This window comes from Mustela lutreola, chromosome 4 (assembly GCF_030435805.1).
Source record: "Mustela lutreola isolate mMusLut2 chromosome 4, mMusLut2.pri, whole genome shotgun sequence".
NCBI classification, from domain to species: Eukaryota; Metazoa; Chordata; class Mammalia; order Carnivora; family Mustelidae; genus Mustela; species Mustela lutreola.
The window spans coordinates 1659576-1944421 of NC_081293.1; the positions used below are offsets into that span (position 1 = coordinate 1659576).

The following is a 284846-nucleotide window of genomic DNA, read 5'->3' on the forward strand; positions in this document are numbered from 1 at the left end:
TTATAAAGTAGAAGCTTCGTGGGCTGCCGGTGACTCTGAGCCCCGAACTGGTGTCGTGACCTTCTGCCAGCATGGGGGGAGGAGCCGGGCGGGTCTCGCGGGCTGGAGATCGCTTTGACTCCTGTGGCGTCTCGTGGCGGGACGGCAAGCATCCGGTCCGGACTCCGGAGTCCGCGCTGCGGGGCTGGGAGGAAGCAGAAGCGCCTGGCCAACAGCACCACGTGCCTGGCACCGTTCCAGGCGCTCGAAGTACCACACGAGGGGTTTAAACCGCTGCTCTCCGAGGGGAGCATGAACGAGCCCAGCCCACGTTGGCAGGGTGGGCCCAGGTCACAGAGCCGCACGGGGACCTGCAGTCTTGTGTGCAACAGCAACAGCATGGCATCGACAAGGGGGACACCAGGAGCACCGTCCCTGTCTGGAAGACGGTCCAGCGTGCACTCTGAGTAGACCCAGACACGGGACGGAAAGGAATGGAGTCGTGACCCCTCAAGGTGGGCGGCACCGTGGGGTGAGCAGGCAGGTGCGGAGGTGGACGAGCCACGGGCCCTCCTGGTGCAGCGCGGGCAGAGCCCAGGTGTGAGTGGGAGCTGCTGCCTCAGAGAGATGGCGCTTGGGGGAGTGGGGGGGCGAGAGCCGGCCAACCTGCCCGCTGAGACGGGAGCTGCTGGGCGGCAGAGCAGGACATGCCACCGCCACAGGCGTCTGGGGGCGCTTGCAGTGCGTGGATGAGGTGTGCATGGGCACGAGGCCATTGAGGAGGCCACAGAGGAGACCACGGAAGAGGCCACGGAGGAGCCACGGAGGAGCCACGCAGTCACAGAGGCTATGGTCTGAGCCTTGAAGGACCAGGAGAATGAGGCCGTGAGCGTGGGACAGTTACGGTGGCCCTTGGCCCCCTTACAGGCTGGCCCAGGATCCACGGGGAGAAGGTTCTGCCCAGCTTGGCGTCCCTGCGGCATCACCCGGCCCAGCAGGTGCAGCAACACTGGTCATGGGCGGGGCTCAATCAGGCTGAGGTCGGGCCAGAAACAAGGCGAAGGAGGGAAGGTGCCGGCAGGGGAGACGTCCAGGGAGGCCCAGGAGGGACAGGCAGGGGAGACGCCCCAGGGAGGCCCAGGAGGGGCAGGCATGATGGGCAGGGTGAGGGCGGCGGGCGTGAAGGGCCCAGGAGCGTTGGTCCATCTCTAGGACGGGAGGGTTGGGGCCGCGGGGGTCCCAGGAGTGGGTGGCAACGACAGGAGGTGCCTTCAGGGATGGGTGCACGGGGGTTGTGAGTGTGTGTGGGCAGCAGCTCTTGGTGATACCGAGGCCCCGTGACTGGCAGGAAGGGGGTTGTCCAGTGGGACGGGAGAGGCGGCTGCGGGGAGGTGCTCCGGGGATGTGACTGTCGAGTGGCTCACTGGGCAGAGATCGAAATAATCTCGTATTTGGACAGTGACACCAGAAAGGGACATTGAGTCATCCATGAACTTCATGGAGCTGCGGGTGTCGATGGTGGGTCAGCCGGCCACCAGCAGGTCCTGTGGACGAGGGCTGAGGCTGATGTGGTCCCCCTGACAGACTTGCCCAGGGCCAGGGTCAACGGTGGCGGGATGGTCACGTGGACGAGGCTTCAAAGGGCACCACCGAGTCCACCCTCTGCCCCTCCCCATGTTTGGCACCTGTGCACCTGCTGCCCCTCCCCGCAGGGGTGGCTGTGGGGAGTGAGGTTGGTGGACTACTAGGGTGCGGAGGTGGTCCACGGTGAGGGAGATCATCAGACACCACAACCACCCTGTGCACTGGAACCCACAGCCAGTTCCCAGTCCAGCGGTCACTGTGGAGGCATCTGTAGCTGTGGTTAGTGACTACACACAGCTGCTCACCCTCCATTATGTGGGTGGGCCTCATCCACTCAGGTGAAGGCCTTATGAGCAAAAACTAAGGTTTCCCAGAGAGGGAGTGCTGCCTGAAGCCTGTGGCATCTGCTCCTGCCTGAGCCTCCAGCCTGCCCTGGCAGCTCTACGGCCTTTTAATTCCTTAAACCCCTCTATCCAGAGAAGGACGGACAGGTGATGGATATACGTGCAGGTGTGGGTGCAGGTGTGAGTGTAGGGATAAGTGCAGGTGTGGGTGCAGGTGTGGGTACAGGTGTGGGTACAGGTGCAGGTGTGAGTGCAGGTGCAGGTGCAGGTTGGAGGTGCAGGTGCAAGTGTGGGTACAGGTGCAGGTGTGAGTGCAGGTGCAGGTGCAGGTGTGGGTACAGGTGCAGGTGTGAGTGCAGGTGCAGGTGCAGGTGCGGTACAGGTGCAGGTGTGAGTGCAGGTGCAGGTGCAGGTGCAGGTGCAGGTGCAGGTGTGGGTACAGGTGCAGGTGTGAATGCAGGTGCAGGTGGAGTTGCAGGTGTGGGTACAGGTGCAGGTGTGAGTGCAAGTGCAGGTGCAGGTGTGGGTACAGGTGCAGGTGTGAGTGCAGGTGCGGGTGGAGGGGCAGGTGCATGTGCAGGTGCAGGTGTACGTGTAGGCACAGTATGTATACACACACACACACACACACACACACACACACTTCCTCCTGGTGGTGTTTCTCTAGAACACCCTAACTGATACTGATACAAGAGTCACAACAAAGCATGTAAGCCCAAGTTGGCTTTCTCTTCCTTTCTCTTAGCAAACACTCAGGGGCACTTTCAACTCCCATCCGCCTGGAAGTCATCCAGAGTGAGTCTAATCAGGGACTGGGGGCGGAGGGAGCCCAAGACATCTGTCACCTGCTCCAGAAAGGACCACGTAACTGAGCTGCTTCCTCACATGGGAGAATTATTTTAGGTGAAAGTATTAATTCTGAAGGCAAAATTATAAATAAATAGATTCTGAAAGTTGTTCTGTCTAACTCAACGGAGTCCCACTGGCCAGAAGTTGCCTCTGGGGGATTTTATGGAGCTGGAATTAAATTATTTAATTTTTTACCAGGCTATTTTTGCAGTTGAAAATTCAAATTTCACAATACAGTAAACAATAATTTTTATTGCCTGCTCCCACTACTAATTTACTTGCAGAATTTCTTTTTTTAGAGAGAGAGAAAAAAAAAGCAGTTCTCCTGCGAACAGTTGCTGGAAGCACACTGAAGTCAAGTGTCCCACGTCGAGCGCGAGTTTCAGAAGTTCAAGACCAAGTGTGCAGCGCATTGACGCACCCACTTCCGGCGAATTAGCCAGAAAGGAAGAAGAAGGGCAAGAATCACCCGATTCTGGGCTATTCATCACGGGGGGATGGGGTTTCCTTTTATATTCAGGAGTTGAGCAAAGCCAAGGATGGCGGCAGAAGTGATTTATGGGGTTTTGCACCCATTCACTCCAGGCCCCACACCAGGCCCCCCAGCCACCCGCACGCCACTCCCCTGAGCCGGCACCGTGCTCTCCAGCTCCCAGCGCAGGGAGCCTGTGGGGCCAGTGCCAGCTGGATTGCAAGTCCCAAGCAGCAACCTGTGTTCAGGAGGTCGCCCTGAGGGCCCAGGCAAGTGACATTGAAGTGGACCGGCCTTGCCTGTCTCTGGGCTTCCCGTCTGCTCAGTGAGAAGGACTCCACGAGGCTGCATTAAACTTGCCGCTCTGTGTGCAGCTTGTGCAAGAATGACTTTGGATGATCCTGGTGGAGTGCTCTCTCAGAGCCTCACAGAGGTTTGGGTCCCTCTCTGCCGCACGGGTCCTGAGCCATGCTGAGCCCGGATCTGCGGTGTTGACTTCACGTGGCTTTCGTGATGTGTTTGGAGACTGGAGCGTGGAGGTAGACACACAGATGCTGAGCCTGAGTTTAAATCCTTGCTCTCCCCTCTTAGCTGTGTGACCTGCAACGTGCTTAACCTTTCTGTGCTCTGGGCTCCTCGCTGTAAACGAGGGGTTGGAAAGGGAGCCAGGTGTGTGTGGGCACCAGAGCAGCCGCACCTGGCACGACCGGGCACCGTAGGCACTCGCTGTTGCTGTTCGAGATTCATCATGGCTCTGATGAGCTTTGTTCTTCCCAGCACTGTTTTAAGTACCCAGAAATTAGAGTGAGGTGCAGAGTGGCTCAGGTCTCAGGCATGGTTTGAATCCCAGGTAGAGCTGGGAGCTCCGTCCCGGGCTATGATGACAGGGTCGGCTCCCTGCCTGCCCCACATGCCATACAAAAGCCACAGGGCTCCACGGGTCTCAATGACACAGAGAAGCAGGACCGAAGTAGGTCCAAGTCACAACAGAAAGAAATCCTGATGTTGGAGAAGCTTTCCTCCCTAGCAGGTGTGCACAGGCTGGTAGTGGTGGGGGGCGGATAACCAGGATCACACCGTCCTCCCTGTGCTCCGAGCACTGGGTGCCCCCCACCCCAACAAATGCACACCTACAAGCACACTGTGTGCCTGTCAGTGACTCTGTCCCATCCTGGGCTGTGCTCAGCAGGTTTTGGGAGGAGACACAGGTTTTGAATAGGAAGGGCCTCCAATGCAGGGCCAGTCGCGGCCCCTGGTCAGCACGGGAGCGGAGGGCTGCTCTTCGTTGTCCACCGAGCTCCTGCTGGCCTTGCGGAACAGCTACCTCCTTGCCGGAAACATGGGGCTCGTGCTGACCCAGGGCTGTGGCTCTGCCCTCCCCTCTCTGCAGGGACATGGAGAAGGACTGAGCCCCTCCCCACTGCCTGGTGGGCGACCCCCAGGCTTCCCGGACGGCAGGTACCGATGCTCCCGTGGGCTCCTGCGGGATGCATGGTGCTCAGGGGCGTCACCCCAGGAGGAAAGTGGCCCCCACACCCGCAGCCTCAGGAGCTCCCCATCCTGTGCACAGTTCACTTTCCCTCTTCAGGGACTAAGCAGTGCCCTCAGAGCCTATGAGATTTTATCAGGAGATTATTTCCTTCCAGCAAGGACAACTGCAGTTTGGCTCTGCAAGATTTATGGACAATAAAAGATCTCGCGCGCAGAGAGAAACGCTGGCAACAGGCACACGGCGTGTCCGGCCGCGGACTGTGGGGCGGGCGACACGTTTCCCCTACCTCTTAACCTCTGGGTGTATTGTCTGCATCGATGGTGAGGAATGTAAATGCATCGTAATTCAGCCAATGGCCTCGCTGGAGGACATGCAGAGGGCTCCGCAGAGAAACGGGCTCGACGCCCTCGCCCAGAGTCCGTGGATAAATGTTGCACCAAACAGCAGCCTCGGGAGGGCCATCGATCCCTGGGTAATGAAGACTGAGCACAGAGGTTTCCCTCAGAGGTGACCCGCATAACTCACCCGGGAATTTAGACTAATTCCCCGCTGCAAAACGACCGTCCAACAAGGGGCTCGCTGGTGCGGCTGCATTTGCAGATTCCAGCCCCGGACCGCCGGGCGCCGAGGGGACAGGTGTGCTGGGGACGGTGGCCGCAGGCCGGAGGCTCACACTGCTCACCTCCACCATGGGAGCGAGCGACGCTGGACGGGGAAGCAAGGAGCCGAGCGCTCGCCGTCAGGCAGCCTGGGGAGCTCAGGCACAGCCACGTCCGGAAGCCTGGGTGGGGCCCTGTGAGCGGCCGGTGGGCGGAGGCAGGAGGCCGGGTCCAGGACAGACCCCAGACTCCATGTGTGCCCTCCTCAGAGGAACAGAAGGCCCTGAGGTCAGGAACCGGGTGGGGGCGGGGAGAGCTGCCGCGAGCTGGCGAGGACCGCGGAGGCTGGCGTCGGGGCGGCTGTGGGGCCCAGGCTGTGGAGGCCGGGGCGGGGCCAGGACAGACGTTGGTCTTGGGGTGCCCTCCTCCCCACAAGCATCCCCTGAGAAGCCACGTGGACAGATCGCTGTAAGAGTTTTCTGAGCAGGTGCACCGCTCGGGGCGTCGAGGGGAGTCTGGGAGTTTGCTGAGTGTCGCCTGCAGAGCTCTGTGGGGGGGAGGTCCCCGGCCACAGCCGGTGCCCAAGCAAGGCCGAGCATGAGGTCGATGGCAGCAGATCCTCCCAGCTCGGCCCCCGACCCCAGGCCCCTCCCAGAGGTTTGCTTGAGGAAGGGGCAACAGGTGGGGAGGCCACAGCCAGGCAGACCAGCCCTCCGGGGCCCTGCTTCCAACCACCACTCGCTTTTCTTGCAAGCCCAGGGCCCGGGTGAACGGGGCTGCCACCCAAGGGCCCTGGCAGGCGGTTCATGTGCCTGTGCTAAGCGGGTCCCCACGACACTGAGTAAACCCAGCTTCATTTACCTGAGACCTGGAGGGGCTTTGCTGGCGTCCCTCCGGGAAGGACTCTGTGCTGAGGAGGCCGGAGCAGGCTCCCCGTGACCACCGTGTCAGCATCGTGGTGTTCCACCCTGCAGGGGAGCCGGCTGGACAGCAGCACACAGCGGGGGGTGGGGGAACACGTCCTAGCACCACGCCACCCTGGGTGCGGGAGTCACAGGTGAGCGCCCTGTGCCGGTGCGCTGGAGGGCCACCATCTCTCTGCCCCAGAAGACTGGCCACATGGGCACCGTGTGTGCCCGATGTCCGGCCACCCCGCTGAAACCCTGCCCTGTCCCTCTTCCAATCTCGCGAGCCAGGCCGGGCTGCTCAGCACTTTGGTTCGTCCCTTGCCCTGCGAAGCCCGCGGTGGCCGTGCCTGCTCCAAGCCCTGCGGATTTCCTGGCCGTGGGTACATATGAAGCCATAACGTCATTCCTGGCACGTTCTCGGGGCTCGGTGAATGTATACAATTATCTCCAGACCGTTTTACCACCACACCCTGAGCACCGAAGGACAGCTTCCCTGTATTTATAGGACTTTCTCGCAGTGGAATTAGAAAATAATTTTTGGTGAGGCCTCACACCCTGGGGGTCAGAAAGCCCTTGCTGGCCCGAGGAAGGATTCGCCAGCTCGTTTGCTCTCCTGCAGGCGTCCCAAGGCCTGGAACAGCAGCACTGCCCCTGTCCCCTCCTGGAACGGGCAGCGACAGCACAGTTGATCACCATGGCCCAGGTTCCCGGGTCAGCCTCCATCCCTGACAGTGCAGAACCCGGATTCTGAACAGTGACGGGGTAGACGGGTCCCGTAGCCCGGGGAGGAAGGATCTCCCTTAGCAGGTCTCAAGACCACAGGAAACCAGCCCAGCAATAAAATGCCCTCTGTCCTCCGGAAAGCAGACCCAGGATCCAGGGTCCGAGGCGGACTTCATGCTCTAGGTCCCTCGGTGAGGACCAGGAGTCAGGGGACAATGGGTCTCAGACCCTTGGTGCATCAGGTCCCCTCCAGGGACGTAGCCTGAGTGTGGGGTTCAGTGGTCCTGGCGGGACCTGGGAGTCTGCATTTCTAACAAGCTCCCAGGCGACGCGGGAGATGCTCCAGGCTGGGAGTGAGTTTCTGAGAACGACTGTCCTAGATTTCCGTCTGCCTGGAGCTATAGGGTGTTTGCTGGAGGGAGTGCAGCGGGGGGGAAATGGAGGGGTGAGGTCTGCGAGGTCTGCCAGGCCTGCAGCACGGGCTCCCAGCCCTGCAGGCGCTGACCTCCTGAAGGCTGCTGTGCTTCTGCTTCTGGGAAATCCTGCTGGGGGCTCCTGGGCAAGGGCTTCGGGAAGATCACAGGAACTACCAGGCCAGCTGCCAGCTGAGCACCTGCCCCTTGGATCCCCGCTGGTCACGACTCCCCCGTGCTTTCCTGATTTCTCAGCGAGCTCCTCAAAGCTATCTCCCCTTCGCCACACTCTAAGAACCTAACCCACACCCACCGCGGGGCCCCTTTATGTGATCCATTTACCAATAGTTCAATACATAGTTTCGCTAAACAGAAAAGTTGACGTGCTCAGCAAACATGTATTACTTGATTTTGCTTAGTGCTGTGCCTGCTGCTGGCATGGGACTCTGAGCAGTTGACCCCAGCCCTGGGTCCTGATGCCCCTGCCATCCACCCCAGGCTCCCTTGAACACAAGGAACACAAGGGCCTCTGTCTCCTTGTGCAAATCCCTGTGGAGTGTCCTAGCGATGCTCCCTCAGGAGCCCCCAGGGCCCAGGCCAGCTGAGTGTGGAAGGAGCAGGTGTCCACATGGAGGCCAATCTTAGGACACGAGTGCCATTGTCCCGAGCTGGTTGTTTCCCTGGGAACATCTCTAGATCACAACTTGTTGCTAAACAATAACAAAGGAAAACCAAAGACACAACCCAAAACTCTGGCAAATGTTCCTCCGTGTGCCTTGAGGACACTGATTTTGAAAGCCAGAACGTGTCCCTGATAGTTTACATGTTACACACCAAACACACACATGTTCATATGTATAGAGACGTAGACACATGAGTATGTGTGCAAAATTTCTACTTCTTTGATCCTGAAGTCAATGATCCTGAAAAGCGGGACTTAGAGCTGCCCTCTGGGAGGAGGGTAGAGGAGGCCACAGGGCTCACATGAATAACTCAAAACTGCATGACTGGCATCGAAAGAGCCAGAGGAAGAGTGAGCCACAGTTGAGTCTAAAGGGAACGTTTTCTCCCGATGACAGAGGTCGTGTCCCTCGGGAAAGCCAGTGAATGAAGGGGACTAGGGGCCAAGTTCGAGGACAGTCACAAAAGTCCTTCTCAGAGAGAGCTGCTGGCTCCATCTTTGCTTTCCTGGCAGAACAGGGGTTGGCCAGGAAGCCAAGAGGAAGGCCCCCTGCAGAGGTCAGTCTCCAACCACAGTTGTAGGCACCTGGGTTGGCTTCCCCATTCAGACCACTTTCCTCGGTCATGGACCACCCATCCCATGCCATGTCCTGTTTTCTTAGCCTCTCTCTACCCCATCCCAAGGGTCGCTCTGCCCATGGCCTCTTCAGGGGATAACTGACATGCGACAAAACATGCCAAGGATGGGCCCTTTGGTCCATGCGACTGGGCCACCAAGGCTAAGGGGTGGCTACTCCGGGCCACAGAAGCATTTGGTGTCCCGGAGACCATGACGCACAGGTGGACTCCCTCCCCCAAGCCCAACTGCTTCAGACCAAGCTCACCTTGTCGGAGAGAAGGACATCTACAGGGCGAATCCATGTCTGGCTGGAAGAGAATCCTGCTGGGATAGATTTGTAACATGGTGATGACTCACAGTCTCTCCCTTGCGGTGTCCGCCCACACTGACTCCAGACTCCATCAGGGACGTGGTCTGGGAGGGGCTGTGAGCTAACATGTTGTAGCAGAAGCCTGAAGAGTTCTTCCTGGGTTGGGCTTCTCTGTCTGCTCGTTCCCAGTGCACACCGGAGGGTACAACAGGTGGGAGAAAACCATTAAAGTCCCATAGACAGACATCCAGCCTCCAGACGTGTGGGTCTGGCCAAGACTGAAGAACCACCAGAAACCCGCGATTCATGAGCCGGACAGACGTTTGTGTTTCACGCTGCTGAGTGCAGGGGCCGCTTGTTACGCAGTGGACACTGCAGCTGAGGATCACCGATGCACCTGCACTCTGACCTGACGTCTGCAAACACGGGCGCACCAGCTGCTCTCACCAAGGCGCAAGAGCAGGAATGAGAGAGACCGGCCTTCGGGCATGCTGGAGCTTCCAACTCCATCGACCCCTGCCTGGAACCAAGCCCAGAAGGCACTGTTCATTGCAGAAAGGGACAGGGAGCCACCTGCCAAGTCTTCTGTCCCAGAGTCCCTTGTGGTGTTTAGGGAACTCCTCTTTTCCTGTGTTGTGGCTGGAATGTTCACACCAGGAACTTCATGGGGAAAGAAAAGCCAGAGTGGTAGATGGGGTCCTTTCTAAGAAATGAAGGTGTCACCTTCCTGGGAGCAAACGGTACATCCAGGGAAAGAGTGAATCATCGTCATGAATCTCATAAAGGCAAAGCCTGATTGTTCTTTCCAAAACGGAGTGTGTGATCTCACCATAAATGCAGCTGCATGGTTTGACAGGCTTTTACAGCGTGGGGATATAATGATCGATACTAAAAAGACGAGATGATGCATTCGGACAGTGATGAACCAGAGGAGAGGAGGATTGGTGGAATTAAATTAAACAAAAATCTGAAACAGGCACTGACTTCCCATTATTTAAACTGAGGAAATACTCATTTCTGTAAACATTTTTTTTAAGGTTTCACCCAGTCATTTCAGGATCTCAATAACTCTTGAAAATGAGACAAGCTGGCAATTTAAGACAGCATTCTTTTAACTATTCAGTGCCAAAGGAAAACAAAAAAAATGACTTTATTTTAATGAATAAAATTTACATATACTATTGACCTTACGGGAACCCTCCCATTATATGAAATATACTGTACACATATCATCCGAAACGCATTTTCCTTTCAGGCAGTTGACATTTAAGCGTGCTTCTTAGAATCAAGAAAAAATACCACGTTAATCTTGCTTTTCCATAATCTAAAGAAAGGAGGGGAAGAAAGAGCAAATGAACATTTTCATTGACAAGAGGGCATGCAGCTCCGTGCCTGGAGCGGGGGGCTCCTTCCGCAAGCATGGCAGGGAAGGGGGCCCCACTAGGGCCACATGGATTCTCTTGGAGAATGGATACCCCTATTCCCTCCAGTGTTTTTGAGCAAGCCCATGAACAAGGTTGGCCAGCCCTTGGACACCCGGTTCTGTCTCCACAAGGACAGAACTGCTGTGGTGGTGGGCGGGAGGGAACCTAACATCTCTACCTATGTCCCCACACCTAACGTCTAAATTCATCAACTGTGGCTTTGCTCGGTGATGGTGGTGGAATCTTGAACTTGCCAAGCAGCTGGTGTCAGCTTCCCAACCACACTCTTTACTCAAAGAATTTGTTTTCTTCTTATTCCTGACTCTGTCCTTGCCAGAGGCTGGTTTCCTCCTTCTGCTTCAAATTTGCCGCATAAGGATATAGGCCATTTTGCTTAGCTCCTCCTTGAACTAAGAACCGAGTATCCTGTTATTGCCCTTGCCTCAGACCTGTGAGCCCTGAAGTGGGGGCCTCAGCATCCTCAGAGCACACACTCATTCACTCACTCACTCACTCACTCACTCGTCCAGGTGAGGGCTTGCTGTACATGGGCAGAGGAGATCGAGTTCCTGTCCTCCAGAAAATCACATAAAAGGATGTAATCATACAATCAAGACATGCAATGAGCTCTGGGAGCAGAGTGGGGTGTGGGATTAGACATGCCGCAGAGGTGGTAAGATGCTTTTCTTAGGTGAAGATAATTGATTCAGGCCTTGAAGTATGAGGACAGAAAAAAAAAATGGTCGGTAACTTTCTTGGCAGAGTTTGCATAACGAAAGGACATTTGTACCACAGAATAACGAACAGGGACCATCAGCCAATGATTCGCAATCAAAAGCATACACATGGACACTAGTTAATAAACATGTTTTTAAAAATGATTCCGCCTCTATAAGAATCCAATATATAGAAATTAAACCTACAAGACAGGGTTAGTTGTTGCCTGCCAGACTTGAAGGATTTAAAAAATGACAGACACTCTGTGGCAACAAGACATGGACTGACTTAGTCCCACACCACCAGCCTCACAGGAATTTTAGAAGCATCACACTCTTTGGCCTTTTGTAACCTAAAGACAAAGATTCCTACACAAAGACAGTCATACAATATTGTGTGTGTTAGCAAAATTGGGAAATCCTAAATACTCAACATAGGATTGTGGGACACTCATCTATGGACCATTATGTGGCTGTGAGAAGTCATGTTTGTCAGGGGTGCCTGGGGGACTCAGCTGAGTGTCTGACTCTTGACTTCAGCGCAGGTCATGATCTCAGGGTCATGAGATAGAGCCCTGCATTGGGCTCCACACTCAAGGTTTTCTCTCCCTCTGTCCCTCCCCCTCCACTTTCCCTCTCTAAAAAAATTATATTTCTCAGGAACGTTTAGTGATACAGAAAACTAATGATAGTGTAGGTGAAATTTTTATAAAATTGCCTAACGAATGTTCTCAGAGCAGCATATAAAAGACAAGGACATATAAGTAAAATTTGGTAAAAGACAGTGAAAAGACTGGAGGACCATAGCGTTTAAAGATGAAATATATAATGATCGAAAATAATAATAATTTCAGACAAAAAGTATTTAAATCAAATTAGAATGTGGTAAGGAAAAACACAAGATAATATATTATATGATTCTTATTTCATGACCACTTATGACAGATTAGCTTAGAAGAACTTATCTTCAGTCCATTAACTAGAAAACTGGACAAAATATATAAATACGATTTTGGAGTCTTTCAATAACTGGCAACTCCAGACTGCACTCCCTGAGAGAAGGTAAACAACGCAGGTGAGCCCTCTGATTGTCTGCTCCCTTTTCTCCCTGGAGGTATTTTCCAGACTGTGGCCCAAGGAGCCAAGAACTGGAAGCACGACATCCCTACCAACAGTGTACGGCAGTTTTGCTGAGTTGAGGACACAGCTCAGAGTTGTGGCCAGGCTGATGGGTCTGGAATTTGCAGAGCAGTTCACTGGACAGCAAGAATCTATGTGGACAAAGGGCCCCATTAATTTTCCCGAGGACCCCCATTACATACTTGGCTAAATATTGAGCAACTGAAAGGACCTCTGACCTAGGGCTGTAAAATGAGCAATTACTTGGCTCACACAGAGCTGGAAGATGCTTGGGTTCTGACTGGCCAGACAGAGGAAGGTGGTCTTGTTTAACACCAGTTCATTCATCCAAGACATGCAGGAAAACAACAGTAAAAACAAGGATGTATTGTGGAGTTCATAGCCTGTATTGGAGTCAAACGAGTACAGCTAACATAGAGAGGGGAAAGGGAGAATCAAAGTAGATGGTTGTAAGTTTCTTACACTAAATGTGAAGTTGTGTATTAGCTGAAGGCTGGTGATGATGTTCAGACTCTACAGCCTCTACTAATATTATATGATTATATTATAGGATGGTTTATTTTAGATACCTTAAGCAGTACCCTTAATGCTGTCTATTTATGGTTTGCTGATGTTATTCCTCAGGGATGGAAGTTGATTTCTGTCAAATGCATTCTCCACATATTTTGAGATCACTTATTTTTCACTCTTTTAATATGGTAAGTGACATCAGTTGATTTTTTTAATGTAAAATCACTCTTGCATTCTGAGAATAATCACCACCTGATAATAATATACTATTCTTTTATATACGTATTGTGAGGCTCTACTAAAAAGACAAACAAGAATATTTCACTAATAAGCCAGTGGGAAAGAGAAAATAAATACTAAAATTTCCCAATTAATCCAAAAAAATAGTAGAAAAAATGGAAAGTGGAAAAAAGAGTTGAAGAAGAAAGGATGGGACAAATAGAAAAGGGTGAAATTGTGCTCTTAAGCCTAACCATGTCAGTAATTGCACTAAGTGTAAATGGTCTAAATTGCAATGAAAACACAGATTATTACACTGGATAAAAATGCAACACAAATCTATGCTGTCTTCAGAAAATGTGTTTTAAATATAAACAAAGAGAAATACTGAAAAACAGAAGGATGATGAAGTATGTCATGTAATTCTTACCGGTAAAGGAGCTGGAGCACCTCTATGTTCGCTAGATAAAACATGTTTGAGAAAGGAGAAACATCACGACATAAAAATAAAAATCTTTTGTAATGAAAAATGGATCAACTCATCAAGAAGAAATAGAGTCCTAAATGTGTATGCTCCCAATGATAAAACCTCAAATACTTGAAGACTGAAGCTCAGAATTCAAAAGAGAAATAAGAATCAACAATTATAGTTAGAGGTTTCTTGGTTCCTCTTCATTATCTCAGAGCAGGTAGGCCTGGGATCAGTAAGGGAACAGAGGACTCAAGCAATGCCATCAGCCGGGTACCAACGCAGTCCCCACTGGGTGTGTAGTTCCACAACAGTAACACACACTCTCCTCAAGTACACATGAAATGTCACCAAATAGAAAATATACTGCCCTGAAACAAATCCACATAATTTAGAAGGGTTGAAATCACATAGGTTATCTTCTCTGAGCCAACTGGAATTGAATTACAAAGAAAGAAGAATACTATCTCGAAAATCTCTAAATATTTGAAAATTGAGCAAAAATTGAGTAATAAGAATAGAAAAGACAATATAGCCAAGCCTGTGGTGTACAGATATATTAAGAGCTTAAACTACTCAATCAGAAAAGAAGAAAGTTTTAAAATTAATCATCAAAACTTGTACTTCAAGAAGCTAGCAGAAAAAGGAATAACATAAATCCCCAAAAATGTAGGAAAAAGGGAATAATAAATATTAAGAGAAGAAAACGAGGTAAAAAATGAACAAAACACAGAGGAAGTAAATGCAAAGTGATATTTTAAAAATCAATGAAATCAATGAGTCTGTAGCTAGACTTATTTTTTTAAAAAATAGAAAAAATACAAATTGCTGGTCTCAACACTGGAAAGGGTGACACCACTATAGACCCTACAGAAAGCAATAGGATAGCAAGATTAGCCTAAGTGACTCTATTCCAATAAACAAACAAATAAACAAAAAAGGCAAGTTGGAAACTTCCTTGAAAAGGAGTACTGTAATACAAATGATACCAAAATATAGCTCCTTATCTAGTAGTGTAATTGAATTCATACCTAAATCCACTCAACACACACACACACACACACACACACACTAAAACTGCAGACCCAGAAGGTTTTCATGGTGAATTTCTTCAAATGTTTAAGAAAGACATCATGCTAATATCACATAAGCTCCCTTAGAATGTAGAGGAGAGGACCCTGCCCAGCTCATTTATGAAAAGAGAATTACAGGACAGGGAAGCTACAGACTGGTATTCCTCATGAATATAGATGTGAAAATCCTTAGCTAAATATTAGCAATTCAAATCAAGCAATATATAAAAGAATAATATATTATTATCAAGTGGTGATTATTCTCAGAATGCAAGAGTGATTTTACATTAAAAAATCAACCGATGTCACTTACCATATTAAAGGAGTAAAAAATAAGTGACCTCGATATACGTGGAAAATGCATTTGGCAGAACCCAGCACCCCTTCCTGAGGAACAACATCAGCAAACCACGAATGGATGGCATTGCTGCACCTGCTTAAGGTGTCTAAAATAAACTACTGACCTTGTATCCTCTGACCTTGCTAAACCCATTTATTTATTTATTTGTTTTTGCTAACTTCGTTTAGGGGCTCCCTGATTTTATTCTTCTCTGAAATTATTTTTGGCTCTTTGGTTATTTTTAGTTTTCCTAATGATCATACGACATGATTTTAGACTTACGATGACATTACCTTAATCAAGAAAATGTGCAATTTGCTTTCAGGGTAGATTGACAGGTCAAACAAACAGAATATGATGTCGAGGTCATTCAGTGGGAAGAAGTCTTTCTGGAAGCCACTTCTGTAATAACTAGGACCTCTGGAAATGCACTACTCTTAAAAGTGATGAAAACAACATAAAGACTTACCAACACATTTTTTTTTTTTCAGGACTCTATAAATTAACCATGGGCTTGCAACCATCTGAAGAGCACTCCTTCAAGAAAGAGGGTCAGTCCTGGAATCATATCCAAAACCTCACTAACTCATATGGCGCAGTAAGAAGATGAACACTCCTTGGAAAGGATGGAAAATAGGACGGAGGGTTAGACGACGCTTCAACAAAGAAAGTATTATGTTCTCTATATTGGATTATACACTTTAAGTGAATTCATTCTATTCTACCTAAATCAAATCTCAGTGGAATTGATTTAAAATGTTAATATTATAAATGTGGCAAAATATTCAAGGAGATGCTTGACAGAGTAATATGTAAAACTGACAAAAAGGCACAGAAAAAATGCTCAATATCACTAATAATTATCAAAAGGCGAATTAAAGCCCAGTGAAGTAGGACCACAGGTACACTAATAAGGGTAACATTTTAAAATTAACAACTGTAAGTGAATATGAGAAGCATGTGGTGCCCTCACGCATTTCTGGGCAGATTAAATGTGGTAACACCACTCTGGAGAATAGTTTGTCGATTTCTTATAAAGTTGAACACACACTTGTACATCATCCAAAATTCCACTTGTATATTCACTGAAAGGAAACAGACATATGTCCACACAACGACTCACACACATATGTTTATAGCAGTTTTATTCATTGTGCCCTAAGCTAGAAACAACTAAAAAAATCCATCAGCAGATGAACTGCTAACCAGGTCTGGGTATACCTACATAGTGGAATACGACTTATTCATAAAAACATGCATACATCCCAAAGATACCATGCTGCCGGAAGAAATAAGATATAAATTGGTGAAAATTGCAAAAAAAAAATGCTTTTATATGAAGTTCTGGGGCAGACAAAATGAATTAATAAGACACAAAGCAGGTCAATGTTTGCCAGGAGCCTGGGTTGAAGGGGTAGCCTGTGGGGTGATATTTAAAGGGCCCCATTGGGACATGTCCTATATCTTGATTATGGAAGTGGTTACATTTTATTTATAAAGACATTTGAAGTTGATGCATCATATTCCATATAACATACAACTCAGTAAAGTTTATTTAAGACATCAAAAAAAGCCTATAAAAAGCAGAAGTCAAAATGGTTAGCAAATTCACCTATTTACCAGGAGAAAGACCATGTATCTCCTGAAACTTGAGGAGGACCTCGCAGTCTTGAGGGTGATGCACATCCTGCCAGGGCTGCCTGTGCGAAGAGACTGCAGCACACACGGAGCAGACATCTCCAGGTGGAAAGTCACTTTGAAAAAGCTGTGGCTGGAAAAGTGGCAATCTTGAGACAACCGGCCGACCGAAGCACTGGGTGCGTGGGCAACCGCAAGGCTGGCGGCTGGACCACAGGGATGGTCGACTGAACCTCATATCCTGAAAATAACACCCCAGCTTCCAGCTGTGCCGATGTGATGTGGATGCCTGCAACGTGCCAGGCACAGAGAGTTCAAGGATATTGCTCAAGGTCGCAGAGTCACGACCGTCGGAGCCAGGATGCACACTTAGACACTTAGCCACTAAGTGTAGGGTATGGTACTTCCCATAAAGGATTGTCACACCTTGTAGAATCAGCCACGGTTGTGAGAGGGTCCACTGACACAGCCTACTGGAGATCTGCATATTTTTTGAAGTGTCATTTCTCGTGAGATAGTCTCTATGTTTGAGATTGCTAGTTGTCATCTAAAAGCCTTCTTCTTTCCTACGGAGTGACTGGTTTTTAAGCTGAGACACCTGCTCCTTGTAAGTGTAAATATTGCATTCCCAGAATCTCTTGCAGATAGGTCGGCGGCGGGATAACATAGTGGCCAGGAGGCCCTCCGTGGATGTGGCAGTCTTTGGAAACTTCTCAAGAGATCATCCTGCTCATCCTATAGCTGGAGGCCCATCTGGGACTGCCTAGAACACACCAGAGGGCTCTTGCCCTGGATGGCTGTCCTCAGCACTTCTATGTGTGAGAGAGGAAAACCCCAGACATCCGTGCTGAAATCGAAACATAGACAAAGCTGACAGGTGTTTATTGGTGCTAATTTTTAAAAGAACCTCATTTGAGAGATTAGAAAAAAGTACATATAATTTTATTTCTAAGGATAAGCTTAACTATAAAAGATTTACTCCATGTGCACTTACAGAGAAAACCATCTCTCTTAGGTACAGATGTAGCGGGGCCGGACAAGAGAAGAAAGAGGAGCCCACGTCATCAGTACAGAAAGTGAATTGGGGTGCGGGATGGGAGTCTCTCTTTACCCAGTGTTTAGGAAATCCGTACCGTGTCCATGGCACTTCAGTGGCCGCGAAGACCCAGCCCACATGCTCCTGAAAGCAGGGTGTGAAGACCTCTACAGGGAGCGATATTTACCCTGGCTTTGCACGTGCCATGGCAGCACTGTGAGGTAGACGGCGGGTTGTCCGTCCTGTTTCCCAGAGACTGAGCTGCAGGCGTAAAACGTCTTGCTGGGTGTCAGAAAGTGCTTCAGCTAGGATTACCCTGGCAGGCAGAATCCGCTGGCCGAGTTCCCAGAGCATACAGCAGCCGCGGGAACCCAGCCGCTCACCGAGTCCGGGGAAGGCGGCAGAGGGGGGAGCCCAGGAGGCTGTGGGAAGGGCCGGACGCGGCAGCAAACGGGACCACCGCTGATGGGAAGGTTTTGTGCACCAAAGGACAGAGCCAGGTGAACGGGCAGCCCACAGCATAGGAGAAAATAGCGGGAAATCATGTGTCTGATAAGGGGTTAGTATCCAGAATATATAAGGAACTTCCATATTCCTTAACAACACAGTAAACAACCTGATTATAGACCAGACAGAGGACCCGAGTGGATGTTGCTCCAAGGAAGACATAAAAATGTGGTGCGTAAACAATGAATTTTCGAACACTGAGAAAAATAAAATAAAATAAAATTTTTTAAAAATGGCCAAGAAGCCCATGAAAAGACGCTGAACTTCCTTAGTCATTAGGGAAATGCAAGTTAAAACCACATGCACCGTTATTCAAAAAAGTAACAGTTATTGGAGATGGTGTGGAAACAGCCGAACCCTAAACACTCAGTGGGAATGCAAGATGGCTCCGCTTCTATGGACAACAATATACCAGTTCTTCAAAAAATCAGAAATAGAGTCACCGTACGATCCAGCAATGTGGCTGCCGAGTGCACACCCGACGGAGTTGAAAGCAGGGTCTTGAAGACACGCGCACACCCACGTTCCGGGCAGTGCTATTCACAAGTAGCCACAGACTGGGAACACCTCAGGTGTCACCATGGAAGAGCGGACTAACAAAATATGGTCCCTCCATCCTGCGGAACCTTGTTCAGCCAGAAAGAGGGAGGAAGCCCTGACACCTGCTACAACACGGGGGCCCTGGAGGACACTAGCTCTGGGGAAGAAGGCACAAAGCACGAGGGCGGGGCAACCCTGCTCATATGGGGACCCCAGAGCCATCACAGCCCTGGAGACAGAGAGTAGATGCCAGGCACCCAAGCTGGGGGAAAGGAACAGCAGGGAGGTGACGTTTCGTGGCCAAGAGTTTCAGGGCTGCGAGACCGACAGAGCTCTGGAGCGGGGTGGTGTGGAGTGCCCATGAGAGCCTGCTCCGCACCGCTGAGCCGGACGCGCGTCACGACGCTTGGATGACAGATGTGAGGACTTGGGTATTTTGCCTCAGCATTTTGAAAATTTAAATTTCAGTAAAAAAGAAAGCATACACGTGTGTCAAAGGAGCCCTTGGATGAGGCACCTTCCCATGGAAAGATTCACAGCTTGGAGAACACCTGGCGGGCGTCGTGGCGTGCTGAGCGAGTGCTGGAGCCCGGCTGCGTTTGCTAAGGTGGAGTTGGTCACTGAGTGGACAGAAGGAACTAAAAATGGGCCGGGATATAGGTACACGTAACATTTCTCCGCGCCTTTGCCTCCCACCATCCGCCCCCAGAAAATATTCTAAATAACTTTTTGCGAACCGCGTACCAACTGTCCTCCGACGCTGAGGCTTCACACGGCAACCCCTTCTTGGCAATTTGTGAGAAGCGATGAAACAGTGTGTGGGCTGATGGTAATTAATGCCTCAGGAAAAGTCTGTCCTTGGCACGAAACAGGATTCTCTCCCCTCCGTGGAAGGAGTGTTGGTTTTGCTCCATGCAGCGGCGTGGCTGGCCCCGTGGGTCTCCCGTCCTTCGGAGCAGCCTTCCTGACCCCCAGAGCAGCCCGGGGATACTTATTGGTCTTAGAGTTGCCTGTCGGCGACTCTACTGTATCCGTGCCGACTTGGGTGTTGTGTAGAGACTAACAAGTTGGAAGAGGAGCTGCGCCATTTATTTTATTTGTTGAAAATATCTTTTTAGATATTTGCATCTTCTGGTTTGTTTTTCTGTTTGCATGTGATCACATTGGGTGGCAAGCGTGTGCGTCCAGCAAGCTGACCGCGTCACCAGTCACGCCCTGTTCGCGGACCGCGTAAACTTGTGGGGTTCGCTCGCTCACACTCTCATTCTTTCCTTTATTCTCCATCACTCTGCTGCGCATTGATGCCAGCTGTATGCCAAGCGCAGCAGTGGGTCCTGAAGTAGTTGAAGGTTTTCAGGTTTGGGGTGGGGGGCACGACCAAGGCTGACACATCATGGTGCCAGAGCCAGTGCCACGTGAACACAGGAAAGATAGGAGGTGCCAGGTCCTCGCAAAGTGGTGGACATTGGCGAGACAGGAGGGTGGGCACCGATGGAAGAACTCACTCTAGGAGAGGACAGCACCACCCAAAACCAAAGCAAACTTCCTTGTGTGTGCAGAGTGGCCAGTGCCCGGGTCAGCTGGATGGAGGAATCATCCCATAGGATGTCCCTGGTGACCTTGCCCGGCTCCCCCGCGCCCCTCCCTGCAGGCGCCAGTGCTGCCCTTCTGTGCTTCCTCTGACTCCTCACCCACGAGGCTGGGCAGCTCCCTTCAGCAAGGCTCTGGTGGTCTTTATGTCCCTCCGGTCCTTCCTCAGAGCACAATGTCTGCTTGTGGAGCATCTTGTCCCAGGAGAAGGCTTGGAGGGGAGCAGAGGAGACATCCCCAGCCCCACAAAATGAAGTGGCTTAAAACCCGCTTGAAACTCCACGGGTTCCAAACCCATTCTTCTTCTCCGTAACGTCCAAGGCAGGTTTGCCCACACGTGTGACTGCGTAGCAGGCCTCTCCTGAGGGAGAATGTCACCATCCTTCCTAGGGAGTCTGGGCAGCTGCTCGCCCACAGGGTGTGGGCTCAGGCTTCGGAGGAGCCCGGGATAACACTCCCTCAATCAGGGTGACTTGCTCCTGAAGCAACCTTTGCGTGTGGCAAGGGGCTGCTTTGGCAGTCTTTAAGCCCACAGACGCTCCTCTAGGGCTGATCTGGTGGATACCCGTGTCGTTCCTGGTGCTGGGAAGGCGCTCAGGCTTTGTGCTCACGAGCTCACCTCACGCCTCACCCCTCCCAGCCTCTGCCGCACCCGGGGAGGACGAGGCTGCTTCTGAATCTTTTATTCATAGACTCTTCATGAAGCAGGCTCCCAGGGGACATCCTCAACAGCATGAGCAATGTTATTTAAAAGCATCTTGCCACTTGATAGTAAAAGTGGAATTATTCTTGTGGTGCAACCCATCAATCTTGAAATATGGGTTTTTAATGCTTTTTCCTATGGAAGGTCAAGTTTGAATGAAATACCAGGAGGGGCAGCCTTGCCGGCTGGTGGCACCTTTGCTTTATGCTCTCCTTAAGGAGTATGAATACAGAATTCTCCTTCGGAGCACGTCGTTGAGGAGAAGGCCTTTCAGACACAGCAGGAACGTGCCCCCCAAGAGTAGAGCTATTGTGCAGCACCCGCTGAAGCTGCTCTCAACAAAGTGGAAATACGAGGGGACGCGAGCTGGGCCCTCTTCAGAGCATGCTGCCTTTGTCAGCCCTGGGGATGGGGTCTTCTGCTCAGCCAATGGAAGCACTCAGCTCGAGTCGTCTTGGTGAAGATGGATTGGAAAAGGGAGACGACCCATGGAGTAGGGCAGGTGTCTGATTTGTGCAAAGCCATGCCTATATTTCCATGGAATTAGCAATGGGGAGTTTTAGGGACCTGTTTGCTAACCTCTGCTTTGTTCCTTGTCAAGCAGAGGGCAGACAGACAGAGCCCCAGGGACTGAGGAGGCCATCTTTTAAGGAGAAGGCTCTCAAAGCGGTCCATGTGGCTCCCAGTCTCATGCATGCGGGGCTGGTAGGGGTGTGCGGAATAACAGAGCTTTATCATGTTGGCTGTCTCCAGGACGGCCTATGGACTTGGCTTCAAGATTTACTTTTTTTTTTGCTATTTTCTTATCTTACGACACTGGCTCTCAGCATTGACAGATTCCTCTTATGGGGTATTTGCCAGTGTTTGGAGACATTTTTTCAGAATCGTGACTTGCGGTATTGCTACTGGTGCCCATGAGGAAAGGTTAGGGATGCGGCCAAACATCCTGCAGTGGCCCAGACAGCCCCAACCACAGAGAGAGAAGTAGCCCAAAGGACTTCACACCCATTACAGCTTCCCTGACACAGACACTGCCAGTCGGCTGTGGGTAATTCAGTGTTTTCTAGTGCACCTGCCACTTCTTTAAATTTCAGAACACTTTCATCACCCCATAAAGAACCTCCCGATATTTAGCTATTATTCCTCTATCGTACATCCCTTCCAGCCTTGAGAAACCACCAGCCTGTTTCCTGTCTCTACATGTTCACCTATTCTGGACGCGTCATAAGGATCGACTCGTGTGATGTGTGATCTCTCGTGTCTGGCTTCTTTCTCTCGGCATCATAGCTTCACGGTTCACTTGTGTTGTAGCAGGTGTCAGTGTTTCATGCCTGTTTGTGGCCAATGTTCCATGGCATGGTAAGTCACGCTTGTATGTCCGTTACTCGGCTGATGGGTTTTTGGGCTATTTTGGTTGCCTAACTCATTCTCGGCAGAGGGGCAGTGGTGTTAGAACGACTGGGATCAACGGGCAAAACAAACAACAACAAAATGACCTAACTGTCACGTGTTATGAGAAAATCATTTCAAAATGAATTAGGGCTTAGTGCAAAATATGAACCATAAGATACCTGGGAATAAACCTAACCAAAGAGGTAAAGGATCTGTACTCTGGGAACTACAGAACACTCATGAAAGAAATTGAAGAAGACACAAAAAGATGGAAGACCATTCCATGCTCTTGGATTGGAAGAATAAACATTGTTAACATGTCTATACTGCCTAGAGCAATATATACTTTTAATGCCATCCCAATCAAAATTCCACCGGTATTCTTCAAAGAGCTGGAGCAAATAATCCAAAAATTTGTATGGAACCAGAAGAGACCCCGAATCGCTAAGGAAATGTTGAAAAACAAAAATAAAACTGGGGGCATCATGTTACCTGATTTCAAGCTTTACTACAAAGCTGTGATCACCAAGACAACATGGTACTGGCATAAAAACAGACACATAGACCAGTGGAACAGAGTAGAGAGCCCAGATATGGACCCTCAACTCTATGGGCAAATAATCTTCGACAAAACAGGAAAAAATATACAGTGGAAAAAAGACAGTCTCTTCAATAAATGGTGCTGGGAAAACTGGGCAGCTATATTTAGAAGAATGAAACTCGACCATTCTCTTACACCGTACACAAAGATAAACTCAAAAGGGATAAAAGACCTCAACGCGAGACAGGAATCCATCAGAATCCTAGAGGAGAACATAGGCAGTAATCTCTTCGATATCAGCCACAGCAACTTCTTTCAAGATATGTCTCCAAAGGCAAAGGAAACAAAAGAGAAAATAAACTTTTGGGACTTCATCAACATCAAAAGCTTCTGCACAGCAAAGGAAACAGTCAACAAAACAAAGAGGCAACCCACGGAATGGGAGAAGATATTTGCAAATGACAGTACAGACAAAGGGCTGATATCCAGGATCTATAAAGAACTCCTCAAACTCAACACACACGAAACAGACAATCATATCAAAAAATGGGCAGAAGATATGAACAGACACTTCTCCTATGAAGACATACAAATGACTATCAGACACATGAAAAAATGTTCATCATCACTAGCCATCAGGGAGATTCAAATTAAAACCACATTGAGATATCACCTTACACCAGTTAGAATGGCCAAAATTAGTAAGTCAGGAAACAACATATGTTGGAGGGGATGTGGAGAAAGGGGAACCCTCTTACACGGTTGGTGGGAATGCAAGTTGGTGCAGCCACTTTGGAGAACAGTGTGGAGATTCCTCAAGAAATTAATAGAACTTCCCTATGACCCTGCGATTGCACTCCTGGGTATTTACCCCAAAGATACAGATGTAGTGAAAAGAAGGGCCATCTGTACCCCAATGTTTATAGCAGCAATGGCCACGTTCGCCAAAATGTGGAAAGAACCAAGATGCCCTTCAACGGACGAATGGATCAGGAAGATGTGGTCCATATACACTATGGAGTATGATGCCTCCATCAGAAAGGATGAATACCCAACTTTTGTAGCAACATGGACGGGACTGGAAGAGATGATGCTGAGTGAAATAAGTCAAGCAGAAAAAGTCAATTATCATATGGTTTCACTTATTTGTGGAGCATAACAAATAGCATGGAGGACATGGGGAGTTAGAGAGAAGGGAGTTGGGGGAAATTGGAAGGGGAGGTGAACCACGAGAGACTATGGACATTGAAAAACAATCTGAGGGTTTTGTAGGGGTGGGGGTGGAGGTTGGGGTACCAGGTGGTGGGTATTACAGAGGGCACAGATTGCATGGAGCACTGGGTGTGGTGCAAAAATAATGAATACTGTTATGCTGAAAATAAATAAATAAAAATAAATAAATAAATAAAAATATGAACCTTGAAACTTTTAGGAAAGAACAAAAGAACATAGGAGTAAAAATCTGATATCTAGGACCAGGCTAAGAGTTCCTAGACTTGACCCCAAACCTATTACCTACAAAAGGGGGGAAAATTTAAAAAAAAACTTATAAAATTGAAAATATCTTGCTCTATGAAAGACTCTGTTCATTGGGTGACAAGAGAAGGTAAAGACTGAGAAAAGGTGTTTGCAAACCATCAGTCCAGCAAAGGATTGTCTCAAATAGGTGAAGAACCCTCGAAACCCAATGGTGTAAAAACAACCCCACTGATGATGGGCAAAGATACGAGGAGGATTTGACTGAAGAGGGTGTGCAGGTGGCGAGAACACACGAAGAGGAGCTCGACATTCCTACCAACTCAGCCTACCGACTTCACATCTGCCGGAATGACTCTTGTCACACCAAATGCTGGTGACGATGAGGAGAAACCGGATTTTTTGTTCAGGAACGTACAAGAGTAAAGCCCTCCTGACAAACATTTGACAGCTTCTTTGAACGAAACGATCACAGGACCCAGAAATCGCATTTCTGGGCACTCATCTCGGGGAAACACCACATGTTTCTGGAAGGACCCACGCGTTAGTGTTTGTGGAGGCATCATTCAGCTTAGCCAAGACCACGAAGTCATCCGGGCGGGCTTCTGTGGGTAGATCACGACACCAACCGCAGTCTGTTCACACCACGAACGGCTGCTGAGCAGCTAGAAAGAAGGAACCTTAACGTGCGCGACCACCCGGGCCATGTGCCGACCATCACACTGAGCGACCCACACCCACCACAAAGGTTCCCGCCATGTGATTCTGTCTGTGCCACAACCCTGAAAGGACACAGTCGTACAAATGGAGAGGACATTAGTGTGTCCCGGGCGTCCAGGACGTGGTGGGGATGGCGTCGAAGGCACGTGGCAGGAAGGACAGTGCGTGGGGTCCTTGGGATGGTGACGTGCTCTGTCTCTTGACCACAGCCGGACCGACCGCTGGCTGTGTTATGTACCACCGTTCTGCAGGACGTTACCGCCGGGGGACTGGGTAAAGGCACAGAGAATCTCTCTGTGTTATTTCTTACAACTGAGTGTGAATCAACAGTGACCTCAGACAAAAAGTTTAATTTTGAAAAGCATAAAACAAGTGGCTCTATCTTTTACCCATGTTTCTGTGAGACGAATGCGCAGATAGTACAATGCACATATCTTGAGGGCAGAATTTGATGAGTTTTGATAAATGTTTGCACCCATGTAACCCCATCCACCGGCGATACAGAGCACGTTCATTCCCTAAGAGAGTTTCTCTTCAAGTCAGTCCCCATCCCTATGACAACCACTGCCCCAATTTCTTTCACTGAAGATTATTTTTCCTGTCCTTGGATTTTGTAAAAAAAAAAAAAATGGAATTAAGTATGCGTTCTCTGATGCCGGGCTTCTCTCAGTGAGCGTAATGTCTCCAGACGATCAACAGTGCAGACATCAGGAGCGCACGCGCTCTTATTGCTGAGTAGTAATTAACTGTTCGAATACACTGAAATTTGTTGTCCAGTATTGATGGACTTTTGGGATGTCTCCAGTTTGAGGCCACGATGACTAAATGTACTAAGACATTTCATACAAGTGTTCTTATAGACTTTTTAAGAGTTTATTTATTTATTGACAGAGAGAGCAGGAGCAGGGGGAGGGGCAGAGGAGAAGCAGACTCCAGGCTGAGCAGGGAGCTGGGGGCAGGCTCCATCCCGGGACTCTGGGATCAGGACCTGAGCGGAAGGCAGATGCTCAACCAACCCAGGGGCCCCTTACAGCCGTGTTTATATGTATCTCAGCTGGAAATTGAGGGTCCCGCCACCAAGGTTCCTGTTAAAAGAAACCAGCGACAGAGCTGCAGACGAGTGGGACCACCAATGTCCTTCTCTGCAGAGCACGACGTCTGGTTACTCCACGGCCTCACCACACCTGCGATGGTCAGTTTGGTTTGTGTCTCAGTTAATTCTAGCCGTCCTGGGGACGCGTGCCATGCATCTCCCTTGGGTCTTAATTCGCATTTTCCGGGTACTTCATGACATTAGGTGACTGTCCAGAGCTCACTGACGTTTAGTGAGCATCAGGGGTGCGTATATCTTGTTTTGCGAATCGTGTAGCCAGCCTTTCTTACTGGGCGGCCGTCCGCCGCGCTACTCGTGCAGGACGTTCTTCATGCTGGACGTTTGCAAACTCTGCATCGTTTGTCAGATAAATGTGCTATGAATGTTTTTTCTTCCAGTTTCTGGTTTGCTTTTTACATTTTCTTCGTGGTGTCTTCTGAAGAGCAAACGTTCACATTTGTCCTGTTGTGTTTCATGCTTTCATCCAAGAGTTCCAAAGCCATTTGTGGAACGGACTTCCGAACAGCTTCCCGACTGACAGGCTTGTCACGTCCAACCATATTCGCCCTTTCCACAGGGAGATGTATTTGAGGATTCGCTTCCTATGTTCTATTAAAAAATGACTTTTGATTATTCTGATTGCATTAAAATTATACATCAGTGTGGGAAACTGCAGCTTTAACATGTTGAATAGTCACACCCATACATATGGTTTATCCACTTCTCAAGATTTTCCTCCATGTCTCAACAAAATTATATGCTTTTACCTGTAAAAAAAATTACACATTATCTGTCAGAGTACTCTCAGGAACTTCATCATTTGTATTACTATTTTAAATATTACATATTTTAAGTTTTACATTCGACTTGCATGTATTCTGGAAATGCAAACAACTTTTTTAGATATTGATTTTTAAAAAACTGCCAAAGTCTATTTTTATTCCTTTAGTATTTGCTCTGAAAAATCCTAACATGCATATTTAATTTAACAAAGTGAAAATTTAGTAAGTATCTTTATTTCTTTCCAGATTTACATGCCATTTTTTTGTCCATTATGTCATTATGACCTAATTTTTAGCTCCCCCAGGACGCATGTACTGTCTGTTGTCAGGTGGGGGCCCGTGTACATTTTGGCCGCACGTCCAGGCTTCCTCTGCTCACTGTTTCTGCTGCTGTCTCAGACGCGGGCACCACTTGTTTTCCCTCTCCAGACCTCGTCATAACTCCCGACACTGAGGGTCTGTTGTAGGAAATGCTTTCAGATTTTATTTGCTTCCACAGAGCGTCATTCCGCCCTCACTCTGTGTTCCACGGATGCTGGGTCCTGTGTTCCCCATTCATCAATCTCTGTGATCTTGTTCATTTCTTGGGCACCAGAGTCATCCGGCTGCCGTACCCGCCGCTAAGGGAGATGAGATGTGTCAGACTTCCCCGCAATGGCTACTACGTTGTCTATTCAAAAGTCTGCTAGTGTTTACTTTATGTATCCTGAGTGCCTGTTACTAGGTTCCTGCACACTTGGAGCTGTTCTACGATCTGTTCATCGTCTGCCCCTCTGGGGTCCTGTTTCTCACCCCACAGTACTCTTTGACAGCTGTGCACCTGGACTAGCATCTCCTGGTTCCCGCTCACATGCAGGGCTGCCCCTAATACTGGGGACACCGTGGGCAAATATTTTACATGGGGTCTTGTCTATGGAAATAACTTGATTTTTAAAAAGATTTTATTGGGCGCCTGGGTGGCTCAGTGGGTTAGGCCGCTGCCTTCGGCTCAGGTCATGATCTCAGGGTCCTTGGATCGAGTCCCACATCGGACTCTCTGCTCAGTAGGGATCCTGCTTCCCCCTCTCTCTCTCTGTCTGCCTCTCTGCCTACTTGTGATCTCTCTCTGTCAAATAAATAAATAAAATCTTTAAAAATAAATTAAAAAAATAAAAAGATTTTATTTATTTATTTGTAGATCACAAGTAGGCAGAGAAGCAGGCAGAGAGGCAGCAGAGAGAGAGGAGGAAGCAGGCTCCCCACTGAGCAGAGAGCCCGATGTGGGGCTCCATCACAGGACCCTGGGATCATGACCTGAGCTGAAGGCAGAGGCTTTAACCCACTGAGCCATCCAGGCGCCCCAGGAAATAACTTGATTTTTAAAATGCTTTAGGAAGTCCACAGGCCCATTTGAGGTGCTGTGATGTGTCCATGAAGGTTTCGAGCTGTGGGCGGACAAGAGGGTCAGCCACATGGAGACGCCTGGTCATTTCGAGACCCCATCTCTTACTGGTCAGGGTTGGGAATGTCCCCTTCATGTGATTTATTGCCACATGCGTCATTCCTGACCAATTTCGAATCTCCCAATAGGAGGAAAAGACAGCAGGGCTGGTCTGACCCATGGAGCCCCGCCGACTGGAGTATGTGCCTGGTGCCCTACACATCTCCCCTCCTGCGTGTGCATGAGACGCGGCTACATCCCTACTCCGGAAGGCATCTGTCGGTCCTGCGGCCACTCAGAGCACGCCCCGGGGCACCCTCGGCGACGGCCACACACGCAGGACGTGCGCTCGAGGGAGCACCCCTGGCACATCCAGCAGCTGGGATTCGTGGCTCCGTGAGTTCTGGACACTGTCTGTCTGGGACGTGCCGAACGCCGCCTCCCCTCTCCTCTCTTCCTTCTGCCACTTTCTGGAAAGGTCTCTTGCAAGAGACACACTAGGCTTTTCCCCTATACCCTCGGAACTCCACGGGCGGCTCTCGGGACCCCGGGGTGCTCCTCTGCCAGTCCTTCCTGTCCTCAGTGCGGTCTATGCTGCTTTGTAATCCACATCCCCTGGACAGTGAGTCTTTTCTCTGAAAGAGTCAATAAATCCACGTACACATTCACCTCACTGTCTTTATAATCTCTCCTTCTTTAGGCGCGACGTTAGGACAGTATTTTAAACTATTTTAAAATAGTTTCTGCAGAATGAATTAAAATATTAAATAAATCTATTTTTCTCGGGGCCGATCTTTCCATTTCATGTTTCTCCTCCGACCGCAGTCACATGACTTCTGTCCTCGCGTGCTGCCTGCCCCGGGTGCGCCTTTGATCTGCTTCTGAGGCTCGTCTCCTCCGGCTGGACTTCTCGTGTCTTCTTGGGGAGTTGCCAGGGCTTGCTGCCAGGAGCCCGTGCCCACCTCCCTTCACGGGCCACCTCTGATCTTCGTTCTGTCACGTGGGTGCTGTGAATGCCGACTCCAGCCTGCGGGAGGACAGTCCGTGGTTGTCCACTTCCAGAGGACGCGTTTCCTCCCGACAGCTGGGCTCAGGTGCATGGTGGATGCGTTGCCTCCTCTTGCGGGACGCCCTTCCTGGCTCGCACGGAGGCCGTCACCCTCGTGGGGCCACCCCTGCCTGGCCTCGGGCCACAGCACCAGGGACATGGACATCCCCGCGGTCAGTGAACGTCTGGTCAGATGACAGCTGCAGCTTCATCCCATCACCATTTTGGGTTCTCTTGTCATTTTTGCCATCTCGGGATTTCTTCTACTTGTTCTTTTATTACCCGATGCAGCCTTGTATTTTTCTAACATTTCAATCATACTTTTTTCAGTGTTTCACATGAGAAACTTTGTCCGCAGCATAGCGTCCATAAGAGCCTTATTCAGCCAGTGCATCTGAGAGCGCTGGCCGATGGTGTTCTGGTTCTGAGAGGGTGACGTGTGCCGCTTCTAGTCTAGAGATCCTGGCTGCAGAAGGAAGGGGGTGGCGGAGGACTCAGGACCGGCCAGCACCCTGTCCCCCACCCTGGGAGTGCCCCGCAGGGGCTGTTGGGTGAGGACAGTGAGCTGGGAGCCAGGCACGAGGAGGACATTTCCATCCATCACAAGAGAAAGCACGAGGGGTGACAGGTGGCACTCGGACTGAGCCTGTGGGTGAGGGGCAGAGCCGTGCAAGACAGCTGGGTGGCAGCCGGCGAGCTGAGCTGGGACAGGGCTGCGGGAGCGGCCTCTGGAGGCTGTGTGAGTCGGCGAGGGCACAGGAAATCCTATCTCTTGTCCTGAGCATTCAGGAGCAGGGGTCTTGCCCACTTAGGTAGACGCAGGGCCACAGTGGGGTTCAGGCCCTGGGCAGCTCACCTGTGCCGCCGCACCCCAGTGTCCTCACTGGGCAGGTGCTCTGGTTGTCAAGGTGAGCCAAGTAGGACACGGAGCGTGGGCCGGGGAGCCCGGCCCCCACCATCTCATTATTAACGGGAAAATCCGCCCACTTCATCTGCCGCAGGCTACTGGGCAGATTCCAGGCGGGCTGAGGACCTCCAGCCTCGTGTGCCCCCTCCAGAGGCCTGCGGACGTCTGAGTGTCGCGGTGGCCCCAGGAACCTTGGACGTCAGCCCCTCCCAGCCAGCACTGCTAACGCAGAGGGCTCTCACCTCGCGTGATCACTTGTCTTCTGCAAATGCTGGCGGTCACAGCGGCACAGAGAGCAGGTGCGGGGAGAGGCCGAGGGGGGAGGGAAGCCCTCAACAGAGACCTGCGTCGGCACAGCGGACCCCTGAGACTCAGGCTCTGGGCGGCTCAGGCGGGACTGGGATGTTTCCTGGGGGACAGTCCTCTCCTTCCCCAAACCAGTCTGTTCATCTGTAACCGGTCCTTGTCGTGCTGGTGCAAGACAGACTGTGGGCCAAGGGACCAGGACCCTGGTCCCGACTCGGCTGCTGGAAGGGCCTAGGGTGCCCCGGGCCTGCCTTGGGGGAGCAGCGGGAACTTGGTGGGATGGATCTGGGGCTCTGGCAACTGAGGGTGGGCTTGGGAGGCCCACGTGCGCGCAGCCTGCTCGCCCCAAAGCCCAGCTGCGGTAGCGTCCGGAAGGATCCTGGGTCCCAGCCTGGCTGTGGTTCTGGGATGTGCGGTCCGTGTCTACTCACGTGCAAAGAGTTCTTTTGGAATGAAGATCTGGGGAGCCAATACGCCTCCTCTTCCAGGTTTATCTTACTTCACTTTTAATTTAATTTAATCTAATTAATTTAATTTTGCCTTTTTCTCTGACTTCAGAGGAAGGTATTCCTTCTGAGGCCCCAGAAGGGTGTTGGGGCAGGCCCGCCCCGCACCTGGCGCAGGGCCCCCAGACAGCCCAGGGCCTCAGGGCTGGGTGAACGCCCGAGGCAGTTTCGCTGCTGGCCCTCGGAGAGGCTGCTGCCCCATGACTGTGTCGTGCAGGAAGGTCCCTCTGGTGACACTAGCTGCTTGCAGTCCTCGAACATTTCATATGATTTTGGAACGGAGGGCAGAGGTTTTGTACGTGCTGCTCTGCTTTGAATGTCTGTCTCCCGGCCTCCCAGACTCATAGGCTGGACCCCTACCCCCCGGCATGATGGCACTTGAGGATGAGGCCTTGGGGAGGGGTTCGGCTCGCTGAGGTCACCGGCGGTCACGACGGGCTCGATGGCATTGTTAGAGTTCCGCCACAGCTGGCTTGCCTCTGCTCTCTGCCCTGCAGAACTGAGAGAAAGAAGGTTTTATGGGTAAGCACCCCGGCTCGGGCCTTCTGTTGCAGCAGCCGAAGCAGACGAAGACACATGCGTATTTTCTCACTGAGCTGCTATGTTCCAGGCACTGTTCTGGGCAGTGGGGACACAGCCAAGACAAAGAAGCTGAGGACCAGTGTCTGAGCTGCTGGACACAGGAAGCCCGAGGACCATACCAGCCGCTGGAAAATATCTTCCTCAGTTTGCTTCTGTGGGAGCCCTGCTAAGTTGTGTGACCCGCGTCTGTCTTCCATTTGGGAACTGACCCAAGGGAGGCGGCAGGACTTGCCCAAAGTCACATGCCCCTGAGACACACGGAGACTGGGCTCAGGAGGTGCCACACTTGGTGGGAGACGACCGACTCCATCCAAACCTTTCTCATATGCAGACCCCTGAGGTCCAGTGATGTCAGGTTAGGGCTTGGCCGGGGGGACGCCCGGGAGCAGAATCTTTGTGACCTACTTCAGGGAACTGGAGTTGGGACCTTGGGCTGCCTGCTCGCAGCCCCCCATGGACAGATTATGGGGGCGGGGGGCTGGCGGCAAGACAGCTCTGCGAAGTGGCTCTCACCTGCCGGACCTTGGGGCAGCCCAGGAGCTCACAGAGCAGCTTGCTAGCTGCATGATGGCCCGCTGTCCCTCTGCCAGCAGCCCTGGGAACCTCACTCTCAGAGTCAGGGGTTTGTGCTTGTGTCTCTGCTCTACCACTTACCTCTTTAAATAATCCAAATCTGTGCCCTGTCTAATTCTGAACTCGGAAAAAGGTCAGAAGTCTGATGCCCCAGAGACTGGTCCCAAAGCAAGTGTATTTCACCATATTTATTAATGAGCTGGAAGAGTCAGAGAAAAGGTTAAATGCCAGAATTTGCTGAATACACAGAATTATTTAAGTTAACATTTCAGGGGGAAAAAAAACCCTAACTGTGAAACTCGGTTTTTTCCCTTGCCCTAAGACTATTGTATCAAGGTGAAAAATAGTAAGACGATCAATAGTGCAGACAGCACGTTTAGACTTTCCTCAGGTTTTTTCCCCCGTTGTAATATAATTTATTATCGAGAACGGAGAATTTGGATTGGAAGCATTACGGTGGCCGGGTTCAGCGTTGTCCCCACTTGGGGTGGGAGCTGTTTGCCCAAACCGAACCGCGCAGAAAGGCTGCGGGGCCGGACGCTCCCGGGGGAAGCGGAGAGCAGAGCCGGGCGAGGAGGCCGAGGAGGGGCGCGTCCGCCTGGCCCGAGCGCCGGAGCATGGCCGGCTCGCGGGACACCGCCTCCGCCCTGCGCGCTCGGGCGGTCGCCCCGCAGGCGGACCGCTCGGTTCCCGCCGCCCCGCGAGCCTGCGTCCGGGGCGAACTCGGCGCTGCCCCCGGGGAGCCGGCCCGGTCCGCCTGCGGGTCTGGGTGCGCTCGGGCTCCTGTGGGCAGACGCCGAGCTGCCTGCGCGCCCGCGCCCTCCGCTCCCCGGGAGGCTCGTTGTTCCGGAGCCTCGAAAGCCGAAAGCCGTGTGCTCAGACCCTGCGCTGCGGAGCTGGGGGCTGCGCCCCGGGAACCTGGCCGGACGGCGAGGAGCGAGCCGTGGGCCCAGGAGGCTGACGAGCGGCCGGAGGAACCAGGCCGCGGGCGCGCTAAGGCTCCTCTGCCGCTAGGCGGGGGCGCGGCGGGGCTTCCCCTTGACCTGTTACCTTGTGCTCCAGGCCGGGCCCCCAACAGTCAGACTGTGTTAAAGCGCACGGGGCACTGTACTTCTCCCGGGTCGGACCACGCCGCTTCTCCTCCTGAGTTACTTCCAAGTAGCAGAAATGGTGTCACGGGTTTCCCAGCCGCGGCCCGTCTCACCAGGCAGTGGGCCGCAAGGCCACAGCGCAGTGAGGCCGAGTGACCGCCTCACGTGCCTCTCGCAGCGACGCGGATGCTGGGGATCCCACCCCTCCTCCGCCCTCCGCAGCGCCAAGAGCACTTCGTGTCGGGCGGTTGGAGCGGCGTCCACCCCGGGCCTCCAGCTGGCGTGAGGAGACCGGGCTTCGACAGGACAAAATAAAACGATCCTGCGTGCGGCGTTGGTGCCAGCAATGGGGTCCGCTTGGCACGCCTCAGGCTCGCTGTTGGGCTGGGCTCTGCCGTCCCAGTGCAGTTTTGTGTCTCCAAAACCCACAGATTCTGCCATCCGATGCCACCAGATGTGTGCCACGAATGAGGGAGGGACATCGCTCCGCGCTTCAGAATGCGTCCACCTGCGTCTCTGCCCGTCCCTCCTCGTAAGTGCCTGCTTGATCGCACCGGGAGGCTGAAGACTCCCATTGGCTCCACAGCAGCTGGGGGCGGCAGAGGGCACAGGAAGGGGCCGGGAGTTCTGCTGGGGGGCAGAGAGACCCCCAACACTGTGGAGAGCCCGTCCAGGGAGTGCCCCCCAGTCCCACAGTCTCGGACCACCCCCTCCCCGCCTTTTCAGGTCACCCTGGTCCAAAGAGCAGAAAGAGAGGATGAGTGTGGCCTACCCTGAGCATGCACAGCCAGCCCCTGCTCCCACTTTTTGCTCTGCAGACCGGAGCCTGCAGGAGCTCCTTCAGCCCCTGACCAGGACCTACTGCTCTGGAGAGCCACATGCTCGGTGCTGTCACTATATGAGGGACAACTCCCTCTCTCCCTGTCACTCTCCAGGGCTTGATTCCCCGGGCTGCCTCGGTGTGATCTCAGGAAGTCGCCTCTCTGGGCAGACTAATCTGGCATGTGGCTGGGTGGCAGCCCCCTCCCCTCTGGTGCACACGACCTTCGACGCCCTGGCTGTGTTGCTGTCTGTTGTGTGGGACGTGGCCGTACAGCAGATCTCCAAGTCCAGCGGAGGCTCAGGAGTGGGGCATCCGGCCTGGGTCTTCTGTTCACTGGCACTGGCTAGTGTCCCCCGAACTGCTGAGGGAGGGAAGAAAAAAGAGCGTCCGGTCCTGCCGTCCCCAGGATGGGGAGCTGAGCCAGCAGATGTACGTGCCTCGTGCCCCAGCACGGGTGTGGCCCCGGGGACCTGCTCCGGGGAGGGTGGAGGCTGTGTGCACAGGGAGAGCAGCCGGGTTCTCACCCTGCCCTGGGAGACAGGGAACAAGCCTCCAGCAACCACAGGGGCCTCGGGGTTCCCAGCAGTCTCCCTCTGTTCCTCATGCCTCTACCCACTCCGTTATTTGGGATGACATGTGTCAGAGATGGGTGACTGTGGATGGATGCGTAGATTGGTAAGTCGATTTTTGTAACATCCTGTTACAATGTCCCTATTGTCCCACAGTGTGCTACTGAGTTCTCATTAGGGCACAGGTTCCTTCCCCTTAAAGATCCTCAGCGGGGGATTTGCAGTGCTGTCAGGAAGCAGCTCCCCTAAGAATTTCTAATACTGTGGGGAAGTGCTCGTACTACGAAGTTGAGTGAAAAATAACATTTAATATTATATATAGCACAAGCTGAATTAAAACTTTCTTTATAAGGTATGATTTAATATAAAATGCAGTATTATAAGGGCGCCTGAGTGGCTCAGTTGGTGAAGCACCTGCTTTTGGCTCAGTCCTGAGTCCCGGGTCTGGGGCTCCTTGCTCAGCGGGAGTCTGCTTCTGCCCCTCCCTCTGCCCCTCCCTCTGCCTCTGCATCTGCTCTCATGCGCGCACAAGTCAATAAATCAATAAAATATTTTAAAAATGCAATATTATAGGATGCGCTCTGTGAGATACTCATACAAGATACACAATCACGTTTTATATATATATATATATAGAGAGAGAGAGAGGGAGAGAGAGGGAGGGGGGGGGAGATGAGCTGGACAAAATGCTGTGGAAGGCGACGGAAGGGATATCAAAGAGGTTCCCGTTCTTTTTCTCTCAGTGGGTTGTATTCATTAACTTTCCTGTTTTCTAGATATTCTAGAGTGCCACATTTATAGTAAAACGGGTCACAGTACCCTTTATCAAGCATGCACACTCCTGTCCATCCATGATGGATTGAGGTCACTGCCTGCCTGGGTTTACCCCTCTGTTTTTTAGGGAGCTTCACTCCCCAACACGTGACCTGGTGAGCGGCCTCTCCCTCCCCACTCTGTGCTCCCCTGGGGTGACCCCACGCCTGTCCCTGACCCCAGGGACTGTGAGCTGACCCCAGTTCTATACCCCAACCATGACTCTGCTCCCAAACTCCTGGCTGAGTTTCCAGCTGAGACAGCGTATCTGTCTGGGTGTCCCACGGAGGCTTCAACGCCATCAAGCCTGAGTCCACCCTGTCCTCGAGGCCAGCCACCCCTGAAGTCCTTGCCTCGAGACCAGGGCTCAGCTGCAGAATCTCCCAAGTTCGCCAAAGCCCGGGAGCCACTCCCGCAGTCTCTTTTTCTGACCCCGCACTGAGGCAGGCACCACGTTGCCAGTCCCCTCCTGGAGCCACCAGGCTCCCGCGGTGGCGGCGGCTTTCCTGGCCTCCACCCAGGGCCTCATCCTGTCACAGTTGGTGGGTGTTCAGGAGGGAAGGGCTGGGGACGAGGCTCGTTTTAACTCTGCAGGCCTGCAAGAGACTATTTTCATCGTCTCGTGTTTTTGGATTCTATTAGCTTTTACTTAGAAAACAGAGTAAAATAACTTGGAATAAAAAGAAACACCTTTTACATTCTGCAAAATCTTATTTCATTGATCTCTCCCTAACGTCCAACATTATTTTTTCCTGAAAGGTAATAAACTATTTAGAACTCATTAGCATACGTCAATAATTCTTTTTTTTTTTTTTTCTGGTGTGAATCTCCTCTTGCCTGTTAGTCTCATCTTAGCTGCAAATTTCTGCTGGTTTTCCCCTGAATAACATGAACTTAAGGCTGTTTTTATTGGTTAGAAGAACTTGAACCTAATTGTGTATAAAACCCTTTCTAAAGAAAACTTCTCACCCAGAAAACGGGCCTGATTTGTGGGGTGCTAGCCATGTGCCCTGCCCTGGGCTGACCTGCCGGGAGGCACTGCCAGAGAGTAGACGTGCACACCAGCAGTGCGGGTCTGCCGGGCCCAGAAGCCTCCCTTTGCTGGCGGGCGGTTCCCTGATTTCTGGTCCTCAAGGAGAGCTTCCTGCTTTAACAGGGTCCTTTAAATCCCCACTGGGATTAATGTGTCTGCGGGTTGAGTGGAGAGTATGGGGGGAACCTTGAGATGAATCTGATTGAAACAAGAAACAGAAGTTGAAGACGAGCCAGTCTCCTGCATCCCTTCACATCAGTTCATTTATTACTGGAAATCACTCCGCATGTGTGTTGTCCTAGGCCATGTCTGTAGAATTCACACAGTATAAGAAAACATTCAAGGCACCGTAATAAATGAATCCAGTGAAGCCCATGGCAAGAAATAGCCGAGGAGTTTGGGCTACTTTGCAGTTATTCGTGTGAACAGTGATTTTCCAGCTCTCATTCAGAGATGAGTACCGTGCACTTAGGACCCTGGAAGGCCCAGGGACAGAGGAAATCACCAGGTGACAAACCCCCGCTTGAGTAGAACCACTCTAAGGACAGTGCTGTGAAGCAGTGGGGGCGAGATTCCTCCCCAAGTGTCTGCTGAAGCACCCACAGATGATGATGATGGCTAAACCTGCCCTCCCAGGAGCTGGGGGTCAGTGGATGCGGCCATTTGCATACCCCAAAGGAAGCCATACGCTGCCACCAACGGTCCCCAGTCTCTAGCCCCCAAGGGAAGAAGGGGGGCAAAAACTCGGCTTCAAACAGGCCCTTGAAGAGGTCCACATTAGCCTGCTGGAAGATGCCTGCTCCGGAACCCTAGTCAGGCTGTGACCATCAAGATCAAGACACTGGGACCCCCTGTGCATGCACGGACAGATATATGCACATGAATTAAGGGCTTGGGCTGAATAGTAACAGCCTCTAATCTGTAGAGCTTTCTGATTTTAGGTGAGAAAAAACAAAATCTTGCCAGTACTTTTGCATCAAAGAGAAAGCTAAACTTGCTAATTGAAAACTGGTTTGCATGGAGGAAAGTATGGGGATGCCAGCTATGTAAATTAGCATATGCCCGGATCTACAAGAAATCGTGCCAGGCCAGGAGGAAATTAAGCAAATTAGGACGAACACACAAGGCTAGAAGCAAACGGAATGCACCCTGCTGCCCTAGGTGGTCTCAGAGGGGGTGATCGGCAGACCAGTTCAGAGGTGATGAGATAAGGCGTTTGGGGAGTCCCAGCTGTCCTGTGGGTGTAGGCGGGTGGTGGTGTTACGCTGTCCGTCCAGGTCAGGGGGAGCTTTTCATACATGCCCTTGAATGCATACACCCTAATTCGGTCCCCCCTTTCTGCTTTCGGGGGCAAGAAGCCTCTTCATCCAATGCTGCAGAGAAGCACAGGCCCCCCCAACTGGCGCTGGGCTGCTCCGGCTCAGCGACCTAAGCAGCAGATTGTCTCACGAGCCGCCCCGGGCTGGGCTAGGTCTCAGAGCCGCTGCTGCCGGCCGGGATCACACCGAGGTGAAGGGGACCCGGCTCCGAGGAACCTGGGTCTGCGGCTCGAGGTGGGCCCGAGCGGCTGGGACGCGCCGCCTGGCGGTGACTGCGTGTCACTGGCGCTGTACCTGCTCCCTCCGCCGGCGGGGGCTGTGCTTTGGGCTGAGCGAGGGTCCTGGGAGGGAGGGGTCCGTCCTCAGTCCCAGGCAGCTCAGGGTGCCCAGCAGAAGCCGCTTGCCGTGGGTAAAGGAGGAGCACAGTCCTGTGCCCGGGAGAGTCTAGGACCAGCTCCTAGTGCGATCATGGGGCCATCGTGTGCAAAGGCCCAGAGGCGGCCTGCCTGCTGCGTGCTGGTGGGGCGTGGAGTAGGGGCACCCGGGGCAGAGGACCTGCCGGCGGGTCAAGAAGTGTTGGGCAGATTTTCCCGAGACGGAATCTGACCGCGTCCAGTGGCGATGGACGCCCCCCTGGCGTCGGGTCTGCAGCCAGCATCCCCTCGAGGCCCTGAGACCTCGGCCCCGCTGAAGCCAGGCAGAGGGCGGCTGGCCCCGTGCCAGCCCGCGCCCCGGCCCCGCCCGGCGGCAGGACGTGCCCGGCTCCCGCGCCGCCGGCCCGGCCTCCGCTCGCCGCCGCGCTTGCATTCGGCTCCCGGGTCCGGCCGCGCTCGCCGCCCCTCCGTGCGCACCGTCCGCGCGAGCCAGCGGCCTCCCGCGCGGCACCGGAGCCGGGGGCGCGATCCGCGGGATCCCGGCCCGCGCGCCCGCGCCCCGGAGCCGCCCGCCCGCGCCGCCGCTGGGGTCCGGGCGGGGGCTGGGGGCGGCGGGCGCCCGGCGGCCGCGGGAGGAGGGAGGAGCGGACAGCGGCCGCCCGGAGTCGGGGGGCGCGCGGGCCCGGCCCGGCCGGGGAGGCGGCGGCGGCGGCGCGGGCGGGCCGCGCTCGGAGGGGCGGGCGGCGGGCGGGAGGAGGGGCTCCCCGCGCGGGGCAGGGGCGGAGCGAGCGGCCGCGCCGCGGAACCAAGTGAGTTGGCTCCGGAGCCCGCGCCGCCGCCGGCCCGCACCTCGGGCGCCCGCCGCCCCCGCCGCCCCCGCCGCCGCCGCCCGCGCGGGGATGCAGGATGCTGGTGGGCGCCAGGCTCCAGCGGCGGCGGCGGCAGCTGCAGCAGCAGCCCCGGCGGCGGCAGCCTCTCCTCTGGCCGATGAATGCAGACCCGCCGCCGCCGCCGCCGCCCTGGGTTTGGATGGTTCCCGGCTCGGCCGGGCTGCTCCGGCTGGGCGCCGGGGTCGCGCCCCCGCCCGTGCTGCTCGCCTCGGCGCAGCCCCCCGCCGGCCCGCTGCTCCCGGGGCTGCCCGGCTGGCAAGCCCCCGGCGAGCCCCTGCTGCCGCTGCTGCCGCTGCCCTCTGCGCCAGACCACGCCGCCGCCGCCGCCTCCGTGCACCACTACCCCTTGCTCCACGGGCAGGTAACGTGTCCCCGGCCCCGGGATCCGGGGGGGGGGGGTCGCCGGCTGCCCCCCCAGCCCCGCTCCGTCCCTCTGGGCGCGGCCCTCGCGTGGCCCCCCGGGCGGCCCTGGCCCTGCGGCTCGCGCCCTGCCCTCCCCGCGGCGGTGCTCGGCTCCTCGAGCCATCAGGGCGCAGCCTGGCAGCCATGCGTCGGCAACAAAGTTCATGCTTCGACGTCCCGCTCTGCCTCCCGGCAGTTTCGGCCGCACGTCCTCGCGGCCCCGGGCCGGGCGCTGGGGACTCCGCGCCCCGGGCGGGAGCTGGGACCGCCCTGGCCGCAACTTTCTCGGGGGCCGGGGTCGCTGTCCAGAGCGCGGTGCTGAAGTAGCGGCCGCTGGAGCCCCGCGTTGCAGCCGCGTTCTGTGGCTGACGAATCGCCGGGAAGTTAATACTTTTACAGTCTCTGCCAGACTTGAAAAGCAAGCTGGGAATCAGTAGCTATTTCTGATTCTGATCTGGGCCCCCCCCCCTTTTTTTCTTTTTCTTTCTTTCTTTTTTTTTTAAATTTTACAATAGACTCAGAACAATGCTTAAGAGAATTCAAACCAATGGGAGCCGGCAAGGAAATCCTGTCTTTAATACTGAGAAATATTGCCGGCGATTTTCCCTTCCACCTAGGTCAGCCTGAGTCCACTAAATTAGCTAATGCCATATTGCACTCTAGAAGAGTTTGGGGTTTAAAACGTGGTATTAAAAAGAAAAAGTGACTGTACCTTTGATTAATGGTGCCACAGAGCAGGGCAGGCTGGTTTTGGCAAGACCCATTGTTTGCTGTCTAACATGCAGATGCATTTAAATCAGGGAATAACATGTATTTTATTCCCAAGATTGTCCTCATTAGCATATTCAAATGAGTGGTGTGTTAGAATACAGCATTTAATTAATTTAATTCCAATATTATCTCGTGAGCTTTTCTAAAAAATGTTGTTAAAGTCCTCCTAAATTGGTCTTCAGACTTAAGGATACATCACATATAAGGTGCCGGGTATCACGTTCTGATATGTGATGCAGTTCGTATTGGGTTTTATCGAATAAACGTCGGTAGCTTTTCCCATGTTTTGAAAAGGTTGTTATATCAGAGTCCTACCACTAGAGGTATATAATGTCAAGGAACTACAGTTTTTTTTTTCAGTAGGGAACACTGCATTTGTGTGTGTGTGTGTGTGTGTGTGTGTGTGTGTGTGTATTTAAACAGAAAAATCTAAAAAAACTTATCTCTTAAATATTTTGTGCTACATATTTTCTGTTCAATAACAATATTTAGAGCCAGAAGAATATTTTCACATTAACAGGAAGATCAAAGAAGCTTTTACAATTTTAAAACAAATAAATATCAAAGTGTTCCATACCATCAAACAATAATCTTATTAGTTCTCCACTGATGACGACTCAGTTATTTAAATTAGAGAGACTATCTCCTAAATGTCTGCTCCCCCTCCAATGTTGCTGTTCTGTTCTGTGCATCGGGATCTTCAGTTGTCTGATAAGCTCACTTATATTTTCTCTGCCTTGGAGTGTATTTGCATTTGTGAACCTTGGGAAACTTTGAATCCTAACCCCTGAGATAATTTTATTTTGAAACTATTAGTTGTGTTGGTTTTTCAATGATAAGTGTAATTAATACAAGAATTTGTGTTGAAAGCATTATCATAAAATAGAGCTTCCTACTTGCTTGTGAAAAGAATTCCAGAATTATAGAAGGAATACCCAGCATTTCATCTCTCCATTGTGGTTTCTCATTATCTCAGGGTAGAAACCCATTTCTTACCATATTCTCATGGCTTTGTGCTTAGAAATTCTTTCCCAGTATCGAAGAATGCAATGTTGGTGATGCTTTGTGATGATTCCAATATGAAAGCTTTAATACATTTTGAAAATTTGTGATTATTTATGGTTTTTCTTCACTCTTGAAAGGAGGAATTTCTCTCCTAATCGAATACATATATTTTAAAATTATTTTCTTAAAGCTGCTATGCTTTAACATCTTGTGGTACAAAGTAGCTGATAGGTTTAGGCTAACGAGCACTCCCTTGTGTTTTCTTGGGTTTCAGTGGCTGTGCGGTGGCTATTCTCCGTCCATAGGACTCTCTCCCTCTCCCACTGTGGAGTTGGTGCCCGTTTTCCCACACGTCTGCCCGTCTGCCCTTCCACCTCCTGTTGGGAAAAGTTGGATAGAAAAAAGGATACCCAATTGTAAGGTAAAATGCAAGTAGTTTAATTAGATGAATGGGCCATTAATTATTAATTTGTTGGGCATTTCCATAACAGCAGAAAACATTGTGTGTTTTCTAATTGCAATATCTAGGTCTAGAGATAAATCTTTTCAGAATAAGGTCAATCTGTTCAAAAACACCAGCAGAGGTGGGGGGTTCTTTTGTTTTAACTGAAAAATCTGGATTCCCTGGAGCCATGAAAAGTTTCTACTTCTGAATCAGAATCCACTTGAAAATTTTTTTTTCAGTTTTTAGATCTGTAAGCATTGATCAAAATATAGTCTTAAACATTGTATACTTTAAGTACAAATTTTATGAGGTTTTTCTTGCTGTTACTGCTTTAAGTGTTCATCTTTCTGATGATTTATGTTAGCTTTTGGATTCAAATTTAAGTGCCACACTGTGTTTACTTGAAAACTAAAGACAAGTAATATGGTGACTTTCCCACGGCACACTGTTTACCTCACTGAGGGATTCTTCCATTTGTAGACTGGCCGCTAGGCTCAATTAAGCACGTCAATGGTAGAAGACTGGCCCAGGAGACTTCATCTAGAAGGTGACTCTTGTCGGCACCATGGATCTTCAGGGTTTAGGATGATGCCTTTAGAGGGTCCCACTTACAGAATCCCCAGTATTTGATCAATGTCAGAAAGAGAACTATTTTACAGCAGGGTTTAGCTTTTATCATGTGTCTTTTCTTACGTGTTATGCTCGCTTTATTTTTGGACAGATCTTTTTTAATAATTCCTTTGCTCTGGACTCAACGTGGATATATCCTGAGGAGTCAAGGTTGTTCCGTGGGCATGAAAAGCCTCATCTGTTGGCGAACCAAGTCGCCCTGTCTCTATCCAGACCAGCTCCTGCCTCCTGGTCTCTTCCCACGGGGCTGTTAGCACCTCCGCTAATACCAGGTTGGTGCCCCAAATACATATTATTTTTGGTTTCTGCTTTAGTCATAAGTTAGTTTTAGGTATGAAAACTATATTTGTCATTTTAGCAAAATGATTATTTCATGTTGTAACTTTTTTTCATGAACATGATTCTTTTTTATAAAGAAATCGGGTGTTGAGTAGTTTTTTCGTTGTGTTTTTAGACTGTGGAATCTGTTTTTAAGATCAAGGTATGGCTGAGGGGATTTTGATAGAACCCCAGTTCTCAGTGCTCAGTTTTTAGGCTCGGGCTGAGTCTTCTGCTCTTAATAGGAGTACTAATGGATCAGACAGGTCATTGCCCGCACGTTCCTCGTGTGGCATAGGGCTCATGTAGCCAAGCTCCCTGGTCTGCAGGGCGGGGGCACCTGAAAGATGTTTGTGAGTTTTGCCTGCATGCTGGGGGTGATATTGGGAAGGACCTATAAAAATACACTGTTTAGAAGATGGATTTTGTTCTATCTTTGGAGCCTAGTGGCCTGAAAGAACATTTGTCCTGGAACAGACTCTCATGAAATAATCTCTGGATGAAAGATTGTATAATAAACCTATGTAGCAACAGGAGAATAAAATCATCTTATGAATTTTTAAATTGATTTTTAAAATCACCTTAACATAGATCATAGTATAAAAGCGAGCGTTGTCCATGCCAAGATGATCTTGCAACGCCTTCCATTATGGAATATTTTATGACTTCAGAATTACATTATCTTCCTGTAATCTCCTACCTACCAAGCTTTTCTCAATGTGCGTCTGTAAAATTCAGTAACAAGGATGTGTTCCTGTGGATAACACCGTGCCAGTTTAGGACATGTATTTATCTCCTTCTCCCTCTGCCTACCTTGCATGTTCTAGTTTGGAAGAGACCTTGTTTAGTAATAAATCAGGAGGAACAGCTCAACTATTCGTGTTTGTCACAGGCTTTGATAGTTCTTGACTGAAACTTGCCTTCTGTCCTTGCAGTGGTGCATTACTGAGTCATTAAAATCTGCATACATATCACGCATACATTTATAAACATTTTAGGCTAAGATGGTCCTGTTTCCTATTTAATTCAATGACCATACAGGATGATCAGATTACACGTATCACGTAAGGACTCCATGACTTCAGATGGCTCACGTACCATCCTTGAGTATCACAGAGACATTTCTCGGTATACCTGCTCCTCTTTTTAGAAAACCCTTACTATGGGGACACCCGGGGGGCTCAGTCGTTAAGAGTCTGCCCTTGGCTCAGGTCATGATCCCAGGGTCCTCTGATGAGCCCTACATTGGGCTCCCTGCTCCGCAGGAAGCACATTCTCCCTCTCCCACTGCCCCAGCTTGTGCTCCCTCTCTCACTGTGTCTCTTGCTGTCAAATAAATAAATACATAAATAAATCTTAAAAAAAGAAAACCTTTACTATGAACGTGTTAAATACATAGTTAAGGACGCTCGTGGCAACTAACAGATTTTCTCTCGTATGGATATTGTTTGTTGTGTGGCCAACATCTCATACTTTATTTAAAGCAGATTTATGCTCATTTTACCTTTGACTTTTGACTACTTTATTTTATTTTATTTTATTTTTTTTTTTTGTTTTTTTTTTTTAAAGATTTTATTTATTTATTTGACAGAGAGAAATCACAAGTAGATGGAGAGGCAGGCAGAGAGAGAGAGAGGGAAACAGGCTCCCTGCTGAGCAGAGAGCCCGATGCGGGACTCGATCCCAGGACCCTGAGATCATGACCTGAGCCGAAGGCAGCGGCTTAACCCACTGAGCCACCCAGGCGCCCTTGACTACTTTATTTTAAAGGGCATGTTCTAGTTGATAATAGAATGGTTGATAATAGAATAATCACTCTGACCTGGTCCACTATCTGAAAAATCTCTGCTTCTGTTTTTCCTGGTTTTGTTTTTGTTTTTGAACTTATAACCCATAAGAATATAAGACTTACATTTTTACTTGTCTTTTGGAGAGAAATGTGTCTGTCCCTAGAGGTAATTTAATAACAGTTAAATGCATGTGTTTGAGATGGGAGTTTTCAAACTTTGTGAAAATTTTGAATTTTTAAATAAATTTCAGAATCTTTAGGAACTACTGTTGTGGAAAGCAGGTGTTAAATGCCCTGTGTACAAACAAGGTATTGAAGGGGTGGATTGTGTGTTACTAACTGCTTAACAGAGAAGCGGGGAAGAGAGCTCGTAACTGCAGAAGGCAAAGTCAGCTCCAGGTCAGCTAACAAAGACACATCGTTGTAGGTTCACCAGAGTTAAGAAAATAAAAATGCACTGAACCATGTTACAGGTCAAGTTCCGGAATACTGGTAAAAGTAATCATGAAGGGGCGCTTGGGCAGCCCAGCTGCTTGAGCAGTGGGCTCTTGATCTCAGCTCAGTCCACGATCTTGGGGTCATAAGATCAAGCACTGGGTCAGGCCCCCTGCTGGGCACAGAAACTGCTTAGGATTCTCCCTCTCTCTGGCCTCTCCCACCCCCACCACCTGCTCACCCACTCAGGATCTTTCTCTCTCTCTCTTTCAAAAATTGCTATTAAATTTTTTATCCTATTATAGATCAATAAATTTAGATATTACATTTATTTTTGTTATATAGTTATACATTTAAAATATAAAACATTGCATATCTTCTATTAATATATCATGTACAAATATGACATATAGTTGATTTTTAAGTTCATCAACCTTGTTATACACTGTTCTATTTGTAAGTCAATGGTTTTATATGATAGATATGTTTTATTGATCTGATTTCAATTAATCAAAGGAACACCATCAGAACTCCGAAAGAAACAGAAGAATGAGTCAAACCCCCTCATTTTAAATAGGTCTAGTGAGCGAAGCTCATTTTCCTTTCTTGGGTGGGTAGTAATTTTGTGTAATAATCACTTTGGGAGTCATGTTTTGTATGCAGGACAAGGTCAATATGTGCCATGAGCTCCAAAGATAAGACATAGATAGCAGCTTTGTTTGACTAATTGCGCCGTTCATTGAACTGGATTAGACATTGAAACAGGCAGGGATGGCGGTGTTGGGTGGCCTTGGAGACTTGTGTTAATATCTCACAACCTGATGTGTTGTTGGGTAGCTGAGTGCACAGCAACAGGGTCTCATGTAATATTAGCATAGCTGTGAATTTAGATAAGTCATCTGAAGCCTAATAAATATTATAAAGGACCTTACTTCATTTTGATCTGTATTAGACTCACTTATATTGAAGGTACTAGGGCCGCTCTGCCATCATATGCAAATCTGAGAGAAGCACATTGGCTGCTTTCCATCCTGGAACCTAATGGTTTATATCATACTCTTGCTTCATTCCCTGGACCACGCTCCTGCCAGCCATGCAGGGTGCTGGGAGGGAGGTCATGCTCCAGTGGGGAACAGGCAAGTCAGAAGATGAGATCATGCAACATGGATCTTGTATGCTCACTGTGGACCTTTGAGGAGGTCTCGGGATGGGGATCATCAGGAGAGGGCCCACCCCCGGGGGGGAGGTGATGACACCTGACACACATCTCCAAGACTTAGCAGAACTTGGATAGGGCAGGAGAGGGAATGGGGTTCCAAACGAAGGGCATAGAATGTGCCAAGAGACAAACACATGAGAAATGTGTCTGGTCATCACACGTGGCTGAGTGTGGCCACACCACAGAAGAAGACAGAGAGGGGCAGGGAGCAAGGAAGGGGCAGCAGTTGTGAGCCCCATGATCCCACTGGACTGGGTGGTGTGTAAGCCCCGGCTCTTTACAGGGTGCTGTGGAATTTTCCCTCTTTCCTTGGCTCGGGATCCTTTGTTCCTTCAGCAAAGTGAAGCAGACACAGAGAAGACAGAGCATTTTTCTCATTGAAAAGTAAATCCAAGCATTTTAAAAATATGCAAAGTTACAGCTGTACTAGAAACTTAAGTCTCTAATGAATAATTTAGCGGCTTTTTAAGGAATTATCCCTAATTACAGTGTGAATGGGTTGAATTGAGAAATAAGCCAGGACTCATTCATTCCCAGATCTAGGAAATTGATTCAAGGCAAGACTGCTGGGGAGGAGAGTCAGTGGGCCGCCCGCACAGACACACTCTTCTCTTGAGGAGCTCCCCCACACTTAGGTCGGTGTCTTTGCTTTCTCTCTTCCACCGACATCCCCTTTCTCTCATGCAGCAGGCGGGGAGCCCATCTTTCCAGGGAGGAGAAGGGTTGCACCACATCTTAGGACACAAGGATGATAGCAAGCAGAAGAGGAGACAGGGCCGGTGTGGGAACCATGCTTCCTCTGGAATCTCTGTTCCGTACTTGTAAAAAGGAGAACTTCTGGGTCCCTCAGGTGCTCAGAAAGAAAATTACTTAGATTCAGAGTGTCAAGCAAAGGGAGGTTCTGTCCAGTAAAGATGTATGAAATAGTAGTTTGGTGTAACGTGGAGATTTGTCTAAAAGTTGTCTGTACAACCTTGCCCTTTAGCTTAAAATCAAAGAACCTGATTCTACCAACACCTTGGTGGAAAAAAAGTCAAACTGACCTCATTCAAAGATGACCAGTGAGAGAGAGAGAGAGAGAGAAAGCTGATGGAAGATGGGGTGGGGAGCCTAATCATATTCTGCTCCATAAAAGATTCTTTTATTCAAAAGATGTGGAAGAGAAACTAACCTAGGAACAGGTTCTTGCATGGGAACTGATAAATATTTTGGATAAATTAACATTCGGTTTACCTTATTAGAAAAAAAAAAGAGTGTTATAGAAAAGCAGCAAAAAATAAGATCAAAAGAGAGCAGCCAAGATGCAAAGTCATGCAGAAAGATAGTCAGATGCGAGAAGAGAATGCAAGGGAACTTTTGAACGCTGGCAATTAAAATCCTTAAAGAGAAGAGCTGATTCTGGATGTAATGATGGAAGACAGTGCAGGAAGAGTCTCAAGCATGCGTTTCTGGAACAAGAGATGAGGATGATGAGATGAGGTGATACGTAAAATAGAAAGCAAACAGCACATCGATTTGTCTCCGGCCTCCATGCAACACCGAGAGCAGCAGGGGTGTGCAGTGTGGCTGCACCATGTGTCTTACCCACTATGTCCTGATGAACTGTATGCATGAGAGGGAGAGGCACCGCTTGACCCAGAAGCGGACGTAGCTTCATGTCATTCTTCAGCACCAGACACCGTTAGTTGGTGGGGGAGCTTTTGAGAATTATGAGGACAAAAGTCTGTGATTGAAGAAATGTATTCCAACAGGGAAGTCAGACACATGCATCAGTAAGGGAAACATGTTCTCAAATGAGCAACAGATCAGCTTTGTCACACCAAAGTTTTCGCCTCAAATTCTCCAGGGAATGTTATTTTTCTTCTGGCTGCATTATGCTACATCTCCGCATTGTTTCTCCTGTGGGTTTTGCCTCGTCTTTTGTTTTAAGCTCAGGTTCACTATTGAAAGGCACAGTCTCTGCCTTTGCCTCTTAAAGATGTAGTTGAGCATATTTATGTCTGCTTTCCTGTTTTTTTTTAATTTCTTCTGTTATATTATTGTATCTTGTTTCTAATGGTATCTTGTAATTCCTTTATTTTTATTATTTTTAAAGTTTTTATTTTAGTCTTATTTAACATACAGTATAATATTAGTTTCAGGTGTACAATGTAGTGATTCAATGCTTCCATACAGCGCCTGGTGTTCTAAAGACAAGTGCACCCCTTTAACCCCATCACAATTAACCCATTCCCCCCACCCCTCTGGTGACCATCAGTGTGTTCTCTGTAAGTCCTTTCTTTTAATCTGTTTTTATTCTTTTGCTGTTCCATTTATGTTTTGACTTTGTCTACTTTTATATGGTTATGTGGGATGTGCTGGTCCTCTTTTCTCAAGCAGTCACCAGTTAAATTTTAAAAAGCAGACTTGATCTTACATTTCCTCTGATTTCCAAATCAGGACAGCACCAACACTTTAGAAAATCATGACACTTTAGAATCCTTTTATAGAATATGAGAAATTTGGGAAAAGTTTATATCATAAAAATGTATAGTCTCTCTTTAATTTCCTCCACCAACTGAGAAATTAATCTAAAGCAAAAACTAAGAATGGGGCTAGTCAGGTTTCAGAATATCTGTAATTATAAATAATCTGCCTTGTCACATAGAATACTTTTTAATTTCGTTACAGGAGTAGGTGAATAATTCTAAGCAATATTCTTGATGAGAAGGAATTACAATAATAATTATAATCTGAATGGACAACCCCAAAATGTACTGATATAACTGGGGAGAAGAGAAATGAGAAACATGAGCACAAACTCAAAATCCCTCAACTTTTTTAAAAGAAGCAGAAACATTAGGAAATTCTTATACTTAAAGCCCCAATAAGAAGGTTATCTGGGTCTGAGACTGGACCAGGCCTGCTGTCCACTAAGCAGATGAATGAGAGCAACAGCCATTTGCTGGTGTTGCAGGGCAAGACACGGAGAGTGACCCTTACTTGTGATGCAGAAATAGGAGGGTGGCTGCAAACTGAAGGAGGGGAGCACAAATATTAAGAAAGTCTGTCAGATACCCCAGAACCTCCCCAAGCAGAAGTCATCATTAAAGGGGTTTGAAGCCTATAGGGTGTTACAGGCTACTGCAGCAATGAAGTCCAAATCCAGGTCAGCACTCAAATATATGGACATACCTCCTTTACTAGCAGCTTCACAGAAGAAAAGGGGTGCCCATTTATAGGAGTAAATCCTATTCATTGCACCCTCTATTGTTCTACTCATCACGTATGGCATTCAACTAAAAAGTTATAAGACACACAAACAAAGCAAGAGATGATAAATCATAATCAAGAGATAAAATAAGCAACAGAACCAGATCCTCAGATGACACAGATACTGAACTATCAGATAGAGACATTGAATTACTATGATTAATATCTTCATGAATTAATAGGAAAGGAGGGAAAACTACATAAATAGATGGAGAATTTCATCACAGATATGGAAAATATAAGAAAAAATCAATCTGAAAAAAGCATGGTATGAGAAATTAAGAATTACTTCAATGGATTCATGAGTAGATGTGATACATCCAAGGAAGGGATGAGTGAACTTAAGATAGGTCATTAGAAATTGCTGAAATTGTAACACAAAGATAAAACAGGTGAAAAAAATAAATAGAGGATACTTTCTCAGCACTATGACATTTATAACAAATGGTTTAATATACATATAACTGAAGTCTGAGAAGGAGAGAAAATATGGCAGAAAAAATATTTGAAGAAATAATGACCAGAAGAGATAAAAAAAAAAAAAATTACGAAACTGATCAAAACATGACTCCAAATTCAGCAAGCTCCCAGGACTGAAAACTAGACAAATCAAAGATTAAAAATAAATCTTGAAGACAGCTAAAGGAAAAAAACCACACCACATATATAGAAACAAATCTTAAAATTGCAAGAGTTTTACTGTCAGAACCTATAGAAGCCGGAAGGCACCAAAGGACATTTTTAAAAGACTGAAATAAAAATATTGTAGCAACAAAAACAGCACTCAAAAATAAGGTGAAATGAATATTTTTTCCAAACAAACTAAAGCTGAAGAGAATTCATTGTCAGCCTGTATTCAAGAAATTATAAGGAAGCTTATCAAGCAGAAGTTATATAATCGGAGGGAGAAGCTAACTGTGCAAGAAGAAACACAGAGTTCTAGAGATAAGCTACGGTAAGGTAAACGTAAGTTGTCCTTTTTTAATTGCTCCAAAAGATAACTAACTGTATAAGGAATAAGCAGTAGTGAAATAATAGATGTGTATCTCCAAGTAAAAATTAAAATATATGTCAGTAACCACAAATGATGGAAGGAGGAACAGGAAGTATGGAGCTGCAAGGCTATTAAACCGTAGAGTAAGTTTTATAATATTATTTGGAGGTGAATTCTGATAAAGTCAGTACATATTACAAAGCATAGAGTGAACTCTTAAAATTATTTAAAAAGTTGTAACTAATAAAACAATAGTGGAGATAAAATTAGAATCATAACAAATGACACAAAAGCAGGCTGGAAAAGAAAGAAAAGGATCAAAGTACAGATGGAACAAATATTTTAAAAAATAGCAACCACGAGCACCTGGGTGGCTCAGTGGGTTAAAGCCTCTGCCTTTGGCTCAGGTCATGATCTCAGGGTGCTGGGATCGAGCCCCGCATCGGACTTTCTGCTCAGCGGGGATCCTGCTTCCTCCTCTCTCTCTGCCTGCCTCTCTGCCTACTTGTGATCTCTGTCTGTCAAATAAGTAAATACAATCTTTTAAAAAAATAGCAACCACAAGATGGTAGATTTAAGTACAAAGGTTTAAGCTCCCCAATTAAAGGCAGATATTCATCCTCAAATATATGATTTTCTCAAGAAAATCATTGAAAGGGTGCCTGGGTGGCTCAGTGGGTTAAGCCTCTGCTTTCGGCTCAAGTCATGATCTCAGGGTCCTGGGGTTGAACCCCATTTGGGGCTCCCTCCTCGAGAGGAAGCCTGCTTCTCCCTCTCTCTCTGCCAGCCACTCTGCCTACCTGTGCTCATTCTCTCTGTCAAATAAATAACTAAAATCTTAAATAAAAAGAAACTCATTTAAAAAATACAGAAGTAGAATAGATAAAAGTAAGAACATAGAAATACACAGCAAATACAGATCAGAAGTAGGTGGGGTATTCGTATTAGGCAGATTGGAATTCAGAACATGAACTATTGCCATAACCACCAAAACATACTTAAGAGCATACGAGGAGGCATAACAATGCTAACAGATGCGTCTGCATCTGTGAGAGAACTTCCATATGCCCGAAACAAGGATGGGTTGAATTGAACAAAAAGAGACACGAGGGCAGTTGGAGATGCTGGCAGTCATCACTCAGGATTCCACAGAGCAGGAAGGCCAAGAATCAGTGACACGGAGCACACTTACACAACACTGTCCACCAACTCGGGTCAACGAACACTTATAGAACGCTCTCCCTACCGGTGGCATGTGTGTTTTTTGTGTGCATATGGGGGATGCACCTAGGTCAATCATACTCTTAGCCAGAAAACAAGTCAACAGCTTTTAATTAAATAATAAAAGATATAAAATTTGTTCTTCTGCCACAATATCATTAATTTGGGGGTCCCTACCTGAAAACAAGTCCAGAGAATTTTCAAATATCTGGAAATTAAATGAAAACCTGACAAGTAATGTGTAGCTGAAAGAGGAAGTGAGAGGAAATTTAAAAATATTTAGAATCGAATGTAAGTGAAAGTCAATTTTAAAACTGCCTGTGAAACATAGCTTAAGCCATATTTGGACAGAAATGTATAGCATTAAAACTCCTATATTGAAAAACAAGACATTCTCAACAAAATACTAGCAAATTGAATTCAACACATCAAAGGAAGCGGACGCCACAGTCAAGCAGGATCCATCGCTGGGACACAAGGATGGTTCAACGTCCGCCGAGTGGTAAGTACGATGCGTCGAGTGAAGAGACGGAAGAACGGAAACCTGTGACCCTCCTAACAGGGGCAGGAGAAGCACAACATACAACGTCCTCTCACGACCGAAGGGCTGGATGAGCGGAGGACAGAAGGAACACCCCTCAACATAATTAAGGCCTGTGTGACCAACCAGCAGCAAACACCACACTCCGGAGTGAAAGGCTGAAGGCTTTTCCCCTAAGATCAGGAACAAAACAAAGGTGCCGGCTCTCACCGCCGCTATCCAACATAGTTCTGGATGTCGTAGCTGGAACCATCAGGCACGAGGAAAGAAAAAACACCCAGGTCGTAAAGCAAGGAGTAAAATTGTCTTTATTTGCAGATGAGGTGATCTTATACAGAGAGAATCCTAAGGACTAAGCCAAAATCTGTTGGAACTAATCAATAAATTCAGTAACGTCCCAGGATAAGAAATCAACAGAATCAGCAGCTCTTCTATTTCCTATAATATATGAAAAAAGAAATAAGGAAATCACGATTGCTTTTCACTATAGCAAACAAAACAAAACAAAACAAAAAACATAAAATACTTAGAAATAAGTTTAACCAAAGAAATGAAAGATCCGTACTCTGGAAACTACAGGACTTTGATGGAGGAGATTGGAGAAGACACAACAAATGGAAAAACATGCATCTGTGTTCATGGATCAGAAGAATTACCCAAAGCCTTACATAGATTCAGTGCAATGTCCATCAAAATTCCAATGGCATTTTCCACAGAAATAGAAAAGATCCTAAAATATTTATGGAACCAGGAAAGACCCTGACTGGCCAAGCAGTCCCGAGAAAGAAAGAACAAACCTGGAGGCACCACAGGTCCTGATTTCAAACTATAATACAAGCTACAGTAATCACAACGGCACGGTACTGGCATCAAAATAGACTTTGGAAAGCCCCAAAACGAACTCTTGCATACATGGTAAACTAGCATTTGACGAGGGAGCAAGAATATTAGTGAGGAAGAGATAGTCTCTTCAATAAATGGCGCTGGGAAAAGTGAAAATTTCATAATATATAAACAGGCAGAAAAGTGAAATTTCATAATATATAAATGTTGAATTACTCTGTCTTATATCTGAAACTGTTCTAATGTTGTATGTCGACTATAGTTCAATCGAAAAGATAAAATTGGACCTCTGTTTTACAACGCTCAAAAATGAAAAAGACTTAAGCATGAGACCTCAAACTGTAAAACCCCTTGATGAAAACAAAGAAAAAAACTCCTCGATGATGGTCTTGGCAACAAGCTTTTAGATACAACACAAAAGCATGAGCAACAAAAGCAAAAATTAAAAAGTGAGACTACATGAAACTTCAAAGATCCCGCATAGCAAAAGAAGGAGGAGGGAGAGCGATGCAGCAGCCCGTAGAATGAGAGCGAATATTCGCAAGCCAGACCTCGGTTAAGGGGTTAATATCCAAAATATATGAAGAACTCCTAAGTCAGTAACAACAACAACAAGCCATCTATTTTAAAAATGTGCAGAGGAACTAAATTAGACATTTTTTCCAAAGAAGACACGCAGATGACCAACAGACGTGCTCACCATCACTCGGCACCTGGGAAATGCAGATCAAGCCCACGATGAGACGTCACCTCGCACCTGTCAGAATGACCATGATCCGAAAGACAAGCACTCTCGGTGGGGATGTCATTGGTGCAGCCACGGAGCAAAACCTTCTAGAGCTCAACCCTACAATTAAAGGTAGAACTACCCTATGATCCAGCCGTCCACTTGTGGGCATACAGTCACGTGAACTGCAGTCCTGATCTCGAGGCAATACCTGCGCTCCCGTGTTTACTGCGGCGTTATTCACACTAGCCACGACACAGAAACAGTCTCAGTGTCTGTCTTGTCCCTCAGGTGGTAATACGCTCTAATACACTCACGCAGTAGCACTCGGCCGGGAGAAAGAAAGGAATCCTGTCCTTCCTGACAACACGACGGACCCTGAGCGCATTCTGTTCAGTGAGGTAAGTCAGATGCAGAAAGACAAGTACTGTCTGACCTCACTTCCACGCAGGATCTCTCAAAGCTGAACTCAGAGAAAGAGGAAATTGCTGTCCCCAAGGTTGGAGTGGGGGTTGGGCCGACGTTGGTCCAAGTGTACAAACCTGCGGCTGGCAGATGCGGCCTTCGGGGGTCGGAGGCACAACTACAGTCAGCAATGCTGCGTCATGCGCTTTACAGTGGCTCAGGAGCCAGACCTATATTTTCTCATCAAGAGAAGAAAAATGAAGAAAGGTCTGAAATCAATGATCTAAAGCTTCCACCTTAAAAATCTAGAAAGGAGAGAGAGCTAATTACCTGCAACTAGCAGACGGAAAAAATAGTGTTGAAAGAGCAGACGTCAAAGAAACGGGAAACAGGAAAATACAGAGAAAATCAACGAAACCACTTTCTTCCTCCGTTTCCTGCTTCCTCCCCCTCCTTTTCCTTCACTGACGAACCCCTGGCTACAGAGAATAAGAGGAAAAAGAGGGGCGCCTGTGTGGCTCAGTCAGGTGAGCATCTGACTCCGTCTCTGCTCAGGTCTTGATCGCAGGGTTGTGAGTTCACAGCCCACACTGGGCTCTACCCTGGGCGTGGAGCCTACCTAAAAAATGAAAAAAGAGGGACAACACCAATTATTAATATCAGGAATCAGATGAGAAATGTCACTATAGATCTCATTATAAAAATGAAACAGGAAAATATTACTACTTCCTAACAATAAGCTCAACAGCTTAGATGATGGAGACAAATCATTTGTGAGTCACAGCTACCTGTGCTCACTCAACAAGTAGAAAACACAATAGAACCATATATGTCAGAAATATTGAATTCTTAATTTTAATCTTTCCGAGAGAGAACACTCCAGACCCAGACAGCATCAGTGGAGTTCTACCAAATATTTAAGGAAGAAATGATACCAAATTAAAGTAACCTTGTTTGAAAATAAAAGGAGGAATAACAATGCCCGATATTAATTTACTTATTCATTCATTATTCATTCATTCACTCACCATTCCTCTGATTTGATAACCAACGAGTGCAAAGAGACAATTACAGACCAATATACTTCATAAACCGAGATGCAGATGCCTTCAACATGATGGTAACAATATATAAAACTGATAATACATCATGACCAAGCAGGGCTCTTTCTAGGAAATCAATGCTGGGTCCACATTAGCAAATCAATGTTATTTACTTTATCAAAAAGATAAAGAAGAAAAGCAATATGGTCATTTCAATAGATGCAGAAAATGCATTCATCAAACTCAACATCTATTCAGATTTAAAAAATAACAAACGAAGCTCTAAGTCAACTAAGAATTTTTTTTGTAATATTTTAAAATTATTTGAGAGAGAGCAAGACGGAATAGAAGCAGGGGGAGTGGCAGAGGGAGAGGGAGAAGCTCCCACTGAGCTGGGAGCAAAGTATGGGGATTGATCTCAGGACCCCGGGATCATGACCTGAGCCAAAGGCAGACACTTAACCAACTGAGCCCCCAGGTGCCCTCAAGTCAACTAAGAATTAAAGGGAATGTCTTCCAACTAAGAAAGGACAACCTTCAAAGAGTCACAGCCAGTGTTGTATTTAGTAGTGAATGTCTCGTGTTTTTTCCTCAAAGATGGAGAACAAGGCAAGTGTTTGTGCTCTTCCCGTTCCTGTGCGAAATCTTGCTAGAAGTCCTAACTTCTGGGTGGAGACAATGCAATAAGGCAGAAGGAACACATACAAAGTGCCGACAGTATACAGACAAAATGATTGTCCTACGACTATCCCAAAGAGTCTACGAAAAGCTACTAGTTCTCATGAGTGAGCTTAGCAAGTTGCTGGACACAAGGTTCATGTGAAAATTCAATTGTATTCCTGTAGTACTGCTGATGAACAACTGGAAATTAAAATAACATAGCAGTATCATTAAAGCATTCAAACCATGAAATATTTACAGGTTATCCTAACAAAACATCGGTCCTGAAAACCATGAGACATTGATTGGAGAAATCAAGGACATTAATAAATGGAGAGATATTTTATATCAATGGGCGAGAAGACTCCATGACGTTAAGATATCAGTTCTCTCCAAATTGATCTATAGTGTATGTCATCCTAAACAAAATCCCTGTGTGTTGAAATCGACAGGCTGGCTCTATCTGGGAAACTGGAGAAAGCAGAACAGCCACAGTAGTTTTGAACAAAAATGCAGAGGAATCATACATACCTGATTTGAATGCTTACGATAAAGCTACAGGAATGGAGGTGTTATATAATTGGCAAACCCATAGGAAGAAAGATCAATAGACATAGTAACAGACCTTCCAGAAATAGACACACACATAGATGGTTAATCTGTTTTTGACAAAGCTACAAGGCATTTAATAGAGAAAGTTTGCCTTTCCAATAAACGGTTTAGGAACAATTCATCTTTACAATAAACAAAGAGACCCTAAGCAATACCGTACATCATATACAAAAATTAACTGAAAATAGATTATAGACTTGATTGCAAGACAAAAAACCCTGGAACTTCTGAAAGAAAACATAAAAGAAAAAAATTTTAGCCTTGAACTAGGGAAAGACTTCCTCGTTAGGCACAAAAGCCTGAACCATAAAGGAAAATGTACTGATACATTGTACTTCATCAGAATTACCTGTTGTTCATTGAAAGGAATTTTAATAAAATGAAAAGAAAAATCACAAGGTCCTGCAGCCTGGTTACAGCCCATAGATAGATTAGCAAAACATATATCTGATAAAGAATTGATATCTGGAATATACAACGAACTCTTAGAAGTCAGTAATAAGAAGATGGGCAAAATATGTGAGCAGACACATCGCCAGCAAGGATATATGGGTGGTGGCTGAGCCCATGAAGACATGCTCAGCGCTCTCTACCATTAGGAAAATGCAGACTAAATCCATACTGAGACCCTCCCCTTCATATTAGAAGAGCTGTAATTGAAACCCTACACAGGTGGAGGCATGTACGTGGGGAGAGGTGGGGCAGCTTGCTGCTGGGAATGCGAAAGTTAGGATCACTTTGGAAATCAGTTTGGCAGTTTCTTGTAAACACACCCATGTCCTGTACCCCGTGATCTCATTGCTGGGTATTTACCCAAGAAAAACAAAGGCATGTCTACACGAAAACCTATACACAATTGCGCACACTGGCTTTCTTGGTGAGCAACAAACTTGGGGACAATCCACATACTCACTGATTGTTGAATGAATGACAAACCTGGGCACATCCAAATCATGGCCTGTGATCGGGATGGACCTCGGGTGCAAGGCGACCGAATCCCAAAGCCGTGACGCCAAGGGAAGTGCAGGATCAGACGCTTGTGCTGCATACGATGCGCTTTTCCGGACGTTCCAGGGAAAGCGACACTGCGGATCCAAAGCAGATCAGTGGTTTCCAGGGATTAGGGGTGGGAGGGGCGTCCTGACTACAGAGGCACAGAGGGCATGGTGTGGGGTTGTGGTCAGTTGTCCCAGACCGGCATGGCTCCACGTGGAAGACTGAATTCGTAAATCGTATCTGAACGCGCCAACTCCTTTTTAAGAAGAGTCGTTAGAGACCTCTCCAGTAACACATGCAAAATTCCTGTGATCCTGGTTTGAATAAACCAAACCAAAAAACTGTGAGACAACTGGACACTTAATACAAGTAGGTATTAATAATTCTAAGGAGGCCGCGCTAGTCTGGCGCAGCTGTCGGGTGACAGGGGTTCCATGCTCACGCTTTCCAAAAGAGCCCTCGGCTCCCAGGGCGCGCGTGCTGCAGCCGGTGCCCGGAGCTGCAGGGGGTCGGGGGCCGCCCGGAATCGGGGTGGGGGTGAGCAACGAGGGTGCTGGGGAGGTGGGGGCCATCGCACTGGCCTCTATTTCATCACTGCGGGGGCTTCGTAACGAAAATGGAAAAAACAGAGGAAGCGCATTCGAGAAAGCACAGCGACGGCGCGACCCCGCCGGCCCCAGCGCCGCGGATTCCCCAAGTGAGGGAGAGCTGTAAGGAAGCCGGAAGACGACGAGAAATGAATGAATGAGGCAGAAATCAACGCAACAAAAACAAGACTTTTATAAAATAACCAAACGCGACGTGCACCTGTTCCGAGGGGTAGTTCGCGGCCAGTGGTACCTTCCTCCCCGGCCCGGAAACCTATGCCCCCAGTGACGATGGTGCTACCACGGGCACAGCGTAAACTCGCTTTCAAGGCATCAGGAAGTTAGAGAAAAATGAGGAAAATGATAAAAACAAAGACAGACATTCATAGTTTAAAAACAAATATTGATTAAAAAACAACTCACCCCACTCATGGTCAGAAAAAAATAAACATATCAGGTGGAAACATTCCTGGTCAATATCAGTATTTCTTTCTTTTCTTTTCTTTTCTTTTCTTTTCTTTCTTTCTTTCTTTCTTTCTTTTTTTTTTTTTTTTCATGACTAGATGAAGTGTTTTCTGGGACACAGTGAGCCCTTCAGCTGGATCAAGGTGGGGCAGCCTGGTCACAGCCCCCAGTCCCCTGCCTCCTGGGATGGCTGCCAGCTCACAGATCTCGGTCACTGTCGCGGTCCGTCCACCTGCGTCCCTCGCCAGGCGCTCCGCACATGTCACCTGTCAGGTCTCCAAACTCCAAGGAGAGTCTTCTGTGACACAGAGCTTCTTTCTGAACGTAGAGAATAGTAGTTTGCTGATGTAGGTTATAAAGCCGCTACCCATTTAACCAACGTTTCTCAAAAATAGGGGGAAAAAAGAGAAGCAAATAAATTACTTAGACAAGCAAATACATTACTACAAGATCTCACTTGTAAAAGTGGCTATAAAAATCCTAAAAGTATTAATGAGAATGTAACAGTATGGTAACAATAGCATCTGCCAGGAGCGACTGGATACATTTCATGGTGGCAGAAATCATGTAATGACAAGAAAGGGATTGGCAACAACATCCATCAGTAGGTTTAATGTGAAAGAATATTCCTTAATTGGATTTGAGGACGATGTATTGCTTGATAAAATTCAACAACCATTGAAAACATGAGAAAACGCAAAACTGAAGGGTAAACCTTCAACGTGACACATATTTATCTAAAAGCTGTCGCATCACACAGCAAACATCACTGTCATTCCCCTGAAAATCAGTCACTATGTATCTTTGACTGCGCTGTTTTCTGGAAGTTCCAGCCATTACAATAAGAAATGAAACATAAATATGAAGTTCAGCTTGAAGTTTGTACAACTTTATATTTTGAACTCACAACACTCAACCTAAAAATTCTCAGAATTATGAAGGCAGTTAAGCAAAAGGGATTGATAAGATATAAACATACAAAAGACAGCATGTTTCTTACATGTTGACACGTATTTGGAGATCGCAGCAGGGAAAATGCTGTCTTTGCACGTGGAAGACGCACGTGGTGCCGGACGCAGCCATCGACGGGCCACGGCCTCAGAACCTTCACTGTGTATGAATCTAAACAAAGGAAATGAAGAATTTGCCAAAACTGGTACTTTTCAACTGAAGAGACTCACTGTAGGTTTGGATAGGACAACGGAACATCATGAGGATGTCAGTTCTCATCTTTGTTTATGGCTATAATAGAATGTTAATTATATTACTTTTATGAAGTGTGAGAAAATCATTTTAAAGTGTTGATCAGGGAATACACAGGAGATGGGCAAATATATATCTTTAAAATCTGTCAGATGGATTTAACTTCTTATTCCAAAGTGGCATCAGTTTTTAAAAATGGGATGCTGGTATACTAATCTACATATAGATTAATGAAATGAGTGTTAAAAGAATTGTTATATGGGACAATAGTCTAATACTGTCGTAAAAAATAGACAGACATAAGCAGATGACTCACAGAATAATTATAAATGATCATTATGCAGTATGTGTTTTACTCATAAGTTATTCAAGGATGCAAATTTAAATCACCAAATATAATATTCCTATTAAATTAGCACAGACTTCCAAAAACCTTGGCGCTGCTCTGTGTTTGCAAAAATGCAGTAGGGTGTGCGCTCATTCTGAACGCTATTAAATGTAGTGTGTAATGGGTCATGCACTGTGACTTTCAAATCTTTTAAGAAAGTTAATATCATTTCAGTGATTCCACCTCTTGGAGAAAGAACAAATACGTATGTACAGAGTCAGTGCATCACTATTCAGAACACTGTACCCCAATGTTTATAGCAGAATACTGAAAAGAGGAAATAAAATCTCAAATATCCATGACTAGGTAGTTGGTTAGATGAGTTAGGACTCGTTGTTAAAAAATAAATAGTCTTCACCATGAATAAAATCAGATGTGGAAGGTTATTTAGACAAAAGGCAATGCTCTGGTTTTGTTTTGGTAAGTTTGAAAGGCAGCTTGCAAAGTGTATGGACAGGGCGTTCCCAATTTCAAGAGCTCCGTTCACACACACGCACACACGTACACACACACACACACACACACACACACACACTGATGAAGGCCAGGGAGACTCACCAGAATGATCGAACCTATTTCTGGAGGCAGAAATGAGGCCTTTTATGCCTAACTATAGAGTATCTTTTATTTTCCATTTTTTAATGAGAAGGTATTTCTTCTATAATCAGAAAAAAGGCCATAAAATGCAAGAAAATGCTTTCTCCTCCGTGCTATTGAAGAGGAGACTATTCTCCGCCGCTGGGGCCGTGCATCTGCTGTGCACGACGGGCAGGACCCGACCACGGAGCTGTGTCCACCTGGGTCACAGAGAAGCGACTGTGTGCCGGTGGCGCTCCGTACCCCAGCCCTCGCCCTGTCTGGGGAAGCAGTGGTGCCCCAGTTCGGGGCCTCTGCCTCAGACAGGTGTCTCTTTCTCGTTCTCCTTGGAAACATAGCCCGTGGATCCTTGGGTGGCACACCTTCCTGACAGTGGTGTCCCCACAGAGCCCTCCCCCGCAACGGTCAGATCCGCCCCCTCCAGGACTGGGGATGGGTGAGGCGGGGCGAGCAGGACATGTGCGGGGCTCATCACCGCCCTCTGGACTCAGCCCGGCTTCCTCAGAAACAAGACCGTGAGGCCCAGCCGTCCATCCTTTGGCCTCAGCTCTCCAGCTGGCTGCCCAGGGCCCAGGGATTTCTGCAGCGAGAGCCTAAGCAGGGATGTCTAGGATCCCCAGCTTAACTGAGCTGGTTGGGGGCAGCGCGCTGCCTGAGTTTGATGGGAAACCAGGTATTTTAGTGGAAGATGTGAGTGTGTTTGATTCTTTCGGGAAACGGGAAGCCCTCAAGGGACTTGAGACTGGCGTGAGCAATTCAGGGTCTGCTGCGCACCTGCCAGTATGTTGACACTTCCCTCCAGCCCCAGAGAAAACTGCTGGGGGTGTGGGGGAGGTTGTCCAAGAAGCGCTGCGAGTTGCGCCTTCTGCAGGAAGCCAGAGAAATGCCGGCGCAGGAACGACACTCATCCGATGTCATCCTCTAATGAGTGACTTTTAAGTGTGCTTTGGAGAAGTGACATTACAGAGGGCAGGTGGCCTGAGTTTAAAATGACTCTGCAGCTTGCTGATGGTACCACCTTAGGGACACTATTTCTCTGTGTAAAGTGGGACTATTTCCAGAATTCAGCACATTACTGTGACATGTCAGCAATCCATAAAATGCTCACAGCCCCATCGCATCTTGGAGGCTGGAGCTGTCCCGGCAGCTTCTCTCCAGACACGGCGGCGGCAGCGCCTTCTTGGAGATCTAGTGGACCAGCTGTCCCTCCTGGTCACTTTATATTTTCTCTGTGTCTTGACTGTACTCCAAGGCTCCATTTCTAGGAAAATTGGTTGTGCCCCCAGAACCACGGGAATAGTATTCGGCGATCAACAAGAGTTGACAGGTTGCCTAGATGATGAACAAACTAACCAACAAAACTCCTATCTTTTCACACAACCGTGATCTTTTTGTCCTTGAGTGTATGGGGACATGCCACAAAGTCATGAAATACTCTGTGGAAAGAGGAGAGTTGTAGGTCACAGATTTGATTCTGAATCACCGTATTGGTGCTGAGCCATTCAGAATTCCGTGGGAAGCGTGGACGCTAAAATCCAAATTAGATGTGGTCATTCCCCACTTTCTTCTCAGGAGAACTTTCCAGTTGCTAGTACCTATTATAAAACGCTACTCTCTTTTGGAAACATACTGTGGGCCACTTAGAGAATTTTAAATGTTCTGGTACTCATAATTTAATGAAGTATAATGAAAGCGGTGGAATTAATTTTACTTAATTGTATTTAGCCTCACCTATGCAGAACACTGTCATTTCAACATGTAATTGGTATAAAATTTTATAAATGGGATATTTTTCTCCTCCTCTTCCTCCTCCTCCTTCTTCTTGTACATTGTCTTGATATTTTTTGTATTGTATTTCACATGCGTAGCGCACCTCAGTGCAGACCAGCCAGCGCCTGGTGTCCTCGTGTGGCTAACGTCCCCCGTGTGGGACAGGGCAGCACAGGAAGATAAGAACCAAGCACATCGGAAGAGACGTGAAAGAGCCCTTCCTCAGGATGTTTTATAGAACAGCTAGTCAATAAAGTGTGAAGACATCATTTTAAAGAAATTTGCCCGATGCCCATTCCACAAACAACTTGAATTCAAATGTGACCTTTCTATGTCTATGATCTTATAAAAATAGTTAAGGCACCAATTCTATCCTACATCTAGAATACTTAAAAGGTAATAAGCGTGTATAATTTATATGCACAAATGGTTTGCCTTTCATTTGAGCACATTTCACTTTTCCCAATGGAAGAATTATCCATATCTGTTAGGTGTGCAGAATTTGGAAACTCCAAAACGTAGAAGGAAAGAAAAAAAGTCACTGGAGGCCGCAGGATGGATTTCCAAGCAACTACTATGTTGCCGCAATAGTGTAGCTACCGTTTTGATTCTACTCCGACTTAATATTTTAATATGCATATCTCTGTGATCCAATACCTTAGGAAATGTTACCTTTAATAATTTTTTTTTCAAAATCCAGATGACAAATCAGAGTTTACTTCACATAAATGCACAGGGAACACTATTTCCACATCTTCGCTGTGCATACAAGTTTTTTTAGGCCTTTAGCATCACTTTTTCCTAAGTCCCCAGACTTCGTAAAGGCCTGTCGAGCCAAGTTGTCACCACCTTTCACTTGCTTTAGAGGACACAGGATTGCTTTGCGAGAGCCACACGAGTATTGATCATCAGGAAAAGGATCTGTTCCTTCCTTCCACTCTCATGCTTTTTAATTCCACTTTTAAAAATCTTATTTTTGTCTTTGCTGTCTAGGACGTGAATGCACTGACTAACGCAGCAATGACGCAGACACTCTGGGCCATCCACATGTAGAAGGGGGTCTTTTAATCCTTTCCATGAACACTGATGTGTGTTGCGGCTTTGATTAATTACCCGTTATGGGACTTAGGATAAGTTCCTGCTGTTCCTAGTTTGCTAGTGGTTATTGCTTGTTATCATAATTGAGAGGTAAATTTTTTTCAATTTTCTCTATTAAGATAATCACAGTTTTTTCATTTTAATTTGTTATTGTAGCGTATGCTAGTAAAAAGATTAATAATGTTAAATCACTGGCAATCCTTGGATAAACCCGAGTTCTTCGCTGTGAATTGCCTTTCTATACGACGGCTGTGTTGTTGTCACCCCTTGTTTCGGGTGCTTGGTTGTTTCTCCTGATTCGCTCTTTCTTTTCTTCCACTTTGCTCACCTGGTTTAGTGTGGATGCTGTATCGTGTTCATAGAATAAACTGAGAAGAGGACCCTCTTTTTCAATTCTTCGGGAGGGTTTTACATTAGAATGAGATGCTCCTTAAAAAAACAGTATTTAGGGCTTGCCAGTTAAATATAAGATCCTATTTTTTTCACTTTGGAAAGATTTTAAGCACCTGATTTAATGTATTTATTTGCCTTATGACTGTTCCTGCTTTCTGCTGCTTATTTCTGTAAGGATCAATGTGGTATAGACATTTTTCCTAGAAATCATACTTGCATTTACATTTTCAAATTGTTTTTGGCATACAATAGTTTATGATATTTACTTATTGTTTTAATATACTGTACTAATAGTTTTGTCTTTTTAAACATGTAATATTCCCATTTATACCTCTTTACTTAAAAAACAGTTTACCTGTTCAACTTCACTAGAGATTTGTCCATTTTATTCGAACTTCAAAGAAACAAATTTTGCCCTTTAAAAATACTTTCTATAGCTATTTTTATACTCGTTTATTTCTGATTTTACCTCTAGTTTCTTTCATTTTCTTTGGATTCATTCAGGTTTTTTCTTTTCGTAAATCCTTAAGTTACATATTTGCACATTAATTTTGTCTTCTTTTTTAATAGAAGATTTAAAGCCACACATTTCTCTCTACATATCACTTTCACTGCTTTCCATAAATTTGTAAGCCATTTTGTCATTCACTTTTATAGATTTTGCATTTTTATTGTAATTTTATGTCTCATAGATTTTTAGGATATATCTGTTTAATTAATTTTATCATTTATAAGTTTTGTCCTTTTCTTTCTGTTATTCATTTATAATTTAAATAACTTGTGGTCAGATATGTGGCCTATATAACAATGATTCTTTTGAACCTCGCTGAGATTTTCTTTATGGCCTAATACCTATGTCAAGATGGATCAGAATGTGCTTTGGTTAATGGTGGACACAAGGTTCCTTACGTGTGCATTTGAGTAAGCTTGATAATTACGTTGTTTATAGGATTTTCCTCTTGAAACTATTTGAGAAACATAAGATCAAATCTAGTACTGTGGTGGTAGATTCCCCAATTCTACTACTCCCATAAATTTTGGCACTATTTCATTAGGCTTATTCATATTTCGAGTTATTCTATTTTTATGGTGAATTTTACATTTTTACTGATAATGTGGTCACTTCCTCCACACCCAGGGCTTTGTTCGTACAGCGTTCTCGCTCATTAGCTGTCTCACAGGGGTGTACTACACCGGCACTCTTCCCTTCTGCGCGCCTAGGTCTTTTTCCGTAGCTTTGCTGTCAGCCCTTCTGAGAATCCTTTCAATTTAAGTGTACCTTCTTTAAACATTGAATAGGTGGATTCTTTTCCAATTAGCAACCCATTGTTAACTGCTCAGTTGGTCGGTTTACCTCTGTCTTGGTATTTGTCTCTCCGGACTTTGTGTTCCCGTCTTAGGTCGGCATCACTATGTTCCTAGTTCTTCTCTTCTCAGAGCTTACCTTTATTTGCTATGAATTTAATTTTTTATTTAAATATTCCATTTTCTGCTATTGTTTGGAATTTATACACTCTATTTCTATTATTTAAAAATACTCTTTTAAAAAGTTTTATTTATTTATTTAGGGAGAGGGAGAGAGAGTGGGAGGAGGAACAGAGCAAGAGTGAGAGAGAATCCCAAGCAGATCCCCCACTGGGCACAGAGCCCAATGTAGGGCTCAGTCTCATGACCCTGACATCACAACCTGAGCTGGAATCAAGAATTGTACACTCAGCCAACTGAGCCATCCATGTGCCCCTCTATTATTTAAAAATTCTCTTATATTTATGCCAGCAACAGTTAAATTAAAAAGTCCAAAGTTGAATATTGTCTTGCCATTATTGTCCTAAACAACATAAGGGCATCGTCATAATTTAATGCTGACCGTCCTTTTCTACCTACTTTTTCCAAGTTAGGTGCTTATGTTGTTCATTACTCAGTTTTTTTTTAAAGCACATTTATTGTTATTATTGCTCTCCATACTCATCACCTATTTGACTTTCCTAAGACAATCCTTCCAGGATCATTTTTCTTTGTTGTTAAATCCCAAGAACTTTTTTAAAGTGAAGGTCAGCAAGTAGTAAAATCTCTTGCTTTTGCCTATCTGAAAAAACTACTAGTTTTCCTCCATTTTTGAAGGGTGGGTTTTCTGGCTGATGGCAATTCTTTTCTCAAACCTTTACAACTACTATTCCAGGAATTTATGGGATCTATTTATTTCTGCCAAATTTTCCATTCTTTTGATGGTGTTCCATGTAGGGGACCTATCTTTCATCTCTGGAGTTTTTAAGATTTTTGTCTGACTTTAGGATTTACAATTTCATCACAATGTGCCTAGCTGTGGTGCTCTTAAAAATTCATAACTCACTGAATGTTATGCTTCTGAGGCTTTGCATCTTTCATCATTTCTGGGACATCCTTCAAATGCTGTCCTTCTGTTTCTTCTGAAATGTTGATAAGAAATATTTTCAGCTTTATTACTTTAAATTTTTTACCTTTCCTTTCATGCTATTTATCTCTTTGCTCTTTATGCCATGCTCTGGGCAATTTCCTCGGGTGTATTTTCCAGTTGCTAAGTCTCTCTTCATTGGTCTCTAATATTCTGTTTCAGCTTTCTACGACGTGTTTTATTTAATCATTTATAATTTAATATTTAGAAATACCATTGGATTCTTTTTTAAAATCTGCTTCATTGCATACAGTGTCTTCATCCTTGATTCTCTTGAGAACATGGTACACACAATTATTTTTTATTCTGTGTATGAAATTCCAATATTGTTGGTCTTTGAGGATCCAGATTAGTTGCTTGTTATTTTTGATGGGCGTCACCCATGGTGATTTGCTTCTCATTTGATTTGGTGTACTTTAATCATGACGTTATTGCTTTGTTATAATATGTAGAATGGCAGTGGTCCTGACTTTGTTGTGCTTTCCTCTAAAGAGGTTTTATTTTTTTTTTAAGATTTTATTTATTTATTTGACAGAGAGAGAGAAAGAGAGATCACTAGTAGGCAGAGAGGCAGGCAGAGAGAGAGGGAAGCAGGCCCTCCCCCCCACACTGAGAGCCCGATATGGGGCTTGATCCCAGGACTCTGAGACCATGACCTGAGCTGAAGGCAGAGGCTTAACCCACTGAACCACTCAGGCACCCCAAAGAGGTTTTATACTTACTTCAGCAAAAATAAGGGGTGCCACTAACCCAGGATGAGATCAGTCCCCAACGAATATACAACTCCTGCCCAATTCTAAACTCCTAAACTCCACCATCCCATCTAACCATAAACCAGCCTCCAAGAATGCCCCATGGTATTCTACTCTTCCCATCTGCCATTGTAGACCTGAGGCTTAATTATTCCTGGTAGTAAGAAGAGATGCAATCTTTGGAGACCACTTCTACTATTGGCAACTTTAGGAAAGCATCCCAAAGCGGAGTTTATCAGGACTGTCCTTTCCAGTGACAGGAGAGTCCTTTAGTTAGAATACTAACTCATCACACTGTTGGGGATATAAGTCAGCTCAAACTCTCCGACTGAGAAGACCAGCCAACTCAGTGGCCCATATCCACTTACATCTGTAATTGTGTAATATCTGTTCCTCCAATAGAGTACTTTTTTTTTTTTTTTTCTCACATTGGGTACCCTCATGGTTGGATAGCCAGGCAGAGTGTCATAGATTTCTCTTGAAGTACAAAATCACGAGCACTGTTTTTCAATCAAAAGTTAGGTTCAAGACTTATAAGGAATGAACTTATGAGACAGAATGTTTTTGATAAAAGTTAAATATTTAGCTTGCTTGACCGTGGTTTTCTTCCTTTAAACATTCAGTGTCAGCATCGTGCAGGTGAGAAGTGAGTTCTTCGAGAGCAAAAAGCCCGTTTTGTTTACTGCTGGGTCTCTACGGCCTAGCAACGTGTCTTGCCTCTAATGAGTGCTTGGAAATATTAGACAAGGATCAATACCACAAGGATGGATTAAGCACCTACCACCTACCGTGCTCTGGGGGATAGATGGTAAACCAAACAGGTTAAAAGGTTGACTTCTGTAGGTCTTACATTCTAGCTGATTTTGTTAATATTTTAGTGTGTCACTTTTTGTATGCATAGATTAAAATACCTTTGGTGGAAACTTTTCAGATAGGGAGCCCCAGTCTTTCTGGTACAACACCCAAGGATATTTTCACTGGTTTCTGTAATGAAGACTCACTTCCCTTCTGCTTATCGGGTAGTACCGACACTGCAAATTAAAACAAACAACAGGAAAACTGCACCAGGAATCCTAAAATTGATGCTTGTTTCTAAAATTCCCTGTGATCATTGTTATATCTGTTGACTTCATGTCAATGTGATTTCAATTAGAATTCTGAGAAACTTTCAAGCGTTTAGACCTGAGTATCTAACTCTTCTGTGTACTCCAAGAGATGGGGGTTGGGTCAGTTCTTTCCAAGTGGCTTTGCAGAAGCGTGGGTTTTCATTTGTCTTGGACAATATTTACTTTTAGATACTGAAGTTGCTAAGAAGGGGCAGACCAGGTGTTTGGACCATGAGATTAATGCAAACCTGGTTTTCTTTTCAAGGAAAAGCAGACCAAGTCACTAATAGGAGTTAAGGATGGAGGCTCGAGAGGGTTTGTGTGAACAGAGCTCCCTGGAGGGTAAGCCTCAAGAGCTTCGAGTCAGATTTGCTTTTGGAAAGAATAAATATCTGAGTGTTCTCCAGTGACCAGTCCTAGTTTCTTCTTGTGATAATGACCTGGTGGTCCTGAGTTTTATTTAGGAAGTTGCAAAATCCTGGTTCCTCGCTACATTAATATAAATGCCTTTTACCTAAACAATACATTATTCACTCATTTAAGGAAAATAAGTATTCATTTCAGGTAACATTATCTTCAATACAGTGGATTTTTTTAATTGGAAATGAACCTTGAATCTCTTTGGATCTAATTAGCCTATTTGCATGCATTCTTCATGTTGGAGAGACAAGCCTGCATAGCAGATTTCCTTCTGCAATGTGTGTGTGTGGGAAGGGCATCCTTCGGATGCATTTCTGCAAGACCTTGCTCATAAGGGACACCCCAAAAATGCCTCCTGATTCAGTAGAAGGAAGATCAAATGCAATTTGGAATGCAAAAAATGGAGTTTTACGATTTGCAAGAGAAACTTCGAAGATGGTTAGTGACTGTTGGCTATAGATTTTTGCTTTTGATAACATGAGAAAGAGGTGTAGAGACACTGTTGCAGGATCAGATAAGAGTTAAACAGTTCTCAATGATCACACAAGTTTCATAAATGAGCTTGGGATTTACTGAGTTTGGGGATGTAAGAGGAAGGGCCCCAGGGTTTACTTGGATTCCAGGGCAGCAAAACTCTTTCCTTGATGTTGGGGAAAGGAACAAGTTAAGGCCCAGGGTAGCCGGACTCGCTGCCTCGGTGGCTAGGCTCGCCCCCGCCTGACCACTTCCCGTCACGGGTGCCTCTCCAGGGACACCCAGGCAAACCGGTGACTGATTCCCCACATTGTAACCATAGAGAGGACAGGTGTGTGGTCTTGTGCAGACACAGATGCCACCTGTGGCTTAACATCTAAGGACACAGGCTGGCTCTTACATGGGAGAAACTCTCACCAAGGGATTCCCAGTGGGAATAGGACACACCGCTTGCGGGTGTGACCTCACCAGCGCTATGAAAGGCGGAGGGAGAGGCCAGAAGTGGGTTTAGACTCTTGGACCATCTGAAACCCACCAAAGCTCTGAACTTATCCATTTTCCATTCCTTCAGATGATTTTGGGACTCCATAAGTGGAGGTGACTGTCCTCCTGGGGACACTGGCCGGTTTCCCTCCCGGGTCCATTGTGATTTTCCATCTCCATCGTTGGACGTTCTCATGGCTACCAGGCTGAGGAGACCGTGGGCACCGTGAAGTGTGTGACTTGTACCTGTCTCACCAAATGTCACTTCCTCCAGGGCTTCTGCATTCTGCCTTTGATGCTGATGGTCCTGATTTCTTTGGCCCCCCTCTGGGAATGCTTGCGGGGACGCCCTGACACCTGGGACTCACCGCAGGGCCGGTGGTCATGGGGACTGTGTGTCCCACCAAGCATCTTCAGCTCCTGCTCACCTGGCCGCTGACTTCCCCCTTCCTGCCTCCCTCCTCTGTCCCTTTGGGAAGTCAGCACATGTCTTCCCTGCCTGAGAGCTCCAAAGATAATGGCCAGTTTCTACTGGAGCAGGCACGGCGTGAGCACTGTGTAAGGGCTTCCCCGTGCAGGGGTGTTGGGGGAGGGGTCAGTGTCCCTGTCCCAGGGGGTACGTGGCCCTGTAGTGAGGTAGGATGGGGTTCCAGAAGGGGGTTGCTGCAGCCACTGGGCCGGACTCCTGGCTGTCATGGGAGCCAGGTTTTCCTGGGAAGCTGACCTGGCAGGGCAGGCTGGGGGGCGGTCATGAGGGAGCGACAGGAATGCATCGGGGTGACTGAGACCCCGTACTTGCCCAGCCGTGCGCTGGCAAGACCGAAGCGGCCGGAGCCTTCAGAAAGCTGCTCACGACGCTCACGGAGCTAGCGGTGTCGGTTCCCAGTGTGGAGAAGACCCCAGCAGGTCAGGTGTGAAGACTTGGAGGGTGGGGGCCACCATGCCTGCGAGGCTCGGACGCTGCCTATAGGAGGTGCTGCCTGGAGGAGGTGGCTTCCTCACGGACAGCCGACTGTGCGGACACTGCGAGTTCAGGCCCTTCCCACTACCCCAGGCTCCCAGCTGTGGGGTCAGAGGCCCGGATGGAGGCCTGGGCTGCTGCAGCTGCCTCGGGAACCGCCAGTGCCTCTAGGCCCCTCGCCGGGACCACGGCAGAGCTTCTCAGCCCTGTCTTCCTGGAGCCTTGGTGAGTGACTAAAGCCCCCAAGGGGGAGTGAAACCCGAAACTGCCCCTGTCACTCCCGGACCTGAGGAGCTCCTGACCCTCAGGCTCCTTTCACATCCCAAGCACCTGGGTGTGGCCTTCGCACTTGCTGTTCCCTCCTCCTGGATCACCGTTCCTCCAGAGTCCTCGGGGCTCACTGCCTGTTCCCCTGAGGTCTCCGCTGGGAAGTGACTGCAGGGCCTAGCCTACCTGCCCCCTCCTGAAAAGCGCACCCCTGCCTCTGTGTCCTTCTCTGCACGTGTGGCCACACATTCATCCCTGTGCCTGCGGGTGGCCGGCCCCCCATGCTAGGCTTGAGCGTCGCCCCGGGGCTGCACGGGGTTGGTGCTCGGCAAGCGTGCGCACACTTGGCCGCGGGGGACCCTGGCCTTGCTGGCGGGAGGCAGAAAGCGGCCCTCTTGTGTGAGGAGGCCCAGCTACCCTCCCGGCCACATAGCTGCCCCCCCGCCCCCCGCACTCGGCAGGCTTGTGGAGGCTCTGGGGCAGGCTCGCTTTGCCTCAGACAGTCCTCAGGATTCAGGAGCGAAACCTCAGAAATGGTCCCAAGCCTCCTTTGTTTCTTTCTGATCTCGGTAGTGGGCCTGCTGCTGGTGGGGAGCCTGCGGGCCAGCCGGTCCGGCGTGAGCGTGAGCAGGGCTGCCTTCACCCCTGTTTCTCCCGATGCCGGCTTTCCGAACACTCAGGCCGGCCGCACAGAGGGCAGCAGTTCTCCCAGGACGGACAAGGGCACCGTGTCTTGCCATCCCCCTGCGTGGGTTCGGGAGAGCATCTTTGAGCAGCAGCTCCCCATGATGAGAATGCTTTCTCTGAAAATTTCTGTCTTAAAATTTATTCTCAAGGACGGTGCATCGTCATCAGGGAGTGGTGGGAAACCCCAGTAAGAACGGTGGTCCCGGGAGCCTGCTTTGGGGAGAAGCACTTGGGTTTCAAGGAATAAGGTCCTCAGTGCAGACATGGTTACCATGACGTCATCCGCGAACACCCCAGCCACCGTCCTGAACCTTCTTGCGAGGGAATAGACGCGTGCGGTTACCTGGGGACGTGAGGGGACAGAACCACTCCGGCAGGTGGTGAAGGGAAAGGCGTATTTGGTGTCTCCATAATGAGGCATTCAATCATCTTAATTTCATAATGAAGATAGGCACGGCAAAGCAGGAAAATGCCTAAAAATTGTCAGCTGGTTGATGGCATCGCTGTCTAAATGTGTCTCCAAAGAGGGAGACGCGGGTGGAGAGTAATTTCCTGTGCTTCGTTACTGCCGGGGGCGTCACGAGTCAGGTAAGAGGTGAGTGTAAATCACGTGTGTGCGCATCATGAGGGGCTTGGAAACAGCTGCGCTACGATCAACAGTGCAGTTTTGTTAATGCCTTAAGGAACCGCCGCACAACTTTTGTTGTGCCAACAAATAAGCTTCTGTCCCTCATCAAGGTCAGCAGAACCTCCAGCTTCCTGTTGGGAGTGTAAATGGATTTATTTTAAGACAAATGGTAATCTTTCCCTGGGGCCACTGTATTCCAGAGAGAAAGGCCCTCCCTTTAGGCACCGCCATGCGCACTCGGGAGAGGGGAGCTGTGGGGCAGGCGTCCCGAGATGCGCTCAGGAGCGAGCCGCACTCAGGAGTGAACTCAGAAGTCCTTGTGGACCCACGGAACCCACTAAGCCCGTTCTGGAATGAGTCATTCAGAAGGTGAGTGTTGTCTAGGAGCCGCTCGACGGGCATGCATCTGTTAAGCACCAACTGCATACACAATATCTGGACGTGTCCTGTGGGTACAGTCCCGCCCCCAGGAGTTTCTAAGTGTGTGTGGTGGTGGGCAGGTCCTGGATGTTCTGATGGAAAGTGAGTCTAGTGGAGTCAAGGGACAGTGCCGAGCCGGCCCCCAGGCTCAGCTCGACCAGCTGTCCCCCCACCTCAGCCCCCCACCCCCCCGCCTGGTCTGCCGTACGTGCCGCCCCTTCCCGTGGTGGCGCTGGGATTCCAGAGCGGGAGCAGCTGCCATGGAAGGTGCTGGCCCAGAGCAGAAGGCCGGGCTCACGGCGCTCGGTGGAAGCTGCTGTCGGTCGGTCCGTTGTTTCTTGACGAAGAAAATTGCTACCTGGCTCTGTCCGCCCTTCCCTCCCGGCCTTGGTTTATTACAGCCATCAGGACGTTTGGATTATCCCGTATTAGCGGCAGTTTGTTCTTTGGGGTAGTATAATTAATCTCTAGTTTTAATAAAATGAATATTCAAATGATTGTGTACCAAGTTACACGAAATCATAAAAAGAAAACAGATTAGTATTTCTAAGCTGATGCACAGAGAGAAGTGAACTGGCCACCGTCTTAGCGTTGAATAACTCCTAAGTCCGCAGACTCCTGCGGTCTACAGCGCGGAGACAGGGAGAGCCCACGCCGTGCTCCTGTCCCCTGCGTGCCGTCCCCAGAAGGTGACTCCGTGCCGAGGTATTTGGGCTTCCGTCCCACGGTGGTGCGGGCCTCATCCACGTTGTCCTGGCGGGATCCAGTGACCTTTCTGAGCTCCTGTTGTCAGCTGTTCCTGCTAGAGACACACACGCCAAAGCGATACCGTTCGCTCTTCAGCTCCCTGGGGGGAGCCCTTGAGGGTCCCCTGGCTGTGAGGAGAAGGAGCTGAGTTAATCCTGGCTGGAGGCCCCTTCAGGGCCAAGAACCAGGAAGCATGGCCACAGTCCGTCAGACGGCCTGGGGTCAGTGACCTGGAGGGATCGTCAGTCCTGGGGTACAGGGCTCCGAGCAGCCCCATTGGGTCCTCACAGGCTGTACCCACCGCTGTGGGCACGACCCCAAGACCCTGAGTCCACCTAGAGTTACACAAAATAACAATGCAGAAGGGGGCTCTAGGGCTATGGATGGACACTCGGTCATTTCCACAGTCACCACCGCTGCTAAGTGTCTGTACAAGGAGAAAAATGCGACCGGCTCTGATATCACTCCTTGGGAAAAGCTCAGCACGTGAAGACGCAAGGGCCGTCACCGACTTGCTGGGAGGACGTCCTCGCGGCTGGGACCAGAGTGTCCGGGCTCTCAGGGGCCAGGAAGGGAGCCGGGACCTGGACTCCAGACGCCGAGCCCCGCGGCCCTCCTGACTGCCCGCTGCAGACCCCAGACTCGCCTCTGAGAATGTCGCCCTCACACACCGTGTGCCTGAAGTCACGGCTCTGATCAAACAGTCAGTTTTGCAGAAATAATTACCAGTTGGTAGATATATCGCCTGAAGGATTTCTACGGGAGCTGAAATCATTTGCTAAGTAGACATAATAAACTAATGATTGTTTATTTTTTGAGTATGTGCCTCAGCATGGAGAAGGGGGCAGCTGGCGTCATCGTAGGGGTTTCCCTCCCTGCAGAAGCCTCGCGGCTGCCCTGTGGCTCACGCGTCCCCCGCTGCCGTCCTGGACACCTGTGGCTCTTCACCTCCCGAGGGGTGCGCTCCCACTGAGGCGAAGGTGAGCGCGGCCTTCTGAGAAGATGCCCGTATCTGCTCCACAACCTGCTGCTGGTTTGCCTCCCCAGCTTGGGATTTGGTGATGCCCTGACCTCAGAGCAGCCCTGGGAGGCTGAGCGCCCCTCTGCAGGGGAGGGGGGGGCAGAGGCCAGAGGCCAGGGCTGCGTCCCCTCCAGCACCGCCTGTCCTCCGAGGTGGCTGAGGGCCTCCTCCAGGTGGAGAGCACGGCTGGAGTGGGGAGCAGGAGACCCTGGAGCCAGGACAGACAGCGCCGTCCCAACCTGGAGTCTGCACCAATGCTGGGTGTTTCTAGAGTCCCCGACGGTCCCACTGTCCCCATTCCCATGGCCACTGGCCTTCCTCTTGTTTCCTCATTGAATCTGGAGAAAGCAAAATAGCTGCTGGCTTTGGAAGGGTCCGGTAGGCGTGCGCGCGTGAGCACAGGCTGCCGCCAGAGCCTGCCCGCCCCGGGGTCACCGAGGCCTTGGAGGTGAAACGGGCCAGCCTCAGGGCTGGGACCACAGGCCCCCTGTGGGCTCAGCGAGCAGAGGAGGAAGGCCTCCAGCCATCCACCCGGTGTCTCAGACGGGAGGCAGCACACGTCCAGACGGTGGGGCACCAGCACCGGCCTTGCAGGGGGATCGAGTCAGACACACCTGACCCTGGAGTTCGGCCCTGATGCTCCAGGGCCTTTGTGAAGTGCAGGAAGCTGCACTGAGCCCCACTGTCTCTGGCCGCAGAAGACAGTGGACGCTCTTTTCCGCAGGGCTGCGGGAGGGATCACTCAGAATACGACATGCAAACAGAGCTCTTTTGCAAGGAGGTAGACCATGGGAGCCCTGAGAAGACAGAACCCGGGGCAAGGCTCCCCCCGCTGCCGGCCGCACGCTCTCCTCGGCCGGTCTTCAGGGGAAGCTCACGGTTAGTTACGGTCTTGCTTAAAACATTGATTTTTTATAAGTGATCCTTATGGGACAGCATTCCTGGCTTATCGCTTAGCTGGCTTAGCAGGTTTTTTGGCTGGACCTCTTATCTCACTGTTTATTTACTCAGCTAAGGGGTTCTCTGCAGTCCTTGGGGGAAAGCAAGCTATGATAATTATTATCAGTCGACACAATTTATTGAGTGCCTGCTCATCTTGCAAGACTTGGCTCCAGAGCCACCCCTCGGGGGAGCAGATGGCGTCCCCAGGCTCTCTCCGGCTCTGTGCACCTGCTGGCTGGCGTCCGCGGGCAGAGCTTCTCTGTTTGCCTGGGTGTCTCCTTTCATGTCGTCTCCAGTCCCAAGCTGGGCAGTTGGGCAGGTGGCTGGGGAAATGCCTGGCCGAGGTGGCACACAGGGGGCACACGAGGTAGCCAACAGCTTCCTTCCCAAGCTGGGCTCCCCAAATTTTATTACTGTGCGCTCGTCTGCAGTACGGGCCCCCGCAGGGCATCCTGCTCATTTGCACACTTGCACATGTGCGTTGGGGCTCATGTGTGCTCTCGGGGTGCGGGGCCTGGGTGCGAGCTTCTGCTCCCACACCGGGCTCTGGGTTGGGATGTCAGCACAGGGCCCCCGCTGTGGCCTGGATCCTGGCGGAAATGTTGCCGCAAGAAGACCAGGACACCTTCCATCTCATCCAGCAGTTAGGAGCCTCATTTCGTGGCTGTTCAGCAGTGCCCCGACTTGACCCATGTTCGGGTAGCTTTGTGAACTAATGGGAACATTGCCTTTTTGTATGTAACCAGATGGATTCAAGCAGATTAAAAACTATCTTTCCAGGCTTTTTTTTTTTTTTTTTTAATAGGTAGATAAGGTATACTTATCTGTTTTCCGTTGCAGCTGGCTCATTTTCCTGGTTTTATTGAGCAGTAACTGACGTCCGTTACTGCATAAGCATAAGGTGGGCGGCATGTTGGCTGGATTTACGTCCCTTCTGAAACAGTCTCTGTGGTCGGTCCGGCCGGCATCCATCTACTCGTATAGAGATGATACAGAGTAAAGAAAAAAGGAAAAAATGTTTTTCTTGGTGTGATGAGAGCACTCAGGATTTTTCTTCTAACCACGCTCTTCTGCATCCTTGGGCGCGTCCGCCGCAGGTATCCTGCTGTCAGTGGCGTCCTCAGCACCGTCTCTACACCTGAATATGTTCCCCTTGACGCCTCCTCCCCTTCCCCCACGCTCCCTCCTCGCAGCCCCTCTGCCCCTGGAGCCACAGGGATGATCTCTTTCCATGAATCGGGAGTTTTGTTTTTATTGTATTTTTTTTTCTTTTAAGATTCCACATCTTGGCGAAATCACATGGCGTTTGTCTTTCTGTGTCTGACCCACCTCACTTAGAATAATGCCTTCGGAGCCCGCCCGCGTTGTCAGAGACTGTACGACCTCCCGAGCTCCAGAGCTGAGAGCCGTCCCTGTGTTCACACACATGTTCTTCATCCGTTCATCCCTCGAGGGACACCGTGCTCTCCACGACTTGGCTGTTGTGACTCGGGCTGTGTGCCTGTGCGTGTAGACTCTTGAGTTAGTGTTTTCATTCCCTGCGGATATATTCCCAGGAGCGGAATTGCTGGGCCAGGTGCTCGGCCTGTGGTTAACGTTCTGGTGGGTCTTCCGAGCTGCACCCCGTGGCTGCACCCGTCTTAGCCGTCCGCGAGGGCTCCGTTGCCTCCACATCCTCGCCAGCATCTGTCGTCTCATCTTTGGGGAGACGGCCCTTCTCACAGGTGTGGGGAGACCCCTCATCTTGGTTTTGATTTGCATTTCGCTGATGAGGAGTGGAGAGGACCGCCGGTTTGCCCCCATCTTTCCCACATCTTCTGTGGAGAAGCTTCTACTGAGGCTCCTTCCCCATTTTTAGATTGCATTATTTGTGTTTTTGCTATTGAGCTGTGGGCGTTCTTTATGTATTTTGGATATTAACCCTTTATGGGATATATGGTGTGCCAATGTCCATTTCTCCCATTCTGTGGGTTTCCTTTTCAGCTTGTTGATGGTTTCCTTCTTTGTGCAGAAGCTCTTTGGTCAGATGTGGTCCCGCTTGTCAGTTTTGTTCTTGTTCTTATGCTGTAGGTGTAATTTCAAGAAAAGTCATCACTACGACCCACGTCAGGGAACTTTGTTCCCGGGTCTTCTCCTAGCATCGTGGTTTCAGGTCTTATGTTTCAGTCTTTAATCCATTTTGAGTTAATTTCTGTGAGTGGCGTTAGACGAGGGTCCAGTTTCATTCCTCCAGTTATCCCAGTGCCGCTTAAGACTGTTTTTTCTCCGTGAGTGGTCTTCACTCCCTTGCGAAGCGTTACTTGGCCAAACATGGTTGCATTTATTTCTGGGCTCTTGATTCTGTTCTGTGGCCTGATTTGTCTGTTTCGGTGCCAGTACCGCACTGTGTTGTGATTATAGCTTCATAGTAGAGTTGAAATCAGCAAGTGACATATTATTTTTGACAACAAAATCGCATGATAATAAACATGTCCCTATATGTCCATCTATGAAATGCGCTTGCCTTGGCTTCTCCTTCTTTTAAAACACCAGTAATGACTTTGTCATTCGTTTCTAAAAGGTCATCCTCAGTTTGAACAGTAGGTCGGGGCTATTAGACAGATCCAACAAGCAGCATGTCACTGAGGTCATGGAACTTTGTGGTGTGTCTCCCCAGTGGGTCTGTCTCTAAACAGCGCAGACTGATGGCTGCACCCCAGTGAACACGCCCTTGGAGAGATCATATGAATGTGTGGATCCTGAGGGAGAGAAGCCAGGCTTAATAAGAAATTGTAGAGGGCTCTAATGGTGTGCTGGCTTTCACAAAATTACCTCATTAAACTGACACAGGTGCACCCAAAAATACTCACACTGCTTTGACCCTGAACGTCTGTCCCAGAACAACAAATGCAGAAACGAATGTTTTTGCAAACTGTTGTTTACATCATGTTTATTTATAATAGGAGGCAGCACCTGTTAGGAAGGGGGATAGTAGTGAATGCGGCAAATTTGTGTGGCAGCTGAATTGCCTGGAATGCCGGGCTCCGGTTAATAATTGGACTGGGTAAGCCATTTAATGGTCAGGGAAGTGCTTATTTCATAACATCTCCAAAAAAGAGCTGATCCTGCAGTCTGATGGGGACACCAGGGCAGTCACACCATGCCCCCAGGAAACTGGGGTTTGCTGCATGACAAAAAATGAGCCGTGTTTGGCTGGGGGGTCCACAGAGACATTTGTACACAGTGAGTCACTCCATTCCATGACTTTTCTATAATAGGTTTCTGTTATCAAGTACGATAATATATTTAGAACAGTGGGGCTTTTTTTCTGACCACAAATGTGTATGTGACAAGGACGGGCTCCTACACACCTGTCAGAACGGTCAGACTCCGAACACTGACCCCAAAGGCTGGCGAGGACGAGGGGCGTCACGAGCACGCGTTCCGCTGCCGGGGGTACAACATGGTACAGCCGCTTGGAGAGACAGTCTGGCGCTTTCTTACAAAGCTGAACGTTGTCTCGCCATATGATCCAGCAGGCACATTCCTCAGTATTTACCCAAATAGAGAGCTTGCGTCCAAACAAAAACATGCACACACATGTTTATAGCTGTTTTATTCATAATTGCAAAAACTTGGAAGCAAGCAGGATGTCCCGCGGTAGCTGAGTGCGTAAGTGAACGGGGGCCTCTCCAGAGGACGGAATTCTACTCGGTGATAAAAGGAAAGGACTTCTCTGGCCATGAAAAGACAGAGACTTCGGTCACACATTGCTGAGTGGAAGAAGCCAGTCTGGAAAGTCTACTTAATGGATGTCGGATTCCAATTATACGACATCCTGGAAAGGGCAAACTGTAGAGACAATAAAAAGGTCTGTGGTTGTGGGGTGCGGCTGTGGGGGCGGGGGATGACCAGGCAGGACACGGGATTTTAGGACAGCGGTGCTCTTCTGTGTTCTGCTCTGTGATGGGAACGCATGACCGTCTGGCTTTGGCAAAGATCAGAAATGCGCAACACAACCACAAACATTGCTGTCTGCCGGGGCGTCAGTTAGCAACAGTGTATCAGTTTGGGGTCATCAGTCGGAACAGGTACTGGCTGGCACTGATGGGGGCTGTAAGCATGGTGGGGGCCGGGTGGGGGGTGGCGTACGTGCCAACTCTCTGCACTTTCTGCTCCACTTTTCTGTACGCAAGAACTGACTCTATAAAGCTTAAGTTACATTTTTTAAATTTGTATATGCCCATCGAAGGGAATTTGAATACTGTGGAAGGACAAGCAAAGGCAGACGGACAGGATCTGGCTGGGCGTAGCCACGACCCAGCTGCCCCCTTCCTGTCTGTCGCCAGCAAAGCAGGCAGGGTGCGACTTGAGATGACGGCAGAGCTTCCCCGCCCCTGCACGCCACCCCCTCCTGGCGGCTGCAGGCCTCTGCGTGCCTGCAAGGTCAGTCGCCCCCTTCCCCACACGCACTCCGCCCCTTCCCCTGCCCTCCACTCCGCCTCCCTGACCGCCTTGCAGCTTCCGGAACACACCGGGCTGGCGCCTGCCCCAGACCCTTTGCACTTCGCCACCCCTCCCCGGCCAGCTCTTCACTCTCGCCTCCTGCAGGCTGTCAGCGGTCACCGCTCTTCCCAGGGCAGACCTTCCTGACAACCCCATGTAAAGATGAAGCCCACCGACCAATTCCCAGTCCTTTTTCTTCCTTGCTTTACTTTTCTGCGTTGTGCCCATCAACCTAGAACACAAAACAAATAAACGAGGGAAGTATATGCCATGTGTCTTCCCTCCCTTGGGAGGTGTGGTCCCTGGAGGAAGGCCTTCCCTCCGCTCGGGTCACGGCTCTGTCCCTCAGCTGGAACATGGTGGACACCTAGTCAACCCAATAAAGCATTGTTGACTGAATGGCTATGTGGTGTAGAAATAGAAATGATTTTGTAAGTTGCTTTGTTTTCTGAACGCACCGTGAGCTGTCCCCTGTGGCACTGGGTGTTCTTCCTTGTGCGGTTCTACTGGCTGCTCAGCGTCTCGCTGGCTGGACCACTGTTAGTACAAGTATCTGCCCTTTGCTGCTTTTTCCAGTCTCTCGCCACAAACCTTTATCTGAAGGCATTGGGCATGTGGGCGAATTCTAGGAAGGGATACATTAGATCGAAAGTTGTAAACTATATTAACATTTTTTTTTAAAGATTTTATTTATTTGACAGACGAAGATCACAGGTAGGCAGAGAAGCAGGCAGAGAGAGAGGAGGAAGCACACTCCCCGCTGAGCAGAGAGCCCGATGCGGGGCTCGATCCCAGGACCCAGGGACCAAGGCCTGAGCCGAAGGCAGAGGCTTTAACCCACCAAGCCACCTAGGCGCCCCTATATTAACATTTTTAAGACACATTTCCAGATTGCTTTCCAGACCTTGCACCATCTGTGTAAGCTGGTAGTTACAGACTATTTCTTAGAAACTACAATTATTTAGGGACCAAAGAGTCCTTTTAAATCACAACTTCACAGAAAAGGCAGAGACAGAAGCAAAGTTTCAAGTGTTTCCAGTTCTGCCAGGAAAGACCAGCCGAACTGCAGGCTTGGGGCCCGGCTCCTCACAAGGGGCTGCCCAGGCTGATGCGACGCCGAGGTTCTCCCTGCAGGGACCGGGCATGTGGCAGCCGCATCGTCAAGGATCAGCGGAGTCTCCTGGGCTCTGGAGAACCCCCTACCCCGACCCGGGCTATCCCCCCGACCCTGGCCGCCTTCTCCTCGAGCCCATCTCCCGCCCGTCTGTGTCCTGTCTTGCTCTCCCCCTCCCTTCGCTGCCCCGAGACACGGTGTGCTTGTCACCACCATCCCTGGTTACACAGATACCACGTGTCCCCCGCCGCCGGGGGTAAGGCACGCATGTCCCCCGCTAACTAAGCCTTGTGACTCACCGAACGTCACAGCGGTGTGCATGTGCTCTGCACAATAGCGTCTGGACAGATTGAGAACTCAGCCTGGTATTTCTGGGGTATTGGCACACAGCATGGGTTTCCAAGAAATGGGTCAGCGCTGCCCTTGTTTTCTGGGTGAGGATATGCTACGTCGTGGATGGCACCTCCCCGGGTGACCCCGGGCTGACCTCCCTGTCCCTCTTCTGCAGGTGGTTGTCACAACAGCCTGAAGCCTGTCGGCAGCGCCCCCGGCATTGCCATCACCGCCACGGCTGCCATGGTGTCTGTGGACCCAGAGGGACTTGGGGGCCCATCCCCCTCCAGCGTGCAGCCCTGCCACTTCCTGACCTTGGCGCCCATCAAGATACCCCTGAGGACCACCCCCTTCTCCGGTAAGCACAGAGCGTGGGCTCTCAAAGTCAAAGCCTGGAGCTGGTTCAGAGCTCACCGTGTGGGGGACAAGGCAGGAGCCAGCCTGCCTCTGGCTTTGTGCCTGGATTCACATGCCGAGGGGCTCTCTGGGGAGGACATGCCGGGGGCGGGGTCACCCAGGTTCTGCCCCTCTTCACGCTCCTCAACCCCACTGAGGAAGGTCTTGCTATGTCAGACTGGCTATTTCCTGCCGTGAGACCAAGTTGGAAGTTTCTATTCAGAGAAGCGAGGCTTCCCTTTGCTAAGTGTTTAGGGGGAATAATGTAGTCAGTGAGAGTCAAGACACCCAGAGGTGTGCAGTTTCCCTACGTGGAGCTCAGAAGGAAGCAAAGGCAGCACGCCAGCAAAGGGCTGAGCATCTAAGTTAGTAAAACACAAAAAAGTGCAATGCTGGGACTCACTAAGTCACACCCCACCCCTGGGCTTGCTGGTTGGCTCGTTCTGAACATGAGGCAGGGACCTCGGGAAGCCCAGACACGTGGCTGACTGTGAGGAGCGTGGGTGGCCACAGAGGTCCTCGGCTTCCTTAATGCATGTGTGTGCTCTTCTGGGAAGCCTCCAGGACGGACGTGGGGCTGGCAGACGCCTTGGAGCCCGAATGGTGCCGTGATGCGTGTTTGGGGGCTCAGCAGAGAGAGGGAGAGCCCTCGGTCCTGCCCTGGTGGCGACTCTGTTGTCCGTGTGTATGTTCACAGATGTAGGTGTGTGTCTGTTAATGGTGACCGCACACCGTGTGTCCAAGCCACCCATGAACGTGAGCTTGGGTTCTTCCCTTAAGTGTAGCAAAAGCAACGTGGACTTGGAATGAGCGTTCGGTAGGTGCTCAGACCCAGAGAGCTGGAACTGCTGCTTGAGTGTTATATTTGCTTGTGATGCTAGAGACCTGAATGGAAGTTCCATGGGTTCTAGTATTAATCAGGTGCTAGAATTCTAATGTTACCGTTGATGTCCTCAGTCACTAGGTTATTGGTAACAGGAAGCATCACCAGATTGTGAGACACGTGCGCACACATCCAAGTTCATGGGAGAAAGAGGAATAGCACAGTTTTGTTCTTTTCCTGTTTTGGTTTGCTGACACTGTTCTGGAAAATCAGATGCGGTCTTTGGCGTCCGTATTTCTCTATTGGCTTGATAAATGAGTCGGCCGGTAGAACATTGTATTCTCAAGAACAAAATCTTATTTCTATTTCAAGCTGTTAGTGAACATGCATTTAGGGTGTGATGGGGAAATGAATAAAACACATGAATAATCTCTCGTGTGCAACATAATTTACAGCTGCGTCAAGATTTCCGTTAAAATCCATCAGTCCATTGGCATTTATTAAGGCTGACTTACTGTTTTCCGAGAAAATTAATCTTAGAGGGAACCCAAACCCGTGTACCCCAGGGGTGGCTTCACTTTCCATACCTCGTATGATTTATAAAGTGACATAATAATTAGGTGTCTCTCTGTGTTTGCATTTTATAAGGTGCTATGATCAAATTTGCTGCGATGTGCGTTCAGTCGGAGGACGAGTGTGTCAACGTGGCCGGTCTTGCAGCTAACCACTGTAGTGTGCCCTCGGGAAGAAGGAAAGGGGGTACTCCAGGGCAGCTTCTAGAATGGCCCCTATGCTGTTGATTCGAAAACTGAGCACTGCAGCAGAGGGACCTGGTGACAATCGAAAAAAAGGAGGAGGCAGTGCCTGGTCTAGACACACGACCCAGCCTGGGGGCAGCCTCCGTCCGAGCTCTGTGCCCACGTCTGGCACCAGCAGCGTCTGTGGTCCGACCCGGAGTGTCCCTGCTAAGTGGGTCCTTTGGGAGATTGGGCCACCTTGCAGTCTGCCCCTGGCAGTGTCCGCTGGACATCGGCAGAGCACATCTGGTGAGACTGGCCGTGCCCGTGATGTGCCATTTCCAGAATTTCCTGGAGAACTTTCTGAGAACCGCGGCTCGGCGGAGCCTGAGCCGACGGTCTGTCCCTCGGAGCTCGTGCGAACCGCGGTCAGTGGCTCCATAGAATGAGACTCATTGAGGTCCCGGAGTTTTGAGGGTGATGAGTGTTCTCGAAGCTGGGGAATTCCTGCTACCCGGCAAAACAGGCACCTGAGGGGGGCCGGATGGGGCGCAGGGCTGGGCGGGGCTGAGACAGAGCCGTGTCCCCGCAAAGCCGATTTCACAGACCAAGAAAAACGCACCCGTCTGTGAAGTGTGCTCCATATTGAAATTGATTTTACAAAAGCATGTGAATTTTAATTTATCTATGGGTGAATAATCTCGTTTTTGTTCAGAGAATTCACAAATTCGGTGAAGGACTAGACTCATTTATTTATGCCCCTGCTTGGTCCTGAGAGCCCGTGAAGCTTCGAGACCCTGCAGGGAGCAACTCTGTTTCTCACCCAGGGCAGACGGCTGGTGATGGCAGAAGGCATTTTTTTTGGTTGTCATAAGTTGGGGGGTCCTATTGGGATCCGGCGGGCAGAGGCTGGGGAGACAGCCACACCCCCACAGTGCCCGGGACGGCCCCTGCGATGAGGAATCACGTGGCCCAAGATGTTAGTAGTGCTTCTGTCCAGAAGCCCCGGTTTAGATTCCAGAACTCCCCTTAGCGAGGTGTGGAAAGCTGTGCCGGTGCGTGGATCAGCTCGCTGGGGAGCGTCCGCGGTCCAGCAGCAGAAGGACCCCGGAGGAGGCAGGCGTACCGCGGGTAAGGAGGCCAGCCGGGAGACTCGCACTTGATTACATGCCTTCAGCCTGATTTGACTTTTCGAATAGGACCCTGTACCCGAAGAACCCCACGAGCTGGTCTGCGCCTGTCGTGAATTGGGCTCTTCCCTCCAGGGCGCTGCGGGCACACGTGACGCCGGTCCTTGCTGTCCTTGCTGGGACCACGCAGGCCGCGGGCCTCTGTCCGTCCCCTTCCCTGGCCTGTAGGTCCCGTGGGGTGGGGCCGTGTCTGCCTGTCCCCACCCCCAGCCCGCTCCAGGCCCAGGCCGTGCTGCTTCCCTCTGCTTCCTTCGGCGTCTCCCCGAGGCCCGTCTCCGTCCTGCACGACCCGTCTGTCATTCCCACCATCTCTGCCTCCGCCAGTGTTGGTCGCGTCCCTGCTCCTGAGTCGGGGTGACGTAGACGGGAAGGAAGGCGGGCGGGGGCAGGGCCTGGAGATGCTGCGTCCCTGCCCTGTGCTGGCAGCGAGGGCCACCCCCTGAGGGCCTGTGCCCGCGGCTGGAGCGCCAGGAGAGTCATTTCCTCCTGTCCTCCTGTCCGCTCTGTCCTCCTGTCCGCCGTCCGCGGGCTTGCACACTGATGCAGCCGCTCCATTAGATGTCAGAGCTCCAGGGGAAGAAGGAAGCGTTCGGAGAAAGGCGGATCTGGAATCGTAGCTCCTCTCTGTTCTGAGGAGACGGGAGCTTTGGGGGAGCCTGTGGTGCACAGTGGGGGACAGCTCTGCGGGCCATGGGGCTCGCACCTGCCGGCCTGCCTGCCGTCTCTGTCCCCCGCCCCCTGGGGGTCACCATGCCGCAGGCTCTGGCACGGCCCGGAGCTGAGGAAACACAGGAAGGGATTCTGATTTTTTTAAGACTGAGGGACGTTCGTTTTAAAACTTGGCCCGCACTTTGCAAGCATTCAAGTGAGAAAGGTAAAATATGAGTGATCGTTACGGCCGCTCGTAGAGCGGCTGGCGGTCGAACACAACTATTAAAAAGTACCATCTGTCTCGGAAGCCATTTACCACCTGTTCTTTTGCTTCCAGAACTATCCAATGGTTTAAATTTCGCATTTTGTCCTGCCACCGAACAGCTGGGAAGTGACTCCTCTCCTTTCTGTGGGGAGGACGCATCCAGGCCCCATCCCAAGCCGGGGAAGCCCCCACACCGGGGCCTGCCAGGGGGCCTCCGCGACTGCCCTCATAAGCGACACCTGCACCTGCCAGCACGGGCTCGCCGCAGGAAGCGGTCGCGGGGGAGGAAGGCTCTTCTCTTTCCATCCAGGAATTACTTCCTCCTCCGCTGTAACCAAAAGTGTCATCAGGCATATTCACACTTTAGAGATTTTCCGAGACAAAAATGCTCCTAACAGGGAAATCGCTGGCGCTCCCAAGTGTCCGGCTTCCGCGAGGCGCAGGAGTCTCTAACACGGGGATCGAGCTGCTTTCCCCAGAAGTACTGGGTTTACACAGACAGAAGGGCTCTGTGTACCATGAGCTCCTGAAGGGCCGAGCTGCCGGTCGCCGGGTCGGCCTCACTACCTAGAGACGGTGCAGGTCTCCCCAAATGGAGACCCCAAAGCGGGGATCCAGAGGGGCCGCGGGGATCGGCTCCCGCGGTGAGTCCTCCCTGAGAGCGAGCGCACCTGCTGTCGCTCATGCCCCTCAGGAAGGCCCCCTCGGACCGTCTCGCCACCGGCGGGCTCCCTTCCCGGCTGCCCGTCTTCGGCCCCGGGAGCCGCCTGCACCCCCAGCTGCGATTCACTGCTTCCTTGAAAACAAACGTCGGAAACCCGCCGCACGCACGGAAGCACGTGTGTGTTTACGCCGCTGTAGGGAACGCCAGCACCGTAGAGCCCCGAACGCAGCCGCTGGGCCCGAGTACGCGGCTGTCCCCGCGCCCCCGGGCCCCTGGGAGCCTCGACTCCTGGCGACCCCCGGGGGTGCTCACTCTCTGGAACATGTGGGAGCTGCCACTTCGCTGGGTTCTGGAAGACTCTTACCACATACGTATCATCTCCAGACAATGTGCCGTGTGAGCGAGGCTTCTCCGGATTTTACGTAAGTAGCATGATCCACGCACTCTCTGTGACGCCTTTTGTGCTCAGGGTGACGGTTTGTCGCTGTTTGTTTCTTTATACTGTCCCACAGAGGCTCCGAGTTCTAGGGCGATCGCGTGCCCTCGGTAAAGCCTGCGTTTGTGAGAGGAAATCCATGAGTGTGTCCCGTGTTCTGCCACTGCCGGGTGTCTGGGCTGTTTCCTGAAATGCCAAGCGTGGTGGTTCCCTCCTGCTGGTATGCAGGGGAGGGGTGGCGTGGGTGCACAGGACTCTCCGGTGTCCCAGACGGCTTCTTTCCAGTCCCCCAAACCCTCTGCTGACGATAACTCACCCAGCCTTTGCTCTCAGGCCCGTGTCTCCCTTGAGCGCTGATGGGTTTGGTTTCCCGCTGGGCACCTGCTCTTTCTGATGGTCGTGTCTCCAGTGGCACTTTCCTTTAAAGGGAGTATTGGTTCTCGGCCCGCGAGAACGGCTGTCCTGCGCCTGCTGGGTAAATCCCGTTCTTCCTGAGGACCTGCCTCAGTCTGCCCGAAGGGGGCCAGCCTTGGCCCACCGGGCTTCACCCTCCTGACACCGGCCCCCAGGTCCACCTTCCCCATCCAGGCCAGCACCACCGGCAGACTCTGGCTGCTGCTTGCTGTCTCTCTGCTCCCACCGTGCTCTTTCATATAAGCCGTCTTCCACACGCGGCGTGTGGGTCACTGCTGGGGCTGGTCTCGGGACGCTGGGAGCAAAGCCCAGGCTTCTACCCAGAGTCCCTGGGACCCACAGTGTGTGCCCCAGCCTGCACTTCAGCTGCTGCTTGCCCCAGGGCCTTTGCACTGACAGCTGCTTCTGTCTTCAGCTCCCCTCCCAGTGCGGTACATGCAGGTTACTCCTCCGTCATTCGGGCCTCGGCTCTGAGACCCAGGCTTCCTGTTCTGCAGCGCCTCCGGAGTAAACCCCGTCTCGCCGGCTTACTGACTTCCAGCCTTGCTCATTGCCCAGAATCCTCCTCACTGTCTGTTTCAGGCTTAGTGTGTCTCCGCCCTCCTAATCCTGAACGTTAGCTCCAGGAGAGCGGCGGCTTTCTGGGTCTCACTCATCCCGAGTCTAGTTCTGAGGCCGGTGCACGGGGCACAGCTGTCTCCCAGCCCCTCTCTGCTGAGTGAGGCCCAGCCAGGGGCAGCGGTGTTGTTTAGGAGAGGTGATGGGCTGTTCCGAAGGCATCCATCCTACACCCCACCACACCCGGCCAAGGCCCCAGGCTCGCGGCACGGGGAACCTTTTTCTGCCTCAGACTTTCTCAGTGGAGTTTGGGACCAGAAATGGCTCCTGAAATATTCGCTCAGCATTGATGGCAAGGGACTTCTCAGGATGGGTCACGCCTAAAAGCTGCATTCTTGCAAGATTGGAGCTTCCCAGTACCCTAGACGTTCACCCTGTAAAGGCTCTGGGACCACATGCGACCAAGCCCATTCCTTAAAGCTGGGAGCCAGGGCGGGAGGCTGGGGAGGTCCCCTAACCTCTGTGCTGGGGCTCAGAAGGGTGGAGTCAGCTGGTTCCCAGCCCCCTGTCCAAGGGCCTGGCAGGTTTTTCTAGTGCACCACCGGCCCTCTGCCCTGACCTCTTGCCAGCCAGTCACACTCAGGGACGGAGCCGTTGTGCTCAATCAGTGATCAGGACTCTGGAGGTGGGGCCACCGGCACCGAGGGGACATTGACCACATCCAGCCCTGTGGCTGGGTTCCCCTGCTCCAAGGGCCTTCATCCAGAGTCTGCAGCCAGCCCCAGCAGAGGAGGGCAGAAAGCACACTTACACGCTCACACACAGCATGGCGCACTATACGACCCCCGCGGCAGACCTGGTGATCTCCTAGGGGCCATCGTTACAGGAGAGCCTGGAAGGGCCGTGAGGAGCTCAGGCTGCTCGGAGACACAGCAGTGAGACAGGAGCCACGTGGTGGCTTTGATGGAATGCATCTCCAAGGAGGCCTGGGTGCTGTAGCCACGGGCCTGAGCATTGTCTTGGAGGCTCGCTGGGACCGGAGCACCCCGACCCCTCCCGGGCAGGGGCCGTTCACTCCTGCTGTGCTGGATTTCAGCACCGGGGGAAGAGCGTCCACAGCCGGTGGCCAGTGGCCAGCATCGAGGCCGTGGGAAGGGACCCTAATGTGCACTCGCTGGAGGCAGCTGGTCTGGGGCACACCCAGGAGGATCTCTGAGCTGAGTTGCTTTGGTCTGAAGTCTCAAACAGACCTGTTTGGTGAGACACCAAAAGATCCAGGCCACACAAACATTGTGGGTAAAATGCAGGTGCATGCAGGTCTAATTTCTTGTAGGGATGTGGAAAGCGCCAGGAGAACAGCATTCAGTAAGGGAGAGACGGCATTTTACTGCCTATGCTCTTCTTTGTAGGTCACATTTCTGACAGCATGGCCTGTGCACCTCCCCTGATTCAACCCTAATAACAGCTTTCCCAACAGCCAGATTTCTGGCACAACCTAGAAACTGAGGCATGCAGAGGACGGAAGTCCTCTGGGCACGGAGGTGGACAGCTGTTGCAAAGTGCACGCCCTCTCCTGGCTCTGGAGGTGCCGGGCAGACCGTGGGTGGGACCGGAAGAGAGCACAGGGGCGGGCGAGAGCCTGAGCCGGCCTGGCGGCCTCTGCCTTCGGGGCCGGGGTCAGTGGAGCAGCAGGCGGTGGAAGGGCGAGGTTGTGCGGAACGAGATGGACACGAGTGAGATGGACACGAGCGAGATGGACACGAGTGAGATGGACACGAGAAGGGAGGAAGGGCAGGTGAGGGGAGAATGGGGTAGAAAAACCGAGGTTTGCGGTCAGTGTGGACCGGCAAGCCCCAACACTGGACCTGGGGGCCACGACAGGGTGGTCGGGGACCCAGGCCAAGATGCAGAGGACTGAGGGTGTGTCAGTGCAGATGGTGGGCGATCCCACAAGGGGGAGGGCTGCTGTCCATGTCCTCCTGGAATTCTCGGGGACCCCGCGCGTCCTCACACGGACCCGCAGACTGTCAGCACACTGACGCTGCGACACGCTGGAGAATTCAGCCCGTCCTCCGCTCTCCGAGGCGTGAGCGGCCCGGTGGGGGTGTTTACGTTGACCCGAGATGCCGCAGCTAGGGGCCGTGCAGGGGTGGGATATTCGGCACGCTCCGCACGATCCTCAGTCACAAGAATGGACACGGGAGCTGGGGAAGCCATTCAGCAGAAAGACAGGAGCTGTTGAAATGCAGTGTCTGTGGTTGAAGGTTTATAAGCGTCGGTGAAGAAGAGGGTGTGCTCTGACTCTGTCTCTGTCTCTGTCTCTGACTCTGTCTCTGTCTCTGACTCTGACTCTGTCTCTGTCTCTGACTCTGACTCTGTCTCCATCTCTGACTCTCTGTCTCTGTCTCTGTCTCTGACTCTGTCTCTGTCTCTGACTCTGACTCTGTCTCTGTCTCTGACTCTGACTCTGTCTCTGTCTCTGACTCTGACTCTGTCTCTGTCTCCGACTCTCTGTCTCTGACTCTGTCTCTGTCTCTGACTCTGTCTCTGACTCTGACTCTGTCTCTGTCTCTGTCTCTGACTCTGTCTCTGCTCTGAGTCTGTCTCCATCTCTGACTCTGACTCTGTCTCTGACTCTGACTCTGTCTCTGTCTCTGACTCTGTCTCTGTCTCTGAATCTGTCTCTGTCTCTGACTCTGACTCTGTCTCCATCTCTGACTCTGACTCTGACTCTGTCTCCGTCTCTGACTCTGTCTCTCTCTGTCTCTGACTCTGTCTCTGTCTCTGTCTCTCTCTGTCTCTGTCTCCGTCTCTGACTCTGTCTCTGTCTCTGTCTCTGACTCTGTCTCTGTCTCTGTCTCTGACTCTGTCTCGACACCCGCAAGCGAGCCGACTGCTCACTTCCCTACGAAGGCAGCTAGACGCCCGGTGGCTCCCTCATGCGAGAGGAGCCGTCGGGGCGCTGCCGTGGAGCCGGCCCCAGAGGTGTGCGCTCCCTGCTCCTCCTGCTTCCCTGCAGGGGCGTCGGGACAGCTGTGCTCAGACAGGGTCCGAATAGCGTCCGCGGCCGTCTCCCGGGGTTGCGGTCCTCTCGACGCGGGCGCGCTGGCCGTCTCTCCATGTGGAGGGAAGGGCGGCCGCGTGCACGGAGCATTCCCCTGCGGCCAGCGTTTCTGTTTTAAGTGTTCCTGGTGGGTATTTATCGGCCACAAAAGCAGTCCGAACCCGACCGCCGTTTCGTCTGTGGCGCTCTCCGTCCCGCCCTGTTGCAGGTGCTGCTGCCCCGCACACCTGTGCTGTCCTCAGACATTTCATCCGGAACGAGGAGCCTGCTAGTCGGCTTTGTCACCCAGTTGGTCGGGGACCCCTGTAGACTGTGGGTCATGAGCTTGAGGCACGGGACACCGTGACTTCCCAAGGCCACGTGGGCCCACGTGGTGCCGGCGGGGGTGGTGGGGAGGCCCAGTGTGACAGCCTGGCCTTGAGCTTAGCGCTCAGCCCATCAGCTCGTCTCGCTGGAGTCCAGCAAGGCCAGAGTGGGAGTGGGAAGAGCAAGTCTGCGCCTCTGCAGCCCGGCCCCATGCCCGGACTGTGGCTCGGCCGGGACGTGTTCTGCCGCAGGAGCCCCTCGCGCTGCCGGGAGCGCACCCCTCCTCCCGACCCTCCTCCCGACCCTTGTCCTTTCTCTGCTCCGTGTGACTTCAGGTGCGTGATAGTGCGGGGCCGGTGGCCGCCGGGGGTCCCAGGCTCTCCCAGCACCGCGTGCCCACGTGACAGGGCCTGTCCAGGGATGGGCTGCAGGACCGTCCTCATGAGAGAGCGAGAGCTCCGGAAGGAGCAGGTGCCTGACTCCCAACTGCTGTGCTTTCCCCCGGGGTCTCTTTCCGCGACCTTTCCTTGCCCCTCCGTTCACGCCCACCCTCATTTCTGGAAGTCCGGTGGAGCGCTGACCTTGTCCGTGGCACCTGCCGTGACCCCTCTCAGCCGCCAGCCTCATCCTGTGCTTGCCCAACCCGCCCCTCCCCTGGCCGCGGGTTGTTGACAAGTGTGCCTCATCCCCCCGTGGGGACCGTCTGCAGGGCCAGGCCCATAGCGCTGCACCCGCTCGGGCTCAGCACGGCTCCTGGGCACACAGCCGTGGCTTAGAGGATTTCCTAGGCCGGACGCTCTACCTGTCATTAGTGTGGCTCCTGAAATTATCCCGTGTCCTGAGATAGCCCCTCCCTTGTTCATGCAACGCCACAACGTGGGCCTTTCCTCTAATTTTCCTGTAAAGATGGCCTTTCCGACCTAAGGAGGAAACAGCCCGGGTCCTCAGGGCCCTTTTCCTCCTACAGGTGACCTCAGTGTCTCCGGTCTGCTCAGTTCCCTGAGCCGTGCACGCTGGCACTGCCTCACTCAGGGAGATGCACGAGCTCGTGGCTCCTTCCCAGGCCCCCGGGTGTCGTTCCCAGTCCCCGGGTGTCGTACATAAGTTGCATCTCTGTGCTGCCCGCTGCATGGACATCGGTGATGCTCCCGTGCCATCCAGCCTAACAGAGTCCAGAAGGACTGACCTTCCACACGCTGGGAAGCGGCCCTGTAACCCTGTGTGCTACATGTGGGCTGGGGGGACCCGGACGGCCAAGCGCAAGTTGCAAATGCCCTCCCTCTCCTCGGGGGCGAAACCGGAGCCGTGCGTGGGGAGCTGGGCGGGCAGAGCCCCTCCCCAGGCAGAGCCGGGGGGCCCAGAGGAGCCCACTGCTTCTGATGGAGGAATGGTTCCTCACCTGTGGGAGGGGCTGACCCCATGGTCCGACCCCACCCGGCCCTGCCTGCTCAGCCCAGCCCGAGAAAGCTTTCTGTCTCCTCTGCGGTCAGGGCAGCTGTCAGCGCTGGCGAGACATGCACGGGGTCTCTCCCTGGTCCGCTGCACGCTCGGGCAGCCCCACGGACCCCTTCGGCAGCTGGGGGCGCCTGCTGGCCCAGCCCCCTGGACCCCAGTGGTGCCAGATCGAAGACCTCCCTGGTCCATGCTCAGCACCATCTCCCATGGACAACTTCCAGACGCTTTTCCTCTTGGCTCCTGAGGGAGGCTAATGTGCGGAGTTCTTAGAGTTCAAACCCACAAAATGCAGAGTGAACCGTCCGCTGTTTGGACGTCCATCCACCAAGTGCCGGGTCACCAACACCACCTCCAGCTCCAGAACATCTTCCTCACCCCCAAAATCCCGGACCCTGTGGACCGGCCCCTCCTCTCACTGCCGCCCCCCAGCCGCTCCCGGCCGGCGTCTGAGCCGCTGCCTTAGGGTCACCCGCTGGCAGGTTCCACGTGCGCACCGACAGCGCGGGGCCCTGTGTGACGGCACGCCCTGGCCTCGGGGTGTCTCTCCTCACGCTGGAGGAATCTCCTGGGGCAGGACTGGTTTGTTTCCTGGAGGACGGCGGGAACTCTCAGGGGAGTCTGCTCAGCTCTGCGCTTTTTCTCTGTTGGAGGAGTTTTAAGTAATAATATTTTTTCTACTCACATGACTATTGAAGTTTTCTTTATTTTCCTGCATCACTTTGGGCCAATTTCTCCTTCCCTGGCCTTTGTCCTTTGCGATTCACGCGGTAAAGGTCGTCCCGGGTTCCCGCTTCGGTCGTGCCCGCACAGCCACGCCCTAGAAAGGTTTTGCGGTAGGATGACGGTTCCCTGCCGCGCGCCCGGCCAGTCTGCCGTGTGCAGTCGGGGCACCGAGACGCACACTGTCCTCGTCGAGCCCACGAAGACACACACGTCCGCACCTCCCCCTGCAGCCCGTCCGCACCTCCCCCTGCAGCCCGTCCGCACCTCCCCCTGCAGCCCCTCCTCCCCTTCGCCTCTGCCCAGGTCCGGCTCCGACCCCAGTTCCAGCAGGAAGGGCACCCACAGGGCCAGAACAGCTCTGGGCACAGCGGGCATCTGCTGTCCCCTCACACCGTGGCAGTCCCGGTGACGGTGGCCTCCAGTTTAGGTGTTGGTGAACCAAAGACATCTTTTTTGGCTGCTGTTCTCCTCTTCACTACATCTTTCCTAGATTTCCCCAATTATTAAAGTGACTAATGCTCACTTGGAAAATAATCAAGGAGCGTGGAACGTGAGAAAGTTAAAGTTGCTCATAGTCCCTTGGCCTCTGTGAAGCGTGGAGACATTTCTTGTCGTAGAACAATGGTGAGCCTGTGGGATCAGCCCGTGTGCAGAGCTGCACCCCGTGCCCGGCAGCCGCCCTTCCCTTCCACTTCACCCTCATACACGCCGCAGGCGCTGGAGGAAACCCAGGCAGACGGCGGGGGCTGGTGGTGCTCAGCGGCAACCTCTCGGGGGTCCTTTGGGGGCCGGGTGGGCTCCACGGGCTCCACGGGCTCTGCTGTCGGGTGTGCAGGCAGGATGCGCTCCCTGCGTCTTCCATCGGCTCGGCGGGGTCTGCGCTCCAGCCGGCTCACCCTCGTGGTCAGGCGCGTCCTAAACCCGGCTGCTCTGATCTCTCCCGGCCGCTGTGCCGGCGCTGGACCCGGGTCTGAGTGCGGCGTCGGTGCTGGCTGCTGGGCGGGTGCGCGCTGCTTTCTGCCAGGGCAGCTCTCCCTGCGGGGTGAACGCCAGGGTCTGGATCATTCCAGGAGCCGGGGCAGAGGACTGTCCGCTGTCCCCAGGTTCTCCGGAGCCGGCAGACAGCTCGTGTGTTCCTGGACTGGTTTGGAAGGGCAGGAGGACATGGCTCACGGGGCCCCTCTAAACCTTCCCTCAGCGCGCATGAGAGTGCGGGTGCTGCCGGCCGCCGTGACGGCCAGCGAGCGAGTGTGAGTCGGTGTGCTGACGTTTCCACTGGGGACGTACGTGGCTTGGTCATCTACACAGGTGGCAGGAACCTTACAGAAAGAGGGTCGATGGTGTGGAGGAGGGAGGCTGTGCCGCGGACGAGGGCTGACGGGCAGGCAGCAGGAGCGATTGTGGGACTTTGCTGGTCACTGGGGATGTGCCTGCATTCCTGGCAGGCACCGGGCGGGCATCTGGAGGCTTCGTTACGAAGCTTGTGGTCGAACAGCGAGGGGCTTGAACTTACCACACAAGCCATTAGGTCTGCATCGATTACGGGATGTAGCCGTCGTCCTCGTGTTGCAGAATTGGCAAGTTTGGTGAAGACTCGTGTGGACAGCGGAAAACATGCCTACGAGGGAAAGACCCTGGTGAATAAGCGGAGCCTCAGAAGAGACCTTCCTCCCAGGAAGACGCGCGGCGGCCGAGAAGCACGTGAAACGATGCCCAGTGCTGTGACGCCTCAGGGAGCAGGAATCCCAGCTTCTGTGAAGGCCCTTGGCACCCCCAGGCTGGCCGGAAGGGAAGGGCTGGGTGGTGACCCGTGCCGGCGGGGCTGGGAAGAGACTGGGCCCCTCACGGCCTGGTGAGTGCAGAACAGGGACGACGGCCTGGCAGCTCCTCGGCTGCTCTGACAGACCACAGGCTCCATGGCTTCCCTTCTAGAATATTCTCAAGAGAGGAAGACCTCTGTCCACACAAAAGCGTGTGTGCGAGTGCTTGTAGCAGCATTACGGACGAGAGTCGAAGAGTGGACACACCGGCTGTCCGGGAAGTGCTAACACCTGCCGCAACACGGAGGGACCTCGGGCACGTGAGGCTCCGTGAGCCAAGCCCGTCGCGAAACCCCACAGTGGACGCTTTCGTCTGTACGAAACGTCCAGAACAAGCAAATCCGCCAAGACAGAACGGAGAACCTTAGAGGCTGCGAAGGGTAGAGGGCGGCGGGGGAGGTCGGGGAGAAGAGATGTGGCTGCTAATGGGCGCGGCGTTTCTTTCGGGGCGACCGTGTGCACAGCGGATGTGCTGATGGCTTCGACCCTCTGAGGCTGACACCACCGGCTCTGTTCAGGGCGGGATTCTGTCCTAAGCAAGCCGTTACGGGAAAACGAACACCTACAGAGCACACACTTCGTTTCCAGCCCCCACACGCCACCTTGCTGGGGGGTCCACAGCCTGCAGCGCCAGGCTCCCGAGTAAAGTGGGAGTGAAAACCGCTTCAGATCCCAGCACTCGAGCGCGCCTCCTGGGGAGAGAGCCAGAGCGGTCTGTCAGGTCGGCTAATTTCAGTAATTTTCTATTTGAATGTTTTCAAGTAATTTTGAGCTCTTGCCCGGTAGCTCTGCAATCTGCGTGACTGTAGTCGTCATCTCGTCAGAGGCCTGGGCTGCTCGTGGTGGAGCCTGGGCTGCGGGGGGAGGTCTCAGGCCTCAGACCCTTCACTGCCCTTCTGTGTTGGCCTCACCATTGTGACATTCCAGCTTCCGCCCTAGGATCAAGCAAAGGGGTTCCTGGGCAGCAGGGATGGAGGCATGGGGTACAGGTGGGGGCCTGTGGGTTTGGGAGACGGAGGGATGAGGTACAGGTGAGGGCCTGGGGGACAGAGGCATGGGGGGGGCAGGAGAGAGAGCTGGAGGGCAGTGCAGGCCTCTGCAGCCCTGGGATCGGGGTCGGGGGAGATGCTGCGTCTGGCGCTGGGGGCCGTTCTTCGCAGGTGCCAGCGGGAGGGGGTCCTGACTGGCCCTTCCTCCCCAGCCCACGCAGCATGAGTTGTCACCTGGTTCAAGGGGAGGGGCGTCCCGCAGGGAGACTCTGGTGTCCGAGTGACACACACCCCGTGGGATCACGCGACGTCCTCAGACACATTTAGTAACTGGTGAATCTCTGCTTTTGAAAGTGATCTTGTTATTTTCTCAAATGCACATGAAGTTATTTGAGTTATTTCTGTCATGTTTACAGAGCGTTTTCTAAATCCTCTTCTGGTAGCGACAGCACGGGAAGGTGACCTGCGCTCTGGCTCGGCTGGCACCGCGCGGCCCCGGCTGAGCCTGCGGAAGTCCCTCCGCTGTTGCCCAGAGCAGTGGGCACCTTGCCTCGGCAACAGGGTCGCGTGTGTCAGTATTTTATTTATTTCCTCTTCTTTAGTCCGGAGAGCTGTCCGTCCTGTGTCTGTGTCTGTGTCAGGTCCTGGCCTCGTGGCGGGGCCCAACACTCCCAGAGATGAGCCGAGGCCGGGGTGGGGACACTCGCCACCTCACGCTGTTCCCCGGAAAGCAAACTCCTTCTCGGGAAGTTTCGGGTGAGAACACGTCTCTGCCCGGTGAGTCAGGACGTCCTGGGCCCGGAGCGAGGGGTCCCTCCCCAGTCCTCGCTGACACACGGGCTCCTCCCGCAGATGGTGCTCCCTGGCTCCGGACCCCAGGGCCCCCGCATCTGCCCGTCTTCCTGTGGTGCTTTCTGGCGAGTGTTCGAGCTGCCAGCCTCCCGGAGCTGTGGACCCACCATCAGAGCCGCTCACGCGGGAAGCCACACACACACGGGCTTCCACGACGAACATTCTTAACCCTCCCCTGAAAGAGCTCGGGGATCCGAGACCTGGTGTTCGTGCCCAGAATTCACGTTCTGCTGGTTGGCTCGGCCACCGCAGGCTGATGTCTGCTCACACGGGCCAGGGTGTGTGTGTGCCGGTGCGTGTGAGCTGCAGGGTGTGTGGGCGGGTGTGACCGTACCTGGGAGTCCCACGGGTGTGTGGGTGTGATTTTGGCCACACAGGCGGCTGGGTGACCTCAGCGCCCGGGGCAGGGCGGGGAATGGAAGCGCGTCCGCGAGCCTGGCAGACGGTGAAGGGACAGACTTGGGCCGAGGAAGCGCTGGGGGAGACGCAGTCTCAGGTGACCTGGGCTGGCGGCTCTGGGACGGCGGCTCTGGGGCGTGTCCTTGTCCTAGAGGACCCGTGCTCACGCCTGTCTCCGTCCAGCGTCTTCGTCACACCCGTCTTCAGGGGACAAAGGAACCTTGCCCAGGATGGGTTCTGCGCCCCAGGGGTCCTGTGGCTCCTCATGGCCGCTTCCGGGGGGGCGTCCCCAGGGCGGGGAGAGCACAGTGTGGTCAGGCCGGGCCCAGCAGCGACCCTGACCCATATGCGTGTGCGGCACCGTGGATGATAGTGGGCAAGAAGGCGCAGGTGTGATTCGCCCCAGCTCGTGCATCGCAACGCTTCGTGCGCCGACACTTGATTTACAGTCACTGGCAGAAGCGAATTCACAGACAGGACACGGGGCCTGACACACGGCAGGTGGGAGCACCGGCGGCCGCTGCTGCTTGCACAGGAGGCGGCCGAGCGCCGTGTCGTGAGGGGTTCAGGTCAGGGCTGCCACCCCGCGGAGGGTGCCGCGGCCTTCTCCCCGCTACGTGTTGTCGGACCCGCGTCGGCCTCCCCGCACACCTCTCGGCAGTTGAGCCAAGGCCCCAGAGCGCCGGGAAGTGGGAGTGAAAACTCAGGAGGACGCTTGTGAGTCAATCTGAGCCCAGGCTGCCGGCCCCGAGTCCCGGCAGTGCCCCGGGAGGGACGGAGGGCCTGCAGCTGGGTGGGCGTCTCACCCTCGCGTGGTCCCGCCTGAGGGACGGAAGGTGAGTGCGGAGTCTCCCCCTGGGCCAAGCCCCTTGCCACTGCCGGGACATGGGCAGCGTCCCTGGGGCGGCCCCGAGTTAAAGCCTCCTCAGGCACGGAGGGCCCCGTGGAGGAGCGCTCTGCGGGGACAGGGTGGAGGAGGGAGACGGGGTTTATGGTCCCCCAACTCCTTCTTCCTTCACACCTTCTGTCCCCAAACACCCCCTGGCTCTCCCTGCTCTGGCTTGCTCATCACTTCCAGGGCCACTTGCACACTGTAGTGGGCCGCCCAGGCCACGTGGTTTCCAGGCCTGCCTCCCCCGGTGCCCAGCATCAGGCCCTGGCCTGGTGGGCGGGCCTCTCCCGGCCCCGCCCCTGCTCTCCCGGCCATGCCCCCGCCCTCCCGGCCCCGCCCCTGATGCCCTCACCCTCCGGTCTCCCACCCTCGTGCTCTAGGATCTGCGTCAGCATCTCCGTCTCTCAGGACCCCCTCGCCTCTCCCCACGGTGCTCCTGGAGGCTCTTGCCCAGCCTCGAACTCTGAGCTGGCCTCACCTCCAGAAACCCTTCCTGAGCAACCCCCCACCTGTGCGCCATGCACCCCGGCCGTGCTGGGCCGTCTGTCACCAAGAATCACGCCGTGTTGGTCCCTCACTGGACGGGGAGCCCCGAGGGCATCTGCCCCCCAGATGTCCTGCCGGATTTCTAGCCCAGCCTTCCGCAGGCCCCACCTCACACAGCTCCCTCTAGACGACAGCCACAAACATCCCCCGAGGTCATGACCACCCCTGTGTCCCTCTCACCCCTGCAAACTGTGGTCCCGGTCCTGGGGGGATGTACTGACTCACTGTTACTCAGGAAGGACACAGGAGCTGCTCTGGGAAGCGCCCCCACCCCGGTCTGCGCTGTTGCCATGGAAGGCGGCTGGAGAAGGCCAGTGTCCTGTCCGAGGCCCTGGGGAGGGCGCAGGGCTGCGGCGGTGGCTGTGGCGGTGGCTCCCGCACAGGGAGGGGGTGCGGGGCTCCGGAAGGGCTGGCGGTGTGCTTCACATGCGGAATTACTGTTGGCGCCCTGGAAGCCAGAGGCCGTGTAAACCTCTCACAGCGTTTTTCAAACTTATTATCTTAAGCCTATTAGCAAGCCATGATGCCGGCTGTTATTCCAGAAATAATTAATCATAGACCAACTAGAGGAATTCCAAAGAGGTTAAGCTGGTGGGGCTGCCAGTGGATTAAATGCTGTAATTAATAGGCCCCTGCTGCCGTCGTGTGCCGGACGCTGTCCTCACGGTCCGCCACCCTCCAGCGCGAGGTGAGGCACGGTGCCCGCTCCGTGTGCCATGACCGGGTGCCCGGGAGACCCTCGGAGAGGGTGCCAGGTCCCGCTGGACCCCCATGTCTGACACGGAGGAGGGACCAGAGTCAGGCTCCCTCTGCGTAGCATCCATGGGACCTGGGCGTGGTCAGGACCTCACTGGTCGGGACGTCACCCCTGCGGCCCCTGCCTGGGGCTTCTCTTCACCCTTTGTGCCCCGGGTGACCCTGTAGGACCTTCTTCTTTCCTCTGTGGCCATGGTCACCTCTGCTCCCTGTGTCACTGCCCCAAGGCCAGAGTGTCTTGGCATGGAAGACACCTGATCCCACCTGTGGTCGAGAGAAGGGAGATGTGCTGGGTCTCTTGTGATTCCCCCTCTGCCCGGGGGAATGGCCCTGAGTGTCTACTCAGGGACTGAGCTGGGCTGGGACCCTGGACCCTGCAGCCCATGGTGCTCTCGAGGCCACACCAATGACTTGTCCAGAGAGAAAGCACTTTCACGCTGTGCCGTGATCTCTGTGGCCAGCAGCTGGAGAAGCCCTCCCACAGTCATCTTGAGCAGAGCCTATCCAAGACGTGGCCTCATATCCTTGAGGCCGAGTCCGGGGGTTCGTGGGAAAGGCAACACTGTGTGCTCGTCGGCGGCCGTTGGCTCCAGAGCCTGGTAGCCATCTCCTGTCCCCCCACGTAGTGACTCCTCCGCTGTCCCTCCAGCCACCACACTTCAGATGACCTTTGCAGGCTGCCAAGAGTGTCCTCCCTCACGAGGTGGCCCCTTTGCACAGCTACCTTGTAGGGGACTGCGCACTGACCCCGAGCCCCAGGGAGAGCACATGCCTCTCGCAGGTGGGGTGTGTCTGACGCTCCTGTTTCCCATGGCTCTGACTTCAGACCTTTACACATGTATGCTCATTCACACACCTGTGCTGGTGAGGACAGAGGCTGTGGTGAAGAGTGAGGGTCTCCCGCCCCAGGGACCTTGCACCCCCACTCCAGAAGCGGCTTCTCTCAGTGGCTTCTACTTTCATTTTCTGTCTTGCATTTTTGATGGTAAGTTTTGCACTCTGACTTTGCACTTATGTATTTATTTCTTCATCTGTCCATTTTAGACGATGTCTATTGACATCATACAACAGATGAAGATTGTGGCTTATTGTCTGTGGCTGCTTGATGGACATGTGAGCTTTTGCTGACTGGCAAACCCTCCCAGTGTGTGGTGGCTTCAACGAGTGGCCACTTATTTAACTCACAATGTTTTAGGTCAGCAGTTTGGGCTGGGTTCAGGCAGATGGTTCTTCCACAGATACAGTGCTCTTAAAAATTGTGTGGGTTTCCTATGTATTTGATCCAACAACAGATCTCTAAGAGTTACAGTGACTATAGGATTAGGCCTTTACAGGATTATCCCTGCAAGTTGTCTTACAAGACTTTTTCTTTTCTTTTTTCTTTTCTTTTCTTTTCTTTTCTTTTCTTTTCTTTTCTTTCCTTCCTTCCTTTCTCCCTTCCTTCCTTGGCTTTGTCTCCTCTTCTTTCCTTTAGAGAAAGGGCATGAGTGGGGGAGGGCAGAGGGAGAGAATCCCCAGCAGGCTGCACGCCCAGCACAGAGCCCAACGTGGGGCTCGATCTCGCGACCCTGAGATCATGACCTGAGCCAAGAGCAGGAGCTTGATACTCCACCAGTGGCACCCCCCCCCGCCCAGCACCCGTCTTATGGGACTGGCCGTCTGGCTCACAGACAGGCCCGGCCTCCCTGAGGTCTGGCAGTGGCTCCCCAGAACTTCCTCCTTGCCCCTGGCTCTGGCTTAACTGTCTGTGGAGAATCACTTACTGGGAAATGAGCCACGGCCTCCAGCTTGAGAGTCTCGGCCCCGCTCAGTTCTCATAAGCCGAGCACTTGAGTTTCTTCAGCCTCTCTGCTCACCTGTGTCTCATCACAAGCAGGCACAGGCCAACTGATACTTACGGCCTTTTTCTTGGAAGTCCTGCCCCGGGGCCCAAGGGTGACTTTGCGTCCTATAGGTCGTGGCGCGCTGGGGCGCCTGTCCCACGGGGCAGCACAGTGCCTGCATCCTGACTCGTCCTTATACTCGTGTTATGCTGCTTAGGTTTCTGCTTTGGTGGTACTTTCTGTCCCCAGGTGTGGGAGGTCATGTCCTGCTGGGTCTTTCGTTGCCTGAAACCTGGAGGCATGCAGCACCCAGTATTTACATGGCTCGTGCTGCTGCGGTCAGTGCTGGAGGCCGGGCTCCGCTGGCCAGTTCTCCAGTTGCTCCTGGCTGTGTCCCTTGGTGTTAGACAGCTGTCACTCTGCCCCAAGGCTGGATGACCTAGGGCGGTGTTAATCACATGCCATGGACACCTGGGGGGCTCAGTCGGTTGAACGCCTGCCTTCAGCTCAGGTCAGATCCCAGGGTCCTTGGATGGAGCCCTGCGTCGGCCTCCCTGCTCTGCCTGTGTATCCCTCTCCCTCTACAGCTCCCCCCGGCTCGTGCTCTCTCCCTCTCACTCACTCCCTCTCTGGCTCTCATATGAATAAAGAAAATCTTTTAAAAAAATCCCATGCCCATCAGCTGGCAGCCTTCTGCCCGGGAGGAAGGGGGACTGGCCACTTGCATCTCCCGAGCGGGCACATTTTTCACAGGAAGGTTGTGGTTCTCGGAGGAGGGAGAGACGGTGAGGCTGGAGCGGTGGGCAGGCGTCGGCCACACGTGTGCTGCTGTCCTGCGGCCAGTGGGGGCTGCGGTCCATCCGGGGGCTGGTGAGGGTGGACGTCCCACAGGGCGCGGGCAGCGAGGGGGAAGAAAGCCAGGGGCTCTTGCTGCCGTGGCCTCCCTCAGCGCATCCCCCAGAACGAGTCTCCCATCCTTTCAGGTAGTTCGAACCAAGGACTCTCTACATAAAACTTTTATTTTTGTTAAAGATTTTATTTATTTATTTATTTGACAGACAGATCACAAGTAGGCAGAGGCAGGCAGAGAGAGAGGGGGAAGCAGGCTCCCCGCTGAGCAGAGAGCCCAATGCGGGGCTCGATCCCAGGACCCTGAGATCATGACCTGAGCCGAAGGCAGCGGCTTAACCCACTGAGCCACCCAGGTGCCCCTCTAAATAAACCTTAAAGCAAATCTCTAATTCTCCTTTCATAAAAAGGTGAGTTTTTCCCGAAAACGGCTCTTTTTTTTAGTAGCACGAGGACATTGACACCCCCGTCTCCGGCTCAGCCTTCCGAGTTCTGAGCTCTGCTTCTCCGTTGTCGAGTGTGGATCCTGGATCCCGTCCACGGGCTCCCCCGACATCTCCGGGCCTCGACCAGAGCCTGCTGCCTCACATTCATAATTAGTAAAACAAGCATTTTCAGGATTGTAGTGAGCTCGATGCCGCTCCCTGGAGAACACCCGCCCCCGAGACGCCTCAGTGTCCAAGCCCAGCGGGGACCTCTTCTCGTCTAAGTTGTTTTGGTCGCACGCGGTCAGGGAGGCCTTCCCTTGGGCGCCCGCCTGGCCGTCTCTCCCTGCGCACTGTTCTCTCCCCCCACTTCGGTCTTTCTGATTCACCCGCTCCTGGCAGAGCCCGAATCCCATGGCCGGTGCAGCGCTCCTGGTGCCGCGTCCGGCCTGGTCATGGCGTCCCTCTCCCGGGGCAGATCTGAGCATCCCATACCAGGGACAGCCGTCTGCGTTTCCTCGATGGTCACATTCTCATGTGTCTTCGCACTTGGTTGGTGGGTTGTCAGGTGATAAGATAATTGCGACAACGGATGTTCCTTCAAAATTTTAAAGGAGCTGCTCTGTCACCTTCTGAAATCCGAACTCACAGAAGGACTCACTCCCTTCTGTGGGTCTTCATAGGTGGCTTGCGTTGGTGTTTTTTTGTGGAAAAACACTATAGTCATAGTATCTTGCTTATCTTTGACATTCAGAGATTTCTAATGCTGCACATTTTTAAATCATCTGTGGAACATTCTACGAGTGTTTCATGCTCGTTACTTCTGGGAGATTCTCTCCTGTCTATATACACACGGACACACACCCACGTGCACGCTCTTAGCAGACATGACACACGCACTTTCACATTACGTATTCCATGTTATATGTCGGAGTAGGTGTGAAATACATGACGATACTTTCTGTATGTTATAATATAAAATGCCGTCCACAGCGTGGTCGGGCTCACGTGCTGTAGGCAGCCCCACCCCCACCCCTGGCTGGTGTGTGCTTCGGTCCCGGGGCACCTGCCCGTGAGCCGCGAGCGCTCCCGGGTTGTCCTTCCTCGTCGCTCGTTCTCTTCCTGTTTCACTTCCTCCCACACACGGAGACTCCCTTGTCTTCGCTTCCCAAATCTAGTGACGTTTTAAGGCGTGCGTTTGCGCCTTCCAGAGCCTTCTCTGCCTTCTCTGAGCGGATGTCCGGCTCTGCACACTTTCCCGCTCTCCCCGTGGTGGCGTCTATGGACGTGCCCCGCGTCCCCGCCGCTCTGCCCGGCCCGGGTGCCTTTCCCGTGGGTCATCGTGGTCTCTTTCCTGCGGCCTCGCCTGTGCAACTGAGGAGAAACCCTGGGATTTCTGTGTGGGAGCCGCGGGATAGAGCCTCCCGGGGTTCAGCCACGCGACCCGTTGCTCTGCGCCCCCGAGGGGACCCTGGCTCCTCCAGCCCCGGTCGCTTCGCTGCTGGCTCCTGTCTGCTTCTCCTTCCAGAAACCCGTGGGAAACCCTGGCCGGTGAGGGACCCGCTTTGCCACCCGCACTGGTGCTGGCTCCTTCCCGGCTCCTTCCCGTTTGCATCAGGAACCCCAGAACACGGGTGCGTCCCCACCGTCTCAAGGCTTCAGTTGTGTGCTGTTCTGTGAGACCATTTGGCTAATGTCCTTCCCCTGAGACTAAACTGGGTTGGGCTGGCACTGTGCCCGCTATCACGGCTGCACCCCTCGGGCCTGGCCCCAGGGGAGACGCTCGCTCACCCGTTCATTCATCCATCCGTCCTTTCTTTCATCAAACTCGTGCTGGGCCCTTACTGTGTGCCAGGTGCTGGGCCACGTACTTGAGACCGTCCATCCCTAGAAGAGGCAAGAGCCCCCGATCCCGGAAGCCTGCAGCTTAGCCAGAGGACGCAGAAGATACACACAATCCGTCAGCTCCACATGCGTCACCCAAAGCATGGGAGGGGCGGGAACATTTCTTGATTCCTGGGTGCCCGCAGCCAGAGGCTGGAGCAGACGTATGCCGTGTCCCACGGATGCTGCCGGGGGCCTGAGCGTGCCTGCTCCGTGCACCGTCCATGCTCAGAACTGGACACAGTGAGGGACAACAGCAGCTGGGGATGTGCTCCCAGCACAGGCCGCGCATCTCCCTGCAGAATTAAAGACGGGGTGGACGTGCTGGTGCCGGGCTCCCAGGGACAGGCGTTCTAAGGTCTGGGGTCATGTCCCTTCACAAGGTCAGGACAGCAAGCTTGTCTGTGGAGGGACCCTTTCTCCCGACCCCAGGTACCCCGGTCCTCACACCCCTTGACCTGCATCAGTCTGGATGGGGCTGCTGGCCTCCGTGTCCTGGCAAGATTTACGAAGATCTCATTCTGGAGGCCACGAGGAACCCCAGAAGGGTCCTGACTCCGACCCAGGTTGGGACAGGGTCTCTGCCGGTAGGATCTCAGGCAGAAAAGCAAGTGGTAAGATTGCCATCTCCCGGGAAGTGATTTCCCCAGGTTGCCTGGCCCTGGGGTCCTCAAGACCAGGCTGCAAGAAGCCTCTCCCCGAGCTGCCCCGGACCTCCCGTTGCTGCTCCCCTCTGCCCGTGGGCCGCGAGGTGCCCGAGCCTGTGGCGGCGCAGCAGGAGGGAGGTGTTCGGGAGAGATGTCTGATTATTACCCAACTTGTTGCTGTCATTTGACCGCTGTCAGATCTGCAAAGAGCTTTCTTTGGAGGTAATAAATAAGTAAGCAGATAACTAGGAGATGGATTCTCTGTTGGACGTGCCTTTATTTTCAGGAGATAAGATGCATGTTGACATTTCATTCTCATTTGTAATCTGGGCGTTCCATAAATGTCTTCTGCACTGGGTCTCTTCCTATCTGCAAATCTTTGGTTCCCATATCAGCAAACAATTTTTGGGTTGTTATTATTATTTTTTATGTCTGATAAAGGCTGTGTTCAAGTGAAGGCGTGGAATTAGACCTTCAGGAAGGCAGCCGCCGACAGCACTTGTGTGTCTGGGTAGGAGTGAGGGGCTCAGCTCTGGGCTGCTTTATCTCCTGGCTTCTTGGCGGCTGGTAGCCCCTGCAGACGGCCCTGGCCCTCCGGGGAAAGTGCTCTGTTTGGTTTACAGCAGACGGCAAAGCGCACGGGCTACGTCTGTTCTCAGAGTTCAGGGTGGCCGGCAAGGAGTTGGAGGGACCCGCTTGGAGAGGGGCTGAGCCGAGGCTGCGGCCGGCCCCCTGCCCCCCCAGCCCCTGCTCAGCCTTCCTGATGAGGAGAGGGAAGCCCATGCGGGGCAGCTACCAGGGCCCCTTTCCAGCATGCAGCCCCAGGACTTCCAGAACAGTCTGTACAAGTGCCCCCTCATGTCAAGCCCTTCTTCTCCTTTCCTGGCGCCAAGGCCATGGTGGCCAACGGAGGCACGATTCCTGTCTCATGGAGTCCTAGAGTGCTCGGAAGAACACCAGGGGTCGTGGACGTCCAGAACAGCTCCCACTAGGAGCCCATGCAACTTCCAGAAAGCCTTTCTCTTGGAGGAGACGTCTTCCCGTGGGTCACGGTGGCTGTACGAGAAAGCGAGCCATCCTCACTGTGCCCGCGGGCACCGGGGCCGCTGAGAAGGAACCGTCAGGGGCCGCGCGGGAAGCGGACGTCCTCGTCATGGGATTTATAAGAGCAGCGGTCCGGGCATCCGTAGCGAACTCGCGCGTCCGCTCCCCGGCCTGTGGGGCTACAGCTGGTCTCCCTCACCTGCCTCAGACGTTCCCCCCCAGAGCCCAGCTCCCCGCAGACTCTCGTTAGAGACCCTGGGGTCTCTGTTCAGGGATCCCACCCCCGGTGAGTCCACAGCTGTGACCAAGGTGGGGAGACAGTGGACAGAAGCCTGTTGTGCCCCTTACCCGGTGGGTGTGGCTGTGATGGACACTTGTCACCTTCTCTGACAAACAAGCTGGGTTCTGAGACAGGGTCATGGAGCCATGCTGACCCCCATGTGTGGTGACATTGTGGCACTGGCTTCCATGGCCCATTACCAAATAGCTGCTTTAGTTAGATTGTTTGAATAAGCAGCAGTAATGACTAATTTTCTGAGAACCGTTTTTCACGGTCTTGATGTTGAATCATCGATTGAGGTGTGTGACCTTAAACGTGTCGACATGGAGGCCCACGGCCCCTGGTAGGGGTGATGGGATCTCAAAGCTGGGGCTTGCATGTAAGATCGACCCACGGCGTCTTGGGAGATGGAGCAGAGGATTGTCTTGCACTTTGGGGCTGAGTTAGGCGTTGCGAGCAGACCACGGCCTGGTGCGGGCATCCGGGTCCCCTCCCTGCGGTGACGGGTCTCGTCAGTTCACGGTGAGGGACAGTGTTCATGTCGCACCTTCTGAAGAGCTCTTTAATTCAGAATTTATTTCCTAAAGATGTATCTGTTGTTTGAAAATAGAACAAGTACGTTTTCTGTTAAAGATTCCACGGAGCACAGGCACAGCGAGCAGGACGTCACTGCTCCGGCTTCACGTCGGCCTCCAGGGTGCCCCCCGGACTTCCGTCCCTCCTTCCGTCCCGTGACAGGCACCGCACAAACAGGGAATTGTAAGTGCTGTTCTACAAGTCGTTTTTTTTTAAATTGTGGTTAGAACATGGAAGGTGAGATCTGCCCGCTTACCATGCTGTCATGCACAGCGCTGTGTTGTCGCCTGCATGATGTGTGTGGCTTGTGACAATGCTCCAGAGCGCGTTTGTCCTCCATGACCGAAGCTGCAGATCTGTTGAGAGTCTCCCCGTGTCCTGGGACCCTGCGCCCCTGGAAACCACCCTTCCTTCTGTTTCTGTGGTGCCACCAGCTTTGACGGCTCCTGGAGGAGGAGTCACGCGGCGCGTGTCCCTCTGTGACTAGCTTCCCTCTTCCCGGACCCCAGGTTCATCCCTGTCATCACGGATGGCAGGTTCCCTTCCTTTTAGAGGCCGCGTAAACTTCCGTCGTGTGGGTCTGTGGGGTCTTCTCCACCCGTTCTTCTGGGGATGCGCATGTGGGTCGTCTCCGTGTCCTGCTCCCGTGAGCCGCACTGGGAGGCCCCCCACGGAGCAGACGTCCCTTCCAGGTCCTGATTTCAGTTCTTCGGGACGCACAGATGCCCGCAGGCGGGACCGCCACACAGTATGGCAACTCCTGGTTTTCGTCTCTGAGAAGCCTCCATGCCTGCTTCCGCCGTCACCGCATCCTTCCGCGTTGCAGCCACTGGCGCGTCAGGGTGTCGGTGTTTCCATGTCTTCCCCGGCACCCGCTGTCTCTCGCCCTCCCCAGGGCGAGACGCCAGCTCATGGTCTTGCTTCCTGGATGATGGGTGACGAGCGGACGTGTTCACGGGCGTGCAGCTTCTGCAGGGACGTGTCTGTCAGGGTTTTCGCCCACTTTGTACTTAGGCCACTTGTTTGCTCGGCTGTCGAGGCGGGGCACTTCCTTCTGTGTTTGGGACACTAATGTCCTATAAGGTGTGGTTTGCAAATACTTTCTCAGCTCCGCGGATTGCCTTTTCAATTAATTCAATCAATTAATCGAAACTAACAAATGCCATTTAATCTGATACAACTCAGTCCCTCTTGCTGACTGGTTCCTTTGCAGGAGGATGTTAGTCTCGTTATGCCTCCTTGCCTGTGTTTTTGGTGTCGGATCCCAAACATTATGGCCAAGACCAGCGTCAGGAAGCTCTGTCTCTGTTGCTCGAGAAGTTTTATGGTTTGGGGTCTCACATTTCAATCTTTTCACCCATTCCCACTTGCCTTTCGAGTATGGCGTGAGGTTCATGTGTGAGCAGTTTTCCTGACCCTGTTGAGGGGCCGCAGTGGAACTTACGGAAGTCGATGAAAGACATTCAAGACGGAAGTGAATGGAAAGGCATCCGTGCCCGTGGGCTGGGACAGTCCGTACACCCTAAGGAATCTGCAGATTCCGTGTGGATTGGTCAAAGCCCAGTGACACCTCGTACAGGAAGAGAAACATTTCCTAAATGCAGACGGAGCCATAGGGGTCCGGGAAGCCACGGCAGCCTGGAGAAGGCACCGCGTGGGGGCGTTGACTTCCTCGCTGCAGAGCACACCGCAGGGCGGCCACCGTTGAAGCAGCGTCGTCCTGGCGTGGGGCAGACGCAGGGGTGGAGGGAGGGGAGGGAGAAGTAAATCCACAGGACAGTCAGCGGGTCCGCACGCGGTGCCGGGAACAGGACAGTCAGCGGATCCGCACCCGGTGCCGGGAACAGGACAGTCAGCGGGTCCGCACGCGGTGCCGGGGAACAGGACAGTCAGCGGGTCCGCACCCGGTGCCGGGAACAGGACAGTCAGCGGGTCCGCACCCGGTGCCGGGAACAGGACAGTCAGCGGGTCCGCACCCGGTGCCGGGAACAGGACAGTCAGCGGGTCCGCACCCCGTGCCGGGAACAGGACAGTCAGCGGGTCCGCACCCGGTGCCGGGAACAGGACAGTCAGCGGGTCCGCACCCGGTGCCGGGAACAGGACAGTCAGCGGGTCCGCACGCGATGCTGAGGAACAGGACAGTCAGCGGATCCGCACGCGGTGCTGGGAAGTGCAGTGGGAACGGACAGTGTCTTCACTATTGTTCCAGGAAAACCCGTTTCGTACCGTCATCATTTCTACCGGAGAGGCTCCCATAGCGGCCCACGCAGACCTCCCTCATTCTGTTAAAGTCACTGGGACACGCCCTTGTTTGGGCCTACCGAGACTCGTGGGCTGTCGGCATTGTTTTGGGTTTTGGTCATTGCAAACAATGGGCACGTGTCTCTGTGCCTACATGCACCGTCTTTGGGACAGACTCTCAGAGTTGGAATTGTTGGGCTAAATGTTAAGCACTTTTTAAATTTTAATGTAAAATAATGCTGCCCAGCGGCTGCCCAGAAGGCTCCCATCCTCTCTCCCTTCAGGAGCATCGACATCACGGAAATTCTCCTGGACAACAACTCTGCTTGGACACTTGGTCCAGAAGCCACCCCAGGCATGGAGGCTGTCCTGGGTGCTGGGGCAGGAACCGACCCTGGTGCCCCCCGTGCAAGGGTGGGAGCCCCCGCAGCACCTTGCGGAAGATCCTGCTGCTCACAGACCCACCACCAATGGGAAGGGGCCAGCTCGCGGGGCAGCCCACCCTCTCCTCCCAGAGCTGTCCTCACGCCGGGCATGCAGGCCTTCCGCGGGCCTCCAGGCCGCTCTGCGGAGCCCTGGAGTCATCCCGGGTTTCTCAGAACTTTCTCAGAACAGATTTCCAGAACGTGCCCCATGTTCTTCGAACTTCATCCGCTCTGCTAACGGCGGTGACAGACCACAGAACATGCTACTGTCACAGCCACCGTTCCCGAAATGACACGCGTAAAACCCGCTTATCCCGTGACGCAGCAGTCTCCCGACCACGGGCGGACGAGGCTGCCTCTGTCTCTCAGAGCAACTGGCCGCGTTGGCTGGAGCAGGAACTGATCAAACAAAAACACCTCGTGGTGCACCTTCAGGGATTTTCAGGGAATTAAGGATGTCCTTGAATGTTTAATGAGAATTAAAATGACAGATTCTCTTTCCACTGCGATAGTATTTCACAATTTCAAACCGTGTGTTCTCATGTAGCATTAAAAATGGATTATAAAGTTGCATATAAAGACCAGGGCGGCTCAGAGGAAATGTGTGAACAAAAAAGGACTCAGTAAACCACAAGTTACAGAAAGACAGAGACGGGGAATGCCTACGTACGTGTGTACAAACACGTGCATACGGACGTTATGCACACGGTGTGTTAGTGTTACCTCGTGTGTAGAACGTACTGTGACGGACAGGAGCGATCGAGACAGTAGGAATACGTAGTTAATAAAAATACAGAGTCAGTGTAACTGTTAATGACCGGGAAACACAACTTGTGGCGGCGACAGCACCATGTTCTACTCCCTGATTCCTCCGCCTGCCCTCCTGGGTTCCTCCCTTCCGCGAGGTCGGTCCTCTGCCCCAGAGGAAGTGGAACCGAGGCTTGAGGCTGCTTTTATCCGAGTAAAGGAGCTTTCAGAAAGCATTGTGGGGACCAGTGTCACTCGCCAGGTGCGTGCCGACAGCCCCTGACCGGCCGTTGTGCTCGGGGACCTCAGCCTCAGGAGGCGGGAAATTGACCGCAGCCAGAGTGGCCAGTGACGCTCAGAGCGGCCGCAGCCTCCGCGCCCGCAGCCTCCGCGCCCGCAGCGCCGTCTGTAAATGCTTCTCGGAGGCAGCTCTTCCCGTGCCTTTCCTGAGAGCTGTTTGCAAAGACTACCGGGTCACGTAAGATGCTGCTTGCGCACAGCGTTTCCCGGTGCAGAGATGAAACTGGGGGGACGTTGTCCCGAGGCGAGACTCGCTCCCCGGCCGCTGTCCCCGGGGAGCCGCAGCAAGGGCGTCGGAGTGACCGCGGCAGGGACAGGGCCTTCGACGGCACCCGCCATGGCGGCTCCCGGGAGGGTTTCCGGGCACAGAGCACTGCCCTCGGACCCTGTTTCTATCCACTGCGATTCTAAAAAGAAAGAACAAAACTTGTTTTGTTTTAAACTTGTTTCGGGATTCATCAGCCTGTCTAACTCGAGCTTTTGTGAACAAAAACGGGCTGCGAACCACGCCCATGCGTCAGGGCAGCGTGTGGATTCCTCCGAGCGTCTCTGGGGTCGCAGGTGTGCTTGCAGGAGTGCCAGGCGGCCAGACGTGTTGCTGACCTGTCCTCCCCGGGCTGCGCGGACAACCTTGGTGGCCAGCGTGACAAGTGTCCATGGATGTCCATCTCGGGCCATACGGGCAACGGCTCACTTTGATGGGGCCCCACCCAGGTCCCAGTCTTGGCGGGCGGTCATAGGACTGGGATGGCCCTGTGCAGACTGAGAGCCCACCCGCCTGGGCCCCGCACGCCCCTGCTCCTCGGCCGCCCGCCAGCCGTGTGGGTCATAAGGGGAGGGACCGCCTCAGCCAGGAGCAGCACAGCCACGGCAGCTTGTGGTCTAGGTTCTGCAGGCAGGGCCCGGGCTGCGCAGGTGTGGCCGGGACTCCAGGGACGACGCAAGCTCTCCAAGCATGGCTGCTTGCATCTGAAGTGAGACCGGTGACACTGGGCTCCAGAGGGCATGGCTGGACAGGGATGTGTATGTGTCTGACACACAGTAGGTGCTTTGAAAGCGATTACTAGGTGCCACTGACTGAATTCTCTTGACACAGCATGGACCACAGCATGGCGACCACTCCAGGGAGTGCAGGATACGCTGGCGGCTCACCGCTGGCAGAAGCGCCCGGCCTGCCCTAGGGCAGTGCGTGACCCTAGCCACTCCCTTCCCGCTCCTGAGCGCCGGTCGGCTGGTTCACCTGGCCTGGCTGCCCCCTCCCGACCTGATGGTCACGCCGCCTGAGGGTCCTCTGGGCCTGTGTCTGGAGCAGCTTCTCTCCAGCAGGTGATTGTGTGTGGCCGAGAGTCGGCGCTCCTGACCCGCTGTCGGGTGACACAGGGACCACCCAGCCACGGAGGCCCCGTTCGCCTCAGGTTTAGTGCAGCTGAGGTCACGGAGGTTGGTCCGTCCAGTGGCCCATACGAAGGCTGAGGTGTTCCTTCAACAGATACGGTAATATTAATGATGGGAATTTCAAAACTGTCTGTGGAAGGGAAGGTCCATCTGTAAAGGTGTACATATCACACACATGTACAAGCATGTGTACACACACGCTGTGATCACATGTCTGTATGCACATGCACCACGCATGTCTGCGTATCATGTTCAGGTTCTCTGGGGAAATGGATCCAGCAGGATCTACGCTTACATCCGTGTATCTCGGTCACGATTTACACATGTCCTAAGCTTACAGGACTATAATGAGGTTTATCAGCAGGAACTGGCTTCAGGAGGCCACAGGCTGAGACTCGGGGAGGCCAGAGCCTGGACTGAAGGCCCGAGAACTGGGAACAGACGGCGCGGGAGGTGAGTTCCTAGCCTGATAGTCACACTTCTTCCATCTTCTTGTGCTATCTGGTCCCTCGCCCGATTGGATGGTGTCCTTGCCCCCCGCGAAGGGACATCTTCACTCGGCCCCTGGGTGCAAAGGCTACCAGCACCCAGAACACTCCGGCAGACACACCGGGACAGTGCGACCATGCGCCAGGGCACCCCGCGGCCCAGGCGGGGTGGCACAGAAGATTAACACGTGTGGACATAAAACTGGGAAAGTGGAAACGTAGTCATATGTGAAAGGTCTTATGCTCTTTGCGGAACGTCATGGAAGTGTCTCCAGGTGGCAGAGCTCCCGGGGATTGTCCCAGGCTGTGTCCCCGCAGGTGTGTTCAGGACCGCACGCCCTGACCGCGCTCTGGGCTCACCTGCGGGTGTCGGACCCTGTGACGCACCTGCCCGAGCCGCGATCCCGCCTTCAGTGCGGGCTCTGCCCACAGCTGGCTCTTGCCCGGCGTGAGGACTGGGCTGGTGGCAGTCCTCAGAGCGTGCACGTGTGTCCCCGGCACAAAAGCAGGCAATTGGATTCACAGCAGGTGTCTGCTCCGTGGGCTGGGGCGCGTTCACGTCCACTCTGCTCCCCTGGGCTGCGGACCCGCTGGCTGTGGGCAGGGGGAGGGTCCCCCGGGGATGGCGGTCATCCACCTGCTAAACCGTGCTCCCGCATGAACATATGGGCCGCCAGGTCTCTGTGCCAAGCAGCTGAGGCTGAGGTGGGGGCTCTCCTCGACTGTCCTCCCTCCGCCTCCTTCGGGGCGCGGGACCGGCCTCTGTGGGGAGAACAGAAGGCCACCGTCCGTCTCATAAAACACAGCGGCAGGGAGGGGCAGGCTGCCCGGCTGCCGCAAGGGTGGGGGGCCTCCCCCCCACCCCGATCCTGATTCTCTTCATCCGCTTTCCCACACCAGAAGCGCCCTATCTGCTCCGGGTTGTCCCTCCACTTCCCGGAATCAGAAGCTGGTGTGCCAGCGAGGGGTTGGCGTTTGTGCCTAACATTTCTTAACCTTTACTGCTACGGCAGCCTTCCCTCGAGAGGAGCGAGGTTGAACAGCCTCAGGCCATGGGGTGAACGTTCGAGGGGGCAGTTCGGCTCTCGGCGTCGAGGGGGGGACCACATAAAACGTGCGTGTCGTCGGCCAGCAGGACATGATCTTCTCGGATCCGTGCGGGCATTTAGTTCCCCTGCCCGTCCATTCAGAAGGAGATAGAAAATGAAAAAGGGAGGGTCTTTTTTAAACCAATTTTTTATGTATCTATTTGACAGAGGAAAGAGAGCACAAGCAGGGGGAGCAGCAGAGGGAGAGGGAGAAGCAGGCTCCCCGCTGAGCAGGGAGCCCGATGCGGGGCGCGATCCCAGGACCCCGGGATCATGACCTGAGCCGAAGGCAGAGGCTTAACAGACTGAGCCAGCCGGGCACCCACAAAAGGGAATTCTGTGAGAAGCATTAGTTCCCCAGGCTTAGTGCTTTGGCGTAGGTCATGCGGGAGGAGTGAGACCCCAGGCTGGGCCGCGTGGTGACGGTGACCCCGAGGCGGAACCAGGTATAGAGACCCACAAGGTATGAGGGTCCCTTTCCTGTGCTCTGAGGCACGTGGAGGCATCCAGGTTCCTTTTGCTGGGGTGCCCCTGAGAAGCACAAGCTGGGGGGAGGCTGGGGGGGTGGTAGCCTCACCAGGAGGAGACAGTGGGTGTTGGGGTGCGGGGCTCGGGAAGAGCGGGGAGCAGGAGGGTCCAGTGGCAACCAGCCCACAGGGCCGTCTGTGAGCGAGGACGGTCTCCAGCCTGGCCCGTCCCCATGGCCATGGAGTGCTGCCCTGAAAGACCGTCTTGCTCGGGTCAGCATAAAATGCTCCACGGAGGCTGGAGAAGAATTCCCCTTTCTGCTTAGAAAGTGAGAAATAAAGAACATTATTTATAACTGATCAGTGTTTTCATGATTGTGACCGTCCTCTGCTTTGAACGATCACAGTGGATGTCCTGGCGGTGTGCTCAGTCCATTCCCGGGAGTCGCATGTGCCGTGACAGCCCGCCTGACCGATTCGGGCTCTGGTCACGTGGCTGAGCTGAGCCCCGGGGTGGGGGAAGGGCTGCTCCCCTCCCCCACCCCAGCCGCCCCCCGACAACAGGGAGACCAAGGCAAAGCCTGAGGCCCGTGTGGCCCCGTCCACCTCTGCCCACGGGTCCTGGCCCACCTAAGTGCATTCTGCTCTGGTCGTTTGCCGGTTCTGAGCCCCGCTGGGCGGTCTTCCCCGAGACCACCATCCCAGGCACTGAGGGCAGCCCTCCCTGGGGACACCGGCTGGGCTGTGCTCAGACCCGCCATTGCGTCTCCAGCCCGGGTGGCGGGCGCCCCAGGAAAGGAGAGCTCCCTTCCTAGGGGCAGTGGCCACACCCACGGAACGTTCTAGAAGGCAGGCCTGACTGGAGAGTTGCCGTGTTGGGGGGCTTGTGAGGGCAGAGGGCCAGGCCCCTTTTCAACGTTGCTGTTGTGGGGAGGCTGGAGGCCAAGCACACACCCGGAGAGCAGTGGGGCAGCTGGGGGAGGGGAAGGGTGTGTCCTTCCTGCCCGGAGCCCACCCGGCCTAGGGCAGGGCCCCCACGTTCAGGTCTTTGTTTGGTTTCAGGCCTTTTACTTGGACGCAGGAAACCGGAGCCCCTCCAGCTGGTGCAGGAACAGTTAACCAGGACGTTGCATGGTGCCCCCGCCCTCCGGCAAGAGCAGGGCTCCTCTTGGTTCAAAATGAACCTAGTTTCTGCTGCCTGAGCTTTAAAACTTACAAACCATAATTATTTTTGATTACATGTATTTACTATGTGGCTAATTTACCTTGAATGCCTTGAAATTGAATTTGCGGGACGTTTCTCTCTCGCGCGCGCCAGCTGTCCCGTTGATCGTCTCCCACTTCCTTCCTTGTCTGCTCCATCAGGCCACGCTCCAGTTCCCTGGCTGCCGAGCAGAAAACCCGCTCCTGCTGAATGCTGATTTTCACGGGGATGATCCGGATGTTTATGGTTCTGAAGGAGATGTTGAAAACTCAATCATTTTCCGGATTCCCCTCTCTTTTGGAAAGGTAGTCCCCTGTTTGGGGACTGGGGTTCTTCGGAATGAGGAAATAATCAGGCCATTTAGACGTTTAAGGAAAATGGGTGTCCAGGGCCCAGAGTGTGTTCCTCTCGGGTGCGATCTTGACGTCATTAACCCCGGGGGATGACTTAGAGACGAGTCATTAATGTGGAGCTGTGTTCACGAGGCTGCGGCTCTCATGTTGGCCCCGTGCTAACCTGGGGGTTCTCGCCTGCAGAGGTGAGTGCTGGCTCTCCTGGGAGGGGCTGGTCGGTGCCGTCGGGTGTGCAGTGCTATGGAAATGTGCCCCAGCTGCCTCTCAGGGAGTCCGTACCGCGGGACTTTGGGGGACCTTCCACACCGGCTCTGGGACCTGGGGTTCCCTGTCAGATGCGCTGCTTTGCTTATGAGCATCCAAGTGCGTCCTGGGTCTGCGAGCAGCACAGGCTGGGGGCATCAAGGCAGCATGAAGGGCAGAGGTTAATGCTCTGAGCCGTGTCTCGAGGTCGTTACATTAAAACCACGAGGAACACCTCTGTTTCCCCCCTTCTGCCTGTGGGGAGGGTACTGTGCTCTGTAAGCAGAGGCAGCCCCTCTCCAAGCCAGTCCTCAAAGGCCCTTCCTGATGATCTGGGTGGTAGCCCAGCCTTTACAGTCTGCCTGGCCCGCCCTGACCCGGTTCTGTGCTCTGGGGCTTCCCGTTGGACATTTGTGTCTGGGGTGAAGAGCCTGTCCCAGAGGGAACTCTGTTGGGCTGCAGCAGTTCTGCTCTCCGAGAAGCTGCTCTCCGAGAAGCTCACGAGGTGTGTGATGTAGAAGGAAGCGCAGGCTCTAGCCTCCGGGGGCATCTCCATGCCGCCACTGCCACCCTGGGCTTCAGAGCCTCATTGTGCCCGTCTATGCAGTGGGAGGATACGCAGACTTCCCTAGGGTGATACGCTGACAGCATCCGGGGTCAGAGCTCTCCTGTGACTGCGAGCCAGTGCTCCTTAATGCATTCAGAACGTCTACCCCGAGACACAGAGGCTCTACTTAGAGCAGAAACTGGGTCTTATCAAGGTTTGAACTTGCAGAAGCTCCTCTGGTGAACTCCACACGCCATGACGCTCCTCTCTGTCCCATCTGTGTGACACGGAGAGGGGACACGGAGACAGAGATGCCAGGTGGTCTCCGCTGTGTCTCCATTCCCACCGGGCCGCGGAGACTGGCATGACCTATGACTCAGAGAGAAGCCTGCGGTCCGAAGGCGCCAGCACCCCGGCCGGCAGAGCGCAGCCGAGCCTGGGAGGGAGTGTGGAAGTGGCTTCTCTGGGGCTTGGACGCCAGCTTCTGGGGAAGGCTGCGGTGGCATTTTCAGGAGCTGGGGTTGAAGGACCTGGCAGACAGCGGGAAGGACCTCGGAGACACCACCTGTCCTCCATAAAGCCCGGCAGGCTCAGCGGCCCTCACCGTGGTGGATGGCAGAGCAAGGGGAGAGAGGACCAGAGCCCGGACGTGGCAGAGGTGGTGCCTGGGGAGGGCTGGTGCTCCGCGTGTGCAGAGTGGGTCCTCAGGGACTTGCTCATGTCAGGTCCCAAGGAGCAGTGGCTGCGGGAAGGGAGGGACTCAGAGATCGCCCAGGGGGCTGTAAGGGGCCCACCCAGAGCTCACAGCAGACCTGCAGGCCGATGGGTCCCGGAAAGTGCCACGAGGCAGGCTGGTCGTCGGCGTCCGGGCATGTGGGTGGCCAGGTGGACGGAGCCCCGAGAGCTAGGGTAGGGTGTCTGAAAAATGCCCCAGGAGAGGTTCCCGGAGCCCTACTTGGGGAGTCACGTGGGCAGACTTCGCAAATGTCTGCTTCACTGAAGAAACCACCCGCCGGCCTGGAGCGCACTCCTCTCTCACGGGGAGGCCCAGCACCCCCGCTCGCACCCACAATCACTCAGCGCTCACACCTGCACTCGCACCCACGCTCACACACACGCTCACAATCACACCCGCACTCACACCCACAATCACTCCGCGCTCACACCACGCTCGCACACATGCTCGCACACACGCTCACTATCACGTCCACGCTCACACCCACAATCACTCCGCGCTCACACCATGCTCTCACACACGCTCGCACCCGCAGTCACACCCCGCAGGGCCGGGTTCCTGATCCTGGTGGGGAAACTGTGGTGTTCCCCATCTGCCGGCCGGGCCGTGTGCCTCCGTGGAGTGCTGGGTGCCGGCTGAAGAAGCCGGCGCAGTTTCGGGCTCACGGCCTGTCAGCGCGGCACTGATTCACGCAGGGCAGGAAACAGGGCGGTGCAGAAGGCCGCCATCGCCATCCAGGGAACACCGTCTGTGATCGTTCTGAAGCACTGGTCAGGTTGGATGCTCCGGTGCCTGCGCGAGTCAATAATTCTTTTTCTGATAAATCGTCACATTTGCTGTCCTGACACTGGAGACGACCGTCTTGATGGCCGGGAACCCGTAAGGCAATTTCATACTTACCATGTAGTATGTTACACGGTTGCCGTCCAGACCGAGTGAGGCCGTCCTCTGTCCGTCTGGGGTTGTTGAGGACTGAGGGATGGGCCGTTAGTCCTCGGAGTGCTGTAGGACGCGGGCAGAAATCAGAACACCTTCGACCCCAGGCGGCCTCGTCCACTGGTTGCGGGAGGTGAAGGCTCTTGCTGGGATGGCCACATGGGCTGCCCGTGGGCTAACACAGACGGGACGGACCGAGCCGTGCGCACGCGCTTCCTCCTGTCCCTCCCCGACAGCTTCAGGCAGCAGGAAGTGAGTGCAGGCAGCCCTCCTGTCTGGGTGTGACGTGTTCTGGTGTCTGCCTCTGGTGACCCCGTCAGCTGTAACCTGGTACCGATAATTTTGCTTTTAGTGAATAATCACAACAGAGGTGACCTTCGACCTGCGTCTGGCACACTTTTTAGATGTATTACTTCTGGGTGCTGCATCCCTGCTCTGGGTCTCTGGGAAGTCTTCTGTTTGGGGACAGGTGCCATGGTTAGAAGACCCCGCCTTTCTGGGGCTGCCCGCTCCCAGGAGCGCTGCTCAGGGCTCCACTTGGCCCTTGTCAGAGTGCTTACTTGTCATCGCACCCCAAATGGGAGCTGCACTGGGTTTCACGGGCACGGTTGTCGTCTCGTGTCCCTAAGCCCTAAGGCAGGGTCTTGCTCAAGTTGGGTCCCTGATCACTGTTTGTAATTAATGCAGGGGCAAGATCCACCAGCACAGGTCACGGAGCAGGGCCTGTGTTGGCTCAGGCTGGTGGGGGAGGGGAGGCAGGAGGCCCTGTCCTTCAGAAGAGGCCGCACTGGTCGGGACAGCTGTGTGGAAACCACGAGGCCTCCGTGCCGGCCTGCTCTCATGTTTCTGCATTGCCTTTCTGGTCCGGAGAACCCCCTGCCCCACAGCAGGCTGGCAGGGGCTATGCCTCTCGTCGGATCCGATGGAAGATATTTCCAGGCTGCCTCGGTGGCCTGCAGGGAAAGACCCTTGGTGCGGGGAGGGGACGCAGGGCCGCCCGATGGCACAGTCTCTGTAACCCTAGACTGTGCTGGCCCTGCTCCCAGGGCAGGGGCTAAGATGCTGTACACACCCCTGTTCCAGCAGAGCCGCTGTCGGTGCCTGGTTCTGCCCCAGGGCCCTGCTCCACCCCCACCCCCCCACACACACACCACCTTCCTTACTCTGGCCTTTAAGTACAGCCGAGGGTTCTGGCAGTTTGTCAAGATCAGAGAAGCCGGGGCAGGGGCGGGGAGGGTAGGGGTGGTCAGCAAAGCCCTTTCCCACAGCTGAGGTAGGACTCTGGGGGTGCAGGGCAGTCCCTCCTACACCCGGGGTCTCCGCACAACCCCTTCTGTCTCTGGAGCCTGCTCCCAGCCCACAGACGCCCCAGGGATTGGAGAACCCCGAGCCCGTCTTTCCTTCTAGTTCATGTCCAAACCAGAAGAGGAGCAGGGCCCGACTGGGCAGACGTGGTTCTGTTGCATTCCTAAGTACTCAGCCGTCAGTGTGCAGGGGAGAGGAAGGCGTGGTTGCTGCCCCGGTGTGCGGGCTCCCTCGGCTCCTGCCCCGGCCACCGCTGGGCGAGGGCAGCGGCTCTCACCAGACCCCCACAGCGAGCTTTGTGCCTGGTTTCTCCCCTGAACTGTCCCCTGGCCAGCGCCAGCTGCACAAATGTCCTATTGTGTGCACACTTGCCTTCTCACAGGTGGTCCCTGTGCTTGGCTAGGAGCCTGGCGCATAGTAGGCACTTGCAGGTATTTGCTGGTGCACTGAGTGGCACTTATGCTCTCTGCAGCCCGGGGCCTGGATCCTCAGCTCCAGGGGGGGCGTGTGTGCTGAGGCCCCCGGGCTGCCTTCCTCGCTGCCCGCTTGTCCCCAGGCCCCCCAGCTTTTCCAGCTGCCTCCCACTCGGGAGTCTCCCGCTGTGTCTGGGGCACAAAGCCCTGCAGGTGCACACTGAGCACTCATCATGACCTGAATAGTTCTCCATGTGTATGCGAGCGCACTTTTCTTCTTAGCAGGGGTGTATGGGCCCTGCTCGAACCGAGCTCCTGCAAGGGTGGCCGGGCCCCGCGCAGACTCACGCTGCTGCAGGGGTGAATGGGCCCTGCTTGGACCAGCTCCTGGAGGGGTGACGGGCCCCGCCCTTTTTCCTGTGTGGTCACTTTTTGTGAAGATATTTTTGTGTTTCTATACATACTTAACTTTGTCCTTTTCTGTGCTTGGTTTCTGGGAACCCGTGGCCTGGGACCATGTTCTTCCCTGCTTTGTAGCCATTTTCTCTAACTTGGGGCCTCACTTTCCTGATCTTGTGTCACTGCAGCCCTCTCTTGACTGTCCCCCGCTCTCCTGCGAGGGACCCATGCCCCAGAGCCCGCACCTCCCACCGTGTTCCTTCTGGGAGCTCTCACCTCTGCTGGGGCCCCCTTTGCCCCGCTGGGTGCCATTCGGCCCTGTGTCCCCCTGTCTAGAGCCCCGTGACCTCGTCCACACACGGGGACCTCCTTCACCAATTATGTGTGTCCCAATTTAATCAGACTGGATTGGAGCTACAATCTCCATCTGTGTTTAAATATACATTGAAGGTCATTTTCTCTCAGTAGTTGATATGTTTGTCTGGTGGCGAGTTCTGCACTGAAAACGCTACCGTGACTTGGAGACTCCCGTGGTTGGCGTGAGTTCTGGCTCCCGGCGGGGTGCCGTTGATTCACCGATCATGGCCGTTCAGGGGAGAGTGCAGGGCAGGGACACGTGGCCTGGAGGCTTCCCCGGGATCAGAGATGGCCATTGGGTCAGGACCACGATACTGTACGTCTGGTGGGGTGATGGGAAGGGCCCGCGTGGGGAAGCATCCCAGGCCTGAGCTGAGTGCTGCTTCGGGGGTGGCCCTGGAGGGAGCTGGCCTGGACAAGCCTGCCTGGCACTTGCTCCCGGGGACCCCTCATCCCCCGTAGGATACCCATCCTGGCCCTGAGTTCTGGGTTACCCCTCTGTGAGCCGGGACGCCCCCGGTGCCCACTGCGAGGGCTGGACTGAGAACCCAGGAGGCACGCGTCCGTGGCTAGAGCCGCGCAGAGCCGCGCGGGCACCCACACCCTCATCTGACCATCTCGAGGGTTCGGAGTCCTCCTTACGCTGCGCCGAAGCCCGGCTGCCGCCCCTCAGACAGGGCCCGAGAGCTGGCACTGATGGGCTTTGCAGGACACACGTCAGTGACGGAGGCGGCTTCTTTCCCTCCTGATCACACTCTTCGGTGGAGACACAAGTGTCAAGGACAGTCAGTCCTTTATTAAACTGCAAATCTGAAGACTTTCTAGAAGGAGGGGGGAGACACTGCTCAACCCAGGACAGAGGCCAGGGGTGGGGGAGGTCGAGCCGTCTCCAGGACCAGCCGCCCCTGCTGCTGGGGCATCAGGAAGCCCGTGGGTTTCTCAAGGAACCGGGGTTCACCAGCGAGTGCCCAGATCTGCAGCCGACAGGGTCACTGTGTTCCGTTTTGTTTGTTTTACTTTGAAAGTGTGTCCTCAACCTGATAGGAAGAGGACCTCTGCTGGGCTATCTCCGTCCACTCTGAGCACTCCGGGCCGCCCTCACTGCAGGGCACACTGGGGCTGGGGTGCTGCTGGGGACCTGCGGTGGGTGCGCTGCTTTCCTCGGGATCGTGCCCAGGGAGGGAGCAGAGCTCTGCGCATCTGTAGCCCCGAGCGCATGTGGGATTGAATTCTCACGTGTGTAAATTGTCATTTCAATTAGGCTTTTGTTCAGTAAACCGAGCAGAGAGCAGGACACACAGAATCCCATTTGCTCAGGGCTCACCTGGAGCCAGGTGCAGCGTGAGGTGCTTGGCATAAATGAGCTCATTGAACCTTCTCGGCCAGCGGCTTTGGGGACAGTTCTGTGACAGCCCCCATTTTACAGATGGGGACGCAAGTCCCGGCCAGCCAGGCAGAGCTCGACTCTCCGTCTGATTGTCACTAGGTGTTTGAAGAACAGAATCATGTTTAAACACCTGTGGGTGTTTCCAGTGGAGAAATTTTATGATAGGGACCGTTGCTCCAACTAGATGTGTTTCGTGTGTTTGCGCGTGTGTGCAAGTGTTGAACGAGTGTGCCGCCTGGACGCCAGGCTCTCCCAAGGTCATGGCGGATCGATGCGCAGGCGTTGACTCTGAAATGTGTCCTCTTCCTGGGGGCCAGGGCCATGCTGACCCTGGGAGGGGGCCCCTCCTAGTGTCCCGGGTGTGGCCTGTCCTCAGTCCAGGGCACACCCCTCTGTGCCTGCGCAGCCTCTGACTGGGGCTGATGAGGGAACGGCTTTCTGGGCTGCCTGCCTCATGGGGTCAGAAAGGGGCATTTTCAGGCTGATCGGTAACTGAAGTCTTCAGCCCCGGCATGCAGCTGAGGGTCGCATGGCTGAGAGGGTTTGGAGGGCTTCTGTGCTGAGCGCTTAGGCGTGCGGCCCTGCACGGGGTACTTTCGTCACCTGCCCGAGCCCCTGTCACCGACCGTCCAACGACCCATGCCTTCACTTCCTTCCTCTAAGAAGAGGAAGGAGCTTTTATTTGCATCTGTGGCTGCTTAACGCATCCACGGGTTAGTTATTTTATTAGCCGCCGGTTCCTAGACCTAATTTGGGAGCTCCGGGTGTGATAAGAATCTTGCAGTAACAGACGTGTGTACGTGTAGACTGCCGGGTACTGAGACCCTCCAAAGGATTGTCATGTTTGATGCATCACCTCTCCCCGTTGGTGGCTTCATGAGCAACTATCATGCATTAGGTGAGGTCTCCTAATCTGGTCTTGCAGAAGCCGAGATGAGCAGGTCCCATCACGCATTTGATGTACCCTTAGCTTCGGGGCCACCAGTGAGGGCGCAGCGGCGAAGGAGAAATTCTTCCTCTACCCTTCTGGGCCTTCCGGCTGGATGAAGAATTAAATTTATAGGAGAGAGATCAACAGGAAAAAAAAAAAAAACCAGAGTTTTATCCTGTGCACACAGAGGCCCAATAATGAATCTGAGACCCAGAGAAATACCAGGGCAGGGAGTTTTTATACTGTTTCAGCCAAAGAGGTAACATATCTGTGGGGACTCGGCAAGACAAAAAGCACTTTCGTCCACTCCTGAGCTTCAGGAGTGAAAAGTGCTGAACAGAGTCTGGGCCGGGCTAGTAAAGGAGGAAGACCTCCCAGCCTGAATTCCCCACCTGTGGAGACAAGGAAGTCCCTTTGCCTCCTGATACAGGGAGGGCCCCTTCCCTGTGGGAGGTTGAGCCCCTGCTTCCAGAGGGCAGAGGGCAGTCTGAGCATCCTTCTTCCCCATGCTGTCTTCTTAGTAAGCTTTCATTTAAAATAATCAATATGCGAGGCGCCTGGGTGGCTCAGTCCGTTTGGCGTCTGCTTTCAGCTCAGGTCATGATCTCAGGGTCCTGGGATCGAGCCCCGCATCGGACTCTCTGCTCAGCACGAGTCTCTCTCTCTCTCTATCCCTCCCCACTAACTTGTTCTCTCACTCCCTCAATAAATAAATAAAATCTTAAGATGAAACAGTCAATATGTCAAAATAGACATTGGTGGACAATCTGCCCTGGGCCCTACAACACTGAGAAGACCTTAAGATCTTTTCATTAAGTAAGACCTTGCCAAATAAACAGAGCCGTGGGCCTGAGGGCAGTGGGGGGAAGGGGCGGCCCCCGCCCAGGCCCTGCGTCTGCGTTGAGATGATTCAGCAAGTGGAGGCAGACCCACAGTTAGCAGACCTGCCTGCAGGCTCACGGTCTCTCAAGGGATGAGTCCGTCTCCCATCCAGCTGAGAAGTTAGGGTGCCGCGGTCTGGCGCACACTCGAGTCACAGCCTGTGGGTGCTGTGTGTCTAGGAGCCTTGCTGGACTGAGGGCAACACTCAGACTTAAATTCAGCTGGGAGATTTTAGGGGTGGGAGCAGCATGACGTTTCTGGTCTAGGAATAGGCTTCTTCTCTCCAAGCCAGGTCAGTGCCCTGCTGTCACCTAGACTTGTCAATAATCCTATCCCAGAATAATAACTAGTGCCCGCCTTGGGGCCAGCAGGTTCTAAAGACTCACTCGTCTTGTTCTTGCAATCTCACGGAGAAGGTGCTCCAAGGTGTTATTACGATTCCCTCCCCAGGTGAGGGCATTGAAGCACAGAGACGTTGTGCCTTTTTCCTGCGGCCACACAGCCAGAGGGGCAGAGTGGTTCAGTCCGGCGGCCCCTGCCCGTGCTTCCGCAGAGGGCATCAGCTCTCATGGAGAGAGTGCTGGTCCGTGAACACAGGTGGCCGCTCGCCAACCCAAGATCCATGGAGCCACCATGTTTTATCACCTGCCCTTGCTTCCCGACCTGGGAAGAAAAGAAGACCCATAAAGGGTTGAAGACATTCCCAGCAAAGGCAAAAAGACAATCTCACTTAGGACTAATGATGTGGAAATTTCTGCTAATTTGATTACTTTGCTACTTGATGGTCCTTGTACAATCCCTTCCAACCAGAGTCACAGATGCTGCCAGCCGCTAGTGGGTGCAGCTCTCTGGCGCTTCTTGGGGCAAAGGCTGAGCCCACATCCTGGCAACACCCCTTCTCTACCTTTGCGAGCCAAAGCTATAAATGCTAGCAGCACCCATCACATATGTGAGAGAAGCCGTGGCGGACCCTTCTGGCGGACGGCCTCCTGAGCGCAGGGCCCAGTTCCGCGCTCACTGCCTGGGAGGTGACTAGAGACGCTGCTCGCACCTGGGCGTCCCCGCCGTGGGTCCTTCTTCTGAAGATTCCGTGGCAGCATCAGCATCAGCGGTGTCCATGTCCTTGCCCCAGTCTGAAGCGGCTCCTGCTGGTCTGATGTGACCGGGAGCATCACTACCATGGCACCGAGCTCTTCGATGGGAATGGAGAGGTGGCCCCTGGCATCCTTGTGGGTGAGGGCCGGGCTCTGGAACACGGACACCGTCCATGAACCTCTCCCCGCCCCGTGGCCTGGGGGCTCTGCCTCCTCCGTTTGAGTGACTCTGCGCTTTGTGTGTGTCTGACTTCCCAGGGCTTGAGGCTTTCGCTGAGGCGTGGAGCAGGCAGGCAAAGGGGCGCTCCCGCCACACGGGTGACGCTGAATCGGGCCATTGGCAGTTCAGAAGCCAGCCAGCTTTCCCCCAGAGACGGATTGTAACTCGTGCAAAGACAATTACAAAGTGGCTGTGACCTTGCATGTTAGTTACTTTTATTCTGAAAATGTCTCCTTTTGACGATAGGCCATGGTAGGGTCGGGCGGGAACCCACCTCCATCCTTCTGCTCCTCTCCCCTGCGTAGGGTGTGAGCTGGGGAGGTGGGACACAGACACCGTGGAGAGAGGGGGAGGGACAGCGGGACACACACAGAGACATGGTGCAAAGAGACAGACAGAGAGACACAGGGAGAGACACGGAGAAAGAAGCTGAGAGAGAGAAACACGCAGAGGGATGGAGACACAGGAGAGAAACACACACACACAGACTCAGAGAGAGATACAGAGAGAGGGACAGAGACACCACGGGGAAGAGAGAGATATAGAATGAGAGACAGAGACACAGACGGCAATAGGAAGAGACACAGAGACTCAGGGGGAGGGGTCCAGCTGAGCACAGGGGACACTCCCGGACCTGTCCTTTGTCATCGCCACCTTTACTGTCCTTCCTCGAGGGCCGTCCCTGCAGAGCCTTGAGGGAGGGGTGTGGGCTCTGGGCCTCAGATGGCCTGGACTCCTAGACCGGGATCCTGCCTGTGTCTGCTTCCAGTGCCGTTCCGTTCCCTGACTCTGGAACCCTCCCTGACCCTGAGGCTCTGCACTCAGCCCCTGGTCTGGGGTTGCCCCTGGGACCTGCATTTGAATGTGACCGTCAGTTGTGGCTCAGCTCTGGGAGCCTGGGGGAGGCTCAGAGGAGAAGCCGCATGAGGGAGGCAGGCATCTAGAACGGGCTGCCTGTCTGGCTTACTCTCTAGGAAAGCCAGCGACCATCCAGCAGACCGTCACGCCCCCAGCTTGGTTACAGTGCAGCAAAATAGAGTAAGAGTTGGGGGGAGCAGGCGTGGGACCTGGCCGGGAGTCCAGGCTGCAGGCCAAAGGGCTGGAGATGGCAGCCTCACCCTCCCACGGTCAGGGCGGGTGCTAGAGAAGAGATGTGTGGCCCAGGGATGAGGAGGATAACACTGGTCAGCACCTGGAGGATAACGCAGCACCAGGATAACGCTGGTCCCTAACACCTGGTTTAGGGTTTAAAGGCCATGGTCTTAAAGTCCCATATCTGTGGTTCAAGATCTAGCTTTATCATGTAAGAGCTGTCTAGTCTTAGGGAAGCCGCTTCTCAGTGTTTCACTTTCTTCATTATAAAGTATGGATTGTGAAGGTCGATGGAAGAATTCAGTGAAACATTGTATCTAAGGATGCTTAGTGGAGGGCCTTGTACAGAGGAAGGCTCCAAAAGCATTGGTGTCTATAATAGAGATGGTGGTGACGATGGTGACAGTGATGGTGGTGATGGTGATGACGCTGATGGTGGAGATGGTGGTTATGGCGATGGTGGTGGTGGGGATGGTTATGGGGTTGGCAGTGATGGTGGTGATGGTGCAGTGGTACGTGACATGTGTCAGTGGGGGTAGGAGCATTGTGAAGAGCAGGGTCCCCAGCACAGCATGGACCCAGCACACCAGGGAGGGAATTACAGTCGGAAGCCCACCGCCACCAGGCACAAGGGTCAGTGAGACAGAGTTGCGGTTGGCCGCATGTTCAAGACTCAGTCATACTCTGGGCTCACCAGACACTGTCTTGATTTGGGGATTCTAGTCTAATTAGAGTCCTAGTTATGTGGGGCTTGAGGTCCCAGGGTGGCCCCTGCCCCTCCACGCTGGCTCGGTTACTGCATTAGTGGGAAAAGGGGCTGTGGGGCCTGCAGTGGGGCGGACCTGCCTGCGCCTCTGCCCAGACGGCATCCGCCCATCTCCCGTCCAGCACGATCCTCGGCAGCCATCCGCAGGGCACAGGTGCAGGTGCCGCAGGCAGCTCTGCAAAACAAGCCTGTAGCATGTCCCCGGGTGGGTTTGAGTCAGAAGAGCAGACTGAACGGAATGCCTCTAGATGTGTTGTTTTGATTAAAACATTAAAGTGCATGGCAGCTCCTCATGGAGATTGTAAATCTTCCTTGGAGGAAAATGAGCAAACAGGAAGAACATGGAATGATGACTTAGGGTTTCGGAGGTTTGCGGTGCCGGCTTGATTTTCCGTGGGAAACTGTGTACTGCAGCTCCCAAATTAATTTTTGGAAAATGAGTTATTGACTGCAGATGTAATTTATTATTAATAAGCAAAATATGTTTGCAACCTGGGCCCGATGGGATAGTTAGCCGAGCTGGAAGAAGGAATCAGAAGAAGGGGGTGGGGAGGGAGCCCTCCAGAGGGTGAGGAAGAGGAGGGTGTGGCCCCAGGACTGGCCTGCTGGGGTCCTCCCGACACGGGATCTCATGCTGCGAGGTTCTGAGTTCGTTTCCTGCCGCCCACTGGGCGAGGCCGCACGGCTCCCGAGTGTCAGAGCTTGGCCCCAGCCGGCACCGTGCTGTCCCCAGATGATCGGATTCCTCATCTCCCCCTTGAAGTTGCCCAGGGTGTCCCAGCTGTGTGGGGATCTCCTTGCTAGAGGGAGCCGTGAGGGGCCCTGCCCGCTGTTGGGATGAAGGCGAGAAGCTGGGCAGGTTCTCAGCTCTGCCATGGGTGATGGACTGAGAGTGACAAGGGACCTGGAGGGGGTGGTCTGTGAGCCGACACCTGCTCCTGAGCCAGAGGCAGGGAGAGCTCGTGCCTCCAGCTGTCGGCGACCCCATCTGCAGAATGGGCTCCCGCAGCTCCCCGCGCTCCAGAAACTACGGCAGGGACAGCAAGGAGAGGTGCTTGGAAACGGAGCCTCACACACAATTGAGGTCAGTCCTTGTTCTTCGTCTGGCCGCTCGAATCTCCCAGATGGTCCTTGCTGAGCCGAAACTACCTGCTTGGAAACTAAGACAAGGGAAACCCCCTCTAGCATTTAGCTCTCACTCGTGTTGGTCTGAGCGCCCCGCGAGTGACGGCGGCTTCCCCGGTGCTGCGCTGCGCAGTTGCTGCATTCAGAAGCAGGAAGCTGTTTGCGATCCCGCGACCGCCGTGCTGCAGGGTCCGCGTTCAGACTTATGCAACAAGAACATCCACAAAGCATTTATCTTTGAAAATTAATGTTAACACCAGGAAGTCTTCTTTCGGCTTAAAGGTGTTTACTTATATTTATTTAGATAGTTATCGAAGGGCTTACTTAATAATTGATTGTGGTAAGTATGTAAATGATTATCAAATAGTCGTCGCCAGGGCACTGCTCGCGGGTGGGGGCAGGAGGGCGGGAAGACGGATGGGCGTTGAGCTGCCAGGGCCCGCGGAGAGGATACATTGTGTATTTATGAGCCCGTTTTTCCAGAACGTTCCCATTTGTGATAATGGAATCATTGTACAAGTCATGCCATGTGCATCTAAAAAGGTCCGTTCCTCATAGTTCTAAGAACAATGTCCTAAAGCTTTTGAAACCAGGTCCTGCTTCCATCATAATTACGGTGCGCAAGGGTCCAGAGTCCCCGTCCTGCTTCATTCTCACTCCTGTCGAAGTGCTTCGTGGTTTCTAGCTGTGTGAAGGCTGAGGGTCTTCCGGAGGGTGGGCAGCGGCCTCAGCGGCTTCTCCTCCCATGGCGCGGTCGCCCGGTGTGGTCGGGCAGGGGACGATCCACAGGGCCTGTGTTTCGGGTCTGTGTGCGTTTTCACTGCGCACGCCTGTCTGCTCAGACACCAGCGAGAAGAGGGTGCTCGGGAAACGGAGGCTGTGTGGGAGATGGAGGACTCTCGGGAGTCGTGGGGTCCACGCCACCACTGCAGCCTGGGCTGGAGCATGTCCCCATGGAGCTCATGCTTCTGGTCCTGGTCATGCCCCTGCTGTCACTGGGGACGCTGAGGAGGGCCAGGCTCATAGCCCCTCCGGGGCCTGGCAGTCAGAGTGACTTAGACCCCAGAGCGGTCATGGCTTTCCCAGCTGGAGTAGTCTGGGGGTCCCTCGGGGAGGGGTGCAGGACTGAGCCCCCAAGGAGATCTGAGGTGGCTTATGAAGGTCAGTCTGTTTTCTCTCAACCTCAGGGTCCTGTCCCTGGAACCCCTGAGGGGCTGGGTGGGGTTAATCTCCACCGTTCGTGTGTCAAAATTCTACCAGGTTTTCATTTATGGACATGACTGCATGAGCACAAGTAGAGGCTGTACACCTGCACCCCATGTTCTGAAGCCTCTGCCGCATGAACCCAGGGGACCCCTATGCAGACACGCAGCGTGTGCAAGACCTCCCTCCAGCTCTGGCCATGCTCCCCGGTCGCCTCCAGCTCTGAAAGCCACGTGGGCTTGCGGTGTGACGGTCGGGCTTTCTGCAGCGTTCTGGACATGGGACAGGCTTGCCTCCGCCCCCTCCCCGCAGCTGCTACGTACGGGCAGTAGGCTCAACAGCGGGAGTGCCCCCTGCACAGACTCCGCACCCCCGCCTGGGCTCGCAATCAGCCTTTACAGAGGCCGGCGGCATGCACTCCCCGTGCACTGGTGGCCTCCTGGACCTGGAGCTGCCCTTCTCTGTTGGCTCGTCGCTCCCCGGGTGTCCTGCCCCGAGTTCTGTCTTTCCTGGCCATCTGCGCACCCTGGAGGCAGTGGCAGGTCCCCAGCACATCCGTGCACCCTTTGCCCCATGCTTGAGCTGCCTTAGTGTCCACCCAGGGGAGCGTCGGCTGTGTCCCAGGCCACTTCCGGGTTGGCGACTGTGGGACCGGCATCCCTGTCACCGGACCTGGTCGTTCTGATGGGACCCCCACCCTTCCTTGTGCGGATTCTCTCCGCTGACCTTGGCTGGACCCCCAGCAGGGCGGGTCCCGGGTGCCCGATTGTCCCTTCAGTGTCGGCTCTACGTGTTATTCTGGAATGCAGAGCCCCTGCCAGTTCTCCAGACTGGGGAGTCGGGAGGACCAGGTCTGGGGACCCTGGGGGTGGGGCAGGTGGGGCAGGAGCCTGATCATCGCGGCCCCAGGACACAGCCACCTCCTGGGCTCCGCATCTTGGGCTCCCCTGCCTCTGGGGACTTGAACCCAGCTTGTAGGGGACAAGTGTCTGCAGCGCTGGGCTGCAGGGCCGGGGTCTCAGCGAGGTGGCCCTGGGGGCTGCGCTGCCCTCCAGTATGTGCCCCTCAGTCCACCCGGGAAGGCCGCGGAAAGCGGTGCCGCTGCAGCCGGAGCGACGTAGGGGAAGTTTGTGTTTTATTATTTTCCCAAATTGAAGTTCAGGCTGTTGCAGTGTCCGTGTGAGAGACGGGCCGGCGCGGGGCCGCTCCGCAGAGAAGTCATCGTGGGAGTAATTCACTTCTCGGGAGGCTCCCTGAGGGGGCCGCGCCCAGAGCCCAGTTCCTTTCCTTTCTCTCACGGTTTGAGGTTCTCGTATTCCTCGGGCATCAGGAGGAACTGAAGGCCTGTTTAGGGTTTATAGTCTCACAACTCACAGTACGTGTTCTGGCCGGCAGCTGGGAGGCGTGAGCTCCTGAGGCTCGGGGAGGCCTGGCGCCCACTTTAATTTTTCGTGCCTCCCCACCACAGAGGTCTGCGGGGATGAGAGTATCAAGTGCTAAGACGAACATTCTCTTTCCCTTGTAAAGGGAACCACTTATCAAGCCCAAAAGGCAGTGAGATCGGTCTGATGAGACTGGACTGCGGGGGGTCGGGTCAGCTTATGAAATGCATCATTGGAGGTCACGTTGGCCGGCTTCCTGCGGCGGCACCTAAGCCATCACCAGGCGGTTGCAGAGGCAGGACTGATCCCGGCTCAGACCCCGGACAGGGACGCGCCGAGCCCACGGCCCACGGGCGTGAGGCTGAGCTTGGGGTGCCAGACGTCCCCCGCCTGCCCTCAAACCGCTCCCCCCGTTCACCGGTGAAGCTGAGAGGCGGGGGACGTTGTTCCTTGTTTCTTCTTGGTATAAAGGACCAAGTGATGTTTAAGCCTGTGAGTGTCTCAGGGTATCCATCTGTGACTTCTTACGCAAACCCCTTGGTGGTTTCAGTTTGTAACAGCTTGGAAGCAGGAAGCACACTTTGTAGCATCTTCTAGAAAAAACTCTATTTCAGAAGTACACTGGGTTGGATTTACACTGGCCCGGAATCCAAGGACTGGTGTCCTTACAAGAGAGAAGAAGGAACAGACAGGGAACAAAGCCCCTTGACAACAGAGGCAGAGGTCTAGAGTGAGGGGTGGACACGGCTACCAGCCCAGGGACACCTTGAGCCCCCGCGGGAGCAGGAAGAGGCAAGAGCAACCCCCACCCCCAACCCAGAGCCTCTGCAGGGGCACAGCCCGCCGACCTCTGGACTCAGGCTGTCTGGGTTCTGGAGCCACGAGGGACTACACTCCTGCCGGCGGAAGCCAGTGCGCGGTCACTGAGCTGGGCAGCCCCAGGACACTAGTACAATGAACACAGTGAAAATTTGTGGGAATGCTGGGGCGACGTGTGGTGCCCACGACACTGCCCAGGACATCCTGGCCCCCCAGACCTCCGGATCCCCCTCTGTCCGGCTGTCTCCTTCCTCAGCAGGGCTTTCCTGTCCCCTCCTGATGGTGCTCTTCACTGTCTAGGCTGTCACAGGTCTGATCCGCATCCCACCCACTGACCCGGGGGCCGGGCAGTGAAGGCACCAGTGGAAAAAGTCACCTACCAAGTGGGCTTCTCCCTTAAGGGAAGTCTGCTCTGAGGCCAACTGTCCCCTTGTCATGTTGCTTCATTGACTCATGTCGGCCAGCAGAGGAGGAAGGGCAGACAGTGCCTTTCATCCAAGGACACGTGCATTTGGTGTCCCCGTGCCCCGCACGGCACGGGAGCTGCTGGCTGGCGAGCTGCTTGCCTCGCCGGAAGTGGGGGTCGCCTGGCCCTGAGAGACGGCCTCCCTTGGGAACGAGCTTAGCAGCTGCTGCCTGGCACCTGGGGGCATCTAACCGTGTTCACCCCCATTTCTCAGCCATGCATATGGAGGTTACGAGGACAGGTAACTTGCTAGTTTGGGAGCCTGTCAGTGGTGGGTCTGGGTCAAGATCCAAGCCTTCTCGCACATCCCGGCCCCCCCAGCCCTTACTTCCTTCCCGCGGGACCACACCCAGCTTGCCCCGCCACAGGAGAGAAGGAGGTTGTCACGGAACCCGAGGGACCACGGCCCTCCAGGCAGGCTGACGGTGCACCTCCGGCCGGGGCCCCTCCACAGCCCTTCCTACCCTGCAAACGGCTGGTTCACACTCCGCAGCCCGGGGGCCTTTTGCGGCTGGAGGCTGGACAGTGGTGTCTGCAGAGTGGGGGGGCGTGGGGATGGCCGAGAGCGATGAAAGCCAGTGGGGAAGCCCAGTTGGGCTAAACATCCTCAGCCAGGTGCCAAGGGCAGACGTCATCCAAACATCTCCCTCTTCCACTTGCCTCTGTGATGTCTTTGGAGCCTACTTGTGGCAGTGGCAGCTCACCCACGGCCAGATGACCCAGTTAAAATGACTGTAATTAAAAGCAAACATTATAGTTAATTCTGTCCTGTAAAGACATTCACTCTATCCGGGGCCGAGCCTGCTCCCCAGGGCAGTGAGGCTCTCCCTCTTCAAGCGACGGTGTAACTAGAAGGGGCTCCAGGTGGGTGCCCAGGACTCGCCTCGTGGACTCTGGGAGACCCACACCAGGACCCAGAAGAGGGATCCCAAGGGCCGTTGGAGGAGCTGTGGCCACCTGGCAGGTGAAGTGGTCACACTAGCCCCCTTCTCGGTTTGCCGCTTCTGGTCCCCCCATCTCCGCTGTGTGGCTCTGGAGATCCCAGCTGCCCGCTCAAGACTGGCCACTGCTTTTGAGCTGGAACTGGGCTGCCCTTCCCCGGACACCCCGAGCCCAAGCCGTCTACTCGGCCAGGCCAACCGCCGACGGAAGCAGAAGTGGCGAGTGTCTGCTCGCTGGCACGGTGGCTGGGGACAGGATGGTGTACTCCATCGTGCGTCCCTGCCTGCCCTGTGATGCCGGCCGCGCCAAGGCTCTGGGGTGCAGGCCCGGGAGAGGAAAGACCACTTCCTGCATCACGGTCAGTGACACTCACGGGCTCCGGCACTCGTGATGACTCTTCTCCAAACCCGAACGGTTTTGCTGGGCAGGGAGAGTGGGCGGCCATCTCCTGCCTCTCCCCGGGCCTGACACGAGCATGCCTGTGGGCCCGATGCAGGTTTCCTGCCCGACGCGGCTTGTCTGATGACCGAAGAGCCATCGGGCACGTCTCCGCCATCAGCCTCATTTAACACCCGTCCTCCACCTAGTGAGTGGATCTCGAGGGCCGCACGGTGAGCCATGGGACAGAGGGAGGCCGTGAAGAGGACCCCCTCCCGCGGGGACACGGTCGGGAGGCGCCGAGTCTGGGGGCTGCTCTCTCAGCCCAAGCGCCGTCCGCAGCCGCCACAGCTGCTTGAGGAGTCCCTTCCAGACTCTCCTGGGGCTGGCGTCACGACGGGTCTTGAGTTCCTAAGCAGCATTCCGGGCAGGTGTGCCATGAGTCAGGCAGGTGCACGTCCGGGTGGCCTCTGGCCCTCACCCACCGTCTGGAGCCCACAGGAACCTCTTACCCCAAACCTCCGTGTGGAAAGCCAGCTGATTCACGGGCTCCGTCCCGCAGTCTCCAACGGAGGGGCCTGTCTCCGTCACCAGAGCTTAATGAGCTAAATGTGTGCTTGCTCTGGATGAAGCTGTAAAACGTGACCGTATTCTATTTAAGAAATGGGAACAATTTAGAAGTTTATAGAATCTGCCTCCTCTCAGTCCCGTTCTTCTCAGGAAGGAAACGTCTCTTGGTAGGGTCACGTGAGAATCAGACTATCTCCCGAGCGGGACGGTGCACACACGTGTATTCCTGTTTGTTTTACGCACGTGGGGCTGTGAAGTGCAGTGTTCAGCGGCACAACTTGAAGCCCAGTGACACCGAGACAATGTCCAGTCTTAACTGCTCCGGGAATGTTCTGCGGTGTGGGCACGAACAGACTTGTCTGCGGTTGGACGTCATGTTGCTCACGTGGGGCCATCACAGATGGCCCTCGGATGGTTCGCTTCCTCGAGCAGGTGCAAACGTATCACATGTAGCTGGTGATCATGTAACTTGACACAATGTTTCTAGAAAGAAATGAATAGAAATCAAACTGCTTACCTTCGTATGTCTATTACTGAGTCCAGCGGTTCCATTCACGGGACTCCATCCTAAGAAACCCGCTCATCAGAAATCCCATGTGGGGCTGCAGCCCACAGGACCAGCAGAGACGGCCACCCCCACATGGCTCCTGGCGGGCATCTTCTTAACTTACGTGACACATTCTTTCCTCCCCTCACCCGAGGGGCTGACAGGGGTCCTCCCAGCACAGGGCACGCCTGGATGTGGGGGAGATTGGGGTCGGGCTCCGTAGCCAAGTGACCGGTTGATCCCCGGCTTGAAATAGCAGCTGAAAGCTTAGAGCATGATCACAGGCCCACATGGGGGAGGGGCGGGCATAAGGACATGCCAGAGAATATAGTCTAAAATAGGCCGATCAGAAATAATAAAAGCCCAAGTGCCCAACAGCAGGCCCAGAGCACACTGGAATCTATACTTGAGTCGAGAGACGAGGCAGCTGTTAACATCATGCCCGTGACGAGTTCCGGAGGCTTGGAGATGGTGTGCCGAGATACCGAGTGAGGCCAGCCACCCCAGGGCCTCAGCGATGGGCTTGCAGACACAGCAGTGAGGCCGGCGCCCCGAGCCTGAGCTGCTGACCCTGGGTCTGTGTGACCGTGTTCGCACCCAGTCTTCGGAGATGCTGGGCTGCGCCTCCACTGCCGCTGGTGCTGCCGCCCTGCCACCTGGCCACGGCTGCTTCTGTGGGGTGGGCTGCGTGCAGTGCTCATGGGCATTCGGGAAGCGGCCTGGGGAAGGGAAAGGCAAGTCCCTTTCCCTGGGCCGGCACAGGGGTACCGTTCCGTGGCCCGATGCTCGCGCCCAGCAGGGCCAGGCCGGCCAGGCCAGGTGGCCACAGCTCCCCGGGCAGGAGCAGCCGCCTCCTCTGCTCTCCCTCCGTCCTGCCGCAGCTGGCCGGGGAGCGTGTGGGTGCGCAGGCTCATGGGACCAGGTTGGAAGCAAGTGAGTGAAAACTTCTTTCAGGTGTCGATGTGTCCAGCCGTACGATGGGGAACCACTTCTATTACCAGCTCGTCCTGTCTGAGTAGACGCCATAAGGCAGCATATACGTGACCCACGCGCCACACGTGGCCGTGTTTCCATCCTGGTGGGCATCCTCCCGCCGCACCCCCAGCGCATGGACGCCGTTGGAAGAGCGGAGCTGGGAAGACTGTCCAGGAGAACGTCGCTAGGAATAAGCATTTCCGTGGCCCATTTCAGGCAGGGATTCACGACCTTACTCAGCCTTGAAAATCAGGTTGGGTTTTGAGGTCCTGAGCCGGGTTCTGGCTCTCCTCACAGGGTTCTGAGCCGTCAGGATGGTCGGTGTTTCTGTCAGCGCCCCGCTCTGTGGTTTCCAAGTGGGGATGTGGCCTCACGAGAGGGAGACAGCCACAGCTGCCTGCCAGGTGAGGACGACGGACGGGCTGAGATTCAGGCTTTCTGCCCGCGGCTCCAGGCGCCGGGGAGGCCTGCTCATGTGACAAGAGAGTGCACCTGTTCTCCCTATGACCACCGTCCCCGTGCTTGTCGGAGTCCGTCCCAGATGTGCTGAAACCCAAAACATGGCCTGGACCAGCGGCACAAAAGCGGGATCTGCGGCAGCGGAAGGGCCTGATCCTGGGTCTCTGCTGCTCTCGGGGACCCCAGGAAGAAGTGCTGCGCAGATGATCGGGGGACGGGTCGGATCTCATTACGCGCAAGCGTCGTCTGCCCAACTGTAGCATCTTCCTTTGCTCTTTGGTCTTAAAATAGCATGTGTATGTGTGTGTGTTCGTGCAAAAAGTTTGATCAGTACGTACACAGGTGCACGCATGCCTGGGAATGGACTCCGTTCCTCTCAGATCGGGGGTGCCGTGGACCGTCAGGACGATGCCGCCAAGCAGACAGAAGCCAGCAGTTTCGTTAGGAAGATGCATCCGTACCTCACCCCTCTGTCTGATGAAGTTCAGGCAGAACTGATGAGGGCAGGCAGGGGTTCCTTACGCGCTGTTGGGGTGAGGAGGCTCGCCCTGGTACAGCACAAACCCGGAAGCTGTAAACGAAAAGACTCGCAAATCGGACCCCTTAGGAATAAAACCGTGGGCCATAGAAAGCATGATCATAACGGAAGTAAAAGGAAGACAGCGTTTTGCCATCCGTTCCCCAACCAAAGCTCTGTGAACCTCTAAGACAAAGATCCTCCATCCAAAGGAAGCAGAAGCAGAAGCCACGGGCATGGAGTTCAGGGAAGAGCGGACACAGCACAGAGACCGTCTGCAGCTGCGGGAAGGTGCGCTCCTCACAGGCACGGCGATTCCAGGTCTGGTTCATCAGAGTGGACGTTCGGGGGTGCAGGAAATGTCATGTTTCATTCCCCATATGCTCCCCTGGGCCAAGAACCATGCGTGACACACAGTAGGTTCTCAGTTAGCATGTGTCCAGTGGAGGAGCCCAGAGTAAAGCCACCTCTCGTAAGACAAGCATCGCCTCTCAGATTGGCCCCAGGCAGTGCTCGATGCCCGTCTCGTCGCCAGGACGCCAGAGGCTGGGAGCTCCCCTGGTGGTGCAGGGGCGTGGCGATGGGGGGGTCACTAATTTAAATTAGAAATGGAATGGCTAGTTTGGCTACATCAAAATCAAAATTGCAGAGACTGTAGCCTCCTACCCAGCTGCACCCAGCCGCTCTCTTACGGGGCTTGCCTTGGTCTGAACCACTGGGGGCCGGTGACAAGGAAGCAGGGCTGCTGTGGCGGTAACAGCTGTGAGAGCCGGAGACTAGAAAAATCTTCATGTCTGTACAGTAGCACACAGTGAAAATGAGCGTGCTCTGCCTGTCCCCCTGCAGAACTTCCATAAACGGGGAACGTGAGCTTGTGCAAGCTCTGGTCGTCTGTACAATGGGTATTCAGAGCTGTTGAAAAGGACAGTGCAGGCTTTGTTCACCTCGCTCTCAAAAACACAGGATTGGATTTAAGAGGAAAGGCACAGTGCAGATCTATATTCTGGTGCCTCTGTGTTCAGAACAAAGCGTGCACCCTTGTATTTGTGTAAGCGTGCAGAACGTCCCAGGAGGCTCGCAGGAGGGGGCTCGTGTGTGTGAATTCCAAAGCGGGTTCTGCATGTGGGTTTAGGAGTACAGGGAGGTATTTCACATTATATTCTTCTGTATTTTGGGGGAATTTGAATAATGATCCTTTGGGCATATTCTCTATTAACATTTAAGTTGATTTAGAAAGAAATGTAGGGAGCCGGGTCCCACGTACATGGATAACTGTCACAGGCAAAACTCCCAAAGTCAGATCTATTGAAACACTGGTGTGAAGCATCTTTTGAATTTTCTGTAATAATTATCCTGAATTAATGTTAATTACGTGCCCCTTACTGAGTGTAGGAGTCACTGAAATATCAAAATTCAGATTTGTTTTTGCAATACTTAGATGCTGGGGCAGCCCCCAAGTAAAATATGCCTTTTCTCTCAGAAGCTCTGTGCCCTCTCACTGTGGCCTCTGCATTTCCAGTGGGTAGAGTAATGGAGCAGCCAGAGGGGTCTTTTATCTCCCTGTAAAACTTTGAAACCCATTTTCTAGGTGTTCTGCATGGAAACTAGCCGAGCGTGCTCATTTTTATTGTGTTCTGTTGTATCAGACGGTCCTTTGATTCCCACGATTTCAACTCAGAAACCTTGCCATCAATGAAACTAATTGCATCAGGAACAGCCAGCGAACTTCACGAGCATTCGGCGCACATAAATAACACCGCCAATTAACCGCCGGGACGGGGAAGCCCTCCATCTTCTTGTCAAAAGCCGGGCGCTCCTGGCTTTAATTGCACCCGGGGTGGGTGGTGGTGGTGTGTGCTGGGGACAGAGCGGGGGTGGGGCTGCCCTTTGGGAGGACAGGAGCCCCTCAGGACGGTGCATTTACTCACTTCCAGATGGATCCCTTCTGCCAGGCCGGAGACCAGCCAGGGCAGGAGCAGTGGTTGTGCGGGACGTGGGGGCTCCCCCTGCTGGAGACCTTGTGGACTCCTTCCTGCCTCTGACTGCTCACCCTCCATGTCCCAAAGCGGTGGGACCAGACGCTCGGGAGGGGTTCTGTGTGGGCCCGCAGGGGAGCTCCTTGGCTGAACCAAGTAGCCCAAACATCCCAGTCAAAGCTGTTTGCTTGTTGGCAGGTAGTGGGTTGGGGCAGGGGGGTTGGTGGCAGGAAGTTGAGAAGTTCAAGCGGAGAACCAAGGCGTCTCTTCTGTCCACATAGGGCAGATGACCTTGGCCTTGGTTTTCTCATAGTAGAGTAGACGAAAGGCAGGAGTGATGCCCCCTCGCAAGCATACTTACAGGGCAGGAGTGGGTAGGTCTATACCAAGACCGTGGGGTGGAGCATCAGTAGAGCAGAAGACCAGACTGAGTCCTCCCCACTGGGCCACCTGGACATTGTCGTGTGTCCCAGACAATGGGAGCGTCTGGGACGGCTCTAGATGACCTCGGTCCTGGACTCTGAAGTCACATGACCCTCTTCCTCCCCCTCACTCCTGCCCACTCCTCAGATCCTTGTGCACAGGGAGCAGGGGTGGGGCTGATGGCCTCCCTGACCAGCCGGCACTGTCACTGTGGTCACTGGATCAGAGTCCTGTGTCATCCGTCCTAGGCACTGTGGCCTGGGCTTCCCGAGGACTCTTAGAGCCACAGAGTGTCTCTGGTGGCCATCCTGGGTCATGCACTGGCGTGGAGGGGGGGAGTGGGCTGCCAAGGAAGGGCCCGTGGGGGCACTCAGTGCAGACTGGCAGGAGGGTCTAGAGCCTTCTGAGCAAATCATGTTTTAATTGGGTTGTTTGTCTTCTTATTAAGTGGTTACAGTTCTTTGTGTATTCTGAGTGCAAAACCCTTTCCAGATAAATGATTTGGAAATATTTTCTGCCATTTTGTGTGTTTTTCTTTTTTTTCACTCTCTTAATGTTGTCCTTTGATGCATAAAAGTTTTTCGTTTTGGAGAAGGTGCAATTTCTCTATTTTTTACTTCTGCTTCTTGTGTTTTTGGTGTCATAGCCAAGAAGAACTGCCAGGTCCAAGGTCACATCTCTATCTTTTGAAAATCTTTATCACATTCTTCTCTATTTTGAGATATTTGATGTTGTCTTTCTTTTCTTTTTCCTTTTCTTTTCTTTCTCTTAGGGAGAGAGAGAGAGAGACAGTGTGAGTGGGGGCGGGGAGGGGCAGAGGGAGAGGGAGAGTGTCCAGCACAGCCCACACCCAGCAGGGACTCCAACGCAGGACTCGATCCCACCACCCTGACCTGAGCCAAAACCAAGAGTCGGACCCTTAACCGGCTGAGCCACCCAGGTGCTCCGATTTCATCTTTCAAACACATATATACATATATTAATAGAAATTCATGTGCATATGTATGAGCTAGAGAATAAGACAGCCCTGGAAATAGGAGTATGTAAACATTTACTAAGGAGTGTGTGTGTGTGAATATAATTTAGTGTGTTACATATTTCATGCTTTCTGATTGTTTTCCACATTCCTCTCTGTTACGTGGATTCACTGCCGATCCCCCGCCATGTCCCACAGTGGACCTTTTCTTTCCTGCTGTAGACGTGCTCAGGTGTCCAGCAGCCCTGACTGCGGGATCCACCAGTAGAAACCTGTGACTTCTGTGCCCATGTACACATGTTCCTCGAGGCCAGGCATGCCGGGAACTGGCCGTTTGGTGGTGGGACCCCTTTGATGACTGCGTAGAGGGTCTGCTCCACAGTGGAGGACTTCCTCGCTGGCCTGGCTTCTGCCAGATCCCGTGTCCAGCTTCTTGTTCACTCACTGATTTATTTCTCTTTTGTCTGATTGCTCCGCACGGGGAGGGGACAGATGGAGGAGCCCACTCACCTTTCCAGAGGACGGCCACTCCTCCATCTGAGCGCGTATACGTCTAATCAGCCATCCGACATTCATTAAGCATCTACTTTGCGTCGATCACACAGTTCATTTAAAATAGATTTAAAAATCAAAAGGCATGGCTTCTGTTTTCCAGGAGCTCACAGACATGAAACCAGCCCTTTGGATGTGCTATGCTGGCATAGAAATATATATATTTGAAAACACAGGACAGTGAGGTCTTTACCCTGGGCAGCAGCCTACGTGAAGGCTCTGTGGAGGATGGCTTTGTCTTTTGCACACAGAGGAAGGACTGTCAGGCAGGAAAGTAGACAAATTCTAGGAAACAGTAGCATCCAGGACAGACCCAGTGCGCTGAGCTGGAAAAGCCCCCGGCTCAGCCTGCCAAGGTAGAGAGGAGAAACGGTCACCGAGGTGGAAAAGCAACTTTGGCGAAGGGGGCTGGGGACACCTTTGAACTCCGGGCCTGTGCAGGTGCACAGCAGACAGAAATGCTAGACGTGGTTTCCACCTTGAAGGAGCTTATCTTGCAAGAAGGAGAGATTCATCAGCCGACAGTTTTAGTACGATCTGTAAAGACGTGAGAAACAGAGTAGAGGGCAGAGCAAAGATGCGCTCGCCATGGAGAGCTGTGGACAGTCGGGGAGGGGATGAGCCTCGAGCTGGGTGTGTGTGTGGGGGGGGGGGGGACAAGGTGTTCCAGCCTGAGCAGATGTCTAAAGCCACGTTGTTCTGGGGAGGGAGGTCCGGGCAGTGGAGGGCTCCTGAGGAACAAGATACCAATGCACAAGGAATGGGATTTGGGGTGCCACTGAAGGGCATTGTGTCAGATCTCAGTAGTCATGTGGTTGTGGACAGAGACTCTGTAGGTGACACGGAGCTGACACAGGTGGTAACCAGCCCAGTAGACTTGACGGAAGGTACAATCAAGATAAGAACCTTCAATCAAGATAAGAACCCTCACTGGGGCATTTCTGAAACAAAGGGTTTCTTCTTACTAGTGTTTTATATGTATGGGATTAACTGTTTTTAATTTTTAATACCTTTACAAGAAGTAGTCATTAAAAACGCACGTTCCTTAGAACATGTCTACCATCGTCCAAGCCAGCACAAGCCTCCATCCCGGGCAGTGTCGAACACCATACACAGCCCTTGGATTCGTTGGGTCTCCTGTTCCCTGACGTTCCACAGCATGCACGTGCCCTTGTCGCGAAGATGCATCGTGCACGTGGGGTTGGGCTGGCTTCTTGACGGCCTCACGGGAGGATTGTTCTTTCCGGTGATGAGTGGTTTACTCTGCAGCCACACCACACCGGATCGTGCAGGCTGACGTCACGAATCAGCATGTGAAAACAGCACTGTTTCACATCTCTTAGCACACAGACTAGCGATCCCAAGCCTGTATTCATTAAAGGTCATGTTTGCCTTAAACTAATTAAAGCCATTTGTATCAAATGACTGGAAGAACGTCCCTTTTGAAAATAAAGAAAATAACTGAAGGAACTTGGATTTTTTTTTAAAGTCTGAGTTAATTTCATAAACTGAAATGAGAACTGCACTATTAATTTTATTACATCTAAATGTGAGAATAAATCAGCTAGGTGAGGACGGCATTTTCATATAGATTAGTCTGCAGAAAGTCAGAGCCGACTCGAGATGGGCTCTTCGGAGAGCAAGCAGACGGCACATGCCAGGATGGCAGGTGTGGGAATCAAAAGGCCGCCACAGTCCATTGGGGCAGCCGCAGACGATGATTCCATTGGCATCACCTTTTCCTTTAATCATGTAGAGTTACAGGAAACACAAGTACGGCTTTGCGCACTGGGCATATATCCTTGTAGGTATCTGTTCATTTTAATAATGCGAATGACTTGGGTTAGGATGAATTTATCACAAATCTTGGTTTACAGCTTAGAGAATTTTTAAAATAGACGCTATTCCTTTCAACGTAGGTGTGTAATGAAGTCCAGCTGGTGCCAAGCTCCGAGGCAGGTGCAGGGGCCAGAAAGACAGGGGCGAGTCAGGCAGACTATCAAAGTCTTTACAATGTGATAGGCCCTTGATACAATGTTTCATCTCCACCACACGATGACAGCACCAGGTGCATTTCTTAGGACATAGGAGGAAATGCTTCAGGATTTTGTCTCTTATCTGCTCACAGGGGACCCAGAGCCATTGGAAGGGTCTAGCATGTTCAGCAGGTTTCTTGAGTCAAAGCCTAGAAAGGTAGGCACCTGCACAACATGCACTTGGACCCTCTGCCTGCAGCTGAGCCAAGCCGATGTCTGTGTCCCGATTCACAGCTACACGTTCGTGTGTGAGGATGCTTTGGGAGGAATGAATCGTCTTTCCCGCTATATTGGGAAGCAGTCAATGTTTCGTATAAACTCCTCTTGCTAGAATCATTGCCAGCACGATGTTCTGGAAGGCCCATCTACTTGACCAGGCTGCACTTGTCACAGAAAGTGGCTGGCCCTGGGGGCCTGAGTTGGCACTTGGGGGGAGTAGGGAGCCAGCGGACCCTCTATTCCTGACCCCGGGGGGTCTGCACTTGCTCACCCACAGGCAGAGTCTGCCCAGTGGATAAAGCTGGTTTGGGATGATTTTTGCCCCCAAACCACTCGAACCCCCATTGCATGCACCTACTGGGATAAACACTGCACAAAACACCGCCCATTGCCAGAATCTTCCGCGTGGTTTTGTTACGGACAGAATGCCCTTGCTCGCAAAGGCAGGTGTTGAAGCCCTAGTCACCACGGTGAAGGTATTTGGAGCTGTGGGGCGGTCAGGAGGTTTAGATGGGATGGTGAGAGGGGCCTTGGCCATGGGTCAGTGCCCTTGTGAGAAGAGAACCAAGCTTGCTCCTCCTCTCCTGGTGAGGACGCAGTGAGCCGGCGGCAGCGGCAGGCCGGGCGGAGGCTCTCAGCGGAGTCGCGTGAGGCCGGCACCCTGGCCGGGACTCCTGGCCTCTGGGCCTGCGAGGAAGACGTGCCTGCTGCTCGCAACCCCCACCCCGTGGTGGGAGACACAGGCCCCTCCCTGTAGGGCACACACACGCGTCCCTCCTTCCCTCTGAGTTCTTTCGCTAAAATGACCGTTTGACTCGCAGAAGAGATTAACAGGAGGAAAACAAACTTAATTATGTTTGTCTTGGAGCCCCATAAAGAAGGAAGGGGCTCCTGGCCTGTCCGGCAGTGCGGCTTACCTGCCCTCCTGAGCTAAGGAGAAAGGGATAGGGGAGGCAATTCACAGGAGGCGGGAACAGCAAAAGCTCCAGAAGTCCTTTTTCTGTAAAAAAAAAAAAAGTCATCTTTGGAAAGAGCTAGCTTCCTCGTACAGGCCTCTTATTTCAACTCTACAGAAGGCAAAGGCAGTAAGGGGGAGGTGGAATGCTCTTCCTGTCGGTGGGGCTCTGATGGCCTTTCGTCGGAAATAATCCACATTCTGTGGTGGCCTGCCCTGCACCCAACACCCCCATACTGTGGGGTGGGAAGCGGCCCAGTCTTGGTTGGATTCCTACCCCCCGCCCGGTGCTGAGCCCTGTCTCCAGTCTGGTCCCCCGGCTGCTGCCCCATCGTCCCTGATTCCTGGTCCTCCCAGACCTGGTGCAGGCAGGGGAGGTCCCTCCCTGAGCCACCCTGCCCCTCCCTCCCCCGCGGGCCGGGGTTCTGTGGTGGCAGCTGGAGGACTAGAGAGTGTGTCTCCCCTGCAAAGACCCAGAGCAGCAGCATGGAGCCCCTGGGCTGGCTCAGTTCCATGGGGCCGTGGGGCGCTGTGCCCTGAAATTCCCCTCACAGGAAGGAGGCCCGTGGGGTGCTCATGAACCCAGAGACCCAGCTGCACGGCTCCCCTGAAAGCCAACTGACTCAGAAGTTGTAATTCCTGCTCTGGAAATATGGGTTTCACAGCCTCCCTGTCATGTTACAATTGCTTTAATTCTGAATCCCATTCTTTTATAAAAATGTTCCTATTTGATAAAATTTAATGATGTAATTTAAATGTGAATATATTTAATCATGCATTTCTCTTCCATATGTCATGAGGGCTTATGAAAAGGTGCTTTGGAGATGTTTTAAAGTCTGAGGCCGTGAATACTCCCGCTCACATAACTAAAGTGCTACGGCGGTGCTTGAACTCTGGGGCAGTGAGACGTGGTTTCAGCGTCGTCAGAGCGCTCCCAAAGGTGATACAGGCCTCTCTCGAGATTCCTTTCTCTGTGAAATCCTAGTAACAGTAATTGGGGGCCTTGAAAAAAATTTTCAGTGTGAAAATAGAGTTCAGTTCTTTCTACCATGGGTATAAAACCTTAAGAGACTGCAATGCCTCATAAACGGCACTGCTTCCGTTGGCAAGGCTCCATGTCACGGTACGCACGTTCCCCATCCTGGCTGCTCCCGGAATGTCAAAATGCAGGGCAGGGGCTGCCGCTTGGCTACTCGGCTCCCCGCTGGCCCGGCTTCCCTCCCTGGCCCCCAGGGTTGGAGGTGGGTCCAGGCTCTCTCAGCTCCGGGGCTTTGCACCTGCTCATTCTCTCCCTATGATGCCCCGTGGCCCCTTGTCCCCAACCCATCCCGTCTTTGGGGTCTCAGTGCCTGCCCTGGAGACTCTCCTTGCCCCTCGTGTGTGCAGGTGTCCCGCCCCCCTAGAGAGGCGCCTGGCCTGGCCTGGTGCAGGGGTCCCCGCCGCCGTGTCGGAGGGCCCCTCGCTCGCTAGTGGCTGCCGATGCTCATGCCGGCCTCCGACTTCGCCTTTCTCTGTCTCAAACCCCTCACGTTTCATGCTGAGCTCACAGCAGGACAGCTCGGGGCGTACTTCTGAGCAAGAAAGGGAGAAATGGCTGTAAACCCTTTATCCTCAGGCAGCCCTGCTGTCCCGGGGCGCAGGGATGGATGTGCGCACCTGTCGGTGGCAGGACCAGAAGGGGTGCGTGGGCTGTGAGCCCAGGGACAGGCCGGCGCACGGTCAGCCGTGTGACAAAACGACCACCGGTACCATTTAAGGTTCTGCCCACTTCCTGGAGATGCTAGATTCGCGTAGCTGCCACCAACCTCCAAAGCAGAATCGATACAGTCTGTGGTCCATGCTCAGTGACCAGGGTTGGATGACATCGCTGCGAACCCCCAGCCCCGGCTGCCCCGGGGGGTCCTGTCGGTGGGGCTTTGTCTGAACTTCAGGAGGGTCAGGAGGCTGGGGGGCATCCATAGGCCGGGCCCCAGGCTGCCGGAGCCTCTGAGGGCAGGAGGGGCCCTCCTCTTCAGGACACACGGCGCTGGGAGGGGCCGTCCTCGTGCCTCTGTTTAGAACATTCTCGAATTAAAAGTTTAAAAACCAACTTAAATAACATGCATTTTGATGTTTCCATGTTTATCACTCAAGCCAGTCCTGCCTGCGAGTGTGACTCGTCCCTCGCCGTGTCCCAGAGGAGGGGACAGAGTGTCCTTACCCCGGTGCTGCTCTGGGGCCAGGTGGCTGCGGGGGCGTGGCCATGGGGCCGTGGTGCCAGGCCCCCTGCTCGCATCTGGCCCCGCAAGGACCTGGTCCCCGCCGTGCTCAGAGCCCAGCCACCCCATGTGTGTGACGTCCACCCGCCTGCGGGGAAGCTGCGGCCGCACGAGCGGGAGCGTGTCCCTGGGGTGTGGACGCGCTCGGGAGCATATCCGAGCTCCGTGGTACAGGAGTCCAGTGCGCTGCTGGTATGGCTCCGTCAGAATTGCTGTTTTCTCATTAAACAAATCAATCTGTGTTTCCTTAGAGTGTGCGGAGGGGTCCCAGCTGTTGATTCTGTTGTTTAACTTGTTGAAAGAGAGCCGTTGAGTGTGGAAGACCAGTCACCCCGGGAGCATTTACGCTGAGGCAGGTGCCTGGCTGGGGTGTGGGGACCCTAGGAGGCTGGACCTGGGCCGAGGGGGGGATGCTCCCCCAGAGGGCTTTGGGACGGACTGACTGGGGGTCTCCAGGCCGGATTCCAAAATCAGGATGAGAAGTCTGGAGGGCAGGTTTCCTGCCCCGAGGTTAAGGAGCCCCACATCTCTGAGCCTGCGCACGCTCAGCCACCCGTGGCTCTTGCCGACCTTTCAGGGACTACACCAGAGCCCCGAGAGGCTCCCCGTCACATTCATCAAGGCCCAGCTGATGACAGAGAGAGATGTGCAGGCTCCAGACCCAGACCGTCCCTTTCCAAAACTACTTGGAGGCTGTCGCACCAGTGAGCTTTCCCCTTCCTACGGGGGCCCCGAAAACCTGCACTGAGCTCCTAGGATGTCACTTGTGCCAGTGACCTGTTTTACATGCATCATCCTGATAAAGGGACACAGTGAGCTCAGGGGTGCAGGGTCTTCAAGCAGCATCCTAAGGGAGCTTCCCTGAGGGAGATCAGCTCCGGGGGACCAGTGCGTCCCTGCCCATGGGCCACGGCTCCTAGAACCGTGCCAGCACCTCGGAAGAACTGGCGCCCTGTGACCTCAGGGTCTGGAAGCAGCTGTTTTGTTAGGGTCCCAGGGGGACACGAGGATGCGTGGAAACGACTCGGGATGAAGGGGAGCGTGGCCGTCCGTGATGGACAGGCTGGTCAGAGGAGAGGTGGCCACAGGCCCGGGTCTGGTCCCAGAGGAAACAACTGGCAGTGACTTGACCGTAGCGGCCTTAGGGGTTGGGAGGCTACTATTTAGGGTGGGAGTGTCACCAGAGACGGAAAGGAACGGGTGTGGGTCTTGAGTGCTCAGCGTTCTCTGCAGGAGGGGCGGTAGCGGGCCGGCACCCTCACGGGGGTGTATGGGGGTGTGTCCCCGAGCCCTTCCCCGAGGCCTTCCCTCTTCCCCTGTTCGGTGCCCCGGGAGCAGGTGTTTGCTCGCTCAGGCCTCGGAGGCCGTGCGGCTCCCAGGGCCCACACCCCTTCCCCTCCCCTGGCCAGAGGATATTCGATAAGCTGCCCTTCCCCTGGGCCTTCCGCTGTGGGAGGGGAATGAGAACACTTCTGGGCAATTTCGAAAGATGTTGTCTGTGTTTCGAAAGTGGTGCGGAGCGTGCATGGTTTTTACGCCAGAGAACTTACTTTTGATGTCCCGTCCAGAAGCGGTCCCCGCTGACATTTTGTTCGCGCGTTTGCAGCAGATCTCCGTCAAGTTTTCTTCCTTTCCTCCCTGGTGTGTGCAGACGTGAGGCTCACCGAGCCGAGCCGCGGATCCCGGCCAGCGAGCCTGTCTCCTGCGGTGGCCAACAGCCCGTCACAGTGCTGTTACCTGTCTTCTGTGTGCATCTGTGTGTGCACACGTGTGTGCGTGCACACGTATGTGTATGCGTGTGTGGAGGGGGCGCATGTCTGCTTCTGGTGGGTACCTGAGCCCCCGGTGCCCACTCACGTCCCCAGAGGAAGCCCAGTGACCTACCGGCTGTGACTTCACATGGCCAGGCCGGCGGAACAGGCCCCGGGTCGAGGGAGAGAGGAAGTGACGCCTGCTTTCCGCCGCTCACTCCCACGCCTGCTTGAGGACAGCCGTGGCTCAGGTCACTCAGCCCAGTGTCCCGACATGGGTTTCTGCTTCTGGAAAAGCTCGGAGGCTGTGCTTTTGCAACACGTTCTGCGGGAGCCGGAGGAAATGCGTTAGTGATGTTTGCGAGCAGACGCGGCCCCGCCTCCCTCCGACCCGGCCTTCCCGTCCACGCCTCACCTCTGCGTACACGCCGGCCTCCCTGCCCTACTCCTCCCCTCTTCCTGGTCCAAGTTGGTGGCCAGGCCCACCGTACAGCTGACAGGGATCAGAACTTTCTTATGGAGATTCTCCTGCACGACGATACCTCTGTCGCCTTCAGCTCCCGACCTGTGGACGACAAGCTTAGCGTTGAACGCGTCTTTGGAAATCGCACGGGAGGCACCTGTAGTTCGCTCACTCAGAGAACACACGTGAACGGGGTCCGTGGGCTGCGCTGGGGCGCTGGGCCTGCTGGCCACAGACGCTCTGCCTGGCCGCCCACCTCCTCTGCTCACGGCCCCATGGACCAGCTCTCGGACCCGGCCCAGCATTGGGGCCTGTTTCCCTGGCAGCCCCTGGTCTCCCCCGGGGCCAGCGTGCCGCGTCCCGGTGCGGGGACGCCGCCCACTCCGCTCTGCCTCCTGCTGGAAACCAGGGAGCCTCCCTCGTCCTGCCGTGCTCCACGCAGACACTGCGCTCCCGTCGGAAGCTGCCTTCCTCAGAGAACTGGAGCGGCTCAGGTTCTAGAACAGTCTGGGGAGGTTGACACGTCATCGCCACAGGACACTCTGCCCAGCGGTGCATCAGCTCCTCATTGAGGCACACGGACCAGAGCAGGTTCTGGAAGGCCTGGCGTGGGATCCTGGCTGCGGATGGAGTGACAGAACCCTGATCCGGGTAGAACTGCGTTGCAGAACCCTGGGGCTCTCTGGAGGTGGGGGGACACACACACCAAGCTCGTGCCCTCCAGTGTTCGTGTTTTAAAGCCCTTTGTTCTAGCAGAGCAGGATCCATGATGCTGCAGACCGGCAGAAAACGAGTTCTCTCTGCAGTGCATCAGCTCTGGGAATCACTGCATGGAAGATGTGGAAGGCTCAGAACTGGTTTGCCGTTGACGCAAAAATAATCCTCAGTTACAGGGGAGCTCCAGAAGGTGCCCTGGGACCTCGTCAGCCAACCTCTTCAGGGGAGCAGAGAGGTGGGCCAGGACAAAGCAGGTCCTGACATCCCGATCTATTCATGTGACCCCTTGGACCCAGGCCCCCTCCAGCACCTGCTGTCCTGGCCGCCCTTGCTTCCCCCACGGAGCAGCCTGAGATCATCGTCTTGGAGACTCCACTGCCAGTGGCCATCTGTCTTCCTCTCCTGGGAGGTTTTCTGAGAAGGTAGCCGGAGCACAGCGACATCAGTGCTTCGGCCTTTGCTGCTGACGCGCGGACTGCTGGCTCCCGAGCCGGGCTTCTCGGTCCGACGACAGTCTCTCCCGCGTGTCCCTGTGGACGCTCGGAACCTGTGGACGCTCCTTCACCACGGGGAGCCTCGCTCCGCGTGTCTGGCTACTTCGACTCGTGGCTCACCGTCCTGGCTGCGTTGGCTCGGGAAGGTGCGAGACCCAGCCTGTGCGGCCCCTGGTGGGAGGAGGGGACGGGAGCACAAGACCCTCGCGACCACCCGCCTTTGCCACCTCTGCCCCTGGCCACGTCACCCGCCCCTGAGCCGGCTCGAGGGTGGGGGCCTACCTAGGAACTCACTCCTCCTTCCAGCGGCTGGGCTGGCGGCGAGAACGGGAGGCCTGCTCGGTCCTGCGCTTGCGAAGCTCCTCCCCAGCAGGCCTTGGCTGGCTGCAGTGACATCAGGGACACAGGGGCAGGACACGCAGGTCTCCTCGGGGTGGCAGGCTCAGATGGAGAAGCGATCGGAGGGGCTGTGGCTCCCTGGCACCCTGGTTCTCAGATTCACCGGCTCTCAGCTCTCAGGTCTCTGCCTCCTGCTTCCGTCCGTCTGTCTGTCAGGGCCCTGGATCGGCAGCTGCTGTGGATTCAGCACTGGGCAGCCCCAGCTTTCCCAGGGACAGCGTCTCCCTCGATGCTTTAGTCCCGGAGGCCCCGTCTGAAAACCCATGTGTTTCTCGTTTAGAACCGAGTGCAATGGGCCTGACCGTGTCATTTTTATTACCCGAGACATAAATTGCATTTTTCTCCTTATTTTACTGTCAAATGTTCGGGGGAGCTCAGTGCCGCTTAAATTGAGAAACAATTTCTGCCCTCCCTAATGGTTTATTTTGTAACCTGGAAAATGACTCACCTGGCCCGTTTCTCTGAGTATAAAATGAGATGATGGCTCCTGCTTGGCTCAGGCGTTGGGGAGATGATGTCCAGACGGGGCTTGTTCAGAGGGGGGCCGTGTGCGAGGCCGAAAGACCGTTCATTGTTCCCCTTAGGACACGTCTGTGCAAACACGATCGGTTCCCTGTTCCTGGAGGTGAGAATGTCCAAATATGGAAATGGGGTTGCCAGACCGGCAAACCCAGAACACAGAGCCTCCATGACCCGAGGATTGTCTGCTAGCACTCACATGTCCACACAGGCCTGTCGTGAGTGGAGGTCCCTGGGGACAGACATGTGTTTCCGGGCACGGCGTCCCTGCGGTGGGCTGTCCATGGAGCCCGTCTCGCTGTTAGCCTTCGACACACTGCGGGCTGAGGCGAGTGTGGACTCCGGGTTCAGCAGTGGGGACTTTTTTTGTAAGCCCCTCCTGTCCGGGCCTGGTCTGCCCCGGCCAGCCGACCCTGTTGCCCCAGTGTCCCCTTTAACCTCCTGCCACTCTGGGACATCACGGTCAGGGTCACAGGGGAGACACGGTGGATCTGGGGTCCCTTAGCCCCAGAGCAGACTCCTCACTTAATTCCAGATCCACCGGAGGACATTCATTCCAGACGAGCCGTCCATCCGAGGTCACTGCTGCCTTCAGGGTAGAAACAGTGAATTCTCTCTCTCCTGCCGCCTTCCCTGGGCTTCATCCGTGTCCCAGAGTCGGCCCTTCTCCCCGCAGGAACTCGGAAGACTGTCTCACCACTTCCCAAGGTCACTTCTCTTACTTTGGGATGTACCCTACGTAGTTCCCAGGACCGAGAGGTCTTCTAGATCATTTCATTTTGTGGATGGGGAGACTGGGACCAGAGTTAGGACTAGATGGAACCTAGAATTTTTCTTTGCATTAGGAGATACTGGTCTATTTCTCCTTTTTTTGACACGTCACATATTTTTGTCTGCAGTTCATGTTAATAATTATAAAAACAATGTTTGAATGTTTTTTAAAAAAATCCTGGCGTTTGTTCCCCTGAAGCAACCGTTGCTGAGAGGAGGGTCCAGGTCCCGCCAGTCCTGCTGCCCTGCTGTGTGCCCGGGAGCCATCCCGCTGGTGGCCCGATGCCCTGATTTCTTCAAGAGCCTGAGTTATAGACCCTTGTGTGCCTTCCCAGGGCTGTTGCTGTGTCCTGGCCTCAGGTCGCCCCAACAGACTCGGGGGAAGAGCCCGCTAACTGCCCGCATCACCTTCCTGTGTGTCCCCTGCAGCCTCAGGGCTGGGCCGGCTTGTGCATGAGCCACAGATCAGGACCCGTCAGGGGGTGGATGTGGTGATTTTCGGTAGAGAAGCCTTACCTCCTTCCAGACCTCTCCGCGGACTAAACTTGAGGGAGGCAACTCTCACTTGAGACGAGGCTGGTGAGCTCGTGGCCTTGCCTCCAGGTCTCCGAACACGGACTTTGTGGAGTGCGTCCCTTACGGGGGCTGTGACCTTCCATGGAGGGCTGCGGACAGACACAGGGTCCGTCGCAGAGGACAGCTCACCCTCCCGGGCTCCCCGCGTGCATGGCCCCTCGAGGTTCATGGGAAATGCCAACCGATGGCTCCAACTTGGGTTTAGGGCGGGCAGTAAACCATCATCTGCTCATTTCTAATGACAAACAGGTCCCAGGGCAGGAACCATGTCAGCGGGGACCAGGGCCGTCCCCCAAGAGTGGGACTCTGGCCCAGATCCACGTGTTTCCATCCCTTGGGCCTGCCCTGGGCCAGGTCTCAGCCAGTGGGCTCAGGGCGTCTCTGTTCCCGGGCAGCAGGGAATGCGCATCTGAGGTCATTCCTGGTGACCTTGGAGCTCCTTTGACTCTGTCCTCTGTGGGCCTGGCAGGGCCAGGGCCTCCAGAACCGCTTCTCCAGTGTCTCCTGGCACCGTAGAACACAGTGGTGGGTGGTGGGATCTAGGGGCCATGGGCTGAAGCCAAGACAGGGATCCCTGGGGTCAGGCGTTTCGTCACTGGCCTGAGCCCCTCGGATGGGTCAGGTGGGACAGAGCATTCTAGAAGTCTCCTGTGATCCAGTGAAATCGCCGACACTCGTCCTATGGCCGGTTCCACGAGAAGCAGAAGGTGTTATTGTCGAGGTTGTTAGATGGTTGGGTCCTGAGTCTTCACGACACAAAGGGTCTCCACAGAGTAAAGAAAGGGAGTGGGCAGCCCTGGAGGAAGCGTGGACACCCGCGACTTGGACGTTGACACTGGTGGATCAGGAGTCTTGAGGACAAGGCGTCCCCACATGCAGCATAAGATGCTGACAGAGTCGTCCCGGGATTTCAAACCGAAACATGCGCTCTCCTCGGACACCGGGTAAACTGAGTCAGGCTTTTCTCGGACACCGGGTACCCAGAGCCAGGCTTTTCTTCCCCTCAGCTCTCCTAGCAGTGCTGCGGCCCATGCTATGGGGCTGGGGCTGCGGGTTGGCGCCGCAGCCCCATGTGGAGCCCACGGAGCGCCGCGCCCCCAGACTCCTGCCTGCTGCCCGCACCTGGACGGGAGGTGGGCTTTGGGGAGAAATCCCCACAGGTTCTGGAGAGGTTAGCCCCATCCTGGGGCTCTGCTTGTCCCCATGAATAGTAATCAAGTGTCACCACTGCCCTGAAGTTAAAATTTTGATGGCTCAGGTTTGGTTCGACAGTTCATTGAAAGTTGACTGTTCCCTCCCCAGGGCTGATCTGGACATTGACCTGGATTTGCCGGGCCCTGACCCATGTCTCCTGGAGGGGGTCATGGCTGCCCTGGGGCCCGGAGGTCAGCGCTGACCCACCTCCGCGCTCTGGGACCGGCTGCCCTGTCGGCTGGACCCAGCTCTGCAGCCGTGAGGGTGCCGGGAGCAGACGCCCACTGTGGACAGATGATGGGGGGTGCGATGTGGGCTCCCGGCATGCGTGGCCCCTTCCCGAGCCTCCTGGCCAGGAGAGGGGGCAGGGGAATCCATGTTCGCGGCGGGCTAAGGAAGGTGGGAGGGAGGGGCAGGGGGCTCCTTGGGGCGCCAAGTCTGCCCTTCCCCGGCTCCGCCTGGTGAGCACAGACCTCAAGGCACCTTCCCTGTGCCTGCCTAGTGCAGGTGTGCATGTGTGTGCGTGTGCATGTGTGTGTGTGTAAAGCAGTGTCTTCTGCCCCTTCCTGTCTTCCCCAGGGAAGGATCCATGCCGGACGGACAGCAGCTCCCGGTCAGGCCGCCTCGTTCCAAGGGCCCTGACCTTCCAGTCTCGTCCAGACGGCATGTGTTCGTTAGGTTGGGGTGTGGTTCCATGGTTTGGGATTTTTTGCTTTAACTCTTCATTTTAAAATGCTGGTCCGTTGTGCTGTGTCTCACTGCACCTGTTCGTGGCTTGCAGACGTCTGGGGGCTGTGTGGACAGTTTGGAGTAAGAGGAAGCCTGATCTTTCTCTGTCGGCAGAAGCTACATTTTTGCCACTTCCCCTTCCTTTCCCAAACAACTGCTTTGTAAAGGGTCATGGCCAAGCCAGCACCCACATTAGTGATAGGTGCACAGGGGTAACTGGGGGTCTGCCCGGCGTGGACCCCACCCACCCCCCTGTCAGGATGGGGACCAAAGGTGGCCGCTTGTGGCCACCAGCCACCAAGGTCAAGAAAGCCTGGTTCTTCTGTCCCACGTTGGCCCTTGGCCCTTGTCAAGGCGCCTTTCCGTGTGGGAACTTGGGGCCATCCATCCAAAACCCCCATGGCCCGGTCCACCGGCTGTGGCCGGCAGCACTGTGGCTGGTGCTGGGCTCAGAAGGTGTAGCCAGAGGAGCTCAGTGTCCTGGGAGGGGCTCAGTCACAAGACCACGGTCTAGACCGGGGACCACACAGCCTCGCTGAGGGACGTACGGCGTGGGCTGCCACATTGAATTTTCAAGGCCACTTTCTGTCATAGTTTAGTTTTCCAAAGGGACGTGACAAATGCGATGCTAACGACGTTGTTTTGGTCCAACAGACAGAAGCAGAGAGCACAGCCGAGCGCCCGGCCCCCCCGCCCTCATGCTGCACGCCGAGAGGAAGAGCCCAGCCGGGCCCGGGGAAGACAAGGTGGGTGTGGGGGCTCCGCTGGCGTCTCACGGACGCGCAGCCGGGAGAGGGGCGCTCGGGGCCGCGACTCCCCGCCCTGTGCGTGTTTCCCATCTGGCTCCGGGAGGGGGGGCGGGGGATGCTCTATGACCCTGAGCCGAATCGGGCAGGACAGTCCAGAGCATGGCAGAGGGGCGGGGGTCCGCGGGCTTTGGGAACAGCCGTCGCCTTCCGGGTGGGTCCCGTTCCAGGGCTCGCCAGGCGCGGGGAGCTTGTGCTGACCTGGTTTCCCGCGGGGGCTGTCCCTGCACTTCAGACAGGGCGGGGCACCAGGCTGCAGGAGGCAGACGCCCCGAGGCAAGGCCGGAGCCCGTGTTTGGGTTGTTTGAGCCGCGCGCACCGCCCCCAGCCACACACCTTTGTGTTTCCTCCTCTCGTTCTGGTCAGAGGCTTCTCTTGGCCTTCCTGCCAAACAGCATTTTAGGACGGACCATGAGTGCGTCCGGCACGGTTACCTTCCATGAACGACCCAAGGGATTAGCTTTTATTGCTACGCTTGAAAACCACGAATGGCCCTTAATTTGCTCTGATCTCGAGCATCCCGGAGGCCCGCGGTCCGCCTCTGAGCCTGGTTCACGTTCACTCGAAACTCCTTCCAGCGGGTCCGTCTCTGCTGCGGGTGTGAACGTCCGGTCCCCGCCGGCCTCCCCACCGCGCCCCTGCGGGGACCTCCCCGGCTCCATCCCGCCCTCCCCGTCCTTAGCGCCAGTGTCGGCCGTAAAGGGGTCACACGGTGGTAGCGCACATGGACCTTCTGCTCCCGGACGTAGGATTTCTCTGTGAGAGATGGACGCCTGTGCCAGAATTCCATATTTATTAAACAAACATCCTTCCTGGTGCCTTAACTACGTTCTTTATCCCTGGGCTCCGCGTCTCTAATTCACTTTTATCACTTTAGTGCAGAAAGGGAGTTTTATGCCATTTTTATCACCAACAGGAAATCATGAGCGGCGAGTGCCACATGAAGAAGACCTTGGTAATTAGCGGGAGAGAATCCCAGCCTTGCCGAATGTAAATGTTCGTCCCCGCCACAAATCATGCCCCCGCCAGATCTGCGTGAGTGATTAGCGGGGGTAACCCACGGCTCAGAGGCCCTCGTTGGGTTTCCAGCGTTCAATTAGCTTCATAATGAAAACCGCCCTTCGTTTCTCTAATTGGATTAGTAGTATAAACTCCGTTCTCCATATATTTTTTTAACACCACTTTCTGAGTCTTCCCTGTTATATTCATTATTTATCCTGACCTTTTTTCCCTCACAGGAAGGAAAGACACCTTCTAGGACCCAAAAATTCTAGAAGAAATTATTCTTAAACTTAGGGATAATTATATAAATTAAAAATCGCTTATCCTGTGCCATTATCTGTGGCAATGAATGGAGAACCACAGGCGGAGCCAGTGAAAGGCCCGGGGTGCTCACGCCTGACTGGGATGGCCCCTCGCTTCCCCGGTGTCGCCTGTCCGGCGGGGGAGCAGTGCCCTGTCCGCTCCGTCCTCTGCCGACACCCCGCGGGGTCTTTTCCGGAGGCATGTTGTCAGCTCAGGACTCTTGTCCTTCTTGGCCGGCTCTGCTCCACTGGCCACTCCCGCCTGACCACGGGGCCCTTCTGAGTTCTTGCCTCGTGGCTGGGCGGGGGTGGGAGGTGATGGCCCCGCCGAGGGCCACGTTCCCGGCGTGGGGCTGTGTTCGCCCGGGCTCTCAGACCCTCGGTGTTCTTGGAGCGTTTTGTCTGACTCTCGTGTTGTCAGTGCTCCGAGGTCGAGCATCTGCCTTTCCAGCTCGTGTGTTTGAGCGGAGGCTGACGCCGTGGATGCTGGCGGGGGTGCGCGAGGGCACACACGGGCTTCTGTGCATGTGGCCTCCTCGCTGGTGGGCCCCATGGCAGGTGCTCGCATGGTGGCCCCGTTCGGCCTCCTGGTCGAGACCATCCTAACACATGGTTGATCACCTCCTCACCCACAGTGTCCCTTAAAGTCCCGGCTTGAGCCGTGCTGGAAGCGAGATGGCATCCGTGCTCCTTCTTTCTTTTATTCAGGAATCAAGAGCTTTAATGGCACCTGACATTCCCAGCCAAGAGCCTTTTCGTTGCTTTGAATAACATCCTCACCCGGTTGTTCGAGAGAAGGAGAGCCCCGTGCTGTATTATTCTGAGATCGAGGCTAGAGAAGCAGCTGGGAAAGGAAAGCACGTCCCCCATACTGCGAGCATTTGCTGAGCTCGCTGAGACCCCTCCTCTCCTTAACCACTCCAGAGTCGAGGGGACACTTTTCCGACGATTCCTCCTCAGGGCCGTCCGGTCTGCCTGCAGGAACTCGGATTGGTTTCCCCTCCGCCTGGCAGAGAGCCGGCGCTCCGACGCAGGAAGGCAGCTACATCAGTTAATCCAAACCTTCGGTCTGCATCTATGTCTATCCTGGTTTCTATCCTCAAGCAGCTTTCATTTCTCTGCAAACCGTGTCCATAATGAATGATGAGCAAGGGTCCTGGCCATGTTTTGTTTTGTTTACCTTTTTAATAGTAGAGAATAAATCTTCATTTTCTTCTAGGTGGTGTCGTGTTCAAACATTCCTTATTTTCTAAACAGAGATAGAGTGATTTCTAAACCAGCTCTGCCTCCGCGTACCGTGTCCTGCCCCCGAACGCTGTCCCCAGCTAGATGCACAGAAGGGCGGCCAGCCTCACGCGATGGAGCAAGGAAGCAGGCTTGTGTCCTCCGGCCTTCACAGGCCCGGCATGAGCCAGCCCCAGTGGCACCCGGGACCCCTCGCTGCTTCAGGGTCCCTACCGCAGTGCGCGGATTCGGATCTCCTGGACCCCAGCTTCTGAGTCAGCTCATTTCTAGAGCTGAATCTCACGTGATTTTATTTATTTATTTATTTTTACCCACAAGATGTGAAGGCATCCAGAAGCATTCTCTTAGCCGCCGCTGCCCATCTCCGTGTCTGCAAAAGCAGATAGTTTAGCCAATTTGGGGTAATTAGGGAGATGCCTTTGTCTGAGTTCCTCAGCACGGTCTATTGTGCCGTAAGTTCCGTATTCTCAGCATAATTGCCCAGTCCCATTTGCTTTGCTGTACTGAGCAGGTCATTATCGAGTGGGTACGTCGGCAGGTCTGTCTGCAGGAGACTTGTTACTCTTCCTTTGGTTGCCTAATTGAAGATGAGTGTTTAAATTAAAAAACAAAAAAACCAAAAAACCCAGTGTTGTCTTTCTCTTTCTGTTGAAAGGAACCACCATCCATACTAGTCACCAGAGAGGACAGTGCAGCCGAAGGAAACAGACCCGTGGCCTCCACGCCAGTGCCTGGCTCCCCCTGGTAAGATGCTCCGAGACCTGAGAGCAAGGACAGGTAGCCTCGTCTACACCCGGTGCCTGCTTGCTGGCACCAATGATAGAATGTACGTTCCTTCAGTGATAGTGCTGTGCTTTAAAATACTAGTTTGCAGCTCCTGGCAGCTCCAGCTCCACCGTTGTGACGTTCTGCAGAAAGAAAGTAGCATTTAAGTGATACGTTACCCTGCTCCATACCCTTGCGAATCTGCATCCAGATAATAAGCTGTTGCATGTCTATCAGTGAAAGACGGTGTCTGAAGAAAACCCAGCACACATTAGGCTTCAAAGGGCTTTTCTTCCGTCTCCTCTAAGAACATAGTAACTGAATGGCTGTTAATTAAAGATGTGTCTGGCTCTCTCCAGCTGCCCTGGGAGGACTCCTGATCTTTGAGTACGCCGTGCTCGAAAGACCCTCCACGAGGGAGCCACTGCCTTTGGTTTTTAAAAATGTCCTTTTATAATGGAATAATTTGGAAGCAGAATAAAAAGGTTATTATAATAAAAATTAGTTCTAAAACCTGAAGACGAAAGGGTAGGACAGAGCTGGAAGGGACAGCTAATTCGGACAACAGAGACCGCTCCTTGGCATCTGTGTCAGGTGCGTCTGCGTAGGAACCTGGTGGGACATCAGCCTCACACGGTGTCCCTGGTGACCGGCCATGCGTTCTTCACTGGCGAGACGGGGCATGTGCTCCTTCCCCGCGCAGCCAGCCCTGGCGTACCCCCAGCCACGCCCTGTCTTCAGCTGAACCTGCAGTTGGCACAGGCCCTTCTTTGGTTAACAGTTCACACCCAGCTCTCCAGTCGCCCCATCACTTAGGGAGTGTCCTACAATTCAGTTGTGACACCGACGCAGAGTGGTCCGGACCCAAGAGCTAAGGGCTCCGTCCCTCAGTGGTGCCCTCACTTCAGACCCAAATGCCAATGGGGTGCGGGGTGACCTGCCCGCTGACCTGGCGGACCACCAACGTGGGGCTTCCTACAGCTCCCCTTGGGTGTAAGGATTTGCTAGGACGACTCACGGAGCTCAAGGGAAGGGTTTCCTTGTGGTTGCGGTTTTACAGGAAGGTTACAGCTCAATGGAGGAGACCAGTGCTTGAGCTGAGTGGGGAGGTCCGCGACCTTCTGTGCCCCCAAGAGCAGCACCCCAGACACAGGTGCTCACGAGCCGCGGTATTTATGGACGTGGCATCACAAAGGCACGGCTCCTTAGATCACTGGGCAAATGGAGTGAGGACCACAAACGCATCTCTGTGACGCCGCAAGGGCTGCTCGGGGCTTCCGTCACCAGACTCCCCGGTGTGTGTCCAGGGTAGGCGCACTTTCCTGTTGAGGGGGCGGAACAAGTTCAGCGCAGGGGAGTGGGGCTTGGAGGATTATGATTCTGTCGAAAACATGACCTTGAGCAGTGGAGGCTCTGACTGTGAAGCCACGGCGCTCCTTCCTCTGTAATACCGCATGAGAGCGCAGAAGGTAATCAGACCAGAGCAGTCCTGCGGTCCCTCCTGTCACTCCCTGCAGCGGGGGGCCTTTGTGTGTAAACTGTGAACCAGCCTGTGCCCTTCCTGGGCCTCCTGGGCTGGCTGCAGCCAGCTGTGGAGCCTGAAGTCTGGCGTCCTCTCGCTGACGCACCAGCAGGATGGGGATGGCGGCCCTGGGCAGGCCGGCTGGGCGCAGGCAGGGTCACCGTTCTGCAGGACGTCACAGGCCCGCAGGTGCGCAGACAGCTCCCACGGCCCGAGGAGGTGCTTTCTGGATGGGAGTCAGGTGTGCCGGCTGCAACCTGCCCGTCCCTTCCCCGAGGCCGCGGAGAGGCTGCCCCAGCCCACCCTCTGTTCCTCTGTCCCTGCTTTTCTGACCCGGTGCCCTTGAAGGAGAGCGTTCTGGCCTTGTCAAGAGGCTGTTCGGTTAAGGGCCGGAGTGTTGACAGACGTGCTCCCTCGACACCTTCGAGCCTGGGTTTGCAGGTCCCCCGAACGCGGACCTTCGACCTCGCGGGGGAGTGGCCCCCACTCACTTGTTCGGCAGCTGGGAGGCAGCTTCACGGGAGGCTCCGACATCCTCATCGGCATCGGTGTCACACACTTGGGAGCCTGGCCCCTGCGCTCCGCACGGACACCCCAGTCTGCCGCCGGGAAGGGCCCCTGCCTGGGGCACCGTGCCTGCTTCCCGTGCGTAAACCAGTCCCGACAGCCTTGTTCTGCGTGTTTGCTCTGGGTGGCCTTTCTTCCGGGCCATTGGTTCTCAGGAAGTCGGAGGACAGAGGGACCCACGGCAGGTGCAGGGCCCTGGCTCTGTCACCCTCACCAGCCACTTGTACTCAGGGCGTCGGAATCGGCCCATGGCATGTTGATGCCTCCGTCATCCAGACGGCGACTCTTCTGGGAACATGGTGCCTCTCGTTCAGAGGATTTGATGATGAGGTGTTCATGCGGAAGCGGGGTAGGGGTCGGAGGGACGTGACTGGGTCCCTTGGAGGTGAGCAGGGAATACAGGCATGTCCGCGGGTGTGACGGGGTGACCATGGGGTGGACGCCATCCCCCAGGAACTCCGTGTTTTCACCGAGTCTCTTTACATGTCACCGTCCAGCACCAGGGCTCCCCACTCAAGTCTGGGGGAATCTGGTCCTTGCTCTTCCCCGAAGGCATGCCTTCTCCACGGTGGCCCCAGTGGTCAGGCAGGCCCCATTCCTGTCCCCAGGAGCAGACCCTCCTCCAGAGGGAAGTGTGAGGGCTCAGGCCAAGAGCCAGGAGCGAGACATCACCTGTGAACCTGAGCCTTGACCTCAGACCAACATTCTCCAGAGAAAACTTGGGATTTCTAGAAGATTCTAGAGGTTTCAGGATAGGTGGGGCAGGCCACATAGGCTGGGAAAGGACCACTCTTGACCACCACAGAGCTCCAGGGGGCGGCTGGCATCACATAAGGAAGTAAGAGGTTTTGGAATCTATTCAGAATATGTAAAATGGAAAAAAAAATGGAAATCAAAGCATTCTTTTTTTTTTAAAAAATGATTTTATTTATTCATTTGAGACAGAGAGAGGGAGAAAGAGACAAGAACCCAGGGGGAGGCAGAGGGAGAAGCAGGCTCCTCACTGAGCAGGGAACCTGATGTGGGGCTCGGTCCCAGGACCCTGATGCTTCATGGGCTGAGCCAGTCAGGTGCCCCTAAAATGGAAATCAAAATACTCTTACTCTGCTAACGTTTTCACTGTGCTCACATTTTTACCAAATTGGAGCTGAGCCGTTGAATGTGTGGGAGGGCGGCAGGGTCAGCTAAGACCCAGAATCACACAAACGCAGTGGGACAGGAGAAACTTGCTGTGAAAGGTTGGAAGCTCTGCTCCTTGGGGACCCCGGCGAAAGCTTTGCAAGCGAGACCGGGGAAGGCAGTCCTGCTCGTGGCTCCGTGGGAGGCCGGTGAGTGAGTGGAGCGCCGCAAACGAGTGGCTCCCGTGATCATTTCCGACCGTGCGGCCAAGACACACGGCCGACGTACAGCCTTCTTCAAAGCACCAGCATCGCATGAAGACCTTTAGAGATGCCAGGCCAGTGCCGGGACGCGCGGTGGACATGGGGGAGGGGCCGACCCTCATTCTTCCCGCCTGTGCCGGCCGGACCACAGGCATGGACGGCGCCGGAGCCCGAAACGGTGTCTTCAGCCGGTCTGCGACTCAGAAGCTCGCGGAGACGCGCGCCGCCAGGAGGGCCTCAGGGTGCCATCATCCGACGTGGAATTTTCAGGAGAAAGAGAAAATGAAGACTATGCATGAACTTTCATAGAAAGTGACGTCCTATCTGCTTCAACATGGAAGAAGCAGCCCGAGGGAGAGCGTGATGGCGTCCAGACCCGTCTTCCGGGCCGGCTCCTGTCTTCCCTGTGGCCGTCCCGGAGCGGCACTGTCGGTCTCTTACGGATCTCTGTGTATCCATTTCTCGGGCTCACCTTCCTCCTTTATAATTTGGGTTTTGACCCACAGGCCATTTGGGGACAACTCAGCCACTCTCTAATTGGAGGGTCATGAAAATGTTCTTCTTAGAACCGTTGAAGACACGAAAAAAACCTGAAAACTGTTAAAGTGTAAAGTTCATGAGCTTTGGCTCAATTGACAATCAGTGCTGGTGCCAATCAATAACATTTTACAATTCTTTACAAGACTATGGATTTACAAGTAATTCTCTATTTCTGTAAAATTTTAAAAAAATGAACACTGTTGTGAAATAAGACCATTTTCCAAGAAGTCAAAATTAATGTAGCAAGTTTTATGTCTGTGATGCCTTCAGAGCAAACCCCAACTCCTTTTCCCAGCAGCTTAGAAGGAGCTGAGGGCGTGCTCGGGACGACCAGAGCTGGAGGCACCGGCAGGAAGCGGACTCGGCCAGCCAGCGGGTGCCACCTCCCAGCTGCCGTGAGGAAGGACACAGTTTGGCGGGAGTGTGTGGGACGCTGCCCAAGTGGCTATGGTTGGCGTGGGAGTCCCAGTGTGGCCGCGGAGAAGCTGGCGGCACGTGTAGCCTTCTGCCTGGGAGCGGGAGGGCCTCCTCTGGACAGGAGCCTAGAGGCACGAAGCCCGGGTGCACGCCCTGCTCACCCGACTGTGTGACCATGGCACGCTTCTCATTCTGATTTTATTCGTTGTCTTAGCCGCGACTGACGGCATTTTTTATTCAGTCGTAACTACCCATCCGCTGAGTGTGATGTTTTAATAGCAGGTTCTCTGGGTTTTTCTAAATCTTGGTAGTGGACATGTTTGGCTTGTTCTTGGGTGAAGTTGGTAGAACCTTCCCAGAAAGGAAATTCCCCAGAGCGTCGTCGGTGTGGGTGACGTTTGACGAGACCAAGGTTATCAGAAAGCGCCGTGACGAGGATGCCGGGCTGTCCCCCTGCGGGACATGCGCTCTCTTCGCGGAGGGTCACAGTGGCCAGAACCCGCAGCCTTCCCTGCCTCGCGCACTCACCGCTGAAGTGAAGCCAAATGTCACTGTGTCCCCTTAGCACTGTCGAGTCTCTTGTTCTGTCGAGGAAGGGGCGGGTGACACGTGATGTTGGGGAGGCGATTCCGATGTTCAGTGAAATGTCAGTCCAGCTTGGGGAAGGCCGAGGAGGGGTGCGTGAGGAGGAAGCCATTTCCACCCACAGCGAGCCCCCGGGCGAGCAGCCCCTGGGACGCGGTGAAGTGTCCCCGTGCTGCTCCCCGCTCGCTCGCAGGAATCCCTGGGCCTCGCTTTCATGCCAAGGCGGTGATGGGGTGTGAGGAGCTGCTGCAGGACTCTGGCCTGCGTCCTGTGACCGGGAAGGGCCAGGGCCTGGTGCAGGGAGCAGACCCTATGTCGCCAACATCGTGACTCCCCAGAAAGGCAGAGTCTCCCAAAGCCCAGAGCCACGGTCAAGATGGAGCCGTCGGGACCTTTGTTCTGTGAAGACAATGCGTGGCGGTCGTGGGCCTCGTTCCGGTGTTGGGAACAGACCTCCTGAGGTCCACGTCTCCTCTCCGAGAGGCTGGACAGACGGCAGCCGGGACTCCGGATGGGAGCCCAGCTCTGCGCGCGGCTGCAGGGCGCCTTCCTGCTGCTCTTTGAAAACGGGAAAGAGATGGACGCGCAGGAACCGGAGGCTGAGGGAGAGACGCTCTCCGGAGTTCGGACGGAGGGTTCTGGTGACCGTTCAGAGCGGGACAGGCGCACACGGCCCATGGACCCCATCAGCCAAAACACCGTCCCCGGGTGCTGCATGGAGGACACAGCCCAGAAGCCGCCGCCGCCGTCCCCACCACTCTGCCTCTCCTCCCCACTTCCCTCCGCGGGAGGAGCAGGGCCCCTTCTCCCAGCGACACCAGATGTCCAGTGCCGAGCTGCCCCCGTTGGTGGTCCGGGCCGCGCGCCCTCAGCATCCCGACCTCTCCCCGGGTGGCACCCACACGTCCAGCGTCTGGACTGTCTTTTGTGTGGAATGACACTGCGAGGCCACAGCCTGAGGGTCTCCCTGGGGGATGGCAAAGCCACCACGTCCAGGTGCTGATTGGACATGAGTGTGTCCCCTCAACGACAAGTCATGGCTGTGGGCAGTTGTGGCCTTGTCCGCAGGAGCAGACGTCACCTGGACATCCACGTGCTCTTCCCTGAACCAGCGCCGTCGGGGTGGGCGCTGCGCCCGGGGTGGCCGGGGCGGAAAGCGGGCCGAGGAGGGCAGATGGCAGCACCTCCTGGGTCTCCTGGGCTCTCAGGACTCCACGCACGACCTCACATCCGCCACCCCCACTGCGGGTCTTCCCTCACTGAGCTGTCTGCGGCACCAGCTGGCTGTCCTCCAGGTTAACTCGGTCGGACCCTGTCTGCCTGGAGATGGCTCAGACCCCGCATGCAGGTCAGCGGCTTGGTCCCCGAGACCGCCCCCTCCCCACTGCGGACCCCAGTGTCCAGTCCAGGCTGTCCCCTCTGCTGGTGTTGGCTGGCTGCGCATCAGAGATCCCCGCGACCCCTCCTCCGGCTGGATTAATTCGCTAGAGCGGCTTGTGGAACTCGGGAAAGTCTGTATGTACTAGATTTCCGGTTCGTTGTAGAAGAGACCAGCCCGGGAACGGCCGGCGGAGGAAGTGCAGGGGTGAGGTGTGTGTGGGGGCGCGAGGAGCTTCCACGTTCTCTCCCGGGGCCACCCCTGCCAGCTCCATGGGGTCACCCACAAAGAAGGCCTCTGGTCCCCCTCCTTTTGGGTTTTCGTGGAGGCTTCACCGTGTAGGCACGATTGACCCAGTCATTGGCCGTGGGTGACCCCCCTTCTGTCCTAAGAGCTGCGAGGGGGGTGTCGAACGTTCCAACCCTCTAGTCACAGGGCAGGTTCTCCTGGCCACCTGCCCCCATCCCTGTGGACTGTCCCCAAGTCATCTCTTTGGCATAAAGGGCTTGTGATGCGACTAAGAGACCATCTCTCTGCTCTCATGTCTTAGGCGATCCCCAGGATTTGGGGAGTGCTGTGCCAGAAACAGTGACAAGACCAAATATGCTTTTCTTACTGCAGATCACACTATCACAGGACGGAAGGCGGCAGGGAGGTTTTTACCGTCTCCTCCATTACTCTGTGCCCCTTACCCAGCCCGCCCATGCATCAGCCAGAGCTCCTGCGTGCTGCCGGGCCACCCCTTCCTGAGCAGAGGAGGGGTGAGGACAGGGAGGGAAGAGCACAGGGTGCCCAGACCCTGCTTTTCGGTCCAGGCGGTAAGCCCTAGCGGGAGACCCAGGGAACGTCAGGCTCTGTCCCCTCAGGACAGTCCTCCTGGGTCAGGCAGGTGGGGGAACAAATCAGGTGGAGAGAGGGAAGGACCCAGTGGGAATCTTTGGATACTCCTAGAGCTACAATGTGGCACCTGCAGTCCTCAGGTGCCCCTGGGACCCCTGGCGCGTCCTGTAGCGGCCAGGGCAGCCTCACTAGACAGGATCCAGGTTCTCCTCTGTGAGGGCTGCTGAGGTGGGGGATGTTCTGTCCCAGCCTGGAATAACTGTGATGTGCTAATGACATCCTCTGGGACATGGGGACAGTTAAAGAGAAGAGGGAATGTGGCAGCTCTCCAGATACTGTGTAGCGTGATTAAAGAAGGCGAACGTATACATATTACTTAAAATGTGCATAAAATGATACATAAAATTAATTTTGCATGTTACAGCTGGCTCCGTCTAGTTGAAGCCAACCGTAACAAGTGGCCGGGCAGACTTCTCCCGGGGGACCGCTCTATTTACCCTGCCACCAGCTCTGTGCCTCCAGTCCCCCGTGTCCCCATGGCACCGGAACTGGGTTCTTTGTAGCCTGGATGGAAACGTGCCATGTTAATTGTCCTCGCTCGGCTTTCTCCCTGGCAATACTCCCCTCCTCGGTGCCTAATTAGGTCCTCGCTTCCCCTCCTCGGAGCTGGGTGGGGATTCCTGCCTACACTGTTAGGTTTGGGTGCTGGCCCTTCCAGTGACTCAGATGTGGGAGGGGTGTCCCTGGACTCAGCTCCGGGAGCTTACAGAGCCTGCGTGTCCCTGAAACAGCCAGCTGACCCAGAATCTGCGGAGAATTGTGCCAAATAGGTCTCCAGTGTGAGTCTCTTCCTAGAGTTCAGAGCAGCGCGTGGGGCCAGGGGCAGGTCCCTCGGGAAGTCAGTGGTAGAATGAACCACGTGCACCGGTGGGGGGAAAACCTGGGCCTTGCCGTGGGGCAGCGTGTCTCCGAGTGTGGGGGCCGGAGGTTTCACTGGGGACCGGGCTCAGCAGGCTGGCGGCCCTCAGCGGCGGTGCCTGGTGCTGGAGAGAGCGGACTTCCCCTGGCTGCTCCGGTCTGGGCTGATGTGATGCCTGGTTTTCTTTGAGAACCAAGACCCTGCCAGGAATTCAAGTGGGTCCCCCAGGCCCTGCCGGAGGTCGGTCCCACAGGGGCCTCCCCTGCCTCCGTGTCTCCACTAGAGGAGGCCAGGAACCTGGGGCCCCTCACACGAGTCAGCCTGGCCCTGGGCGCTGTTTCAGCACAGACCCTAATTCCCTGCTGGCCGGACCCACCTGCCAGACCCTTCTGTTGAGGCCTCCTGTCCAGGCCCCCGCTTGCACCCATCGGCTGGGCCATCTAGTCCAGATTTGGGTGCCCAAGCCTGTCTGCCCAGACCCACCGAGCTATAAGCCACTTGTCCAGACTTACTGCCCCAATTCACCCATGAGCCTCAGCCACCCAGGCCCGCCTGCCCAGACCCACTGGCCTCCCTTGAGCACAGCGTCAGGTCAACACGAGATTGCTTTGTAGCTGCCGAGGACCCAGAGTGGGAACGCTCTTGAGCCCTTGGACACTGCATGACAGGCCGTGGACTGCCTAACCAGGGAGCAGTGGGTATCTCCCCTCGTCTTCAGCTTCTTATTCTCAAGTCCCCTCCGCGCTGCTGACCAGAACTTTCTCAGGACCCAGCACCCTGCCTGGGTCTTAGGGAGACGAGCGACTTAGAGTCGACCACCTAGGAGGCCAGCTGCTCCGCGGTAGGACAGCCTCCCAGAGCCAGGTGGGAGGGCGCGGAGCTGATCTGAGGCTGGGCCCCTTCACGGACCTTGGTCCAGAGCCAGCTCTGCTCTCCCCCCATGCCCACAGCCAGACGGACAGCGCTCCAAGCCGCTGGAAACCTGCATTTCCACGGCCCAGCTGCCTGTGGGATGAACGGGCGTGTCCCAGGACCATGTCCTGTCCGCAGAGCCCGGTTAACCACTCCCTTCCCGGTAAATATCTCACGTTGCCGACTGCGTCCTTGAGTGGCCATAGGGATGGCCGTGCTGTGTTTGGTGGCATCGGGTCTTGGTTTTGAAAACCCAGAGAGCAGGTCTTCCAGGGAAGAGAGAGGTGGTGGGGGCTCGTGGAGGCAGGTGTCCCTGGTGCGGGCACAGCTGCTGTCTCACCTGTTGGAAAGCCTCCTGGAGCACTTAGTTCTTCCTCCCCTTTGGGATTTGTCCTGCTCCGTGTCCCAGAGGGAGCAGCAGGAGCGATCTGGATGCCTGTGTGTTAGGAAGGAGGGATGTCTAGGCGGGGGAGCAGGAAAGCAGACAGGGCAGCTGCGGCCAAGACCGGGGGCCCTGGAGCATGGATCGCACCCACCCCTTCACCCCGAGTCAGGCAGTTAGGAGCTGCAGACAGCCCCAGCAGAGGCGCAGCCTCAGAGAGGGGTCGGGACAGGCTGAGCACATTAACTAAGGACTGAGAATGCGCGGCCGTGAGTCCCGGGCCACCGAGCGCGGGAGCCGGGCTTGGGTGTACCTGCCTGTGCGGGGAGGGGCGGCAGCAGGACTGTAACTGGGGGGCCTGGCCCCAAACTGGGAAATGAAGAGAAAAGAACAGAAAGTGGAATAAAGGCTGGGAGGGATTTAGGAAACCATCTGGGACTAGACCCTCAGCTATCAGCCTCTTAAAGATGAGGATGGCAAGACCACGGCTCCGCAGGCTGGGGTGCTACAGGCACAGAGGCCAAGCCGCACTGGAGGCCAGGTCTCTGCGCCCCCGGACGCCCAGCTGAGTGCTCTCTCCCCCCAGGGCTCCAGAGGAGGGAGCAGGTCAGTCAGTGCCGGGGGTGGGGCTCTGGGGCTGCTGGGGAGCCGTGGGGGGGACATGGTGCCCGGCCGCCAGGGGCCGTGGTGCCCATGAGGACTGTTAGCTGCAGCAGGTTTGGCGGAAGTCCTTCTCTGCCCCATCAGGTGAGGTCGGGGCTCCTGGGCAGACGCTGTGGGGAGGGGCTGACAGGAACGCAAGGAGCCAGAGCTGCTCTGGAATATTCCGCTCAGGCCAAGGGCCTGAGGACGAGCCTGCCGCCGGCAGCTTCGGACCCGCAGTCAGAGAAGCTTCCGCAGCCGCATGTGGGGCCACATGGGCCGTCGTGGACACCAGGAGCGTGAGTGGGCACAGGGCAGTGACAGGAGGAGCTCGGCGCCTGCTGTCCCCCTAAGCTGCTTGCCCCTGACCTGGCAGGAACCACCGTCCCGAGAAACCGGGTGCTGATGAGCACAGGAAAACCATCCCCTCCAGCCCCCTGAGCACACGGGCTGGGCCATGGGGTGCCCCGACAAGGGCTGCGGCTGCCGGGAGCACAGCCCCCAGACAAGCCAGGTGCCCGCCCTCCCTAGAGCTGCGTCTGAGTGGGGAGGAGCCGTGTTGCTCGGACAGGGCTTGTGGTCCCCGCCAGCCCAGAATCCCATCCGGAGAACTCGGTGCAACGTAATTACCTTCGGCTTAAACTCTATACTAACTTCCGGTGCCGAGGAGTAGCTCCCGACAAAACTCGTAGCTCCTTCTGGCAGGCAGAGGCGGAGCAGGGCCCACCCAGGCCCGCGAGGGCAGGGACGGGATCCGAAGTCCGGCGCCCGGTTGCCAACCCTCCCCCCGACTTCCAGCCCCTGCACAGACTTGGGCAAAACCCCTGTGGGCCCAGGAGCCCCTGCCTCTCAGAAACACGGGACCCGGCGACTTGCCTCCAAGTCCCCGTAACGGGGGTGGGGTGGGGTGGGGTAGAATAATGCACATTTCCATTCCAGCCCGTCCTATACACAGGATGGAACTGAGGCCACCTGGATGCGGGGAAGATCCCAAGGTCACCTGAAGGTCAAGGACAGGCCCAGAGCTGAAGGAGATGTCAGCGAGAGGGCGGGTCACCGTCTTCCATTTTCGTGTCTAGGCCAATGGTGGGCAGTGCGTGCAGGCCCGCTGCTTGGGGTTTGGGGGACTTCTGGCTGGAGGCAGGTTCTCATGCTGGTGCCCAGGACAGAGAGAGGCCACAGTCTGCCACAAACCCAGAAGGTGCAACTCCACAACTCCACAAACTCAGCATCTCATAATTCTGGAGGTCAGAAATCCCACTGCGTCTCACAGGACGCAAATCCAGGTGTGGGCGGGGCCGTCTGCTCCAGGGAAGACCCGTCGCCCGTCCTCCGTCCCGGAGACCCACACGTGCGGTCCTCCCTCCCCCGCCCCCGTCTCGTGTGTGTCTGACCCCTGCTTCCGCGACCTCTGCTCTAACTCGGGCCCTCCTGCCTCCCTCTTCCACGCAGACAATCCAGGATCATTTCTGGTCTCAGGACAGTGCTTCCCACAGCTGCAAAGCTGCCCTTGCTGTGGGGGGTCACACATTCCCAGTCCCAGGGATTAAGACGTGGACATTTTAGGGAGCCTCATTCTGCCGACCACACTCACGGCCCTGGCCCAGCCGGCTTGCAGATCCGTCAGACCATCTCCGCACCCCTCTGGGAAGGATCCTGGTCTGTTCAGAATCCCAGAACGCAGGGTTCAGCCCCCAAGCCCTCTGCACGGCCCATGGGAAGTGTCCGGCTGGGCAAGGAGGCAGAGGCCGGTTCGAGGGTGTCCTCTGTGCAGAGCTGAGTGTCTGGTGCTGGCTCGCTCTGTCCTGACGGTGCGCAGCTGCGCACGGCCGGCTGGGCACGGGAGCAGTGGGTCACCGGGGATGAAGGCAGGGCCTAGAGGCAGCTCCTTATCGGTCAGAGGTCCCCTGTTAGAGGAAAACCAATAGCCACAGGTGCTCAGTACATGTGGACTTTCCTGGGCAGTCCCACCGCTTCTGGAATCCGGGAACCCTGGCCTGCAGGGCTCTGGGAGGCCGCGGTAGGAGGCTGGGGCCCAGGGAGGGGGACTGGCCCAAGGAGAAACGTCCAGGAGCCCAGAGCAGCAACGGGCCTTGCTACCCCACCCCGGCCCACCCGTGGGGCAGAGCCAGAGGCCGGGCCGGGGGCCTTGCGCGGCCGCGTTCTTTTGGCCACTGCTGGACCCGGGTTCCTGTGCACGGAGCCTTCCAGACCCACTCACACGCGTTAGGGACCCCAGCCTTTCTTTGTTTTGTTTTCTTCACTTCTTGATCTTCCCCCCTCTCTGATGCCCTCCTCAGAGGTGGGGTCGTCAAATGGCCTCTTACTCCGTTTGGAGATTTCAGATTCCTAATGTGAAAACACAAAGCTTAATTCTTTGTTCTTCTAGAAACAAACTGGAGAATGTGGGCAGAGCTGCTAAACACAGTGGCCCGTCTAATGTCTCGGATGTAGGAGAGTAGGATGTGCCGATGTCTCCAAGTCCTGGGAAATGTGTACCGGGAAGCCCCTCCAAATCACGTGGTCCCCTGTGGGCGGCCAGAGGTCCGCAGAGCGCAGGGTCACACAGAGGCAGCTGGCGTGCCAGGACGAGCTTGGACCCCCAGGGCCGCGTTGAGCTGCCCGCTTTGCTCAGCTCTGCTGTCTCTACCCCATAGAAGGACAGTCAGAGGAATATTTACCCGTTAGCTGATTGGGAAAATAGGAGAAGCTCTGTGAAGCTGCCCAGAAAACCAGACACGGCCATTATGACTTAGATGGGACAGAAGTACCTTTGCCAAGGTGAGGATTTCGGGCCCCAGGGGTTTCTGGGTCAGGTGGCACGCCGCTGATTTCTGAACTCCATGTCTTCGCGGGGAACTGAGGCGCGTTTTCCACTCAAACAGGTGTGTGGTCTGGACGGGCGACGACCGGGTTTTCTTCTTCAACCCGACGATGCAGCTGTCCGTGTGGGAGAAGCCCCTGGACCTGAAGAACCGCGGGGACCTGAACAGGATCATCGAGGACCCGCCCCACAAGCGCAAGCTGGAGGCGCCCACACGTAATGAGCAGCGGGGCCGCGGGCGACCGTCCCCGGCGCGGATCCCTCACCCTCGGGCAGGGACGTGGCGGGGGGTGGGGGGTGGGGTCGCCTGGCTGGGCCGGAAGCCGATTTCTAAAGCGCTGTGTTCGCTCTTTGAGAATGTAGTCACTGAGGTTTTGTGGCACTTTCTGCCGGAGACATGTTCTTCCAGGGTGGTTGGGGCTTTCTGTCTGCGTTTGGTGAAGCAGTTAACTCAGAGGAGGCTTTCTCGGTCCTCGGCTTCTTGAAGGCCCCCACCCCGGTCATTGGCCAGCGTTTACTTTGTATTCCAGACGGTTCGTGAACTCCGCTTGGGGACCGATGTGCAGGCAGGAGCGCGTGTCCTTCCCCCTCACAGCCCCCGTCCCAGCTGCGAACGGACCCGTCCCTTGTTTATTCCCAGGGCGCTTGGCTTCCCGGGAAGGCAGGTGTTGGCGGGGAGGGTGCGTTCCCGCCCGAGGGGTCGGGCGCCTGGTGGAGAGGTCGCCTGTCTGCGAACAACCGTGGAAATCCCGCTTCCCCGGAGTCGGAGAAGAACGGTTAGCCTTTCCGGCAAGGGTCCTTTCCGATCAGATGTGATGTGTTTTTTATTAGCTGCGGTGTTGGGAAAGCCCGCTCGCCAGGCACGGGGGTTGAACAAGCGTTGGCTTCGCCTGGAAACTCAGAGTCAGAAGCGGCCTCCCACCTGAGAGGCGCACACGTGCCTGAGAGGCCAGGAAACTGGATCTTGACCCCTTGAAAGAGGGTTTTGTTTTATTTTTACGGGATATCTTATCGAGTTTGCAATGATGATTTTTATTCTCATGATAGAGAGCCGACGCACGACAGTATCTACCCATGGTTTCAGTCAAAGGCGGAGGCATTTAACTGGAACTTTAGAAAACAGTGTTTGGAAAGTTTTCTAAACATTTTTAACCACGCCAGGAGCCTGGAAAATGGTGCTCTTCAATGCGGGCGTGGTGTGTTGGGATTGGGGGAGGCAGGTTTCATCGGCTTGTTTCACCTAAGTTGACAAGAACATTCTCCAGTGAGTCCGGGGAAGCCTCCGCTGGGACAGGAGGTGTCTTAGGTGCGTATGTAATCGCATCTGTGGAAACGCAGCTGCACGCAGGGACAGGAAGCGTTGGATTGTGGTTTTGTCTCCTCCTCTGATTGGGTGGCGTCCATTTTTATTTATTTATTTATTTATTTGTTGTTGTTTTAAATTTCTTTTCAGCGTAACAGAATTCATTGTTTATGCACCACACCCGGTGCTCCATGCAATCCGTGCCCTCCATAATACCCACCACCTGGCACCCCGACCTCCCACCCCCGCCCCTTCAAAACCCTCAGATTGTTTCTGAGTCCACAGTCTCTCATGGTTCACCTCCCCTTCCAGTTTCCCTCAACTCACTTCTCCTCTCCATCTCCCCATGTCCTCCATGCTATTCCTTATGCTCCACAAATAAGTGAAACCATATGACCATTGACTCTCTCTGCTTGACTTATTTCACTCAGCATCATCTCTTCCAGTCCCGTCCATGTTGCTAGAGAAGTTGGGGATTCGTCCTTTCTGATGGAGGCATCATACTCCATAGTGTATATGGACCACATCTTCCGTATCCATTCGTCCGTTGAAGGGCATCTTGGTTCTTTCCACAGTTTGGCGACCGTGGCCATTGCTGCTATGAACATTGGGGTACAGATGGCCCTTCTGTTCACGACATCTGTATCTTTGGGGTAAATACCCAGGAGTGCAATTGCAGGGTCATAGGGAAGCTCTATTTTTAATTTCTTGAGGAATCTCCACACTGTTCTCCAAAGAGGCTGCACCAACTTGCATTCCCACCAACAGTGGAAGAGGGTTCCCCTTTCTCCACATCCTCTCCAACACATGTTGTCTTGCTAATTTTGGCCATTCTAACTGGTGTAAGGTGATATCTCACTGTGGTTTTAATTTGAATCTCCCTGAGGGCTAGTGATGATGAACATTTTTTCATGTGTCTGATAGCCATTTGCATGTCTTCATTGGAGAAGTGTCTGTTCATATCTTCTGCCCATTTTTTGATATGATTGTCTGTTTTGCGTGTGTTGAGTTTGAGGAGTTCTTTATAGATCCTGGATATCAGCCTTTTGTCCGTACTGTCATTTGCAAATATCTTCTCCCATTCCGTGGGTTGCCTCTTTGTTTTGTTGACTGTTTCCTTTGCTGTGCAGAAGCTTTTGATTTTGATGAAGTCCCAGAAGTTCATTTTCACTTTTGTTTCCTTTGCCTTTGGAGACATATCTTGAAAGAAGTTGCTGTGGCTGATGTCGAAGAGGTTACTGCCTATGTTCTCCTCTAGGATTCTGATGGATTCTTGTCTCACGTTGAGGTCTTTTATCCATTTTGAGTTTATCTTTGTGTGCGGTGTAAGAGAATGGTCGAGGGCTGCGTCCATTTTTAAAAGCGATATGTCATTGAAAGGTTTGAAAACAAATCCTCATAGAAAACAATCTCCCAAGGCCCAACTCACAGGGCAGCCGAGCACAGACCCCTCGGCCTCACGAGATCCTCCAGTCCCACGAGACCGGCCGAAGGGCAGCCGCCGCAGCTGCGAGTGGGTTTGGTTGGCCACAGACAAATAATGCAGAGTTTCCTTAGCTCGCGCCGGAGATGACTGGGTGCCGCTCTCCCCTCCCTCCTCCCTCCCGCCCGCCCGCCTACCCCCTTCCCTCCTTCCCTCTTTTTCCCCCAAAGCACTGGCAGGTACGAGAAAGGAGCTCATTAAGGCGGTGCACGGCTGCCCTGTGGCTTCTGTCCTTTGGACCCAGTGACACCGGGTCTAGGAGAGACAGAGGGGCGTTGGCAGAACTCGGCACTGAGCCTGCCGCCGTATCCGGCCGGGGCAGGACTGGGGTGGGAGGCACGTGGAGGATGAACCGAGGTGTATGAAACGCTGCGAGAGTTTGTTTGTGCAGAAACTGGGTTCCCGTGGAGCAGGGCCACATCGGACACGCACCTGGTGCTGACGGGAACCGGGGAGAGGCGGGCAGAGAAGGTGGGATTGGCCATAGCTCCGGGCCCCCTTGGCGGTCTGCGACTGGCCATCCTCGGCATTGTGAGTGATGCTGCAGCCCTGAGACATTCACGGGCCTTGGTTTCAGTTTGCTTAAGTGGACCTCCCAGGTCTCAGAGCCCTGGCAGCCTAATGGCCTCTTGTTTAATTAATTTAACAGCAGGATCTAAATTACCTGGTTCACAGATCAGCGCTCCATCTCACACACTGTACTCAGGAAAAGTAGAATTGAAGCTGAAGTTCAACAACACAACCACAACCGAAATATCAGATTAATTGGGATTTGCTACAGCACACACTCGTCTTCCATTAACTTATCACAACGCCCCTAACTACTCTACCGAGATAGATAGACTGATATCGTTACGTGTAGTTACAAAACAAGTTTTAACCTTGCTGCTTCTTGTAAAAAGAGGACAAGACTTTCTTAAAGGAGTGTTTTGGGTTTTTAACCAGAACCTTAAAGATATGCGAATGACTGCAACTCCCGACTTCTTGTTGCGGGGTAGAATTGACATTTCCGGGAATAATTTCTAATTTTCTAAGATCCACCCACCCAAACTGTTTCGTTTGCTGCCAGACAATTAGGGCAGGAGGTATTTCTAGAGGATTAATTAGCGATTAGTGGGCAGAGTTGATGACCTCCAGCCTTCGGCAAGTGACACTTCTCCCTGTCTGTTCATCCATCGTGACTCATCAAATGATTTGACCTTGATTATTTCGAAAACCGGCTCTAGGGGAAATTGTTCTTGGTGGAGAATTTTGTTTTTCACATTTTGCTCAACTCCAAGACATTACAGATCTGAATATATTAATACCTGTTTCTAGTCTGAAATAGGACAATTAAGCATTCCGGTTGATACCGGTTATTTTTCAAGAGGCAAATGAAGTAATTGAATTTTACCCAAGAGCGGCCGCAGGCCGGGGCTCCGGCCTCTCAACGTGTGTCTGCGTGCAGGGGACACACGGCATGGTGTTGGGGGCGCTGATGCTGTGACAGCCTCGTGGAACAGGGTTCAGAACTGCCAGACGTGCTAAGCCACTCATCACTCAACAGAGAAGGGAAAAGTCCCCTCTTGATTCTGTTAGCGTTGCTGAGGGACTCAGACAAAGACCTGAATTATTTCCTAATTATCTTGCGTGCATCGAGATTTTTTTCCGGGTCTAGAAGCTCTGCTGTGGGTTCGGAGTAAATGCCCGCTGAGCGGAAGGGCACCGGGAAGCCGGGCCGACGGCGTTCGGTGCAGCGGACGGGGGAGGGGAGGGAGCTCTGCCGGGAAGGTGCGCGCGCAGCCTGGTCACTTCCATCAGCTCGGCCTCACGAGGCGGGGCCCGTGGGAACTGCGTGATCACGGGCTCCATGGCTTCGCCCCACGCCCGTTTGTTAGCCGCGCGAGTCCCAGTGGAGATGGTGAAGCCGTGTTTCCTGGCCGCCTGGTTTCTGCTGCTCTGGGCTCCTGGTCCCCCCTTCAGGGACAGCAGGACGGTGACCTCAGATCTTTCTGGCAACTCTCCTGCCTTCCTCCTCCCCTGGGAAGGAGGGTCCTTATGATTACACCGGGCTCACCTGGGCGGCGCAGGACGCTCTCCGTCCCCAGGTCGCTGCTTGCCGTCTGGATCCTCCTTTGCTATAGAACCTGATATGTTCACAGGTGCAGTGACCGGCCACGGCCATCCTGGGGGCCATCATTCTGCAACCCACCGGCTTTATACCCATTTATAGAAGAGGGAATTTAAGGAGATGGATTAACTAACTTGCCCCAGGTCCCATTTCTCTCTAGTGTGTGGGGGCGGGTCAGACCCCGCATCCGAGGAGGGACAGCCTTACCGGGCTTCTCCTGAGCCATGAGCCTGTGGTAAGAACGCGCTTCTGGAAAGTGTTTTGCTCCCTGTGCCTGACATACCCATGACCAGGGGCGGGCAGCCTTGTCCTCTCAGCCACTTTGTCCCCAACCTACCGCAGAGGTGGCACAGATGTCACTTGGCCTCAGTTCCTCTGTAAACATTTTAGTCATTTATATTCAAGACGAGTGTGCATTGGTAATAATGTTCATTTTGCAAGTAGGACATAAAACCGTCCCTGTGAGTAAACACAGCTGTGGCTCGAGAGAGGCTGGCTCTCCCAAGCTGTATTTGCCCAGGGAGAGCACACGAGTCTCAGAGCCACAGTGGGACCAGGTGTCCAGGCTCAGCTGACAATGTCCCTGCTGACTGTCCGTAGCCCACAGTTGGCATCACCTGCCCCAGAAATTGGGTTGAGGAGGCCCCCCCATGCAGAGTTCCCCCATCCCAGCTGTTTGGGAGTGACCTGACCTTCCCACGGGACCCGCATTCCACGCTCCACAACACCCATGGGCCCCTGGCCTGTGCCGCCTCTTTGCACAGTGACTGGTGCAGGACCCTGGAGCCAGCAGACGAATGAAGACACACAGGCCATCCGCCCTGGAAGGTGCCTGTGGGGAGCTGATGTGCTCCAGCAGAAGCTGCCAGGCAGCCGGATTGGAAGGGGCAGGCCAGGTGCCTGGGCCCCGCGGGGTCTCCATGATGCCCTGTGACACTCGCTCTCCTCTGCTGCAGCCCAGTGGCCAGATGGCGGGCCCCTCCGGGTTTCAGATGTGCCACTGAGTGAGCACCGATCCCAGGGCTGTGTCCCTTCTTTCTGTGCCTTTGGGCCACATGCAGCTGTGGGACAGGAGAGGCTGGGGGAGCGTTTTCCAAGTGGTTTTTCCCAGAACCTAGTGCTTTGGGCTGTCTGCTCCGCTGCGATCCAGGCGTGAGGGCGCACGGGGAGAGAGGACAGCAGTCCCCGTCCAGACCAGTCACTGTGCACTTGGAGGCTGGACTGACCAGCCCTGGGCGGGACCCCGGCCCCAGCCACGAGCAGAAGGCCCACGGGCAGTGACAGGAAATGACAGCCGTGTCGTGGGGCAGGAGGAGAGGCCGCGGGTGGACAGAGCAGTGGGAGTCCCCAGACCAGTGGCCAGGGGACTTGCTGACGCAGGGCCGCTCACGCTGTACCCCAGGCAGCAGGGAGGGGGACCCACCCGGGAGCCCCGTGTCTTGTGGGGCTCGGGGAGGGGGAGGAGCCTGGGCAAGCTCTCAGTGAGCCTCGGGGGCAGGGGATTGCCGTCAGTGCAGCGTTTTTAGGGGACCAGGCAGCTCGTCCCTCAGGGTGACTGACCCTGGGGTCCAGCTGGCCCCCGACCTAGAGACCTCTCCCAAGGATTCTGCCCCCTCTGGGCCGTGTAGAACTCTGCCCGGCTCTGCTCAGGCCTAACTCTCATTCTGCACTTTTTCACAGGTTGACTATGACCTGCCACGAGCAGAGAACGCAGAGGCTGATTTGGGTGTCAGGAGGCTCCCTGCTAGCGGGGTCCGCAGAGCCACAGTGCGGGGCCTGGACCTACCCAGTGTGATTCCCTCACGTCCAGCAGTGCAGGCTGACTCCTGTCTGTGCCGCCTGCTGTGGGCCTGCCTGTGCAGGGGGAGCAGGGAGGAGGGGGAAGGAGCAGGAAGCAGGGGGGGGGGCAGGGAGCGAGCGGGGGAGGGAGGAGGTCCACGGAGCAGGACACCTGCTGCCCAGTCACAGTTCCGAGCCAGTAAACGCAGCGTGAGCTGTGTTCTGTGTTCTGTGGACTGTTCTAGCACAGTTTCCAGCCGGTCGGTCAGAAGTCGGGGTGCCCAGGTCGTGGGGGCCCAGCGCTGCCTCCAGGCTGTGAGTGCCAGAGTCCCGTCGAATTGTTGCACTTCGGTCCTGGCTGGGACCCGAGAGCCGGAAGCACGGCTGCTGCTCCAGGAGAGCACAGGAAAGGCAAGGCAGCCCTGCTGCTTGGCTTCTCGTCCCAGCGCCCACGACCGTGCCCCCGGGTCCACTGCCCCAACTCCCCCACCTTGGGCAGTTTCTGACCCAGCCATGGGAGGAGAGGTTCCTGGGGGCGCTCGCCCAGCTAGGACAGCACCCCTGCCTTGCCCCTCTTTTTGCTGAGGGCAGCCAGAGTCTTGGGGGTCTTTCTGTCTTCTGTGCCTTGGGAGGAGCCAAGGTGCGTCTTCTTCCCACGGTCTCGGAAACATCACTCTCGGAGGTCACGGGGCAGGCAACTCTCACACGAGTGACTCGTCTGCTGCGAGGGTCACAGGTTTCAGCAAGCGGGGAGAGCGTGGTCTGCAGGCGCTGGGTGGGGACATCCCGTCTGAGGCAGAGCCCGTGTGGGAGGCCAGCGCGTGCCGGGCCAGAGGGACCAGCATCCAGGCCTGGGGTCATAAGTGCAGGGCTGCAGTGGGCCTGGAGGCTGGGGCGTGAGGGTGGCCCCAGGCTCAACGTGCGGGGCGGGGGTGAGGCCGAGAGGCCAGGAGGGGGAGCCGGGCGGAGCAGGCAGGGGAGTGAGCCTCCTGGGCTTCGGGGTCAGAAGCCAGGAAGGGACTGACGCCGGCGTCCCAGAGGGGCCCCGTGGGAAGAGCGTGTGGAGAGGCAAGAAGGTGAACTTGGCCGCAAGTGAGCTCATTTCTCACAGGGGTTCTTTCCTGTGGCTCTCAGTGAGGAGGGGCTTCTGTCCCCTGGAGGGGCATTTAGCAATGTCTGGAGACCGTTTGGGGGTCACGCCCGGGACCTGTCCCCGCTGATCCTGGAACCTGCTGAGCATCCTCTCTCCAGCTCACAGGACGGCCCAGGTGTTGCTGCGTGAGGCGTCCTGAAGGTGCCACTAAGGGGTGGACACCAGCCTTCCCGGAGCTGGCGTCCCGAAAGCCTGCCCCTCCCTCAAGCACACACCCCTGTCCCACAGGGAGCCTCACTCTGCCCCAAGTTCATGTGCGCAGGGTGCCTGTCCGTGAGGCCCTTCCTGGGCCAGCATCTCCCGGGGTGGGACACCCCTGGGGCCAGTTCTCAGTCCCGTCCGTGTCCCCCAGCATCCCAGGACGCTGGAGTGCACACGGCGTGGCGTGGCTGCTCACGGGTGGGGGGGCCCCAGAACCAGGATGAGGGCTGGGACCAACGCAGGCTTCCGGAGCCTGACTCCCTCCTTCCGCGGCCAGCCCCACGCTCAACACTGGACGCAAACTAAGAGTGGACGGGGTTGAAGGCTTCGCCGGCTTCCAAACACGGCGCTCTCTGAGGCGGTGGCAGTGTTGTCCTGGTGGGGCCTCTTCAGGAAGGCGGGGCCGAGGGAGCTGGTGGTCCGGGGGACGTGGGGACCTGGGAATGCCCTGCAGAGCCCAGCCCCCCTCACCTCTGCATGCCAGGGACGGGCGCATGGGACAGTGGTCCCCGGGCGTGATGGATGCAGAGCGAGAAGCGGGCTGGAAAGCAGTGTGATGCCGGGGAGCGTGTGGACCATCCGTGGGTCAGGACTGAAGTAATAACGTTCTAGAACCAGGTTGAGCCTTGTATTTCCCCTCCCTTTTGGAGACAAATATGAAATGCTGAAGCCCCTTTTTATTTTCCATTTCAAATCTCATCAAATATTTACCAGACCAGTCTCCTCAGGATGTAAATAGGGGACCTGTCGTCAAAATCAGTTTGGGTTCTGGAAGTAGACACGTGGTCCGGAGTGAAGTCGGTGCCATGTGCAGGGGAGGGGAAGGCGGCGGACAGAGGAAGGGACAGGGGTCTTAATCTGCTTGCGAGCACATGAAGGCACACGTGACATAGAAGGTCTCTGCCAGGGCCTGCCCGTGGAGGGGCTGGGAGATGCCCACTGCCCATTCTCTGTCCCCTGGCTTTGCTGGACGATCGGGCGGCTTCTAAAGGCCTTCTCTGCTCAGAAGGGCAGCAGCTTGCTCTTCTGCCGGAACATACAAGGAGCGCCGAGAGAAGCTGGTTCCAGGGCTTGGTCTGTGTCCCTCGTTCCCAGATGACTCTGTTTGAAAGGGAGTGCGTCTTGGTGGTTTGCCAGAGTGATGGGCGCAGACACTCCCAACTCATTCACCTGATTTTCTTCCAGCCGACCACAGCGACGGGTCTCAGTCTGAGGACGGCAGGGGAGACCGGAACCTGAGGACCAAGAGGAACCGGTAGGTGACAAGGCCTTTGGCTCTCACGTCTTTCTGCCGCAGGCAGCATGGAAAGAAAAAAAAGGTTCGTTTTGACTTTCATGACTGAGCAAAGAGCAGATTTAACCAGTAAGCAGAGGTGGGAGGGTCTCAGGTTCTGTGTCGCTGACGGCTCTGGGTGCCCCATGCCTTGGTGGGCAGGTGTCGTGGTGGCTCTAGGCACCAAGGACACTGGACCGCGTCCGGCCTGCACCAGCCCTCCCCAGGGCCCGTGTGCCCTGTCCGGCCTGGCCTCTGAGCCCTGGAGACACACACGGAGCCCGCTGGGAGCCTCGGGTGCCGTGTGTTGGGTGAGGGCATGTCCGGCAGATCTTGGGTCGGACTCGGGGGCCTTCTGCGCACATGGTGATGTTGGACAAAGTCATTCACTGCGACCTCAGATTTCCGGTCTGCACGAGGTTGCAGGAGCTCCCAGTGGCCGCCCGAGGTGGCAGGTGAAGGGGGAAGGGTGCTGGTGACGGCGGGCACGCTCCGTGCATGCTCCTCTCTCGCGCGTGCCACCCTCTGGCTGTGGCAGCAGCACCCGTGGCCCGGAGACCGCCGCCGGCCCCTCCCGCAGGCCCCGGTCTGTGGCTCCTTTCCTCCTGAGTCCCACACAAAGGGGTGAAACTCAGTGTCTGTGTGTCTACGCTCCCGGGAAGGCGGCAGAAGGCACGGCAGGGCTGCGCGGCCACCGTCTCCGGCAGGGAAGCTGGGGGATCTAAAAGACCACCTGTGAAAGGAGAGTCATGGGCCACTTCTGAGTTCCGGGGGGCCCGCTGTCCGGCCAGAGCCCGGCCTCCCCATAGCCCAGCGGACACATGCAGCCACGGCCTGCCGCCCACGTATCGGTCCTCTCACAGGTGGCCTCGGCCTGTAGCAGGGGCCACGTGCCCGTGTCAGGGGCGTCAGCGTTCTGGGTATGTGGGCATCTGGGGCACGCGGTCGGTTAAGTGCCCAACTTGGTTTCGGTTCAGGTCATGGTCTCAGGGTCACAATCTCAGGGTTGTGAACTCAGGTCATGATCTCGGGTCACAATCTCAGGGTCATGAACTCAGGTCATGATCTTGGGTCATGATCTCAGGGTCACGATCTCAGGGTCATGAACTCAGGTCATGATCTTGGGTCATGATCTCAGGGTCACGATCTCAGGGTCGTGAACTCAGGTCATGATCTCGGGTCATGATCTCAGGGTCATGAACTCAGGTCATGATCTCGGGTCATGATCTCAGGGTCACAATCTCAGGGTGGTGAACTCAGGTCATGATCTCAAGGTCCTGATGAGATTGAGTCCTGGTTGGGCTCCACGCTCAGTGGGGAGTTTGCCTGAGACTCTCCTTCTGCCTCTGCCCCTCCCCTGGCTCACACACATGCATGCTCTCCCAATTAAATAAATAAATCTTTAAAAAAAAAAAAAAAAGTGCCTTAGGACCCGGAGCCCATTCAGGAGGCAGGAGCTGCCGGAGCCCAGCCCCCGCTCCGCTCAGTGGAACAGAGCCTCCCACGGAAAGTCAGGGGATCCACAGGCACCTGCGCCGTCCCCGGCAGGCGCAGCGCAAGGACCGCCGCCATGACAGGCCGCAGACGGGTGCTGGGTCAGCGGCTGTGCGGTGTGGAGGGTGCTGGGGTCGGCGTTGGCCAGGATTCCAGCAGCAACGTGTAAAAACTGGTGTTTGTCTAAACAGCATCACGAGTGGAAAATGTGACGGTTGTAAAGGAAACCGTGCCCGTGTGTGAGGAAAACGACCTCACATCATTGACTTACGACGATTCCTGGTTAAAACCATTCTGCGGTCATCATTTCTATGCCCTTGATCATTCTTTGTTTTTTTTTTTTTTTTTTTTTTTTTTAATTTTTAAGATTTTTAAGGGTCTTCTTTTTCAGTCATCTCTCTGCCCAACATGGGGCTCCGGCTCACCAGGCTGAGATCAGGAGGGGCGCGCCCCACCGACCCGCCAGCCCGGAACCCCATGGCCCCGATGATTCTTTAAGTCTATGCTGTGTAAAGTCTTAAAAATACAGCTTCAGTATTATTTCTACCAAACAATAGTTTCTTAGAAGAAGTGACGCCTGCCCACAGGAAGGGAGGAAAATCCACCCTGGCCTCCTCAGCCCCCCGGGGGCCTCCTGGCAGCGACGGCGGGAGCGAGGGAGGGAGAGAGCCGACCCGGGCGGTGGGCCCGGCACCTGACCGCCGTCAGGACAGTGTGGGGGTCCCCCCAGGCCGCCACGGGAGAAGGCCCAACACCGTGAGAATGACCGACGTCCCCCACTCAACTCAGAGTGCCACAGCACACCAGTTTAAAGGTTTTCAGTGTGACAACGTCCAGAACAGACTACAGGCAGGGTGTCCACCTCCTCGGGCACCTTCGGCTCAGCCACTGCCTCCCGCCAGCCCCACACATGCCTGGTCCCGCCGCCCCATTCTGACTATTTTGGAACAAACCCCAGATCTCCTGTAAACCCCACGTGTGCATGTTTCAGGGTGCATGAACAACAGAAGATTTTTAAAAGATCGTCATTATCCCTCCTGAGAACAAGCAGCAAACAGTCGTTCCTGGACACGAGCTCATCGCCCCCGACGCCCCCGACGCCCCCGTTCCCTCCGTTGTTTGAGCTTCTCTTGTGACTCTGTTTTCCGACCCGAATCCCCCTCAGCTCTGTGCTCCGCAGCCTCCTGGTCTCCTTCCGCAGTCTGCTACCTGCACTCCTTTCCTGGCCCAGCTTCGTTTTCTTCATTGGCTTTGAAAGAAATCGGCGTCTTCCCCCTCACGGAAGCCTCCCTCCCCCATCCGTGTGTCTGCGCCCCCGGCCCCCGCGAGCTCCTAGCCCTGCAGCTTCTGTGCCCTCAACGCCCACCTGGGTTTGGTCGGCACTGAACGAGAGACCCTCGCAGCAGCCCCGAGTGCCTTCTGCCGGGCGGCCCCGCGGCTCGGGTCACCTGCCTTCCTGGGATGTGCGCAGGTGACTGGCGTGGGACCGTCATTTCCTGCAGGACTGGTACATACCAGCAGGTGCGTTCTCCCGTGTCATTGGCACCCGTGAGCTTGAGCACTTTACAGAGCACAACGTTCTCCTCAACTCTTTGGTTCCCCGGAGTTGGAGCCCAGGTGGAAAACACGGGGCGCAGGCTTGACTCCTTCCCTTCAAAACTCACTTTCCCGACATCGTGTGGGTTTGCCGGCAGCTCCCACGGGGGCTGGACGCGCGGTGAATTCCCAGAGGGAGCAGCGTTGGTGGCGCGGTCTGCTTCAGTCACGGCGTCTGTCCTGCAGGAGTCGGAGTGTGTGTCTCTGTCGTGGGGACTCGGACTGCCCCGGGTCTGACAGGCTCTTCACGACGTGGCTGAACATCTGTTTCCTACGAGGAGACGCCTCCTGAGCTCCACAATACCTGTTTCCTTCCGCGCGTGCGCCTCATCGCCGGCCTCTCGGGGCCCACGGGGGGCTCTGTCTTTCTGCCTCCTCGGCTTCCACATCCTTTTTGTCTCTTTCTCAGGTTCTTTTGGTTTCTCCTCTCCTTCTTCGCTGTTTCCCCTCCAGGCGTCATCGGTGGTGTTTATTCTGCTCACATCTGTGCACCTTCCGGTGCGTCCTTCAGTTCTAAAACTTTTCTCCCTTTCGTTTCTAATTTCTTGCATCATTCAGGTGCTTCTTAGATGTTCACTTGGTCCAACATCCCCTTCCCCCCTGAGTTGTCTATCATGATACACGCAGTGGTTTTAGAGCTTCTGTTGTGTCCTTTGAAACATTGTGTCCTCCCAAGGAGCGGGGTGGTGTTTCCGTCGGAGTCCAGGCTGCCCCGTGGCCCGCGTCCCGGCTGCCCTGTGGCCCGAGTCCCGGCTGCCCGTGGCCCGCGTCCCGGCTGCCCGTGGACTTCCCCTGCTGTGGGTCCTTTGCTCCGCGCGTCACTGTTCTCCGGCTCATTGGTATGGGATCGGACAACGACCTTTTCCTGCAGCTCAAGCTGAGATGAGCTGGTGACGGGAAGGCGGCTGGAGACGGCGTTCCTGGTCACGAGGCTCTGGAACTCCCTCTCTTTGTCGCAAAGTGGGGATCCTGCACTGTCCCTCACTCTCACCCCTGCCTGTCCTTCCCTTTCTGGGGCGTGTCTGTGTGACCCCATAGGCTCCCACCAGTTCCTCTTGGCATTTTTGTCTAAGTTTTGTCCTGGAGGGACCCTTAGTTACCAGGCCCGGCCACCTCTCCCTTCCAAGCTCTGGGCCACATCGGCTCCCCTGAGTTTGGAGCCCAGAAGACCCCTCCAGCGTCAGCAGCACCCCCCCCCCCGCCCCCCGTCAGCCTGCTCCAAGGCCATGGCCTGAGGCTGCCTCTCAACCTGGGGCATCTCGACTCGCTGGGCCCAAAGGTCTTGGGACGTGCCTCTGGGGGGGAGCGACCCCCGAGGGCTCGTGGGTGCCTGGGCTCTGGCTGTGCCTGATGGTATGAATTCCTGGGGATGCGTCACCCCCTAGCTTGTGAAGACGCTGCCTGTGAGGCTCCCTTCTGTCATCCTAAGAGCCCAGCTGGTCTGCTTCAGTGTGAAAATTGGGGGAGACTAACAACCTCTGCCTCTGCCTCTGCTTTCTGTGTCAGGAGGTTGGTTTTGTTTCAGATCCTCGAAAGCCTGAGAGGCCTGGGCCCCGAGGTGCGCGTGACGGGACTGACACTTGCCCTCCAGCCTTTCCCCGTGTTTTGTTGATGCTGTTGCAATGCGAGTGACCCAGCAGCCTCTGTGAGACACACCCACATCCCCCGAGCCGAGGATATGCCCTGGGTGTCTCCTCAAGCCTGCGTGTGCTCAGGATGGGGGTAGGGGTGCTCGGCGAACAGAAGGAAGCCCCCCTACCTCGACAAACAGGGAGACCCCAATGCCGTGGGACCAGGCCTGGGTCCCTTGTGCTGCTGTCATGTGAGAACGCGTCCTGGACTCTGAGACCACATGCGTTTCCCCATGAGGAGATGGCACAGGGTCCCCCACCATGCTCGAGGGCCCCCAACTGCTGGGAAGTCCTTTCGACTTCACCAAGACGAGCCCTGCCGACAGGACAGCCTGGCACCTATGAGCTGTGTCATAAGGAGGGTCCACGGGTCAGCCCTGCCCTCGGACAATGAAACTGACCTGTGCTGGAGACCAGAGGGTCTGAGCTCAGGGCCACCCAGGGGGAGGCCATCGGCCACTAACAACAAACGCCCGCCAGCAGGTGGAATGAATGGGAGCATGGAAGGAACCATGGCCTTTGGATACAGGGCAGCCCTTGAGCTGACAAATAAAGGTGCAGCCAGAACGGCCTTCAGTCCTTCCGATGGCCCTCGTCGGCACAGCCATCGGGGTGGTGGAGGTCCTGGGCCCTGCGGTGTAACCGACACGCTACAACTTTGAGCACAGAAAGGGATGGACGACTGTGGTCGCAGCACCGTGGAGACGTCTGCCGGGCTCAGCACAGCGGGGCCTTCAGGAACCCCAGGCCCTTTCTGGGAAGGTGTCGCCAGGACCAGAAGGTGGGGTCAGGCCAAGCTCCAGAAGTGAGAGCTGGGCGGGCAGGCGGGCAGAGCTTTGCCAGGCTGCCAGCGGTCCATGAGACCACAAGGGAGAAGTGAGGTCCCGGGATGGGCACCCCAGGCTGGAGCCCAGATCCTCCTTCTCCAGGCAGTCCTGGGTCCCTGGCCTTCCTAGAGTCTTCCCTTTGCATGCAGGCAGCGGCTGCTATAGCCCATGCTCCCGTGCTCCTTGCTCCTTCCCGGATCCAGGATCTTGCCCATGGCTGTGTTCCCTCCTAGGGAGGCATCCTGTTCGATGCCACCATCGACATTGAATCCCAACCAGGCCCCTGCACCCCAACCCTACCAAGGAACCCAGAACCCACCCTGAGTGATGTGTCAGTCTCCAACAGTGGCCAAAGGCAGCTCCAACAGAGCAGTGTCAGGGCTAATACCTACAGAATACAGATCTTCCAAAGGTTGCCTCGTCTGAAGGCCATTTGTCTCAACCACATGACAGAATGTCTGAGGCCCCACAAGGCAGACATTCACAGAGACTTTGATTCCTGCAGAATTTCATACTGTGTCTAACACTGGACTTACAGGATGGCAGTATTTTGTTGATAAATTCCCAGCTTTCTTTGCCAGGAGAAAGAGCAAGTTCTTCCCATCCATTAAATCAAATAAAAGGTGAGACATCACCCAGCCAAACAAAGGTCTGGATCTCGGTGTTGGAAGGTTTGGTGTGGATGGTCAGAGGCTGCAAGAGACAATGAGAGTGAAGAATCATCATCACCCTCATCACATTACCAACATCATCACCATTGTCATCACCAGAATTGTAATCATCATCACCATCATCATCACCAGCACCATCAATACCACCATCATCAACACCATCATCAACACTATCATCATCACTAGCACCAGCATCATCACCATCATCACCACCACCATCACCACCATCATCATCACCATCGTCAACACCATCATCACCATCACCAGCACCATCACCACCACCACCACCACCATCACCACCATCACCATCACCAGCACCATCATCATCACCACCACCACCACCATCACCATCATCATCACCTTCACCAGCACCAGTACCATCACCATCACCATCACCACCATCATCATCGCCATTATCACCACCATCACCATCATCACTATTGTGTTATCACCATCATCACCACAACCAGCAGCACTATCACCACCAGTACTATTTACAGACCAGCCATTGTGCTAAGTACTTCACATGCATCGTCTCAGTTTTCCCATCTGTAAAATGAGGATGATAACCATGGCTGCCCTACAGGGCTGTGATAAGATCGCATGAGGACAGGGTTTTATACACAGAATGTCAGCAAATAGCAGGTGCTCATATGACTTCATTTAATTATTATAAAAAATCTTAAGTGGCAAGTGTTATAATTTAAATTTTACAAGTGAAAAAATCAGTGAAATGAGATTTTCCTGAAAATACAGTACATGTGTGTGAAAGTCCAAGTTCAAAGATAAGTCTATTGATATCAAACAATTCACGCCCGGCACTCTGCCTCCCCCGTCATCCCTACAACGTAGCTCCCCCTTCTTCCCTCCCCCCTGCCTCCCGTTCTTCTCTCCTTCCTCACCCTCCTCCTCCTCTTCCTTCTTCTTCCGATTATGAGGATGGGGTTATGGAGCCAGAAGAGGCTAATGGAAATCCAGACGACAGTTACGTGAGCCCTGAAGGGGTTCCAGGTACGCTTGGGTCCCGAAGGGTCGCTCTTAGCAACCTTTCGGGACAGAGCAGGGGATACCGAACCACCGCACCTCCACACAACAGCCGTGTTCCGGGAGTTCCTTCGACAGCTCTCGCAAGAACAGCCACGCCTTCGGCAGGATCACAAGAACGTGTTCACTACAGCCAGACAGACTCCGGAGGAATAGCTCGGAAGGGCACGGCTCTGCGGCTGTAAGAAAGACGTCTAAGCACCGTGACGTCTCTTCAGAAGGTGGGACCTGGAGCTCCACTGCGTCTAATGTGTCTCTGAAGAAGCCGCAAGGAAGAGACTCAACCCCCAAATCTAAGTCAATAGCGAAGTCACTGCCCTTTGAGTGCCAAGCGCGGCACCTCGTGCCGGAGAAGAGCAGGTGCACAGGCCAGGGGCCGCCTGCGGGGACGCGCCCGGCCGTCGCGTAGGCGGCCCCGGAAGTGAGCGCGACCAAAGCGTCGTGTGTCCGGCCCTCCCGCTGCAGGAACCCCGCACTCTGGGCGCAGAGGGGAAAGCAGCGCAGTCACACAGGATGGGCCGTGTCCCGCCGGGGCAGTGGCCGGGTGACCAGCGGAGCCAAGCCAGCTGCGAGTGGACAAGGGGCAGGACGAGCAGGTGTGAAGAGGAAGCGTCACCGGGAAGGGAAGCGTCACGGGGAAGGCGCGGAGGTGAGGGAGCGTGAAGTTGGGGCCGGCGGACCAGGCTGGTGGGCTGAGGAGCCGAGGAAGGGTGGGGCTCGTCCTCCAGCATGGTCTGGCGGGGCTGCAGCGAGAAGAAATTGGGGAAGGTTGGCAGCCGGGGGCCACCAGCACAGGGATGTGGCCTGGACTGCGGGGCGTGCTGCCCTGTGGTGATGCCTTCGAGAGGCTCTCGGGAGACCCCGGCGTCGGCTGTGGGCAACCTGAGACGTGTCCTCGAGACAGACTTCTCTGCACAAACCGGTGTGGATGTTCTAGAAAAAAGCCCATGACCCAGGGGTTTGGTCAGTCTGGGGAGCGTGAGGCTGGTGCAGTGCTTCCTGGATTGGGCTGGACGTGTCGTCCCCACGGCGCACACCCAGGAAGCCTCAGGCTCCTCACTTCCAGCCCATTGCTTCTCGCGGTGACGAGACCAGGATGGTCCCTGAGGCTGTGGGGATTGCTTGCTGGTGACGATGGCCCTGGCTGTGGGCTTGCATGGCTTCGCCCAACTCCGACGCTGGAGCCCCGGCCCCGGAACCTCAGCCTGGGGCTTAATTTGGAAATTGGGATGTCGCAGATGTGCCGAGTTAGGATGAGGTCATTAGGTCTTAAGCCAGTGGCTGGTAGCCCTGTGGCAGGGGACGTTTGGGCACAGACGCACACTTGGTTGCTGTGGGAAGTTGAGGATGGAGACCCGGATGACGCCTCCACGGACGGAGGGACACCAGAGATGCCTGGTCGGCCACCATGCCAGGCAGGCGGGGACAGACCCTCCCTCTCCACCTCTGACAGCCACACACTGGTGATCCTGGCCGAGCGCTGCAGGTTGGAGGGGGGACGTCTGCTGGGATCGAACTGGGGGGCTCAGGAGCCACATGGCCTGCCCTGGCCACAGGGTTACACAGCGGGCCCACAGCACAGCTGCCGATGGTACTGGAGGAAACCCAATAGTGCCTGCCCTCTGAGGACAGTTCCCTGCTGGTCCCCCGGCGTCGCCCAGCTCGGCTCTGACTGTAAGCACCCAGAGTTCATGCAGACCCCACTAACAGGTAATGCAGACCCCGCAGGGAAAGTAGCGTGACCAAACAAGTGTGTCCACATCAGACACCGGCAGAAAGTGGGGTCCCCAGCCCATCCCTCCTCTGTCTGACTTGGCTACGAATATGAGGGTCTCCTAAACTCCCTGGAGGCTTGGTGATTTGTGACAATGACTCCCAGAACCCCGGAGAGCACTGTACGTAAGGTTATGGTTTTATCATAGAGGGCACAACTCAGGAACAACCAAACAGAAGACAAGGGGAGGGTGAGTTCTGGAAGGGTCCCGAGTGCCCGGGCCTCTGTCCACATAGAGTTGGGTGCCCCTCCCTCCTGGGGCATCAGGCAGCCCCCCAGCCCCACTGTTGGAGTTTCTATCAGTGCCAGGACGTAGGCAGGAAGGACCGAATGATCGGCCCTGTGACCAGACTCCAGCTCTGCGCCCCCTCCCTTCCTGCGGGCTTCAGCCCTCTGAGCTGTGGTGGTTTTCCAGTGGGCCAGGCGCTCCCTGGCCCAGGGCTCAGGAAATTCACACGGAAGCAGGGACAGAGGCCAGACAGTCTTGTTATCCCGCGGCCCACCCTTGCCAGCACACCGCCTGGCTAGCCGGCCCTCGTGGCGGCAGAGTGTGACCCTGAGTGGTCTCTGGTCTCTGGTTACAGGCAATGGTGGTACAGCAGAAATGCAGGGGGGCGGATGGGAGGGCAGGGAGGACGGAGAGGTGGTCTAAGCAAACCCCCCTTGAGGAGGGCACTGCAGGCCGGCCATCGGCAGGGACCCCTGGTGGTGGCCGCGGCATGTGCAGATCCGGTCCTGTGGGAGGCTGGCCAGGGCTGCCAGGACACTTCCGCCTCTGGCCCTGAGGTCACCCTGCCTGTCGCCAGCCTAGGGGAGGGTGGTGTCCCCTGCCAAGTGGGGCTGGGGGGCCAGAGGCCACTGCCTTTGGCCGTTCCTGCCGAACGATTTCAGAGCAAGTTGGAGGGAGATGCAGGAGGCCTGCTTAGGGATTTCTAGGAACGGCAACGCTGGGAGGCAGAGCTAGTGAGTCGGCGGCAGAGTGGAGACTAAATGTTTCCGCAGGACGGAATGAGCAGGAGCCCGTCTGCGTCCCAGGACGGCGGTCCTGGAGGCATTTCAAGATCGTCTCATCCAAACCACGTGCTTCACCAAAACCAGGTCCACACAGCTTCCATAGTTTGCCCAAGATTTCGCAACACGCTGTCCCCGGGGGGGGGGGGGGCTCAGCCGCACACTCAGGGCCACATAGCCACGTGCAGTTTCTTCTCTGGACACCCAGGGTTCCTTCACACGAGATGGAATCACTCGTCACAGCCTGAGTCAGCCCTTACCTCTTCCGTCCTGTGCTCCGCCTCGGAGCAGTGGTTACCGAGAACGGCTTCCATTTCTGTGCGGACTCTCGGCTGATGGTGTCCGGGGAGGGGGGGGGAGAGGCGGGGAGGGAAGGAGTGGGGAGGAGGCCGAGAAACACGCCCCCCCTGCGCACCTGTCGGAGAGCCGTGCGGTGCCGGCACCTCTCCGTCTCTCCCTGCTCTCCACGGGAAGACGCAGGAGGCGGGAAGAGGCGTGTGTGCGCGTCTGCGAGGCGACCCGTGGGGGCTGGCGGATGGGCCAAGTCCTGCGCCCCGTTCCCTCCGCCTCTAGATAAACTAATTAGCATTTGTTGCCCGAAAATGGAAACGAGCAGCCAGATGTGTCTAGAATCCAGTCGCACTGCGTGTGAATCTAGTGACTTTTCCCAGATCACCTGCTGCCCCGTGCTCGACCTCGCACGCCATGCGCCCCTGCCCACGGGCCATCCCGCGGCTCGGCGGGACGAGCTCAGCAGCGGTCACAGGGCGGAGGCGAGGGGCCGAGTGGGGGAGAACAGCCCCTCCGCGCCAGGTGGGGGAGCAGCCACCATAGTGTCTCCCGAGGATGGGACACGGGAGCCAGGCAGCATGCTGTCCCCAGGATAAAGGGAACCCAGCACCGTGGCCCAGACTTGGGAACCCTTGCTCCGGGGAAAAGGCTAGACGTGACCAAGCCCTTTTCAACTTACCCATTTGGCCCCAAAGATCTCCCCAAGCAGGTGCCAGCCTGGCGAGGCATCGAACTGTTTCCAGGTGAGAGGCCTTCGCCCCACCGAGCCGGCGAGGCAGGTGGGTACTGCGGCCATGCCCTTGAGGACACGGCCTCTCTTCCTTGGTACATGGGGACGGAGCTAGCTTTATTCCAAGCATTAGAATTTGCTTTTTGTTAAATGTACCAAACTCATTCAGCCATGAGAATATTAAAATTATATTTAGCAAGTTTGCATTTACTTCTGACCGATTCTAACTGGACTGAGAGCTTGCCGTTCTGGAAGGCGTCCAGCGGCTCTAAACAAGACGCCGTGTGGAACGAACTCTAATACGTGATCATCACTGAGCTCGGAGCTCCTGTGAATCCTATTTCAAGTCTCAACAATACAGGTCTTATTTCCACACTTCTATTTTTATCTAATGAAAATTTATTACAAAGAAATCCTAATTACACCCTCTGGAAAAGGACACAATTGCAAACCCACTGGTGATTTTCTTTTTTTGAAAATCCGCATAATCACGTAGGAAGCCAAGAATGCGCGTTTTCCTGAAATAGTTGGTCTGGAAATAAGATTCCGATGTTTCCATTGTTTTTTTCCTCTGGACATTTTGCACTGGGGGGGGGGGGGTTTGTCCACACTCCACACCTGGTGAGTGCTTGAGGACGTTGCACGGTCTCAGCACACCCTGAAGTGCCCACGGGCAGAATCCCACGGGGTCCTGGATGGATGGACGGTGATGGCAAGAGGGGGCAAGAGGCAGGGAACAGTGTGGTCAAGGGACAGTATTACCTGGGACGGGCCTTGACCTTGGTCGGGTCTGCCTCCTCCACCCCCCACACACGGATTGCGTGGACTGGCTGGATAATTGTGGGTGTCTGTGCGGGGCATCACAGGGCATTCAGCCGCATCTCTGGTCTCTGCCTCTCCATGTCCCGGTAGCCCCCAGATGTCCCCCGGGATTACAGTCACCCTAAGCAAGGGCACTGTTCTCTCCCTAGGTCAGGAAGCCTGATGCGTGTGGCCTGAGTGCCTCCTGCCCCTGATTCCCGGGGTGAAGATTTGCAGAGACGCGGGGACGTGCCATCCCCTTTGATGCGTGTCCTCTGCTCTTCCTACACCCCAAGAGCATGGGGCGCTGGCGGCCGTGCAGGGGCCACACCTCCCGGTGCCTGGCAGGGGTCTCAGCAGCCTCGCCTGACCACAGGCCTGCCAGAGAGGAAACGGTCTCTAAGACTGTCAGTCTAGGGACAGACTAGATTTGCGCCCCCCCTCGTTGCTGGGGTCACTGGCCGTGGGACCTGGTTATGGGGACATGCAGAGCAGGGCTGGCCAGGGAGGAGACCGTGCAGAGGGGTCCCTGGGGTCAGAGCAAAGGCTCACCAGGCCAGTGTAGGTAGACTCTGCGGCTCAGGCTGAGCACAGGCCGTGACAAGGGGACCCAAGTGGCGGCGGGACCAGCCGCTCCCACGCGGGCCAGGTCAGGAGGAGGAGAGCGTCACTGGAGTACCTGTGTCGGCAGGGTCGGGGCGTCCCCCAGCAGCAGACAGGGAGATGTTTTGGGAGGAGGTCCCCAGTGCCACAGGGATGAGGTGCAGAACAGAGAGAGAGCTACGGGACGGGCAGCAGAGAACAGAAGGCAGGATGCAGAGCTGGTGCTTGGTAAGGCCGCGCTCATCCTTCCCCGCCAGCGGTCAGCCTGCTGCCCGCCGGCCCCGGCTCCTGCCTGCTCTCGGTGCTGCCCTGCTGTGGCTGGGCCGTGGCCACGGCTGCCCCCGGGCCTAGGGAGGAACAGTCCAGCGGTCCAGCTCTGCACCTTTCCCCAGGCAGACGGCCTGGGCGGGGTCCTGGTCCCTGCTGCTGTCGCTGACCTCCCCGGCTGGGTTCTGCTCCAGGAGAGCGTTTCGTACCCAGAGAGTCGACGGCATAATCTGCGATTGTCTTTCTGCGTCTGTCCAAAATGAAGGCCTCCCTGAAACAAAGAACAGCAGGAGCAGAGCTGGATGTGAGCTCCAGTGATTTGCTCCGACGGAGAGCCTCACCCCTTCCTGTCCTGGACGCCAGGTCCAGGCAGTGAAGCGCGACTCCGGGCTGTCTTCCTGGTGGCCCCGCTTGGCTCTCGCACGCCCCTGCCATGACCTTGGCTCCCTGCTGGTGCCTGTGTGGGGGGTTACGGCTGCGCCCCAAGTGCAAAAATGCCGTCTGCGTCCAAGAGCGAAAGCTGCCTCCTCTGCGGCTGCCGGCCCCTGGCTGTCTGTGGTTCTCGGGTGTCCCTGGGAGCTGCAGACAGGCCCCCAGGGCACGCTTACCTCTCTGTGTCTTGTGCCCTAAAGGACAGAAGGCCATGGGAGTCCTGGGCCGGAGGAGACAGAAGGACAGGACAAGGGTGCCGGGACGCCGCCGCCCCAGATCCTCCTGCCGCTGGAGGAGCGGGTGACCCACTTCCGAGACATGCTGCTGGAGCGAGGGGTAAGGACCGCGAGCAGACGACGGCTGTCCCGGAAGCCAGTCACTCAGTAACACTCCCCGGGTTCACGGAGTTGGGCTGAGTGGCGTTCACTCATTTGAGGCCCTGCTCCTTGCCCTGCCAGGCGGTCACCCCAGGGGCACACATGGGAGGGGCAGGCGGGAGGGGGCGTCAGCGGACTGCGTGCAGAAATGCTCCGTGGCGAGGAGCTTCCTGCTGGAGCCCGGCAGCTCTCAGGGTCCACACCTCGCAGAGGGGCGTCACCGGGCCTTGCCCTCCTCCGGCGACGGCCTCCACACCTGGGGACCGGGGCGACTCGTTAATGGAATCAGGCTGTCATGATCAGAGTTGACGTCTGCATCTCAGTTCAAATTTGGGGGAAGAACATTTTAGGATCAAATCCCCTCCAGTGACGTTTCTTTCCAGCTTTGGCTTTTGGGTATAGACGGGTCTGCTCTAACAACCCAGCTGGATTTCTTCGCAAAATGAGGCTGAACGCAGGGGCCGTAGGGGGAGCCCGTGTGCGGCAGCGATGATCGCGGACACGGCAGTGGCCTTGGGAACACGAGCAAATCCCCTCTGTGGTGAGCAGCCCCCCGCAGACTGCCTCTGGGCGGGCCGATCCCAGCAGCAGGCGCCATGGGCGCCGAGGCCAGAGGTCAGGACAGCCGCACGCCCCCCAGAGCCAGGGGTCGAGCAGGGATTCCCGGAGTTGGGCTGGCGGGAGGCCCTGAGGGTGCACGGAGATGGGATGGCCTCAGCTCTGGAGTATCACCAGTAGGACGGAGGCCGTCCTGCCACGGGGGAGCTCTCCTCCGGTGCCCGCAGTGTTAATATGCACGTCACTCCAGCTTTACTCAAAAATGAAATCCAGTCCTCGGCCATGAGGGACGGGAAGGAACTCAGAACCGCGAGGCAGCGAGTGAACCTAGATGAGCGTCGGTGTCAGGTGAGGCGGAGGTCCGGAAGGAACCCAGGCGGGCCGGTCTGTATGCCCGACGACATGTTCACAGTCCCGGGCCAGAGCTGACCCTGGAGTGGGCCCACGGAACCCACGACGTGGGGGCTGGTCTGCGGAGCACCTGCTGTCGCCTCTTCCTGTTGCCACGCTCACGGTGACCCGGCAGCACAGGTCAGGTCTTGCCCTTGAGAAGCAATACGGCGTCTCTTCTTCCACAGAATCGCCCCAAGAGGCCGCCTCTGTCCTGGAGAGCCACGGGCATGTTTGCTCCCGGGCTTTGCCTGGGCCCTGGGTAGGTGTTGATGGACATGCAGGTGGTCTTCTGCCCTTGTGTGCGGAAACACATGCAATTGTGAGTACTCGAATCGACCGGGCCGGTCTGTTCCAGTGCGGTCAGGCGCAGAAGACACGATGGCTCTCGGGGCCTTTGAGAAGCAGAGCAGGCCTCACTTCACCTTCGGGACACCGGCATTGCCTGTCTCTCCGCTTGGGAAACCAGCCAGCCCCCGCTCGCCCGCACAGCCTCAAACTAACCTCACGGGAGCTCAGGGCTGCCCGGGACGCCCACCTTTCCTCCCGAGGCTGCCGGCAAGCCAGCTCGACGAGGCTGCTTGAATTTATCCCCGGGGCCTCGGTTGAGCAGTTTCCATGATGAGATTTCCAGCGCGTTCTTGCTTCATTGCAATGGGTGGTTCTCTTGGATTCTTACATCTTCTCAGTGAGACTCTTACGTGAAAAAAAATCAGCAAAAACAGCGCAGAAATATGCCGTGCTGCCCGGGGCTCTGAGTCTGGGGGTGACGGCTGAGCCCGTATTTTTGCGGGATTTCAGAGGAAGCCCACACACAGTTCATGAATAGAAAAGATCGATTTGAATTTACTGCTGATGTCCTAAAGCAATGCGGCCATTTATGACTTTTTGACTTTATAAAATATGCCAGCAGATTTTATAAGTTATTCATGCTCAAGAGCATTTGATAGCTAAGCCCATAAGATTTCTAGTTGCTTAGAAATGAGGCACAGAAAGGTCACTTTTTTCATGGACTGAGTGATTAATAAGGTTTTTTATTGCATTTGTTCAGCGCTCACATCCAGAAATCCGTGCACTCGCAGAGCGACAGAGCCGGCTCCCGTGGGCTCCCGGTCGCGGAGGAAGGCCGTGGTTCGTGTTCTGTGGGGATGACGGACTGGGAAGGGGCTTCCAGGTCCGTGGTTTTGGAGAAGCTACCTGATGGCTCAAGGAAGGTTTTATTTTAATTTTGTTTTACTCTACAAACCACAGTAGAGTTTTTTTTTGTTTGTTTTTTTGTTTTTTTTTTTTTAATGAAAACCAAAACTGTCAGCCTGCGAAGGAGAGGCTTCACTGAACAGAAGATGATTCATGAGACCCAGCCTATTCCGATAAATGTATTAGGAACATTAGGAACATGTGACTGAGAACTTGTTCCTCTGCCTCGTGTCCCTCAGGAGCGGGGGTGGCTTTCCCAGGGCCAGGAGAGGAAGACTGTGGGAGAGCCCTCGATCTTGCTCTGGGAACTCTGGGCCCTGCACCTGCTGTCTGTCTGGGGTCCTTCTATGGGGCACCCTTGGCCAGCTTTCCCAGAGTGGGTGGCCTGGGGGAGGCTGGCTCACCCTGTCGCCGTCTACCCAGGTGAGCCTCCGGGAGGTTGGACCCGAGTCCATTAGAAAGAGGAACTCGCGGGCCGCACAGGCATGCCCACCGGGCCGTACCAGTCCATCTCTGTGCAGAGATGGTGTCCGTCGTGAGGCCGTTGGTAGAAAGAGACGATATCGGGTGTCTTCCTGCCAGCAGGGCAGTCGGGGAGGGCTTCTCCCCGCAGCTAGACGGCCACCCCCTCCCTGACTTCTGAGGCCCCTCCCACAGACATGCAGGTGGCTTTGCCTCTGCAGAGCCGGAGCAGGCACTTGGGCCCGGACACGCGTTGAAGGATTCCGTGGTCCTCCCGCTCCAGCAGCCCGTCACGGCCCTGGAGGCGAGGCCAGCGCACCTGCCGTCTGCTCCAAGCAGTGACTCGTGCTTCTCGGGGAGCTGAGCGGCCCCGTGATCTATGGCAACTCTTCAGATCTCTCAGGCACGTGGGAGCCCACAGATAACAGGCAAGGGCCTGGGCACGTCGTCTGTGCAGTGAAAGAGAATTGGCCAAAATAAAAGTCTCAGTGGGAAAAAAAAGTCGCTCCAAATCCCATCCAAAGAGAGAATTATTTTCATCAGCAAGGTCCATTTCTTTCCAGTCTTTCTAATAATAGATTTTAAGATGCCAATAATAAATATTTTTGTCTTATAGTATAAGCAGGACTGAATGTAATTGAATGTGGCTCGACCAGATACTTCGTTTAACACAGGCCTATGAGGCTCAGCCGACTTATAAGTTTGGATGCTGTTTTCTCTTAGTATCAACCTTCGGAAAACATTTTGGATGAGATCGTGATATTCAATTCATTGTCCAAAAATCCTGCATTTTCATTCAGAGCTTGTGTTCTCCAAATGTGCTATTTTGAACAACAGCCCGAGTGAGCACGTTGGCACGTGAGCTCCGTGCGTGTAGGGTGTTTCCTGCAGGCATCGGCGCTGGGTCGCTCTTACCAAATTGCTTGGAGGAAAGTCATTTTCATGCACTGTGCTCGTCCAGCGGCCACGTGTGAGAGGTCCCGAGACTGCGTTTTGCCCGCACACCCCGCCTGACGAGGAAGAACTGTAAATATTTATCATGTTTGAACCACGTTGCTCCTTTCCTGGGGCTTCTGTTTTGTCTCGGCTCCGATGCCGTGGTTCTTCTTTCCCGAGCGGACTGCCATGGCCCGTGGCGATCCGAATCTTTGGCTACGAGGTCAGTGGTGGTGAGATCCTGTTCTAATCACGGAGATGCCCTTGGGGAGGACCGTGGGCCACCCACTCTCATTGCCAGGATAGGATTCTGTCGATGCCTAATGTGAAAACAACCCTCAAACGTAAATTAAATCAGCAGAGAACGCTGGTGGAGGGACAGCACGAAATCCCACATGTCTATTGCAGCGGAAGAGGCTGAAGTTGGTAAAATCCCACGAGTGTGACCACGGAGGGTGAGCGAGGACCACCCCTCACGGTCCTCGGTGAGGATGGACTGGGGGGCTGGACCGTCCTGAGCGCTGTTGAGGCCAGTGTGGGAGGGCGAGCCGGACCAGCTGGCTGGCAGAGCCCAGCAGACTCTGAAACAAGGGTCCACGTCTCCCGCCTCTGGTACTGGAAGCAGAGCTGGGTGCCTCAGGCCGACGGAGCTCCTGAACCTTCCTTCAGTGGCCACTGGGTCTCAGGCGTGGTTACCAAGCACCACGTCCACCCGTACCCATGACCTCGGAGCCCCTCAGAGCCCTTGGACCGGCTCCCCACCTCCCTCTCTCCAGGGGCGGGAGGCCTGCTGCGGCCCCGGACAGAGGCATTAGTCAATGTCCCCGAGGCGGGGCCAAGTGTGGGACCCTGTCAGTGGCCAGGGCCCGAGGGCAGGTCCCTGATGCCCAGCCTGGCCCCCTCCTCGGGCAGCGGCAAGCACAGGCCGCCGCCCACCCCTGTGAGAGGTTCTTCATCCGTTCTTCTCGTTTGGAGCGTTGTGGAAGGGAGCGTCATGCAGGCACGCACTCATGTCTGTGCGCGAAGATGGCCCGCAGAGCCGTCCTATGGCCCCTGGGTGGACGCAGCCTGAAGGCAGGAGTGTGCTGGCCACACCGTGTGGCTGCGGTGCCCGCGTCCCCGAGGCCAGAGCTCCTGTCGCAGAGCCGTGAGCTTCTGAGAGATGCTTGCTGTCCGCGGGGCGGGGAGGCCGTGGAGACAGGGCGGAGAAGCCATGTGATGCTGGACAGTCCACGCTTGGGATTCCGGGGCACTGCTGATACTACAGAGCAAGGAGCGCGTAAACACAGTGTGTCTGAGGGTCAAGTTTGGGCAAAACCTCAGCTTCTGAAGTACGTGCATTCGTGTTTGAGCTGGACATGAGCCCCCCGGAGACCCCAGGGTCCCCCAGCAGCATTCCTGAGCCCGGACTGCAACCGCTGCGGGTGGGACCCTGGCAGAGCCAGCGGGAGGCAACGAGCATGGTGCTGACGACGGACAGGTGGACAGACAGTCTTGGGCAGCTCTGCAGCCCTGCCTGGCTCGCCGGCGGCCCCGGCGCTCCCCGAGCGTGCCCCAGGACACCGTGCCCTGCTCCCTGGTGCTTGGGGAAGGCAGGACCATCCCCTGCCGCCTTCCTCCCTTCCCTGGCCCCTCGGCCCCCGGCCCTTCCGTGAGCTGGGCATTGACGGATGCTCAGAGTGGCCTTTGGCCTTGAAGATGAAAGCAGGGTCCAGCTCTTCCTTCGGGGCGCCCTGCCCACGGGGGCCTCGGGCTGTGGCGACCTCCCCGAACCCGCTGTCCTCTCATGTTCCAGCCAGAACCCCAGACGAGACCCTTTTCCTCAGTCTTCAGAGAGGCTTTGGGGAAGCTGGGGCTGAGGTCAGAACCCGTTTTATCTGGAGGTTTTTCTTCTCTGCACGAGGCCGCGGTCAGCTTCAGCGGGCTCCGGCGGAGGGTCAGCCTCTCCTGTGCCGGGCCGGGAGGGGGACAGCCGCCGAGCATGCGGCACCGCCGGGGGGCCCTTCCAGCTAGGATGAGTGCTCAGAGGAGCTCAGAGCTCAGCCGGTCGGAGCTCCCCCTCTGAAGCGGGGAGGGTGGCTGGGAGGCCACGGGGGCCTGGTGACCGGCCGGCCAGTCTGCGGGCTTGGGAAGGCGGGGAAGCCGGGGCCCTGGAGCCGCGCGGTGACGCGTCCAGTCAGTGCCCTCGATGCTGCCAGGAGGGCGGGGATGCCCCAGGCTGGACGACATGAAGGACGTGCCGAGTGCCGGGGAGAGGTCGGCGGCACAGCCCCAGGATAGCACCCCGGGAGCACTCTAGGCGGCCAGCCCCCCAGAGCTGCGGAGTCTCCCGGTGGCCGGCTCGCCGAGGTGCACAGACCAGTCCGGTATCGCGGGTGACAGGAGCTGATCTCGGGCTCACGGAACCAGCCCCGCGGGGGAGACAGACTGGGCACGGGACCCAGCCGGCCTCAGAGGAACCACGGCGCTCTGCAGGAAACGGCGTGAAATAGGCTGAGGAATTCACCTTTCAAGGACACGAGCACGTGGGAGCCCTGGAGACCCAGACGAGCCGGCGAGACGAAGAGAGAGGTAGCCGCGTGCTTAGTCCTGGGGCCTGGCAAGGGGCGAGGTCCTCAGGCAGCCCCGAGGTGCCCACCCCCAGGGTGCACCCCGGGGTCATCCCCTCCCTTGAGAAGGGGTAGGTCAGTGAATAGGATGGTGGGGTTTGGAACGTGACCTTCCCTAAGACTCGGACGTCCATGCAGACTCTCCTGCCAGCTGTGGGGAAGTCAGCCACGATGGCATGGAGGGGCTGTGGCAGAGAGCACTGGTGGCCATGAGTCTGAGGAGGGCTCAGCCGGAGACGGGCGGCCTCCAGCCCTGCCCCATGGGGTGAGCTTCCCAACCCAGACATGCCCCTGGGGACACGGGAGTCAGGCCCAGAGAGTCAGGCTTTCCTCAGAAGCAATTCTCCCCGTCTGCCCCACCTGTGGTTGTCAGGAGCGAGTCCTCGGGGGACAGCGGGGCCTCGCGCATGAGGCCCGAGGGGGGCCCGGTCACACGCACGGCTGTCCACCCTCCCCTTCTGCTGTGATGCCCCGGCCCCGGGCCCCCCGCCTGGCTGTGCCTCTGTCCACCGCAGCCACTGTTCCCCGAACCTGATGCACCTGCTGGCCTGGCCCCCAGAGGGTAGGACAGGACCTGTTCTGTCGCTGTGAGTGACCGTCCCTGCCGAAACGGCTTACCCTGCCTCGCACGCAGATGGGGACTTCCTTTGGAGGCAACCATGTTATTAATTTTTAAAGAACGATCATATTACATGTCCAGATCTGCAAAACCCTCTGAGCACCTGCTCTCAGCCATGCTCTGCCTTCCCTAGAGAGCAGAGACGGCGCTGTCTGCCGGGGCCCTCTGGGGTGGTTGGGAGCCCGTCTGTGTGGGCTGAGTTGTGCTGCCCATGATTTCTCTTGGCAGGAGCCCCAGTGTTGCTGTGGTCAGGGGCAGAGAACTGCGGGGTCGGTCGGTCTGGACACTTCCCCAGGGAACCCCCTGTCCCTGCGGCTGGTCCACAATTCATCATGTTCTCAGTCCTTGGGAGAAAGTCTCTGCGGGGAGACTGGGTCATCCTGCCCAGGAGTGCAGTTCATGAATATTAAAAAGGGGCTTTTATTTTTATTAGGAAAGATAGAAAGTGTCCATTAAAAAAAAAAAAAAACCCACATGCTAGGCTGGACAAGTAAAGCACATTAGGATTGTGTCTCTACCGGGAATGCCTTGACGTGTCCAAAGGCAAGAGGGAGAGAGGGCAGTTAGCGGCCCGTTAGCCTCCGACTCCCCTACGCCCCACCCAGCCCCGAAGAGCCTTCCTGAAACGCACGTGACCTGTGGCCGTGGCCCCCGGGGGAAAAGGCTCAGCTTCCTCAGTCCGCCTGGGACGCTGCCACCGCTTCCGGCTCCTCCTGGGCTCCTGCACCCCCAACCGCGCTGCCCCCCTGCAGCCCCGACGTCCCTCCAGCTCACGACGTGGTCGGAGCACCCAGGCAGCCCTTCCCAGACACGTCCCATCCCTTCCGGAGCCTGACGAGTGTCCGTGCTCCAGACGAGTCCGTGCTCTGGACACTCACCCCGGAGCTGGTGGAGGCGCCCCTTGGCCCCTGGGCCCGTCTTCACCACAGGTGCCTGCCGGGAGGCCGTGAGCTTCCTTAACTGCCCGAGTCTAGACCACGCGCTTTCCGGTGTCAGGGACCTTGACTTCCTCTGGGTCCTCAGCACGCAGCGCGGGGCCTACGGCAGAGTCAATGTTTAGTCAGTGTTTCTAAGCGAGTGCACTATCGTGTGAATGACTTAAACACTTCCGTGCTCTGTCAGTGAGGAGAAGCCGGGAGCTGCACGTCCCACAGCCCGGGGCACACTCGGCTGTCTCAGTCCTTCAACAGGGGGACCGGGATTCCCGCGGAATTGTCGGATTCTGGGGCTGAGGCGGGAGAGATGCCTCAAAGTTCCAGGAAATAAGGAGGTGCCCCCCCCCCAGCGGCAGCCTCGCCGAAGGCACACAGCAGCCCACCGGCCAAGCCCTCCACGGCCAAAGCTGGAGCCACTCGAGCACAAGAAGGAAGTCACATCGGGTCATCGCCCAGATTGTGCAATAAACAGCCACGAGTCTGTGGGCAAGTCAGTGAGGGAATAAAGAAGTCGACGTGGGAAACGGGTGACCGTCCCATCCAGAATGCCAAGTGACCGGTGTTCGGATCCCCCGCTCCCCAGAGTGGAGCGTGGCCCTGAGCGTGGGCTGTACAGAGTGGGTCCCCCAGCAGCCGAGCACGGAAGGGGGACCGAGAGTGGATGTGCGGGACAGATCCGGGGACGGCAGCCCCAGCCAGGGGGTCGGGGCCAACACCGACCTGCTGTAAGTCACGGCGACAGTGAGAACCATGAGGGCACGTGCTGACCACAGTGCCTGTCTCTGGGCTCCTCCCCCGGGACCCAGAACCCCGTCTCGTCATGAGCAAAGCTGAGATCAGTCCGCGGAGGGGCGTCCACGGCGTGACCGGCACCCATCAAAACCATTACGGTCCAAACAGCAGGGAAAGTCTAGAAACGCTCCCAGCCCAGAGGGGCCTTGGGAGATGCGACGCTTCCTGTCATGTGATGTCCTGGGTGGGACCCTCACGAGAAGAAGAGACCCATGTGAAAACTTAAGAAGTTGCTCGTGAGGACCTTGGGTAGCAATAATGTAGACAGACCTGGGGTCCATACCCGTGCGAGGAGTTAACATCGTGGGAAACCGGGTAAGACGTGTCAGTTTGTAATGCTCTTACAACTTCTCCGTAACTCTAAAACCACCGTAAAATAAGATAGTTTGTTTAAAAAAATAACCTTCCTGAAAACGTTTAATTATTGATTAGAAAATCAACTAAAACTACGCTAAACTCAGATTATTTGCAAGAAGTTGCCTCCGTCATGGCCGTGGTGTTCTGACGGTTCTCACGAACGTTTCAGCCAAGACATGACATCCCAGAATGCCCCGGCTCCCCGGTTGTAACCGGGGCTTCCGATCGGAGGCAGGTGGCCCTGGAAGACACCCAAGGAAGACAGTGTCGCGAGTGTCGTGGGTGTCGCGGGTGTCGCGGGTGTCGTGTCTGTCGCGAGTGCAGGAATCAAATCTCAAGCATCGATTTCCCAGAGAGCTGGGCACGCCGCTGAGCCTGGGGTCCCTTAATGCGGTTCCCACCAGTGATCATTTCAGCCCCATTTCAGGCTCAGCCTCGATGCTAAAAGCAACTCTATTGAATATCTTTCTTCAGGTGTCCGCGTTTTCTACCTGGGAGAAGGAGTTACATAAAATCGTGTTTGATCCGCGCTACCTCCTGCTGAACTCGGAGGAGCGGAAGCAGGTAAGGCGGGGACGAGGCGTGGTGGGGGGTTCCGGACGCGCACACTTGCACGGCGCCCCCCGTCCCCACCGGGGGATGCTTGCCTGTCGTGTCGTGTGGTGTCGCGTGGTCAGAGGGGAAGGACGGTTGCAGACGGAGCGTACTCGCTCGTGAGCTGGTGCGTGGGAGCGGTGACCGGGCCGGGGAAGGTGACCCCACCCCTCCCTGTGCCTAGCAGACCATCGGGGGGTGACCCCACAGGGGAGACCCTCCCACCCGAGGATGGGGCTGCCTGTGCTGGGAACACGGACCACACCCCGGAAGCGTGTGTTAGGGAGACCTACGGTCATATCTGATCACAAGGACGGAGAAGGGAGGAGCAGGGAGAGGGAGGTCCTAGAACGCGGGTCCCCAGAAAGCTCAGGAATGCATCACAGGACAGTTTCACCTGACAAGCCTGCCCTGGCTTGTTGACAAAGCGAGTCACGGAGCCAGTACTGCTTCCCAGATGAGGCAGAGGGACAGAGGGACGGGGCAGAGGGACAGAGGGACAGGGCTGTGCCGACCCCAGGGGAGGGGCTGAAGCCATGACGTGTGGGCCTGCACAGCTCAGCCAGGGTCTGGCGGGGGAGAGGGTCTCCCCGGAGCCCGGCCGGAAGGGCCCTGGCATCAGTTCCAGAAGATCTGGATGCACTTGTCTCCGGTTCCCGAGGCAATCCTGTCCCTCCCTCCTGCACACGGAGAGCGGATCATCAAGAACAGCCCCTGAAAACAGAGGGGCCCGAGAGTGATTTCAGCGGGGGGCTGGGTCACCACGGTCTGTACGGGGTCAGGAAGGCCCGGGAGTCAGAAAGGAGTCAGAAAGGGCTCTTTTCTCTTCCTTTCTGTCATGGCGTGAAGTTCCTTCAAGCCCGTGCTGGGATGACCAGGGAAGCGCCAGGAGAGCCAGGCAGAGCCTCAGGACTGCGGACCCTGATGGTCCCAGAGATGGCAGAGCCTCCCTGCTACTCCCACCCCCAGCGCAGCCTTGTGCTTGGGATGGCCCTAGACTGGCCGCTTTAGAATATAGACCTTGGACCTTTCACAACCTTAGAATTAATGGTCCCTGCACTGCATTCCCCGTGAGCTGTATTTTCCAGAAAGAAACATTTAAAAATGTAGAAAATGTGCTAGCAGTGGCTCCAAAGAAAGAAAGAAAGAAAGAAAAGAGTCACAACAGAGCCAGACAAGGTTAGATTATACACATCGAATCCGAAGAAAGCGGCAGACGGCAATCACCGATTCTGTCGCACCCTTTTGTTGTGATATTAAGGACCAAAGTCTGACTACTTGACTCTGAAAACAGGTAAGAAGCTTGTTTCTCTGCGGCAGTGAGGAGCGCGCTGGCTCACATCTGCCGACCATCCGCACATCTGTAGGCAGTCAGGACAGTCCTCTCCAGTTCACGGGGGTGTTTGGAAGGCATTAACCCTTTGGGGGAAGCTGAGGAAGTGAGGCTACCTGCCCTCAGAGAAACAGCCCATTTATGGCCTCAGGCTTTCTTCCGCCTCTGAGCGAGTGGGGCGTACGGGGCACAGGTGGCTGTGGTGTTGAGTGGTTCCCCCGACCCGGGGTGAGGGGAACCCATGGAGCTGTCCTTCCAGCCATGGCCAGAGCAGCAGGTGCCAGGCAGGCGGGCTGAGACTCGCGGGGGGCCAGGACCCCAGGCCCAGGCCTGGACATGCGCTGGAGACCGGTCAGACTGGAATGTCAGCTCACACCAAGTACTCCCTCGGACCCCTGGGAAGACCCTGCAGGCCTGTATCGATAGCCTATAGCTTGGCTGCGGAAGCCTGATGGGGAAGAGCAAGAAGTGGCCTCTTGAGCCGCCCAGGCCAGCAGCGCCAGAGAGCCCGTGACTGAGTGCCGAGTTCATCAGACAAACCAGAGGTGGTCCGGGGAAAGGCGGCCATGGCTGTGCGCACCGGTGCTGGAGCGCCCCTGGGGAAGGAAGCAGTACTAGGGCCGTCTGAACACCCAGTCCTACCTACAAAGGCGTGGGCGGCTTTTTCCTGGGGGAGCTGAAGCTCCTGGTGGCCCATCGCCACCTCGCCGCCACCAGGGTGACGGGGGAGAAGTGACTGAGCCCAGATTAGGGGTCGGACGGCACCTCTCAGACCCATTTCCATGGTGACAGAGAACGTTCCTTTTTTATTACCATAGATTGTGCCATTAGGAGGTAAGAGTGAGGGGGACCTCTTTTAAAAAGTCCTGCCCCACTTGAATGAAAGTAGCACCACGGGTCGAAGAGGGAAGGAGACCCATGCGTTGGCTTAGAGCAGCCTCCGCGGAGCAGCAGCCCCAGGGGGAGGAGCGAAATCGGGTTCGCTGGGCCGGTGGTTCTGGCACCGGAGAAGCGGGGTCCCTGCAGCCTCCGACCCCGCAGCCAGGCAGGGTTTCTTCTGTCCAGATTCAAAACGAATAGAGCGAAACTCGGACTCGCGACGGAGCCCCTTCTGTGTGGGGGATGAGCCTGCCTTCGCCTCTTCTAGGAACCTAAATTGTAAGACCACTGCAGGGTTAGGACACCACCGGCCTAGCGGGCGCGAGGAGCGGACCCGGCTCTCACTTCGACGTACAGGCCCACCCTTTCGGTTTCCGTCCTGCTCCTGGCGCCTCCCGTTGAGGCTGACTCGCCCGGAGGAGAGCGGCTTCCGTTTTCCCAACCCCGTTGGGCCAGCGGTTACAGAGAGAACCGGAGAACGCCCCTGCCGTGGCCATGGGGGCGCGTCCCCCCTCCCGCTCTGGGGCAAGTGGGCGGGACACCCCAGAGCCAGTGGGTCAGACTCACGCCTGCTGTGGCCAGGGACCGGGCTGGCTCAGGAGTGCTGTGTATTGGCCTTCTGTGATCACACGTGCGATCTTCACGATCTTTTTATTTACGTTTGCACACACGTTGGCATTATCTCCAGTGTTTTCTCTCGTAAGCTCTCAGGGCTCCCACAGCACAAGGTCCCCTCTAAGCTCTGATGCATAAATGGCGACTTGCCGTTGTTAGAGCAAGGAGCCGCCCTGGTCCTGGCGAGGGAAGATCCTCCGGGACAGCAGCAGACAGGCTCACGGCATGGTGCGGTTGTGTTGGCGGCTGGTTTTCAGTCTGCACGAGCTACAGTCCCAGAGTCACCGGGGCACCTGCCTGACAGACCATACTCGTACCTTTAGGCTAGGGAATGTGGTTTTCCCTTTGGCTTAGCTTGCAAAACCCACCTCTCGTCAGACAGGGGCTAGTGCGGCAGCTGAGCATCTGGCCTGCGCTCGGGGGGTTTACCTAGAGGCTCCTTGACATGCCCAGAGGAGGCCTCCTGTGTCCGCATGCACCCCCGATGACCAGACCCCACGCTCACAGGCAGTCTTCTTAGGGACTGGAGGGTGGGGAACCAGAGATGCCAGGTTGACTCTTTTCACGAAGGTAAAATCATATTTGGAGACCCAAATACCATTCTGTTCCTGAGGAATCAACTAGAACAGACGACACAATCTGTCGTGTTACTGGGACTACCAGCGGCGATGTGACCGTCAGCCAGACGGTGTGACCGGATGAGCTACTCACAGCCTTCCTAGACCAGAACCATGGGGGCAGCGGGGCTGGGCGTCTGGAACCCTCAGTAGCTCCCGTGGCCTCGGAACGGGGCTGCGCCGCCCATCCTGCACCTCCCCGGGCAGGGCTGATTCGGGGTTTGACCCCGAGATGGCGCCTCGTCGGGACCCAGACTTCATCAGGCAGACACTTGTCTCATAGCGCTGAGAGTGCCTCCCCTGCAAGGCTCCGGCCTCAGCCCTAGCCGCTACGGAGAAGAAGGGCCGAGCCACAGGCCCTCTCGCCGTGCTTTCGTGCTGTGTTTGAAGCCCAAGATTTCCTTTCTGATGCGCAGCCTCGTAATATCTTTCTTGTGTGTGTGTTTTAAGATATTTGAACAGTTCGTCAAGACAAGGATAAAAGAAGAATACAAGGAGAAGAAAAGCAAACTGCTGCTCGCCAAAGAAGAATTCAAAAAGCTTCTGGAGGAGTCTAAGGTGTCACCCAGGTACGGAGACGAAACAGACGCCGGGCGTCCCCAAGGCCGGACGTTTGCCCGTGACCGCAGACGGCTCTCATGGTCTGGGTCTGTTAAACCGCACACCCCAGCGGGCCCTAGACACCACGAGTGTGATGGCGGCGACCCCCTGGGGAGGGAAGCCGTCTCCTCCCTGCTGAGGGGGAGTGAGCCTTCCAGTGGCCACCGTGCTCCCTGCCCCTCCCCACCACCTGCGCCACTGTCCCTCCGTTCCGCTGCCCAGATGCCTGGTTTTCCAGCCTGACCCCACGGTCTAAATGATCAGCAGGTCAGCACTGGGGAGGGGGTCTTACTTCAGATCTAGGGATCAGAGACTGAACACACAGGCCACAGACAGCAGCAGGAACACGAACCACCCCCACCCCGCTGGCTCCAGATGCCTTCCCGGTCGACTGGAGTGCAGACAGGAGGTGAACTCACTGGAGTAAATGGGCCTGGTAACATTGTTGCCAAAATGCACATACAATAACCATCACTCCCACGAAATAGAACAAGCCCACAGGGGGCTGACGTACGTGGACTTCACTGTTCTTAAAAATTAGCTCCCGTTGACTGATATTCAAAAACTAATGAATGTGCACTACTTCTGAAATGACAGAACTATCACTTTTATAAACAAAAAGTGTGGTTTATTTTCATTTGGGGTTAGGACATTAGGTCTAAGTGGACACGTATGTGTTAGTATTTTATAATAATCCCTTAGTACAGCATCGTTTTTTAAATAGATGTTAACTGACGTTGCTTTCTATGAAGACCTATGCGGTGGGAGATTGTCCAGTTCTCCGGGTCGGGTTGGGTTCTGACAAAACTGTGGGAGTTTAAAGAGCAAATATTTTCTGAATGGGAGAAAATGTAGCATGAATGATCCCCATCACAAAATGCTAATCTAGAAAAGCAACTGTGCCTCTAGACATTTGTAATTGTGCTTTTCTACCATTAGAGATGAGAACACCGGCTTTTCTGTGTCCCCCACATGGTGACTCTAGGAGAGAGGAGATGATCTGGGGCCCCTGCGTCGGGGCAAGCCTGCTCAGCCCCTCCTCAGTGTGGCAGTGGCTGAGGCATCACACGTTTCTGAGCTTCTGGTCTCAGGTCTCATCTGCAGGCAGCACAGCTCCAGCAGGCTCCCTGTGGGGTGCAGGCAGGGAAGCAAACTGCCTGGTACCTGGAAGGAGCTTGGTGAAAGGGAGGTCCATCACCACCACCAGCACCACCACCACCAATACCACCATCTCTACCATCACCACCACCAGCACCACCATCACCACCACCATCGCCACCACCACGTTCATCACCACCACCATCATCACTGTCACCATCATCACCACCATCACCACCACCAACATCACCATCATCGCCATCACCAACATCCTCATCAGGAACATTTACATAATATTCTTGATCTGTCCATTGGTGAAATGTTAACAATAAGCCAACACATTTCCCTTCCTCTGATGAGAACAAAAGAGAAAATATTCAGAATTCATTGAGCAATTAGGAGAATGATCACACACACACACACACACACACACACACACACACACCCCGGGAAAATGAGTGACTCCCGTGCGCATGTCCTTTTCTCCCTGCCGCTCCCTGCGCCTTCTACTAGATGTGCGGCTCGAGTCGCTGCACGCTGGATGGGCAGGTGAGCTCCAACAGACCATCTGAGCATCCCCGGAGCCTCTCAGTGCTTCTTAGCTCTGACCCTGTCCCCACAGCCACACGGAGAGCCAGAGCCACCCCCTGCCCAGCTCTTGGGGTCTTGGGATGGGGCTGGGAGCCACAGGGGGTCGTGGTCGTGACCGTGGCAAGGGCCAGGAAGGATCCTGAGTGTAGGGCGAGGCTCCCCAAACAAGCCACGCTGCCTTCCAGTGGTGACCAGTGCCGAAGCAAGGATGGGCACGCCAGGCCCAGGGCCAGCAAGAGTGGCCTGGGGCAGCCAGGAGATGAAGAGAGCCACGGACAGGAGGGGACCCTGGCAGCCACGGCAGTAATGGGCACAGGTGGGCGGTGGCCAGCTCTGAGGGACAGAGGCCAGACGCTGGTGAGACGGAGCCATAGCAGGGTTCAGGGGATCAGGTCCCTGCCAGTCCCTCCAGCGGGGAGTGACATCCAGCACGGGAGCAGGTGGGGCAGGGGTGAGAGGCCACAGTTACAGCCTTCAGTCCCGTACCTGCCCCATGCCCTGAGTGTCCCCCAGCATCCCGCCCCGTCTCCGACCTGCCCCACGTCCCGGCCCTGCCCCACATCCCGGGCCTGTCCCCAAACTGCCCCCCGCCGCTGCCCCCGTCCCATGGCCTGCCCCATGTCCTGCCCCCGTCCCGCCATCTACCTCATGCCCTTTCCCTGCGGCCGGATGTCAGCCAGATCTGGTGAAAGGGGCTGTCCACCGCCAGGCGATGCCAAGAAACGTCACACCCACCCCCGGGGCAGGGGTTTCTCAGGAAAACTCTTGTTTTTCAGAACCACATTTAAGGAGTTTGCGGAGAAGTACGGCCGGGATCAAAGGTTTCGACTTGTTCAAAAGAAGAAGGACCAGGAGCATTTTTTCAACCAGTTCATCCTTATCCTTAAGAAACGGGACAAGGAAAACAGACTCAGGCTACGGAGAATGAGATGAGTGTGCAAGCGGCGCGGCGGGCCAGGTGCGGGGCGGCGCGGGGCGCGGGCGCGGCTGCTCTCCGAGGGTTACTGTTTCATATTGAAGCTCTTTTGTACGACGTTCCGAGTTTGACGCATTTCTAACCGCCGTGGTAGGTCGCTCCCTTAATCGTTTTAATTATGCAAATTCCTTGTAATATATACAAATTATAAATCTGCTGCGGGTTGTAACTCAGCAGAAACATCTATAACCGTCTCCAGGCGTTTTCATGAGTTGAGCCGATTATCTGAAACTTTTCTGAAAACCTTCGTGCGTCCGCGATGCCGAGCTCCTTCCGCGAGTGTGCTGGGTCTCGGTCCCGTGTTCTGAGTAGTAGCCGTAGGACATTCATCACCAATCATAGTGACGACCGTGAGCATCTCTGCACGTGGACCCTGGACCCCTGCAGGAGTCGACGGGCATCGCCTCGTGCCCGAGGGGGTGCCGGGCCCGGAGAGGGCGGCTGCGCTGCCGGAGGTCCTACTTAAAATGGAATTATTTTGTACAAAATCATCATATTAATATTTGAGTTATTTTTATTGTAATGCCCAGAGTTTGCATGAGATTTTTCTCATCATCTTTGTATAAAAAGAATTTTAAATTTTTTTTAATTAATAAATATTTTAAACCAGTGTGGCTTTGTGGTAAGACTTCTCACACGATCTTCGGCGGCAGAAATGTGTTTCAGGAAGGACACTGTGTCCTGAAAGACTCGTGAAGACGTTGGTGTGTCCGTACAAAGGCTGAGGAGGACGCAAACTAAAATCTTGCTTTTTAGGCCCTGGGCCCGGGAGGGGCCGCGTCGGCCACAGCCCAGCTACGGTGCCTCTTAATCGTTGTGTGTTTATCACGGGGTTCACGGAGCCTCTCTTTGGAGGGGCTGCAGGTGTCCCATCCTCGCCCAACCGGTGCTTGGCCAGTTCCACCCCACGTATTCATCACACAAACAGGTCACGGCGGGTCCCTGGGCTCGGCACCGGTGCAGAGAGCATAGCTCCTGTGTTGGTTCCGGGATCTGGGTTCTGGGGCCATTGCTCAGGTCCAGCCGGGACCCCGTGGCTTGGGCACCCAGGGCGTGAGCTGGAGGCCGACGCCGGGAGACAGACGCTCCCTGAGGGTCGGGAAGTAGAGACGGCCTTGTAAACCAAACAGAGAGTTTTTAATGTTATCTGTTTATTTTCATGTCTTTATTTCTCCGGTGGGCAGCAAAGCCAGGCTTCCTGAGCGTCCGTGAAGCAGAGCCCGCTGAGGGGTCGTACAAAGCTCCCAGAGAGGGAGGGGGCTGGAGAGGTCGCCCAGAACAGAGCAATTTAATGGAGAGAATTATTAGGCTGGAGTGCGGCCCTGGAGTAATGCGGCTAGTGAGCATTGGTACCCCGGAGGACCAGGAGTAACAGTCATCACCCCCAGGGCTCAGAGCGGTGCCTGCAGGGGAGCAGGTGGGGCAGGTGCAGGCCCCTGCCTCTCCCGAGCCGTGCGGAGCTGGGGAGCTCGCTGGATGGGTGCAGCTGTGGTTCCGGGAGGGCTGGAACCCTCCCCCACAGTGTGCCGGGGAGTTTCTCGTGGGGTGGCGTCGTGCAGGGCACGCCTCTGCCCAGCAGCACCCGGAGAGATCTCAGGCGGGGGGGCTGCTGGCTGCGCGGGGCTCGGCACGGGGAGCCGGGGACGAGACGGAGCGGGGGCTTCCGGACACCGTGAGGCTCACACGTCTGCGCCCCTCCGGCCTGCTGGACCGTCCGCTCCAGAACCGGTTGACTTACCGCTGGCCCTGGTGGAGACTCACTGCCTGGCAGCCAGCACAGAACCATGGCACCGGCCCCCCAGCCCTGAGCTCACTGACCCACCGGCGTGAAGTGGACCCGCGCGGCGGCTATGAGCGGAAGACGGGCACGACACAGGCAAGGCCGGCTCCGGTGGTCCTCGGAGGCGTGCGGGGCCCCGTGCTCCCTCGGCACGACACAGGCAAGGCCGGCTCTGGTGGTCCTCGGAGGCGTGCGGGGCCCCGTGCTCCCTCGGCACCTCACTCCCCGGCTGATGCCCGTCCCTGCTGCCCGCAGACCCCTCGTCATCCGTCAGCTGAGGGCCAGAGCCGCGGCCTGGCCGAGGGGTCGCACGTCCTGCTGTGGCTGCAGCCCACCCTCCGCGAGTCAGGTGTGGCCCCTGAGAGCAGGCGGACGCACGTCTCTCTGGGGCGGAGCATGAGCTCTCCTGAAGGACAGTCCTGTTAGCTTCCCTGGGAGAGGACGGAGGGCCTGCGGCACGGATCCCCACTGATCTGCGGGCCGGGCGGGCAGCCCCCTGGTGGGGGGCTTGGAAGGCACAGGATCGGGCCATGGGCGACAGAGAGGTTAGGGGAGCATGGGCGGGCCCGGAGCTGGGCGTCCACACGCCCCGGACCCTTCCTACGAAGCCGGGCCGGTGTCTCCCTCACCAGCTGGTTCTTGCTCAGTGTCCCACACGGACCCCTTTCCCGGTTCCTCCCATGACGTCCTGTCACTGTTAATGGGGAGCAATTCATCTTCACAAAATGAATCTCTCAGAGGCCGATTCTCCTTCCCTCCCATGACCACAGTCCATGCCCTTACGGAATGGCTCATGTACGGCACAACTTCCCACGAAGTTCCTTCTCGACCAAGACCTTCAGTCTAAGGGATAGACGTTGCCACCATAGGCTCATGGCCACCAAATTCACTGGCCCTCGCCTCCTGAAGGCACAGTGCCATCGGCGGGACCAGGCCCTGTGAGGGGGGTGGTGTCCTGTAGGGGAGTCACCTACTGGCTTCAAACCAGCCATCTCCCTGGAATCACGGTGCTTGACTCTGGTCACCAAACAGGGGACGTGGGAGTGGCCCCTCATTATTGTACGCAATAACCCTTGTCCCGACAACCCCAGGCTTGGTGGACTTGGAAACCCTGTTGCTCCAGGGCAGAACCCACCACCTTGGTCCGGTTCACAGAAGCTGGGATCCTGGCCCTTCTGACTCCTTATGGTGCTAAGCCACCTGGGAGAGAAGGCGGTGGCTGTGCGTGCTGGGCCGTCATCCCAATTCTTGAAGGGAAGTTATGCTTCTGGTATCTCATGGGGATGGCGGGACAGGGTCAGGACCGAGGCGGCTCCCAGGCACCTGGAGAACCACTCCGCACCCATTTGGGGCTACCAAAGACGGAGGGCAGGTGGGGAGGAGGCGGAGGTCCGCCGCGCCAGGAGGGGGCGGGGGACACGGGGTGCTCGGCCGACGGCACGATCCCCAGCTGCGGTCCCATGACCCTCCGGAAGCAGAGGTCGCAGCACCCTGTTCTCACGTGGGTTTTTCTCTCCCTTCCTTGCTCCCGTTACGTCACATGGTCCGTGACTGTTGTCGCCGCTGGGTTTCAGACACGCGACTGAGTTAATGAGCCTCGCCTCGTGAAGATGGAAACCGGCTGGAAGGTCGGCCACGCTGGGGCCGCAGTGTGGTCGCCACCCATGAGGGCGAGCGCTCTGCAGGGCCCCCGGGCAGACTCTCTCCCCGACACCCTCCCCCTGCCTGGTGGCCATGGAGCGTGTGCACAGCACAGCCCGTCAAGCTTCCTTCCTGGGGCTCAGCCTGGGCGGGTGCGGCCAAGCTCGGGGGCTGAGGGGGCCTCCTGCAGCCACGACTTCCGCCCAGGCTCCCGCCCTGCTCCTTCAGACCCGTGGGAGGCGGCCCCCGCACCGCTTTGCCCGGGCACATGGCGTCGCATGCCCACCCGGGATCTGGTCCTGCGATCCTAACGCCCACGTGGACTCTGCTCCGTCACTCAGACCCCAGGCCGTCCGTCTGCTTGCTGTCAGCGCGACCTGGTCACGACCATCACGGCTACCGTCCCCAGACTCAAAGAGTAGTTCCCCAGACGCGGAATTACCGCAGCAACGGGACCAGCAGGGGACAGAGGGCATCGTGCGGTCCTCACCGTGGTGCTGGAGGAAGGTGGAAAACCCAGAACCCTGGTGCCCAGACACACAGGCGCCCGTCCGCCTCGACGGAAAGTCCTAGACACTCACTCAAAGGTTTGGGAATATCCATTTCTGTTCACAGAGCTGTGATTTTGAATCTAAGAAAATTAGATTATTTAAAGTCGTAGACAGATGACCCTTCGACACCCACGGTCACGCTCGTCTCTCGCCGGCTGTCCGCCGGCGAGCCGTGGGAGGTGGCAGGTCCGCTGTGGCGTCCTCAGGGAGAAGACCCAGAACCAGCCGGCGTCTGCGTGTCTGTGTTTCAACACTTGCCCACTCGGAAGGCTGCAGAAGCCATTCATCTCTTACGTCTCCCCCGTGAATCAGCGACATCATGGAAGGACCGCAGACGAAGATGTCGTTGAAAGGGTAGTTCTGCCTCCTGTGTCGCACTTACCTTTCCTCTGAAATGCCACCGGGTAACTTGGGTTAATGCCATCGTGACCTCTGAGCTGCTGCAATCCAGCAGGGAACTCGGAACCTGTCCATCAGCTGCATCCAGACCAAACGGCAAGCGCAGGGTGACGGGTCCTTCTGCCCCCGTATCAGACCTCCGTGTCCCACAGGCCTCAGTCCTCCCAGTCCTCACCCCGGCTCCAGGGCACGTCTGACCAACCTGTCCCTTTCCCTGCCTCCCAAGCACCAGGCAGCCAATCCCCGTCCTCTGGACCGAGCCCTCACCCAGCTCTCCCGCCCACACCGGCTCGGCGGAACCGGGGCCCTGGACTGGGAGTCCTTCCTTCCGCGATGACCTGTCTCCCTCCCCACCTGACCGTGTGCAACGCCTTCTTGGTGATGCCACGCCAGTCACCTCCTCCACCGGGGAGCACTTCTGGCCCAGGACGGAGGTCCCTCCGAGAGCTCAGCCCCTCAGCCCTGGGGGGGTTCTTCAGCCCTGGGGGGGGCGTTCCTCAGAAGGGGCCGGGCTCCGGGCAGCAGTGATCCGGCTGGAACTTGTGAGTCAGAAAAAAGGAGAAACCCAAGTGGACTCATTCCTGCTGGTTTCCTTACTGACGGCCGTGACGATTCCTCCTCCTGAATTCGCTCGAGGTCTCTCCCCTTACTAAGTGTGTGGTCCCAACCGCCTGTTTTCCTGGGGCTTCATTTGGATGACCTGCTTCAAACTGTCCACAGCGATAGTGGGAGAAAGTGGTTCATTTGTCTTTTCCCCAAATACTTACACTTTGTTTTCATTTTCCCCACAAGGTATTTGCAATGTGACCCAAGTCAAAGCATCCCAATTCCTCGGGAAAGGCTGTTGAGGTACTGGGGTGATGCCCTCGTGGGGGTCGGTGGGGGAAATGCTCGGAGGGGAAGCGTCCAGAACCACCGCGTGCTGGGCGGGCCGTGCGGAGGCGGCAGGGGAGAGAGGCCGTCAGGCGGGCAGGGGTCAGACGGCTGCTCTGGCAGGGGAGTGGAATTTGAGGCAAACAGAATTGTTTCAAGGGAATTCGGGTGATGTTTGTCATGGATACAACCCCTCTCTGCCCCCACTTCTTTTTTTCCCAAGAAACAGTCTTTAAAAATTCTACTGCACTTAAAAAATACGGTTGTTGATGCTCATCAGAAAAACGTATGCTCGATGCAGGAAAGCAACAGCACGTGGACAAGGGCCCCATCGACAAGGGCCCCGTGGGCTTTGGTGGCTCTTCCCGGCCACAGCACGGAGCAGCGCCCGCTCCGCTCTGGTACGAGTCTGTGGTGGACTGAACCTCCCGAAATGCCCCCCCCCCCGACACAATCACCAGTGCCCTTGGGGCACGCTGCCACTGCTTTCAGGGGTGGGGCTGGCGGGTCTGCGACGCCTCCAGCAAGAATGTGGCAGAAGCGCAGCGGTGGGACTCGGCAGGCGCTAAAGGGGGTCCAGACTCCCCTGCTGTCCCGGGTCGTGGCAGCCTCCCTGAGGGCCACACGGGAAGGGTGGACAGAACAGCTGTGCTCATCAGGCCTGGCTGGGTCTCGGGGGACGAGCAGCACCAACAGCCGGGTGCGGAGCTCCTGGCCTTTGAGAGGCAGCGCGGACCCCAAGGAGAGCAGACCTCGGCTCCCCGGGTCCCCCCGAACTGCAGCCCAGCGGGCACAACAGAATGTGCCCCTGTTCCAGGCCAGCAGTTGGGGGTTTGCTCTACTGTTCGGGAAACAGGAACATGGTCCCTTTCCGAGCGACGGGGCTACTTGATCTCTGAGTAACGGAAATATTAATCACAGCAGATAATCCAATGAGCTCTCGCTCTGGGCCGGGCTTCTCTTCCTTGCCTCGTCGAGTGTCCTGACAGTCCCCGGGGGAGCTTGGTTACCGTTCTCGGTTCACAGAAGATCCGAGGTCCGGAGGTGTAAGCAATTGCTCAAGGTCGCCTCTGTCCTGGGGCAGCCAGGAGTGAGCAAGGGTCTGTCTGACTCCGGAATCTGTGCTCCGAACGCCCCGGGCCTGTCCCCACCACCGAGGCTCCCCCGGGATGCATGGGACTCTACTTTGTGCCCAGGCTCTACTGGAAGGAAGCTTCGTGCACGGTTCACAGACCGGTGGGGGTCAACCCCGTGATCAAGCCGTTACTGCGGGTGGAGGGGCCCCCCTGGAGCGCTCGGCCGAGTGAGCTGGAGGAGAGAAGGGATAGGAACGAGATCCAGAGACTGAGCGGGAGTGGGGGGCCGGAGGCCTGGGGTGCAGGCAGAGGGAACAGTATGTGTGGAGGCTCAGAGGACAGGAAGCAAGATGTGCCCGGGGAACGGCCAGTGGCCTCCTGACAGACTGTGACCTCCTCCGAGGTTGTCTTACCCCGAAGACTCAGCACCCCGCCCTGCCTCGGGGGCGACTGAAGGAGCAGAGCCCGGCCGGCTTCCGGGAAGCCTGTGTGGAGGACGTGCATGGAGGGGACGGTGACATCTGTAAACCACCACGGTCAGTCATCTGCGCCACGGCTATCCGCGAGCTCCCAGGTTGGGCGATGGTCAGTCACCAGCACAGAGCACAGGACAGGCAGCCACACAGATGGGGCCTTGCCCCTGCGAGCTTGACGCTGGTGTGGGGAAGGCAGACCAGCAGAAACAGGCAGATGGCGCGGTCACTCTGGGGAGTGTCACCGAGGGAGCAGGGGCTGGAACAGAGGGTCTGGGGCTTGTGGCCCCTGAGGAGAGTCCACAGCCATGGGGCCCCGTGAGGCACAGGAAGGGACAGGGGCACAGCTGGGACCTGGGCTCCGTGGGGGCGGGACAGCGGTGCACCTGCCATGGGGCCTGTCTTGGGAGGACAGAGCAAGCCCAGGACTCTCTGGCAGGTGTGGCCTCTGTATTGTATGGTCCCCCGGAGGACACTGGGCCACCAGGCTCCCCTCTGTGGTGTGCGCCCTCTCTCATGGGTCCTGAGTCTCCGTTTCCGTCCTGGACAAGAGATAAAGTAGCATCTTCCACACAGGCTCTCTTTCTCCCCAGTTCTGCCAGCATCGTCCACACGGGCTCTGTCTCTCCCCAGTTCTGCCAGCATCGTCCACACGGGCTCTGTCTCTCCCCAGTTCTGCCAAACCTCACTTTGCCCTTGTTCCCGAGAAGCAGGAGGGGCCGTCACCAGGTGAGAGCCGAGCTTCACGGCGTGTTGAGTTGGGGAGCGCGTCCCCATATCGTCCCTGCCCTGCCCTCCGCCGCCCAGGGCCGGGTCCCCATGGGTGGCTGTCAGCACCTGGAGCCGAGAAAGCCAATGGGCGACTTCCAACCGACTGATTTCCTGGAACTGGATGCCGCTCTGACCCCACTCCTGGTCTGAGCAAGCCCGGCGCCCGGCAGGGCAGACACGGGAAGCCCGTTCTCCGGACTGTCTCCCCGCCACCTCGCGCACGGGCCCTGGGCGTCTCAGGTGCAGCTCGTGTCGGGCATTATGGGGGGATTTGCAGTGGGCTCTGGGGCTGTGTCTCCCCCACACGCACGTCTGGGATCGGAGGATGCAGCTCCTTCTCTTCAAAGCCTGGCGCAGGCCTTTGGCCTTGGGCGCTGGAGAGTGAGTGGACGGGAGTTGTGCAGAAATCCAGGAACGGAGCCCACCTCCGCACAACACCTGCTGCTCCCCGCCCAGGACAGCTGGGATGCTGCCCCGGGCCGCGTCGTCGGCCTGGGCTCTCTGGGCAGCTGCTCTGAAGCCTGAGCACAAGCTTCTAGAAAAAGCCCCGTTACCGCTGGCGCTGGAGGAGCTAAGACGGGTCTGGGGGCCTCTGGGTGCTCCTGCGCTAGCCGGTTGGCCCTAAACTAGAGCAGTGATACGTCCCCACCTGGCCCCATCCTGACGATCCCAGATTCTGCCCCAGACTGGCTGATGCCCAAAGGACGATGGGGTTTAGACCTGCAGCCGCACCCTCGGTGGACAGGATGCTGCGCCCTGACCCAGCGCTGGCCTCTGCGTAATTCTGCAGCCTCCACGCTCAGAGAATCTCTGTGGGCCCCCGTCTTCGTCCCCAGGCTCCCTGAGGGCTCTCCTTCACCGAGCCCCTGCTCCCCTTCTGGAACGTGGTCCCCAGCAGGCAACGCTGCATCCCGGGAGCCGTCTGCGCACAGGTCAGGACTCCTGCCGCGTCTGCGCTCACACTCCTGGGCCCTTCTGCCTCCAGCCCTCGTCTGGGCCAGCATCGGGGCTGCTGGTAACACTGTAGATCCTCCTGCGGGAGAGGCAGACGCACCCAGGCCAGCACGTCCCAGCGAGAGGCCCGCTTGCCCTCATGGCGTGAAGAGGCCGGATGGCAGGCTCCGCCGACCACGCTGGCGTGAACTGGCCTGCCGGGGCCAATGTGGCCAGAGCTCTCAGGGGACCCTGAACTTTGCCATTCACTGTTTCTTAAATTTGTAGTCAAGCTGGGGTAGGGAGGAAGGCAAGGGGAGGGTCACATACTGTCTGAGCCTCCTTTTCAGAAATGCCACTGAGGGGTGGTGACAGCCCAAGTGACCGTCCTTCCCCACAGTGGCCAGCAGCCTGCGCGCCTCTTCGCTGCTCTCAGCAGGGATGCTGACCTCCCGGTCCTGTCCGCAGGGTAGCCTCATGCCAGGTCCTGCCAGCACGGGCAGCCCAGCAGGTGTGCAGGTTGGGGTGCGTGCGGGCTCACAAGGGGCACACAGCTTCTGCAGGGCTCGGCGGGCCGGCCAGAGGGCCCACTTCCCTCGCTCCCCCGTTCCCGAATCTCCTTCCTCTTCATCTAAATGCCGTCTTGACCCGAGCTCTCCACACTCCCCACTGCGAGAGACGGGAACAGACAGCCCTCCCCATGCCCAGCTCAGGAGCCGTGAATCATCTTCGCGTCCAGGGCTCTGCCCCCGACGACGCATCCCAGCAGGTCGATCGCAGGGCTGGGCGTCCCAGGCAGTATTTATACCTGCGGGTGCATTTCCATCAGTGGAAAGAGCCCCCCCCCACACACACACACACTGTGCACACCCGGCTGCTGCCGATCGCCCGATGCGGCGTTTACCCAGAAGGGACCCTTGTCTTTTCATCATGGCCTTTTTGCTTTTGCTGCCCTTACCTTTGACGTGGTTACCTCTAGCGGGGTAGCTCACTGGACACAGCTCGGGGCCGGGAAAAGACTGTCTCACCCCCTGCTTCCATGTTCTGTCCCTCTGTCTGGAACGGCCGAGGGCAGGGCCCCAGTCTAAGGGGAGGCGGAGTGAGGACTGGCTGGCCAGTCGCGGCACAAAGACATCGTAACGTTTTCATTTCAGGGGAGTCAGGCTGAGCTCGCAAGGACAGTATCTCCTTGGCATTCGAGGGACATTGAGACCGGGGCCAGGGTGGAGCCCTGCGGGGCCCGTGCCCGATGGGGGAGCTCGGAGCACACGACAGCCGCAGCGGCGCAGTGACGAGCCGGCCGGGCCCGGCTGCTTCCCCCCACCGAGGCCAGCGCCGATGGGCATGCGTGGGTATGTACATGCGTGCATGTGCTGGGAATGCACGTGGGCGTGCACACACGTGTGCTTGAGCAACATGGCCCCAAACGGTCCTGCTCCATCCGCCCACCCCCGCATGGACAGTCCTGCCCTCAGAGCCGGTGAGACCATGAGTCTCTCCACAAAACGCTGGGAACATCCGAATTTCGGATTTTCCGTGTGCCCTTCCTTGGATGTGGGCCCTGGTCTTGGCCCTGTGGAGAGTGTCATTTGGAAGGTGACCTCTGCCTTGAGTGGACAGAAACACAGGGTGGCCGTTTCCAGGAGAGGACAGGCGACCTTCCCATTGGGTCAGAGAAAGCATGGCTCGGAGTCTGCAGGGATGGTGCTCGACCCAACAGCACGCCCATCCGAGACGGGTCTCTCCGCTTCAGTCCTCTGATTCCGTCTCAGGGTCTCCAAAGGTGGGCGTCCCACGTGCTTCTCTCAGTAGGTCGCCTGCCGACAAGATGTGTCAAGGAACGTGTCCCTTCCGCTGCCCTGGGACTTCCGCGACCTCCCCACACCCGCATTTAACACCAGCATCCGGCCCACGGCCCGTCGTTGTAGCTCAGACTAACGGACTCCGAGTACTCTCTGGATCCAAACGGACTTGCAGACCTACGGCCGTCACCTGTCTTCGGCTTCGTGCCCTCCCTTGTAACAGAGTGCCTTCCACGACAGGACAAGAGACATCCCGCAGGGCTGGGTCTAAGCGCAGAGCCCAGCGTGTTGCTCGACGTGGCCCGGGCCCTGGGTTTGGGGAAGCCGCTCCTCTGTGTTGCGTCTGACCCTTTCCCATCTGGCTGGGCTTCGTTCCAGACAAAGCAGCCGAGCCGGCTCTTGGCACCCAGGGCTGACAACTGTCGGGGTCGGGGAGCGTCCCATAGCTCATGTTCACTGCCACTAAATTTTGGCTGAATCACAGGGCCAGGGCCACAATGCGAAGACATAAAAGAGGCCACAAAACACTCGGGACTGGGGGTTTTATTTAGGACATAAAAGAAATAGTTATCACAGTCCTACACACCATAAATATTTCTTGCCACATGCATTATCACTTTGCAGCTTACGCCGTATTTTAGAAATAGAAACGGCCCATAAAGGCCCCAGCCATTCTGCTCTGGCTACACCAGCGTGGCCCGGCCACCGGGAGGCGGGACCAGCGTACTCCGCCCCTTCTGGGCAGCATCGCACAGGGACAGCGCGTGGCCGGTTGTTTCCTGTGCTAGTTCCTCAGCCGGCCTGAAGCCTGGGGGCCGAGGGGTTCTCTGGGAGGTCCAGACAGCAAGCCCTGGGCTCCTGGCTTGGGACTCCCTTGTTTGGGGGGTTCACAGGCGGCCTGAAGACCGGCCACCACACCTTGTCTCACCTGTGGATGCAGAACAAGTCCCACGTTGGGATATGCAGTGACAAATCGCAAGTACTCACCCCGTTATGTCCCGGGGGCAGGAATGGGACCAACAGAGCCCCTGCTGGCTCAGGAGCTCACAGGGGTGCTCGGCAGCCACCGGCACGTCCGCCAGGCCGCCGCAGCGCGTCACGCCCTGGGCACGGATGGCGCTGGAGCAGCGGTGCAGCTCTGATGTCTTCACAGCCCTGCACGCTCTCCTGGCCGTTCCGCGTTGAGGCACCAAGTCACAAAATCCTTACACAGACCCTCCAGAGAGGCAAGACCACTGCCCGCATTTCACAGATGAACGAACTGAGTCAACAAGAGGCAGTGAGCGCTGGGCCTGGGCCGGGGCACCAGCAGGCGGCCTCCAACACCCAGTGTCGAGCCACTGCTTCGAGGGACTCCCCGTGTAAGGTTAGCAGGTGACATCATAGAGGCTCAAAGCCTGCGTCTTCTCCAGCCCCACCAGACCCTCGCGGTATCCTGTTCTGATGCCTTCTGAGGCTCAGGCAAGAGAAGTCACCTGCTCAGAGCCACAGATCCAGCAAATGCCTGACCTCCGTTTCCCTCCAGGGCTGATGGGTGGTCAGTGTTGTTCAGATAGAGCCTGTGCGGTCAGAGTCAGGTGCTCAGCAGGCGAGCTTGGGCCAGCTGCTGAAATTCTCAGAAGCTCATGGCTGCACAGCGCCAGCTCCTGTTGTGCGGAAACCTACGGAGAAGAGGAGCCGCGGGTGTGGACAGCTGGACAGGACGGGCTTGGGCCAAGTCACCTGCATGGCCAGAAAGCGTCCGTTCACTCCTGACGCCCTGGCCCCTGGGAAAGGACTCTCGGGTCTGGGCTGCCTCGGGCATGGCCGGTGCCCTGGACCCCTGGAGGCAGAGGGTAAGGACGGGGGCGGACGGCCCCAGCCCGCGCGGCCGGGAGACCAGCTTTGCGCCGTGACTGCCGCACGTAATTGTCCCTGCGAAGGTATTATTGTTATCCCATTTTCCTATTATTCAGGCTGATAGGACAGAGAATGTGGAACCTGACGGTGTGCCGTATAACGTATTAAGCCAGGAAGGTCTTAAAATTAAAACATTTAAAAAGAACTATCTGGGGAGGCAGTTAAAATCCATTTAAATCCTTATCAAATAATGAAAATATCTTCAGGAAAAAAAATCAGCCTCTTAGCTATGTGTTCCTTCCAACATCATCGTGTTTTTAGCTTAAGTCTAAAAACAAATTTACATGAAAATATTTAGGATTTGGAAGTCCCTTTCGGCCACAGGCTGAGAAAGCGGGCTGCTGGCAGAGTGAGCTCCGTGAAGGTCATGATCAGGGAGGGCTCGCTGGCTGTGGGCTCAGCCTGGTGACCCCTGCACCCCAGCGCAGGGGCCAGCAGCACCCTGTTCTCCTGGGAGAGCTCTGCTTGGCCAAGCCTGGCGGGCCTCAGGTTCCCCAACCCGCAGTGGGTGAGGGTTTGGATCCCATCATTTCTAAGCTTCCTGCTCCGCATTCCAGAGTTCTCCGCCAAGGTCAAAGCCAGTGATACAGGAGACTGTACCATTGGCTGAGCTGGAAGAGCTTTCCTGGGGTCGCCGGCAGCTGGGGGCTCGCGCACCTGCTGGCTGACCTTGCATACTGCGGTAGCTCCCACAGGCTCCTTCCTCAGGGTTCGCCACACACTGCACTCGCTTCTTGTCCAGGTTAGGGGCTCAGCATGGAGAGACGGCCTGTGCCGGGCATCTGCTAGCCCCAGGGACCAGCTTCCCGTCCCCCTGCCCAGCCTCCATGGCTGTGAGCTCAACCTCCTGGGATAAATGCCCCACCTGTCACTTCCAGAGGTGACAGAGGTGTGGCTGAGCCCGGCTCCCACGTGTCCACGGCACTGGCCTCCCTCTGCTCCAGAGACTCAGCAGGAACCTCAGTGCTGGCTGCACTCACAGCCACCTGGGATTGGCCATTACAGACCCAGCCACGCAGCAAGCCCCCACCCCCAAGTTCTCCCAGGCCCAGGACCAGAGGTGGTCCCACTCTCTGTGGACCCACCACCCCTGTCCACACCGGGCTTAGATCCCTGGATGACAACCTGGGCCTGCCCCGCCTCTCCCTCACTGTCCCCTCATTTGGTTTTGTTTGGTTTTGATTTAGTCCTTACCCTGGTCTGCAGAGGAGGCCCAAAGAGGCAAGGTGACTGTCACAGGCAGGACTGGGGCTGTACCCGGTGCTCTACAGGCAGCTGAGAGCCCATGGTCCTCGTGGGTGCTACACTGTGGTGTGTGTCCATGGCAAGCTGACCAGCAGCCCTGGGGCAGTGGATGGGGTCCCCACCCCCCACAGTCTGGGGCCTGATGAAGCCTCTGTGTGAATTTCATGACCTAATCACATTCCCAGCCGTCCTGGCACCAAACAGAGCAGTAATGGGGCGGGGGACACTGCTGGCCAGCCCTGTGATTGTTGGGGCCGCCCGGAAACTATGCATTTCCTGCAGGCACTGCCCATCCCTGGGGGCTTCATGCAGGAGCCAGACAGGATGGAGGGACACAGGGGCAGGGACACCCCACAAGGACCTTTATCCTCTCGTGCTCGGAACAATGCTTCCGTGTGCTCAGATGGGCACGTGGGATGCTGACCGGAATGAATTGGGGCCCTCAGATGGGGTTTTTCAAACACATGAAGTGTGGACCAAGAATCATGACCCCTAAACCCCACACCTCCATCAGGAACCACCAGACTTTGAAGTGGGTTCCTTGGGTGCTCCCTTCTGCATGCAGTCCTGGACCTCACACCCCCACCTCTTGGATTCTAGGGTCAGCGCCAACAGAGGGGCACCCCCGAGCTCATGCGAGGCACCACGGCCACACTCTGGGGCATGACCTGGGCCTTGCAGACTGCGCCCTGGTACCTGCTGGAGTCTCAGCATGGAGAAGCCTGCCCCCAGGGGACTGGGCATAAAGAGGCCACGTCCCTCTGTCTCGTCCGGTTGCACTGGCTGGGAACAGCCGCGGGACCCGGGAACTGCTCTGGGGACCAGCATCGCGCCCTTGGGGCCGGAGCCTAGACCTCACCCTCACTCAGAGAAGTCACGGTGCCCACCGGCTTCCAGCAAAGCCATGCGCGAGGGTGCTGCCTCCAGCCCACATAGCTCCAAGCCGGTGTCCTCCGACGCCCAGGGGAAACCCACCACGCTCCGCAGGCCGGGTCCTCACGCACGGGCCGGCTCACCGCGACCTCACCGCATCGCTCGTGTGGCACAGACGTGTTGTCCCGGAGGAGTCGGACATGGAGCCACCGCCTGGGACCCAGGGAAGGCGAGACTCAGCGGCAGACGCAGCCCGTCCACGTGAGCCCCGAGGGTCTAGGACGGCACCTGGCCCGCGCGGCTCACGCTCTGCCGGCCTTCCTGCGGTTTTCCTGATGTGAGAATCAGCTACTCAAAACATAAACTTGCGATAAAAGTCCAATAATGAAATTAGGACAGAATTCACGTCTTCAGACATGTGCATTGATAACCTCATCCTACAAAATGTTAATTGAAGGATTTTTTCTTCTGCGACAGGAATGCAGTGAGCGCTGGGTCAGCCGGAGTCAGGGGCGCGGCACAGAGTGTGGCCCGCAGCCCCTGGCCCAAGAGCTGGCCTTCCCGGGAACTGTGGGGTGCAGTTTTCTCTACCATGGTCTGCCGAGCCCTTCGGAGCTCGCCCTTCAGAGCCACAGGGCTGCCTGCTACGCCTCCTGCACCTGGACGTGAGCGGAGGCTGTCGCCCAGGTCACGCTGGGGCCCGCGTGTTCCAGCGTGGCAGTCAGGGCTGTGTCTGCCCGCCGTCGGGCGTCAGAGAGGGCTACGGAGGTGGGTGCCCAGCCCTGGCCGGGAGGAGCCTTCGAAATCTGCCGTAATGCCAGCACTCGCTCCCTGTGACCAGGGTCTCTTGTTAGGAAGTGCTCCGAGTCGTCTCCCCATCAGAACAGGGAGTGGTCTGGGACAGGGATCTGGTGCGTGGAAGGACATGGCCTCTCAGCCCACCCCCGCCCCCAGGGCAAGCAGGGGACCAGCTTGATTCCAGGTGGGATCCTCGCCTCTGGCCTCCCTCCCCCCTTGGCACAGGCAGCCTGGGTGCCAGTCCTTGGGGACTACCGTCTTGCAGGGGCAGACGCAGGGACACCCTTCCCCCTCCAAGAGAGTCCCTGGAGACTGAGGCCCCAGCCAGGGCACCTGCTCCGTGGAGCTCTGAGCCTGCATTTCCCCGGAACATCACCCGTAATGCCTCTGCTACAAGGTCGGGACCATCTGGGAGATCTGGCCAGGACTGGGTGATGGTCCAGACCACTGGCACTCGCACAGCACGGCCTGGGTGTGCGTTTCTGCTCCGAGAGCCCCCCCGGGTTCCGCACCCCTGCCCACCCTGGAGAATGCAAACTTGACATCATTTGGGGCACAGAAATTATTAAATGCATAAGGTCCTTTTGAAATATTAATTTTGTTTGCCATAAAAATGTTTGTAATGAGCACATAAACATGGAACGTGGTGTGGCTGTTGTAGAAATGTGATCGTGTGCGTGTAGATGCTGCTGAACAATATTACGACCATATTTTTCCAAGGGACGTGGCTTAGGAGGCAAACGCTTCCGAAGAACCTCCCGCGGGGCACTGGAGACCAACCACAGCCGGGGACAGGGGGCAAACGGACGGCAGGGCGGCGGGCAGGAGCGACAGGGCCACAAGGCACTGCCATGGCCTGCAGAGGACACGGCTTTCGGCAACGCGCCCAGAGTCTCCGGGTCCTGCAGAGCCCAGCGCGGGTCCAGGCCACCTGAGGCCCGAGCCCCTGCTCTCGGCCGGGCTCCTCACAAGACGCACAAGGTCCCTGCCCTTTGCCGGTCCTGCCGTCACCACACCCCTGGACACAGGCTGTGCCCTGCCCTCCCCGTGCCGGGAGCTCAGCGAGGGACACGTGCCCCTGGCCCCTGAGACCCTGCCTCTGGCACTGACAACCCCTCACCCCGTGGACAGAAGCCAACGTTCTGAGAGGGTCCCTTTCGGCCTCTTTTCTCTAGAAAAGAGAAAAGTTGTTCTCTAGTCGTTTGTGAAGCTGTTTCAGTGCGTGACAACCCGCTGTCACCTGTGTCCCTCGTGATGCTCAGGCCGCCCCAGCGTTGACCAGCGGGTGGCGGGCGGGGCGGGCGTCCGTGTCCTCTCACCATCTGCTCGTGGCTTTTCGGGAAGAACGAGATGTCCCGGCTTCACCCAGGGCCCTGCGGGGCTGGGACCCAGGATCCCCGATTCACTTCGATGTGCGGAGAGAGGAGACGATACGGACATGTCTGCGACTGCATCAGCCAATTATGGGATTTTATGTGTATCGTTTTCATTTGAAACTGGATCTTTAAAGTCATGGTTCATGCTGACCCCTCTGTCTCCAGGACAGGCTCGTCCCACATCCCCCGCCCGCGTTCTGTCCCCTTCCCACTGCCGCATCATCACACGACGCCACACACACCACATAACACCTCCCCCAGCCCCGAAGAGTTACCCAAACCTGGTTGCTAGAGAATGTGACTTTGAATACAATCAAAAGTGAGAACAACTAGGACCTTCGGGGAAAAGAGCTTCAGATGTCGTAATCCTATGGGGACCGGCAGAGTGTGATGGTTTTGAAAGAACGGGCAGGTCAACGGAACGGGCTGAGACCCAGCTACACCAGGGCTCCGGACGTAGTGGGAACCCCCGGTCAGTCGGGAAGGGGTGCATCTCTCATGTACTCCACCAAGCAATTTCTTGGTTTGCAGAAAAAAGACTAGGAAAAGGGAAAAAAAAAAAAGACGTTTGGGTTTTTACAGTACGTGGTTCTATAACATAAAAGCTACATGGGCTCAGACAAAGACGCTCGGCCCACAGGAAGGGAAAACGAAGGGTTTTAGGAGATTATTCGAGATCTGGACGGGCAGGAAGTGGCAGATGTGTTTGGTTGAAGTATGTAAACAATAAAAAAAATCACAAGAGGATAATTTATTTCTGGGTATGACTAAATGAATATTTAAAGCATTATTTTAAAAGCATATTAAATGATTTGCCAGCCCAGGGGCAGGGCTCAGGAAGAGAGCTACAGAAAGGCGGGACAAAGGGTCGCCTTTCCGAGAGGCAAAAACTCGTGAGCCATTAATTAATCAAACGTCTGCAAAGTAGCCCAAGGAAATGAGTAGATTATTTGCAAGATTATTGATAAACAAACATAAAAACGACTTAAATTGGCTGGTGGATGGGGAGAGGCAGCTCATCCCAACAGTGGGACGTTTGCTCCTTACTAAGTTAGTGAGGTTCACAAATACTGAGAATGTCGCGGCCCCTCAGGGGGAGCGCAGGGCGTTCCAACGGCCCGGCCCGTGCTCTCTGACTCGCGCCGTGCGGCGGGGAGGTTCCTCGTCTCCGCGTCTGTCCTCAGGAAGCGGTCTGAGCGACCCTCAGGCAAGCGTTCACAAGACGCTCATCACAATATCATCCGTAACAGCAAAATAAAGCAAAAATCGTACGTCCCAGCACAGGGGAATAATTAACGTGTGCTAGATCATACAATAGATAATTACATAACCACTAAAATAATTCTTGAAAATTGTCAACGCCTCGTAAAAAATTTTACTACATAGTATTAAGTGGAAAAAAAATCTGGATATAAAACGCGTCTGCCGTATAAGCTCAATTATGTAAATATATGTGGTTAAGACCAGAAGAAATGCAGATGAATTCAACAGCACTTACCCCTGGGTTACGGTCCCGTAGGTCTTTAAAGCATGTTTCTTCTTTTCATTTTCTCACAAGTATGTATCACTTTCCAAAAATAATAGAAAGGCAGAGAAAGCCAGGGAGCGCCTCCCCTAGAGAGCAGAATGGGGCCCTGCAGCTGAGCGAGCGAGGGTGCTTGGGTTCAGACCCCGAAGTCACCCCGTAGGTCGGCTCCCCCAAACCGTAGGTCTGCTCCCCAAAGTCGCAGCCTTCATCAGCCTCCTGCAAAATCGTATCTTTCCCTTCGGCTCTCCGTCGACCAGAGGAGCTCGTCCTACAACATTACTCGTTTATAGATTTTAATTTTCCAGGCTGTTGTTCCCCTTTCTTGGGCTATTGTTATTCAGTTTATTTTATGTTTATGATCGAAACACAATTTAGGGTGTTTTTTTTTTTTTTTTTAGTTTTTCTCCTTAGAAATGAGGTGTTCTCGGCCACTCGGCGGATGTGGCCATGGAGCCTTGCGAGGGACAGTTCTGGGGGAAGGAGACACTCGGTCCTGTCCTGCGACGGGACTTTCACCCTGGCCCTCTGGGGGCTCGTGCTGGGCTTTCCTGGGAACCCAGGACCGGGCGCTTTCCAAGGAGGGGAGCCCTTTGCTCCGCACTGCTGCACGCCCCTGCCAGGGTGTGGGGATCCAGATTAGGGACGGCTGGTTGGGAGGTGTTCGGTCGGCGGCTCCGGGAATGCAGGAGGAGCAAGAGAAACGACCACTGGGCCACCATCTTCCAGCACCCCCTTCCTTAACCCTTGAGTCTCCCGCCAAAAGGATGTATGCCCAGGTCACGTCCCCATAGGTAACCCAGTACCTATGCAGGAAACAGGAGCATCAGGAACCCCCCCATACCCTCCCATCACCAAATACCCTCCCATGTATGGATATGAGCCCCTGCCCTGCCTTGGCCTGATAAAAGACCCCGCCAACTCCCTCCCAGCGCGACTTCCCCCGCTCCCCTTTCCGGAGTTGAGGAACCTCACCCGAGGGTGCCCACCTCCTCCCGGCACGACTTTCCTGGCTCCGCGTCTCCTGAGCCCCGAAACTTCGCTGGAGATGCCTTTAATAAATCTTGCCTTATGCCTCCCTCGCCTGGTGTCGTGTTTACCTCGCCTGCGAAACTTTAAAGGAGGCTGGGCTGGGTCTGTGGCGGAGTCTCCTCCGCCTGTGATGTGCAGAGAATGACCAGGGAGAGTAACAGGTCATGGATAGGACGTGGTTTGTAACCTCCACATGCAGCTGCCGGCTTCCAGGTGCTGGCCCAGTGGCTCCAGTGGAGACCAAAACGAGGCCACTGGCATTTGTGCTCGAGAACAAACAGAAGCTGCCTGCTGACTCCCACACGCAGCACACGTGTCAGGTCGAGGGGGAACATGGGTCTTTGGGTCTGGAGGCCCCTGCGTGACCTCAGGAGAGGGAGCCTCTCAGGACAAGGACTCTGGGTGTCGGCTCATGAAAGAGCCCTGTGGTCATCGGGCCAGCTGAGCCCTGCAGCAGGCGCTCTGCCGGCGGCTGGGGTGTCGGGAGAGCAAGGTGGGGCACTAGGCCAGCTACCTCCCTGAAAGGTCAACTGACCCCCAGGGGCCCACCCCTGCTTCTGGACCCCTTCTGCTGTATCACCGTCAGCGCACCCCATTCCCTCCTGTCCCAGCACCTCAGGGCCCCCATGGCCCTCTGCTCCACGTCACCAGGGGGCAGAGACGACCAGGAGGGGCCAGCCGCAGGCCCGGAGCTCCCACAGCTGTGACTCGCACCGTGGCTCTGAGAGGTGGGAGGTGCGGGTGCCGCTGGAACCAAGGAGTGGGTGCGAGGCTGTAGTTCTCCCGCACGGACTCCCCCGGCTGCTGGAGCAGCGGGCGCTATCCCCGGCCCAGGAGGACCGCTTGTGCTGGCTGCGCTGCTCTGTTTGGCCCCTGCGATGTGGACAGTGTCTTCCTGCACATTCTGCTCCTCCCTCCTTTATAGAGCACCCCACGTCCCTCTGCGGAGGGGCCGGACCCCAGCTGCTGGGGGCTCTTCCCCCGAGGCCCTCGGAACCCACGGAGAGTCAGGCTGCCCACAGATATTCGTCTGCTGGAATGCCCTTTGGGGCCGGCAGGGTGTGAACCTGCCCTGGCCTGGGAGAGGAGGACACTGGGGCACGGAGGAGATCCAGGAAAGCTTTTTACATCTATTCGTGTATCTATTTGAGACCGAGAGCGAGAGAGCACAAGCGGGGGGAGCGGCAGGGAGAGGGAGAAGCAGACGCCCCGATGAGCAGCGCGCAGGACGCGGGGCTCCATCCCAGGACCCCGGGATCAGGACCTGAGCTAAAGGCAGACGCTTAACCACGGAGCCACCCAGACGCCCCGCTCCAGCTCTGGCGGATTTACAGCTGCGTCACTTTCCATGGAGACTAATGCGGGGGTCTCGGGGGGACGTGTGGGCCGGCAAGGGTGCTGGGGACGCGGGGTTTCTGGGCACAGACCTGCCGCCACCCGACGTGTAGTTCTGTTTCTGGGCACAGACCTGCCGCCACCCGACGTGTAGTTCTGTTTCTGGGCACAGACCTGCCGCCACCCGACGTGTAGTTCTGTTTCTGAGGGCAGCGGCCCTTGCCCTCTTTGCCTTTGTAACTACATCACGCGGGCGAGTCTAAAATTCCTCGACAAATTTTGGCAATATGAGAGCAGGCGTCCTACAAGCCCCCGCGCGCCGTGGTTCCCCGCTCACTCTTGCTGGGACCGGGAAACACACGTGGTAATGAAGGCAGATGACCGTGTTGTGTGAGAAACGCCCTCCGCTCTCATTGTCTCATGCCGGGATGGTTTTCCAATGCACGTAAAATAATCAACACGAATCTTAGGCCAATAACACAAGAAAGTGAACGTTGAGCAGAAGGCGTGGATGAGGTTCCCCCCCGCGCCTGCTGGGCTCCCGTGGGTCGGGGGAGGTCGCGGGTGGGCACCGTGACCTGCCATCTCGACCACCCGGCTGACGTGGTCTCTCATCTTAGGGTGGTAAATGCCGACGGTGCTTTTTCTGGAAAACTTCCATTCGCAAAGCACACAGAACTTCCAGAATTTAATTCCCCAGGAGAGTCTGCTGTTGTCAAGGAGCCAGAGTTCCTGGAGTTTAGGGAGGGGCCGGTCGGTGAGGCTGCCGGTGAGGACAGGCCCCTGGCCCACGCTGCCCGGGACCCACGTCTCAAAGTGTGCACAGAGGCAGGGTGTGCGAGCCCGCCACCCTCCTCGCCCAAGCCCCGCCGGATCCTGCAGACTCTCCTGTGTCCGGCTACACTTCCTACATCACAGACTCCGCGCGAGAGGGCCTGTCTCTCCCAAAGCCACCATCCTGCACAATTAGAACGGAAGCCGATATTGGGGGAGGGGAAACCCAGGGCAGTTCCAGCACCCCTGAGACCCAGCCCGCGGGATGCTTCAAACCACACCCGCCCCCTAGCCTCTACCAGCCCCCAGCGCAGAATCAGATCACCCAGCCTTGGGGTCTGTGTTCTTTTCCCACTCGGCAGGATTTTCTGGGATTCATGCCTCTGTGTGGAGCCAGTGTGTCCCTGCTCCCTGGTGACCATGCCTAGGACGCAGAAGGGACAGCGTGTCTGCAGTCTCCCCCCAGGACAGCTGGGCTGCCCCCGGTCGGGGCTCATGTCGGGGAAACCATGGATGTGCGTGCGCAAGCTCCTGTGGGGACCTCTGGGATCAGTGTCCCTGAGCCAAATCGCTGGGTCACGTGTGAGCGACACACTCCGTTCTTTCTTTCCTTTTATAAGAACAAAGCCGCCAACAGGGCCCCATCTGGGTAATGTGCTCCCGCCATGCTCTGACGCCTCGCCCAGGCCCACGCTCTTCCCCTGTCATTCCTTCTCTGGTAGAGGACGTCCCTGAGTCCTTGTGCTGGGTGTTCTCTCTGCGTCCACCATCCGGGACGGACAGGACCTCATTTCTCTTCATTCCCAGAGGACATTTTTGCCGGTAGTGGACTCAGGGTGGACCGATCTTTCTGGTTGGGTTTGGGAAACGGAGCCCTCGCGCTCCGTGTTCTCCGCGGTCGCCGGGGAGAAACCGCTCAGCCCTGGCGTTTCGCCAACTGCGAGACGTCCGCCCGCTCTCCCCGAGGTTAAAACACGGCCTTGAGTTTTGCTGAGTTGGACCAAGACGTGTCTCCACATGGGTTTCCTTCCGTTTTTCTTCCCATTCAAGATGTGCTCAGGTTTTAAGCCTCCAGTTTCACCTTTTGGCCGACCCGGGTCGTTTCTGGGGTGAACGTGAGCTATGCTCTTGCCCTGTGCCCCGAGGATCTCCGTTGTCCCCGGTACGTGACGCCACTGTTTTGCTCTCGTGCTGCACAGAACCTTCTCGGTCCGACAGAACCCGAGGGGCCCTCCGCCCCTCTGCGCTGCTGCTGCGGCTTTCACTCCGTCTTGTGTTTTTCCGTCCTAGAATTTCCTTTTCTTTCTTCCATAAATCACCCATTTCTGGGCTGAAATGTTCTCCTCCTCCATTTGTCTGGGTGCGTTCCTGATTGCTCATGGAGGCGTGTTTGTGGCTGATGGAGAGCGTCGGGTAACGCTCGGCTCACGCCACTCTATCTCAGCATCCATTGATTTTGTGTTTTTATTCAGTTGGAGAGATCCCCGGGTCTTGCTATGATGAATGATTTTCTCCTGGAGCCTGGCCACTGGGGTATTATGTTTGAGATTCAAGATACTATTTAAATCTTCTGTGTTGGCTGGTTTCCCCGGCGTCGCTCCAGCAGCTGAGACGGAGAAGAAACCAGCTCACCCGTTCTTGGTGGGGACCGAAGCCCGTATCCCGCTGGGCTCCATCCATGTCCCCGGTGCAATCCTGGCTCCTGCCGGGCTTCCTCCGTGGCTAGAAGTGGGAGGAATTCATAGTAACTGCCCCACACGTGACATCCACTGACCGCACCGCTGCAGGGAGCTGGGGTCCCGACCCCCGCACACCTCCCGCACACCCCCCCGGGGGAAGGGTGCAACCAGGCATGGCCTCCGCTGACAGCGTGTGGAGGGCGGACTTGGGGACAGCCCGTGACGGGGAGTCTGGCTCCCTACTCGGCGGCCTGCCGGGCACCGCTGGTGGGGGCGGGGGGCCGGTCTGCCGCCCAGAGAGGATGGAAGCGTAGGCTCCCACCTGGCCTGGGGGCCGAGGGGGGACGCAGGTTTCTGCAGCTCCAAGTGCGAGTGCAGGAGACGGAAAGCGACCCCAGAGCGCGCCGCTCCGCCTGCCTCCTAGGTCCCGAGCCGGCCAGCCGGGACACCGTCGTCTCTGCGGGACGGTCTTCTCATGTCCGCAGCGTCACGGGCGTCTGGGAGGCGAGCCCCGACTCAGGACGCACAGGGAAAAGCACAGCGACGTGCCGGAAGAGGCTTCTGGTTCCTTTTCCAGGAGAAGCAGAAAGAACTCTCCAGTGTTTCCCACCGGACTCTGCCTGCCGGGATGCGGCAGGGGAGGGGTGCGGAAGTTTCTGCAGCTTGAAGAGCCTCGCTTCCCGGGAAGCTCTCCAGGGACGCAGGCACCGGCACCGTGATGCGGAGGGAGGGGCTTCTAGTCCCAGGGCTCCCTCGCCTGCAGGCCAGCCCCATCCAGCCTGGGGGCCGAGCGCTGGGGGCCGTCCCCCGCGTCAGCTGGTCCCGGAGCCTGCGCCTCGGTCTCGCTGACGTGACGTGTCCTGTGAAGCACGGAATCTCCCAAGAAACAGGTATTTCCGTGGAGAAAATCTTACGTCCTCTTTCTATGTGGCAACAAGAATCTTTTGAAAGGCACGAATTCAAGTCTGCGTCTTACGAAGGGGATACAGCCCGCGGTGGCAGACGAGGCGTTTCCCGGGTTACCTGCCGGCTTCGAGTGTGTGCAGAGACGTGAGGGTTCAGAAGGGCTCCCACTTTCCTTTTGTTTGTTTTTTTAAGGTTTTATTTATTTATTTGAGAGCGAGAAAGTGTGTGCATGAGCACGGGGAGGGGCAGAGGGAGAGGGAGAAGCAGTTTCCCAGCTGAGCAGGGAGCCCGATGTGGGGCTCGATCCCAGGACCCTGAGATCATGACCTGAGCCGAAGGCACAGGCTTCACCGACTGAGCCCCCAGGTGCCACATGCTCCCCTTTTGACTGATGTCAGACACCAAGACGGACTTGCTCTGAGAGGAGCTCACGGAGGCGGGGGCCTGCGGGAAGCCGACTCTTCACTTTGTCACCAGAGCAGAAGTGAACAAAGAGGCCATGTCACAGAAGAGCCTTGTGCTGGGAACGTCTAACAGACGCGTGGTGGACCCTTTCAGACGCTTCACACGTCATCGTCACCATCAAGGCTCCTAAAGCTCAGAATCTCCCACCCTGCCCGGAAGCCGCCAGGTTACAGAAGACTTTTGCTTCCACCTTCCAGCAGAGAAAAACAGGACAGAGATGCGGGACTCACCACCTCCCCCGCTAGCTCACGGGAACACAGTCTTGCCTGTGGTCGCGATGCTCCTTCCCCACAGGCTGACGGTTTGGGGAAAGATTATTGTCTTCAGGCTGAACAATATATATCCGCGAAGAGAATTTTCTGGAGCAGGTGAGTTGTGCGTGTTCTAAGCAAGCGTGCGTGTGGATCCCCTCATTTTCATCTACACTGAGAGGCAACGTTCTCTCTTGCAGTTGCCTTGTGGGGACTGTGGCCCCAGTGATTCTGGGGGATCTCCGTGAATACGCAGGAAGTGTGGGTGCCCGTGGAAAACTTATTTCATCATTTTAGAGGGAACAGAGAACTTAATAATTCTTGATTTAGGAGGAATGACAGTGAACAAGAAATCAATTCCCAGCGCATTTGGAGTAACAGACTGTTCATGATAAATGATGCGTCTGTGTTGGGGACAGAGCTTCACACACTTTGGGTTTCCCAAGAAGCCAGAGTGGATGTCTTCGGTTTCCTGGTGGCTCCGAGACTATGCCTGAACTTGGGTTAAGCAGGTGATGCCTGGTGGGACCAGGATAGTCTCAAGGTGGGGCTGGCCATACTGGAGGACCCGAGTGTGGGATGACAGGGTTGGGGCTCCGAGCCAGTGACAGCTGCCCCGATGTGTGGGGAAGGAGAGGCTCTGGAAATGGGTTCAGTCATGGGGCCGATGATTCAACCAGTTGTGACCGTGTGACAAAATCCCCATAAACACTCTGGATACCTATGCTCAGGCGCGTATCCTGGCTGGCGACCTCATGACCAGACAAGAAGCTGGCACGGACGGATTCCAGGGGGTGCAGTCCATGATTGGGGCCTTGCCGACCTCATCCATGTGTCTCTTTAAGATGCTGGTCTTGACTCGTATGTTTAACAACGCCGAGTCACAAGCACGGCGCCTGCTTGAGTTCCTTGAGTCAACCGCTCTAGCGAATTCCCGAAACAGAGAAGGTCTGGAAACCCTCTGCTCTGTAGCCAGTTGGTTGGAAGTGCTGGCGGGCTGTGGGCGCCCCAGGCTCACAACGGCCATCTGAAGCAAGGGCAGTCTTGTCGGGGACCGTGCCCTTCACACTAGCCCTGGATCTTTAGCACGAGAACCGCAGCGCGGGGTCCGCCAGCAGCTGTCTTTGTCTCCAGTGACACAGCTGCGTGGGTTCACCTGCTCAGAAATGACAAGAATGCTGGGTCTGGATCTCTCCGAAGTGATAAACGTTTGTGGGCTCCGTTATGACAAGCCTGTGTACATCATCCCTCCAACGCTCAGTAACTGAAAACACGGAACCCACTGGAGTCCGTGGAACATATGACAGGCAGCAAACCCTTCAGTCTTACTGGAAATAGATGTGCACGTTTAAAACACACAGAGAATGTGGCACCGATAATTCAGTGTATGGGGGCGGGATCCCACCAACAAGTTTCAGAGCAATTCAAAAAAGAGGCAGATCTTTTTGGTGCTCTAATGAGCACCTTAATAAGGACGTAGTGAAGAAAAGTGTAGGGATCCAATGTGTGACAGACGGCTCAGGGGAGGTTTGGGACAGAAGAGGAAAGGTCACGTTGATGGGGAAGGAGACCAGTAGATGGGAAGGTGGTGCGAGTGGGGGGTTGGGGGGAGAAGTAGCAGGTCGGGCTGACGGTTAAGGTGTGGGGGATGAACGAGACTCTATCCTAAAGCCCCCCCCACCCCCAAATGTGTCCACAAACCATGAACTCTGGGAGGGTGCACTCAGCACTCTTTCTAAGAAGCAAACACCACGTCCTGTTGTGCCCATGAAGGAAATGTGACTGAGACATGGTCTTTATGGATGAGGAAACCAAGACTCGGAGCTTTCCCAAGGTCACCCACCAACGAAGGTGTGGGGAGTGTGTCCCCCTGGGTGTGATGACCCCAGGGTCCACACTCTGAACCCTGAAGAGGTGAGATGCATCAGTGTTTCCAGAAGACAGGGCTGTGGTGAGCGACGCTTTAGACCCGAGGCTGCGGGACTCTGGGACCAGATAGGGAGGGAGAGGCAGAGACGCTCCCGGGCACTCGAATGCAGGTTAGAGTCCGAAGGTTCCTTATGAAAACCATGGAAAGCTTTCACAGTGACTTTTATATTGATTACACATTCTAATGAGCACATTCTAGATAAACTGGTTTAAATAAAATATTATTGAAAGTGGTTTCCCCTATTTCTTTTCCCGTTTTTGTTTTTTGTTTGTTTTCTATAGTGGCTGCTTGAAGTGTTAAAAACATGCTATTTCCTATTTGCTTCCATTGGAAAGCAGGAACCCCGGTCCCCTTCTGGGTCCCTCTGGCCGGACTGCGAGTCGCACTGACAGACAGATTCCGGGCAGGAAATCAAAGGTAAGGGTGTGCGTGCGGGGAACCCACCCGCGTGCAGGTTCCAGAGACCCCCGGGCACCATGGGGTCCCCGTGTCTCCGTGAGCTCAGGAGAAGGGGCTGGGGGTCTGGGACGCCAGAGGGAAGGAGCGCGACGCCCAGGAGGGCGAGAAAGTCAGTGTTTGGCTCACAGACGTCTGCGGCCGCGGGACGCGGGGGGAAGACGGGGACCCGACAGGCTCTGCCCGCTCCCGCCTGTCCACGGACCTGGTTCCCGCCACGGTGCCGTGGCCCAGGCCGGCCGCGCTGCTCCCGGAGCAGGTCCTCGGCGGGAAATCCTCTCAGTAGTTGAGGGGGAGGTGAAGAGCGGGTCCCGAGGCCGCGGCGGGCTTCCTGCCCAAGTGGCCCGTCCTGGGCCGCCCGCCCGGGACCCCCACATATCAGTACATCCCAAATACAAGGTGCTGTGCTATGTTTCTGTTGTGTTCAATTTCGATTCTGTGAAGTCCTGTGAAAAATCAGACCAGGAGAGGCTCTAAGAGAAGACCCAGAGGAAAGTCCTGGAAGAGGAGACCAGGCACCCACACACAGCTCAGGGCATCACCCAGGGGTCTCTGGTTCAGAGTCTTCCGAACACAAGGGATGAGGGACTGAGAAATACGGTTATTTCCCATCACCCTTTCCCTAGTGCCTGCCAGCCAGGCTCTGTGCCTCTACTGAGAGGAGACAAGATTAACTCCAGGGGCTGCCACCCAGGGTTGGGGGGGAAGTGGGGGAGAGGGGGGAGGGGAGGGGGGAGGGGTGGGGGAGGGGGTGGGGGAGCCTTGCCTCATTATTGTGTTTGTGATGCTAAAGGGATTACTGTAGGCCCTCTTGGGGGTGGGCGGGGAAATGCCTCATCAGTTCCATGAGCAGAAACAAGTCTTTTCCAAGAGAACAGTAAGACACCAAGATCAAAAGCTTCTGCTCTGCAAAGGAAACAGTCAAGAAAACAAAGAGGCAACCCACAGAACAGGAGAAGATATTTGCAAATGACAGTACAGACAAGAGGCTGATATCCAGGATCTATAAAGAACTCCTCAAACTCAACACACACGAAACAGACAATCATGTCAAAAAATGGGCAGAAGATATGAACAGACACTTCTCCAATGAAGACATACAAATGGCTATCAGACACATGAAAAAATGTTCATCATCACTAGCCATCAGGGAGATTCAAATTAAAACTACCTTGAGATATCACCTTACACCAGTTATAATGGCCAAAATTAGCAAGACAGGAAACAACATGTGTTGGAGGGGATGGGGAGAAAGGGGAACCCTCTTACACTGTTGGTGGGAATGCAAGTTGGTGCAGCCACTTTGGAGAACAGTGTGGAGATTCCTTAAGAAATTAAAAACAGAGCTTCCCTATGACCCTAAAATTGCACTACTAGGTATTTACCCCAAAGATACAGATGTCGTGAAAAGAAGGGCCATCTGCACCCCAATGTCCGTCACCCGCGAGCCGCCTCTACCCACTTTCATCTTGGGGCACTGACACGTCGGGAACCGGAGCCCAGCTTGTGCCACCTGCGTCCTAGCAGGCTCCATGTGCGTGTCCTGGCTCCCACCCTGACCTCCGGGTGCCCCGGGGCCGGCAAGTGCCCGTCCTTCTCCTGCTTATCTTCCCCTCCTCCCCCACCCAGTCGGGACCGGCACCGCGCCACTCTGTCCCACCGCGCGCCCGGCCGGTTCACTGCCCCCCGGAATGCTGTGTCCTTTCCCGGCTCCTACGCCGCCTGCCAGGCCCTCTGGAGGGGAGGAAAGAGAGAGGACTTTTGGAGAGACCATAAATCACAAACATAAGGTGCATACACGTTGCATATGTACGATGACAAATCGCAACAAACTACAAATCTAAAACCAATAACAAGCAGCACCGCGCTGCCCCCGCCATCCATGAGGGACGCATCAGCTGCCTGACACCCGCATGGTCCTTCCCGTTTTAGTGCGTTCCTGGTGTGTCGTTTCGCCTGGCGTCATCTGACGTGGCTTTACGAGACATCTCCCGTGCGAACAGAGAAATGTATCCGGGACTGGAAGAGATGATGCTGAGTGAAATAAGTCAAGCAGAGAGAGTCAATCATCATATGGTTTCACTTATTTGTGGAGCATAACAAATAGCATGGAGGACATGGGGAGATGGAGAGGAGAAGGGAGTTGGGGAAACTGGAAGGGGAGGTGAACCATGAGAGACTATGGACTCTGAAAAACAGTCTGAGGGCTTTGAAGGGGTGGGGGGTGGGAGGTCGGGGTACCGGGTGGTGGGTATTGGAGAGGGCACGGATTGCATGGAGCACTGGGTGTGATGCAAAAATAATGACACTGTTACGCTGAAAATAAATAAATGAAAATTAAAAAAAGAATCTGTCCTTACTCGACCGTAGTGGATCAAAACTTGTTTTGGGTTTTTCATTGTTTCTTTGTTTGTTTTGTTTTATTTTAAACAGATAATTTAGAAACATTACTTTGAGCTTCCTGACTTCAGGGAATGCTGCGTACGTGTTTAGGACGCTGTTCAATTTGGGAGTCTCCTAAGGCTTCTTTCACACGCAGACTGTGGTACTCTCGGGCACTCACACGCCCCACGCAGCCACTAATCTCGGGTACCACGGCGACTGCTGGCCGCCGTGCCACTGACTCCCGTGGCTGGAGCCTTGTGTTTCCTCCTCTGATGTGAACGTGTGTGTCGAATAAGCAGAGAATGTGACTGCTTTCCCAGTAGTTTCACGTGCGTGCACGAACACCAAGTGTTGGGCCGATAATGAGGCTTTACACACGTAGACCGTAGTCCCACTAATTCACGTCCCATAGGACAGGAGTTTTGATAAATTATATTTCATGTTATTTCAGTCAAAAGTAACTGTAGATACCTTTCTCTTCACACATAGGTTTGTATCTATCCACTACGTCCGTAGTGATTTTTATTGAAATTACATGAAGACGAACCCATACAGAGAGTGAATGTAGTCTCTCGATCTGTCCGTCCACGTAACCGTCCGTCCATCCGCCCCTCCCCCATCCACCCGTCTGTCGATAGAGAACATGTCTCTGCGACACACCCGCGTACGCACGCTCCCTGTGTATGCTCCGTCACTGAGGATGACCTGACAAGGCTCACCTCCCTCTTCACGAGGTGTCCGTGAGAGCTGATTCTTGTCTGGAGTTTGACCCACATGACGGTTGAGGGAAAGACCCCAGGCCAGCCTCCATGTCTGTACATTTCCAACCTTCCCGACATGCCCCGGCCAGGGTGACGGGACTTCCCAGCAGACAGAGGCTCCGCACACAAGGCGTCCATCTCTCCAGAGGACGTCCTGGGAGCCTGTGGGAGCCCAGGAACATGTCCTACTGGGCTCCCAACATGCCGTGTCCCCAGGGAACCCAGGAATCAGAGTGCAGACCCACTGTGACAATGACAGAGCACACTCTGATTCTGCGGCCAGGAGGGCCCGGGTGACGGGGAGGGAAGTGGTCTGGGGACATGTTATTGAGAGATGTGTTTCTAGGGGCTCGGCTCTGGGGGCACCTGCCCATAATACAGGGGCCTGTGGGGAGCCTCATGACATAGGGACGTGGCGGAAATCTCACTCTGTGACACACAAAGCAGTTTGTCCTCGTGTCCCCGGAAGAAAGCCTTCCATGAATATTCATGCTAGACTTGAAGGTGTTTGGGGTCAAATTTATTTCTTTCAGATGTGTAATCACACTGAGATGGGCCTCGAAGCAAAGGAGGAAAAAATACAGACTTCCTTGGGCTTTGCAATAACTTGGAACTAATCTGGGACTGATCTTGGTGTTTAACGGGAAAAAAACTGAACAAGCAAAGAGAACAAAATGCTCTCACCAAACTGTGGCCATTTGCATAATCTTATCAGATTACTAATTACTTGAACGTGTGTCGCACAGCTAAAATCCATCCCTCTTGCCGGAGTGTAGACGAGACGAAGGCTGGAAGCGAAACCGTGTCTTCTCCGGTCGCCCTTCAGCTCCAAGGTCTCCACGTGCCGGGCACAGCGGAGACACCAATGAAAGACCCTCGATCCGCACCCAAGAAGCGAACACCAAGCCTCCACTGGATGCAAGTTGCAAGAGGTTTATTGGTTACACAGGCGCCTGCGGACGCATCAGCCTTTGTGGGCTGAGCGCGCCGGGCTAGATTGGGGAGCAGATTATATAGGGCAAGGGTTGGGGTGGCGGGAAGCGAGCTTACAGAAGCAGATGCTTGGTTACAGGGATCTGATTGGTTAACTTAAATCAAGCATTGTCAGGCACTGGGTTTACGGCAAGGACACGACGGTTTGTTCTGGCGGGCCTTGGCTCAGCACTCTGGAAAGTCCCAGGTACACTCCATTCCTCATTTGTCTTTTCTCTTGACAGACCGGGTGATCACAGACAATAGACATCCTGGTATGTGTTGCCATCCGGCTATGGGGACAATCAAGCCTTCAGCAAGGGGAGAGGGGGGTCTGTGGGGACATCAGGTTACTTAAACAAGCCTTTAGCAAGGGGAGAGGGGTCTTTCACCAACACATACTCGTTTCAAAGAAACAGAAAATCTGTCCTGTTTTCTAGTCACCTCTGAGGGTGTGCACCTCGCCGCTTTCCCTTATCTGAGAGGGGGTTTGTGTAGAATCTTCCCGGCTCTGGCCTATGAGCCGTACCTCCGGGAGTCCCGGCGCAGAGGCCGAGAGCGGCAGCCTCAAGCAAGAAACCTCTCCTTTTCCCTCTCCTCCTCCTGCCGCTCCCCTCCCTCCCCCTCAATGTCCATCCCAAGAGATGCCCAAGGGAGGACGTGGTGACCCTGCCCTACACCGTAGAGTCCCAAAGCTGCCGTTGCCTTAGGCCAATGGCATGACCCGGGAGGGAACAGGACTTCACCGGGATGCAGGGGACCCATCTACCGTCTCCATGCGGTGCCCTGGCCTGCTCTGGACGTAGGCAGGCTCCCCCAGGGCAGGAGAAGGGCAGACCTGCCCATCATGGGCCTGGGAGCTCCAGAAAAGGCTGTTCTAGAGCCAGGTCACCTGTCACACTTCCGAGGACATCGTGGGTTCCGAGGACCGGCAGGAGCCTGGCGCGCTGGGCTGCGCACAGCTGTTGGCTTTCGTCCTCCTGCCTGCAATGCCTTCCCGGGACCGTGATGAGTCGGGATCGGGGAGGCTCAGCCGCGCCTGCTCCAGCGCTCCGGCAGGTGAAGGAGAGAGATGGAAACATCTGTTCTTGTTGCCATGGCGACGGCGGGAAACGGGGGACGACGCGAGCTTCCTGTGGTGCCTTGTGGGTCCCTGTCACCTGCTCAGCCTGCGGCTCCCTGAGGACGACGGCGAGGCCACACAGCCAGCGTGTGCGGGAGGAACAGGGGGAGGCTGAGGTTGCTTCCTGGGGAACGCAGGATCCCTTGGCCAGCGCATCCTTCTGCAGGGCCGTGACCCCCGGGACACCCAGGCTCCTGGGAAGGGCGCTGCGAGGGCCTGACAACCAGCTTTGCAGCACTGTTTAAGGCCAGCGTGCCCAGCGGCGACGGGACCGGCTTCACCAGCGATGGCGGGCTGGGAGCGCGGGGGCCGGCCGGCAGACACTGGCCTGGCTCCCCAGTTCCCAGGACGGCACCTGCAGTGGGTCATGATCATTTGTCTTTCTTACCTGCTGTCAGTTGCTCAAAACTCTGGAAGCCTGTTCCCTTCCCAGGCTCTACCTGGAGCAAATCGACTAAGATAAGGAGACGCTCCCAGCAGGCTTCAGCCAGCACAGACAGCTGCTTCCCATCTGTCCTGGGGACACCCCAGAGCCTATGACGGGAACAGAGAGAAACGCCGGCACGCAGGTGACCCTTGGAGCACGTATCGTATCTGTCTTATACTTTTACGTTCTACCTGGGCGCTCCGGCAACTGTGGCCTGAAAACGGCCTGGTAACCCTGGGCTCAGACCCCTCAGAGACGACCGCCAGTGACCCCACCAAGCAAAGCCCCAGGAAGAACGCCAGCCCAGAAAAAGAGGAGCCCGATGGGCGGAGGAGGGCGATGAGGAGGACCCGTGACGGCCCGGGTTCCGGCTTCTGAATCAGCCTCCCCGACACGCGACCGGCCGGTGCTTGGAGTGCGTGGATGGGAGGCAGGAGAGCAGGGGAGGGTGAGGCAGGGACCACAGGTCGCTTTCCAGGAGGCTGGCCGGGCGGGTCACGCTCCCCTGACGGCTACCAGGGTCACGGCGATGAAGCTCGTCTCCAGCCAAGACCTGCCTTGCTTAGTTTCCCTCCTGCCCCGTCCTCCGTCCCCCAGCCCCATGTCTCAAGAGGGATGTGTGCGATTCAGCAGTCGACCCCGGACCTCGTCTCCAGTGCCTGTCGGGAGCCAGAGCCGGGCCCGCGGCAGTGATGCCGATGTCACACTCTGGGGACTTAGGGGGTTTCTTTGATGGCATCGTGAGCGTTTGCGGTTCTCCCGTCTCGGCTCCATCTCCCGGGGCCCGGAAGGTGAACAGCCGAGCTACTAGCCCGGCAGCATGCCAATGGCTAGAGACACTCCCAGCTTCCTCTACACAGATGCACTCGTGGCTCTAAAATCAGGACCCTGGAGCCTGATTATGGACCTTTGCACCATTAGCATTAATATTCAAAATGCATTTCCATCCAATCTGCAAAGTAATCTAAATTTTCCTGGGAAAGCAGGGCGTGCGTCTTTGGACGATGGCCCTGCTGAGCTGACGACCCCAGGGCACACAGCCCGGGCAACTTTGCTATTTGCACGTGTCCTGGCGTGTGTCCTGGCGCATGTCCTGGCGTGTGTCCCCCGCTGTCCTGGCGGCCACAGCAAGCACACGAGCAGCTCAGGCAGCGTCTCTGAGCGGCAGCCGGCTTTACAAAGACGGCACTCACACGGGGCCCCTTCCAACCATTACAAACACACCCGAAACATGCGGGTGGGGATTCCAGCAGCTGCCCCTCTGGAAAACCCACCTCGGCTCGTGGGCTTCGTTCCCGGGGGATGGGAGGGCGCCGAAGGGACCCAGGGCCGGCCATGATCCTGCCCCAAGAAGAGCTGGTGAGGAATTCAGAACCGAAACTTTATTACGGTCCCCAGTGGGGCAGAGTCAAACTCTGCCAAACGCAGAAGGAGCCCTGCCCCAGGGACGGTGCCAGGCATCTGCTTTGTCATTTAGAGGGGACGCTGTGTGTCCCCCTGGAAGCACAGCCCCAGCACCTGCCTCCGCCCGTCGGCGTATCTGTGGTTCTTGTTCTGAAACTCTGGGCCGTGTCAGGTCCACCCACAACCGATTGCTGCGGCCTTCGACGTCCTTCCTTCCTTCATTCATCTTCAGGGGGACAGACACAGCTGGGACAGCTGGGTTTTGTTAGGACAGACATTTTCTACTGGGCTTGAAGAATGTGAACTTGAGGACTGAAAAGCGATGACTAATCCGTGTACACTAAGCACCTCGCCGGCCAGGACGGAGCATCTGTCAGAAAACACTAAAACATAAGCGGAAGAAAACTCAATTCATGTCTTAAATCATGAGGATATCATTATGAAGATATTTAACAAGAAATCTGGAGGTACCAGGTCCCAGCTGGAGTTGGTGGCTTTTCCTGTTCTTTTACTCCACCATTCCTGCCATGGTATGGCTCCATGAAGCATGTCACCTCATGATCCCCCAATAGCTGCCACACCTCCTGCCATCACATCTTCATCACAATATCCAAAACTGGTAAAGAAAGGGAAGTGGGAACCAGCCACCTAGTGCTAGCTCTTGAATATATCAGGGAAAAGCAACCAGTAGCTCACACCTTATACAAAAATACACTCAAAATGGATCATGGGTCTAAATGGAGAAGGGAGACCCATAACACTTTTAGAAGAAAATACAAGAGAAGCTCTTCGTGACCCGGTGCTAGGCATGACCCCGAAGGCACAGTCCATAGAAAAACTGGTAAGTGGAGCCTTATCAGAAATGTTGCTCTGTGAGAGATTGGTAAGAGTGGAGAAACAGGAGCCACAGACGGGGAGGAAACGTCCAAGTTGCCAGTCTGAGAAGACAGTGTCTAGAATATGTGAAGAAATCTCAGAACACAGTCATAAACAAAACCAAGCAATCCGATTAGAAATTGGGCAAAAGACTTGAGAACACACTTGACCAAAGACGAAGGGATGCCCCCTCTCCAGAGACCAGATGTGGAAGAAGCAGAAGGAACAGTGTTCCACATGATTAATCCTGAGCTGTATGCAAATTACCTCTAGGACGCAGGCGCTCCTCTGCCGGCTGGGACGGCCAAGGGCACCACTACTGGGCACAGCACGTGCTGACCCGGAGGGGAAACTGGAATCCCGTATCCTGCTGGTGGGAAAGCAAAATGGTGCCTCCGTCACGGAAACTGTAGGGTGGTTTCCCGCGAAGGGAGACAAACGTTGCTTTCTGACCCGGCAATCACACTCCTGGGCTTTTATCTTGGAAAAATGAAAGCTCACGTTCATGCAAAATCCTGCTCCCAGATGTTCGTAGCAGTTTTATCGTAGCTGCCCCAAATCTGAAACAACCCAGAAGCTCTCCGAGAGCTGAGTGGGTGACGAGGCCGGCCGATCCGCAGAGTGGGGCGTCTGCCGGCGGCACGGAGAGGAAGGACGCCGTGCGGACTGCACAGCCGCGCGGAGGGGCTCACGGCCGCTGCAGGGGCTGCTCACTGACAGGTCCGTTTCTACGACGCTCCGGAAGGGACCGAGGAGGGACAGGAGTGCACAACAGACAGCAGCAGCCCCAGCTCCGCGTGGCCGCTCAGGGCGGTTTCCAGGGGTGCTGGAAACAGCTTGGCATCCCGGTCGCGCCGATGGTGACTTGAATATGTGTATGTGGGACGTCTTCAGGTGACGATATGCCCAACACTTAAGGGAGAGTCTGTAAAAACTGTGAACCCACGTACGAGTTCTATTTGAGTCAACTGTGTTAAATGGATGCCCACGGCCAGGTTTCGACAAAGGTACCGTGACCGTGTAAGACGCAGCCCTGGGACGAGCTCGGGAAGGTTTCAGGAGCTCGTTGTGTGACTGTGGCAACTTCACGCCACTCTGAAGCCACCTCAGAATTTGATTCTGTGTATTTAAAAATAGCATTCCACAGACATCTGCGTCTCGTTTGCAGGAACTGGGTCATACGCCGTCTCAGACCCATGTCAGGGCTGGGGGACGCAGACCACAGGGTCAGCCAGAGCGGACCCCACGTTGATCTCCAAGCTGGCAAGCGGCTCTCTGAACCCCATCAGGGCATGTGACAAGAAAAGGGGCCCAGGGACTTCCCATGGCTTATGTGCAGGACCCCTGAGACTGGGCTTTGGGGATCGAAGGGGAAGGTTGGGACCAGGATCTCAGCGCCCCTGTCTAACCGTCCTTCTGGAGCAGCAGCGGGCTGAGTGAAATGGCCTTCTTCCTTTAGCACAAATGCGGTCCGTGTGCACAGCTCCATGTTTGTCCAGCGTTGGGGTGGGGCTCTGTTGGCTCCCAAGAGTCAGCCCGTGGCCAGGCCTCCAAATCCCCAGCCAAGGGGAAAAGCAGAGAATTCCAAATTCAAGGGGCAGCTTCAGGCATGGCTGGATTCAGGGGCTCAAACTGTGTTCTCTCTCTCGGTGTCTCTGTCTTTCTCACAATGTCTCTCTCTGTCTCTGTCTTCCTCCTCCCGACTCTCCATCCGCAGTTCTGCTTCTCTCCTCAAGCTTCCTCTGGGCATTTCTGCCATGAACGGGCTTTCTCCGTGGGGAGGGACAGAAGGTTGCCAGCAGCCCAATTCTGCATCCTTATGGACTGTGGCCTACAGGGCAGAGGGGGCATCCCTGGCCTCCCCAGCACGAGCTCCAAGGGCCTGGTTTGGTCCACGGACAGACTGAAGTCACGTGCTGGGCCTGTGAGGACCCACCCGTACCACTGGGACGTCACTCAGTATTGACTGAGCGTCGTCTCCACCGGCAGCCCCGAGCTTTGTGCTGACGACTGTGTGGTAAGCAACGGGGCATGACTCCATGACGTCCGTTGGGTCGGCGGCTCCGGGAGTGCAGGAGGAACAGTAGAAATGACCACCCGGGCCACCATCTTCCAGCACCCCCCTTCCTTAACCCTTGAGTCTCCCGCCAAAAGGATGTATGCCCAGGTCACGTCCCCATAGGTAACCCGATACCTATGCAGGAAACAGGAGCATCAGGAACCCCCATAACCTCCCATCACCAAATACCCTCCCATGTATAGATGTGAGCCCCTGCCCTGCCTTGGCCCGATAAAAGACCCCGCCGACTCCCTCCCAGAGCGACTTCCCCCACTCCCCTTTCCGGAGTTGAGGAACCTCACCCGAGGGTGCCCACCTCCTCCCGGCACGACTTTCCTGGCTCCGCGTCTCCTGAGCCCCGAAACTTCGCCGGAGATGCCTTTAATAAATCTTGCCTTGCGCCCACCTCGCCTGGTGTCGTGTTTATCTCGCCTATAAAACCTTACAACGTCCACCAGCTAGTGCGGCCAGGGGCCACCAGCAAGATAAATGACAGCTTGACCTGGACCGGTCTGCTATCAAGGGGCCCACAGCAGGAAGGTGGGGGTGAGTGTGACGTGAGACTGACGTTTAGGGGGCATCACCGGGCAGGGACATGTGAGGGGACATCACGGGGCGCGGGGGGTCTCTGACGGAAGGGAAGTGGATCCGACCCAAGCAGCAACCCCCCACCAGAAGCCCCCAGTCCGCTCAGTACTGACGTGGGAGGCAGGGACATGGACCGGCCCTGGGCGGGGCGACCCGGACCGTGGCTTCATCTGCCTTTACCTTTGAAGATGGGGCGCGGTGAGCTCCGAGAGGCCGGCCGCCCCGCCCCCTTCCCGTCTTCCTGAGCTCCAGGGTGATGGCGTCAGGGCTTCCCGGCAGGAAATCCCGCCGGTCCACTTTGAGGAGAGGAGTTCAGAGAAACCTCAGTGCGCTGGGCTCGGTGCTTCCTCAGGAGGACCCTGTGCCCACCACGTGGCCGTGCCTGATGCTCACAGTGAAGGCGGGCCACTCCTGGGGACACGCACAAGAGCCAGGGCCGTGGCCAGTGTGACATTCGTGGCTCCGTGCATAGACAGGTGGTGTGTCTGCCCGACGTGATCGGGACTTGGAGCTCGTGCTGCGGGTGACCTGGGGAGGCGGGGCTCAACCCGGACAGGCTCGCGCGGCGGAAGCTGCAGGAGAGGCTCGGGGAGCACAGGCCTTCAGCCGGGCTTCGGGGCCAGGAGCTTCACTTCAAAGACAGGGGGCTGCCGAGAACGGGCGCAGAAGTTGGCACTGTGGCTCCTACGTCCTGACAGAGGCCGGTTTCCCAGAGAGAGCAAGGTCACGGCACTGCATTGCCACACGCGGAGGAAAGGGGCCATTTGGCAGCTGCCCAGGGCTCCCGCTGACTTTCCGACTGAGAAGAGAGGTCAGGAAAGCATTACCTGTAGCTTAAGTTCCCCGTCTGAGGTCAGGGGGTCCCCCATCCCCACCTCCCGTGCAGTCTCGGGGGGCTCCGGCGGACATCTGAGCAGGAAGGGGCTGGAGGGCTCCGCCACCTCCAGCGCACGTCAGTGATCCTGGCACAGGACTAACTGGTCAGTACATCCTGGAAAAGGCGCACCAGAGAAGCACAGGGAGGCTCAGAGACGATGTTAGTGACGCTTCTGTGCATCGGAGATGGGACGGACACAGAACGGAGAAGACGGATGTATAAGGGCATGAAAAGAACAAAGGAGCATCCTGGACCCTGGGTGGGGGCGGGTTCTCACGTATGACGTGCGGGACAAAAGTCAGAGACGGGCAGGACGGCGGCCCCAGCACTGCATGTTCGCAACGACAGACGGTTCCGTCGACAACCAGGTGCGGGGAGCCGGAGCGCGTCCGTGGCACCGGCAGTGGAAGCCCCAGGTAAACACGGCTCAGCAGTCCGGTGTGGGAGAAGGGCAAAGCCTGACGGACAAACGTACGCACAGGCGAGGAGCCGGAGTCCCTGAGCCCCCGGGGTCCGGGGAGAGGCGCGCTCAGTTAACAAGCCTCCAGACTGGGCTGCTCCCAAGTAACGTTTGACGGCAAAGCACTGTGACAGGAGCTGTCACACGCTGAAAGGGGAGGTGACCGCGCAGCCTCGTCTTGGAGCAACTTAGCAAAAACTAGGAAAGTTGAAGATGCCCCCAAATTGTATTTCTGAGTAAATAAATACCTGTTAGAGAGACCCTTCCGTGTGCACATGGGGACTCTGATCAGGACGCATGTTGTGATGTGAAAAACAGAACAACTGAATTTCCTGGAGTGAGAAAGAGCCCTGATAAGCCCCAGTGGGTCCGCGGGCCGCCCCAGCCCCCAGCAGCTCCGATGGGCGAGCCGCGGGCGTCAGCCGGCTGAGTCTCAGGACAAAGCGAGCTGCAAGGTGCTGGGTGGTATCTGCCTACCATTCCAGGATGTAAACGTTGCTTCTGGATTTGTGTGTGACTCTCGCGGCTCCCAGGGAAGCGCCGCTCACGGATAACAGAGCAGGGCTCCTCAGCGGCCAACTGTGCACAGGGGGCGGCTGCCCAGGTGGCACCGGCCCCAAGGGATGTGCAAGGCTCCTGGGCACAGGCTCCGTGTGGCATCTGCTTAGCCCTGGTGGCCCCCTCGTCCGCACCCGGTAGGACACCTGTGTGAAAGCCCCGAGGACCCTGCGTGCCCCTGGGAGGGAACAGTGGAGGGAGGCTATGAGGAGAGGACGGGGGACCCTCAATGACACCGCACGCACTCCGCGGTTAGGAGCAGGTGACCTGCGCTGCCCACACCCCCGGGCAGGGATCACCGAGGAGGAGGCACCAGAAGGCAGGTCCTGGGGCCAAGCTGGCATCTGCCCGCCACGCCACCTCCTGCAGGAAGGGGACACCGGCTCGAGAGGGAGTCCAGAACCTGGTGTGTCTGTGAGCCCTACACGCCTCGAAGGCCCTCAGGTTCACGGTACTGATTTGAGAAGTTCCTCTGCACTGTGTCACCGAAGCAGGGGACACTGTCCCTTCCTGACTGTCCAAGAGGGGTGACCCTCTCTCAGAACACCCCCACAGTGTTCTGGAATGCCTTCCACGGAGAGCCGTCTTGCTGGAAAGGCAGTTTCTCTGCTCGGCAGTTTCTGCCAGCAGCGACGCTGGTCGCCGATGGCGCCGTAGCATTAGCCCCCTCCCTCTCACCTCCCTTGAGCTGCTGGACCCCGGACCCCTGAGCATGGACTGAAGCCACGCCGAGGCCGAGAGAGCTAGCAGACCCTCATCGGCAGTGGGGTGCTCCCCCACCCTCTCCTGCCAGGAGAGCATCGCTGCCGCCCACCCCGCCTGCAGACTGCCCTTGGGGCCGTCCCGGGGGTCTAAGCCTCCCATCCCCATCCGCGGCGGATGCCGTGGGCGTCCCCATTTCTGGCTCAGAAGCCTCCTGCTGCTCAGAGGGTCTGAGCTCAGCTCCACCCTGGACATCTGACTTGTCCCTAAGAACATCTGGGCATGGAGATGTGCATGCCACTGAGCCGTGGGCCGTGGGCCCTTCCCGCCAATCGCAGCGCCCTAGGGTTAGTGACGCACAGTCCCGTGGAAGCAGATGCTGACTCCCGGGTGGGAAACAGCGGGGCTTCAGTGAAAGGACAGCCTGCGTCCAGGCTCACAGCGAGGGAAGCTGCGTGTGCTGTTAGGTGGGCTGGGCCGCAGCTGGATGGATGCTTAAGGTCGTGGAGGGTGATTTCCCGTGGCTGCTATGGACATCCCCAGGGCCTCTGGTCCCACAGAGACAGTCACTGTGGTGTGGCTGCCAAGGTTCACTCAGGCCTTTGTTTAAAACTGGAGTCAGCGGAAAACATCCCGAGAACACCGGGGAAGGAAAAGAGCAGTGAGCGGCCCTGAGAAGGGTGAGCAGGCTGGTCGCTGCTGGTGGGGTCCGTATTCCGAGCGGATGGCAAACAGAAAGTCTGGATGTCCATCTCTGCTTTCTTAGGAGAAGCGGTCACTCACTTACAATGCAAGAAACCTTGGGAACGAACTCATCATGTAAACACGGATTTTCATTGGAGAAATCGTGCATTCGTACGATTACACTCAGACACGTAGTTATGGTGGGTCGTAAGTGCCTCCTTCTGGCAGGGAGGCTGCTGGACCAGATGGCCTTCCTGCCCGTGGCTCTGGGCCCTGGGGCTCTACCCGCAGAGACGCGGGGCGACTGTGCTTGCCTCCACCTCCCTGCCCGCGTCCCTCCTTCTAGGCCCAGGTCTTTGGCACCAAAGCTCCTCCAGCCGTTCCTCCGCTGGGCAAGTCACACTCTTTGGAGCCCCTGGGACTCATTGGGTAAGTGACTGGGTCCCACTGGAGGTCAGCACGGAAGCAGGACCCTGGCCAGACAAGCCTCCTCTGTGCCCCACACACATCGAGGCCACAATTCGTGCTGTGCCCACCCCCTGCTTCCTCTACCCGCTTCAGCGCGACCGGATCCTCCCCCCGTCCGCCATGGCCCTGCCTTCTCGACACCGGCTGCAGCCTGCTCCCGGCGCGTCTGCCATTTCCCTCGGCTCCTGGGACCTGCTCTCGCACACCTTGCATCGGGATGGACAGATCTGGGTGTGGTGCCCGCAGATGGTCACCCAGAAGTCCGGGAGGTCGACAGCCGGCAGCTAGGTAGACGAGTGGACATATAAACGGGTGTGAATATACTCAATATACCCCGTGCTGGTGGGACACCCTCCCGTCAGAGAACGAGCTGAGCAGTTTAACGCAAGAGAAGCTGCTCCGAGGGTCACTCTGGGCACATCTTCACCGAACTGGCCCCCCAACTTCTAAACGTCGTGTTGAGTCGTTTCGGTTTGTCTTCTAATCTCACAAAGAGCCAGATTATCCAAGTGACCATTTAGGGAAAATTATGACAATCCAAGGTAAGAAAATTACCAAACAATTAGGAAAATCCCATCACTCCAAATGATTTTCAGAATTACGCCAAGCACATATCTTATGGTATAAACATTTTTATATGACACCTTATAATGGTATTTGAAATTTGTGGAAGACGGATCCTTTGCTCCACCGTAACCCGTCCCCAGTGGTTTGTCTGCGCTGGCCGTGTGCCTGTCCGGCCCTCGGCCCACGCAGTCCGCGGCTGGCATCGCCTCTTCACTTTCCGTTTTCTCTTTAATGATCCACAGGAAGTTTCCACTGCTTCCAAGCAAAGAAAGCTCACCCCGCTGCCAAGCTCTCTCCCTCCTCTGCGTTACCGTGAGCCACGGCCGAACGAGTCTCTCTTTGAGATGCTCATTTGTTACATCTTGGGCAGAAAAACCTTAAAGTAAGAAAGGCGTGATAGGTCATATCCCTTAGCATTTGTAAAATATGTACTTTAAAACGGCTCACTTATACCAGGTAAGTAATTTCTAAATGTGTATCACTTTAGAATACTTCCTGACTTTTCTGTATAAAATAATTGCTACATTTACAAAATAAAATTGCCTGTAGAATCAATTAACAGAATTTAAGTGATTATGTTGTTTAAAGATATAAAACTATTTTTGTAAATGAAAAGAAAACTGAATTTTATTACTCGATTGTTAGAATAAAGGGGCCTGAATCCCTCTCTTGCTGATGAGCTGAAGGCACCGCTGACCCCATGCTGTCCCTTAGCAGCGGCCACTTGCTTGACTTGACTGGGCCTCTCTGGATGCTGGATCCAGCCAGGCCTGGATCCCAGGACACGTGAGATGCAGGAGTGGAGCAGCGTGGGGACCCCCATCGACACGCAGGGAACACCTTGCTAATGGCATCGGGGTGCGCAGACAGCACTGGGGTCCCAAGTCGTGGAGGTGGGCAGATGCTGGCAGCCCAGGGGCAATGCTTCCTGGTGGAAGGAGCTTCTGGAGGCCAGGAGAGCAGACGGACACAGGTCAGCACAGAGACCAGGCTCAGGAGACTTTAGCATGGGCAGCGCCTCAGTGTGGGCTCCCCTACAACACCGCTGCATGGTTCCCAGTTCCGGAGGCTGGGAGGCGGACCAGGGCACCAGCACGGTCTGGGGAGGACTCCCTTCTGGCTTCCTGACCGGCCCCTCCCTGCGGAGTCCTCCTGTGGAGGGAGAGCTGAGGGTGCTTTCCGTGGCCGTGGCCGTGGTTATAAGGACACGAATCCCACAGCTTGGGATCCACACTGACTCGTGACTGAATCACCTGTGGGGCACGACCTCCTGACGTGAGTTACCGCACAGCGACCTTGAGGGGACGCAAGCGTGAGGACCCTGGCACGGGGGTTCAACCCCGTGACCCGAGGAGCAGGCGTCCCCCACACGGTGTTCGCTCCCACCGCTCAGAACCAAACAACAGTTTGATCCGTAAGAGTGACTAGGACCAAAGACCCAATAGGCCTGACTTTGGGTTTGGAAAAGGATTGTGCTGAAAATTTTCCAAACAAATGGATTGAGTATCCCCGGTCACTTAGCACCCGCACCGCTTCTGCGCGCGTGAGCTGTGTCAGTGGAGGACCGCGCTCGCAGGTGCCGCCGGCATCTTCGTCCTCCCACCGACCGGAGTCCGTCGTCCAACGCACGAGTGGGGGAGAGACCATCTCGGCCGGGGAAGATAAAAACACCATCTCTGATCAGAGAAAACGTTTCTCAGGACTGTTTTCTGCTGTCTCGATGCGGGGCCCTGACCCTCCTGCGGAAGTCACGGCCCGTCTCCGTACTCCCTGCAGGTTCCGAATCACCTTGTCGACGGCCCGACAGATGAAGCAGACGATCATAGCCCTTGGGAGAGGATGAGGGCCTCAGCTCCCGGCCTGATACCAGAAAGTCATCGTGAGGCTGTGACATACCGCGTCAGGGTCCAAACCACAGAAGAAGAAGACGCAGCGCAATGACAGAAACCGAAACCCAGCGACAAAAAGAAGCCACCCTCTGCGCTGCCGTCGACGACCTGTGAGAGATTATCACGGTGCCCAACCTCTCTTCTCGCCACTGACGGTACAGACAGCCGAAGGACAGACAGACTCCGTGGGGCGTAGAAGCCCGAGAACATAAAACCCACTCCGTTCCCTGCACCGACGACCTCACAGACGGGAAGCCCAGGCTCTGCGCTGCGTGTCCAGAGCAGACCTTGCGACCTGGGGGCACGTCGTCTTTGGACGTAGGGCGGGTGGGCGCCGCAGAGTCACTGACCCCGTCACCGTCGTGAGAAAGAACCCGCCGTGTGCGCAAGGGGGAGAAGGACTAAGAGATGCCCGGAGCGTGTCTGCTGGAGCGTGTCTGCTGGAGCGGCGCGTGCTTCCTGCGCCCACGGTGCCGGCCTCCAGGGCCCGCCCGCCGCCCTGAGCGGCAGACCCTTCTGGAAGGTCATTCTCACTCCCCACCACGGATGCCAGAGCGGCTCATCCAACAGCTTGAGAGATGCGGAACCCAGGCTGGCCTGGGGTCTTCAGAGTGTCCGCGCGTCACCCTGGGGGGTCCCCAGAGCGGCGGGGCACCTGCCCGTGCACAGGAACTGGCCACCTCCGCCCTTGGGCCACCCCACGGATCCCCAGCCTCACGGACACTCGCTGCTGCTCCTTCACGGCCGTCCAGGAAACGTCACCTTACGCGCTGAACAAGCACTCAGTTAATCAACGGTTTTATCTTCTGCCCGAACTGTGCAGAGCCCTTAAAACACTTCGACTCTGACCACGGCCCCACTGATATGCCGCTGCTGTGCCCTGACACCAGGCCTCCTGCGGTTCTTCGCGGCTCAGGTTGGCTTAGCTCGAGCCGCGTTCACGGGTCCGAGCGCAGCATCGCGGCCTCCCAGACCTTCCTTCCTGGGTCCTTCCCCTGGAGGCGCCTCTCCCAGAATTCCCTACGGCGCCCCTCGCGGGGGCAGCGTGTCCCGTTCTAGTCCTCCGGAAGCACTTGCTACTTCCGCGGGGCTTTTCAGAACAATGAATTTGCTGTGTCTACAGTTTTTAATTAATTGGGTTTTTTCCCTCAACACTGAGGACATCGCCCACTGTCTTCTGGATTCCATTTTTCTACTGTGGAAACTGCTGTCGAGCGTCTTGTTTTTCCTGGGTCGAGTTTCTCGGACGGCTTTGTAGACTTGCTCTTTGATGATGGGTCTGCGACTTCACTCATCTGTGACCTGATGGGGAGATACTTTCTATCATATCATATCATATCATACCATATCATACCATATCATATCATATCTATGTGATTTTCAAGTTACCCTGCTCTGAAAATACTCTATTCCCATGATTTCATAATACTTTGAAGAAAACACTAGTTGTTATCTACTTAGTACCAATAATGTGAGCGTCACCTCCCCAAGTGCTGTCCTGCGTTCCCTCAGTCGCTGCCTCCTGGATCTCCGAGTGTGTTCGTGTGACCCCACACTCCCGGCTGACTCTCTTCTTTCCCGGCCCCGTGTCTCCCACACACGATCGTGTAACGTCTTGGCTCCTTATCCCAATTGCTAAATCTTCTCTGTCATCCTTCCCATTTTACTGTTTAATCCTCTTGCTGAGTTTTAAATACTTTGCGTTTTTACAATCACTCAGAATCCTGTTTCCCAGCTCGCCTCGTCACTCGGGTCTGTTTTAGTTTCTCGCTCGTATGTTCAGTACCCGTTCCCCTTCATTTTGCTTTCACACGAGTAAAACACATCCCGTTTCATCTCATTTCCCATCGTTTCGACATCTGCAAGCTTTGCGAACGTGCTTCTCTGCTCTTTCTCATTTGTGAGTTCCTACCCCTGACGTCCAGTTTATCATCTCGGTTTTCTTACATAAGCTTGTGTTTGACGGGGGCGACCGTGAGAACCCTCGGAGGCCCGGTGGGAGGCCCGTTGCCTCAGACAGTCCACGTCTTCCGCTGAAAGGCTTGTGGGGCCACCACTAACCTGCAACCACTGTTAAGCTGATTTTTAACTGGAGATTTTGGGGCCGTCTCTGATAGTGTGAATTCCGGCCACTAACTCGTGGGCAAAGAACACGGCCGCTGCAGAGTTCTCGAATTCTTTCCCTTAAGAGTAAAAGGCTCTTTTCCAGTGAATTCTTCTACAAAGGACATGGCCTCTGTAGTTCCCGGCTTTCTGGAGGAGGGACTTATCAAGCTGGTCCTGGGGGTTGGGCTCCTGCACTCTGTCCTCTGTCTCCCGTGCTCAAGGTCACCAAGGTTGGCCTGTGCTGCCCGGCAGCTGCGGCCTCAAAGTTGGCTTATTTCTCGGATTTCCTGCTTCCTTTCGTGTCTGCCTCTGAGGATTTCCTTTACTTCTTTGCCGACCCAGGGAGATGCATGGGAAGAGCTGCTGATGGATCTGTTGTCCACGTGGTCAGTGGATTGAAGTGGACGAGGGGCTCAGAAAGCCCAGACTGCCCACTGCAGCCAGATGCGCCCGTCTGCGGCCGTCCTCGCTCCGCGTGGACCAGTGCCCGCTCGTCCTCGATCTGTGGGGACTCGTGTGTTCTTGCCCTGTTGCATGTGGACTTAAGCCGCCTGAGACGTCTCCTCGCAGTTGTTTCTTCCTCCCCCACGAGCACAGCGTCGTGCACGTAACGTGCAGTCGTGGGGTCTGGTCTGCTGGAGGAAACAGACAGATCACTGTGGCTCTAGTTTGGGCAACAAAAGTGTCTTAGTGCTGGGACTTCAAAACCAAACAAGGCGAAGCCGGGACGACATGGCAGGGAGACCTCACCGCATCGTCACGCGAGGGGATCGGGGACGGCCCGACTCTTCCTCAGAGAGGCCCCTGCACGTCGCTGGCCATGCCATCGGATCCCCGCTGATGGGGTCACTGACTGGACAGGAAACATGGATCCTGTCCTGTCCCAGAGGCAAGGTGGTGTGGTGGGCAAGGCCGTGGGCTCCAGAGCCAGAGAGGCAGGGTTCAAGGCCCACTTCCTCCACCACTTCCCAAGCCCTGTGACAGCCGACGACCTTACACCCACCCCCGGGGCCGCCCACTCCGCCGTCTCCGGGGATGGACACCCTCTGCCGGACCTGCGTGCAAAACGCACCTGCGTCAAGTTCAGTGCCCCGGGAGCCCTCTCGTGGTGGCTGTTTCTTGTTTTCTGGCTCTCCCCTGCCACCCAGGGAGAAGCCCCTCGGCAGCCGAGTCGAACGCCCGCCGCGTCTGAGGTTCTGTGTCCCCGGCAGCCTGCGGTCGGACAGGGTCCTGCTCCCTCCGTGGAGTTCAGAGCTTCTACCGAGTAGGAACGGTGCGGTCTGAAACACATTATTTCTCAGACTACTCCCTTGGACGTGGTGCAGATGGGCTCTAGGAGAGTTAGCTTTTGTGAGACGGGCAGCCCTTCCCTTCAGTTGTATTTTTATGGAGTTTTATAGTATTTTAAACACCCTTCAATCCACTATTCAAAGCAAACAAACAAACAAATAAGGTGTTGACAAACACGTCAACCTTCGACCCACAGAGTCCCTTCCCTGCTTGCCTTCGCCCGAGGGAACGTCAATCCCAAACCCATCACTTCCGTTTTCCAATTTATGTGTTTTCCCTGAAACGATGTGCTCTGTTTTCATTATTTTAGGTTATAAAATGGATATTTCCTGGCAGGTCGCTTTCTGGGGCTCAATGGCTCCCTCGCAACCGCACAGCTGAGATCCGGGGTGGTGGGTGCTTCTGCTGTCCGCCCCTCGGCCGTGGGCAGGGTGCCTGCCGCGTGCCCTCGCCGGGCTTGGCGCCGCGTTCTGCCGCCGCCGGGGCTTGCGGCCGTCAGCAGTGCTGCTGGGACCTGACGCGTGTGCAGGTGTTCAGGGGCAAGACGTCCCGTGGGGATTTACCCAAGAGGAAAACATCTGCAGAGGGGAGTGTGTGAATGGGGGACTTTCGGAGATAATGCCAAGCTGCTTTCCAAAATAATTACGCTAATTAACACTCCGCCAGCCACTTGCAGGAAGCCCTGGGGCCTGGCTCCTTCTGCACCGGCTCTTGCCTTTCCCTGGTGTGGAGCATCGTCCCGTGGTTGACGGGCCGGGGCGCCTTTCCCGATCCGGAAGGAGGGCTGGGCCCCGCGCTCTGCATCTCTCTGGAGGGAAAGCGGCTCTGATGACCTTTCCAGTGCACAGGCAGGCAGCGCGACTGCACAAACCAAAAGGGATTTAAATGTGGTTCTGAGCAGCCCCGGGATGGAGAGTGCCTGGAAGTTTGCACTAAGCCCCGTGCGAGGACCGGACATCCCCCCGCCCCCCACAGCATCACAACCTAGTTCACATTCTGTTCGTGTGTCGAGCTCCGGAGACCTTTCCAGGACTGAAGACGAACCCTCAGGCTGTGTCCGTGTGATCTGGGACCGGTGAGGATGGCTGTGGGTTCCTGCCCTGCCACCCTGCGATCAAACCTCTGAACACCTCGCAGCCTCCGTTCCCCTCTCTCTTCCTGCTGCTAAGAGCACCAGATGACCTCATGGAGGACAGCGTGCTTTGTGAACGGGAACTCCCGCCCCAACACCGTTCCCTCTTTGACGTCAGCGGAACGGCGTGTGAGGTGCAGTTAACCCCATGTTTGCACAAGGCTTTGTAGGAGCAGGTTCGGTCAGTGGAGAGAGCACGGGGTGGGGGAAGCGGCCATGGCCCCTTGGGGGACGCCCAGCGCCCGGTGCGTATGGGGCAGACGTTCCTCTGGAGGTGGAGCGTGGGGTCCCGGGGAATGTCTGTGGGCTGGACCCCTGCGGTGACAATGGAACATGACGTCCTCAAGGCCTGACAGGGGCTCGGTGCTCTTTCTCTGGACCATCAATCTGATTTCCCTCCTCGTGGCTGGCAACACAAAACAGACCCTTAACAGTCATAAATATCGAATTAATTTTGCTCTCATTTATCACAAAACTTTTGATTTAGACGTGTTACTCTGCGAGTCTGAATTTCATTTCCAGCACATATAAACTATCCATATTCTAGCACCTCAAGGTCAACGTACAGGTAATTTAACTTCATAACCAAATAACATATTGATTAATGCAAAGAAAACAATCTTTCTCAGAACAAGTTCTTATTTCATTGGGATAGATGACCAGTGTGCGTGGGATTTCCAGTTAGGCTGGTGGAGAACAGGACCGGCAGGAGGAAAAGGGTATTCATGGAAAGCTCCTTTTGCCAAATTGCCCAGGCGAGAACCCTCCGGGGTGGACGATGGGTACGGGAGGTGCAGAGAATCCAGGGGCTTCCACCAGCGCTAGGTCTCTGATCTTGACCTCATGGTCTTCAAAACCAGGACCGCTCTGATGAGCTAAGAGGTAAAACCTCGGAAGAACGAAGACGGCGGCTCCAGAAGCCATGTCAGGCCACCCCCCGAGGGACGCAGCACGGAAGTGCACCTTCTAGAAGCGCACGGAGTAGGCAGGAAAGAGGGGCTCTGGGCTGGGCATGCCAGTACTTTGTGTTCAGGCTTCTCCCATCAGTACACGTGGATATCTCTAAGTCCCTACTAGGTCTCTACTAGCAGCAAATGGGGCCTGGAGAGATCCAGACTCCGGGGGAGGGGCGGGGAGGACTGGCGTGGGGGACAGCAGAAACGTGCCCTTCCTCGGGCTGGCACCCACAGAGCCGCGTGGCCACGGGGACGCCCGAGGTAAGTGACCACAGCCTGGGCTCCTCAGACCCAAAGGGCTTTCCGTTCAATGTACTTCCTTCAGACTTGACCGTGAGACCAGATTGCGGGAGTGTGCGAAGCCGGGACGCCAACAGCCGTGTGTGGCCGGGCCACCCAGTGGGCTTCTGGAGGCCTTCGTGAGAGAGAGAAAAAGTCACTGCTGCAGATGTCTTGACGCAAATAAGTTCACAGGCGGAATGGACCCTTCCAGCAAACGCTTCGCCGAACTCCCTCCCCGCCGATGTCTAGCTTGCGTTCAGTAAGTGAAAGCAAGGATGCTTGTGCTCCTCTTTTCATTTTCTTGCAGATCCCGTAAGGATACGGCTTTATATTCTGAATACAGAGTAAAGCTTCATGTCGGATGTGGGGCTCACCCCAGGACCACACAAACCAGAGCCCTCAGAGGAGTGCGGAGACGCCCCCCCCCCCACAGCACCGGGCCCTGCGGGTTCCACGGGGTGTTCCGTGCGCGGGGGCCTCTGTGCCACACGGTGCAAGGCAGCGCGGTGCTGGGAGGCTGGGAGGCTGGGAGGGGGCCCGCTCCCCACCATGCGCCCACACAGGCACCTCCAGCCGGCTCTGAGCCGCGGGGTCCAGCGGCCCCAGGAAGGATGTGAAGATTCAAGCAGCGGGGCCTGCAGGCAGCCAGAAACCAGAGGCTTCAAAGCCTTGTTCGATGCATCAAAGCCCTTCCAGCCCCAGTAATTTCAGGGGAGGGAAGAATGTCTTTAGTGGGGAGGACACCATGTTATGATGCTTTGGGAAGTGTGAGTTTCTAGGAGGGGGAGCCCTTTGCTGCTATGCAGGGAACGGAGGAGATGAGATCCGCCCCGGAAGGCAAAGGGACAACAGAATTACGGATTCCTTTTGATGGTGCACAGGGCTCTGGTGATTAATGATCAAGCTCGTGCGTCTAGAAAGTCTGTAGCTAAAGTCAGAAGGAGGAGGTGGGGGTAGGCCACATCCCCTGGGAGCCTGGAAAGTGCCCCATACCCCAAAGGCTGCACCCCACATCAATCACACGGCAAACTCTGGAGGGGTCCGGGTATCACCATTTTGTAAAGTCCCGGGGCAGGGGGTGCAGTGTGTAGACTGAGCTCTGTTGTCAGCAGCCGACCAGTCAGGTGAGCAAATCCTCCCCAGTCGGGTGAGCAAGTCCTCCCCAGTCGTGGCACAGACACGTACTCTCGAAGCAGATTTCCTGGAAGAGCCCATAGACAAGACAGCATGGAGTTTCCAAAAGTAAAAACCAACCTACCAGGGGGCCCAGCAAACCCACGCCTGGGTCTGTATCCAAAGGAAACAAATTCCATGCCTGGGCAACACCTGTGCCCCGTGTTCTCTGCAGCGCACGGGCGGCGGCCAAGACACGGAGACAACTCAAGAGTCCGCCAATGGACGAATGGACAAAGAAAAGCAGTATTTATGTCCAACGGAATAGTATTCAGCCATAAACAAGAAGAAAGTCTTGCCCTTTGCAATGACACGGCCCTCAGTGGCACTGTGTGGAGGGAAGGAAGTCAGAAAAAGCAGGGACTGTAGGGTCTCACTTACGTGGAGAATCTGACGAGGGCAGAGTTGACCCCATAGAAGCAGGGACTCCACGGTCCTTACGGCACAGATGTCCTGGGTCTGAGAAAGAGACAGCGGCGGACAGGACTGGCTGAGGGAAGGTGTTCCCAGGAGGGAACCCACGGGCCACTCCTGGGATCTAGCTGAGCCCTGGAGGCTGAGGCAGGGATGGTGCGGCCAGCCGTGGGCTCCTCGGCCCAGCTGGGTCCACACCAGTCAACTACACTTGATTCCTCTGTTGGCCGCCCAGGGTGCACCTTCTGGTGAACTCTACAAGGAGAGGACGTCGGTGGCTTGTTTTCTGAGCATTGTCTTTGTTCCGTGCATACACTACGTCTGAACTAGGAATCCAGCTTGGGGGACACGGCATCTTTCGCTGATGGGTTTGGGTAGAAAATCCGACTTCACTTGTGGCAGAGCTGAAAAGTGGAAGAGGGAGGCCAGCTCCAACGCGCGCTTCTTGACACTTTTCATTTTAATTCCCGTCTGGAGATCGGGGGATTCGTCTTTTTTAACACACACACACACACACACACACACACACACACACACGTGTGCGCGCACACCAGAGTACTTCTAGATCAAGTTCTCTTTTCCCGCATTTTCTCTGCCTGTGGAAGTTCATCATGCAAACCCCAGTGTTTTGCACGGAGAAGGTGCCCCTTGCTTGTGATCCGATGACTTCCCGCGTGAGCGGTCTCTGGCACATGCTGCCGTGACCCATGCCTCTCCGTGACCCATGCCTCTCCGTGACCCATGCCTCTCCGTGACCCATGCCTCTCCGTGACCCATGCCTCTCCACGCGGCTGCTCTCGTCCCCCCAACACGGGTGTAAATCTTGTTGCTCAACGTGAAGCCGATGCCTCCTCTGCCTTCTTTTCTCTTCCCTTCCATTTAGTAGCCGTGTCTTGGGGTTCTTTTCCTTCTGTTTTTGTTTCAAAGACGCCCAGTTCGTGCATGCGTGTGTGCAGACACCTGTGCGTGTCCGTGTCTAATGGAGGCGGAGAGTGGGAGCCCAGTCCCGTCCTGTCCGCTCTTCCTGGAAGGCTCCACCAGCCGCGCTCTGTCCGAGGGTGAACTCCCAGCGCCGAGAGAGGGTGCGGCCCTTTCGGAAACCACGGCCTCAGCCTGGCCCACACATGTCCATTCACAGGTCCCCGACACCGGCGGTCCCCACCCTAAAGGCAGGCCTGTGTCACACTGGGGCCGGCATCCACCCACTGCCCGCCCGGCCCCCAAATCCTATCCCTCTTCACGATGTCTTCCCTGGTCCCCTTGGAAATGAATCTCGCTTCTAGTAAGAATTCTTCTCTCAGGAAGAGGAGTAAGAGACAGCAACAACGGGACAGGTAACGCTCGTCGGGTTCGAATAGAGATGTTCTCACATTCCAGTGCTGACAGCTGAACAGTCAAAAGGAAGAGAAGTTGAACTTATAAGGCCAGGAGGCTTTCATCTTAGGAGAGAACGGGGCTGACTTAGCGAGGGCAGTGAACGGCTCCCGGACAGCGAGCCGGGCAGAGGACAGCCCGTGACGCTCAGATGAGAAGGAGTCGGGGACAGCCTTCAAGCGAGCCGTGACGACAGGAGTTTGGGATAAAGCCCCCAGAGGCTTGTGCAGCCTTGCGTGGAGGCAGCGCCTGCTGGAGGGAGGGAACTCCGGGTGGGCGACGAGTCCGTGGCGAGCAGAACAGCAGAGCGTGTACTGTCTCAGCTCAGGTCTCCTCATCCGGAAGCCCAGGCCAGGTCGGAGGGAACCGTGCACAGCTTGGTCCAAACCAAGCAGGACCTGAGCTCCCCGGCAGTCAGAGACAGGCGCCCCCCGCCACTGTCAACCTTGGTCATCCCCACCCGAATAGGGCACAACCCCATTCACCCACGAAATGGAGGAGAGGCCTAGTCCCGTGAGAGTCTGGTTGTCTCTCTCTTTCCTTTAAGTCCATTCACCTTGCCCCTTGAATCACCTAGGAGGGCATCTCACTGCACCTCCACACCCCTTAATCACAGCTCGGGGCCTTGCTCTGGACCTTTCTCTTAGTCCTGTTTTAACCTACAGCAACCAAGACTAAGGGCAGACATCTTCCCTACCTGCCCAATAACCCGTGTTGCGGACTTGCTGCGGCCAATCACACACGAAGCAGGAACCCACTCCTCAGCTGCTGGCCTCTCGTCTGCACCCCTCCCCCCATCTCCCACCGCTGCTGAACGGAGCGAAGCCCCTACCCCCTTGGGGTCCATGGTCCATTCAAGCTCTGAATCCTGTCCCCCCACCCCTTCCCAGTGCGTCTCAGCCTCTCCTCCTTTCTCACGGAACTCTCTCACGCCCTCCTGCTCAGCACACAAAGCAGCATTTCCCCATCTTCAGAAGGACGGACACAGAGCAAACAAACCAGCAAAGATAGGGATCTTTCCATCCACCAGCTGTTCCCTGTCACCGGCTGTGGTGGAAGCTCCTCCCCCAGCAGGATGGGATCCCACCTCCTCGGCTGGGTACACGGTTTACTCACGTCCTCATCTGGCTGGAGCCAGGTATTGGCCCGTCCTGCCACTCTGTGCTGTTGCCCACCTGGTGCCCCATGAACAGAGGGTGAGTGTTACCCAGAGCGCTCCGCTGTCCTGGGAAGGAGCTCCCGGGCACGCACAGTTTGGGATCACCCTGGGATTCATGAAGGCACTACCTGGGCCCCGAAGAGCAATTGACTAGCTCACTAGGTGACATATAGCAAGGAGCCCAAGCACCAAAATAATGGTTGGATAGTCTCTGGCACAGCTTGTTGAAACCCCAGGGAACTGTACAAAAACCTTAACAATCTTTAAAATAATTATAGGCCAATATTAGTAGTTCATAATTTAGTCACAGAATGATTTTTAAGCTGACAAGTAGAGGAAGTGAGTGAGTCTATCACAACCATCACACTGAGATCCTAGCTTTTGCCCAGACCCAAAACACAGCACTTCACACTCCTTTCTAAAGAATCCAGAATCAGGGTTATTTAAAGATCTATTAGAGGTTAATGAGATCTTAGATTACCTAAACTCACTTGCTCACAGACGATAATCGCAAAAATTTAGGCTAAAAGTATTTTTTAAAGAATCTAACACTTTGCAGGAATGGGAAAAGACATAAAACAAGCCTAATGTGGAGGGAAATTTATGATTGAATGCTGAACTGAACTGCAGTGGGTGAGGTCTGTGAGTTTGTAGGTTTTTTACTGAGGAAACATGACAGTCTGTGGCAGCTGGGGCGGCAGAGGGACCGTGAAACCCAGGAAGACGGTGACTGTGAACAGAACGTGAACTGGCACAGTAGCGACAAAATCATCTGGGAAATACAAGCAAGAAAGGAGTCCCAGGTAACTGTAAACCCCTGCCTCCGAAGCCCTGGCTTACCACCAAGCTGACCACGCCTCTGCGTGTAGACGGGCAGGGACTAGCAGAAAAGAAAGACTAAGAAAAGAAATAATGGAGTTGGGATGTCCACCCTTTCCCACCAGAGACTGGTTTGATCCCAAGAAAGTTTAATTGTCTACTGAAAAGGTGACTGACTCTTCAGAGTAACATTAGAAAGGGCAGGGTCCCTACAAAATCACGAATGCCCAGCATCTAACCATAATAGTAACTACACAAAAACTGTGACCCAACCTAAAGAAAGGAAAGAGCCTATAGAGATTGATAGGGAGTTGCTCCCATGTTGCAGTTAGCAGACAATGACTTCGAACATGGTGATGTGTTCGAAGACTTGAGGGAAAATATATACCCAATGCATAAACAGAGAATCTTGGCAGACATATAGACAGTATTTTAAAAAGTGGAAAATGAGAGCTGAAGAAGTATAGAAATTAAGTGAAAAAATTACTAGGAAGGTATAAGATTGGAGAGTAAAAAGGGGTAGACTTAAAGCTAGATGGGCATAAATAACCCCATCTGAAGAATAAAACCAAAGAGATTACAATAAAAAACAAAGACAAAGCAAAATAAAGTGTAAAACGGGATCTCCAAGACAGACACGCAAATATGAGGCATACCAGCATAGACAGTATTGAAGTCCTAAAAAGGAAGAAAGAGAGTGAGTGAAGTAGGAAAAATATTTGAGGAATTAATAACCAAAAATTTCCCAAAAGTTAGTGAAAAACACTGATTTATAGATCCTTGAAGATCAAGAAATGTTAAGCAGGGCAAATACAATCAGTCAATCCGTTCATCAGTCCCCGTAGCCAGGCACATCATGGTCAAATTGCCTCATTCCAAAGATATAGAGAAAATTGGTAAAAGCCTCCAAAGAAATACAACACACCAGGAGTAAAAGAAACAATTACACAGAAGAAAGCGAACTTCCCTCCAGAAAGAGTGACGGTGGGAAGGACAAAGAATGCTGAAAGGAATAAAACGTGAAACCAGAATGCCTTGTCCAATGAAATGACCCTTGAACCGTACTCGGAAAATGAAGACATTTTAGGTAAATAGACTAAGAGAACCTATCAGCAGCAGTCTGCTAAAGGAAGTCTTTAGGACCAAGGGAAATGAGCAGAAACCATGACAAAGAGCAGCAGATACGGCAATTACACGATAACTGAGACTCCGTGCAAGCCACGCAGGAGCACCTCTGTGAGGGAAGCGTCGGGTCGGCAGAGCCCCGCAGCTGCCGGGTTCGCGCGTGTTAGGAGGCATTTAACTACTGGGACAATTAGAGACGTATTCTAGTCTGAAAAGCACCACTGAGCGATACTATGCAACAGTGACCAAGCTACCAGGTCACCGGAGAAATCCAATGAAATACTAAACTATATTGCATGAGTCCAAAAGCAGGCAGGAAAAGAGAAGCAGAGAACAGAAATAGATGAGAAAATTGGCAAACAGGTAGCAAGTCCGCTCGCCTGCGACTAATGTATCAATCGTGCATCAAGTGTAAACAAACAGCTCTCCTGAATGGCAGGTTGTCAGATTCCATTTTAAAAGCAAGACCCAACCAGATGCCCTCCGGGGAAAAATACACCTTAATAACAAAGGCAACATTAGGATAAAAACAAATCAAGGAAGAATGTGTAGCTCCCATTCCCTTCCGCAGCAGAATCATGGCACCGAGTGGAGAGACCACATTTTGTCCATCCACCCCCCGTGGGTGGCACCTGGGCTGTTGCCACCTTCCGGCTGCTGTGAATCACACTGCTGGGAGCCTGTGTGCACACCTATCTGCTCAAATCCATTTTCAGCTCTTTCGGGGAGATACCTAGTGATAGGAATGTACAGAGCCAGAAAGTAAACTAGAGGCCATCAGCGGCCAGGGGGAGGGGAGTTATCGCTTAATGGGTACACGGTTCTAGTTTGGGGCGATAAAAAAATTTTGCAAGAGGTGGTGATGGCTCTAAAACATGGTAAATGTAACTGACAGTGCAGAATTGTATGCTTAAAAATGGCTAAAATGGAAGATTGGATGTTATATATATTTTACAACAATAAAAAGTAAATATATATATGTGTCGATGTATAATTTATACATTGAATTATATATGTGTACATTATAAATTATATATAATGCAAACACTAATCATAGGAAAGCGAAAGGGGCTGTACCATCAGAATTATGCAAATTCGATCACAGAAGAACGACTGAGTCGAGGAGCATCTCGTGATAAAAAGATTCATGCACCAGAAAGACTGGACTATTACAGACGCGCGTGCCTCATGATGGGCTCCAACGCGCCTGCTGCGGAAATGGCAGAGCTGAGGAGAGAAGACGAGCCACAGCGCGGCCGGCTGACCATGCGGGCCGCGGTGACTTTAGGGGCTGAGACGCCTAGAGCAGCTTCCATGACAATGACTGACACATAGTAGGTTCTCTGTCAATGTTGATTCTGTTTCTTTCTGACACCTCATTAGAGGTATTTTCCACTGTGCACCTTAAATCTCTCCTGAGCGTCCAGAGTCCCCCCGGGGAGAGGCCAGGCAGACGCAGGCTCTGGCCACGCGGGGCTGGGACAGCAGACGTCCCCGACGCAGCACGCCGCCTGGCCCGGCTGTGGACGAGTCCTAACTGGAAGCGACCGCCAGCTCTTACTATCCCAGGTCAGCTTCCTTCCCAGGTGCTTAATTAATTGTGAGCTCGATAACCTGAACGGCACCGCCTGATCCCTCAGTGACTCACGCTCCGCATCCTTCTAGCCGGTGGTACAGAGGACCACGCATTTGTTAGACCAGGGAAACGGTCTCATTTCTGCTGTTTTGTTCTCATTTAAAAATTTAACAAATGGGATGTTGAGTAGAATCCTCAAACCCTCGGAGTATAAATTATTGACTTGACTCATTCATTTAGCGATTCATTCCTTTGTGGGAGTCACGGTGTCGGCATTCTGGAGCTGGTGGGGTGCTGAGGGATTCAGGGAGAGGGTTTCCCTGCAGCGATGTCCACACAGGACTCCTTCCAGAGGCCGGCCTCCTCCTGCGCGACCTGTTCGCTCAGAGAAGCGCCCTCCCTTCCCGCAGCCCAACCCCCACCGGCAGAAGCAGCTCCGCGGGCTCCGGGCTCACTCCCGCCGCGGGCGGCGAACTCCTCGTCCCCAGCTCGGGTCTGGACTCCACGAGTTCTCTTCTGCCCTCCTGCCTCCTCTCGCATAGGCTCGGGGCCACGGGCGGCCTTGGCCCTCCTGTGCCGCAGCTGGAAGGGACAGGAGCCGACCGGGTTGAACACTGACTCCAGAAGACAGGTCTGCCTCATAACCCCCAAGGCCCTGATCGTGGCTCTGTTTGGAAATAGGGTCTTCGCAGATGAAATTGAGGGTCTCGAGATGAGATCAGCCTGCATTTAGGAGAGCCTCCAACCCAAAGACCGGTGTCCCCATAAGAGAAGGAGAGGGGCCCCGGAGGTCAGGCTAGGCCTCTGGGGTCTAGTCAGGGGTTCAAAGGCCAGACTGGCAGAGTGCCCATGATGGGGCTTCAAGGGAAGAGACCCGTGGTGGACAGGACATTTCGGGTGGCTCCCAGAGGAGAAGGATGTCTGGGGAGGGGGAGGTGACCTGCTTTGGCCTTCATCTCTGCTAGCTCACTTCCGGCAGTGACAGGGATGGTCCAGGGAGGCCCGGCTTCTAGAACAAGAAAGACTCCCTATTCAGTTTCCATGTTCAGGAGGGGCTGACCTTGGTGAAACAGGTCTACGGGGTCTATGTTAACCTCCAGCATTACCCACAGTTCAGCAAACACCCCTAGCTCTCTACCTTCCAGGCTCCTGGCCATGAGGACTCGAAGCAAGACCCTGAGTTTGCTTTGACCAATGAGGGGGATCAGCAGTGACCTACGGCACCTCTGGGCAGCAGCGTTAAGACCAGTGGCCAGTTTGGCATGTCCCCCCTTTCCTGTCTCAACATCTGGGAAACAGGAAGGTAGAACCTTCGTCAGCTGGGGTCGTTAAGCAGAGACAACACAGAGCAGAGGCCCCATCTGATCGCTCACAGATGTGGGTGACAGGGAGACGCGGGTGCTCGTGTGTGCCAATGAGGTCTGTAGATGGACTTGGGTGACAGCCTCCCTCCCCACTCATGACAGAGAAGGCAGCAAATACCGGTTCTTGAAGAGCTGCCCCACAGCGGGTCAGAGCCAGTAAACTCGGCAAGACTGGTCAAACTGGTGTGAAATCGCGGATTAATTTCTAAGTCAGAGCAACTTTGAGGTTAAAGTGAGAGCAGGATTACTGGGCATTTAGAAGGAATAAAATCTATTTCCCGACCACAACTGGAGCTGGAACGGAGAGGCACCTCCCGGAATCCTATGAAGCGCGGGCCCCTCTCCCCTCGCAGCGCCTCCAAGACGTCACACGGGAAGGGGGAGAACCCCAGTGCGCCGTGGGATAATCTGGTGGGCGGAGGCTGAACTGGAGCACCCCTATTTACAAGGCCATTAAATCCAGGAATAGAACTGACAAAATAATAAAACTGCTGCTCGGGCCACCGGAAGGAACTTCATTTGTTCAGCCATCCGCTGCGCTACCGTGGAGCCGTGTCCCCAAGATGGGGCGGCGGCGGGACGGTATTGTTTGCCTTTTACTTGGCCACTGAAAATATAAATATAAAATGTCTTCAGCATCTTGTTTAAGCACAAAATACACTCCACATTCACCCTGTGCTCTCCACCCCAAATGCCATCAGTTTCATTAGGAAGAAAGACAATTTAAGATCAAGGGAAGGGGACAGCCTGGGCCGCCCGTGAACCCTCCCCACCCCCGTCAGTGTCCTCCAGCCAGCCACGGAGAAGGTGTCCCAGGTGATCCCGCCTCTCCCCAGCACCGACGCTGGACGCGGCCCACGGTTTGCTCGTCCATGAGGACTGGAAACGGGCCTCCGTAAGGTGAAGGACGCAGACTCAACTGTGCCGTGGGCTCTCCGGCTTTCCGGAGGCCGGAAGAATCGTGTGTATGGTACTTCTCAGGGCGTCCTCTCTCTCTGGGCGTCAAATACACAGCAGGAGTGTTCATTAACACACACACACACAGCTGTGCACACAGACTTGGATGCAGATACAGACGTGCATATACAAACACGCAGGTAAGCATGTACGCATGCGGAAGGCATACAGTTGTACAGTATTTCATCCGCACGTACAATAAGGAACAGGAACTGTCCCGCTGAAACACCGCCAGAGCCACTTCTAACTCCCACGTGGATCCATCCCACGCGGGTTCTGCCCTCCGGGACGTGCTCCTTCCCACTCAAGGCATATTACGTAGCAGGTGCGTGGAGGAGAGAAATATTCAACAAACCCACAATTTCAGTTTCTGTGTCTCTGCGGAGGTCTCCCCTCCAAGTCCTAGGCAGTCTCGGGATTTCAGTTCTTTTCTGTTTATATCCGCAGAATCATTCTTTTATGCAAGCGGGGGTCTTTTCTGACCAAGCTTGATGAGCCGTTCTGGGCAGCTCTGATCTGCACCAGGATACCCCCTTCGTCTTCGTACAGGCCTCATCGGCTCGTAGCCGTGTTATTGACGTCCTGAGTCTTCATCTGTATTGAGATGACAGAAATCTTTACCCTTCTGGGTAAACCTTGACTAGAAAGATTTGCTTTGAGAGCATCTCGGACGGACGGCATGAATCAAGTACTGTTTCTAAAGACTTGAACTTCAACAGTGCAGTGACTTTCACTGTGGGTGACCTGGTGTATTCGGATTTTTTTTTCTCCTTAAAAAGGTTTTGATTTTGATTTTGTTTCCTGCAAATTTCTGTTCACCAAAAGGAAGTACTTCTGGAAGTTTCTCCCAAAGTGGCAAAGCTTTGAAAGCTAGCCATTGCTTTAGGCTGATGGCCCTGGGTGGTCTGCTCACCTGGAGGGCGCTGGGCCGGAAGGATGACCAGCTGGCCTTGCTCCGTGCTGCACAGAATCCTGGAGATGCTTTGCTGGCCTGTGTGTAGACCAGAGAAGCGGCATGAAGCCATCGCCAGAAAGCAGGTGGTCAGCTGGTATTTGTTTTTCAAATGTGTCCAGGATTAATTGGCTTATATACCTGTGGACACGGGAGCCTGACCGGCTGCTTCGGGACACGGCATTGAGAAATGACTCCCCACGGCGCCTTCCGAATACAGAAGCAAATATTTGTGTATTCGATGGGTAAGAAAACCCATGATCTCCTATTAAACCGCGTATCCCAGTCCCATCTGGAAAGTTCAAAACAAAACTCTCTCTCAATTGCATGTTGAGCGGCCTCTCCTTGTTCGTACTGTTTCGTAGACGGGACTCGCGTGACAATCACCAGCTTGTTTACAAATGTTTTTAATTAAAGCTGGGAGAGGCTGGGAATCGGGTCTTTGGGTAAACAGCTTGCCGCTTTAAAAAGGCGTTCCCCAGTGTTTGACAGGCCAGGAGTCTTTCTGGTAAATCCTGATCTGGAGAGGCGGAGGGAGTGGCGGGGAGGGGCAGGGGGAGGGGGGCCAGGAAGCCACTGGGAGGTGAGGGGAGGCTCCCCACCTTCTGTGGGCTGGCGGGCCCCTCTGAGCTCTGCCCCAGCTCAGCTCCGGGCCCAGCATCCCCCCTAGAGATCATGCAAACAGACACACGCGTTGGCAAGGTGGCGGCTTGTGTTTCCATCCAAATGCACAACCTCATGCAAATGTCTCCCCAAATCACTAAGAGAGCCAAGGGGAGGTTGTGTAGCAGCTTCTCTGCCCGGCAAACAGCTTGCTCTGGGTTTGGCTGGTCCGGAGCCCAGACTGTGAGGGAAATACTGGAGGAGGCTGCAGACACACCGGGCAGCACCAGGGCCCCCGAAGGCAGGGTCCTGACTAGCACGTCAAGTTGACTCTTCTTTGCGTGGCCAGGGTTGTTGACAAGGAGGTCCGGCCATCCGGAATCCGCCTTTCCCAGTGTGGAGCCCGCAGACCCTCTGTCCGGCAGCCCGTCAGTCCTGTCTGCTCAGCGCCCTGTCCGTGGGCTCTGTATGAATGCAGGGCAAGTGGTGACTGAAATATCCCTTGTTTGGCTTCAGATGCAGCTAACGATTTCACAGAAGAGTAATCCCAGGTAGGCTGCCTTCCACCTCTCCTGTCTGGCATTAAAGGGAGGGAGGGGACCAGAAATTTGCAGAAGGCCAGGCTCACGCAGCAAGAGGGCACCTGAGAAGGGTCGGCGTGAGCTGGACCATGCCGGGAGCTGCCCCGAGGGTCTTTGTCAGCACATCTGTCCTGGCCTTGGCAGTTACTCAGCCAGCTTCCGGGTCTGGGGACACTGTTCCTTATCTTGCCCCAAGCGCACCCATCAGCCCATCAGGGAAACATCCTGACCCTTGTTCTCGGATTCGGCTGCGGGTGCAGCCTCCCTTCCCACGTCAGCAGCTCTGCAGAAGCCCAGGGACCTCCCGTGTGCCTCCGGCACCTGCGCTGTCCTGGGGACAAACCTGGGTCCCTTCTGTGAGTGGACAAGAACGCACAGACAGAGGGCGTGGATGGGGCAGCAGCGAGCATCGCCACACCTCACGGGCCTCGCCCCTCAGACCTTCTGCTGTGGGGCACGTGGGCTGCTCCTCCCTGACTTCACGTGGAGTCCACGCGTCTTATATAAACTGCAGGCACTAGAGAAATCTATTAAAGGGCTCCAGAGTATGGAAAGCCCACCCCCAAAGCATCCGTATTTTGGGGCATGTGCTCTCTCTTTCCACATGTACATGTGCACATGAGCATGCACACACACAAGCACACACACGTGCGCACACACAAGCATGCACGCACACATGCACAGACACTTGTATACACAGTCAACCTGTATAGCATCCCGAAGTCCGCTGTGCACTTCCTCATACAAGACTGCCTGTGATGGGTCTGCATCCTTCCGGAAGAGTCTCCAGCTGCCCTGGAAGGGGTGGGGGCCCCATCCCCGGAGCTTGGGACCCTCCCACCCCCATGGTGAGCCAGGCCTGTGTTCTGTGTGCTCCCCGCTCGCCTCGCTGGGAGGCCCCCGGCCGCAGAAGTCAGCTGTGTGGGGTTACCCAGTGTGTAAGGGATCAAGGGAAGGAAACCCTGGGAAGTGTGAACTGTCAGCCTCTCGGGGGCAGGAGAGTGAGCGGGCTTGGTGGCGCTGCCCCGGTCTCGAGGGTGGCAGGTGCCTTGTGGTGAGGGAGATGGGAGGGGCACCACTCTGTGCCAGAGCGAGCGAGGGGCCCGGCCGGGGTCTGACCGCCAGCCAGTGTCTGCGTGGCCCAGGAGCCCTGAGCATCCAGAAGAGCCATGATGGGTCAGGCCGGACATGGCAGGAAGGGGCTTGAAGAGCCCAGATGCTGGGGTCAGAAACGCCCCAGGCCCGAGGAAGCGGGGCTGCACGCACGTCTATGGGGGGGTGTTCAGAGAAGGATGTGGGTCTCTGCTTCTCCCGCCCCACCCCCACAGGAGCCTGTTTTGAGACCAAACACTGACTGACTCACCAAATCCCCAGAGAGGTGACAGGGACTCCAGGCAGTCACAGCCCCAGTTTCTTAGGTCTCTGCAAAGACGAGTCTGCTCCAGACCAACCTCTAGAAGCTTCCATGAAGGAGACATTTTCCTGGGGTGGCTGAGCCAGCCTGGGGCCTCAGAGCAGGGGTGCGGGGCCACAGGGCTGAGGAAGAGAGGTCCCTGCAGGGGCAGCCCCCCGCAGGAGCAGAGTTTGAGGCCATGGAGGTGAGTCTGACGGTGCCGACACAGCCAGGAGGCAGAGGGGCCACGGGCGGGCACAAGGGCCCAGTGACAGCACCGACAGCCCCTGGCGACAGAGAGCCGCTGAGCCGCACTGGGCACCAGGAGGGCCCGGGAATAGGGGAGCATCGAAGCTGAAGTTTCCCTACAGCGGCAGCAGTGGTCGGGGAGGGTCCTCGGTTCTGAGCTTGCCTGTGAGTCGGAGGCCGCATGGTGCGGGGTCCGAGCTCCTGGCCACGCGAGGCCCGGTGTCTGCCACGCAGAAGGAAGCAGGAGAGTGCACGTGGTCCTGCGCATTTCCCACCGGAACGCTGGGCCGGGCCTTCATCCCTGGATGGAGATCGATCCCTCTTTGAGGGTGACCTTAAATGAGCCCACAGGACCCCATCATTTCCACAGCAACCAGAGTACTTCCTCGCGGAAACAAGAAAGGCAGGAGAGACAGATGAACACAAGCACCGGGGTGGCCGCTGCGGGCATTCCTGCGAGGCTAACCGCGCCGCCTGCCGCGCTCAGGTGTGGGCATCCCTTGGCTGGCTCAGCTCCAGCCCCAGCCCCGGCCCCGGCCCCAGGAGGCCACCCAGGCTCCCGGCAAGTCGCTCCCGCGCCCGTCTGGGGAAGACGTGACTGAAGCTGCCGGGAGCCCCAGGAGCAGCGCTGACAGCTCCTAGATTGTCCGGGTGCATTTTACAAGGGACGCTTGTCAGTGCCCTCGCGCTGCCACGAGTCCGGAGAAGCAGAGCGGGAGAACGGGCGGCGTGGGGCAGATTCCCAAGGAAAACGGAGTCAGCGGGGCAAGGAAGGGCAGAGGGACGCGGCCTGGGGGAGCGGATCCGGCCGTGGGACCCCTGGGCCTTGGCACTGTCCCCACAAGAGGAGCTTGCGTGGAATGTCCTCAACCCCCTCCTATAAATGTCTGTTCCAGATGTTCCAGCCACCTGCCCTCCTAGGGCTCTGGGGTAGAGCTCGGGAACTCATTTGTGGGAAAACGAAATAGTGACGTTACGAAGTGCTGGTTTGACTTATAAGGACACAGAGGAAGCCGCAAAGTCTTTGCCAAAGAGCAGATCCTTTGGGAGAGAACAGGGTGCATTAATTCAAAATGGGAAAGGCTTTTGTAGACTCAGGGACTAGCCCTGGGAGCCTTCCTTACGCTAAGGCTTGGGAGGCTCCTGTGCCTTTCTTGTCCCGGACTCAGAACTTGGTGCCCCTGTCCTTGGAGGGAAGGTGATGTTTTGCTTTCATGAAGGCTTGTGGGGACGCTGCAGGTCTTGGGAACTGATTGATCCGAACTTGCTGGCGAGGCCAGTGCTCGTCTCAGCTCCTGGTCACCGCCCAGGGAGGAGCCCACTGAAGACCGAACCCACGGCCAGAGCAGGCGGGCCTCCCAACACTGGTAGTGCCCTGATGGGTCACTCGTCCCTGCTCGCAAGAGGCGGCCACGGAGGGCAGAGTGCGTTGGTCGTAAACGGGCAAAGCTGGTGTGTGCCCAGGGAGACCGGCCTGATGGAGAGCGTCTCCTACAGCACCACTCAGCCCCTCACCGCGCTGTTGGGCCTAATCATTTGCCAGGGGAGGGAGAGGAGATGCCTCGCTTTGCAAAAGCATGTCGTAAGATTTTTTATTGAGCAATCTTCTGCTTCTCAGAATATCACAGGCCTGAAGACAGCTAAAAAGTGATGTTCGGGAACAGCTGAAATAATAAATTGATTTTTTTATCCTCCCTGATTCCATACTGCCGTGAATCATATTTTCTCCAGGTATCCTATAAATGACGAAATATGATCACCTTTTCTCCCCCGCGGACGGCTAACACAGCCCATTTGTCACGGCGGTGAAGTCTGGAACAGGATTATAAACCCATCTCCTGCACCACTCTGCCGGGCCACGGCACCAGAACAGCTGGGAAGACCCTCTCCAAAATGAGATAACTCAGCTGAGAATGCTTACAGCCAACCCATCACTGCACGAGAGGGCGGTCAGACCGGTCAGGAGACTGCTGCCTTTGCTTTCAATCTCGGGGCCGTGGCGTGATGCAGGCGGATGGGCAGCTGACAGGGCGGGTCCCGCTCTCAGACGCTGGGCTGGCTCCCACGCTCACGTCGAGTAACAGCACGTGGGCATCTTCGTAGGAAGCGGTTGGGAGGGGCTGCTCGGTGCCCGGTAAACACGACTGGTCCGGAGGAAAGAGAGTTCTGTGTTGCCTGGGATAAACGCTTCTCTAGGAAAATACCCCAATGCCCCACATACCCCATCAGCTGTATTCACTCTGACTTCTCCGAGATTCTTCAAGACATATTTATCAAGTGCCAGACGCGTCCACTTGAAATGCACTTAAAAGCCCCAGAATTAACAAGCTTGGAAAGAGATGAGTGTTGAGTTCCCATCTGGGTGTGGGCCAGTGGTTGGCACTCCCCTAGCAAGACCGTGGCGTGGACATCTTAAAGGGCACAGGCGGCGTCCACCTGTAAATTTCCAGTCCCTTACTGTCCCCAGGGCAGGAAGGAGGAGCTTCCCAGGAGAAGGAGTGAAGAGTGCCTGTGGACCCCTGCATAATATCACTCCCGGGAGCTCAGCCTCCACTGTGGCCCCAGTTGTGTCTCCCTGAGCATGGAAGGAGCACCTGGCCACTCTTCCTGACCCCATGGCCCCCACGATTGGGTGCTGAACCTCTGAAAAGGCATAGTGAGGGCTGGGTTCTGCTTCCAAATAATGCAGGCATTGTAGGCAGGTGTTCCGATCGCCTGTCACCTCTGCTTCTGCTATACTAGAAGCAGAGATCTCACTGTAAGTACAACCAGAAGTTTTGTCCTCTTGGTTTTGTGGTCAGAGAGGCATGGCAGCAGGATAAAGCTTCCCAGCGGCAGCGGCAGAATACAGAGGAAGGAGGGAGGAGGGCTGGAGGGTGCTCAGGAAAGGCATCCCTGTGGAAGCCCCAGCAATGGGAGAGGTGAGCTCTAGATGGGAGTGGCCCTGGCGGTGAGCAAAGGCACTGCAGCGAGTGGGAGGCCCAGCCAGAACATCTTCTCTCAAGGTCACTCTAAGGGGCCAGAACTCGGTCACAGCCTCTTTGTTGGGGGCGTTCCACATCAGGAGGAAGCAGAGCCGGAGAAGCTGGGGTGGCCCTATGTTCCAGTGCACCAGCATTCTTCTGTGGGGGAACATTTGAAAGTGTTTGGGAAGCAGGAGTGTGGGACATGAAGGCTAAGGAGGGGAGCCCCAAGGAGCCCAGTGGGACTCTGGGGTCTTTCCTTATCCAAGAGAAAAATGACAGGAAAAGATGGAAGTGTCCCTGATAGAGTCTATTACTATTGGTCACATGCATGGCGCTGCAGACGGGCTTGTCACCCTGTCCTCTTCACCCCCTACCCTATGACGCCCCCATGCTCCCATCCCCCGACACAGTCACCTCCCCTGCCCTTGCTGTCTAGGAAGCTCCATATTGCTCTTGGAGACCAGTAAACTGTCACCTTCTCCACCCACTTTTCTTTGACTCACATTGGTCTCGTTCCCGTCCACACTGAAGGGGCTTTTACTCTGTCTCGCGGATCCCTGCTATAGCAAGACTTTGGAAAGGGCCACAGATGGCTACAAGCTCTACTTCCTTCTCCCACATTCTCTTCCCAAATGACCATAATCCAGATTCTTGCCTTATCCTTGACCTGATGGGTGCTGGATCACCAGCTAATTGGGATTTCCCAAATGCCTTGAACCCCGGCCATCTTGTTTAGTATCTCAACTACAGTCTTTCCAGCTGACATCTTCTTTGAAATACTTTCTTCTCTACCCAATTTTTATTGTCAGTTCCTGTCCCAAATAGCCAGAAGGGAAAAACTTTAAATTCCTGAAGCAGCAGGTAGAATACTTAGAAGATTGTACCTCAGAAATGGGGTATGATTAGCCTTAGACAACGGGGGGCTCTGACCTTAACCCAGAGCGCTGAAAAGCAAGACCTGCAAGAGAAACACTGTTTCCGTAAACTAACTGCATCCCGGAACAAAGCTCAAAAAGCATCGACACCCAATACAGTCAGTTTTGCAATAACTACAGCCAATCAAAAATTATGAGGCATACAAAGAAATGAGAAAATACAACAGCTCATAAGAAACAAAAACTTAATCAACCAAAACTAACTCAAAACTGATACAGGATATTGAATAGATAAAAATATTAAAGTAGCTATTAAAACTGTGTTCTACATGTTTGAGAAGCTAGACGAAAGACTGAACATGCTAAGTAGAAGCATTATACACAGAAAAAAACACCAACTTCTGGAGATGAAAATTACAGTGTCTGTGGTTCAAAATATACTGGATGGGATTAATGGCAGATCTGACATCACAGAAGAAAATATCAGTTGACCTGAAGACATAATGATAGCAATAACCAAAAACAAGACACACGGAGGAAAAAAAAAAATGGAAAGAGCATTAGTAGCCATGGGACAAGGTCCAGCAGTTTAATATGCATGTAACTGGACACCCAGAAGGGGAGTAGAGGGAATGGGGCAGAAATAATATGTCAAGTAATAATGGCCCCAAACTTTACTAACTATAAACCTATAGATCTAAGAAGCCAAATGAACCCCAAACACAATAAATGTGACAAGAACTATACCAAAATGCAGCATGATCAAACTGCTCAAAATCAATCATAAAGAGAAAATGCTAGAAGAAAATACATGTTGTGCACCAAAATTAAATTAAATTAACAATGGTGGAACCTATCCTGTTGGGAAAACGTAGGCTGGAAGGCAATAGGGCAATATCTTAAAGGACTGTAAAGAGATGGTGTTGACGAAAACCTATCAATCTAGAATTCCATACCCAGTAAAATTTTTGCCAGATGCTAAAAGTTTGAGTCTATCTGTCTATCAATCCATTTGCCTATCTATCTATCTATCTATCCATCTTTCTATTTACCTATCCATCTGTCCATCCCTACATCTATCCATCCCTATATCTGTCTTTCCTTACATCTGTCTATGTATCTATGTATGTTTGTATGTACATAAGTGTCTGTCTATCTTACCATTACTTTTGTTTAGTACCATGGGAAACCACTGATGGCTTTATTTTTTTTAATATATTTTATTTATTTATTTGACAGAGAGAGAAATCACAAGCAGACAGAGAGGCAGAGCAGAGAGAGGGGAAGCAGGCTCCCTGCCGAGCAGAGAGCCCGATGCAGGATTCGATCCCAGGACCCTGGGACCATGACCAGAGCCAAAGGCAGAGGATTAACCCACTGAGCCACCCAGGCACCCCCCACTGATGACTTTAAAGCGGGAAAGTGATGTATGATCTTTGTTGAGAGTTCAGGTCTATGGTGCTGAATTACTTCAGCTTTTGTATGTCTGAAAATATATTTATTTCTTCATTTTTGAAATACATTTTTTCTAGACATCCTGTATAAAAAGAAATCACACAGCCAAATAAACTCAGAGGAAGTGCATTCTCTATACTTTTACTAAATCTTCATGCTTGATAGCCCTGTGAAATCAGTATAGAAATGTGATCATCTTAAGTATACTTTATTTTTTATTTGATATACATTTTAATTAAGAATTTAGATCTACTAAGGAAAACCTTCCTTGGCCCCCAAGTCCCATCTTATTTAAAAGAACTGTCCACACTGCTGTGGAAAGCTTGCATTCAAGTCTCTGTGGGTGTCTAATCTTACGTCCACCAGCAAAGACACTGGGTCCTGTTCACCTTGCGGCTACTAGCTTGTGAATTGGAGCAATTTCACACTTTAAGAATATTTATGTATCCAAGACAAACATGCCCATGCCTGTATTTGCAACACTCTATTCATTGATAGTATCTACAGTTATGAATTTTTTAGCTCATTTTAAGGAAAGAATATTTAGTACCTGAATATATTTTGTTTTTTATAGAAATGACCTTATGTTTCCTATTGATGTAACAGCGTTATGAAATCAAGAATAGTAACTGATACCAGTTCTCTTGGAGAAGCTCAGTGTTCTATACGTACGGTGCCATGCAATCACTCAAATTTTCATTGAGCGCCTACTATGTGGTAGGACTTTCCTATTATTTAGAAATATAGTAACAAATGGGAAAATTTCCTAGTTAACTTATATTCTGGTTGGGAAAGACAGAAAATAAATAGGCAAATGATAAAATTCTAGGACTGTGATAAATTATATACAACAAACATAATAGGTAAGGGTGCAGAGAATGAATCGGGCCTGGTAGCTGCGTTAGTTATGCCTAAAACCATGAAATGAACCATGAAATGAAAACCACGAATGAATTCTTAAGTCAAACATACAGCAAAGATCATCTCCATTCTTCACTATTGCTTTACCACCAAAGTGAACGTTGGTGTGTCTGTGTAGTATTACTTAAAATCTCTAGCCAACCTTCAGAAACAAAATAATCCTTATCTTACATAAATTGACTCATAGTCTACAAAGTAAATAAATAAAACAGGGAAACATATCTGGCTCAGTTTTTGTCATTGTTGTTGGTTTGCTTGTTTGTTTGTTTTATGCTCATAGAGCCAAGATACCCAATTAGAAAAAAAAAAGGGGGGGGGGACATTCAGCCCAACTTCACTTGTGAAAATGGAGCCAGAATTTCTACAAAACATATGTAATGTATTATAAACCCAATCCATTAAGGTACATGTCAAAGAAAGGTGCACCCTATCCAATTAGAATTCATCCAACACATTTAGAGATGAGGTACCACTAAATATTTGCAATGTAATCCATTACAACAGACTAAATTGGGGAATATATTTCAAGAGCTTCAGGAAAGGCATTTAGAAGGACACCTCCTCATCATGGGGGAAGGAGGGTGCCTATGTAAGAGGTGTCCTTGTCCCTCTCCTCTAAGGAAAGTTTCCTGCCCAGCTGCAGGGGTGCAGTGAGCATGAGGCCTCCTGCTGTCTGCTCCTTCTCCTTTAGCCTCAGCAGCAGAGGTGTCTCTCCTGGAGATTATGCCAATTTGGGGCAAATCTCATCTGGTTGACTGAGCTGAGCGGACAGCTAACATCTGGGCCACCCTGGCCCAGCAAGAAACAGCTCCCGCCCTAGAGGTCCCCCGCAGACTGACCAAGCGTTGTTGTCTGATCGCCGTTCAGTTTCTCCCTGTGCCCTGTCATTGTTGTCTCTCTGCGCGCTGTGATCTCTCACAATCATCCGTCACCAAAACTCCACCTTAGATCCCGCTGTTAACCTCTGACACATGCACAATACATAGCATCTACTAAATGATAACGATTGTATTTAAGGACTTAAAATATTCTCTCTCTCTTTTTTTTAGTTAAAAATAAGACAAGAATAGTTGTCATCACTCAATGCTATTCAGCATTGTATTAGAATTTCTAGAGAGAAAAGTGAAGTAAGAAAAATAAGTTTCAAGGCCTTTTATCCTTTTTATAAAGGATGAAATACATTTCACAGTAAAGCAGATTTAAGAGATTCTGTAGACAAAGTTTTCAAATGAATAGTAGAGTTCACTGAGGTTGCTAGATACAAGATAAAACACAAAGATCTAAAGTTCTCCTAGATACAGCAACATCAATTAGAAAGAAAAGTTTCAAAGATGATCTCACATAACAACAAAGAAAATAAAGTAGCTAATAATAAATCTAGCAAAAAAAGATGTTGTGGAAAAAAATTAAAGCTCTTTTTCAATAATATAAAACCAGCCTAAATAGGCATAGATACAGAGCTACACAAAGTAGTGCTCAAAATTCATACGCAGGTATAAAGGGGAAAAACTGCCGAAACAACTTCACACAATAAAGGAAGGATTAGAACATTCTTACCAAGACCTTTTATGATTAAAATCATGTGATATTAGTACAGAAGTAGAGAAATAGATCACACGGACATCTTTGAGGTCCAAACACAAATTCTTTCATGTCTGGCCAAGAAAGCTTTGTAAGTTAGTGAGAGTAGAATGCGGTGTTTAGTTAATGATTCAGGGACAATTGGTAAAATAGATTCCAGGTAAATTAAGGCTAACTGTAAAAAATGAAACTGAAACTTTTGCTAGAAAATGTAGAATTCCATTAGGATTTGAAAATAGGGAGAATTTTTTTTAAATAAGACAAAAAGAACAGAAACTTTGAAAAGGATTAATTTAATTCCATTAAAGTCTTTAAAAATCTGGAAGAAGCGATGTACAAAGTAAAGAGGTATGTCACAGACTGAGAAAAGATATGTATCAATAAACCCAAAATAAATAACGTCTAAAAGATTTTTAAAGGAAAACCAACACAATAGAAAAATAGGTGAATAATATGCACAAGAAATTAATGGGAAAGGAAATCCAAAGACCCAAAATATGAAATGATTCATAATCACACTAGCTATCAGAGAAAAATAAAATTATAATCGGAAAGAAAACAAAACTTGGCGTCAGACTGGCAAACTCTAAGGTCTCCCTATATCAAGTGTTAGTGAAACTGTAAAGCAATATATGCAGTTGCAGGTTAAATTAGTGTAACGGTGTAAGCAGGCAATATCTTATCAAGCTAAAGACACAAGTCCTTCCTTCCTGCAATTTTGTCTTTAAGTCTGTATTTAGGAAAAATTCAGACTATTCCAGACACTCGTATAAGAGTATTTGTAGCATTATTCTCTGGAGAGCAGGGGGCACAGCTCAGTGTCTACCAGCAAGGTAACAATGCTTTTTCATTTATTCCCAACACTATGTAGTATTGAAATGAATGAGTTGCCAATGTCAAAATGGAGAGACTCTAGGTATGGCGGTGGCTGAGATTTGACTTCCAGAACGGCAAAGAGACATGCAGCAGTCTTCCTTTGCCTGCAAACAGCCACTCGACTATGAAATATGAGAAATCAAGAATCAAGCCAAACAAAAACAGCAACAAAAAATATTTAAAGTTTCTGAAAACTTCCCAAGAGCTATAGCGAATGGAGGAATGGAGGAGCATCTCTGTGGGGAAATCTGTGAGGTCCAGTGGGAACAGGGAGGTTTGGGCATTCAAACCACACTCACGGGACGCCTGGGTGGTCCAGCTGGTTACACGACTGCCTTCGGCTCAGGTTATGGTCCCGGGGTCCTAGGATCAAGTCCCGCATCGAGCTCCCTTCTCAGCAGGGAGTCTGCTTCTCCCTCTCCCTCTGCCTGATGCTCCCCCTGCTTGTGCTCTCTCTCTCTGTGCCAAACAGATGAATGGAATCTTAAAAAAAAAAAAAAAAAACCCACAGTCATATCCTCCTCACCCCTAGTGCAATCAATGCTCTACGTTGGGTAACTGAAGTCCAGAAGACAGAATGAAAGAAGGAACTCCATTACTAACCTCACAATACTAACAGAGATTATAGGTAAAGACTGTGGAAAGTTGATGTCAGTAAGTTACATAGCTCAGATGAAATGTATTCCTATAAATAGGTATAGTAGAAATTACTTAAAACTTAAAAAAAAAAAAACTTAAAAAAATAAGCTCCAAATAAAATGCACTTCCTAAAGTGATCGAGGAGGCTGATATGTTATATTTAAAAATAAGAAGCAACTTTAAAAAAAATGCAAACTGAGACAGACTGAAGAAGAAAGAAAAAATCTAAATAGACCTGTAACAGGTAAATTACTGAATTAGCAACTGAGACACTTAGAAATGCTGCAACCTAGATGACCTCACTAATGAATTTTACCAAATATTAAAGCATTATCCTCAATGCTCACGAATCCCCAATCTCACTAGGAGATAGGAAAGAGGGGACCCCTCTCAAGCTATTCAATAAAGCTAACATGACCTTCATTCCAAAACCAGACATACACATGACAAGGAATTAACAATACTGAATATGCCTTCACACTACTGATAGGAAACTACGTGGTAAGGTAACAGCACACCACATCTGACAACACGTAGGAAGAATGAGACCCTGGGACCAAGTGGGATGTTTCCCTGGAGCTCGAGGCTGGTTTAACATCTGGAAATCCATCACTTTGACGTCCTGAATGAAAAGAATGAAGGACGACCTCTGCACGGTCCTGTCAACATCGCATAAAAACCATCTGATAAAATCCCACACCATCCTATGCTAAGAAACGTGATAAAATAGGAGTAGAAGGAAACTCCTCCACCGATGAGAGACGTCCCCAGTAAGCGCACGTCTGACCCAGGATCCACGCTGAAAGAAGGCTTTTCTGTCTGGCCTTCGACACAACGCGGCAGTCCGCCCGTGCCTCGCCGCCTCGCTCCCTTCGACTCTGCCCTAGTGCGAGATTCCTCCAGGACAATCATGCAAGAAAATGAAACGAAACCCGTCCATACTGGAATGAAGTTGTAAAATTAACTCTATTTCCATATGAGATATTTTATATTAAAAATTCCAAGGGGTCTACTAATGAAATCTGTAAAAGCTAAGAGACAAATTGAGCAACATCGCAGGATACAGAAGCAGTACACAAAATCTACTGGTACTTCTAGTCACTAACAACAGGCAATTAAAAATGAATTCAAATGAAACATTTCCATTTATAATAGTATGAACAGGAATAAAATATTAATAGGAATTAACTTAATAAACTAAGCATAAGGCATACTCTGAAAACTATGCTTGTAATAAATTAAAGATTTTTAAAAGATTTTTTTAAATTTATTTGACAGAGAGAGTGGGAGAGAGCACAATTGGGGTGAGGGTCAAAAGGAGAAGCAGACCCCCCACTGAGCAGGGAGCCCGATGCTGGGCTCGATCCCGGGACTCCAGGATCATGATCTGTGCCGAAGGCAGACGCTTCACTGACTGAGCCACCCTGGTGCCCCAAATTAAATATGACCCAAACGAATGAAGAGATGTCCCATGCTCATGGACCTGAAGACGGACTGTTGTTAAGAAGGCAATCCTCCATTAAACTAGTTTCAGCCTCAAAAACTCCTCAAAACTGAGGAGCTGTGTGCTATGAATGACACGGAACGTCGCGAGTGTCCAGCCTACGGGAAGGGAGACCAGTAAGTCGGATCTCTGATGAGGGTTGACATACACAGTTCATAATGAACGCATACAACTCAACAATCAAGAGACAAATAATACAATTAACAGTTGATCGCAGAATCTGAGTAAACTTCTCTCCAAATGGGACAGAGACGTCACCAAAAATCGCATACAAATTCCCCAGCATCATTAACTACTATCGAATCAAGACCACAAGGACGTGCCCCTCCCGACCCACCAGGACGGCTTCCGTCTGGGAGACGAGCGCTCAGCGGCACTGGTGGGCCGGGCGGAGCTGGACCCGCGCGTTGTCGACGGGACGCCAGCCGGTCGCCCCCGTGGAAAATAGCCGAGAGCCTCCCTGATGTATTAAACACAGAGTTGCCCTGTGATCCCGCAACCTCTCCGAGAGAAATGAAAACACGTCCACAGCAAAACCTGTCTCCAGTTGACCCTTGGACGATGCAAGAGTGAGGCCCAGAGCCCTGCACAGTAGAAGACCGTGCGTGACCGACTCACTGCCGTGGCTGCCGCCGGCCGGAGCCTCGCCAGGCGCAGCAGCAGTGGTTCAGCACGGACTGCCCGGCTCCACGCATTGCATTCTGTAATCTTATGACACAATCAGCCAGAGAAAAGGAGGAGAAAACACACCGACAGCCGTGGGCTGTGAAAACCACACGTCCGTGGACCCGCGCCGTCCGAGGGCGAGCCGTGTGAGCGGACGCAGCGGCGCCCTTTACAAGAGCCCAAGGAGGAACCACCGCGCGCCGTGAGCTGGTAGACGGGTCAGCCCGAATTCAGCACATCCAGACCATGGACTAGTCTTCAGCAAAGGAAAGGGATCATGTTCCGACAGGGGCCGTGACATGGAAGGAGCTTGGAAAACCTGCCAGGTGGAGGAACACGGTCCCAGAAGACCACGTGTTGTACGACTTTGTTGATGCAAAATGCTCTGAATTGTGACGGAAGTAGGTTAGCAGTTGTCCAAGCCTAGGCAGTGAGAGCTGGCGGCCCGGGGTTGCTCGCTGGGCTGACAAAACTGTAGCCGTCCGTGGGGCTGATAGCCATACAGCTCTGAATGCGCTTTAAAAAGCCACCGAAATGTGCCCTTCCAGCGAATGAACTCCATGCTGGGCAAATCAAACCCTAATACATGTTGAGAGAAACTGCGATACCGTGATCAGACAACACCCGGAACGTCGCGAGTGTCCAGCAAGAGACCGTACGTGTCTCGTGGCTCCCACCTCCACAATGGGAGGACTCAAACCTCTGGGGCAGGACCGCAGAAATTCAGAGAGTCCAGCCCCAAGGGCAGCGAGGGATGCGGCATGAGGGCAGAGGCCGCAGAGGCAGCGGCTTTAACTCAGTCTATTTCGTCCTCAGCGATACCGAACACAGACGCGTGTCAGCCTGGACGGCCATCCATGGCGGAGGCTTCTCCGAACCTCCACGTTTCTTTCATCTTCCTTTTCGGAGGCCGCGCTCCCTCTCCCTGGCATCCACAGCCGTCCTTCTGCCGTGTTTGTCTCTCTAGCTCTTGTCACTTGGCACATAGACTTGCGTCTAGTTCTTGGCACGCAGACTTGCACACTCCACTGCTGTCCCTCCCAGCCTCTGGAAGCCAGTCTCCACGGGGACAGTGACATGGGCTTGTCA

At 54.9% G+C, this 284846-nt stretch overlaps 1 protein-coding gene across 1 annotated transcript; it reads left to right on the forward strand.

Annotated features, from left to right (window-relative positions):
* Positions 1-39146: 39146 nt before the first annotated feature.
* Positions 39147-209716, forward strand: TCERG1L (transcription elongation regulator 1 like). Its single transcript, XM_059172575.1, has 12 exons — positions 39147-39497; positions 41589-41735; positions 42481-42661; positions 81392-81574; positions 153742-153833; positions 157098-157186; positions 170179-170333; positions 179332-179401; positions 192792-192927; positions 202298-202387; positions 206312-206430; positions 208927-209716. Exons 1-12 carry the CDS (start codon positions 39153-39155, stop codon positions 209081-209083), a joined length of 1764 nt encoding a protein of 587 aa, XP_059028558.1. The 5' UTR covers positions 39147-39152; the 3' UTR covers positions 209084-209716.
* The last annotated feature ends 75130 nt before the right edge of the window (positions 209717-284846 follow it).

Excerpts from the sequence above, each read along its gene's own strand:
- TCERG1L (XM_059172575.1), top strand. The coding sequence starts at position 39,153 with ATGCTGGTGGGCGCCAGGCTCCAGCGGCGGCGGCGGCAGCTGCAGCAG. Across the intron at positions 39,498-41,588 it reads ACCCCTTGCTCCACGGGCAG|TGGCTGTGCGGTGGCTATTC; the intron begins GTAACGTGTCCC and ends CTTGGGTTTCAG. Across the intron at positions 179,402-192,791 it reads CTGAGGACCAAGAGGAACCG|GACAGAAGGCCATGGGAGTC; the intron begins GTAGGTGACAAG and ends TGTGCCCTAAAG.